This window comes from Schistocerca americana, chromosome 4, assembly GCF_021461395.2.
Source record: "Schistocerca americana isolate TAMUIC-IGC-003095 chromosome 4, iqSchAmer2.1, whole genome shotgun sequence".
Taxonomy (NCBI): domain Eukaryota; kingdom Metazoa; phylum Arthropoda; class Insecta; order Orthoptera; family Acrididae; genus Schistocerca; species Schistocerca americana.
Genome location: NC_060122.1, coordinates 112,378,975 through 112,667,332, shown reverse-complemented (window position 1 = coordinate 112,667,332; position 288,358 = coordinate 112,378,975). Strand labels below are relative to the sequence as shown.

The 288,358-nt window shown below is 44.1% G+C and overlaps 1 protein-coding gene and 1 pseudogene across 2 annotated transcripts; one reads left to right on the top strand and one right to left on the bottom strand.

Moving 5' to 3' along the window:
• Positions 1–52,176: 52,176 nt before the first annotated feature.
• On the bottom strand, positions 52,177–243,484 carry LOC124612906 (inositol 1,4,5-triphosphate receptor associated 2-like). 2 transcript variants are annotated; one of them, XM_047141380.1, is made up of 12 exons: positions 243,404–243,484; positions 185,193–185,220; positions 153,910–154,050; positions 128,928–129,038; positions 126,628–126,740; positions 108,911–109,013; positions 105,939–106,037; positions 99,015–99,151; positions 93,281–93,397; positions 81,445–81,543; positions 66,876–67,146; positions 52,177–52,371 (listed from the first exon to the last, which is right to left on the bottom strand). In XM_047141380.1, the coding sequence occupies exons 1-11, from the start codon at positions 243,466–243,468 to the stop codon at positions 66,921–66,923; spliced, it is 1,239 nt and encodes a 412-aa protein (XP_046997336.1). In that variant the 5' UTR covers positions 243,469–243,484; the 3' UTR covers positions 52,177–52,371; positions 66,876–66,920. The 2 variants fall into 2 exon arrangements, with proteins under 2 accessions (XP_046997336.1, XP_046997337.1); XM_047141381.1 differs by having other exon boundaries at positions 153,910–154,013; positions 243,404–243,477.
• Positions 163,463–163,580, top strand: LOC124614626 (annotated as a pseudogene).
• Positions 243,485–288,358: the final 44,874 nt, after the last annotated feature.

Sequence of the window (288,358 nt, the reverse complement as noted above, 5' to 3'; positions counted from 1 at the left end):
TCGTATATTCTGAATTTGCAAATACGTTTCCTGAATTAGCAGTTGCATTACGATTTTAATGGCTTTTTCATAAAAAGGTGTCCACCCACATAAAGTACATCCAGTTGCATCATACTGAATTTCGCGACTGAGTGGATATCCATAGGCTGTAAAATGTTGAATAGGTTGGAATTTATTGAAATTATTAAGCCTTTAGCAATATGGTGGATTTACACAGTGACAATTATTGGACTATATGAAAAAAAACGCAAGTTAGTTACAAACTACGGCGGCAGCACACTTTATTCAACATGTAAACGTCACTACAGATATTCGGATTTAGGTTGTGACATGTTCGATATGCCTGCCATCATTGGCGATGATGTGGCGCAGACAAATAGCGAAATTATGCATGACCCGCTGAAATGTCAGAACATCGATGCTTTCGATGGCCTTCTGAATGGCTGTTTATAGCCCAGCAATGGTTTTTGAGTTATTCTTGTACACTTCGTCTGTAATATAGTCCCCATAAAAAGGAGTCGCATGCATTCAGATCCGGAGAATATGGCGGCCAATCGAGATCCATGCCAGTGGCCTTTGGGTACCCCAATGCCAGAATGCGCTCCCCAAAGTGCTCCTCCAAGATATCAAACACTCTCCTACTTCGATGGGGTCGAGCTCCGTCTTGTACGAACCACATCTTGTCGAAATCAGGGTCGCTTTGAATAATGGGAATGAAATCACGAACCTTTCGGTAGTCGCCATGCCATAAAGGAATCCCACACCGATTATCTCGTGACTGGGCACTACACACCACAGTGTCACCCAAGGGTGAAGAGACTTTCCGTTTGCGAAATGCCGATTATTAGTCGCCCAAATGCGCCAGTTTAGCTTTTGACGAACCCTTCCAAATAAAAGAGGGCTAAACCAAAGCATATTCTTATGAAAGTTCGTCAATTCTGTGGATGATAGTGTTGACGAAACAGAATCGCTGTTCCATGGCCCCGGGGCTCAATGGTTGATGGGTTTGAATTTTGTATGGGTTCTTCAGCAACAACCGTCACAATCCTCCCGGTTGATTCCGCCTATTGTGCACCTCGTCTGATCAATTTCCTAGGGCTGCTTGGGATACACTGCGTGTCTTCTCGATATTTTTAGATGTTTTCACCCTTTTTTGTACGACCGATATCGCCAACACTGTGATCACGAACACTACCCGTTCTTTCAAAGTTACGAATCAAATACTTGATTGTTAGCACACTTGGAACGGTTGTCTTCAGATTGAACTCGGTCGCAAACTTCCTGTGGGGCGTACTTGGTCCTCACAAGCGCTATAGCTCAGACACGCTGTACCGTGACATTTTCATGTGTAAATGGCCAACAACAAGGTGCGTGCGCATGCGCATACTAATTCCTGTCATGCCCCGCAGCCAAACGTGGAGTTTAAACGTCCTAAGCAAACCCTTCAGAAGTTGATTTTATTCCATATAGTTCAATAATTTGAACCCTTCTTTATAACTAATGCGGGATGGTATGTCACTACTGTAGTTTTCGGTCATGTGAATGTGTTGTGCGACTCACACGATGATTACTGCGATGTTGCGACACGAGTAAGTGTCGGGATGGATTTGGGAAATTCTCGAAAATTTTTAGCAGCTATGGCCAGAATATAGAAGGTAAGAGACTGGTGGACACATCAGGTAGTGGGCACTGGCAATGTTGCTATTAAGCAAACGGTTTTGCAAGGCATGTTTACGACGCCGCTCGCAAGCGAGGAAGCACAACCTGGTGGGCACTATATACAGGGTGTTACAAAAAGGTACGGCCGAACTTTCAGGAAACATTCCTCACACACAAAGAAAGAAAATATGTTATGTGGACATGTGTCCGGAAACGCTTACTTTCCATGTTAGAGCTCATTTTATTACTTCTCTTCAAATCACATTAACATGGAATGCAAACACACAGAAATTGAACGTACCAGCGTGATTTCAAACACTTTGTTACAGGAAATGTTCAAAATGTCCCCCTTTAGCGAGGATACATGCATCCACCCTCCGTCGCATGGAATCCCTGATGCGCTGATGCAGCCCTGGAGAATGGCGTATTGTGTCACAGCCGTCCACAATACGAGCACGAAGAGTCTCTACATTTGGTACCCGGGCTGCGTAGACAAGAGCTTTCAAATGCCCCCATAAATGAAATTCAAGAGGGTTGAGCTCAGGAGAGCGTGGAGGCCATGGAATTGGTCCGCCTCTACCAATCCATCGGTCACCGAATCTGTTGTTGAGAAGCGTACGAACACTTCGACTGAAATGTGCAGGAGCTCCATCGTGCATGAACCACATGTTGTGTCGTACTTGTAAAGGCACATGTTCTAGCAGCACAGGTAGAGTATCCCGTATGAAATCATGATAACGTGCTCCATTGAGCGTAGGTGAAAGAACATGGGGCCCAATCAAGACATCACCAACAATGCCTGCCCAAACGTTCACAGAAAATCTGTGTTGATGAGGTGATTGCACAATTCCGTGCGGATTCTCGTCAGCCCACACATGTTGATTGTGAAAATTTACTATTTGATCAGGTTGGAATGAAGCCTCATCCGTAAAGAGAACATTTTCACTGAAATGAAGATTGACACATTGTTGGATGAACCATTCGCAGAAGTGTACCCGTGGAGGCCAATCAGCTGCTGATAGTGCCTGCACACACTGTACACGGTACGGAAACAACTGGTTCTCCCGTAGCACTCTCCATACAGTAATGTGGTCAACGTTACCTTGTACAGCAGCAACTTCTCTGACGCTGACATTAGGGTTATCGTCAACTGCACGAAGAATTGCCTCGTCCATTGCAGGTGTCCTCGTCGTTCTGGGTCTTCCCCAGTCGCGGTCGTAGGTTGGAATGTTCCGTGCTCCCTAAGACGTCGATCAATCGCTTCGAATGTCTTCCTGTCGGGACACCTTCGTTCTGGAAATCTGTCTCGATACAAACGTACCGCGCCACGGCTATAGCCCCGTGCTAATCCATACATCAAATGGACATCTGCCAACTCCGCATTTGTAAACATTTCACTGACTGCAAAACCACGTTCGTGATGAACACTAACTTGTTGATGCTACGTACTGATGTGCTTGCTGCTAGTACTGTAGAGAAATGAGTCGCATGTCAACACAAGCACCGAAGTCAACATTACCTTCCTTCAATTGGGCCAACTGGCGGTGAATCGAGGAAGTACAGTATAGACTGATGAAACTAAAATGAGCTCTAACATGGAAATTAAGCGATTCTGGACACTTGTCGACATAACATCTTTTCTTTATTTGTGTGTGAGGAATGTTTCCTTGAAGTTTGGCCGTACCTTTTTGTAACACCCTGTATATATGTGTCGAAGCGGGTGTACAGTAATCATGCGCAACACGGGGCACTGACGTGCTATGAAAAACCCATGCCTTGCAGTTACAACAGCTTCTAGCAGTTTGTATATGGGGACCGAAGCGGGCTAGGAAAAGCTGACGTTATAATTGTTAAGGAACAGTCCACTCGACCCTTCCAGCTGGACAATGTCAGAGGCATAAAAGAAGGAGAGCCCAGAGGCCCATGGCAGGCAGCCGCTCCGCCATTCTATACACGTCTGGAACCAGCGAGAACGACGACCATCTGATGATGAAATTCGGCGGCCAACCGGTCTGCTGGATCAACCGTCAAGCTCTACTGTATGGATGCGCCACAGACATGTCGAGGCGGTTCCGAAACACGGCTCTGTACATGTGCAGGTATCAACGCGGTTTGCGGCCCCCGCTCTCTGGATGACGTCGTCCGACGGACTGCAAGCTGGCTTCAACAAGGCGAAGCCGGGATTCCATATAGCGGCCTCCGGGGTCTGAGGCTGTCCACATCACCTGCCGAGCTGCCCTGGACCGGCGATTGCAACTGCTGAGGCTCCACCACAACGACTTCGGCTTTGTCCGTGGTGACAACGAGGAGCACTAGCAGGGCACCCAGCCAAAGTTCGGAGGGCCGGTTCGGCCGACATATGCTATCAGCCACGCCGCCTGGGTGGGAACACGACCCATTTCGTCTGCAAGGACGGAGTAGCCGTCTGCATTAACAGCAGATTCCAGCGATGGTCTATCCGATGACGTATGCGGTTGGATAGAAAGTTTTCTCAAGACAGAGAGCAATATGTCGTCCTGAATGGAGTGACTTCAACAGAAATAAGCGTAACATCAGGTGTTGGGTTGGGTTGGGTTGTTTGGGGGAAGAGACCAAACAGCGAGGTCATCGGTCTCATCGGATTAGGGAAGGACGGGGAAGGAAATCAGCCGTGCCCTTTCAAAGGAACCATCCCGGCATTTGCCTGGAACGATTTAGGGAAATCACGGAAAACCTAAATCAGGATGACCGGACGCGGGATTGAACCGTCGTCCTCCTGAATGCTAACATCAGGTGTGCCCCAGGGCAGCGTAATAGGTCTGCTGCTTTTTACGATTTACATTAACGATCTGGCTGATGGTATTGACAGCTGCATTACACTGTTTACCGATGATGCTGTAGTCTACAGGAAAGCAGTAACACACGAAAGTTGTGAACAAATCAATGAGGGTTTGCAGAAAATATATGAGTGGTGTAATGACTAGCAGTTATCTCTCAATATTAGTAAGTGTAACCGAATAAGTATAACAAGGCGAAAATCCCCATTAATGTACGAGTACAAAATAAATGCCCAGTTTTTGGAAGCGGTAACACCCGTCAAGTATCTGGGTGACTATTCAAAATGATCTCAATTGGAATGCTCCGGTACACAAGCAACGGGCAAGGCGAACTCTAGATTGCTGTTTATTGGTAGAATCCTGAAGCGATGCAGTCCTTCAACAAGGGAAATAGCTTACAATACGTTAGTTGGTCCAGTCTTAAAGTATGTGAGCCGTGGTAAAAACTACTGTTTTGAAGAGCGCGCCGCAGCGCGTAGTGTGAAACAGTTCCCCTCCGTTTCTGGCGGTGGCACCGCTGTGGCAATCGCAACTTTGGTGTCTCCCTCTGGTGGGAAAGCGGAAAGGTTGCCTGTTCACGTGCATTTAAGGGGCACTATGAGCTCGCCAGTCAGTCAGTCTGGGTCTGTCTCTCGTCCGCATTTGTTATGAAGTTAGTGTCTGTCTGTCATTCGGAGTGCTAGTATGTCCGTCGTTCGGATCAACCTTTAAAGCCGGCAAAATGAGAGTCTTTCCGCTCCGCCAGTAAGAGAAAGCGAGTGGTCGCACGGTCGGGGCTTAGTTCCTGCATCTGAGTCTGCGCGTTATGCCGCCAGTCTGCTCGAGTTTGCTCAGGCAATGGTCATTGGCGGTTGGATCGATCGGTTGGTCTGTCGCGCACTGAGACACAAGATGACTTGTCCGTCTTCAGCGTAGGCTCATGTGAGGTCGCCACGTGAGTCCAGTGGGCCGCGGCGTATATCGAGGGGTTGTGACTTCACGGTCGACACGAGAGCAACAGGAGTCAACCCACGACATCAGTCTGGCCGGTGCGAGAAACGACGCCGTGAGACGGGAGATCGGCGCGCCTTCCTGTGTCCGTTGAAGCGGTTGGCAGCGGACGGTTCGGGAGAGCGATTTGGGGGTGCTGCGCCAGGTCTTCTCGAGAAATCGCAGTTTATTGGAAGTTAAGTGATTGGTGGTATGTAGTCTGATTTACTCTTGTTAAATTCTACTTGTTTTCTTGGTGAGGTCACCAGCCGTTTTGCTTTGGGGTCGTCCCACCATTCTTCTCCGTTTGCCCACCCGCGGAAAGGTGGTTGTCTATAAATCGGGTGGTCCGTTTTTCCCTTGTGGAGCAGGGGCGTGTTAGAGCAACCTGCGGTTCGGGTTGTTCAGTAATCTCCCTATCAATCTACCGTACGTTAGTAGCTGCCTCTGTCATGTTTGTCGGATTTGGTGTGTTAGCGGATTTATCGCTTGGAGTGTAACGGCCTAATGCCTGAAATATGTTTTGATCTTTGGAAACTTTGATATTATTGCCTATGATCTCGAGAGGCGGTATCTGTGTACTGTAGAGCATCTTAACTACTGTTTGGCCAATCTTGTAGAATTTTATATAAGATTGCGTTTCATGGGCTTTTATTTAAATGATCATTTTAGTATATAAAGTTGCCACCCTTTCACCGTAAGACTTTTCTTAGAAGTTAAGATCAAGTTGCACCTTTGGTGGCAAGGTTAATATTTTAATTGTTAGTGTTTTGTACCATTTCCATCCCTCCTACGGGGGGTACATAGTTTGTGCGTTTGTGTAAATTGTTAAAACTCTTAGTTTAAAGTTATCTGGTGTGTTGCAGATTTGCACCAGTGTAGTCTTTCAGAAGCTGTTGTGAGCGGTCGTAACTACGGCCGTGTCAAAAGGGAGCAGCAAGGTTCTCTGCCCGGTAGCTCATCCAGTCAAAACTTGTTTCTTTCTGGCTCTGAATAAATTGTAACTTCGATATTTAGAGGATGCTTTCTGATTATAATTTTAAATCTGTTTCTTTTAAAAAAATGACTTTAGGCGCTATTAAAGTGAATAAAATTCCCATTTGTTAAAAGGAATTTGGTTATGATTTCATCAGTTACTCCCTGGCAACTACTTCCATGCTTACATAGTGTGATTAAATGTGTTAATGTTCTTGACGAATCGCTAGTAAATAATTAAATTCTTAAGAATATTCTTTGAAAATAAATCACGGTTCAGTTCGTCTGTATGGGACCCTTACCAGTTGGGTCTGATTCAAGAGGTTGAGAGGGTCTAAAGAAGAGCGGCAAGTTTCGTGACTGGTACATTTAACCATGGCGAGAGCGTTAGAAAGTTTGAAGTGGGGCACACTTGCAGATATACGGAAGGGGCTGCTCACTAAATTCCGATCTTCGCCGAGGATGTAGAGTATATATTATTACCACCAACTTTCAAATCGCGTAATGATCACCATTCAAAGATAAGGGAAATCAGAGCTCGTACTGAGACGTTCAGACAGTCTTTTTCCTCTGGCGCGATCAGCGAGTGGACCAGGGGGGGGGATTTGACTTTGGCGCGAATTCCGCCACACACCGCTTGGTGGCTAGCGGAGTATATATATAGACGTAGATGTAGATGTAGATTGTTCAGCAAATTTTGCTGCGTATGTGCCTACATAGCAAGCGCCTGGTTCATGAACCTATGCCGCCTGCTGTTCATTGGCGACGAAGCGACGAATGCTGGAATTTGCATGCCAGTAACACAACTGGACGTCCACTGTGTGAGGCGGCGTTTTCAGGTGAATCACCTTTTATGTTCCATTAGACATGTGACCTTTTGCGTATACGATGTAAAACGTCTGAAAGAATCGAAAGACCATCACGTATGCTATCTGATAGACTCCACAAACGGACACATGCACCGTGATGCAGTAAGCAAAACTGTGATTTCTCTGAATAGTCGATGTGGTGCCACTACCGTGTCCAGTGTTGTCTCTGTAACGGGAGCCTCTCTGAGAAATGCAATACTCCAGGCAGTCGGCGCATTGTCCGTGCAAATACCAGTCTTGCTTCAAACGTGCTTGCCTCCGGATTCACAGTGCGTGACGTGGCTCTGCGCTCATGCACGTCCGACTAAACAATGCACTGAGGCAACAAAAGCCATGGGAAAACAATACACATATATACAGATGGCGGTAGCATCACGTACACGAGGTACAAAAGGACAGTGCATTGGTCGACCTATCACTTGTACTCAGGTGGTTCATAAAAAACGGTTTCCGACGTCATTAAAACCGCACTACAGGAATCAAAAGACTTTGATTGCGGAGTGGTAGTTGCAGCTAGACGTATGGGACAGTCCACTTGGAAAACCGTTAGGAAATTCAATATTCCGCGATCCTCAGCGTCAATAGAGTGCCGAGAATACCTTATTTCTGGCATTACCTGTCACCAAAACAATGCTGTGGCCGACGGCCTTCACTTAATGGGGGTAGGACGTCAAACGGGCCGACTTGGAGCAGGAGAGGCACCACAGGACATTTTAATTTCCAGTGTCTATACTTTTACAAATAGATACATAAAACTTTGTCAGAATGACCAGGAAGGATTCAGGATTCGCACCCGTAGCAGCGGAAGTTCAAAGACATAACAAAATAATTTTTTTACATGTGAAATTTCATCATTTTTTTCACTTACTAATGGCATCATTTGTTGCTATAGGTACACTTTTCTTCATAAGTAAGAGAGATGGTTCGATGAATTTTGCACAGCATACAAACCATACTTAAAGGTGTATGAAACTCTAGAAATTTCCAAATCTATTAAAAACTGTGGTAAAAATTGAGGTAATTAACTACAAAATATGTGTTTTTTCTAAACATGAAGTTTAAAATACAACAGATCATTCGTTTTTTCATAAATTAAGTAAATTCTAGAGTTTCATACACCTGTAAGTATGGTATGTATGCTGTGCAAAATTCATCGAAGAATCTCTCTAACTTATGAGGAAAAGTGTACCTATAGCAACGAATGTAGCCATTAGTAAGTGAAAAAATGATGAAATTTTACACGTAAAAAAAAATTATTTTGCTATGTTTTCGAACTGCCACTGCAATGAGTATGAATCCTGAATCCTTCCTGGTGATGCTGACAAAGTTTTATGAATTTATTTGTAAAAGTATAGACACTGGAAATTAAAATGTCCTTTGATGCCTCTCCGCTCCAGATCGGCTCGTTTAACGTCCTACCCCCCTTAACGACCGAGGGCAGAGGCGTTTACGTAGAGTTATCAGTGCTAACAGACAAGCAACACTGCGTGAAATAACGGCATAAATCAGTGTGGGACGTACTACGAACGTATCCGTTAGGACAATGCGGCGAAATTTGACGTTAGTCGGCTATAGCTAGCAGCAAGACATAGTTTTCAGCGCCTCTCGTGGCCTGGTGACCATATCGGTTCGACCCTAAACGACTGAAAAACCGTGGCCTAGTCAGATGGGTCCCGATTTCGCTTGGTAAGGGCTGATGGTAGGAATAGAATGTGCACAGACCTCAGAGAAGCAGTGGACCTAAGTTGTCAACAAAACATTGTTCAAGCTGGTGACGGATTCACTATGGTGTGGACTGTGTTCACATGGAATAGACTGGATCCTTTGGTCCATTCATTGACTGGAAATGGTTATGTCCGGCTACTTGAAGCCCATTTGCAGTCATTCGTGGAGATCATGTTCCCAAACATGTCATCGGACCACAGTTTTTCGTGGTTGGTTTGAAAAACATTCTGGATAATTCGAATGAATGATTTGGTCACCGAGATGTCCTGACCGGATCCGATACAATATTTATGCGACATACTCGAGAGTTCAGTTCATATACAAAATTCTGCATCGGCAACAAAATTATGGGTCGCTGTAGAGGCAGTATGGCTCAGCAGGAGACTTCCAACGACTTTTTGAGTCCATGCCACGTCGAGTTGCTGCTCAACGCCGGCAAAAAAAGTAGTCCGACATGATATCAGGAGGCATCCCATGACTATTATCACCTCAATGTACATCGGTGCTCTTCGCCACTAGTCGAGTGTGACAGCCGGGGTGGCCAAACGGTTCTAGGCGCTACAGTCTGGAACCGCGCGACCACTACGGTGCCTCGGGCATGTATGTGTGTGCTGTCGTTAGGTCAGTTAGGTTTAAGTAGTTCTACGTTCTAGGGGACTGATGACCTCAGATGTTAAGTCTCATAGTGCTCAGAGCCATTTGAACCATTTTTGAACTAGTCGAGTGCGGGCGTTGAAATCGTTCATGGCATAGAATACCACCGTCCTTGACTCATCGAATCGATATTCGCCGAATCAAGGAACGTTTTTCGTGAGTGATTAACTTTTGTCCTGATGGGCCACTATTCACTCCCTGTCGAATTATGATACCTTCTAGTAGACATTTATCGTCCTAGCCCGGGGCAGAACTCGAACTTTTGAAAACTGCCAACATTGTAACACGATTTACAAATGAGAAACCCGCTGTGTAATCTTTCTCCACGTACCGAATGCAGATGGCAATAGCTACTCCTACCTGCTTCGTCCAGATGAGCAGGAACGGTAATCTTTTTTGCATATCCAGGCACATCAGTTTGATGTAGTTTTAAAGGTCAGCAGTGTACAAGCTCTTTGATATAAGATATTCGCCAGAAAATGGTCATTTTAATGACAAGTAAAGTGCAGCCTCAGTAAATACACCTTGATCAAAAGTATCCGGACACCCCCAAAAAAATATTTTTTCGTATTAGGTGCATTGTGCTGCCACCTACTGCCAGGTACTCCGTATCAGCGACCTCAGTAGTCATTAGACACAGTGAGAGAACAGAGTGGGGCACTCCGAGGAACTCACAGATGTCGAACGTGGTCAGGTGATTGGGTGTCACTTGTGTCATACGTCTGTATGCGAGATTTCCACACTCCTAAACATCCCTAGGTCCACTGTTTCCGATGTGATAGTGAAGTGGAAACGTGAAGAGACACGTACAGCACAAAAGCGTACAGGCCGACCTCGTCTTTTGACTGACACACACCGCCGACAGTTGAAGAGGGTCGCAATGTGTAATACGCAGACACGTATCCATACCATCACACAGGAATTCCAAACTGCATCAGGATCCACTACAAGTACTAAGAGTACTATGACAGTTTGGTGGATGGTCGAGCGGCTGCTCATAAGCCACACATCACCCTGTTAAATGCCAAACGACGCCTCGCTTGGTGTAAGGAGCGTAAACATTGGACGATTGAACAGTGGAAAAACATCGCGGGAGCGACGAATCACGGTACACAATGTGGCGATCCGGTGGCAGGGTGTGGATATGGCGATTGGCAGGTGAACGTCATCTGCCTGCGTTTGTAGTGCCAACACTAAAATTCGGAGACGGAGGTGTTATGATGTGATCGTGTTTTTCATGGAGGGGGCCTGCACCCCTTGTTGTTTTGCGTGGCACTATCACAGCACAGGCCTACATTGATGTTTCAAGCACCTTCTTGCTTCCGACTGTTGAAGAACAATTCGCGGATGGCGACTGCATCTTTCAACACACTCGAGCACCTGTTCATGATGCATGACCTGTGGCAGAGAGTGGTTACACTACAATAACATCCCTGGAATGGACTGGTCTGCACAGAGTCCTGACCTGAATCCTATAGAACACCTTTGGGATGTTTTGGAATTCCGACTTCGTACCAGGCCTCACAGACCGACATCGCTACCTCTCCTTAGTGCAGCACTCCGTGGAGAATGGACTGCCATTCCCCAAGAAACCTTCCAGCACCTGATTGAACGTACGCCTGCGAGAGTGGAAACTGTCATAAAGGCCAAGGATGGGCCGACACCATACTGAATTCCACCATTACCGATGGAGGGCGCCACGAACTTGTAAGTCATGTTCAGCCAGGTATCCAGATACTTTTGATCACATAGTGTATTTTTCCACGCGTGTTTGGGGTACCGGAAACTAGCGACGTTACAGAGCACGACGATGTTTTTTGCCATTTATGAATTCACTGCCTACTTCAAAACCGTGCCAAAGATATTTTTCGGTTATAGTGACTCTTTTACTCGTAAATAATTAGATTTTAATTTTATTTTTTTGCAATTTATTGTGAAATGGCCAGCCAAATATCCGAAGCGGTATGTATCCGGCATCGTGTGCGTCTTGAGTTTCGCAAGCATAGTAACGCAACAGCTGCTACCAAAAACATTTGCGATGTATATCCAAGTTCATTCGTTGTTCGGGAATGAGAAAGGTGGTTTTCTAAGTTAAAATGAATTTTGATCTTTCTGTCTCATGTCGATCAGGAAGACTAACAACTTTAGACAATGACATCCTAATGGGGGGGGGGGGGGGGCGGGGGATGGAAGCGAATCCTTGTCAGACAATCGAGGAACTGTAAGTCAGTCTTAACAAACCCAGGTAGACCGTCCAACAACTTTTGCAGCAGACTGCAAAGACACGCATCTTATTTCTTCAGCGGCGCAATACGGAATCTTCTACGATAATCCGAAACGCAAGAGGCAGTGGCTGTCTTCGTATGAATCACCACGGAGTACAGCTAAACCAGGTTTCTACCCTCAATAGACGCTTTTGTATGTTTGGTGGAATATTGGCGAGGTCGTTCGTTTTGAAGTGCTGAAACCAGGACAAACAGTGAGTGCAGTTGACCTTTACAGTGAAGAGTAAATCTTCATTTGAAAAGTACAGAGTGATTGCCAACAGTAGACGTATTACTGTGCAACATGTAACGGGACATCCTTCTCTAGCATTACTTTTCCTCAACAATAGTTGTCGATACCGTATTATAGTTTTTTTTATAATTTTGGACAGGTCAGTATTATCTCAGTTGCTTTTCTGAAAACTTTCATATAATTTTATACACAGTACGTTATATTTCAAGCTAAAGTTTATGAGAAGGAATTACTTTATAAAATATTTTAGTTTAAAGAAACATTTGAAATTACGAACTATTTGCACGCTTAAAATTTCTATTATTAATTACGGAATCCTGTACTGTTCACTATGTGTATTTCTGAATTCATTTATGAAATAATAATCGAAATTAATAATGTAACGAAAACTAGTAGGACTTCATTTGTTAAGAAAAATTGCAAGCTCTTTGGAATTACGACATTTCCGCAGAATGTGAGAGTCTTAAGCTTATCGCTGATGTGATCGGACGTATTTTTGTATAATAGGTGCGAACAATGTAATTTCGGCTTTGTTAATGCGAAAAATCATAATATTGTATGATATACTAAAATGTGAGAAAATCAGTGGATAAGATATTTACTTCATGCGACAACAATCTTCCAATGTATTTAGTTGAAACCAACCGTGAAGACCTGATGTTAGATTTTCAGCTTCAAGAATCAGATCTCTAGACAATATACAGGCACCACCGTTTAAGACAGCAAAGTTAGATTCCGTGCAATATTTCTGAGCACACCAGTTACACCCAGCCAGTTTCGCGGTTGCGGCTGCGAAATAGAATGGAGGCCACAGGGGTGTCAAAGCACTGAAAAGAGTGAATGCAGCAGTTCGCATAGCGCAAGTTACAGGCAGAAGGGGCCCACTGGCGCAACCTGGGTGTTACGAGTACGTGACTTGGAGCGGCACGTTAGCGAAACAGAGGAGCACAGCCGCATATCAATAGCTGTTGGTTTTCTAACGAGTGGCATTCAAGTGTGGCAGCTCTCCTGGACAGCAGGCCGTGTCACACCACAGCACCAGATGGGGCGCCAGCATTTCAGTCAACTGTGGGTCACTGGTTCGCGAGCGGCCGTGGACGACGAAGGGCCCTGACTCCATAGGACGAGCCCCCGGTTCAAATGGTTCAAATGGCTCTCAGCACTATGGGACTTAACTCCTGAGGTCATCAGTCCCCTAGAACGTATAACTACTTAAACCTAACTAACCTAAGGACATCATACACATCCATGCCCGAGGCAAGATCCGAACTTGCGACCATAGCAGTTGCATGGTTCTGCACTGAAGCACCTATAATCGTTCAGCGACCGCGGCCGGCACAGCATGATGTACCGTATGCTTTGCAATCCAGGAAGTAGTAGACTATTTGTAGTTTTTCGTTTTCTTGTTATGTATCATTGAGTTCGTGTAGATTAATTAGGCATTGTATTTCATATGCTGTATGTGGTGTCACCGCCAGACACCACACTTGCTAGGTGGTAGCCTTTAAATCGGCCGCGGTCCGGTAGTATACGTCGGACCCGCGTGTCGCCACTATCAGTGATTGCAGACCGAGCGCCGCCACACGGCAGCTCTAGAGAGACTTCGTAGCACTCGCCCAGTTGTACAACCGACTTTGCTAGCGATGGTTCACTGACAAAATACGCTCTCATTTGCCGAGACGATAGTTTTGCATAGCCTTCAGCTACGTCATTTGCTACGACCTAGCAAGGCGCCATTATCAGTTACTATTGATATTGATTCATGTACCGTCAAGACCGACGTTCTTCATTAACGGATTAAAGATAAGTATTTCACCAGCTTCGTTCGTTTTTCTAAATTCTAATTTCCTTGTCCTGTTCCAGACCTCACGCCAGCCTGCGTGAGCTAAAACGCGTGCCTTTCGGCCTCCTTCTAGCAACACGGTATTGGCTCTCCTGCCAACCAAAACACTGTATGTGTTTTCGAGTATTGTGGGCCTTATGCGGACAGCATTCTCTTTGAAAAGGGATGAAGGGTGATGGTGATGCCTGTCCTCAGGTCACTGGAAAGGGGAGCAAGTTGGCAGAAGTAAAAACTGAGGAGGTATTGCGATCTCGGCTGTTAACAGCTGATACGCCGAGATGACAAGGGAAGAATTACGGAGCTGCCATAGAGGGAATGTAAACTGTATGTCAAGCCTGAGTGATACGCACCAATCCAGACATTTGCACGGTGCATCTATTTTTAGCCAGGAGGAAAGAAATAGACTGTCCATGGGACATTGTGGAGCCAAAATTGAGCTTGCAATGGGTCGGGATGCTTTGGATTTTCTCCACCTACGACAATTTGATAGTAGTAGCAAGTTGTTTTGAGCAGGGAGTATTTGCAGAAGCGAAACGTATAGAGCTCGAGGGAGCGGAATTTTAATCAATGGAACTGTGTGTAACAAAATAGGACCAACCTTCCATCTGCCAGCGTCAATTTCAGGAGTCACACAATTGAATGTTACACAGCCACAGCTGTACTGGCCAGAAGCAACTTTAGAATTTTGCCAAGGCAGAATTGATATATCAAAGCCTGGAGCCAGGTCTGTTGAGATCCGTAAACCAGTTCATTTTAGAGCAAGATGGGTGCACATCAGCCGAGCAGCTTGTTCAATATGTCGCTCAATACAGGGAAAGGGCCGGCAGGTGTGGCCGAGCGGTTCTAGGCGCAACAGTCCGGAACCACGAGACCGCTACGGTCGCAGGTTCGAATCCTGCCTCGGGCATGGATGTGTGTGATGTCCTTAGGTTAGTTAGGTTTAAGTAGTTCTAAGTTCTAGGGGACTGATGACCACAGCAGTTAAGTTCCATAGTGCTCAGAGTCATTTCAACAGGGAAAGGCAACGACAAGTAACGATTGTTTTGAGCACCTCTGTGCCAGGTGTCATCGCGGTCTTAACATTGTTATGTGTTGTTTTCATTCTGATCAGATGGAGAGCTAATTCTAAGAGGGAACTGACGGTAGTCCAAATCCCAGTGGATTAGATACTCAGGGCGTAAGACAGGTAGGTACGGTGTTGCTCGAGCATTAAGTGGAGTGGTCATTCTATAAGTAATTTTTTACGTTTTGTCTCATGTCATGTGTTTTAAGAGGACTGGACCACTTCTAAGTTTTCTAGTAGTAATAGTGAATATGTCATTAGTATGTGCCAACCCAAATAAGTTTAAGAGTAGTTGGAGGTCGACCCGAGGACCAGGGCTTTCCAAAGGGGGGGATAATGCAGCGGCACCACCAGCTAGATTCAGTGCAATATTTCTGAGCGCACAGGTGTGGGCCTGTTGACAGTAAGTTACGCTGACCAGCAGTTGCGGAGTAGAATGGAAGCCACAGGGCCGTCGAACCAGTGAAAAAAGTAAACGCAGCAGTTTGCATGGCACAAGTTACAAGCAGGAAGGGACCCACTGGCGCAACCTAGGTGTTATGAGTACGTGACTCAGAGCAGCGTGATAGCAAAGCAGAGGCACAGGTGGGGCATGTCACACCACCGGCTACATGCAGCAGCAGATGCGGCGCCAGCATTCCAGTCCATGGCGGGTCGCTGGTTCGACCCTCTGAGCCCAACGCAGGGTCCATAGCTAGCCAGCAGTGGGCCACTCTGTGGCTTGCTACCGCGAGCAGTCTTGTTGGCTCCCAACACACGCTGGAGGCATCCCAAGGCGAGGGCTGCAGATTTGGCTGTCGGATCACAAGCGCTTGTGTCGCCCGCGATCTGAACCACGATGGCAAAGAAGCACACAGAGGGCCGCCCTGTGGCTCCCAGCAAGTGGCGCTAAGGCAATGGGGACGAAGGCCGCTGAGTCGGCTGCCGGTGGATCAGAACTCCATGGCCCTACATGGCTGGCACGCCGCAGTACGTTGCAGTGGTCGCTGAGGTAGCCCTTCCGTGCCAAGCTGTTTTGCAGACAGCGAAGTGGCGTCCTCAGCATTGTGAGATCCTATGACGTAGATAGAGAGGAACGTGGCACTGTAGCTGGGAATAAAAAAAGACTTGAAGATCATGGCCGAGTTTTAATATGGCGCATCCTGACAGTTTCCACTCACATCCTACATTCCTCCACCGCACGCCAATATCTACATGTGGCATTGAAAGCTACAAGGAGAAGAACTGGAGCCATCTCAACATGACAAAGTAAGTAAACTTGAAAGTTTATTGTAATATTTGTTCCTCTTAAATCTTCCTAAAAGACTTTGCTTATTAATTACTTGGACTGGGCATTGTTTAATGTGGACAATAGATGGAAGAAGGAAGGAGGGGGGGGGATTGCAAACACGATTGGGCAAGACCACATTGCGCAAGACGAACCCTGGAAAACGTTAATCAACTGGGGTGGGAGATACTGCCTCACCATACTCGCCAGGTACTTTGACATGGGATTTCCATTTGCTCCGATCGCTAAAGCATTTTCTAAGTGGCAAAAAAATATGAACGTGATGATGATGTCTAAAATGCCATCTACAGATATTTTGCTCAAAGTTAATCGATGTTTCTCGAGCTGGCATTGGAAAATTGCACACTAGACGTCAAAAAATTGTTGATAACGAGGGTGATTAGATCATTGTCCAAAAATAAAAATTTGTTACGAGGGACATTTCATAAATAACGGACAGCATTTTTTTACTTAGACGTTTATTATTTTTCAGTATCTCTTTACAGCTTTTCATTAGTCTCCCTACTTCTCTATAACTGAATCCGAATGTCTCAGACGTTCTAGTATTCCTTCGAGGACGCCACTTCTGTTCATCCGTGGGATAGCTCGCGTAACAGTGGTAGAAAGCTCTTCCAGAGAAAGATAACGACGTTCACGCACAGATTTTTTCAGCTTCGGGAACAAGTCGAATTCTGGAGGACCCATGTCCGAGCTGTATGGAGGATTCGGTAACACTTCCCACCCGTATTCGCGTAGTTTTTCGACTACAACGCTGCCAGCTGCCAGTATACGGGCGTGCATTGTCGTGGAGAATGAGCGGGCCAGCCTCGAGCAACGGAGGTCGAGTTTTGTGCATTTTTGTGCGCAAGTTTTGCATGATGTTACGGTGATACACTGCTGTGACACGTTTCAACATCAGACTGTATCTGTCATGATGATTCCTTGGTAACCATAAGAAAAAATAGTCATTTGCTTGTGCTTCGATTGAAAACGTCGAAATTATTTGGACGTGGGGAATCTGAAGCTCTCCACTCAGTGGACTGTCATTTCAACTCCGGTTCAAAGTCTGTAATCGACGTCTCGTTAGTAGCGACGTCCGCGGCTCGTGGTCTTGCGGTAGCGTTCTCGCTTCCTGCGCCCGGGGTCCCGGGCTCGATTCCCGGCGGGGTCAGGGATTTTCTCTGCCTCGAGATGACTGCGTGTTGTGTGTCTTTCATCATCATTTCATCCTCATTCCCTCGCAAGTCGCCGTAGTGGCGTTAGAGAACTTATGGAGCTGCGGCCGAGCCGCCACGCGAGTGGTCTCCCGGCCACCAATGCCATTAGTAGCGACAATGCGACAAAAGAATACTTGATCTTCGCGGGCGAATCGTCGTTTGAGCAGGGTTGCGCTATTTCTGTTTCTCTTCAATAGTCAAACAGTGTGGATCCATCTCGCAGAAATTTTTCTCGTCTTCATATCTTTCGTCAGAATACGGAATACTGATGTTGGGGGAATTCCCGTGACTCCAGAGAGTTCGTCACAAGTCGCACAGGCATCTTCTTCGAGAACACCTGCCACAAGTTTCACACTTCGTTCGTCTGTTGACGTTTTTGGTCTTCCAGGTCTTGGATTATCGTCTGTGCTCATACGACCACCACGAAAGCGATTAACCCAACGTGGAACTAATACGGTCCACTGGTAAATCCACCACAAACCTCACTCAACACACTGTGGATTTCTGTCGTCATTTGGCGCTTGAAGTTTCGGTCTTGATGTACGACCTCTGGTATTCAACAGCTACAGTATCCGAGACATCTGCAGGATCCATTTCTACCTCTTGCCAGTTTTATGTTAGAGTACACAGCGGAACAAAGAACGTGCTTCTCCTCATGCTCCTAACAACAACTGACGTGATTTTAATTGTTGTTGCATCAAAGAATCCACAGAATTACCGATATGTGTAGTATTTATCTGTTTGAAATTAATGTAAAAAACGAAACTACTTTCCATTCCCACTAACAAAGTCTGACCGAGATGATACGTGGCGCTGTTGGCACCAATCGTTTCTCTGTATTCATTGAATATCTCGACTCAGTATCACGTGGCCGCGGGTTTCCTCTTTGGTCGCTTTTCGGATATTTAAGCGCACGACGCTGTAGCAAGAGCGCTGGTTTTAGGTCGGTTGGTTGGCGCTACGGAGTGCAGTATGGTTGTCGGGAATTACTCTTTGTTCATATTCTGCCTCTTTCTGTCGCGTAGGCAATGGCGCTGCGGAAGGAGACGTGCGTGCTGTCAGCGAGTGTACACTGCGTCCAGTGAGAGGGCGATTGTCTCGTCTGTGCTGCTAAACGATGTAAAAATGTGAAAGTGGCTTCGGAATGCATCAGCCTACAACCGGATATTGTATAAAATCGAAAGTGGGAATTATTCAGGTTCTTAAAGTCCTGCTGTATATATGTATATTGAATTTTGTGCTGTTTGCGGATAATAGCTCTCCCAGTGTTTAAACGTCAATGTTATCTGCTTCGCCGGCCGCGGTGGCCGAGCGGTTCTAGGTGCTTCAGTCCGGAACCGCGTGACTGCTACGGTCGCAGGTTCGAATCCTGCCTCGGGCATGGATGTGTGTGATGTTCTTAGGTCTAAGTAGTTCTAAGTTCTAGGGGACTGATGACCTCAAATGTTAAGTCCCATAGTGCTCAGAGCCATTTGAGCCATTTATCTGTTTCGTATCGAGCACTGGAGCACAACTTATTGAAAAGTGGTTACCAGTGTGAACGAGGTTTGCCTGTCTTGGACGCACTTGACATACGGGCAAGGAGTGTATATCGAAGTGAGTGTTCGTTATCTTTTCTGGCTCTCCGCTGGTATTTAGATAATGTGTTCAGAGGTAAACAAGCAAGGCCTTTATGGTGAAAATTTATTGTGTGCTAGAGTCCTGTCGTAATTATTGAGTGTGTCTTTATGGAATATGTATAATACAATTAATGGAATGTGAATGGTTTGTGGGTCCGTTGTGGCCGTATTCCTGTTTTGAAATTTTTCTGATGTTTTAAGGGTTGTGTTACTCCGGATACTGCCCAGTTGCTCTGTGGTTTTACGTTGTTGTGTCAGTGGTATAATCAGCGGTGCGCGACGTCCGTTGTAGCTGGTCGTTTAACTGGCGGACGACGCCTTGGCGGCGGCCAGTTTCAATTATAACCGATAGCGCGGTCGCTGTGTTTATCAGTAGACTCCAGTTCTTTGGCGAATATAAATTGAATATTTTATTATATGTTCCTTTCCTTCTTCGCCGTTCCTTTCAGCTTTCATTCAGGTTCGATCTGAGTTGTAGTTTCCGCACACCTCTGATGTGCTTTTACTTGTCACTGAAATTTTGTAGTATCTGAAAGATGCCTTTCATTGTACTGGGTTTCTTATATTCAGAAAGAGAAATTGTGAGTTGTTTCCGTTGTTGTATCTTATAAGGTGCCCTGTTTCTGTGGGAGTTTTTCTCAGTAAACGATTCATTGTTTGTATGGTTCTTAAGATTTATGTAATGCAGGGTTTTTAAATTATTTATTGTTTGGAGTGCGCTTTGACGCCCGAAGACATTTTGTCTGTTTAGTAATATTTCAAATTCTAGGCCAATTATATATATTGTTCTGAGGTAACAGCAGTTTGCTGTTGTCATGCGATTGTTAAATAAAATCTGTTGGAAAGTACAAGCCAGAGTTTGTGTTTCATTGGTAATCATTTCCTTGTCTTTATTGAGTTGAATTATCTTTGAGCGTGCGTCCCACGTCTCTGATTAGATTAGATTAATTATTCATTCCATAGATCCATAGAAAAGGGAATCCTCTTGGGTGTGGAACATATCAGATTACAAAAATGTAAATAGAAAAACTTGAGTTTCATTAATTTTAATGATCCTCAGTCAATAAACAGTACAATTATGTACATGAACTAAATTTAAACTTCTAATATTTACAGGTTTAATATTTACTTCTGCTTTCATTAAACCCATCATTCAGACATTTGCTAGTTTCTTGGCTATTACAACCAAGTATTGTCAAAAATTAAAGTAAATTATTAATTTCAGTGATTCTCAGTTAGGAACAGTCAGATTATCTACAAGATTTAAAAATAAACTTCTACTATTTACAGACTTAAGGCTTACATCTGCTTTCCATACATCCATCATTCACACAGTAGGTAGTTACTTGGCTGTTACAACCAAGTATTGTCAAAAATTAAAGTATAATAAATTTCCATTAAAATGGTCTACTGCACTTGTTGAGGAACTCATGGATGGAATAGAAGGAGTTGGCCACCAAACATTCTTTTAAATTATGTTTAAATTGTGCTTTGTCTGCAACTAAACTCTTAATGGTTGCTTATAACTTATTGAAAATATGCGTTGCTGAATACTGGGCTCCTTTCTGGGCCAGAGTGAGTGATTTTAAATCTTTATGTATATTGTTCTTATTCCTAGTATTGATACTGTGTACTAAGCAGATAGTAGGAAAAAGAGATTTATTATTTACAACAAACTTCATTAAGTAATAATTATACTGAGAAGCTGTGGTTAATATTTCCAATTCTTTGAATAGGTTTCGACATGGTTCTTGGATTTACACTACTCATTACTCTTATTATACGCTTCTGTACTCTAAAAATATTTCTTTGATTGTGGAGTTACCCCAAAATATGATACCATATGACATAATGGAGTGAAAATAAGTAAAATATGCCAGTTTTTTTATATTTATATCTCCTATGTCTGACATCATTCACATTGCAAACACAGACTTGTTTAGGCGCTTTAGCAGTTCGTTACTATGTTGCTCCCAACTGAATTTATTATCAAGTTGTAATCCCAAGAATTTCACACTCTCAACTTCTCCTATTTCCATATCATCATATTTTATACACACACCAGAAGGAAATCTCTTGGAAGTTCTGAACTGCATATAGTGGGTCTATTCGAAGTTTAATCACAGTGAATTGGCTATGAACCACTTATTAATGTCAGTAAAAATTTGATTAGCTGCCCTTTCTAAATTTATATTCGATTTACAGTTTATTGCAATGTTTGTATCATCTGCAAATAAGACAAACTTGGCATCTGGTAATGTAACAGATGACAGGTCACAAATATGCACAAGAAACAGTAGTGGACCTAGTATGGAACCTTGGGGAACACCACATGTAATTTCTTCCCAGTCAGATGATGTCTGATTGCCTACTGCTGAAGTGTTATGTAATGACACCCTTTGTTTTCTATTAGTAAGATACGACTGAAACCACTTTGCAGCACTACCAGTGACTCCATAATATTTTAATTTACTTAAAAGAATGCTGTGATTCACACAGTCAAACGCCTTTTGCAGGTCACAGAATATGCCAGTTGTCTCTAATTTATTGTCCAATGAATTAAGGACATCTCAGGAGATGAGGTGAGGAAAGCTTTCTTTAAAGTCTGCGAGGAAAGTGCTCGAAATTATAAAGTGGATAAACCTGTCGCATCATTGCGAATAGAGGAGTGTCAAGTACCTGTAGCGACGAAAGTGAGCAGCAAGGTGGTGTAGGTGGTGACGACGGAGATGAAGGCGGAGACGACGGTCAGGTCGAGGGTGAGTGCCCCCAGCAGCGTGGAGGCGGGGCGGCGGACAGACACCTGCAGCGCCAGCAGCCGCGCCTCCCGTTGCGCCGCGCCGCCCCCGCTCCGACTCCTCAGCAGTAGCTGACAGCACAGCCGCGCCGCGCGGCCGCTCTCTGACGTCACCAGCTGCGTGGGCACCACCAGTAACGCCAGAGTGGTCAGGCTTAACGTCAGGCCGAACCAGAACTGCCACACACATTCAGTGTCACCAGCGCACTTCGGCTTCGTTGCGATAGAGTACACCGTTTCCACTGTACACGACGATATGTTTGCCAGCGACAGTATCAAGACATTTTCGTGAACAGATGTTACCACCACTGACAGCTCGCACAGTGATGCGTACGCTCGAGCTACTCGACGCACTGAGGACAGCGGGAAACCGGAGCATGTGAGTGCCGTATGTGACGTGACACTCGGGTCTCGGCGTACATCTGGTATCGTCCTTCTGCGGAGTGTACTGCTCCGTTCGCTTAACATGCTGACCAAACATAGATTCAGTAACGACAATCTGTGTCGTATAATCAGTTGCAGATTTGCAAATCTTACCATTGTCATTATAACTGTTCCAAATGCGTTCAAGCTTAAAAACGCTTTTAATGTGTTACATAAGCTAACATCTCCATTTAACATGACGATGAACAATGAACAATAAATGGCGAGTAATGAGTAGAGCTGAAACCTCACCAACTTTTCTGGTGATGATCTTACCGCTCCTAGATGGTCCACCAACGACCGGTCAATCGACGCTAACAACCGGAGCATTTTTCTGTACTTTCTCACACTGAGAATAAGATCGGAAACCACTGAAATAACCGTCGTTAGTGACTGGAGCAAAATTCGTGTATACATGATGATTTCCATTGCAGAATATTCTAGAGACAGGAAGAAAAAGTATGACGACGCGCAGGCAGAAAACATCTGTATTGTACCAGAAACGGCTGCAACGACAAAACCCGGTCCCGATCGCTGAATAGTTGCTGTCCGTGTATCAACCGTAAACGGCATCAGACCAAATATTTGGCATGCTACTTGAAATGGCTTGCTGGCCGAGAGGTGCTGCCTTGTCAGCTCTGTTGCAGAGGTGTCTAAACCGTTTCCTGGCGACATCTGGAAAGAAAGAATAATTTTACAGGAAAGAATGTCTCCATTTCCGTTTCTTATTACTTTGTACATGAGAGAAATGGATACTTATGCGTGGCAATGTCTGTGCAAGGCGCCGGCCGAAGTGGCCGTGCGGTTAAAGGCGCTGCAGTCTGGAACCGCAAGACCGCTACGGTCGCAGGTTCGAATCCTGCCTCGGGCATGTATGTTTGTGGTGTCCTTAGGTTAGTTAGGCTTAACTGGTTCTAAGTTCTAGGGGACTAATGACCTCAGCAGTTGAGTCCCATAGTGCTCAGAGCCATTTGAACCATTTTCTATGCAAGGCAGTGTGTTGACGGTAAGAGAACTTTTATTAATATTATGTTCCTTTACACACACCTAATGTCAGCTAAGACACTTCTTGCTGTTAAAAGTGTTTCTGAAATTGAATGTACCTAATTCATTCTAAACAGACTTGCCTTTTACGATATCAGCATTGATTTTTCACGTCATGTGAAACTGTCTAGTTGTTAATAAAGACAAATTTTTACTTGTATTATAAACGTAACAGGACACAAATGAAAGCCGGCCACTGTGGCCGAGAGGTTCTAGGAGCTGCAGTCTGGAACCGCGCGACGGCTACCGTCGCAGGTTCGAATCCTGCCTCGGGCATGGTTGTGTGTGATGTCCTTAGTTAGGTTTAAGTAGTTCTAAGTTGTAGGGGACTGATGACCTCAGCTGTTAAGTCGCATAGTGCTCAGAACCATTTGAACACAAATGAAAAAAGTTACCATGATGAAGACGCAATAAGTAATGACTGTTTCTCCTCGGTGACTGAAACAGTTTGGTATCAGAGTGAAATGATAACTGTCACACTCTTTGCAACACACTTTGAATTGCAATTTGGGCTATTTTTGTAATAAATCTAGTCTTTGCAAGATCGTAACAATGCTCTTCACCTAGAGATATAGGGATCTTCCCAATTATTTAAGCTTTTATGTCAGGGTGTTCGGAAATTCACGTTACGAGCTTCTAGGACTTGTAGAGGGGAGTGAGTACATAATATTTTAAAAGGGAAGCCATGTCTGGAAATGTGATGTTTCCGTTCTACGACGGTTTCAATCCAGATGTTTTAACTCATCCACATCTGCTACAAGAATTTAATTAGGCATGATACAATTATTAGGTAATAATTCGAAAGGAAACATAACAAAACATCGATTTATCATTGAAGCACATTTGTTTGTATTAACACTTAAACATTACATGTTTACATTATTCCAAGACACAAAAGAAAGCAGTATAATGTACGTACAGAACAGTATGATGCATTACAACAGCAGCTCGATGTGGCGACCACCACTGTTGTTACCGACATTGTGCCCACGAAGCATTTTCTGGTACACACACTCCACCCCATCTGGTGTCTCTTCATTTTATGGTACAGCGGCCAGAAATCGTGCCAGCAGGTTTTCCTCTGTCTCTACAGGAGTCTCGCAGCAATGCAGCCGTTAAATGACATCAGATGACCGCGTGACGTAGTACACATCATCCTGTATATTCTTTTGCATACCAGGACAAGCAACTCTGAGACTTTTCGATTTCCATCAGTATACTTGGACGCATTAGAACGGAAACGGTACGCTTCCGGACATGGGTCTACTCATAATATACGTTCTCGCTCCACTCTAGAAGCCCTAGAAGTTTACAACGGGAACTTCCGAGCACTCTTCATAACACAAGACACAATGTTCCACCATCTCCTTTTCGCAGGGCTCTGTAGTCAAGAAAACGTACCTAACGCACTTTATCGTAGGCTTGAAAAACAGTGATACATCTACGTACATACTGGCTGTTTCCTATGTATCATAACACTATAAGCAACATCCTTCCATCCATTATAATGAAACAACGCATTTTTCGGCAGCCAACGAAACAGAGGTCCTGGTCACAGAGCTTGTTCGTAGGTGAGCTTACTTATTTAATACTATCGTAATCACCCAATATAGCAGTAACCAGGACGATGTCTACAAGAAAAAAAAATTAAATTGTTGTTCCAGTAACAACTACTGAAAAATTTTATTTCATATCCGGTCTTGTAGTTGTTGTTGTTGTTGTTGTGGTCTTCAGTCCTGAGACTGGTTTGATGCAGCTGTCCATGCTACTCTATCCTGTGCAAGCTTCTCCATCTCCCAGTACCTACTGCAACCTACATCCTTCTGGATCTGCTTAGTGTATTCATCTCTTGGTCTCCCTCTACGATTTTTACCCTCCACGCTGCCCTCCAATACAACTGGTGATCCCTTGATGCCTCAGAACATGTCCTACCAACCGATCCCTTCTTCTTGTCAAGGTGTGCCGCATTAGTTATGCGATCAACCCATCTAATCTTCAGCATTTTTCTGTAGCACCACATTTCGAAAGCTTCTATTCTCTTCTTGTGCAAACTATTTATCGTCCACGTTTCACTTCCATAAATGGCTACACTCCACACAAATAGTTTCAGAAACGACTTCCTGACACTTAAATCTAGATGTTAACATATCCTCTTCTTCAGAAACGCTTTCCTTGCCATTGCCAGTCTACGTTTTATATCCTCTCTACTTCGACCATCATCAGTTATTTTGCTCCCCAAATAGCAAAACTCCTTTACTACTTTAAGTGTCTCATTTCCTAATCTAATTCCCTCAGCATCACCCGACTTAATTCGACGACATTCCATTATTCTCGTTTTGCTTTTGTTGATGTTCATCTTATATCCTCCTATCAAGACACTGTCCATTCCCTTCAACTGCTCTTCCAAGTCCTTTGCTGTCTCTGACAGAACTACAATGTCATCGGCGAACCTCAAAGTTTTTATTCCTTCTCCATGGATTTTAATACCTACTCCGAATTTTTCTTTTGTTTCCTTTACTGCTTGCTCAATATACAGATTGAATAACATCGGGGAGAGGCTACAACCCTGTCTCACTCCCTTCCCAACCACTGCTTCCCTTTCATGCCCCTTGACTCTTACAACTGCCATCTGGTTTCTGTACAAATTGTACATAGCCTTTCGCTCCCTGTATTTTACCCCTGCCACCTTTAGAATTTGAAAGACAGTATTCCAGTCAATATTGTCAAAAACTTTCTCTACAAATGATGGGAATGTAGGTTTGTCTTTCCTTAATCTTTCTTCTAAGGTGAGTCGTAAGGTCATTATTGGCTCACGTGTTCCAATATATCTACGTAATCCAAAATGATCTTCCCCGAGGTCGGCTTCTACCAGTTTTTCCATTCGTCTGTAAAGAATTCGCGCTAGTATTCTGCAGCTGTGACTTATTAAACTGATAGTTCGGTAATTTTCACATCTGTCACCACATGCTTTCTTTGGGATTGGAATTATTATATTCTTCTTGAAGTCTGAGGGTATTTCGCCTGTCTCATACATCTTGCTCACCAGATGGTAAAGTTTTGTCAGGACTGGCTCTCCCAAGGCTGTCAGTAGTTCCAATGGAATGTCGTCTACTCCCGGCGCCTTCTTTCGACTCAGGTCTTTCAGTTCTCTGTCAAACTCTTCACGCAGTATCGTATCTCCCATTTCATCTTCATCTACATCCTCTTCTATTTCCATAATATTGTCCTCAAGTACATTGCCCTTGTATAGACCCTCAATATACTCCTTCCACCTTTCTGCTTTCCCTTCTTTGCTTAGAACTGGGTTTCTTTCTGAGCTCCTGATAGTCATACAAGTAGTTCTCTTTTCTCCAAAGGTCTCTTTAATTTTCCTGTAGGCAGTATCTATCTTACCCCTAGTGAGATAAGCCTCTACATCCTTACATTTGTCCTCTAGCCATCCCTGCTTAGCCATTTTGCATTTCCTGTCGATCTCATTTTTGAGACGTTTGTATTTCTTTTTGCCTGCTTCATTTGCTGCATTTTTATATTTTCTCCTTTCATCAAATAAATTCAATGTTTCTTCTGTTACCCGAGGATTTCTACAAGCCTTCGATTTTTTACCTACTTGATCCTCTGCTGCCTTTACTATTTCGTCCCTCAAAGCTACCCATTCTGCTTCTACTGTATTTCTTTCCCCCATTCCTGTCAATTGTTCCCTTATGCTCTACCTGAAACTCCGTACAACCTCTGGTATAGTCAGTTTATCCAGGTCCCATCTCTTTAAATTGCCACCTTTTTGTACTTTTTTTCAGTTTTAATCTACAGTTCAGAACCATAAGATTGTGATCAGAGTCCACATCTGCCACTGGAAATGTCTTACAATTTAAAACGTGGTTCCTAAATCTCTGTCTTACCGTTATATAATCTATCTGATACCTTCTAGTGTCTCCAGGCTTCTTCCATGTATACAACCTTCTTTTATGATTCTTGAACCAAGTGTTAGCTATGATTGTTATGCTCTGTGCAAAATTCTACCAGGCGGCTTCCTGTTTCAATTCTTACCTCCAATCCATATTCACCTACTATGTTTCCTTCTCTCCCTTTTGCTACTATCGAATTCCAGTCAGCCATGACTATTACATTTTCGTCTCCCTTCACTATCTGAATAATTTCTTTTCTGGTCTTATGAGATTTCAATTCCCTAGTGTTAATAACAATAACTGCGAAATTTCGTAGTATAACAGAATTAAGTATTGTATGGAACATCAAATGGCCAACTGGGTCGATTCACCAGGCAGTTGTTGCTTACAAAGTAATACACTGATCAAGCAGAACATTATGACAACCTACCTAATAGCCGGAACGTCCACCTTTGGCATGGATAACAGCGGCGACATGTCATGGAATGGAAGCAGTCAACACCACGCCTGCACACACAAGTCACCTGATTCCCGTGAACTGCGCAGAGAGTGGGCGATGAGCTCATATCCCAGACGTGTTCGATCGGGTTCACATCTGTCGAGTTCGGGGGCAGCGTATCAACTGGAACTCGCGACTGTGGTCCTCCAACCGCTCCACTCACTCCTGCCCTTGTGATATGACTCATTACCTTGTTGAAAAATGCCACTTATGTGCCTGCCGCGGTGGCCGAGCGGTTCTAGGCGCTTCGGTTCGTAACCGCGCGACTCCTACGCTCAGGTTCGAATCCTGCCTCGGGCATGGATGTGTGTTATGTCCTTAGGTTAGTTAGGTTTAAGTAGTTCTAAGGGACTGATGACCTCAGATGTTAAGTCCTGTAGTGTTCAGAGTCATTTCAACCATTTTTGAGCCACATATGTCAGGGAACATGATCGTCATGAGGGGTCGTACGTGGTCTGCTGTCAGTGTACGACGCTCCTGGCCCGTCACTGTCCCTTGCGCGAGCTCCACGGGACCAATAGATGCCACGTGAATGTTACCCAGAATATAATGGCGCCTCCGTCCCACAGTACAGGTGTCAAGGAGCTGTTTCCCTGGAAGACGACGGATTCACGCACTCCCATCTGCGCGATGAAGAAGGTATCGGGATTCATCATCCCACGCAACTCTCTGCCACTGCGTCAACGTCCAGTACCGATGTTCATGCGCCCATTTCAGTCGTATTTGCCGATGTAGTGGTGTTAACATAGGCACATGCAAGGGCTGTAGGCTGAGCAGACCCATCGTTAGGAGTTTTCGGTGCAATGTGCGTTCAGACACACTTTTACTCTGCCCAGCACAAAAGTCTAGCCGGCCGGAGTGGTCGCGCGGATCTAGGCGCTACAGTCTGGAACCACGCGACCGCTACGGTCGCAGGTTCGAATCCTGCCTCGGGCATGGATGTGTGTGATGCCCTTAGGTTAGTTAGGTTTAAGTAGTTCTAAGTTCTAGGGGACTGATGGCCTCAGAAGTTAAGTCCCATAGTGCTCAGAGCCATTTGAACCAACTATTAAAGTCTGATGTTAGTTCCGCCATAGTTCGCTGCCTGTCCTATTTTACCAGTCTGTCAGCATACCGCGTCCGACATCTCTAATAAGGCGTGGCCCCCAACCCCACGACGTCTGGACGTGGTTCCACTTAGTTTTTAGTTGAGAACACTCACCACAGCACTCCTCCAACACCCGGCAAGTCGTGCAGTTTCAGAAATGCTCGTGCGGAGCCTCCGGCCCTTCACAATCTGCCCTCTGTCAAACTGAGTAGATCGCGCAACTTCCCCTCTCTACAGACAGACAGCAGGCTCACTGCATGCACCGTGTGTGCGTCTGACAAGCAGTTACTCCTCGCCAGGTGACCCTGCTATCACCTGGACGGTTTTATATCGATAGTAGATGTTCCAGCTGATCACTGTAACCAGAAACAGAGTTGAAACGGACAGTATGTTGTAATAACACTACGCACACTCAAACTGGTAATTAACCTAATTAAACAGTTTAGCGTAACAATCACGAAAAGTAATGATCTAGAAACACATTAATTGATTCAATACTTTACTGCGATAAGGACTGTCAAAGTCGAATATACATTGGAGTATATATAGTTCGATCAAGCTCTACAAATTCTGATAAGCACTGTCTCTGATTTCGTTTCGATGTAATTATGAATGTACAGCCACTTACTTTCAGGATGCTTAGCCTCCACTATATAGTTCATTTCTACTACAATTAGTTTCTCTCCATTCGTAATTATATGTAAACTCATCAAGTGTTGTTGTGCGAGGTGCTGGGATGGAGAAGAGTTTGTATATCTTTAATTCAGACGTATTTTGCATGAGAACGAGACATCCACTCGACCCCCTCCTTATCTACCACCTAATTAACAATGCGCACAACGGTAACGGAAGAAAATGATGGTGGACCCTGCTAGCTGGTAAAGTAAGGAGTGCACACTCACTATAATTTAATAGAAAATCGTAATCTACTCAGAAAAAAAGAGAACTATCATAATAAACAACAGGAAATGGGATTCTGCATATATCTACGAAATGACATGCGGATTAAATATTACAATGAGATTTATTACACATCAGAGCATAAATGCACATGATTGTTTACGCACACACAGTACGTTAAAGGATAGGGTATACTGAAATATTATGAGAATAAGAGTTGGCCTGAGAACAAGGGGCTCCTACTCTCTGTGAGACAATAGGTTGACGATAAAGACTGAAGGTCCTCATGAATCAAATATTAATCTTCGACTATCTGCAGTATCGCAATTAGTAGTGAGAGCTCAAATGGGATCACATGCAGAAACAAGCAAGGTGGACTTGTAGCGAAGCGAGCGTGCGTGCTGCTGAGGGATTCAGTAAAAACTGATAAGGTCCTACAATGCTGGAGCCGCAAAATACTGTACCAGTACTGAAATCTGCAGCACGTCGTTGGTAGGCAGTGTCCTGTTAATGTGGGTGCAACTTCTCTTGTCAACCCCTGGCCTCGAAGGCTGTCCGAGAATTCTAAGTTCTTTCAAAAAAGAGCGACCAAGACGCAAGACCGTCCGACTCCGACGAAGATCAGATCCGGAATCACTGCCCGCGCAACGCAAGAGCGAAGCCAACATTCCTCTACTCCCTACTCTCCTCGAAAACTGCGAATCAGCATTCGGTTCTGATTCCAAAATTACCCCACACTCTCTCAGAGCATCATCCGCGCCAATTGCGACCGTTGCCCTCAAATTTCGAGCAGGGCTTTATGACCTCAACTAGACCCAGTTTAAGTTGACCAGTCATGCCTCTGCTATTCAGCTGAGGGCACTGAACTTGCTGTTTGACCGGCTACGAAAACAACCTGCCTAGACCACCGGCCATCCAGCGCCAGACAGTCGCGCCCAGCAGGGCACGGTCCACAAGCATTCTCAGAATCAAGAGGACAATGCAGTCAGTCGGTGCCAAGAATCTTCGTTCCGGACACGCCAGAATGGTAAACATATAAACTGTGGTGACACTCATAGGCCTCGCAGGTCGTTTCGCCCTGCATAAAATAGGCGAAACTCGACCGACGTCAGTCGTTCCCGCCAGACGCTTAAGTCCATTGTACGAAACCCTCAGAATTCAGGGAAGTGCAGTCCCCAAACGGAAACGCAGTGTGCCGCGTCCTCCGATGCTCGCCTCGCACAGGCCAGCCAGGGAAGTAAAACAACATGTTTAGGAATCAAGTAAAAAGTGTTTTTTGATCTCTCAGTACAAATACTCTCATTACAATAACCTTATTCGGTCTGTTACTACCGTGTAGTGACATAGAACATTAATAAAATTGATGAAAATGAGAGGAGACAAGCAAAAGTGGGCAAGGAACCTCTCAGTTGTGTTGAAAACTTAAACAAGCAGAATGGACTCGTTAGAGCGCAGTTGACTGATAACTTCACTGGAGGTCAGGTGAGTTTGAGAAGTGAATGAAGTGCACCTGCTCTTCAAGGAAGCAATAATGGCAGGTGGGTCAGTGTCCATATAGGGTCAATGACCGCTGTAAACTGTCATCCGCTGAAAAAGAGTATTATTTCTGACGTACCTTGTCAATTAGGGCTTGCCATCCCATATTCTCTCGGAGTCGGCTGATGTATTTTTGTTGTGTTCGGCACCAACACAAGTGTTAGAATCATAGAAAAAATTAATCTGACTGCTAGAGGATGTCGGAAAAGTTAGAGTGATAATAATGTCTAATTTTACAATCACACAACGACGAACTTACGCTTATCATTATCGATGCACCGAACAGTGATACTGTTTGTAGTGTTGGAATTTAGGATAGTTATATCTTTGTCAGTACAAAACAGTACAAGACAAACTACAGTTTCCTAAGCTACTTACCAATAATTACGGTATTGTACACTACTGCACAATTCTCTCTCTAGATATTCCCTCCATTCTCAGCTGCCTAACAGCTATGTATCTTCTCCAGATCGAAGTTGAACACATGGGGACAACACTGTAACGTTTCAGCACACATACAGAAAACATATCAAAATGAAATGAAAATGGTCAAATGTTCAAATATGTTATGGAGTTGCTATCTTTGAAGCATTCACTTACGATCCGTATGGTTCTATCATACCAGGGTGACGGTTTCAACAACTGACTGTTAGCACTGAAGGCCAGTCATATCTCTTAACGCATAGGGAGCTTTCAGTAGTATTAACTGGGTAATCGATGCACTCTTCCCGCAGCTTTCAGCTTAATGAAACCCAGCTGAGACATACCCAGAGTACTGGCGAAACCGTAAAAGATGTTTATGTCGGAAATAAAAGACTCGCCACTGTAACCTGTCATGTGTTTCGCTCGTTGAATGGCAGGCAGGGAACTTTAAATTTTAAACGGAAGGTTGGGCCCGAAGCGAAGCGGCGTCACCATAGCAACAAAGCGAGACAGCGGCACAAATAACTACTTGTAACTTCAGTAAGTTCTCAGAAAATTATTTAAAACCGTTGATTTACCTGGTTAGGTGTTAGTGGTAGATGAAGGGCGCCAGTGGCGGGTTTTTGCTTAACGTATAGTTTAATATTTTCGTGTGTAAAGTCAGCATGATGGTTTGTACAACAGCGCAGATATTATTTACTACACTACTGGCCATTAAAATTGCTACACCAAGAAGAAATGCAGAATATAAACGGGTACTCATTGGACAAATATATTATACTAGAACTGACATGTGATTACATTTTCACGCAATTTGGGTGCATAGATCCTGAGAAATCAGTACACAGAACAACCACTTCTGGCCATAATAACGGCCTTGATAGGCCTGGGCATTGAGTCAAACAGAGCTTGGATGGCGTGTACAGGTACAGCTGCACATGCGGCTTCAACACGATAAGACATTTCATCAGGAGGGGTGACTGGCGTATTGTGACGAGCCAGTTGCTCAGCCACCATTGACCAGACGTTTTCGATTGGTGAGAGATCTGTAGAATGTGGCCAAGGCAGCGGTCGAACATTTTCTGTATCCAGAAAGGCCCGTCCAGGACCTGCAACATGCATCGTGCATTATCCTGCTGAAATGTAGGGTTTGGCAGGGATCGAATGAAGGGTAGAGCCACGGGTCGTAACACATCTGAAATGTAACGTCCACTGTTCGAATTGCCGTCAATGTGAACAAGAGGTGACCGAGACGTGTAACCAATGGCACCCCCTACCATCACGTCGGGTGATACGCCAGTATGGTGATGACGAATACACGCTTCCAACGTGCGGCTGGTCCCGGCGGAGGTTCGCGTCCTCCCTCGGACATGAGTGTGTGTGTTTGTCCTTAGGACAATTTAGGATAAGTAGTGTGTAAGCTCAGGGACTGATGACATTAGCAGTTAAATCCCATAAGATTTCATAGACATTTTAACACATTTTTGAACACGCTTCCAATGTGCGTTCACCGCGATGTCGCCAAATACGGATGCGACCATCATGATGCTGTAAACAGAACCTGGATTCATCCGAGAAAATGACATTTTGCCATTCGTGTACCCAGTTTCGTCGTTCAGTACACCATAGCAGGCGCTCCTGTCTGTGATGCAGCGTCAAAGGTAACCGCAACCATGGTCTCCGAGCTGATAGTCCATGCTGCTGCAATCTTCGAACTGTTCGTGCAGATGGTTGTTGTCTTGCAAACGTCCCCATCTGTAAACTCAGGGATCTAGAAGTGGCTGCACGATCCGTTACAGCCATGCGGATAAGATGCCTGTCATCTCGACTGCTAGTGCTACGAGGCCGTTGGGATCCAGCACGGCGTTCCGTATTACCCTCCTGAACCCACCGATTCCATATTCTGCTAACAGTCATTGGATCTCGACCAAGGCGCGATACCATAAACCGCAATCGCGATAGGCTACAATGCGACCTTTATCAAAGTCGGAAACGTACTGGTACGCATTTCTCCTCCTTACAAGAGGCATCACGACAACGTTTCACCAGGCAACGCCAGTCAAATGCTGTTTGTGTATGAGAAATCGGTTTGAAACTTTCCTCATGTTAGCACGTTGTAGGTGTCGCCACCGGCGCCAACTTTGTGTAAATGCTCTGAAAAGCTAATCATTTGCACATCACAGCATCTTCTTCCTGTCGGTTAAATTTCGCGTCTGTAGCACGTCATCTTCATGGTGTGGCAATATTAATGGTCAGTAGTGTATATTTCTTCCTTCGAATACGTCACAGTAAGTGGAGAGTTCGGAACAACCAGTTGCTTAGCCCGGCAGATCTCCTGCTATTAACCGCCGGATTTCTACCTTTGGGGTCGTCTGAGGGAGCTAGTGTGTGGCGTTACAACTGGGAACGTAGCACAACGACAGCAGCGAACTGAAAATGGCTCCTTAACTGTTCACAATGAGATGAACGGATCCTGCAACATTCCGAGAGCTGAAACAATTCGAGCACGTCGCTGCCTTCGTCTACATGGACATAATTTCGAACATGTCCTGGGGTAAACGTGCAATACGTAGCTGAGTCGAATTTCGGGTCCCTTCGTCTCGTCGCTCTCTGAAAAGAATTGATTTTGTGTTGTTTGTGTCGTACTTGTGATCCCTACAATAAAACAATTTCAGACAAAACTTTAACGTTTCACTCTTATTCTGACGCATACATTACATCCAAGAATTGTGAACAGTTACTTTTGTTTATTGGAGATACATGGCCTACATCCGTTCTAATATTCATTAGAATGTTGCGTAAAATTTCGTAGCACTCGGTGAAGAACTTTCGCAAATTTAAAATACTGAAGAAACAAACATTTACAGTCTTATATAGATGTTGTTGTGGTCTTCTGTACTGAGACTGGTTTGATGCAGCTCTCCATGCTACTCTATCCTGTGCAAGCTTCTTCATATCCCAGTACTTACTGCAACCTACATCCTGAATCTGCTTAGTGTATTCATCTCTTGATCTCCCTCTGCGATTTTTACCCTCCACGCTGTCCTGCAATGCTAAATTTGTGATTCTTTGATGCCTCAGAACGTGTCCCACCAACCGGTACCTTCTTCTTGTCAATAAATAGCGTACCTGATAACGACGTCCTCTTGAGTAGTCCCCGCCCGGAGATCCGAATGGGGGACTATTTTACCTCCGGAATATTTTACCCAAGAGGACGCCATCATCATTTGACCATACAGTAAAGCTGCATGCCCCTCGGGAAAAATTACGTCTGTAGTTTCCACTTACTTTCAGCCGTTCGCAGTACCAGCACAGCAAGGCCGAAACAAATATTTACAGTTTTATATAGATATCGCCAATAATTATCATGTATTTATATGTTATTTGTAGCAGTCCAGTAAGTATGGAGAAGCACGGGTCTATTTGAATGAAACATTTTCTGGAAATTTCAAAGCAATCGGGAAGAACTTTCGGAGATATACGTTTTTGAATGAACGGTTCCTTTTTTATTAACATAAATTAAAGAAACTTATATATAATGCAAGGTTGATTTATACTGAGAGATTATTATTTCAATTTATCGGGGATGATGAATCGTGTTTTTAATATCCTTCCACTGGCGGTTTACATAGAAGTGTAAAAGGGGAATTAATTCTTTTGTTCTCAGTTCATGAATCATTCGACAATAATTTGTCATAGAAGCATGTAATGACACAAAGAAGACGTCGGAGAGATTTCTGTTTTAGTTTGTTAGAATTAGCCAGTGCGTTAGTGCTGGAAGGACAACCCGACGTAGAGGTTGCTACAGTCTGTTTTTTTTTGTTTTGTTTTTGTTTTTTGTTTTCAGCCTATAAAGCTGTGATTTCTTGTGCTGTAGCATTGGCGGTTTCAAATTAAGGACATGAGATGTGCGATATTACTGCAGGGTCATCCAGTGCACGGTTCGTTCTGCTCACGTCGCTACGGGATTTGTGCTTGTAATGTAATTTTTGGGAGCTAATTGATGCGGTGCTACGCCGACTGCTTCCTTAGGGAAGTGCTACAGACATCCATTGTGTCACAGTGTGTAGCGCAGTAACGTCATCTCCGAGCGACCGTCTTCCTCAGTCGTTTCTCCCGGTTCGCTTGTGTCAGCTTAGAGAATTGTGGAAATGGTGCGATAACAAAAATTTCAAGTTAGTCTACATATAATCTAGTTTACCAAAAAGTGGCCTACTATCGTGACCACAAAATAGAATAGTGGAGAACATTTAAATGTCTTCTCGTAACCACACACGTAACTGCATGCCTGACAAGCACACATCCACAAATATGCTTCGGCAGACTTTCCTAAGCGTGTATAGGACACCTTTGTGCAAGCCTCACGGTTGTACCACGTAGTTACAATGACGTCGATGGTGTTCTGAGTGCTGCAGCGCGGGCTGTATACATCGCAGGACGCTGCGACATCAGAGGTATGTTCATTAAGCGGACCGCTCGCGGAGTACGCTGAAAAAAATGATGGTTCCATTTTCAGGCTCAAGGTGAAAATGTGACGCTGTAAGCGGTCAGAATGTGAAAGGTTTCATGTTTTGACATCATTATGGTGTTTCTCGCTTGGCGACGCCTGTTGGTTTCTTTTGTGAAGTGACTGTTGGTGTAAAGGGTACAGAAGTTTGTAGTTTTCCATACGAAACGCAATGGCTATTGAGAAGCGTGCAATTCTGGTAAAGGTGTTTCATAAGAACGTCAGTAATAGCAGCGCTGCATTGCGGGAATACCGCCGACAGAAACAGCTGTAAAGAATGTCAATAAATAGACTGAAGAATATAATCAAGAAATTTGAAGAAACACGTAAATTAGCTGGTGCAGCAAGCAGACTGATGCGGCCATTCTCATGACACTTATTGATGAAGGTGTTGTAGCTGTAACCGCTACATAATTGATGAAACTGTTGTAGCTATACGGAAATGCATCAAATTATTCAGGCAGTGCACGAGCTGTGTCACGGGAACTGTCTCTCCTCTGGTCAACAGTTCGAAAGATTTTTCGGCGCATTTTACCCTGGTATCTCTACAACATTGATAATGTGCACCAAATGAAGCCCTATGATAGACTACAGACCAGTGACTTTGGCTTTCGTGTTTCTTTCACGCATGGAAATGAATGACAAGCGGCTGGGGAACATTCTTTCGACGGACGAGTCAGATTTTGCTTTGTACGGTGCCGTGAATGCACAGAACTGCCGCATTTGGGATTCTACTCCGCCACATGTTGTGCAGGAACATCCACTGTGTTCACCTTATGTGACTGAGGGGTGTGGTTTTCATAAGCTCCTTCAATTTCGGTCAGTTTTCCTTGGAGGAAAAGACACGTCGTGGGTCTGCTAGGTATACAGTCGTATCGATACGCTGTAAGGACCTCTTTGTGGAACATGTGATTACAGCGCTGCATGAACGCTACTGTGTGCAGACCGCTATTTTCTTGCATGACGGGGCGACACGACTTGTCGCTTGCCAGGTGAAAGCCTTCGGTAACGACCGCATCTCCTCTAGGCAATTTCAAGATGTGTGGCTTTCCAGATCCACCGAACCAAATCCATTTGAGTTCCTGCTGTGGGTATATCTGAAAGATCATATCTATTCGGGACATATCCAGTCTCTGCCTGATCTTAAGGATAGTATGCGATGAAATATCGCTCTGATTGCGCTGGATACTCTGCGAGCAATTGTTGTCTGTGCCGTGTTAAAGATGCAGCACGTTGCTGAGTAGGCAGACCGTATTGAACACACGTTGTAACTTGCGACCGTACCCTAATAAACGTGCCAGCATCACCGCTATCAAGTATTCGATCGTTCTCTCGCGTCCATCGGCCGTCGTAATTTAATATATTGTTATGGTTATTATTACTGTATTTTTTGATTGTTGCCGACTTACGTGGTGGGCCTTAATAAAAATTATATTTCATTTAATTTTGATTTTACGATTAAATGCTTTTCTGAAGTTCTCCATTTTAACAATATTAATCTTAAATTATTTGTTGCGTTAATGAATGTTAGACTCGCTGAATCTTAAAACATGAGCATATAAGTTGTACAATGTAATAAACTTTTCATATTAATTTCCTCGGCTAGTCAGTTCACTTTAAAGCAAGAAATCTTTAGTTATTAATTAAAATTGCGGCCCACACACGCGCGAGAGTATTTTTCTTACGTCCGTTAACCATTGTACTGTAGTCAGAGTCCTGGCTCTGGGTCTCGGCTATGGTACTGAAAATAAGAATCTTAAAGCTAAGTATTTTCTGCAACGTCGGGCGGCTGTGGCGAAAAATTAATATTATGTTAATAGCGGGCGAGTTTTCCGCTTCCGCTAATTTTTCATAAGTTAATATCGCCACGTAATGGCGTCGTTGGCTGCATCGGCCGCTGCGATTGTTGAACTGTAAATTACTTGAATGCAGGTTAATTCAAGGAAGGCGGACATGAAATCGGGATCACCTCTTACAAATTAAAAGTGCACAATAATATTAAATCAGTATATTATATGCTTAACTCATACAAATATGCTTACATTTGCCAGAACTAGCAAGATGTCCCTCTATACACATTCAAGACAAAAGAGGAAGTGAAGACGACTAAAAAAATTAACAAAAGAGCGTATCTTGTCGTCTCTTTAGATCATTTTGTCATAAATTATTTCTTTGCTTTTGAAACTGGGACAGAGAGATTATTATTTTACGGCTACATGATAAAAATATATTATTCCATTTATAAATACTGTTTTTTAAGTCTTTTCGTAATATAGCACTGGGGACGCTATAGTTCCTCTTTTTCTGCTTACAGCGCCATATTTTCTCCTGGTGGCAGATACTGGAACTATAATTTTCTTCAGCGTACTCCACGAGTGGATCGATTAATGTCCGCACTGCAGCACGGGGGTCAGCGTCCGTTTAATTATAGCCACTGGTACAAGCAGCTTGACGCTTGACCGAATTTTGATTACACGTGGTCGTGCAGGTGTTTAAGCGTATGCATGCTTGGCTTGTGTGTGAAGAATAGGGACGCTTGTGCAATTTTAATATTTCTGTGTTCCTGCTAAGCCACATTGTCTAAAAAGGTTCTACTATAATGTAGGACAAGTCAAAGAATACAATGTTACATGCAGAAAAAGAGAAGAAAAGAACAGCAATACCGTGCAATAGTTTTCGTAGCGTATCTACTGCGAATAGTTAGTATGGGTATCATATCTTCGTCTCGTTAAGCAGTCTTTGCTCCAAATATCACGTTTATTGTTTGTTTTCTTCGTAACAGAAGCAAAAAGGCTGTCAAAGCCAGCGCATCGTTATCTCAGCTCGACATTTCCTCACGCAAACGCGCTTGCACATGGATGCTTGTCAAGCATGCAGTTACGCGTGTGGCCACCTTTACTTTCAAACATCATGTCCAATAGATGTGTCAAAAGTCGATGCAAATGGACAATCCATGCTACCATTCTTCTTGAGCCGAGAATAAGATGCAATTTAAAAGTATAACTCAATGAAGGGACAATGCTACCCACGACGTTATTCAGAAGCTCAAGATTTAACCAGCGACTACCAGTTAAAGGGGATCCACAACGTACAAAATAAAGGCCTCCGGTGGATACTACAAGTGCCTATTACGTTCACTAGGAATGACTGTATACACCTCCAGCTGAGCGTCAAGAATCTACGATACCAAACTGAGGACAGAGAACGGCAAATCCGTGTCGAAATAAACAGTACCCGTCATTTCACGCACCACATTAGGAAGGCAGGCACAAGGTACCCCCTGACAAGGCACCGTTTCAAAGTGTCGAAATAATTAATTTAAATTGAATGCTTACATGGAGATGGGAATTTATCTTACTAAGATAGGGAGAGGTAGAAGGACATCAGGCGGCCCCTGAAACACCTTCTGAAGAGATTGAAGAAACGAAACAAGTACTCAGTCCTCAACCGTACAGTAAAGATATAGAATGAAATTTTCACTCTCCAGCGGGTCTGCGCTGATATGAAACTTCCTGGCAGATTAAAACTGTGTGCCGGACCGAGACTAGAACTCGGGACCTTTGCCTTTCGCGGGCAAGTGCTCTATCAACTAGGCTACCCAAGCACGACTCACGCCCCGTCCTCAGAGCTTTAATTCCGCCAGTACCTCGCCTCCAGGTCCCGAGTTCGAGTCTCGGTCCGCCACACAGTTTCAATCTACCAGGAAGTTCCAGTAAAAATATACATTTGAGCGCCCATAAAACTGTTGCAGGCATGCGTATTCAAATACAGAGCTATGTAAACAAGCAGAACACGGCGCTGCGGCCGGCAACGACTATGTCAGGCAACAAGTGTCTGGCGCAGTTGTCAGATCGGTTACTGCTGCAACAATGGCAGGTTATCAAGATTTAAGTGAGTTTGTACGTGGTGCTATAGTCGGTGCACAAGCGATCGGACACAGCATCTCCGAAGAAGTGGTGATTTTCCCGTACGGCCATTTCACGAGTGTACCGTGAATATGAGGAATCCGGTCATCTCAGACATCTCTGCGGCCGGAGAAAGACCCTGCAAGAACAGGACCAAGGACGACTGAAGAGAATCGTTCAAGGTGACAGAAGTACAACCCTTCCGCAAATTGCTGCAGATTTCAATGCTGGGCCGTCAGCAAGCGTCAGCGTGCGAAGCGTTCAACGAAACATCGTCGATATGGGCTTTCGGAGCCGCGGCCCCACTCGTGTACCCTTGACGACTGCACGACACAAACCTTTACGCCTCGTCTGGGTCCGTCAACCCCGACTTTGGACTGTTTATGACTGGAAACATGTTGCTTGGTCGGACGAGTTTCGTTTCAAATTGTATCGAGTGGATGGCCGCGTACGGGTCTGGAGACAACCTCGTGAATTCTTGGACCCAGCATGTCAGCAGGGGACTGTTAGAGCTGGTGGAGGCTTCGTAATGGTGTGGGACGTGTGCAGCTGGAGTAATATGGAACCCATGATACGTCTAGATACGACTCTGACGGATGACATGTACGTATGCATCCTGTCTGATCACCTGCATCCATTCATGTCCATTGTGCGTTCCAACGGACTTGGGCAATTCCAGCAGGGCAATGCGATACCCCACACGTCGAGAATTGCTGCAGAAATGCTCCAGGAACACTCTTCTGAGTTTTAACACTTCCGCTGGCCACCAAATTCCCGAGACATGAGTATTATTGAGGATATCTTGTATGTCTTGCAACGTGCTGTTCAGAAGAGATGTCCACACCCTCGTAGTCTTACGGTTTATGGACAGCCATGCAGGATTCATGGTGTCAGTTCCCTCCAGCACTGCTTCACACATTAGTCGAGCCACGCCATGTGGTGTTGCGGCACTTCTGCGTGCTCGCGGGGGCCCTACACGATTTTAGGTAGGTGTACCGGTCTCTTTCGCTCTTCAGTGTGGAAACGTAACAGGGTGGTGGGACATCAGCACGGATATGGAAAAAAAAGTTAATAAGACACAATCTGATTGGAGTGTCGTTAGCAGTCAGTGGTGCAGCGGACTTTCTGGAGTGTTTACGAGGTGCTGTTTGAACTGCTTGCTGTATTTTTAAGGTAAGATGCCTGGACTGCCAGACGCCAGTGCTGACGGGAACAGGCCTATCACGTGGGACCAGCCCGGCGTTGTGAGGACACGATTTGCTCAGGCGTCAGCTGAACTCGCAAGCAGAACTCACGGCCTCCACATTGCCATACATTGACGACATAATAGATTGTACGTTGTTGGGCTTAAGGCTTTTTGGAGCCATCAAGGGCACTCCACGAAGGAAATCTGAAACACAATGCAGAGAGCAGGCAAATGTGGTAGCAGTTAGGATACCGGAGGAAAATACGAGGGTGAGTCAAATGAAAACCTTAAATTTGTAATAACAAATCGAAATTTCGCGCCGTTATCCTGTAAGTTGGTAAGCGTGCTACAAACAGCGTGCAGAATGGCATGTAGGTGGTAGCACAGTGCAGATGCACACATACCGTCGCAGTATCACTATAAAAATCCATCGTTTTCGGTAAGGACTCCAACATAGGGCCACTTGCCAGTGCTATTAACAGCAAATGCAGATATTTTATATTCGTGCGTGGTAGCCAGATTTCGTCACAGTGTTTAAAGCAATACATAAGCCTTGCCTGCACATTTGTAGTAGCTTCCTCTTTTCCCAACTGTAGCTTATGTTCTTCCTTTATGTTAATTAATTACTACATGGAGATTCATAACGCTGACACCAACAAAGACGATGTAAGCTGTACACAGAAATGCTATATTAACAAACTTCTCTCTATCTCCGCAATACCATCAGGCAAAAACGTCGCTCAATTAGAACTGGTACCCACAAATAATATTTCCCACAACAGCAGATCTGTGTGGTAGGTCAGCCGGCCGAAGTTGCCATGCGGTTCTAGGCGCTGCAGTCTGGAACCGCGAGACCGCTACGGTCACAGGTTCGAATCCTGCCTCGGGCATGGATGTGTGTGATGTCCTTAGGTTAGTTAGGTTTAAGTAGTTCTAAGTTCTAGGGGACTGATGACCTCAGAAGTTGAGTCCCATAGTGCTCAGAGCCATTTGAACCATTTTTGTGTGGTAGGTCACGGCTGCTGTCGTAACCGAACCATTGTGAACGCCTAAACCGTGCGCCACCCGCCAGTCCGCATCCCGTCGCTGCAGTGTGCGGGAGGTCGTGTCTATGACTGCTGATACGTCACGGTTGACGATAGCTCAATCTGCCATCTTGAAAGCTCCTCCCATCGTAATCCATCCGTTGTGAGAATATTCGAAATATTATTGCTTATAAACCAACTGCTGCCACTCTTCCAAAACCACACGTTTGTCTGGCCTCTCAACATATACCCATCCATTGTGGTTGCACATACGATACGGCTATCGCTGAGGTACGTAAATCTCCCCACCAACTGCAAGGTCCATGGTTCATAGGTTGGCGGTGGGAGGGGGATTCTGGTATTCTTTCAAATGATTCAAATGGCTCTGAGTACTATGGGACTCAACTGCTGTGGTTATCAGTCCCCTAGAACGTAAAACTACTTAAACCTAACTAACCTAAGGACATCACACACATCCATGCCCGAGGCAGAATTCGAACCTGCGACCGTAGCAGTCGCACGGTTCCGGACTGCGCGCCTAGAACCGCGAGACCACCGCGGCCGGCATTCTTTCATATCCATTGTGCATTCCGACGGAATTGGGCAATTAGACTGGACAATGCGACACCCCACACGTCCAGAATTGCTACAGAGTGGCTCCAGGAACACTCCTCTGAGTTTAAACACTTCCGCTGGCCACCAAACTCTCCAGACATGAAAAACATTGAGCATATCTGGGATGCCTTGCAACGTACTGTTCAGAAGAGCACTCCCTTGTAATTTTACGGAACTGTGGACAGCCCTGCAGGATTCATAATGTCAGTTCCCTCCTGCAGTACTTCATACATTAGTCGAACCACACCACGCCTTGTTGTGGCACTTCTGCACGATCGCGGGGGTCCTACATGATATTAGGCAGGCGTACCAGTTTATCTGGTGCTTCAATGTAAATCAGTTTGTTCAGTTAGAGATGCAGTAACTGAAGCAGCTTACAGAACTGATGAAGGGGCTCATCCAAACCCAGATGGCAGTAAATGAGTTACGGAATGAGATTGCTCCACCAATTGCACCGCGACAAGCAGCACAGGTTTCGCTACTGCCTACATTTCGACAATTTCAGGAAGGAAAGGACAACTGGTCGGAATATTTGCCACAATTTGTAGCACACCTGGTCGCTCACCAAATGCAGGGTACTGTGAAGCAATCTCCTTTTCTATCCACCGTTGATGCCGTTTACCGCATTTGTGCGAAATTATTCTTTACTATGACGTCAGAACTAGTTAGCTATTAGGAGCTTATTCAAGCACTGAACAAATATTAGGACGATAAGATCAATGTGGCGGCTGTCGCATTTAAATTCTGTAGGCTCAAGGAACAACCAGGTCAAACCTATAGGCAGTGGGTGAGAGATTTGCAGGGTCTCACAAGGAAGTGCCAATTCAAGTGGGAATGTGGAACATTTTATAGTGACTTGACGATTCGTGACGCTATTACATAAAACGTGGCAGATAGTTGAATCCGTGGACAGATTTTAAAATATCCTGACGTCACGATGCAACAGATTTTGCAGATTTTCAAGATTCGTGTGGCAGTGCAGTTAATAGTTTTCAAGCAGGCAATATTTATGTCGAAGCCTCAAGAGATAACATTGCGATGCAGCACGAATAGCCAACTTCGAAGGCAAACACACAGCGGCCCAATTGCGCGTGCCACAGCTCGCCACGCAAACAGCCTGGTCGGAAATCTACCGGTGTGAAATCTTGTCCACACTGTTTCAGGTCTCACAAACGTGACCTGTGCCTTCCGCGCTACGCGATTTGTTTTGCGCGCGGTAAGAACAGGCGCGTTCACGCTGTTTGAGTGCAGGTGACAAAGACTTCCGCTCAGAACAAACGCCCAAATAGGCCGAACTTTCAAGTGCATGTTGTTTATTCTTAGCTGAGCCGTGATGCTAGTGTAGAACGTAATAGTGAAAATGTGCAATACAAAGATCTAGTAGTTTCTTCAGCGCAATACTACTCCAATTAATTTTTTGTGCATCTCGTTAATGCTGACCAAAGTGTGCAGTTTCAGTTAGACATGGGTGCTCGAGTGTCATTGCTAAAACACAATATGTATAATCTGTTTCGCAAACTCAAGTTGCAGAAGTCAACAACTACGGTTACAGCCTAGAATGGATAGGATATTCTGAATTAGAATCTAGTAGCTTTCTTGACGTCTATCAAAATTTGCTGAAGACTGTATCATTCCAGGTTCTGCGTTGACACGACAGTGCTAATATTTTTGGCCTTGATTTGTTTGGATTGCGTGTTGTTGACAATATTCTAGCATGAAACTTCCTGGCAGATTAAAACTGTGTGCCGGACCGAGACTCGAACTCGGGACCTTTGCCTTTCGCGGGCAGGTGCTCTACCAACTGAGCTACCCAAGCACGACTCGCGCCCCGTCCTCACAGCTTTACTTCTGCCAGTACCTCGTCTCCTACCTTCCAAACTTTACAGAAGCTCTCCTGCGAACCTTGCACAACTAGCACTCTTGAAAGAAAGGATATTGCGTAGACATGACTTAGCCACAGCCTGGGGGTGGGAGACGAGGTACTGGCGGAAGTAAAGCTGTGAGGACGGGGCGTGAGTCGTGCTTGGGCAGCTCAGTTGGTAGAACACTTGCCCGCCACAGGCAAAGGTCCCGAGTTCGAGTCTCGGTCCGGCACACAGTTTTAATCTGCCAGGAAGTTTCATATCAGTTCACATACTGCTGCAGAGTGAAAATCTCATTCTGGAATATTCTAGCAGTTTCTTCGTTTGACTCACGGGACAGCGTTGCTCAGTTGTGTGACTAATTTAAAAATTTATATGCTTAAGGGTCCGGTAAAGCTACCAGTTTTGTTGCTCATGCAACGATGAAAGAGAATGCACTGACCCGCTTTTGCAGGGCTCGCGGGGTACCATACGCGCTCCGAGAACATGTTGCAAAGGAACTTGCATAATGAGAGGAACAAGGCGTCATTGCACTCATCACGGCTAGTTTGTGGTCATATCCGTTAGTTTTCGTGAAAAAACGTTCAGGAATATTGAGGACGTGCGCGGACTTCAAGGTGACAGTGGACGCTCAGACAGTAGTTGATCCACTCCCACTGCCGTGACCTGGTGAGCTTATGGACGGATTAGGAGCGGGTCGCTACTTCTCCATAATCGATTTGCGCAATGCCAACGTACAGATTCCACTAGCTGAACCGTCACAGGAAGTGTTTTTGATTGATACACATGTGGGGCTCTACAGATTTCTTCACTTGCCTTTCGGTAGAGCACCCGCTTGCCTTTCGGTAGAGCATCTGCACCAGCGATCTTTCAAGACCGTCTGGAACAATTAACTGCATCTGTGCCTTCATGTAAAAGTTGTGTAACATTGGAGTTTCCGGCTGCACGGCAGAAGAGCACATCAGTAATTCGTGTAGCCTATTCAGAGTGTTGTCAGATGCAGGCCACAAATGTAAAAAAGACAGTTGTGTCTTTTTCCAGAATGAAATTGAGTACTTAGGCCCAATGGACCAGTTCCCAAAGTTTTCATCCAACGCAGTTGCACCTGCGGGCTATTCGTGGCCTCTAAGCTCCAAGAAATGTCTCTGAATTGCAATCAGTACTGGGGAATGTGACCTACTACATCTGCTTCATTCCTCATGCACCTCAAATCGCGGCGCCCGTATGATGTCTTCGAAGCAAGAATGTAGCTTTCGTATAGTCCCACGAAAGTGACATTGCCTTTCAGAAATTGAAAGTCGCTTTGTTCAACGATCATTGTCTGGTCCCTTTCGATCCTGGAAAAACAGTTGGCCATGGATGCATCCTCGTTCAGCACTGGCATGATACTCTCACACAGAATTGGTTCTGCAGACAGACCAATAGCTTTTGGCTCAAAACTTCTCAACGACGCTCAGAGCAATTATTCGCAGATAGAGGAGGAGGATCTTGCAATCATTTATGGAGTGACAAAATTTCACCAATACCTGTATGGAAGGAAATTCTACTTAGTCACTTACCACAAGCCGCTGCAGTCACTTTTCAGCCCGGCAAAGCCTATTCCAAAATGCACTGATGGGCTCTTATTGCCATAATATTTACAGGCCCACATCCAAGCATACCAATGCAGACACACACTCGCATCTTCCCGCCAGACTTTGAAACATCGAAGCAGTAAGTTGTAATATCGATGCATGGGAGTTGGATGTTCTGGGCCAGTTCCCCTTAGATCACTGGAAGATCGCGTCTGCGCAGGCTGGCCTTGCTCAGTGAAATAAATCATTAGCTTGGCGATCCGCCGATTATTTGCATGTCAGCATGATTTTTCAGTGCTATGAGGCGTTATTTTGCTATGCATTGAATCAGAACAATCGCCTGTGGTGATCCCAATGGTTCTCCACAGATATGTTACACAGCTCGCTCCATCAGGGTCACTGGGGCATTGTCCGCACGAAACAATTAGCTCGGAGACGCTGCACTTGGATCGGCGTGGACGCTCTAACAGTACAGATGACGGCACAGTGCCATGATTGCGCAGAACACCATCAACTCCTCATCAACGTTTCTTTGATTGGCCAAAACATCAAGCGCCTTGGCAGCACCTGCATTTGAACTTTGCTGGACCCTCTTGCAACATTAGTTGGCTGATTGTCGTCGACACATATAGCAACTTTCCTGTTGTCATGCCCGTGAATTCAACACATTTCACACTCCAGTCTTTGCAGTCCATATTTTGCTTTAACGGTCTTCCAGAGTTGCTAGTGATTGATAGTAGACATCAATTTGTGTTGGCGAATTTGACGATTTTTGTGCAACCAACGATATTCGTCACATCGCCAGCGCGCCCTTTCACCCTCAATCAAACGGGAAAGCAGAGCAATTCGAGTACACTTTCAAACGGCAGATAGACAAGCTACGCATCCACCACACGCAGGAGCAAGCTTTGCTGCTCTTCCTCTCGACTTACCACTCCCAACCCCACAACGGCCCTTCGTAGTGGAGTTATTCCGTGGACGGCGTCACCAGGCACCGATTCAGCTGCTCCACCCACAACAGTGACTGGCGCCTACTTCACCCACACAGGCAGTATACAAAGCTAACCAACAATTTTTTTTCAGACTGTACGGCAGACGGAAACCTAGGAGCACGCCAGTATTGTAAAACCATTAGGCAGACCCATCTTTCTTGTGCAGGATCCAGGAGGTTTGGAGCAACAACGGCAATGGAACAAACTTCGTCCTTGTAATTTGCGTGACCCTGCAGCCGAGTCTTTGTTTACAGATTCGTTGCCTCCCCAGATGATGCAGCCTGCACTCCATCCGGCGACCTGCAGTCCTGCGTCGCAACTACCAGGCCCCAAACCCAAGGACCTGCACCCGATGCCTCAGCCAGCACCAGCTGGACAACAGACGTCCTGCAGTGATGGTCCACTCCACGCTGCAGCCTACCAAGGGACTGCCATTCCACATCCTGACGCCATTGCAGGTGAACACTATGAAGACTGCACTCCACTGTCAGATGCAGAGGTGTGCCCTCCACCTCAGTCCGAGGCAGTCTCAAGCGAAAGCTGGGGCATGAGTGTGGTCTTGGCACCAGCTTCAGATTCGGCTCCTGTTCTCTCATAGCTTGCTGCATCCCCTCCTTCCCCAACCATCGTAGCAGCAATCGACACTAGACGATGTTGGTGAGGAGGTTCCTGAGTGGAGGAGTGTTATTTCCTTACCAACGGACACGACAGTTTTAGCTGGCACCACAAGTGATGCTTTCAAGTTCACTGCCAAGCACAAGTCTGAACCAATCAGCAACCTCCGCACCGCCACCAATGAGATGGGCTTCCTTGTTGTGAGAAGTGGAGGCCAGTTCATGTTCAGCATTGGTGTGTGACAGTTCGAGTGCAGAGTTACAGGGTCACTATTCGTGGCTACAGCTACAGTTAGTGGAGATCAGCCTGTGAGACGATGTCTACAAGTGGAGTCGCCTGTGGCCTACACATACAGACAAGTGTTTACTACAGTGATTGGCAGTGTGGTGCCCAGGATGGACAGAGCCTTCCTAACACTGTATTCAGTAATGCACACATTGACAGGCCACTGCTTGGTTGTATCTGTTGGCAAGCACATCCAGTGAGTTGCTGTACAACTTTAGTTAAGTATTGCAGCGCAATAAAGTGTATATTTGTGTGTAACTATTCGTTTGCACTGTTATAGTTCCTCCGTCCACCTCAGAGCACCTAAAATGTGTGCGAGCCAATCTACCCATATGACCCGTACACATCATTAGAGCCTGCAGTAGACTGAAATTACTAAAACTAATAATTGGCCAATCTTGGATTTAGCACTCCTATGGTATCCTACACACCTACAAATCCTGTGTATGGCTCCTGTTAAAAGGAGATGTCTGTATCAATGATGAGCATCTGACTACATTTAAGCACAGTTTGACAGGCACAAATGCGTGTATTGTGCAATGATACCATCTATTAGTATTTTAAAGATGTTTTGCTGTGACTTGATCAATAAATGACCTCTGTAAGCTACTCACGGCCAATTCCTATCCCTTTAAATGAGTATAAAATCACTTATACATTTATTCATATGTGGACTGACAACTCCACATCACCTGAAAAGAATAAGGCGGGAACTCGGAAGGTACAGCTTAGTCATTTGGCGATGTGACTTACATTATCCTGACCATAACATACAGCTGTGACTCCTCATAGACATCATACTCAGGCAGTAAAACATAATAATGCACACTAAAATAATTGTAAAATATCTATTGATTAGTACTGAAGAAAAGCATCAAATGGGACCATTAGCATGACCAAGGTAAAGAAATTGGAAAATTAAAGTAATATTTTGGTTTATTAAAATAATTATTACAAGAAACCCTGACATAAATTAATACATGTACCTTATGCTACATTTAATACAATTACATTTGGCTCTACTCCTGAATTTGCTATATTAAGAAAATAAAGAAATATTTCCAATTTTTGTGTGTATAAAAACAATGTTTTACTAACTCCCAGTCACACATTAAACATTTCATGTGTTTGTAACCAACTCTAAATATTGAGCTCAGCCTAATCGTCATTCTGCTACGTGGTTCATCAAAAAACCTAATCAGCTAAACTGCCACTAGATGTTTGGCAAGCTGTAAGAAAAGAGAAGCACTAACACCTTACCTCAGATAACTGAGCAGAATCCATTTAGAGGAGCAACATGTGCTGTTCAAAGTCTCCTTAAAAAACATGGCTTGCTCTCTCAGAACCAACATTGCAGCCATTCTCAGTACCAATACCAGTATCATGCAATCCTTCAACAGAGGCAACTGAATCATCAGACCACAACTGGTCTGATACAAATAACTTCTAAGTGGTCTCTTCTGGGTCAGCACTGCCTGCTCTCACCAACTCACAGTAACATGCAGTTCTTGCACAAAACTGCTCAGCGCTGACTACCTCACAATAAAACTCATAATAACATTCACTGCATTACGTAGCAATCCCACTTAGGACTGCACTCATCTGACAAAAGGCAGACTGCCTCAGTACCGCTGCTTCCATACAACTGCTTCCATACTCCATTAGCCAATCTAACACCTCCTGTCATCTCCATGGTTTCTATAATTTTTTTATAGGTAAGAACTTCAAAATTTCTCCAGTGCATCTTAAATATATGTTTTTATCCTTTAGTCCTTAGAAATTAAATTTCATCAACAAAGAAACACAATGGCATTACTGTTGTCATACAAACACCAACAACTTTCATCCTTTTTATACTTTTTAAAACCATTTGTAATCTTTTCATATTTCAATGTTATTTTATTTCATCTTTGTTATGGTTTCAAAATCTCTTGTCAGCTGTAGAATAGAATGTTGTACCGCTGACACCCTACCACCATCCCATCCTATATGGAGTAAGGGGAATAAAATGACAATCAATACATTGAAATACGTATTCTACACCCTTTAAATATACTCAATGATTTTCTTTACTATTTCTTTGTCAATTTTTGGTTCAGTTTAATATATGCAGAAGTACCTATGCCTGCAGTTTTTGTAATAAAAATATGTAATCCAGTAAATTGCCACAGTATCTCCATTGTAATTAACATTAGTGTGGTGATAATCAAAATTACTACATTCCATGAAAAAGATACTTACACATCAAGGTTCATGGTAAAATTATGAAAAATATAAATGGCTTGAATTGGAATATGACATTCTTAAGTCACGCATGGGAGATATCTGTTTTTGCCACTGGACAACAAGAAACTAAACTAATCACATTATGCCTGCTGAGAAGTCAGTAGGGACCTTGTAATTTCGAGAAAGGAGGAAAAGAAACAGTAGTTATGTTTGGCCATTGATAGAAAGCTTATGAAGTGTCACAATATGATGTGATGTTTTTTGCAATAGGGTTTCTTGTGTTACAGCTTTTTTAAATTTTTTGCAGGAAATGCATTTGAAATAATATTAACTTTTGAATATTAAATGTTGTCAGCACACTTACAGATACAAAAAAATTACATAAATGAAAATTATTATAGATTACAATTTGACAGCTTTCTCATTCATTTTGATAATATTAGTACTAGAGAAAAATAGTGTTTATTAAAGTAATTGTGAAAGTTTTCTTATTTATTTTAATTTTTCAGTAATATATTTGTTGCCAAATAAATGTCTTCAAAATTGTTGTTAATGTACAGTTAATAATTATGGAAGTTTTGGAGTTTCTGTCCAGCAGTATATTTTAAGTAACAAACAATTGATCAGTTTTATCATTTTCCCAAAAAAACTGGTATATCAAAAAAAAATGCAAGAACGTGAGCAGTTCCTGGGTAGGCTCCTATATTGTGAAATGAGGTAATTTTTTGTTGTATTCACATGCATTATCATTAGTAAACGTCTAGGACTTTTTAAACATAAATCTAGGTGAATGAAGGGTACTTTGTAGCAATTATAGAGTAACTACAGAAGTATTCCTTAATTTTTGGATTGGTGGAAGTTACTTTACCAGTAAATGTTTAATTCAAATGATTTATCACCCCATATAAAATATGCTGTAACAAATTCCTTTTCTTTTTTACTTATACTGTACTACTGCATTGAGGGTCGTGTTTCTTGTGATGCAAAATTGGAACTTGGAATTTGGCTTTTTTGGCTTCATACAAAATTTCAATAAAATGTCGATTTTACATAAAACTAACTGATGTTAACGTTTACATTATACTCTATCACTCTGCCAATTGAAAAAAATAACATGTAGTTACATATCAAGAGGACACCTAGCGCCAGAAAATCTTCCATTGTGAAAAGCATTCAAGTGTCTGGCTCTATTGGACATCTCCATTCTCGAAACAGCTGAGCATCTCTTGACCAGAATATATGTAGCCTCAGAGTGCATGATTGTTGTTGTTGAGTGCTGATATTAATCCAACTGGTACCTTACAACTAGTTTGAGGTGTTTTCAGTAACTGCGGCATTGTAACATCAATATTTCAACATTAGTACTGAAACAGTGTGAGAAATTTCACCATTAACTACACAGTGATGAAAATGTAAAAGGAGAGGTACTGGTTACGAATTTGTTTCTAGGGAACAGCTTCACAACAACTGACGGTTTGCTTACAAGTATTAACAGTACATGCAGTGGGATGCTTCATGTATCACAAGTTTCTGACAGAACTTAACTGAACACATTCACATTTGAAGGAACACCAGAGTAATTGTAAGGTAAAATTTCCTTTAATATCACTTTGAAGAAAGAATTAAACACAGTTATTTTGATACATATAATATTTACACACACAAAATATGGCAAGGTTCTGCAGACTGGTTATTTGTGTTTCACAGACATTGTTGTTCTCTTTCTAATGGTAGCACGATGACCAAAGGTAGGTTCCAGCATTGATGCATCATGTCTGTGGAAAAGAAAATATCAACTCAATAACGCTGTACACTTCAGAAAATATGTGGTGTAAACGTTGTGAAAAAAAGGTCTGTCCAGAGATAAAATTTTAAAGTTGTCTTGCAATACAAAGTACCACTGCAGCATCAATGCATTAGGAAGAGACATATAAAATTAGGGTTGTTAATGAAGAAGGTGCTTCAGAAAACAAATTTAATAATACAACACAATTCCCAAGTCACAAGAATGAAAACTGTACACATAAAAACATAAAATTTCCGAATTCCCTCCTTCAATGGCTTTCAAATTTTGATACTGTTGCAGTCGATTATGCGCATATTTTTGTTTTGTACACCTATTGGAGCGCCACCTGTTGAAATTTAATGTAAACATACACACATATATATTATATAACAGGGAAGCACTCTTAGCAAAAATTGTTAGTAAATTTTTACACAATACTCCAGTACTAATTAACATATCTTTTCCCCATGCATTAGATTTTTACACACTACTTTATTTAAACAATCAGATGGACATAGGCTATATATTTTTTAAGCAACAGTACAAAGTGTTTCTGTTTAAACCAACTGCAAGAAATAAAATACTGTTCTGTACTATGAAAATGTGTGGTCTTGTTTTATTTCCCACAGTCAGTTTTAACTATGATAGCAGAGCTAGAGGTGAGGGAAAGAGAAGAAGCACTGTGAGAGTCAAAGGAAATTGACATAGACAAGGGGAATGAGGAAATGGACACAGAATGAGAGAGGAGGAGATGGAGAAGGCAAGGGGGTGATGGACAGAGAGAAGGGGACGAGGACATGGACTTATAGACAATTCCCATACATATTTAATAACTGCAAAGCATTGCAGCACTCGCTAATGTTTCAATATACTAAGGGAAAACTCAAGTTTTCGATGATCTAACATGGACTAGTGTAACTACCACTAAATAAAACGATGTTTCAACCAATGGCTAAAGCTGTGGTAAAACTGTGCAGATAATACACTATGTTGAATAATAACTCAGACTTGCTTTGTTCAAAAAATTCACTACCTACAAAAATCTTAGTCCGGTGTCAGATTTTAATCAGTCATGAGCTGCTGAAATACGAGCCGCTGATGGTCTCAAAAGTAGCGACAGCAGCTTCAGTTTCTAAGTCACAACGTCAGCCCTGAACGACTTTCGCACCCGACACGGGAGGCAGAAGCACTGTGGGACTGGATCGAGCCCAACATTCGGCAATCGCTTCCCGCGTGGGGTGGCGTGTGACAGGGTAGTGGGACAAAGAGTATAAAGAAGATGCGATGTGCAAAGACGTTCCACGACAATTAGCACTTGAAGATGATGGCACGGTGTGTTGTCGAAAGATCACATTTACTGTACCTGGCTGGAAACGTGAGAGCAACACAAACAGCGGATGCACCAGGAAAACTTTAAGTCACTCAATAAATATATCGCCAGCAGTAAGAAGGAACTCAGAATTAGAAATTTGCCTCCAGTCATATTTAAACTTTACTTACTACATGTGAGACATTCCCATTTCCTGTGCCTTCACATTCAGGTGCACAGTGGCGAAATTACACAGATGTGTTCACTGAAACACATTTTTCGGTACATAACATAATCTTAAATGGATTATTAAAGATTAAACATTACTTAATTATTCATTACGTACTTCTTAAATTTTGTACAATATCCAAATAAAAATATCAGGATGCCCCTATGTAATGTGGAACTGACCACTAGATGCCACACACGTTGGACCCATATACATAACAGGAGACGAGGAGTAATGTGTTGTCAGGAGAGAAGGGGTAACAGAAGAATGGGTCTGCCAGGAGAGCACAGTGGGTTCAAACGTGGATCACCCATCGGATGTTACCTGAGTGTCAGGTCAGAGAGCGACATTTCAACACTTCTAAATCCGTTCACCTCAAGTGTAGCTGCTGTGATTGTCAAGTGGAAACATGAAGGAACAAGCACAACTAAACCAAGGCCAGGCATTCCTCGCATACTGACAGATGGGGACCGCCGAGTAGTGCAGACTGTGGATGTAAAAATCGCGTTAATTCAGTGGAAGGAATGACTCGTTGGTTCCACTTGCTACCAGCAGTCCAAACAGCACAATGACTCTGTGTAAGGCGTTAAAAAGAATGGGTTACACAATGGTCTAGCAGCTCTGCATAAGCCATATTTTCTGCAGTCAATGCTAAGCGACACTTGAGGTTGTATAAAGACACTGAATGACTGGAAACGAGTGACCTGGAGTGATGAAACACGCTATACCGCGTTGCAATCCGATGAGAAGATTGGGGTTTGGCAAATGCCTTGAGAACATCACCAGCCATCATGTGCGGAGACAATAGTGAAGTACAGGGGTGCAGTGTTACGGTATGGGGGAGTTTTTTGAGGTTATGGCGTGCTCCTCTTATTACACTGAAGAAAACGGCAAGTGGACAAGTATATGGGCACAATTTACAGAATTCTGTACTGCAGACAGTAGAGAAACAATTCAGAGGTGATGACTGTTTTTATCAACACGACGATGCACCCTATCATATTGAAGAATCTGTGAGGCAACTATTTGTGGACACTAACATTCCTCAAATGGACTGCCCTGCCAAGAGTCCTGATCTGAACCCAACAGAACACCTTTGGGATGAGTTAGTATTCTGCTACATCTACACAGCAAGAACCAACTCGTTTTGACAGCTATTGGTTTATTAAGAAAACTACAATAAACCACTAACAGTAACACACTCTTCAAAACCAGAAAACGATAAGGATCCCTTCTGCAGATCAATCAAACAACAGCTAATTCCTATAATCAGAGTTCCCATTGATTCTATACCTGTACAACTGTTCCACATCTAACAATTGGTAGATAGCCTAACATGACGGAAGCAACATAACATAATCATTGCGGAAGAGAGGATGGTCGAGGTGGCACACCGCTGAACCGGCTGATCTTCTCCACACTGGATGAGTCAAGAATTACTTGCTAAATGGCCAGGCGCAGGTTATCTAGCCCTGGGCAGAAGGAAATTTCTGGAACTATTTGTACGCATGTGATCGCCAGAAAATATTTCATTGATCATCGCGTCCCCTTCCTCTGCTGCTGGTTGATGCCCTCTGATGGATGTTGGCCGCACCTACGTGTTTGTTGTCGACTGTGGTACTTGCTTGTAAACACACTAGCATCTGTCAGACTTTGCAACGGAGTCGGCAACCCGCATCGCAGATCTGTCTGCGGAGTTGCCACTGCAGTAGGCGTCTGTGGTGACGGCAGCTACTTCGCTCCAGACCACATCGTCCAACATCACTACCTTCCCTGGTTTCGGATCTTGAGGAGCAATGGGCTGCCATTCCTTCATAGATAATCAGACCCAGGAAGGTCATGAGGGGAAGGGTGGACATGCCCAGTAGCAGTGACTGCTAATAGGTGGCCAGATACTTTTCATCAACATATGTGACATTTTTTGGACATGACGTCTTATAAATGAGCTCATGCATACTTTTCTAAACAAAAGTATAGCATGAGAATGGCAGTTAGTATTGGCTGATGGGTATTATGAGTCTGTTGGTGTTTCTAGGATTTGCCACAAAAAAGCAGATGCATGCAGTGTCTGAAATAAGGTGCATATATAATTTCGCCATTTGATTCAATTTGAGTGATGTAGCTGTTGAGTTTGTGGGATAAGTAAATTTTATTTGTTTCTGGGACTCAGAGATGGAGAATGGTGTAACTTTCAGCACAGATTTATACTTTTAGGTATAGAAAGTAATATTATCATACTACGATAAATAATTAAGTGACCTAATGTTGACGGTGCAGTAATAATGAAAATAAGCTCATTCATGGCACTTTCGGTTTCCACCATGTTTAATGTGCAGTGTCAGTCGTGCAGTATACAATATACCAAAGTTGGGTGGAATGGGCCATATACGTAATTTTTTGTTTTGTTTTTAAGGCACAGCGTTAAGGTTGAAGAAGATGATTGACAGTGAGGGCTGAGGAGATTGGTTTGAAACTACAATGAAGCAAGTTATTTCATGTGTTTTGGAAGGTGAAATGACTGAAACGGCTGTTACCAATACTTATAATGTTCCAACAACTACACTCCAAAGGGGATTACAATCATCGTAGAGAATCAGCAGACATCTATGACATCTCAAGATAGGGTTCTTAAAACTGATATTGAAGAAACTTAGGAAGCAAAGATTAAAGCACTGTTTTGGAGGCACTCTTTTAGAGGCCAGGTTAAAGCCGGTAGCTAGAATTGAATTTCAAAAGTTGGCTCACAGTTTGGCGGAAAATTTAAAAATGTCTTAAGAATTTAACATGGAAAAGAAAATGGAAGTAAAAATTTCTATCAAAACTTACTGAAGAACCATCCAGAACTGTCTTACAGAAAACCTCAGTCCACAAGTTTAATGCATTGTATCAGATTCGATGAAACACAAACTGAGAGGTTTTTCAATCAGCTGCTTTTTGAGTATCTTGTACTTTTGATACATAAACAGATTAATTTGTTTGTGAAGCACAAAAATGTCTTTTTGTTTAAACACCTATGCTTTGTTGTAAGGGCTACACTAACATCTTTAATTGTATGTCTTAGAAAATCTTTTCCCTCTGTGTATCAGTAAAAAAAATGTTCAAGTGAAGGTTTTATGCAGTTCGAAGCAGTAACAAAAGTTTCATACCAATTTTGGCTTAAGTGGCCTGCAATACCTGCTGTTTGCCTATAATTAGAATAGATTCTAACACATGCAAATGAGTCAAAGAACAAACTGTATACATAGCTATCTCAGCAACAAGGACATACTATATACAAGCAGGAGCATTTTGAATGCTGGTAAAATCTGCTCTTAAAGTTTAATTCAATTTTCTCCAAATAAGATGAATTGCTGTTCCTGCAGCTATGTTTGTAAATACCACTGCCCTCCATCATGGTAAGAGTATTCAATGATGCATTTGACTTTCATCAACATTGATGAGAAAACGCATTTTTCTGAATACCGTTGCAATTTTCGGCACGATTGCTTCTAATGGTATAAACTTATCTATGTATTGATTACTGTGTTTAGTGTAGATTTCATTTCTGAATGTAACCTCAGTCTTAATGGACAGCTCGACTGTGAACGGTCCGCCCCCAATAGCTGAGTGGTCAGCATGGCAGAATATCAATCCTACGAGCCTGGGTTCGATTCCCGGCTGGGTCGGAGATTTTCTCCGCTCAGGGATTGGGTGTTGTGTTATCCTAATCGTCATCATCTCATCCCCATCGACGAGCAAGTCGCCAAAGTGGCGTCAAATCGAAAAACTTGCACCCGCCAAACAGTCTACCCGACAGGAGGCCCCAGTCACATGACGACTGTGAACTTTGTCGGTAGCTCCTGGTTCTTGACAAAACTTTGAGAGTCTGTTTCATATAGGCATGCTTTGTTTTATTGTAGTGAAGAGTATGTCTTATCCTTGCTTCTGGCAACACCATTCCGCTGAAAATGTAGTCAGTTCCTGGGCAGATGTGTCACACAGTGTAAGACGGATTCTACAGAATATCACACAACTTCTCACTCAGTCTTCCTCTGTTTGTAAGCCCAGCACACTCCTTTGGGCTATTCTGATCTTCCCTTTCGGTGAATTCGTTCTTTCATCATCTTGTAACCATGCTAGAATGCACTAGTCATAAATTGTTTTCATGATAATCACTTGCACCCCCCGATCTGAAGGCCACTGAAGATTGCCATCCCAGTTTGACTTAACGCAACATTTCAGGTAGTACATCGCCTCTTATGTTAACAAGCTGGCCATAATGAATGTAACAACAGACTTTTCTCACAGGGCCGTTGCTAGTGTAACCATTACAAAATTTTAAATTATGTCAAAACATGAGTTCAAGAAATGTCTGCTTTGGTACATCTTTCCTAGAAACCAGATTTCCAATTCCCTTTTAAAAACTTTTTCTACGTCAGCAATAGCGATGTCTGCCAGGAGGCTAGATAGATTGTTCCTGAAAAGCAAGACCATATTTCTTTTGTTAAATGTTGTTACTAAATCTGAAGTAATTCTGCCTTTACGTCTACACTCTGAAAACAATTGTAGAATACATCATAGAGAGTACTTCTCTCTGTATAAGTTATCACAGATTTTTCCCATTCCATTCTGGTGTCGAGTGCAGGCAGAATGGTTGCTTTTACTCCTCTGTGCAAGCAGTTTTATGGACTTGTCTTTGTGAGCCCCATGGGAGCGTTACGCGCGCAAATACATTATATCGATAGATTTATCACTTTAAGTTGATCCTTGAAACTTACTAAATATATTTTGAGGGCTTTGTTTGCGTCGATCTTCAAGTATTTGCCAATTAAGTTCTTTCAACATCTCATCGACACTCTCCCTCAAGTCAAACAAATTTGTGACCATTTGTGCTGCCCTTCTCTGTATACATTCAATATCCCCTGTTAGTCCCATCTGGTATGGGTAGCATACCATTGAGCAGTATCCTAGGATGGGTCACATGCTTGGTCTGTAAGCAGCCTCATTTGTATTGTATTTCCCTGGTATCCTACCAATCAAGCCAGCCGCCCACTTTACCCATGACTGAGTCTATGAGAGCCTTCCAATTCATATCCTTACAAAGTGTTACATCCAGGTATTTGTCTGCGTTGAACTGCTCAAACTAACACCCATTGATGTGTAGTGATAGGATACTACTTTCTTCCATTTTGTGAAGAGTAAAATTTTACATTTCTCAACATTTAAAGCAAGTTGCCAATCTTTACACCACTTTGAAATCCTACCAACATTTGACTGAATATTTCTGCAGCTCTTTTCAGGCAGTACTTCTTTACAGGCAACTGAATCATCTACAGAAAGTCTGAGGCTAATATTAATATTGTCTCCAAGGTCATTAATATAAAACATGAGCAGTAAGAGTCCCAAAACACTTCCCTGGGGCACTCCTGAAGTAACCGCTACATCTCTCAATGACTCTCCCTCCAAAGCAACATGCTGCGTCCTCTCTACCAAGAAATCCTCAATCCAGTCACAAACTTCGGCTAATACAATATACGACCGTACTTTCAAAATAATCGCGTGTGTGGTATTGTGCCAAATGCTTTTCAGAAGTCAAGAAATATTGGATCTACCTGACTACCTTGGCCCATGGCTTTGTGTGACAAACCTATAGACTCCACACAAAACATGTTTGATTTCCAAATGCGTGGACAGAGGAACTCACAAATTTGGAAGCACTGCGGGTTATGCACAAAGTTTTAGAAATTCTCAATACCATCAAGAGAAGAAAACTGAGATTCTTTGACCATATAATGTGCAATAACAAATACAATCTGATGCAACCAACACGTCAAGGAAAGATTAATGACTGACTTGCTCCATCACGTACAAGTTTATTCTGGGTCAAGAACCTAAGCCACTGGTTTGGACTGAACACAGAGCTACTGGTCTCGAGTATTCTTGGGGGATAATGCACTTGCAGAAGAAAAATTAGAAAAAAGAGCTTTGAGACAAAGATAGTTGAGCTTTGTGGCCTTACATAAAGAAACTCAAAAAGTTTTGTGTATGTTTTTGCAAACGATTTTTTTATCAGGTGCTGGAGAAGTATTGAAACCTTACGACAGAGCTCAATGCGCGGCGTGATATGCAGAAACGCAGTCACCCATTGGTGCCCAAAGAAATTACTGACGTGTATTTCAAAGGTAGCCACCAGACCTTAAGATGATCAGGCTTGGTGTGGAAAGCTCCCAGCCACTGGGAGTGCAAACAGAGATTGAGGTACTGGTAGAAAACGTACATCTGTTGAAATGGTACAGCAGATCAGGAAGACCTTCCAAAGAAGCCCATCAAAGTCAGTTTGCCGAGCATAAGGAGAGCTAAGCATCCCTCGCTGAGTAGTTCACAAGGTGTTGCATCAATGATTTCGCTTCCACGTTGGTAAAGCCCAAACTGCGCAAGCACTGAAGGTCAACGACGTTTAGCTTCGCCACGAATTTACTACCAACCGATTGGCCATAGCTCCTCTGGCTTTCCTCACGTGATGTTACGTGAAAGACATTGAGTAGGCGTTGCCTGTAAGTCATCTTGGCGAAGCTCGCAGAAAAATTGTGGATACAACAGCCTGCATCACCCTTGCTTGTGCAAACGTGTGTTGAGATGGAGTATCGTCTAGATATTTTACAGTTTACAAAAGGAGCCCACGTAGATGTATATTAATATTTGGTACATAACTGTTTAAGTTGCTTTACATGATGCTGTAAACTGCAGGTATTTATGTACTACATTTTTTTATTGCACTGGTTCTTTCATGTGGACACAATATTTTTCATTAAATCAATTACTCCTGATGTCTTGGGAAACGACAGATTTCTTCTTGGTTTACATTTAACGAAATTGTTTCTGTCCGCCGCTTCCACATCACACATGCTGCGGTGTCATGGCAGCGTGTAATTGTTGACCTGAAATGTCAGTAAGTGATTTTCTTAAATTAAGCTCCAAATTGTCAGGGGGGAATTATCCAGTTTGACCGAGTCAGGTGGTGCAATGGTTAGCACACTGGACTCGCATTCGCGAGGACGACGGTTCAAATTCGCATCCCACCATCCAGATTTGGGTTTTCTGTAATTTTCCTAAATCACTCCAGGCAAATTCTGGTATGATTCCTTTGAAAATGCACCGCTGATATCCTTTCCCATCCTCCTGTAATGCGAGCTCGTACTCCGTGTCTAATGGCCGCGCTATCGACGGTACGTTTAACTCTAATCTTCCTTCCTTCCTTTAGTTTGCAGATTTTTAGTACATAGTTCTGCAATTTTTGAAAACGTAATGTAAAAAAAGAAATTACGTCTGAAGTATTCTGTTATAATTAGAACCAATATTCTCATTTAGAATACACTATTATGCGTCTGACTCATGTTTTATCGCTGGAAGACGATACGGGCTAATTTGCCACCGCCTGACACCCCATGAATATCTTCTGTTTTTTCCCATTCATCTTCAGGTAAAGGTGAGGACTTTACCCTTATAACATGTTGGTGGCCGACTTGCAGTTTATATGTTTACAAAAGGAAAATTAGAATTTGACATCCCACTGACATCGAGAGCACAAGTCCGAGCTAATACAGGGATGGGGAAGAGAATCGGTCGTGCCCTTCCAAAGGAATCCGTCTTTTTTTCGGACTGATTTAGGGAAATCACAGAAAATCTAAATCTGGATGGTTGGACGCAGATTGGAACCGTCGTCCTTACAAATGCGAGTCCAGTTATGTTTAGCGAGTCCTTTTCTGGTAGCTAAAAGACGATAATTTCCAACGTGTTATTTTGGTGATCAGTGCATTAGTAATGCAGCGGGCTGTCAAAGTGACACTTTACATGATTTGGTAATACACTAAATTGCAGTTTCCGGAAGAAAATGTTTACTTTAGATTCCCCACATTTTTGTCTGTATCTGCAGTCTTGGTGTAGTGATTCCGATTTGGTTTCTTCGACTGAAAAAGTTCAAAATTGTAAGTCTTCCTGCCGAGATACATAACTGATTCCTGCACCTATATATGCTAACACCAGAAGCTGCATACGGAGGACTATGTTGGACAAACTGCAGGAGTAATACCATCGGCTTCTTCTTGATGGATTGCTGACTGTTTGATAAGAGACCGGCTTACATCGTATCTTTTAAAGCTGCATCATTGACCCATTGGTAATCATCTCCGTAAGTAGGGGGATGTCAACATTGCTAGTTTTTTAACAGTGAAATTCAGTGCAACTTTTGAGATTGCTACTACTTTCACTGTAATACTGACGCAAGCCTTCACTTTAACAAAAAAGAATGTCACGAGATATTACAGTCAACATCCACATATCAATGTGAGGACCGCAAAGTATGATCACAGTACCTCAAACACCACAAATGTGAGACGTAATTTCACTGTCTTTCCATTAAGTCTTTTCAAGTGAAGTTTCCCAAATCAAGATTATCGTTTATATCACTCTGTCTTACAGAAATATAACTAGTCCATTTGGTAATGAGTAGCGCGTCACCTTCAAAAACACCATGCCTGGCCGAGTGATATGTGTTCAAATATGGCTGATTGATGACTACTCCCAACCTGCATGGCGCGTTTTGATGATACCTCAGCCATCTACATCGACATTTGTTGTACTAACCTTCATACCATTTGGAGCTTAATTTTTACTATATCGGAATGCAGCTAGAGAAGAGAATCGTTCAGCGTGACAGAAGTGCAACCCTTCCGCAAACTGCGGCAGATTTCAGTGCTGGGCCAGCAACAAGGGTCAGCATCTGAACCATTCAACGAAACATGATCGATATGGGCCTTCGGAGCCGAAGGACCACTCGTGTATCCTTGACGTCTGCACGACACAAAGCTTTACGCCTCGCCTGGGCCCACCAACACCGACATTGGACTGTTGATGACTGGAAACATGTTGCCTGGTCGGACGAGTCTCGTTTGAGATTGTTTCGAGCGGACGGACATGTATGGATATGGAGACAACCTCAAGAATCCAGGGACGCTGCTTATCAGCAGGGGGCTGTTCAAGCTGGTGGAGGATGTGGAGGATCTGTAATGACGTGGGACATGTGCAGCTGGAGTGGTATGGGACCCCTGATACATCTTTGTTGATGAACTACATTTTCTAAGGACTCTCCCAATGAATCTCAAACTGGTACCCGCCTTACCAACAATTAATTTTATATGATCATTCCACTTCAAATCGTTCCGCACGCATACTCCCAGATATTTTACAGAAGTAACTGCTACCAGTGTTTGTTCCGCTATCATACACTCATACAATAAAGGATCCTTCTTTCTATGTATTCGCAATACATTGCATTTGTCTATGTTAAGGGTCAGTTGCCACTCCCTGCACCAAGGGCCTATCCGCTGCAGATCTTCCTGCACTTTGCTACAATTTTCTAATGCTGCAACTTCTCTGTATACTACAGCATCATCCGCGAAAAGCCGCATGGGACTTCCGACACCATCTACTAGGTCATTTATATATATTGTGAAAAGCAATGGTCCCATAACACTCCCCTGTGGCACGCCAGAGGTTACTTTAACGTCTGTAGACGTCTCTCCATTGATAACAACATGCTGTGTTCTGTTTGCTAAGAACTCTTCAATCCAGCCACACAGCTGGTCTGATATTCCGTAGGTTCTTACTTTGTTTATCAGGCGACAGTGCGGAACTGTATCGAACGCCTTCCGGGAGTCAAGAAAAATAGCATCTACCTGGGAACCTGTATCTAATATTTTCTGGGTCTCATGAACAAATAAAGCGAGTTGGGTCTCACACGATCGCTGTTTCCGGAATCCATGTTGATTCCTACATAGTAGATTCTGGGTTTCCAAAAACGACATGATACTCGAGCAAAAAACATGTTCTAAAATTCTACAACAGATCGACGTCAGAGATATAGGTCTATAATTTTGCGCATCTGCTCGACGACCCTTCTTGAAGACTGGGACTACCTGTGCTCTTTTCCACTCATTTGGAACCTTCCGTTCCTCTAGAGACTTGCGGTACACGGCTGTTAGAAGTGGGGCAAGTTCTTTCGCGTACTCTGTGTAGAATCGAATTGGTATCCCGTCAGGTCCAGTGGACTTTCCTCTGTTGAGTGATTCCAGTTGCTTTTCTATTCCTTGGACAGTTTGTAATCATGCCCATTGTGCATTCCAACGGACTTGGGCAATCCCATGAGGACAATGCGACACCACACACGTCCAGAATTGCTACGGAGTAGCTCCAGGAACACTCTTCTGAGTTTAAATACTTCCGCTGGCCACAAGACTCCCCAGACATGAACATTATTGAGCATATCCGGGATGCCTTGTGCTGTTGAGAAGAGATCTATACCGCCTCGTACTCTTACGGATTTATGGACAGCCCTGCAGGATTCATGATGTCAATTCCCCCCAGAACTACTTCAGACATTAGTCGAGTCCATGCCACGTTGTGTTGCGGCACTTCTGCCAGCTCGCGAGGGCCCTACATGATATTAGGCACGTGTACCAGTTTCTTTGGCTTTTCGGAGTATATCACGTTGTGTACCATCTGTAGCATAAAATAATTTGTAATCTGCTTGATTTGAAACTACCTGAATAAAATACACTCCTGGAAATGGAAAAAAGAACACATTGACACCGGTGTGTCAGACCCACCATACTTGCTCCGGACACTGCGAGAGGGCTGTACAAGCAATGATCACACGCACGGCACAGCAGACACACCAGGAACCGCGGTGTTGGCCGTCGAATGGCGCTAGCTGCGCAGCATTTGTGCACCGCCGCCGTCAGTGTCAGCCAGTTTGCCGTGGCATACGGAGCTCCATCGCAGTCTTTAACACTGGTAGCATGCCGCGACAGCGTGGACGTGAACCGTATGTGCAGTTGACGGACTTAGAGCGAGGACCTATAGTGGGCATGCGGGAGGCCGGGTGGACGTACCGCCGAATTGCTCAACACGTGGGGCGTGAGGTCTCCACAGTACATCGATGTTGTCGCCAGTGGTCGGAGGAAGGTGCACGTGCCCGTCGACCTGGCACCGGACCGCAGCGACGCACGGATGCACGCCAAGACCGTAGGATCCTACGCAGTGCCGTAGGGGACCGCACCGCCACTTCCCAGCAAATTAGGGACACTGTTGCTCCTGGGGTATCGGCGAGGACCATTCGCAACCGTCTCCATGAAGCTGGGCTACGGTCCCACACACCGTTAGGCCGTCTTCCGCTCACGCCCCAACATCGTGCAGCCCGCCTCCAGTGGTGTCGCGACAGGCGTGAATGGAGGGACGAATGGAGACGTGTCGTCTTCAGCGATGAGAGTCGCTTCTGCCTTGGTGCCAATGATGGTCGTATGCGTGTTTGGCGCCGTGCAGGTGAGCGCCACAATCAGGACTGCATACGACCGATTCACACAGGGCCAACACCCGGCATCATGGTGTGGGGAGCGATCTCCTACACTGGCCGTACACCACTGGTGATCGTCAAGGGGACACTGAATAGTGCACGGTACATCCAAACCGTCATCGAACCCATCGTTCTACCATTCCTAGACCGGCAAGGGAACTTGCTGTTCCAACAGGACAATGCACGTCCGCATGTACCCCGGCCACCCAACGTGCTCTAGAAGGTGTAAGTCAACTACCATGGCCAGCAAGATCTCCGGATCTGTCCCCCATTGAGCATGTTTGGGACTGGATGAAGCGTCGTCTCACGCGGTCTGCACGTCCAGCACGAACGCTGGTCCAACTGAGGCGCCAGGTGGAAATGGCATGGCAATCCGTTCCACAGGACTACATCCAGCATCTCTGCGATCGTCTCCATGGGAGAATAGCAGCCTGCATTGCTGCGAAAGGTGGATATACACTGTACTAGTGCCGACGTTGTGCATGCTCTGTTGCCTGTGTCTATGTGCCTGTGGTTCTGTCAGTGTGATCATGTGATGTATCTGACCCCAGGAAGTTTCCCCTTCCTGGGACAATGAATTCACGGTGTTCTTATTTCAATTTCCAGGAGTGTATTTGTAGTAAACCGAAAAATGCTTTTAGTTCAGATAAACGAGCTTCATACCAAACATTTGGATCGTTTTCAGGTTTTTTGTTTGTTTGCTTTTACTTTATTCCATTTCAATATCATACTCAAAATATCGCCAGTCATATTCAGATTCCAAATAGAGGATCTTGATTTTTACCTAGTTGAGCAGGTGGTCGTACTGTCGGAAAATGGATGATGATGTGCAGCAGAGCACGAGATCGCTTTTGAAGAGACTTTGACGACCAGCGACATTTGTTTCGACCAAATATGTTTCTAGCAGAATGTTTAGCTAAAACTTCAGTCTCTACATTTCCGTCCTCATCATTCTCATCACTTGCTGCATTCAAGGAATTTGCAGGTGTCAAAACAAGTTAGTCTTCGCTTTCATACTGTTCCGATTCTTAATTACATCCCCCTTCAATTTCGTTGTCACTGTCTGATCCAACATTACGTCCTACACTGTCCTCAACCCATTTTAAAACAAAACCCTCGAAGTCAGGGTCTCTAACACGAACAGTAGACGAAGACCTGGCTACTGAATCCACAACGCAAAAATTCCAGGTGCGGTCTCAGAGACCGCTAGCTCAAAAGAAGCAGTAATAGTATAGGTCCACGCCACGTTCAAGGGGCCACTGACGTAGGAAACAACAGCAGCTTCGGGAAAAAACAACCAGACAACGCTGCAATCACCTACCCCATCCCTATTCATTAGCAACAGAGTAACATTAAACGCTAGCGGTGTGCGAGACCGCACTTGGGACGACAAGGGTTAAACCCTGTTCGTGGAATCGCCGTTGCACTGTTGAGATAGTCTTAGTGTGGGACGACAAACGTAACTTATTTTCTGCTGTCCACTTGTATATAACGGAACATGAATATTCACTACACAAACTCCTATACATTACAAAATTTAATATTAATAAAACGAATCTTATTTACCATTAAACTCAGTGAGTATTCGGGTAGATGTGCTCGCCGCTTTAACTAGCATAAATCGTCCAGCTTATCTGCTGAAGACGAGGAAGTGCGCTGACTTTGTGCCGTGCGAACAGCTTCTGCAGGCTCAAAGAACATGGCTATCAGGTAGTACACTGCAGCCAGTACCAGCAGAGACGCTAATATTCTGCGAGCCACGAACATCATGTTGTCGGTGTCCAGATAATCCATCACGGCGTATCTGGCGGCTTCAACAGCATTCATATATTTGTCACTGCAACAAACGAACATTATGTAGTATTAGATAGCCGAAAATTGGTAAGTAGGTTCTGTGTAAACCTGCGTAATTATTTAATTTTTCTTCTAAATACGATGCTCAAAAACAAGAACGATCAACAGCAAAATCCTCAGTGAAAGAAATTATAAGCTGCGAGCCAAGCTATACATAATTTAAATTATAGTGTAGAATCTTATTAACAACAACAACATTAGAAATAAAGCGCACAGCCTCAGCTGCCCAGTAACAGGGGAAAAAACTGACCATGATTAACAATAGCCTCCTGTTGCTACTGAACTGCAGATCATGTATAGAAATAATATGCCAACAGGTGGGAGAATTCCTCCGTACAACTTTTCAACACAAATGATCACAAATTTTAAGGTGTCGAGTGCTAGCTTATGTGCCAGTGAGTTTAGTCTCAAATGGAGTTTTATTTATTATGTCGTCTGCTCGAAGAGGTGCTCAAAAGGAACGCGTTTGTGACGCGAATTGTGATCGAGTCGCTTGAGAGTCGCTTCCTGTGTGATGCAGTGTAATGTCAGTGCACTAACAGGTAAAAAGTCGCAAGTGACGGTATTGTAACCAGTTACAGGTGAGTTAACGCCCAGATCACCAGATTAACTGCAGTTCCTCGTTTTCGAGAAACCATGTGTGCTTTCACGCCACCTACTGAACAAGCTGTTAGTAATAAACGTCTCTGACGCCATCTGAAATGCACGTTGACGCGTTTTTCTTTCTCTGATTAACTTGCGTCAAACTCAACTGTCAGCAGATATGTCAAAATTACTATTTTTAACAAGAACGTAACATCGGATAAAGGTAGTCACTGGAAGTCAGTTCACAACGCAGTGACTTACAATCGTTATGCTGCCGGAAACATGTAAGTGGAGTAAAAATGACGTTCATTACCGTACTCAAAGTGGTGTGCGCCGGATCTGTAATGTTTGCTTTAGCTTCATTAGTCGGCATATGATCAGAGGTAAACTGTGGAAATTATCACACCTGATTCGGGAACGTAAGAGTAATACCGATATGCAAAAAATAACGTGCCACCAGTCTTTTGTAACACCTCATCGAATAATCGGAAAAATCTGTTCAAATTGAACTCACTCGGCACATTTAAAAATTTTGCGGGTTTCTTTTTCCCCGTAAATATCCTCAACTCTTCTCACATATGTAACAACGAGCCCTTATCTGCTGTGAGGATTACGCTTATGTTATCCTGAATTTATACCATGCTTTGCTTGGTTGCGTTTAAGTGTTTTTCTCACACTGTAAGTTAGAAGCAGTGTTGCAGTATTCCTTATAGCGTTCATTATGGTCTTCCCATTTGTCAGTGGCTAACTGACTGTCGAGTTTCGTATTAAAAATATTTCATAATGACTTAGAAATCAACTTTTGTTAAAAGTAACCACGCATAAAAGAGAAAATACTTTATTACTACTGGTACGTAGATGACAGAATAGTTTTAATTAGAGGCACTAAATAGCTGTTGGATGAAGTAACCAAAAAATTAACCAGTTGTAGCCATTAACCACGTTTAAGCTTAGACATGAATCGAAAGGTAGTATCAGCTTCCTCGGTGTATCCGTTAGCAGATCGGAGAGGAAACATTAGAATGCGTCCTAAAAAGTAATGCCCCTGAATTTTTTAAACTCTTACAGCTTTCTAAATAAAACAAACGTTATTAACATTATACAGGGTGGTCCATAGATAGTGACCGGGCCAAATATCTCACGAAATAAGCATCAAACGAAAAAACTACGAAGAACGAAACTCGCTTAGCTTTAAGGGGGAAACCAGATGGCGCTATGGTTGGCCCGCTAGATGGCGCTGCCATAGGCCAAACGGATATCAACTGCGTTTTTTTTAAAATATGAATCCCATTTCTTATTATATATTCCTGTAATACGTAAAGAATTTAGTTGGACCACTTTTTTCGCTTTGTGATAGATGGCGCTCTAATAGGCACAAACGTGTAAGTACGTGGTATCTGCTTCGTGATACATTACCCGTGTTAAAATGGACCGTTTACCAATTGCGAAAAGGGTCGATATTGTGTTGATGTATGGCTATTGTGATCAAAATGCCCAACGAGCGTGTGCTATGTATGCTGCTCGGTATCCTGGACATCATCCAAGTGTCCGGACAGTTCACCGGACAGTTACGTTATTTAAGGAAACAGGAAGTGTTCAGCCACATGTGAAACGTCAGTCACGACCTGCAACAAATGATGATGGCCAAGTAGGTGTTTTAGCTGCTGTCACGGCTAATCCGCACTTCAGTAGCAGACAAATTGCGCGAGAATCGGGAATCTCAAAAACATCGGTGTTGAGAATGCTACATCAACATCGATTGCACCCGTACCATATTTCAATGCACCAGGAATTGGTTGGTGACGACTTTGAAAGTCCTGTACAGTTCTGCCACTGGGCACAAGAGAAATTACGGGACGATGACAGATTTTTGCACGCGTTCTATTTAGCGACAAAGCGTTATTCACCAACAGCGGTAACTTAAACTGGCATAATATGCACTATTGGGCAACGGAAAATCTACGATGGCTGCGACAAGTGGAACATCAGCGACCTAGGCAGATTAATGTATGGTGCGGCATTATGGTAGGAAGGATAATTGGCCCCCATTTTATCGCTGGTAATCTAAGTGGTGCAATGTATGCTGATTTCCTACGTAATGTTCTACCGATGTTACTACAAGATTTTTCACTGCATGACAGAATGGCGATGTACTTGCAACATGATGGAGGTCTGGCACATAGCTCGCGTGCGGGTGAAGCGGTATTGAATAGCATATTTCATGACAGGTGGATTGGTCGTCGAAGCACCATACCATGGCCCGCACGTTCCCCGGATCTGACGTCAGCTGATTTCTTTCTGTGGGGAAAGTTGAAGGATTTTGCTATTGTGATCCACCGACAACGCCTGACAACATGCGTCAGCGCATTGTCAATGCATGTGCGAACATTACGGAAGGCAAACTACTCGCTGTTGAGAGGAATGTCGTTTCACATATTGCCAAATGCATTGAATTTGACGGACATCACTTTGAGCATTTATTGCATTAATGTGGTATTTACAGGTAATCACACTAACAGGATGCGTTCTCAGAAATGATAAGTTCACAAAGGTACACGAATCACATTGGAACAACCGAAATAAAATGTTCAAACGTACCTACGTTCTGTATTTTAATTTAAAAAACCTATTTGTTACCAACTGTTCGTCTAAAATTGTGAGCCATATGTTCCTGATTATTACAGAGCCATCTATCACAAAGCGAAAAAGTGGCCCAATTAAAACATTCGTATTTCTTTACGTACTACACGAATAAGTAATAAAAATGGGGGTTCATATTTTTAAAAAAGCAGTTGATATCCGTTTGGCGTATGGCAGCGCCATCTAGCGGGCCAACCATAGCGCCATCTGGTTTCCCCCTTCAAGCTAGACAAGTTTCGTTCTTTGTAATTTTTTCGTTTGACGCTTATTTCGTGAGACATTTGGCCCGGTCACGATCAATGGACCGCCCTGTACACATTGATTCGTCATGTTTACACATTTGCAGCTCTCAGGCGCTAGAGGGCTCCCAATTGTAGGGTGTAACATCGCGGTGTGTAAAGTAAGTATGTCTTTGGGTGGAAAGCAGCGTGCTGTAATCGAGATTGTCGGCCGCAGTGGCCGAGCGGTTCTAGGCGCTACAGTCTGGAACCGTGCGACCGGTACGGTCGCAAGTTTGAATCCTGCCTTGGGCCCGGATGTGTGTGATGTCCTTAGGTTAGTTGGGTTTAAGTAGTTCTAAGTTCTAGGGGACTGATGACTTCAGAAGTTAAAAGTTTTACGTACGTCTAAGTTCTAGGGGACTGATGACCTCAGAAGTTAAGTCCCTTAGTGCTCAGAGCCATTTGAACCATTTGTAATGGAGATTCGAGTTCTAAGGGTTCCATACCAGACACGGGCGCTGCGACATCTGCCACAATCCGACACTTTGGCTTCACTGTCGTCACTCATCCTCCTCCATACAGTCCCGATGTGGCCCCACCCGATTTTAATCTGTTTGTAAAACTTTAAAGTACATCTTCGAGGACTTCAATATGATAGTGATGAAGGGGTGCAAGCATAGGTGCTTCTGTGACTCCGTCAACGAAGTTCAACATTTTACAGTGAGAGTTCAGTTGTTGGAAGAAATGCGTTCGTCGCCAGAGTGATTATGTTGAGAAATAAATACATAGACATGAAGAATAAAAATGTGAAATGTTAACAACGTTTGTTTTATTTAAAAAGCTTGACAATTTTCACATAAAAAAGTTGGAGGCACTAGTTTTCAGCACGTGCTCGCATGTTTAAGATGTAAAGCGACTACAGAGAGTGCTTCCAGTCATCCGACACAACATCAAAAAATACATTTTTACTCGGCGTTAGAAAGATTGTTTCAGTTCCCTTTACTGACGAGGAAAGAGCACAAGAATACATAATACGAAGTAGACTGCGCTAAGACGCAGCTAACAAGAACGGGACACGCAAATTATGCGGCCCTCTAAAGAAAAATGTTAAACGAGCCAAACGCTGTCAAACAAGATGTCGCGACGAAAACAAATCTTCCGTTGCGCTTATGTATAAAGAAGTGACGGCATAGCCAGATGTTTTCTGAGAGGAAAGGTTAAAGTCTCGGTTCGGACTAATAATTTTCTTGGGCACGCCTTGAAAAGCAGACAGAAGTTACAGAAGGTTTAATACAATGAATCAGCAATCTACAAAATCAGTTGCCGAAATTGCAACAGCAGACATATCCGCTAGATATGAAGACTGTTTAATGTACCCCGCAAAGAACACTGAGACCACCTTCTAACCGTATGACATTCGAACGCAACGAAGTAAACCGTAGGAGAAATTCAGGAGAGCATGAGTGTAGCCCTCATATCAGATGAAGATTCTCTGTGAAAAGTGCTGGAGGCATTGAAAATATTTACGAAAAAGAAAAGAAATCCAGATAATCTATTAAATGAGGAGAATAAGTTCAATCTGGGGGGTTTTTCTGCTTGTTCGATGAAGTAATATAGAATATTACGCTAGTATGTTGTTAGTACATATCTTTATGCCTCGCACGTTCCCAGTCGGATTTGGTATCTTCCCTAACTGTACTCTGATCATACACCTGGCCAAGGAACCGTGGTATATGGCGACTGCTTTTTAGTGGTCAGGCTACACTAATCGACAAGTTTAACAAGAGTACATCTGTACTGTAGTTTACCAATAACTCAAACAGATACTGTAAAGTTCATCACACATTATGCTATATTTTAATGGTTACCTCTCTTATTGTTGCTATTAACACATATTTACCTAACTTCCTGTCTGTTTTCAACCTAAAATATAAAATCTCATCTAGGGCTTCGTTTTTATTTCGTATGGTCTCTCACATATCTGGATTATTATTTGAGCTAAGTAACTAAGTGGATGATTTGCTGACTCAGCTACAGGTCCCCTCACATAATCACTTCCCATCCATCTATTAACTTCCTGGCTGGCCGTTGTGACCGAGCGATTCTAGGCGCTTCATTCCCGAACCGCGCTGCTGGTAACAGTCGCAGGTTCGAATCCTGCCTCAGCATAGATGTGTGTGATGTCCTTAGGTTCGTTAGGGTTAAGTAGTTCTAAGTCTAGGGGACTGATGACGTCAGATGTTAAGTCCCATAGTGCTCAGAGCCATTTGAACCATTTATTAACTTCCTCTACATCTCTCACTATATAGGTAGGTGGTTTCCAAATTCAGTAGCCTCAAGACACAGATTGCTGTGACAACTACGTTGAAGGGCTTAGATGCGTAACACATATTCTTCATCTTCTTCTTCAGGGTTGTCGTCTATTACCTAATGTGCGCTACCCGTCTGTGAAATGTGTAAACTTTTTTTTGTGTGTTATCGTATATTTTAACTAGTTGTGCATCGTATTTTCTGAAGTAGAAGGTGGGGAACAGCTTAGCATTTGGCTAAACGAGCGTGGGAAACTACCAAAAAACCACACTCAACCTTGCCACTGCACAGGCCACGGTCGTTAATCCGCACCACAGATTCGATATGCGTGTGATACACTTTCCTGTTTCAGATGCTAGCACGCTGCCATTAGCGTGGCGATCCGAAGGAACCCGATGGTAGTCTGCGTGGCGACTGACTGTGCTGTCCAGCGCAGCACAGCTGCACAGTGAGAATGGTTGACCCACCAGTCGGTGAAGTAGTACTGTAGCACCAGCAGTGTGTCATGCACATGTCACCTGCTCTGCATCATTTTCAAACAATTTTATAGAAACTATTGGTGGGATAACTGTAAAAGATTTTGTTCGCAAACAGTGCTTGGAAAGAACATGCTTATGTCTACCCGACAAAACAAAAGTTGTTTAAAAAATATTGTTGATCATTGGACATTTTGTAGAAGAATAATGTCTGATGGTTTCTGTGATGCCAAAAGTGAAGTAAAATCCGGACCTAAGGCCTGTAGAACAGATGTGACCCAGACTACAGAATGCAGTGCTCAATGAACCTCATACATGCAACAGAGACCTTATTGCATGTGTTCAATAGGAATGGAACTCAACTCATTCCTGGAATGACAACAATGCTTGCAGGAGTTTTGACAGATGAGTTGAAAAATGTCTGCTTAATCGGAATTCCATACAAAATACTTAAAAAAGCAAAAAGATGACTGTCCAAACCACTCATTGAAATGTAGAAACGAATTTTTATAAAATAAATTGTGAAATAAAAATATTCTTAAAGAACATTACAGAGATTCCATCAACCAAATATATATAGTAATTCTCATTCAGACAGTATTACCGTTTTGTAGATCTAAAGCTGAGAACACATTGATCTGCAGCAATCTACTTGTCCAGGTGAAAATCGAAAACCAGTATCTCTGACAAACTGTAAGACATTTGAATGGAAAAGGTTCACTCCTTCACTCTCTACAGGAATAGGCACAAAATGTTGGCGTGCTATTTGCTGTGAATTTTCTTTTATTTAATTTTTTTGTGTTTTATAGTTTGCTGAAGTGCAGAAAGAAAATCATTTAGTAAGATTCAGTTCCAACTATTCACTAGCAAAACTTAAGTTGCAGCAGAACAGACAACTTATTTTCACCCAACATTTTAAATTTTTCTCCTTTCAGAGAGGTGTCTTCAATGATGAGGTTTCAGTAACATACTTCTGTCCTAACAATAATAAATTTTACTTCTTTTTTCGAAACATAACAGAGTTTAAACTACTTAACTTAAGTTTTAATTGTGGCAAATGCTAAATCATTGTCTTTGATTAAACAAGTAACTGAGGACAAGACAGGTTAATAACTTATAAAACAGCTCATTGTTGGTTTAAAACAATTTGTAATCTCTTCACCACGTTATTGCATATCCACACAATTTCTCTTTTGAACAGCCATTGCAAGCCCGTAAAAAACATGGTTCTATTGAAAATCTGTGAATACTTCTATTGTTACGTATTTGCAAAAATGCTTTTACCTTTATGTGTTACCATTTGCCAAAAACTCAATGTGATAGCTTGAACCATTTATGAAGTGTGATGGATATTATGAATAATTCACTACAGCCATAATGTTTGCGCGCACAGGTGGAAGTGAGTGTGATAAATAAGATCCAGTTCGTCAGATTGGAGAAAGAAACAGACCTTCTCTGAAGTCTATCTTTAATGATCTCGTTGTTGATGAGATGTTAAATCCTAATAGTCCTTTCTTCTTCCTTTCAAGTTTGCAGAAACAATCATGATGTTGGTTACATTTTGTGTATAGCAACTTCTATCCTAATGTGTACAAAACACTAACTCAAAAATTGGCTCTAAGCACTATGGGACTTAACATCTGTGGTCATCAGACCCCTAGAACTTAGAACTACTTAAACCTAACCAATCTAAGGACATGCAAAAATGCTTTTACCTTTATGTGTTACCATTTGCCAAAAACTCAATGTGATAGCTTGAACCATTTATGAAGTGTGATGGATATTATGAATAATTCACACATATCCATGCCCGAGGCAGGATTCGAACCTGCGACCGTAGCAGTCATGCGGTTCCAGACTGAAGCGCCTAGAACCGCACGGCCACACCAGCCAGCACACAAACTCACAGCGACTTCTATTTTTTGTTACAAACTATTCGAATTTTCTACTGTCACTTACTTACTTTCGAAGTATAGCAGTAACTATGAGCAGTAACACAAAGAGAGGCAGTTTACCATGAAGCTGACATATAAGGGTATAAGTAAGAAAAGAATTCGTTTTATAACAAATAGTTTTCGTAAAATCGTTTGCGAAAGACTGAAGACCAGTTGACGGGCACCAGGCTCGAGCTTGGCCACCTGCTGTGTGGCCGGTGCTTGTAAACTGTGGTTAGTGCTGCCACGCAACTGGCGCTGTGTGCTGCCCCATGGGATAACACGGGGATATTCTTCATGCTGTTTCATGCGACCTCCTGGTTCTATGCTATGCTACATGAACCAGTCTAAACACTGAGATGCACACATCTCATCTATCTCATATATCCCTTGACTCCGTCATTTTTCTTTGCCACTCGATTTCTGTTTTCAAATGTTGGAAGTCATTTTATCCCTGTATTTTCATTGGCAGCTGTGTACCTGTGTCCTTCCCATGCCCTTGTCCTACAAGTTCACCCACTGACTGATATGAGTGAACGTGAGTTCTCATGAGAGTAGCCAGTATCTGTTTGCTAGGGCAGTCTTGCGTATAGTGGCAGCTTATGTGGAGAGGCAGAGAGGTTTAGCTGGGCCGTCAGAGCTGGTGTATAGCAGATAACTGCTGTTACATCGGCAGCCAGGTCCCATGGGTATCTCTGGTGGGTACACCCCACCACAGTGCGAGCATACACAGTTAGTGCTCAGTCTGTGCTACATACACTTTGCTGGAAGAACTGGGTGAAAATGGGCATATTTTAGGAGTCTGTAGATGGTGTTGTTTGAATTAATTAGTCATAAAATTTAACCATTTTTATTTCAGTTTTTTGTATATTATGGGAAAATCATGTTAATTATAGTAGTAGTAATTTCGTGTGTGTATTTAGCGTTGTTTTTGCATTTTTGGTAGTGCATACATTGTGTGTGAGTTAGGTTCACATGTGGCAGAGTAGAAAAAGTTTTACTGGCTCTGAGCACTATGGGACTCAACTGCTGAGGTCATTAGTCCCCTAGAACTTAGAACTAGTTAAACCTAACTAACCTAAGGACATCACAAACATCCATGCCCGAGGCAGGATTCGAACCTGCGACCGTAGCGGTCTTGCGGTTCCAGACTGCAGCGCCTTTAACCGCACGGCCACTTCGGCCGGCAGAAAAAGTTTTACTCTCCCACATAGTTTGGTGGAGTCATTCTCAGGGTATAAAATAAATTCAATGAATGTAATAGGAAGTAGTGTAGAGCTGAGTTTTATGGACTTGTAAATCAATCGCTTCATTGAGATACAATGCTACGTGGTTGGTCGTAGGATTTATGTCCATCCCTTGTTAACTTTTGATTAATCTTCACACGTTCAGTGTGTAAGTGATGTCTGTAGAAAATTCCAGACTTAAATCGGTTTTCTCTGTGCAAATAATGGTATGTTCCACCATGTGTTGCTCAGAATGCAGCGTACTGTATTCTTTATTCATCATTACATCAATCTGCAGAGAAGAATGAATCTTATAGGCCAAACGACTTTTCATTACTTGAACTTGTGTAATTTAACAGATTTTAGCAGTTTGCAGGCTTGCTCAAATTGATTTTATTCCTTCATTAATTTTTCAGCAAAAGCTCATACTTTCAGTGTTCATGTGACACTTGTGTGCAATACTAAAGTTAATTTCAATTTTATCATGGAAAATATGGCATTTATTTGTGTGGATAGTGGCATGTTTCGACCATGAGTTGCTCAAAACACGCTGAAATTCATTTCTCTATTGTTCATTGGATAGACTGGAATCCACAAGTTACAGTGAATGTCTATACAGGAAGATCTTTTTCTTGACTTCTGCTTTCTGTAACTCAATGAATTTTTCGTGGTTTGCGCCCTCTTCAGGGTTGATTTACTATTCTTTCAGCTGAATAAGTAGTGGGGTTGATTTAACTATGAAGTAGGGAGCAGGCCAATGAGTTATACTGATCAGTGCACTTTCATTGTGTATATTTGATCCATCCTTAACTTGTTTGGTTAATAAACCATCCAAAACACAATTTCTGTGTAACAGTCCTGTCCCTATCCTTAATATATTTGTGGAGGAATGAGATAAAACATGAAACTTCCTGGCAGATTAAAACTGTGTGCCCGACCGAGACTAGAACTCGGGACCGTTGCCTTTCGCGGGCAAGTGCTCTAACTGAGCTACCGAAGCACGACTCACGCCCGGTACTCACAGCTTTACTTCTGCCAGTACCTCGTCTCCTACCTTCCAAACTTTACAGAAGCTCTCCTGCGAACCTTGCAGAACTAGCACTCCTGAAAGAAAGGATATTGCGGAGACATGGCTTAGCCACAGCCTGGGGGATGTTTCCAGAATGAGATTTTCACTCTGCAGCGGAGTGTGTGCTGATATGAAACTTCCTGGCAGATTAAAACTGTGTGCCCGACCGAGACTCGAACTCGGGACCTTTGCCTTTCGCGGGCAAGTGCTCTACCATCTGAGCTACCGAAGCACGACTCACGCCCGTTCTCACAGCTTTACTTCTGCCAGTATCTCGTCTCCGCTGCAGAGTGAAAATCTCATTCTGGAAACATCCCCCAGGCTGTGGCTAAGCCATGTCTCCGCAATATCCTTTCTTTCAGGAGTGCTAGTTCTGCAAGGTTCGCAGGAGAGCTTCTGTAAAGTTTGGAAGGTAGAAGACGAGATACTGGCAGAAGTAAAGCTGTGAGACCGGGCGTGAGTCGTGCTTCGGTAGCTCAGTTAGAGCACTTGCCCGCGAAAGGCAAAGGTCCCGAGTTCGAGTCTCGGTCGGGCACACAGTTTTAATCTGCCAGGAAGTTTCATATCAGCGCACACTCCGCTGCAGAGTGAAAATCTCATTCTGGAAACATCCCCCAGGCTGTGGCTAAGCCATGTCTCCGCAATATCCTTCCTTTCAGGAGTGCTAGTTCTGCAAGGTTCGCAGGAGAGCTTCTGTAAAGTTTGGAAGGTAGGAGACGAGGTACTGGCACAAGTAAAGCTGTGAGTACCGGGCGTGAGTCGTGCTTCGGTAGCTCAGTTAGAGCACTTGCCCGCGAAAGGCAAAGGTCCCGAGTTCGAGTCTCGGTCGGGCACACAGTTTTAATCTGCCAGGAAGTTTCATATCAGCGCACACTCCGCTGCAGAGTGAAAATCTCATTCTGGAAACATCCCCCAGGCTGTGGCTAAGCCATGTCTCCGCAATATCCTTTCTTTCAGGAGTGCTAGTTCTGCAAGGTTCGCAGGAGAGCTTCTGTAAAGTTTGGAAGGTAGGAGACGAGGTACTGGCACAAGTAAAGCTGTGAGTACCGGGCGTGAGTCGTGCTTCGGTAGCTCAGTTAGAGCACTTGCCCGCGAAAGGCAAAGATCCCGAGTTCGAGTCTCGGTCGGGCACACAGTTTTAATCTGCCAGGAAGTTTCATATCAGCGCACACTCCGCTGCAGAGTGAAAATCTCATTCTGGAAACATCCCCCAGGCTGTGGCTAAGACATGTCTCCGCAATATCCTTTCTTTCAGGAGTGCTAGTTCTGCAAGGTTCGCAGGAGAGCTTCTGTAAAGTTTGGAAGGTAGGAGACGAGGTACTGGCACAAGTAAAGCTGTGAGTACCGGGCGTGAGTCGTGCTTCGGTAGCTCAGTTAGAGCACTTGCCCGTGAAAGGCAAAGGTCCCGAGTTCGAGTCTCGGTCGGGCACACAGTTTTAATCTGCCAGGAAGTTTCATATCAGCGCACACTCCGCTGCAGAGTGAAAATCTCATTCTGGAAACATCCCCCAGGCTGTGTCTAAGCCATGTCTCCGCAATATCCTTTCTTTCAGGAGTGCTAGTTCTGCAAGGTTCGCAGGAGAGCTTCTGTAAAGTTTGGAAGGTAGGAGACGAGGTACTGGCACAAGTAAAGCTGTGAGTACCGGGCGTGAGTCGTGCTTCGGTAGCTCAGTTAGAGCACTTGCCCGCGAAAGGCAAAGGTCCCGAGTTCGAGTCTCGGTCGGGCACACAGTTTTAATCTGCCAGGAAGTTTCATATCAGCGCACACTCCGCTGCAGAGTGAAAATCTCATTCTGGAAACATCCCCCAGGCTGTGGCTAAGCCATGTCTCCGCAATATCCTTTCTTTCAGGAGTGCTAGTTCTGCAAGGTTCGCAGGAGAGCTTCTGTAAAGTTTGGAAGGTAGGAGACGAGGTACTGGCACAAGTAAAGCTGTGAGTACCGGGCGTGAGTCGTGCTTCGGTAGCTCAGTTAGAGCACTTGCCCGCGAAAGGCAAAGGTCCCGAGTTCGAGTCTCGGTCGGGCATACAGTTTTAATCTGCCAGGATGTTTCATATCAGCGCACACTCCGCTGCAGAGTGAAAATCTCATTCTGGAAACATCCCCCAGGCTGTGGCTAAGCCATGTCTCCGCAATATCCTTTCTTTCAGGAGAGCTAGTTCTGCAAGGTTCGCAGGAGAGCTTCTGTAAAGTTTGGAAGGTAGGAGACGAGGTACTGGCAGAAGTAAAGCTGTGAGTACCGGGCGTGAGTCGTGCTTCGGTAGCTCAGTTAGAGCACTTGCCCGCGAAAGGCAAAGGTCCCGAGTTCGAGTCTCGGTCGGGCACACAGTTTTAATCTGCCAGGAAGTTTCATATCAGCGCACACTCCGCTGCAGAGTGAAAATCTCATTCTGGAAACATCCCCCAGGCTGTGGCTAAGCCATGTCTCCGCAATATCCTTTCTTTCAGGAGTGCTAGTTCTGCAAGGTTCGCAGGAGAGCTTCTGTAAAGTTTGGAAGGTAGGAGACGAGGTACTGGCACAAGTAAAGCTGTGAGTACCGGGCGTGAGTCGTGCTTCGGTAGCTCAGTTAGAGCACTTGCCCGCGAAAGGCAAAGGTCCCGAGTTCGAGTCTCGGTCGGGCACACAGTTTTAATCTGCCAGGAAGTTTCATATCAGCGCACACTCCGCTGCAGAGTGAAAATCTCATTCTGGAAACATCCCCCAGGCTGTGGCTAAGCCATGTCTCCGCAATATCCTTTCTTTCAGGAGTGCTAGTTCTGCAAGGTTCGCAGGAGAGCTTCTGTAAAGTTTGGAAGGTAGGAGACGAGGTACTGGCAGAAGTAAAGCTGTGAGTACCGGGCGTGAGTCGTGCTTCGGTAGCTCAGTTAGAGCACTTGCCCGCGAAAGGCAAAGGTCCCGAGTTCGAGTCTCGGTCGGGCACACAGTTTTAATCTGCCAGGAAGTTTCATATCAGCGCACACTCCGCTGCAGAGTGAAAATCTCATTCTGGAAACATCCCCCAGGCTGTGTCTAAGCCATGTCTCCGCAATATCCTTTCTTTCAGGAGTGCTAGTTCTGCAAGGTTCGCAGGAGAGCTTCTGTAAAGTTTGGAAGGTAGGAGACGAGGTACTGGCAGAAGTAAAGCTGTGAGTACCGGGCGTGAGTCGTGCTTCGGTAGCTCAGTTAGAGCACTTGCCCGCGAAAGGCAAAGGTCCCGAGTTCGAGTCTCGGTCGGGCACACAGTTTTAATCTGCCAGGAAGTTTCATATCAGCGCACACTCCGCTGCAGAGTGAAAGTCTCATTCTGGAGATAAAACATGTTATTAGTAAAATATGGCATAATATTCTGTTTCTTTGGTGGAAGAAATTGAGGAATGTAAAGTTATCAGCTGCATTTTTCTAGCTCAATTGTCAGATTCAAGTCATACATGTTGGACAGTAAATCACTTAACAAAGTAACGAGAATTAATACATGAAAATGACAGTTTCGTTGATAATGAGACTAAAATATAAATGTGTTATGCATCATTAATCTTAGAAAAGTAAATGATACAGGAATTTTTATTTTGCTAATCTTGTCTAGAATGGGACACTTAGTTGGTGGATGCTAAAAATACTTGTGTTGTTTAAACTTATGAAGACGAGATTCTACTGCTTGTCATTTTTTGAACTGACACCTTCTGCCAAAATCATACCTTCGTAACTACCTCTAATCTTTTTTTTGGCTGACCATCTCAGGATACACTGTTTTATTCAGAGTAGTAAGTGTTTAACTGTATACAATTTATTCAGTGTTTTAGTTTAATGGAAGTATTGCATTAATAAGATAATGTGTACTTACTAGTTTAAATACATCTGCTTGAGAACAGACACATTCTTAATTGGTTCTGCATCAGGTGTAGTGGTCCCGTCAGCATCATCACAGCAAGGATGCTTCAGACTGAAACAAAAAAATAAAATAAAATGGAGATGCACATCACTTCTTAATTTTGAGATGAGAAAAAGGATAAGGATATGATGCTTGCTTTCCCTGTGGGGAACTTGTTCTGATCGTTAACTCAGTGGATTAAGCATCCTACATACCAAATGTGTATGGTGTAGTGTCATGATAGTGAGGTTGATGACATGAGAATAGTGAGAGGATGAAATCTGCTGCTGACAAAAAGGGTACCACCTCACCCCCTGTTGCTGCTGAAAAATAGTTCATTAGTAGTAGGGACGTGAGAAGGCACACATAGCTGCTGTTGGTGCTGTACCACTATCAACTGGGCCAGTCACCCTCTCTCCATGAGTTGCCATGGTCAGTACAGTGTGGTATGGAATGGTACAGATGTATGTATGATCAATGTGCTCAACATTCAGGTCATCACTATACCCAATAACTTATTTCGAGATGAATATGGCCAAAACATCTCTAATTGCATTCTAAAACTAATCTGTACCTGCAATGACATAGTCTGTAGCATTATAAGGTCACTATCATCTACATGTACAAAATGCATAAACACAACAAAATATTCTACACAACAACCTATGTAGAGGGTTTGTCAAAATAAAAAATGCTATAACACAGAGCACAATCTTCTCATCAACATTGTTCAAACCATAAGCTATGTACTGTTAACATGTGGCATTCAGAAATGTGTACACTGTGAAATAGTGCATCCACTTGTCTCAGCAAGCACATGTACATCACAGGAGACTGCCACACCCAGAGACATGATAGCATTACTGTTTTCCACATTAGTGGGCAAAGGGAGGAACATTGCGACTGGACCATTGGCGTCAGCGCCATCTGAGCGTGTTGTTTCTTAACCTTAGCTCTTGTCCATGCCACTGGCTAGTAGTCTTCTTGCTGTACGGCAAGGTGGCTGCATGTACAGCTACAGTAAACTGTGCTACGTATTCTCTGTAAAGGCTACGCCTGTGGCCTTATTTTCCCAAGTTCGCACATGGCGTCTGACTCAGCAGAATGACGTTCCTTTCCCCCTGCCTCTTTGGACAGTGAGGTATGAGGGACACAGTGGCAATATTACGTCTCCTGTGCTGCACTGCAGTCAGCATTGTATACGGGTCTTCCTTTGGGTATCCTGGCCTGAGCAATTTTAATGTCCGCCGCAGAGCACGGAACTGGATCCCAGTTGCTTGGCAGAGGGGTTTACAGATGCGAGCGCTGGTAACACCACCGCGCCGCGGCGCCACACACCATTCTGCTATCCAACACACAGTTCTGTTGTCCAATTGGAGCTCGCAGCTGCCCTGTGATCTCCGTCGTGCAGCGACAAAGGACTCGCTTCGGTCTCTTGATCTCCGCTTTCACTACGTTTCTTCTCTCTTTGTTTATCTGTAGTGTCGTGTGCACTTGTTCGTTTCCTTGTTGTTTCTCTTTCTGTTCGCACTCGGCGAGTCGTTGTCGATGGCCCCAAGCTGGTCGGCGCAGCCTCAAACTTCCCGATATTTCATCAAATTTAGGTAACAACGTGCATCACAAGTAGCAAATTCGCTTCGTAAGTGACTCGTGAGACTGCGTCCAGGGTATATCATTGAGTAATGGATGGTACGCCTTCTTTAGATCATCAGTGTGAGCTACAACAAAATTGCGATGTTCAGGTAAAATTAGAAGAGACGGCATTTCAAAATGTGGTTTGGTCTATAACTGTTACCTCGACGGATAAGATAACTGCTGTAACACTGTCATCATCAAGTCCTGGTAAGATGTGCTTCGATGGAATCCCAACACCACCGTTTGCGTTAGATAGATAAATAAGTACTCAATTAAAGAGTAAGCAATGTTGTGGTACATCTTTTCCGCTCGCCTGCCGATACACTGAATCCTTGACAGTGTCCTGACATTCAGAAACAAATGGTTGTCGATGCAGCATTCGTTTTTTTCTACTAAGCACCCACTATGGCGGATCCCTTCTGGGGGTTACCTTATCTGAGTTGCAACGCAGCTGGGAAAGTGTTAGGTTTAAAGACAAGTAGTGATTCGCTTCTCATTCAGCAGAATCAGTGTCAGCAGGGTCGGGCAGGAGAGCAGGATGGTCAATGGTGGGGAATCACCACGTCGTTCACTGAAGTGGTTATTAGCATCTGTATTTAGAACACGCAGCTCTTCCGATAAGTAGAGCTCTCCACAACTGACCCATATGGATCCAATGACGAAGATGCGCATATATTACACTGGTGTCCAAGACTTTTACAAATCGCACTTAGGTGCCTGGCAGAGGGTTCATCGAACCACCTTCACATTAATTCTGTGTTATTCCACTCTCGAACAGGGCGCGGAGAAAAAGAACACCTACATCTTCTTCGTGGGCGCTCTGATTTTTACTGTGATGATCGTTTCTCTCTATAAAATATTTTCGCATTCGGAAGAGGAAGTTGGTTATTGAAATTTCATGACGAGGTCCCGCCGCAACGAGAAAGGCCTTTGTTTTAATGACTTCCACCTCAAAACCAGTATCATGTCCGTGACACTGCCCTTCTCTCAACTTTCTCGATGTACTGAACTTTCTCACATTTCCTGTGTGTTCTTTCCAATTTACGATTTAATTGTAATTCCTAGGTATTTAGTTGAATTTATGGCCTTTAGATTTGATCGATTTATCGTGTGACCGAAGTTTAACGTATTCCTTTCAGCACTCATGTGTCTGACCTCACACTTTTCATTATTTACCGCCAATTCACAATTTTCGAATCATACAGATATCTTTTCCAAATTGTTTTTCAATTTGTCCTGATCTTCTGGTGACTTTACTACACCATAAACGACAGCATCATCTGAAAACATCCTAACACGACTGCTAGAGTGGCTCCTAAATCGTTCGTAGAGATACGGAACAGTAGAGTGCCTATTACACTGCCTTCTGGAACGCCAGATATCACTTCCTTCTTACCCAATGACTTTCCGTCAATTACTACGAATTGTTGCATCTGACAGCATATCACTAATCCAATCGGTGCATAAGCCTTATGGAAATCTAAAACACGGAATAAATTTCAGATCCGTTGTCGACAGCACTCAAAATTTAGTGTCAGTAAAATGCTACTTGTGCCTCACAAGGACGATGTTTCGTAAATCCGCATTGACTATGTATCAATAGACCGTTCTCTTCGAGGTAATTCATAATGGTCGAACATGATATATGCTCCAAAATCCTGCTGCGTATAGACGTTAATGATGTGAGCCTGTAATTTAATGGATTACTCCTACTACCTTCCTTGAATATTGGTGTGATCTCTGCAACATTCCAGTGTTTGGTACGGATCTTTCGGCGATCGATCGGTTCTATGTGATTGTAAACTATGAAGCTATTGCATCACCACACGCCGTAAGGAACGTAATTGGATACAATCTGGACCAGAAGACATCTTTTTAATAAGTGATTTAAGTTGCTTCACTACTCAGAGGATATCTAGTTCTAAGTTCCTCATGCTGGCAGGTGTTCTTGACTCCAGTTCTAGAACATTTACTCCGACATTTAAGGACGAAGGTAACTTTTGCACGACGTGTCACTGTCAGCTCTCCAAATGCATAAAAACAGCTGTTACAGCATAGTAGAGAAGGTAAGTGAAAGAAATACGCAATGAGACGAAAAGGAATGACACTTTTATTCAAAGACAACAGTTACACTGAGGTCTCCGCGATTTATAATGATCCTCCAGGCCGTTGGAAACGACAGGACATATTTCTTAATATGGTGTTAATCACTACGGACGACAGTACATGCCCTGCAACGTGCTAACACACCAGCCGCATGTCTGGTAAGGAGGTATTGTGATGGGGCGGTTCATTCCTCCACCAGCGCAGTTGACAACCGTTGGATGGTGGATGGTGTATGTTCTGCATTACGGCTCCCCAACGATTACCAATCGAGTTCGATGGAATTTCAGTCGGGAGAACAGCGTGGCAGTCCATTCGTCTAATATCCTCTCATTTCAAGAGCTTTCCACCTTCACTGTTCGATGTTGTCGTGTACTGTCATCCACAAAAATGAACTTAGGGCCGAATGCACCCCTGAAGACGCACGTGAGGAAGGAGTGTAGTGTTACAGTGACGCTGGCAGATGAATGTAAGGTGTTCAAAGATTTGTGATGTTGGCAAGAGCATCAGGACTGGACCAAAGAGCACTGAGATCGCGTTCTTTTTCAACGAGAGCTAATTCAGTCTTTACAGTGATTTTGGATGTATCCTCGTATGGCAAGAGGTAGAAACACATAATGCATCCAGCAACACTGTCGAACATGGTGGTTTTGGTGATACAGGCTTTACGATGGGAGGTATAATTGTGTTTAGGCGCACTGATCTTCAAATCTTTGAACACAGTACATGACGCTGTAGTCTTTCTCCATGTGCGTCTTTTCGGGAATGCATTCGACCCAGACTTCACTTTCATCGACGAAAATCGTCGACCGCATCCAACAGCGCAGGCAAGAGAGCTCTTGGAACGAGAGGATATTCGGCACATGGAATGGTCCGGCCGTTCCCCGACGTGCACGTGTGGGATGCGGTAGGGAAACGTGTTGCAGCACGTCCAGATCCATCAACGACCAACCAGCAGCGGAGGAATGGGAAGCCCTACCACAACAACTTCTTATCAGCCTCGAGTGTGCCCATTTCACGGCATGCGTTGCTATCTGTCGTTGAGACACGCCCTATTATGAACCGTGTCCTGCCCTTTGTAATGTTCAGGGAATCATCATAAACAGCCCCGATTTCAGTGTGATTATTATCTTTGAATGAAAGGATCATTTCTGTTTATCTCACTGCATATTTATTTCAGTTACGATCTGTTAATATACTGTTGTAGTAGTTTCAGCGAGCTATATTGGCAGTGACACGTCATTGGAAGTTCGTTTCTTCCTCATTTTTTGCTGACCATTGTGTATTATGCGCTTTAAAATCAGTAACAAAACTGGTTGGAGTAATGGAATATGGTCAAGGAGACTCTCTGCACCTATAGATTTATAGGGTTGCCATTAAATGTCGCACAGTCGCACATTACGTGCCGTGAGCAACTTCGTAGCAACTGCTTGGACAGTTGTGACGAGACAGACATAGGTCGTGTGGTATGTGTCATTTTTGGGGAAAAAAAGCACAAAATATGAACATAGTTTTCAAACTCCAGAAAAGAGCCATCAGAATAATAACCAAAAATAGTAGTCGAGCTCATTGTAAAGATCTGTCCAAAACACTGGGGATTTTAACTGCACCATGTGAATAAATTTACCAGTCAGTTGTACGCATAAAAAAAACTGGTAATTACTGCACAAACAGCTCTGTGCATTACCATGGAACAAGAGCTAGACTCAACTTACATTTACCCAGAAAAAATAAACATAAAACTCAAAACAGCATTTTCTACCGAGGAATAAAACAGTACAATAAATCAACAAAAGAGATTAAAGAATTTATAAAAAATACAATACACTTATTTAAAAAGGCAGCTAAAAAGTACCTGTTATGCACTACATTCTATACATTGAAGAATTATTTAGACAAAACAGTAGGGATCTGGTTAAAAAAAGTTATACAAATAAATAATAGTGATTATAAAACATCCAGCATTCCACATAACACCTCCACACTATGTTTTTCCCTTCTTTTTTCCTCCTCTAGAAAAACGTACCTCCAGGCTATGTAAAGCACAATACTAACGCCTCTTCCTCTTTCTGAGCTCAACATCTCACTCATTATACAGAGATGCTGATTCAGTTTTTAAGGATAGCAAATGGGAAGTTGTGGTACAGAAAATGGCCCAGAGATCACCAGTGTGTGTGTGTGTGTGTGTGTGTGTGTGTGTGTGTGTGTGTGTGTGTGTGTGTGTGTGGCGAGTGAAGTGTTATGAAAGACTGTGTGTTAAGTTATTTGTAAAAAAAAAGTATAGTATACCTGGAGTGAATATAATGATTGTCTAACTAGAAGTCTGTAAGTGTAAGTGTACATGAATTAGCTTATTTTAAATTGGTCTAAACTTGTAAATACTTTCACATGTCCCATATCCTTGTAAAAAGAGATCAAAGGATGAATAAAGCTACTACTACTACTGTTGTGGACTGGCAAGACAGCCAATCCACAGTGACGGGTAACCGAAAGGCACGCGCTTAAACTCACGCAGGTTGGTGTGAGGTCTGAAACAGGATACGTAATTAATGCTATAAAGAAAAGTGCGTATCTGCTGGAATACTTAACTTTAATCCACAATTGGTGGACATTGGTCTTGTTACTGTACATGCTTCATTAGATACACAGCAAAGGATAAATGGCGCCTTGCTAGGTCGTAGCAATTGACTTAGCTGAAGGCTATGCTAACTATCTTCTCGGCAATTGAGAGCGTAATTCTCAGTGAACCTTTCCTAGCAACGTCGGCTGTACAACTGGGGCGAGTACCAGTACGTCTCTCTAGACCTGCCGTGTGGTGGCGCTCGGTCTGCAATTACTGACAGTGGCGACACGCGGGTCCGGCGTATACTAATGGACCGCGGCCGATTTAAAAGGCTACCACCTAGCAAGTGTGGTGTCTGGCGGTGACACCACAACTACTACTAGTACTAACACAGGCTGGCACTGAGGTCATTTTTCTAACGGATTTATATCCTTCACATGTGCTCTGAGCCGACTCACATTTCACTGTTAAAGGGCGATTTCTCAGACAAGTTTCCGTCTAGAGCAGGAGTCATTTGTAAGTGAAGTTTCTGTCTTCCCTTTCACTTCTACAAGTTGCCGAATCTAAAAAGGAGGAAAACAGACAGTTCCCTCAAACAGACCCCAGTGTACACCATAGCGTCTTTATTATCTGAGACCTGCATTGATACACGCATTCGCCCACGGCTTTACTTGACTGTCACCACGAAAGAGTGTGAATTCTGAGTGCTGGAGGCACGTTGTATTTTCTGCTTCTGATAACAATCTCAAGTGCACCTTCAATTTCTATCTCTATATCTACAGCGAGAAATACACTATCTACATTTCTCGTTAGCATACCCTTTGGATGTGCACTTAGATTTGCACTGCTCTCCATTTTGGGTTTTACTCCACATTCTGTCTCCACAGCTGAATGATCAGCGCGACTGACTGCCATGCAGGGGAATCGGGTTCGATTACCAGTGCTGCTTGTGACCTTTTACCTTGGTGGGAGGACAGGAAGTTGGTGCACTCAGCCTCGTGAGGCCGACTGAGGGGCTATTTGACCGAGCAGTACCGGCTCCGACGTCAAGAAACGCGACAACAGGCGGGAGAGCGGAGTGCTGACCACGTGCCCCTCCATACTGCCTCCGATGACGTCACTGGCACAGGATGACACGAAGGTCGGTCGGGATCGACTGCTCCGTCCACGGCCACAACGCGGAACGTTACCTCTGATTTATCATCATGTAAAAGGTGACAATTATTGAACTATATGGAAAAAACGTAAATTAGTTACAAACGACGGAGTGCACACATTTTATTCACTACAGATATTACGATTTGGGTTATGACATGTTCGATCGATATGCCTGCCATCATTGGTGACGATATTGTGCAGACGTATAGCGAAGTTCTGCATGACTCGCTGAAGTGTCGGAACATCGATGATGTCGACCACCTCCTGAATGGCTGTTTTCAGCTCAGCAATGGTTTTTGGGTTATTGCTTGTCTTTAATATATCCCAAAAACTGGAGACGCATGTGTTCAGATCCAGAAACTGCGGCGGCCAATCGAGGACCATGCCAGTAGCCTCTGGATACCACAGAGCCAGAATGCGGTCCCCAAATACTCCTCCATGCCATAAAACACTCTCGTGCCTCGATGGGCCGATCTCAGTCTTGCATGAACCACATCTTATCGAAATCAGGGTCACTTTGGATAATAGGCATGACATCAAACTTCCTGGCAGATTAAAACTGTGTGCCGGACCGAGACTCGAACTGGGGACCTTTGCCTTTCGCGGGCAAGTGCTCTACCGACTGAGCTACCCAAGCACGACTCACGCCCCGTCCTCACAGCTTTAATTCCACCAGTACCTCGTCTCCCACCTTCCAAACTTCACAGCTCTCCTGCGAGCCTTGCAGAACTATCACTAGGGATGACATCATCTTCCAAAACCTTCACGTACTATTCTGTAGTAACTTTACCACCAAGTAATGCCGCACTGATTATTCCGTGACTGGACAATTGACACCACACACTCACTCGTTGAGGGTTAAGAGACTTCCTGATCACGAAATGCAGATTCTCAGAACCCAAATCGCCAACTTTTCTTATTGACGAATCCATCCAAATGAAAGTGGCCGACAACAATAAGTCGCGTGCGCATGCGCTTACTAATTCCCATCATGCCCCGCAGCCAACCATGCAGATTGAACGTCCTAACGCAAACCGTTCAGAAGTAATGTCGATTTTGTTTCATATAGTTCAATAACTGTCACATTGTGAGTCCACTGGCATTTCAGAAGCGCTTCAGATCCTTCCACTTTGTTGTGAATTGTTCAGTAAGTCATCACTTTTGATAATCTCATCCATGAGGGGATGGGAAGGGGCACGTCTTTGGATCTCACAGTAAAACTCTGGGGTCCTCAGCAGCTCTCATTATCTGAACTGTATGGTGAATCCTCTAATCACGTAAAACGTCTTGTGTGCATCCCACGCACATAGTCTGCTACATGAGCAGTCCCTGATGAGAGCAGCTCTGATACATTATGGTGAAAAAATACGAAGTCGCAACCTACCACGTCACAGGTTTTTTGCAGTTGAAGCCTTCTACTAGATTCAGAACAAGGGGGCCACCAGCGGACAAGACTGCACGCTGTAAGTTCCGCGGAAAATTTGTAAGCAAGACTGGTCTTCATTCAGTCATGTCTGCCAGTCGCTGCAGTTATCAAAGTGTGACCTCGGGACCCAGACGACAGGCAGCTTTCTCTCCATCTGTCTACCGCAACTGCGTCTCTGCACGAGGCCCCCAGCTACACGCAAGGTGGTTGTTACTATCCCTTGCCGTCGCTTCCCTTTCGCCAAAAATTCAAACTTACGGCGATTAACAGGGACCTATCTTATAAAAGTACGCAGGATCATTGAGAACCAAAATAAACGACGGGAACTGGACGGGCTACAGAGCGCCAACATGCCACTGATCAAACAAGACCATGGACTGGGGCTTAATAGCAGTCCTCAGTAGCCTTTTTTCAGGGCACCACGATTATCCATTATTACATAGAATTTTATGCCGGAAACATCTCTTATCAATGAACTGGAAAAATATTAAGGAGGTTTGCATATTGTGTAACGAGAAAAAATTTTGATCCAATCATAGTCTCGTAAAGAGAAACCATTGTTGACATCTTGTAACGTCAGGTATTCTACCAGGTATCAGCACTGTTTATACAGGAGCATTGGATATTCTTCAAATGGTTCAAATGGCTCTGAGTACTATGGGACGTACATCTGAGGTCATCAGTCCCCTAGACTTAGAACCACTTAAGGGGGATAGGATGTCAAACGGGCTGACTTGGAGCGGGAGAGGCACCAGAGGACATTTTAATTTCAAATGTCTATACTTTTACAAGTAAATTCATAAAACTTTGTCAGCATGACCAGGAAGGATTCAGGATTCGCACTCGTAGCAGCGGAAATTGAAAAACGTAACAAAATAATTTTTTTTACATGGCAAATTTCATCACTTTTTCACTTACTATTGGCTGCATTTGTTGCTATAGGTACACTTTTCTTCATAAGTAAGAGAGACTGTTCGATGAATTTTGCACAGCAAACAAATTATACTTACAGGTGTCTGAGACTGTAGAATCTATTTAATTTATGAAAAAATGAATAAGCTGTTACGTCTTAAACTTTATGTTTAGAAAAAATCAAACTTCGTAGTTAATTATCTCAATTTTTACCACAGTTTTTAATAGATTTGGAAAATTCTAGAGTTTCATACACCTGTAAGTATGGTTTGTATGCTGTGCAAAATTCATCAAAGAATCTCTCTTACTTGTGAACAAAAATGTACCTATAGCAACAAATGCTGCCAACAGTAAGTGAAAAATTGTAGAAATTTCATATATAAAAAAAATTATTTTGTTATGTTTTTGCACTTCCACTGCTATAAGTGTGAATCATAAATCCTTCCTGGTCATTCTGAAAAAGTTTTATGAATTTATTTGTAAAAGTATAGACAGTAGAGAATAAAATTTCCTGTGGTGCCTTTCCTGCTCCAAGTCGGCCCATTTGACGTCCTACCCCCTTAAACCTAACTAACCTAATGACATCACACACATCCATGCCTGAGGCAGGATTCGAACCTGCGACCGTAGCAGCAGCGCGGTTCCGGACTAAAGCGCCTAGAACTGCTCGTTCACAACGGCTGGCATTCGATATTCTGCCAGATATCACCATCGTTTATGCACCAAGATTTGAGGTATTCTGCAGAATATCAGCATTGTTCAAGCACTGAAGTGTCGGGCATCCTGCTGAATGTCAGGTTCGCTCACGCACAGATGTCGGGTATTCTACCGAATATCAGGTTCGTTCACATATGAGGTGTCAAGGTATTCTGCCAGATATCGGCACTATTTGTGCACTGAGAAGTTGGATGTTCCGCTGCGTACCGACCCCATTCACGCAGCAAGTGCTGGGTATTCTGCTGAGTGTCAGCATCGTTCATGTACAGATGTGAAGTTTTCTGTCAGATATCAGTATCATTCAAGCCCTGAGGTGTCTGGTATTCAGCCGGATATCAGTGTCGTTCATGCACCATGTGCCGGATACCAGCATGGTTCCTGCACAGACGCCAGGTGTGCTAACAGATAACAGCGTCGTTAATGCACAGACGTCAAGCATTCTGTCAGTTATCAGCATCGTTCACGAACTGAGGTGTCATGTGTTGGGTTTACGATCGTGCAGCATACTCGACAGCTCAGGTTGTTAGAAATCATTATCTTAATTCCCCCTTTTTTTCCCATCTGATGAACGAATCAAGCAGTTTGTTTACCTTCGTTGATGACGAGACGGAAAAGTATTTTGCTTCTTCAACACAGAACAGCAGCATGCAAAGTCTTCCTACAAATCAAGAAGTATATCATGTACATAGTAGCACGTTTTGCAAATTCTATAATCATCCATGTCAAGTGAGTTGATAGAAACTGAAACGATCTCACAGCCAGAAATCTATCTTAATTTTCACAACGCTGTTATGCAGCCGGCAGGAATTCCTTCATACTTAAAAACGAGCTGTACGACAATCTCAGGTCGGTGACATGTCAAATCTTATTAAATTTGACGCAGAAATAGCTGTGTTCTTCTCAGTATGCAACCGTCACTACTCCAACAGCATAGCTGTACAGAAAAACCAAGAAAGTCATCACGTCCTGTAGACACCAACATTTTTTTGCTTACTTACGTTAAAACAAAATTGAAGGGATGTAACAACACATCCATCCTTAAATTTAGAATATTCATTACTCTGCATACTTCTGTGGAAACACATTTTCCTGTAAGGTTTCACGGAAAATATTTATGGGATTTCAAGTCAGATTCAAAAATGTTTATTCTAAGACAATAATTCCTGTCGGAATAACTCCAAGTCATTTGCCACAGATATTTTTGTGCAACACTTTAAAATCATTCGTTCAACACATACAATTTTTTTCAGTTCACGTATATAATAGGCAAAAATTTTAACTATGATAGGACATACCCATAATTATTATTTCCTTCTGGCTCCACATTCTCCAGCTCGAGTCTACTGCTGCAACTTTCTCGTCTTGATTCACTAATTTCTTGTATGTTGTCCATAAAGGTATTGGTTGTATTCCTTAAAAAAAGAAGTGCAATAATTAAGCTGATTTAGTGGGTGAAAATTAAATTACATGACTTAAGCATATTCAAAGTTGCTCTAATGGTGCATAATCCTTGCTAAAATGCAAACAGTGTTTTGTGATGTATGTTTCCTCCTGCATTGGTTATCTGATAAAGCATTTTACATGGAATGTCTCCCTGCACTGCGCTGAACTTTAGATAGTGGTGAAGAAAAGTGAACCACTTCTGGAGGCTTTTGAGATGTGGAAGTGGTGGAGGATCAAAATATAAGTTGGATGTACAGAGTGAAAAAAGATGAGGTACAGAAAAGAATGGGACGACAGAGCACTTGTGTAAGAACAGGAAACTGAGAATGAATAGATCATAGTGTATAAAGTAAGAAGTAGAAGGGGCACTCAAATGAAAACGAGACAAATGGAAAAAAGTAAGTAAACTGTTTACTATTTCAAAAGTAATCGCCAAACTATTAATCCCATAGTGAGACAAGACGATCGATGACACAGTGGAAAAAAACTTGAGGTTGCCTATGGAACCATGATTGTACACAGGCTTGCATAACCTGGTCCGAAACAAATCGACAGCAACCAATGTCTTTCTTCAGGGTTTCAAAGTGTGCAGATCGCATGGGGAGCGATCGGGACTTTACGGGGAACGTCTATTGATTCCCAGCGAAACTTTTGCAGCATACAAACTGCTTCCGTCTCGGGTTCTTCGGCCGATGTCCGTCTGATGATTTTTCTGACGTTTCGCCAGCATGAGTGGTCGGCATTGTCAAAGCTTCACTGCCCACTGCTGGTGGTGGTCTGGAGCCGAGTTCGCGGCCGCAGACTATAGGTACCTGGCGCGCCAACGTCCAAGGACATCTCCGCGGTCGTTGTGGTTGTCCTGTCGCTACCTACAACGGTCGTTCGCTGCAGCACGCGAAGCCAGGATCCGTTTATCTTGAGGCTTTCTTCTTTCTTGTTGGAGCTATTCTCGTGATTGTGTATTTCTATAGCTTCTCCGAACAAGCGATTGCGGTAGCTCTTCTCTACAGCCAGAGTTTCCGTGTCGGCGAATTTTACTACGTGGCCAGTCTCACACAGCGCTTGCTCTACCACGGCCGATTTCTCCACCTTTCCCAAACTGCCATGCCGCTTATGTTCTGATATCCTGGAGCTGACTGACCGTCCAGTCATTCCAACACAAAACTTTTCAGCAAATGCATGGTATGTGGTATATTGCCGACATTGGAAGTGAGTCCCTTTTCTCCTTTGCCTATCTGAGACACTTTTTGGTCTTCTTTGTCGGTTCGTAGTAGTCTGCAGGTATCAAGAGGATAACCGCACCGGAAATGACCGCGAAGAAGTCCTTGGACGTTGGCGCGCCAGGTACATAGTCTGCGGTCGCGAGTTCGGCTCCAGACCACCACCAGCAATGGAGGGTGAAACTTTGACAATGCCAGCCACTCTTACTGGAACTTTAGAAAAATCCTCAGACGAACGTCGCCGAAGAACCCGATACAGAGGCCAACAGGCAGTCTGTCAACAAGTGACCAGGTAAGCCTAACAATTTTGTTCTGCAGCTTAGTCGAAGCAATCTCGGCAACTTGTGGCCCTATATTTTTGGAGTCTTGAACACAGACGGTGGAGGCTGTCGATTTCCTTCAGTCGAAGATTTCGACGTCCGGATAAAACATGGCTCCGCAGGCAACTGCAAATATTTTTTCAATGAAGGCATTGATCGCCTTGCCTCACAAACGGAGAAATGTCGTTATGTTACGGTGATTAGTTTTGAAATAATTAAGAATTAGTTACTTTTCCTGTATCTATCTCGCTTTCATTTGCCCGTATTTTACAATAAATGTCTTGGAAGCGTATGTGGAAAGAGACAGGAGATTGCGGAGGAAGAGATTTCTAATTCTGGATGACGCTCTGGACGGTGGCATACACACAGCAGCACTGAGAAGGAAGCAATGGACAGCCTGACTCTGACCTGCTAGTACAGCAGAAAACTGCTGGCTTGTGTTAATTGACCTCTCTTAAAAAATAAAGGGCCTTATTCCCTCCTATTGGTAAAGATACAAATGACATTAACTTTGGGCTGAGAGATTTTCACCGCCTCATAACTGAAAGTTTTGAGTACTCAATTTGCCACTTTTGAAAGTTGAGATCTCTCTAGTAGCCTACTTGTCTTCATCCAAGTTATTTAACCTCCAACATAGAGCTACTTGAGAACTGTTGCATCCATCTCTTTTACTTCTTTTACACTGTAATTGTGTATGATTTACGATGCGTTTTCCCAGTACATTCCAGCGTTCATGCATAGTACATCCACTTCATGGACACACACTGGATGAATTTAATCTAACGGTTAGCCTCACTTGCTCTATGACAGCATTCGCTACTGTTGACATCCTGAGGCTTTATTATGATATCATTAACAGCCAATCTGAACAATTATTGGAAGACCTCTATCACATGTGGCACTGAAATTCTATTGTGCAGCTGTCACAGTTTATGATGCGTAACAGCTATTTAGGATAAACTGCACTTACGATCACGTGATACATTAGTTTGTTGCTGTGTGAATTAAGGCCGTTCACAAATAACGTTGTTGTATGTAGGGAAGTCATAATGGCAGTAAATAGTAATTAAATGCAGGAAGAATCGCAAAGGATGGACATATGGTGCAAGGAATACTGGCTCAACTTTAACAAAAGCCACATATTGCTTATAAGATGCCATGGAAACTCATTATCGTCTGATTGTTCCATTGTCGATCAATTCTTGCAAACAGAGACAACAATGAAATACCTAGTGGTACGCAGCTAGAGAGAATTAGGGTGGCAGAAACACATAAAAGTAGCTGCGTGAATGGCAGATTCTTTGAAGAAATCATATAAGAAATTTAATTAATCCAAGAAAGAGATGGGTTGCAAAACTTTCATTTTGATCAGCCTCGAGTGCTATTCGCCAGAATGATACTCTCACCAGGCACAGTTAATGGAGGAAAGAGACGATTAAAGGATATACACTCCTGGAAATTGAAATAAGAACACTGTGAATTCATTGTCCCAGGAAGGGGAAACTTTATTGACACATTCCTGGGGTCAGATACATCACATGATCACACTGACAGAACGACAGGCACATAGACACAGGCAACAGAGCATGCACAATGTCGGCACTAGTACAGTGTATATCCACCTTTCGCAGCAATGCAGGCTGCTATTCTCCCATGGAGACGATCGTAGAGATGCTGGATGTAGTCCTGTGGAACGGCTTGCCATGCCATTTCCACCTGGCGCCTCAGTTGGACCAGCGTTCGTGCTGGACGTGCTGACCGCGTGAGGCGACGCTTCATCCAGTCCCAAACATGCTCAGTGGGGGACAGATCCGGAGATCTTGCTGGCCAGGGTAGTTGACTTACACCTTCTAGAGCACGTTGGGTGGCACGGGATACATGCGGACGTGCATTGTCCTGTTGGAACAGCAAGTTCCCTTGCCGGTCTAGGAATGGTAGAACGATGGGTTCGATGACGGTTTGGATGTACCGTGCACTATTCAGTGTCCCCTCGACGATCACCAGTGGTGTACGGCCAGTGTAGGAGATCGCTCCCCACACCATGATGCCGGGTGTTGGCCCTGTGTGCCTCGGTCGTATGCAGTCCTGATTGTGGCGCTCACCAGTGGTGTACGGCCAGTGTAGGAGATCGCTCCCCACACCATGATGCCGGGTGTTGGCCCTGTGTGCCTCGGTCGTATGCAGTCCTGATTGTGGCGCTCACCTGCACGGCGCCAAACACGCATACGACCATCATTGGCACCAAGGCAGAAGCGACTCTCATCGCTGAAGACGACACGTCTCCATTCGTCCCTCCATTCACGCCTGTCGCGACACCACTGGAGGCGGGCTGCACGATGTTGGGGCGCGAGCGGAAGACGGCCTAACGGTGTGCGGGACCGTAGCCCAGCTTCATGGAGACGGTTGAGAATGGTCCTCGCCGATACCCCAGGAGCAACAGTGTCCCTAATTTGCTGGGAAGTGGCGGTGCGGTCCCCTACGGCACTGGGTAGGATCCTACGGTCTTGGCGTTCATCCGTGCGTCACTGCGGTCCGGTCCCAGGTCGATGGGCACGTGCACCTTCCGCCGACCACTGGCGACAACATCGATGTACTGTGGAGACCTCACGCCCCACGTGTTGAGCAATTCGGCGGTACGTCCACCCGGCCTCCCGCATGCCCACTATACGCCCTCGCTCAAAGTCCGTCAACTGCACATACGGTTGACGTCAACGCTGTCGCGGCATGCTACCAGTGTTAAAGACTGCGATGAAGCTCCGTATGCCACGGCAAACTGGCTGACACTGACGGCGGCGGTGCACAAATGCTGCGCAGCTAGCGCCATTCGACGGCCAAAACCGCGGTTCCTGGTGTGTCCGCTGTGCCGTGCGTGTGATCATTGCTTGTACAGCCCTCTCGCAGTGTCCGGAGCAAGTATGGTGGGTCTGACACACCGGTGTCAATGTGTTCTTTTTTCCATTTCCAGGAGTGTACATACACTGTCATACGTTCTTTTCGTCAGCGATAAGTCATCTTGTAGGCGCTCAACCAACTCGAGTAACAGATGTTACAAGAGAGGCATTGTGCATCACGGTTCCAATGAGAATGCAACAGCAGTTAATTTCGTCTATATCTGACAAAGTAACAGTGGTGGTAAAATCAGATTCTTTTGAGAATATGCAGAGTTACTTGAAGACAGCCAACCAGCACACAGTTTGCCAGTAAGAGAGGGGTTGGTGTAACAGAAGTGATGTACTCCTCTTTGTCAGACACAATGGCGTGGCTTGAAGAGCTTCAGTCAGTGGACCAACATTTAAGCAATGCGAAAAAGTCTAGCGTTTGGAATCATGAAAACTATTATGCACCTTGCTTCTCTCGTGATTCACTTCTCTGGACCTGTTAATGAAATTTAATTATTTCCCCATTTCCCCTTTCAGATTTAGGTCTCTTGTCTGTTCTACGCACCTGCCAGCGTTGCTACCGTTACTCATTCTAGGTTCACTGATTGCTTGGAAGATGCACGTGTTGTGTACCAGATAATGTAAATTAGTAATATACGCCTTAAATAAGAGTATATCAACGCTGTAATTTAATTTCCATCTGCAAATTTCCATACAGGTAATGAGTAATATATGAAGAAGCTTTTGAAATGTGGTGCTACAGAAGAATGCTGAAGATTAGATGGGTAGATCACATAACTAATGAGGAAGTATTGAATAGGATTGGGGAGAAGAGAAGTTTGTGGCACAACTTGACCAGAAGAAGGGATCGGTTGGTAGGACATGTTCTGAGGCATCGAGGTATCACCTATTTAGTATTGGAGGGCAGCGTGGAGGGTAAAAATCATAGGGGGAGACCAAGAGATGAATACACTAAGCAGATTCAGAAGGATGTAGGTTGCAGTAGGTACTGGGAGATGAAGAAGCTTGCACAGGATAGAGTAGCATGGAGAACTGCATCAAACCAGTCTCAGGACTGAAGACCACAACAACAACAACATGAAGAAATTGATAATTGTATGGTAACGGACAGTTACAGTTGTAAAGTAAAGCACAACTTTTACTTACTCAAATGCGTCGAGATTTTCGGACGATCCCCAGCTGGTGGTGGAGGGACTACTCGGAGCCGCAGACGGGGTCAGCGAGGTGCGTCTCGGGAAAGAACCGGAGCGAGACAGCAGCCTGGGGCTGGCGCTGCCGCCGTCCTGCAATTGTTTCACAGTGGCTGTGTAGCGACTTCTGACAGACAGCTCCTGGTGTGCACAATATCAAATTTCTAGTCCCACATTTTTTTAAATATTGACAATATTTCCCATGTGCGCAATAATATTGTTCGTCCAAGAGTGAGATTCTACATCTACATGATTACTCTGCAAATCAGTGGCGGCTGCTGTTTAAGAGCGAAAGAGCACGTGAAAACCCTTTTGACACCTTGTGGATTGGCTGGTTATTTTCCTTTGAATGCTGTTTAAATGTAAAGTAGATGCGGCAGTCTGAAAGACAAGGCACTACATCTACCGCGCTCAGCTATATATTACTCGTCTTAGACTCGGTGAAACTTGGCATCAGGACCGCGAGCACACCCTCACTTGTACACTGTTTAATGTGCTTCTGCGCATTCGAAAGACTGGACATGATGAAACATCAAAACGTAGTAAGACTCCTTCACGCAGTAAAAGTAAAATTATGTTCTGCTACAATTTCAAAAGAACAGTTTCAAACATTTACTAAAAATTGCGAAAAAATATCATATGAAATTAAAAAGTTTGCTCTCGATATTGCCGTTTCGATATCGCTATATCCTTCTGATATATATAAACATATATTTCCGAAAGAATATCGATATTTTAACAACAGGGCTAGTTACTGCGCCTTTTTCACCAATTACCTCTGTGGGGTTTTGCGCGACCCCTTGCTCAGCTAGAATGTGCCTGGCGCATTTAGCTCGATTGCAGTCTATGGAGAGTCAGAACCGGTTCGAGAACATTTTTCCTCATAAGCGACATATAATTTATCGCCCCCCCCCCCACCATATTTTTCACACCATAACACATTAGTTGTCGTTCCGTGGTGTCATGGTACAACCTTTAAAAATAAATCTAAATCTAGTGGCGATCAATTGTCTGTAGACGCTGTGTACATATTATGCAGTGGGGACGCCTCTGACGTTCTCTCCGATCTGCGCCCCAAGCGGCCCCTCGTGTTGCCTGGACCTTAATCCGACTCTGGGGGCACTTGTAGAACCTCGTCACGTTCCTTCCACTATTTTTTCCATTATCTTTTTATCCCCCCGTCATCATAGAGCTCGAGGTGACACAAACGAGCTCTACTCCCATCGTCCCTACCTTGCTTACGCTTAGGCTACGGTCACAGTGGTTCCGATATCGGTGGATTTCACCGACGAACGACATCGGCCGGAGACGGCCGATCTTTGCAAATCAGTATGCCACCACGTGCGCTGTCATACTACAGCCGATCTTATCCCCCGAACGCACAGACTCCGGACAACAATCGGTAAAATCCAAATTAGTTTCTTTTCGGTCAAATCGACTGACGTTCTCGCACGCTCATCCCGAGGGTGAAAATATCATAATCGCGATATTGATCGGTATCTACGGACTGAAATCGAAGGTTTATTCGAAACCTCGAATAGGCAAAATCTTTACTGGAAAGACGACAGCGATCAGTCGTCCTTTTTAAATTTTATTGGTAGATCTAGATATCAGCTAGAAACTAGCCATTCTCAATGCACTATTATTTATGCTCAGTTCATGTAATGCCTGTTGGTCGGGCTTCATCCACTTGAACTGTGGTCTGATCTGCCAATAAAATTTAAAAAGGAAGACTGATCGCTGAAATCTATAATTTACAAGTCAAATTAACAGTCGCTGAGTGCAACAGTTTCCCCAATGGAACGTAACCTGATAGATTATAGCCTTAAAAAATAATTTGTTCAAGTGACTAGGATGGGGTATCTTATATACTTATAGCTACTGTACTGGATCATTTCTGTGGCAGGTTGCAATCAGTTGTGTACAAATTATTATTGCTGCTTACTGGCGTTTTATGCCAGAACGGTAGTGATTCTGTTAATATGAAGTGGTTTGCAAACATAGTGTTCGGTCAGTATTTCCACTTTTCAGTGATTTACGTTATCAGAGTTTCTTATGCTACACTTTATGCTTGCCTTTCACTCGTGTGCAAAATGACAATCACTGAAGTTTAATTGACATACGTCTGGACAATTTTAAATAAACAGAGCGAAATAGAGTGTTTATAATTTGCTTTCCAAGGTCAACATGAATTATCTTGAATACGTAACAGAACGTTTCTCCCGTCATGTCATATATTCGTAAAACTAGTCTGGTTACTCCGACAACAGAGGACAGAGCGTATAGTACCCGCCATGTTCTTACGTGACACGAAAACTCATTCACATGCATTCGGCGTCTCTTTAACAGCAGAAGCCGCTACGCGGCACTCTTGTCCAAGCACAGAGTTGTCATGGTATCCACACCGGCCTAAGATGTCAAAATCCAACCTACTTCATATATACAATCGCACCAAAAAGTATTGGCACACGTGCGTATTTATTGTTGCTGGTTACAAACGCCGCACCTTCCGGTACACGGTACATGTACGTGCTACCTCACATACCAGACATTACAGTTATGCCCACAGTGCCTACCATGAACAAAGAAATGCAGTGTTAAGGGAAAACCTGTATCTCCTGTGCACACAAAAAGTATTGGCACAGAGCGCGGCTTCTCGGTATATTGCTGGGTTTCCAGGTACCGGAATACCATCTGCTGACGCAATAGACACTGAGTGTTGTTGACGGCCCAGTCGCTTGTATGTTGCTGAATTGCGCGATAGTGGTCAGCATGTGGCCGAAGAAGAAGGAACATTCAGTGGAGTTGCGTAAGAGAGTGGTATTGCTCCATTCACAAGGGAGAAGCTATCGACAAAGCGAAGCAGGGGTGTCTGTTAGCTACACCACGATACGAGCCATCATTCATAAATATAAAGAGACTGGAAGAACAGTGAATAAATGTCGTCCTGGACGTCCAAAAGTGCTTACAACCCGCGAGCGTCGCCATATCATCGCACTTGCTCGGAAGGAACCTGCTACAAGTGCAGTTACTATTGCTGAGGTTGTTCAGACAATGTCCGACAAGACGGTTAGTGTTCAAACTATACGAAATGTGTTGAATGAGGTTAACATGCATGGACGTTCTCTCAGGAAAAAGCTATACATATCGGAAATTAACCGGCAGGAACGACTGCAGTTTGCCAAGGACTACATCAGCAAGCCGATGGAGTTTTGGAACACTGTGATATTTAGCGACGAATCGAAGTTCAATGTGTTCGGAGTTGGTGCAAGAAAGAAAGTTTGGCGCAAGCCGAATACGCACCTCGACATCAAACACATGCATCCCACAGTCAAGCACCGTGGGGGTGGTATCATGGTCTGGGGCTGTATGGCGGCGTCCGGCGTTGGAAACCTAGCAGTAATCCACGGTACAGTGGATCATATGAGGTAATTTACACGCTAGTGCACAGACATTGGGTCTTACTGGGGTGTTCCATTTTCAGCAAGACAACGACCCAAAACATACCGCAATGAAAACCCGGGAGTGGTTACAGTACAATGCCACCAAAAGGGTTCTAACACCACCTCAGAGCCCTGATTTGAACCCCGTTGAGAATCTGTGAGCTCATCTTGACACACAAGTCAGAAAAAGGCGTAGATGTAGATGAGGAAATTTTTTAGCACTGAAAATTTTAAGTTTGGTAATGCTTGCACGGTTAACATTTTCATAGACAGATCAAGTAAGAACTAACTGCCGTTGATAGTGGTAGTAACAAGCACTGGTTTGTCAACTAACTTTTGGGCTGATGAATAACTTGTAAGGGGCATTGAAATGAAAGCCGAGGCCCACGCATGTCTATCTTCAGGTCGCCTAAGACGTGAACATCACAAGGTGGAGGATCGGGGCTGCACGTCGGATTGGCAGTGTGGGAGCGGACGATTCCGTCCGACAGCATTCCTCAAGCGTTTTGACTTCACGGTGCGTCACAGTTTCTGCAAAATGTCGTCGGCAAAGTGGTTCCACACTCGAACAACTCGACGAGCAGAAGGCCCCTAGGGTCGACGGAGGTTCTCATGACTTACCCGGATCTATGAAAGGTGAAGGGGAGGGGGGCGGGGGGGGGGGGGGGGGCAGACCGGGGTTTCTGCCCGGGCGGCAGTTCCAGAGGGCGCCAAATTCATATTCTTGAAGGAAAAAACCTTGATTTTGAAATGCGCTCCTGTTGGATTTTGAAGATCTCGGAACACATTGTAAGTTGATTTCTGATCAAATCGTAAGTTGATTTTTGAATGTGTGCATAGTGTACGCGATGTCTCTGCCAGGGCAATCCTCGTCGCATCGAGAAATAAAAAAACCTGTCCCGCAGACAGAAACAGACGGGGCTATACGAGATGAGCCGAATAAACGCGAACGGTTGAATACCAATCGCTATTTGTTTATGTGACTGATTGGGTGGTCCAATGATAAGCGTTGTTATAATTATTAGCGAAATACATAGATTCAGACTATCAGAGTGGAAATAAACGACTAACAGGAACAAGAGGTAAGAAAGACTACATCTTTTCAGTGCAACCAAGAAAATGAAATTTTGACAGAATTTTTTGGCAGACCGCTCTACTACTAAGGACCAGTCGCAGAGTCCCCGGATAGGGAATAGCGCGAAAACCGCGTTGTACAAACACGCAATAATTCCCAAGCGGGGAATAAACACGGGGTAACTGAGCAAGTTTTTCTGGCAGTTTTAGTGAAGTTAACCGGAGAATAAGTTTTGACAATGGCAGGAATAGTTACATGATTAGTGATGACTAGATTTCTTAGCACGTGGAAGGAGAAGAAACGCCGACATCACACAAATAAAATGGAAGAATATGACGATTCCAAATTTATATAAAAATTTCGTACTACTACTTCCCGAGCTCATGCTTGAGAAACTGGAACATATGAAATAAATGTGAAACTACTGCCTAACACACAACTCTGCTACAGGCGACCTAATAGGCATTTAATTGGTACTTCGTGAATTATATTCTGTCATGTTATTTATCTAAATGAAGTATATAAAAATGACCATTTGCGCCAAAACAGTCTCGCTTATTTGGCGTGTGTTACAGTTGCTGCAATATTTGAAAGGCCTATTTCGTATTATCTAGCAGACAGTGACAAAATAGGCATAATCAAATCGAGATACCACAACAGTCTTGGATACTATTTCTATTTACAGCTTTTTTCAGTATCAACATGTAATTTTATGTCACACAAAAGAGAAAGTTATTAGCTGATATGCAATAAAGTGTGCAGATTTTCTGAACAGTTCTTATTCTCCCAATTACAATATTCCTACACTGAGTTTTTCTTAAGGGGGGGGGGGGGCATGACGTCAAACCAGCTGACTCGGAGTAGGAGAAGAACCGCAAGATATTTTAATTCCACTCTCCTGAATATAGTTTTGATGGCTTCTGTTTTTAATTTTTGTTGTCCTATCTCAAACGCTCGTGATGGCCGGGACGGGGAGGGCAGAGGATCGCCACTATCAAGTTTTTGCCGCCTTTCGGAAATATCGTAGATACGGGGCTGCCTGACTGTAACTTGTGTGAATCAGTTTGATTTTCTTTTGCGGGGCAGATGTCGGGTGTTTCTTTCCACTGTTGGCTTTGCCTCGGGCAGTCGGAAAACTGTCGGTCGGAATCTCACTGTTTCACGATAATGCCCGCCTCCACACTGCCAATTGGACGAAGTCAGCGATTTCTTTGCAGGACACTGCAACATCCTCCATAGAGCCTAAATCTTTTACCGTGTGATTTTCATTCCTTTGGTGATCTGAAGAAGAAGGTGCATGGACGTCGTTTTCAGTCCGACGAAGAAGTGCAAGAGTGGGCGCGTTAGCGGATCCTTCAGCAACCGACCGCGTTCTACAAAACAGGAATTAATCGTCTCGTCTACCAGCGGGATAAATGTCTTAATGTGCGTGGTGGTTACATTGGAATAGAACTATTCCACAGTCCCGTTGTGCTGGGTATTAAGTTTTCATCTGATGCATCTCATATTTCTAAGTACTTTTCCTTGAAAATTATACAAAGGTCAAAATCGCCCGATCGCGCAATTAATAAAGAACATTACAGTCTACTACGGGCCATGTTTTCATTTACGAATTTTTTGGCGGCTGCAGACCAACGAAAAATATATATTATTTTTACGAGATAGAATGGGATTTATAAGCCACTTCGAACAACTCTCATTTCTTGAAAAACTTTCATGTTAAGTCACAAATATATTGTACCAAAACGAAAAGAAAAAGTAATGCAGATATATCAATCACTTATTAATAACAGAGATTAGTACCAACACTTTTTCCTTTACATTTACAAAATCAATATCGAACAATGGAAAATCCAGAACAGAATGTAACAATATAATGAAAATTATAGTTGCTACTCACCATATAACGGAGATGCTGCGTCACAGAAAGGCACAACAAAAAGACTGTGAGAAAATTAGCTTTCGGCCAACAAGGAATTTGTCGAAAACACACACACACACACACACACACACACACACACACACACACACACACTTACATTCAAACTCAAACACAAGCAACTCACACACACGCATGAGCACTGGGTTCAGCTGCCAGAGACTGTGGTCACGTGTGTGTGAGTTGCGTTTGTGTGTGTGTGTGTGTGTGTGTGTGTGGGTGTGTGTGTGTGTTGCCTATGTTTGACAATCGCCTTGTTGGCCGAAAGCTAACTTTCAGACAGTCATTTTGTTGTGCCTTTTTGCGGCTCATTATCTCCACTATACGGTGAGTAGCAACTATCTTTTTCATTACGTTGTTACAAAATGAATTTCGTCTTCCTAAGGTCAGTGACCTGTTTTCCATTTATATTACTGTACATACCATATACAAAGGAGAAATGCTGATGGACGCCCTGGAAGGTTCTATGTAGTTAGCAGCTGTTCGAGGAATCGCCGCTATGCTAGCTCTTCGCTTCGATCCCTGTAGGAAAAGAAATAAGAAATTTACAAGCATTTCCATACAGCTTCTTTCTACAGTTGGATACTAGGTGCAATAATGCTCGTATTGTTAGACAGCAGATCTGAGAGGTGTCGGAATTCTCCAGTGTTTTACACGGAAAGCTATTGGGTGATTCTGGGTTATGCTTCCTGAAATTTATCAAATGTCAATATCGTTAGTTTAATATCAGTTCAGTAATATTGCCGGATGTTGTAATAAGTGTTTCGTTCTCCAATACACTCATAATTACGTAAACAATACAAACTACTGTGGAACGTCCACAAACCATTTTCAAGGAAACTGTAAACTCAGCCTTTGCAGAGGTACTCTACTGACCCGTTCAACAGCTTTACATCAAGTACCAACTAAATTCTTTGTTTTGGTTTCGTGAGTTTCGAAAGATATCAAAAAAAGCAACTGAAAGAAAAGGAGGTGCAGCATAAAAACTTCCATCGCGCTGTTTCAACAATGTACAAAATAAGATAAATGGAACATTTTAGAATCTATATACGAACAGATTTCATATCCTGTGAAGAATGAGGAAGACTCTTGCGTAGTATAAGTTTGCCATTTCCTGACGTTTTGGTGAAATTAGTATTGCAAGAAAGTGTAGATCCCAGTTCAAACTGAGCAACATGGCACCGCAGTAAGCCAGACACACGACTCGTATCTGGGAGAACGACGGTTCAAATCCCTGATACGTTACGGCACTGCCTGTGTGACAGCGAAGTACATTCCAGTGTTCCTTCGGACATGCATGTGCTGTATCTCCGAAGAACAGGCACTGTGGCGACCACAACCGTTATTAAATACATGAAATGTATCCGCAGTTGCTAATACGGACAACCATTAGCTATGTAATGTAACGACGACAGTGAAAATTTGTGCCGGGGGAACCGAACTCGGAATTCCCGCTTCTCGCGATTGACCGCCTTACCATTAGGCTACCAGAGGATTACGCACGACCAAAACCAAAGCTCTATATGCCATATACTACAGAATAAAGTCCCTTGTTCATTACTCATTTTCGCTCGCAGTTCTACTGTATTACTGCGAGAGGTCGGAAATTATTGAATATCTGTGGTGAAAGATCGATATGCCATCAGGTGCATATATTATGTAGGCGTGGTTTGTGTTCTTTCAGGTCTGCATCTGACATTACTGAGAATCTGCATTGAAAGGTCGATATGCCGTCAGGCAGAAATATTATATAGGTAGAGTGTCTGTTCCTTTCGACATGCATGTGACGTTATTAAGCTTCTGCACTGAAAGACCTATATGCCGTCAGGCACACATATTATATAGTATGATGTCGTTCTTTCGGACATGCATCTGACACTATAGAGCTTTTGCACACAAAGACTGATATGCTGTCAGGAGCATATATTATATAGTTATGGCGTCTGTTCTTTTAGGCAAGCATTGACACCATAGAGCATCTGCAATGAAAGATCGATATGCAACTAGGTGCATATATTATACAGGTATGGTGTCTGTTCTTTTGGACATGCATATGACACTATTGAGCCTCCGCACTGAAAGATCGATATGCCATCAGGCACGTATATCGTATAGGTATCGTCCTCGTTCATTGCGTGTAGTAATCGTGGGATGTAGCACTTCCACTTCACTGTCTTCAAAATTCGCCGAACACTTGAGCGACTCACTCCAGTTTCACGGGGACACTGTCTCACAGACTGCTGTGGTGAGCGAGTGAATTGTTGTAACACACGACGGGAATTTGCTGGACTTGTCGTCCAGATCGTTGTTTGTGTACATCTTTAACACAGCCTTCGGCTTCAAATTTGTCTCGAATGCGACGAATCGTTAAGCGTGTCGGTGGCTCTGTTTGATACTCATTTCGCCATTGCCATTGAACCTCATTAATGTTTTCGTACTTAAAATACCACTTCAAAATTGACTTCCTTTCATCGAATGTAACCCTTGCGCCAGCCATGTTTACTCGAGTAACTAGGTGCAACTAAGAACAAAACAGTGACTACCTGGCGACTGTCATCTGACAAAACAAAACAACGCAATACAACGCCTTGTGGCGCTTACCGGAACTACAAACTATTACACTACCAAAGATGAGACAACTCTGTCAATTAGTTTGCCAATTATGGACTTTTAAACAGTGGATACATTTCTTTGGACGCCTCTGTAGATATGGTGTCTCTTCTGTCGAACATGCATCTGACATTACAGAGCATCTGCACTGAAATATATACATGCCATCAGGCACATATATTATTTAGGTATGGGGTCTACGGGGTCTGTTCTGACATGGATGTGACATTACTGAGTATGTAGGTCCAAAAGGGCAAACACCATACTTATACAATATATGTTAATGACGGTACATGGATATTTCACTGCAGATGCGCCAGAATGTCCGACCTCTTGTGGAAGTATAGTAGGGAAAGTAAAGAGAAATAACGGACAGGGGATACTACTCTGTAATGTGCACCAGATGGAGATTTGCGTCCAACAGGAGACATGTTCAGATAGCCGAAGCGGTCAAGGCTAACGATTGGATGCAGTGGGAAGTCTGGATTCGAATTCTGGTTCGGCACAAGTTTTCATCTGTCGCCACTGACTTATTTTAATGCCTCACTGCAGCAAAGGACGGAAACTTCTTTCACGAAGTGTCTAATGCCAATGTCGTAGACGGGATCTTAAGCCCTAAGGTTCCTTTCTCATTTCATTCCTTTCTTCCTCTTATTATTATTTTTGTCTTAAGCATCTTCGAAAAAAATATCTTTATTTGCACATGATATTTTTGTTAAACACATGAGCAGGAAAACAAGAAACTGGTGTGAACATCGACACTTTGGATAAGGCAGCCTACTTACAGTCTTAACCATTCCAGGCAGGGCTTGCAGGGACCTCAACCGCACTGTCCGTGCCACAGTCTCCTCGGCGTCTGTTAGGTCATCACTTTGGTTCTTCGATCGTCTGAAAACAAAGATTAAACTTTTCATTACATGACTCTGTACGTATAAAACCTCAAAATTACTCTAAAAGTTCCCATAATTTAGTATCTCGTATTTTCCATCTCAAGAAGTGGAAAATATCCTCTGAAAAAGTATTGCATGTGGTTTGCTGTCCTCCAAGCCAACAATTCTCTATACACATTGTCATTTCTGTCTAAATTACTCTACTAAAATTTTCTTTCCTTAATTCTGCACTGGGCACTGACTGCTTACAGCGCCGGTAAAACAGAGTATTAGCACTTTTAAATGAGCATGGAAGTATTGGAACAGCACTTTAACGTAACCTGTGTGTGTCAAAACACACACGGGCTATTATTTTAAGTAATGCGTATTACTTTCATGGATTCACAATGATCTGCGCCACTTCCAGTCTTCCGTGAGCAAAAGGTTCTTGGCTTTCATCGATTATGACAAGTCATTCAGCTGTGTAACCTGGAGTAAATTATGTGACCAATGGAAATTACAGATGACACTATAATTTGAGCTGAATAATTCAACTCCTTCATAAGAGTTCAGCCGAGTTAATGCAAATCAAAGAGTTAAACAGGGATGGCCAGTGTCACACCAGTGTCATACACTCTGGCTAACAAATAGAAGGGGCGAGGAAACTAAATAAATCTTAATCGGGTGAGGTTATATGTTATATTACTTTACTGGCTACAATATCAAGTTCTAAGCAAAGAAGGGAAATCAGAAAGGTGCAAGGAGTATATAGAGGGTCTATACAAGGTACTTGAGGGCAATATTATGGAAATGGAAGAGGATGAAGATGAAATGGATGATACGGCGTGAAGAGTTTGACAGAGCACTGAAAGACCTAAGTCGAAACAAGGCCCCGGGAGTAAGCAACATTCCATTACAACTACTGACAGCCTTGGGAGAGCCAGTCCTGACAATACTCTCTGGTGAGCAAAATGTATGAGACAGGCGAAATACCATCAGACTTCAAGAAGAATACAATAATTCCAATCCCAAAGAAAGCAGGTGTTGACAGATGTGAAAATTACCGAACTATCAGTTTAATAAGTCACGGCTGCAAAATATTAACGCGAATTCTTTACATGCGAATGGAAAAACTGGTAGATGCTGACCTCGGGGAAGATCAGTTTGGATTCCGTAGAAATATTGGAACACGTGAGGCAATACTGACCCTACAACTTATCTTATAAGCTAGATTAAGAAAAGGCAAACCGACGTTTCTTTTGACAATGTTGACTGGAATACTCTCTTTCAAATTCTGAAGGTGGCAGGGGTAAAATACAGGGAGCGAAAGGCTATTTACAATTTGTACAGAAACCAGATAGCAGTTATAAGAGTCGAGAGACATGAAGGGGAAGCATTGGTTGGGAAGGGAGTGAGAGAGTGTTGTAGCCTTTCCCCGATGTTATTCAATCCGTATATTGAGCAAGCAATAAAGGAAACAAAAGAAAAATTCGGAGTAGGAATTAAAATCCATGGAGGAGAAATAAAAACTTTAAGGTTCGCCGATGACATTGTAATTCTGTCAGAGACAGCAAAGGACTAGGAAGAGCAGTTGAACGGAATGGATAGTGTCTTGAAAGGAGGATATAAAATGAACGTCAACAAAAGTAAAACGAGGGTAATGAAATGTAGTCGATTTAACTCGGGTGATGCTGAGGGAATTAGATTAGGGAATGAGAAACTTTAAAGGAGTTTTGCTATTTGGGGAGCAATATAACTGATGATGGTCGAAGTAGAGAGGATATTAAATGTAGACTGGCAATGGCAAGGAAAGCATTTCTGAAGATGAGAAATTTGTTAACATCGAGTATAGATTTAAGTGTCAGGAAGTCGCTTCTAAGAGTATTTGTATGGAGCGTAGCCATGTATGGAAGTGAAACATGGACGATAAATAGTTCCGACAAGAAGAGAATAGAAGCTTTTGAAATGTGGGTCTACAGAAGAATGCTGAAGATTAGATGGGTAGAACACATAACTAATGAGGAGGTATTGAATAAAATTGGGGCGAAGAGGAGTTTGTGGCACAACTTGACTAGAAGAAGGGATCGGTTGGTAGGACATGTTCTGAGGCATCAACGGATCCCCAATTTAGTATCGGAGGGCAGCGTGGAGGGTAAAAATCATAGAGGGAGACCAAGAGATGAATACACTAAGCAGATTCAGAAGGATGTAGGTTGCAGTAGGTACTGGTAGATGAAGCAACTTGCACAGGATAGTGTAGCACGGAGAGCTGCATCAGACCAGTCTCAGGACTGAAGACGACGACAACAACAACAATATCATGTCAAATGTACAAAGAGCTTGGGCAGCACGTGTTCCGGCGCAACGACAAGCGCCAGCAAGACGGTGAAGAACGGAAGAGCAGAGAGGGCTGTGAGACGACGTCAGCGAATGACGCTGACTAGGACGACACCACGACGGGGGCGCCCTATACACGCAGAGAGTATGAGTGCCGCGCCGCCTAGCCGCGACCGCACTGGAAGGCTGGCCGTCATACAAACGCTACAGCAATCACTTATGAACTGTTTTGTTTTGCTTGCATTGAACTTGTATATACCGAAGGACATTGATTATTTTGCATCTCGCCAGTTACTTGCGACACACCTTTGTGAATACACAAGTACTGTCAATTTAACTTACTCCATTAATACGATTTGCTTTAACTGCTGTCTCGCGAGCCGGGAAACAGCTTCCTAGGCGCCCTTAATTACACGAGTGGGCAGGATGCTGCTCTGAGCACTATGGGACTTAACTTCTGAGGTCATCAGTCCCCTAGAACTTAGGGCTACTTACACCTAACTAACCTAAGGACATCACACACATCCATGCCCGAGGCAGGATTCGAACCTGCGTCCTTAGCGGTCGCGCGGTTCCAGACTGTAGCGCCTAGAACCGCTCGGCCACCCCGGCCGGCTAGTCTGTATGACGTTGCACCTCTAGTGGTCCCGATGCATGGACTCATTCGGTTGCGAAGAGCGTCGTGAAGCCTTTGTATCCTCACCTCAGGAGAGCTGGCCCCCACAACAACTGTAACTCGTCCTGTATCCTGGAAACCGACAGTAGGACGAAACAGACGTCCGAGCTGGTCCAACACATGATCTGTCACAGACAGATATAGGTGTCTTGATGGAATGGGAGTATGTCAGCATCAGGCAGACATTCCATAGGGTCACGTGCCATGTGCAGACGAGTATTGTCGTGGTGAAAAATGGCACCACAGTACCGTCGCATGAGAGTCGACGCAAGAGGACGCAGGGAGTCTGTGACGTACCTGTGCGCCAGGAGTAACACCACTACGTATCTCCAAAACAACGGAACAATGGGACTACTTCCCAGGTCAGCGCCATAGTATACCCTGGGTAGTGCAGAACCACCACGATTCATCACCTAAAACAATGTAACGCTAATCGACAGCAGTGTCCGCTTCCCAGTCAAGAGAGAACACCAAATGTAGCCGTTGTGGTCGAGGCTCAAGAGAAAGACAGGCCGTGGTGCGTACGTCACAGCACGTGTCACTGCAGGTGTTACAAGTCTCAGCAGCCGTCTCTGGCTGGGAGCGAGTAACTATTTCAACTCTTCTCAACTGCGTGTTTAAATGCATACAAGTACTCGATAGTAAACGACAAGATTAAGATGTTTAGCGGATACCGTTTCAATTAAATATTGATTTCCCGTGGGTCCTGCAGGGAGCCGAACGTTCACGAAGTGTGGCGGACAAGCCTACTAGTGTGACGTCACAACTTCGTTGCAGGGCCTGTGTATCTCGTTGGCCCTGATTGTGGTTTTAACGACAGCCTGTGCATGGGGCTGAAATCCCCGAGTCCGGCTGCCCTGGACGCTGACCAATAACGTAGGATAACACAACATCTTGCAGGGATTACATTACATGTCCTCAGATAGCAGGCGCTAGCGTAAACGGATTGAGATATGATTGATACAGGATCCGCCCTTGTGATAGCCATGTGCGATCATCCAGAACCTTGTCCTGCCTGCCCTTAAGCTCCCATGCAGTCCAATATCGGGCAACTATCGCATCCGAATGCTCCACAGGCCTGGTTATTGCACGATTCGACGAGCTGGACAAGTGGAGAGCCACAATGTGACCCTTTTCAAACTCTGGGCACACGTGAGTACACGGTGCGTCTGTGTTCTTCACAGAGATCACTCGACAATATCCGACGCTTTTCACGCCTTCGTATACCCTGCCATGCCAGTTAAGAACACTAAACATGAACAACACTAATGCATTATGGCCGGCCGTTGTGGCCGAGCGGTTCTAAGCGCTTCAGTCCGGAACCGCCCTGCTGCTACGGTCGCAGGTTCGAATCCTGCCTCTGGCATGAATGAGTGTGATGTTTTAGGTTAGTTAGGTTTAAGTAGTTCTAAGTCTAGGGGACTGATGACCTCAGATGTTAAGTCCCATAGTGCTTGGAACCATTTGAACCATTTTTAATATATTATGGCGGCCATTATGTCACAGACATTTGTAACTCTGACCATTTACTTGTCCGTCGATGGTGTGTAAGTGTACGAAGTTACGCTGTCATATTATCATAGCTTTTGGCTGCTTCAATATTTTTTTTTTCAGGGATGCGGGACGGGTGTAACAAAAAATTCAAATTTAAAATGCCTATTTATTTCTGCATGACAAAGTTATGTTTACCTATTTGTGAGACCACGAACAATTAGAAGTTAATAATCTGTGAAAGAAAGCCACAGATTTTAAATTGTTGACATTAACAGATTATTAAAAAGGAAGAATCTAGAAATTAACACAAAGCAAGTTTCACGACGTGAAAGCAATCATTGATGTACCGTTGTTGATATTACTCTTATAACAGCGTTTCAAGGTATTACCCATTTTGTGCTACTGTCTGTAAACAGAATTACAATGTCATCGGACAATCTCAAAGGTTTTTCTGTCTAATTCATAGAGGAGAACAACACGTTTCTGCTTAGTAGATAATTTCAGAAGAAAACTGTGGTGTCACCGCCAGACACCACACTTGCTAGGTGGTAGCCTTTAAATCGGCCGCGGCCCATTAGTATACGTCGGACCCGCGTGTCGCCACTATCAGTGATTGCCGACCGAGCGCCGCCACACGGCAGGTCTAGAGAGACTTCCTAGCACTCGCCCCAGTTGGACAACCGACTTTGCTAGCGATGGTTCACTGACAAAATACGCTCTCATTTGCCGAGACGATATTTAGCATAGCCTTCAGCTACGTCATTTGCTACGACCTAGCAAGGCGCCTTTACCAGTTACTATTGATACTGAGTCACGTACAGTCAAGAGCGATGCGCATCATTAATGGATTAAAGTCAACTATTCCACCAGCAGCGTCCGTTTTTTCTAAAGTCTAACTTCCTTGTCCTGTTCCAGACCTCACGCCAGCCTGCGTGAGCTAAAACGCATGCCTTTTGGCTTCCTCTAGTCACACGGTGTTGGCTCTCCTGCCAACCCACAACATTGGCGACGAGGCAACACCGCATTCGTAACTATAATGCCCTGATTTACTTGTGTAATGGCTTCGCCACCATCTCCAGATGTGCTGTCCAAATTTTATCGCTTACAGAATCAGCAGACGCAGGCCTTACTGGATGTCCTTGTACAGCTCATCCACGGTCAACGTGCAATGCAAAACGATGCGGCAGCCGCCGCTCCACCGCTAACACAGCCACAACACGCAGTTGCACCAACTTTTTGTCCTTTTGATGCTGCACTGGAAAGCTGGACGGAGTGGTCACGCCAATTTGGATTCCATCTCGCCGCCTACAGAATTCGAGGTAACGAGCGGCAGCCTTTTTTACTGTCCTCCGTTGGGGTGCACACGTACCGTGTGATACTCAAATTATTTCCCCGACGCGACATAGCAACTCTGTCCCACGACGAAATTTTGTCTGCATTAGATGCATATTTCAAAGAATCAGTCAATGTAGTTGCAAAAAGGTATACCTTCTTTCGTACAAAACGTACGGCCGGTCAGACTAATCGGGAGTGGGTTGCAACCTTGCAAGGCCTTACTAGGGATTGTGCTTTTGGGTGTCAATGTGGACTCCCTTATTCAGATACTATGGTACGTGATGCAATTGCACAGAACGTTTCTGATGTTCGTATCAGGGAACAGATTTTGGAACTAGTCAACCCCCCCTTCAACAAGTAATGGACATATTGGATCGGCAGGACACACTTGACTTTGCTCAGGAATCATTTGCAACTTCGCCACCCGTGTGTTAGGTTAACCAGCCTGCCGGGCAAGCTGCACAGAACAGTAAACAGTCCTCGCGCCTGACTGCGCCGCTGCCTCCAGGCGTTCAGCCACGTGTACCATGCCGGCAAGCAAATGCAGTGCTAAAATCATGCCCGCGGTGTGCTACTAGACATTCGCATCAGATTTGCCCATCACGCCAAGCTATTTGCTTTTACTGTAATAAAAAAGGACATGTTCAAAGTGTTTGCCAGGAAAAGCTCAGATCGGAAGCTCACAACCATTCCAGGCCCTTTGCTTTGTGCCGGAATCGGAATCGAACCAAGGATACTCAGGCTCGCGACACTTCGCCCATGGAAATTCATATAGCTCATGCCACTCCGCCCAGTACCACTCTCTCTAACAGTCACTGTGTTCGTCCCACAAATAGTGTGCGTCGACATCGCAGGAACTCCCGTCAAGTCGCAAGTGATTTTGTACCAGTGTCAGTTCACGTTGCACGAGACAGTCACTCTTGTCGTCAGCAGGACAATAAACTTTTTGTGGACTTGGACATTAACGGCAAAGTGATACCATTCCAGCTCGATACCATGGCTGCAGTTTCACTGATCAATCAAGACACTTACAAACTGCTGGGCACACCTCCGTTGCATGCCGCAACTGTTAAGTTAACTAGCTATTCGGCTCACAAGATCCCTGTGTTAGGACAATGCAGCCTTCTTGCAACATACAAGAGACAATCAAAACTTGTCATTTTACGTCCTTCGTTCTTCTTCTGCAGTGAACTTGTTTGGTTTCGATTTATTTCAGTTGTTTAACTTGTCTATAGTAAATCGGGTCCTATCAGTGAACCAGATTGTGGCTTCAGACAGTGTTTCTCGCCTATGTGAAGAATTTGCAGACATTTTTGCACCGGGCCTCGGTTGCGCTAAGAACTATAAAGCACATTTGGAACTGAAAGTAAACGCGCAACCGAAATTTTTCAGAGCGCGCAATGTTCCCCACGCATTGCGTGATGAGGTCGCAAAAACATTACACGATTTGGAATCACAAGGTGTAATTGAACGTGTGCAGGCTTCTCTCTGGGCATCACCCTTAGTAATTTTGCAAAAACATTGGGGAAAATTGAGACTTTGTGTGGACTTCAAGGCAACAGTGAATCCACAACTAGTGACTGCAACTTTTCCTTTACCCCACCTGGAAGATCTTTTTGACAAACTGTGCCCGGGTAAATATTTTTCGAAGTTGGACCTAGCAGATGCGTACTTGCAAATACCGGTGGACGAAGAATCCCACTAGGCGCTACAGTCTGGAACCGCGAGACCGCTACGGTCGCAGGATCGAATCCTGCCTCGGGCACGGATGTGTGTGATGTCCTTAGGTTAGTTAGGTTTAAGTAGTTCTAAGTTCTAGGGGACTGATGACCACAGCAGTTAAGTCCCATTGTGCTCAGAGCCATTTGAACCATTTGCAGAATCCCAGCGCGTTTTGGTGGTTAACACGCATCTTGGTTTGTATCGATTCAAACGACTGCCATTTGGGTGTGCATCCGCCCCTGCATTGTTTCAGCAATATCTACAAACTGTTTGTGCGTCGGTCCCTACTGCAGCGAACCATCTGGACGATACTGTGATCTCCAGACAGACGGAAGAAGAACATTTAGCCAATCTCAGAACATTATTTCAGGTCTTGCGACACAATGGTCTTCCCTTGCGGAAGGACAAATGTGCGATTTTTGCTCGTGACTTACCCCATCTGGGACATGTACTCAATGTCCAAGGCATACATCCCAGTCCAGAGCACCTCCGTGCCATACAAGACTTCCCTTCGCCGCAGAATTTGAAGCAGCTACAGGGTGTGCTGGGAAAAATAAATTACTATAACAAATATGTTCCCCATGCCTCTTCCATTTCAGCTCCGCTTTATCGCTTACGCCGTAAAGGTGTTCCGTTCGTCTGGACGACGGAATGCAAACGCGCCTTTCGCCAGTTGAAATCGGCATTGCTTTCCAATACTTGCCTTACGCCATTCGATCCCCGGAAGCCCCTTTTGTTGATGGTGGATTCGTCGGATTTCGGAATCGGTGCTGTGCTTGCGCACAAAGATGGTTCGCACGGTCGCCCTATTGCCTTTGCGTCCAAATTTCTCTCGTCTGCGCAAAGAAATTATTCACAGATCGAGAAAGAAGCATTGGCTCTCGTATTTGGTGTTACAAAGTTTCATGATTTCTTGTATGGTCGTCACTTTACCATCATCACCGACCACAAACCTTTGACATCGCTTTTTCATCCGACCAAGCCTGTACCTCCACGTACAGCGCAGAAATTCATTCGGTGGTCTATTTTCCTCTCGCAGTACTGCTACGATATCTTGTATCGGTCCACTGCTAAGCACGGAAACGCCGATGCGTTGTCCCGTTTGCCTGTTGCTGAGGATAGAGCATTCGATTCCTCCAAACTTGCTTGCATGTTCATTGTTTCGGAAACCGATGACGTGGTCGAATCGTTTCCGATTGATTTTCGTCGTGTAGCTACAGCCACAGCTGCCGACCCTGTCCTTGCAACCGTTCTGCGTTTTGTTGCTACGCAATGGCCCTTGTCAAAGTCACGGATCGGGGATCCGTTGGTTCGCAGATTTTTTGCTCACCAGGAGAGACTTTTTGTACGGCGTGGTGTTTTGCTGTTGCGTTCTGATAATGATCAGTCCAGGGTCGTGGTCCCACGTTCGTTATAGTCCTCTGTCTTACAGCTTCTCCACCAAGGACATTGGGGTATAGTGAGAACGAAACAACTTGCTCGTCAGCACTGTACTTGGTTCGGAATCGATGCCGCGATTACGAATATGTGCTCTTCTTGCATGGTGTGTGCCGAACAACAATCAGCACCACCGCGGAAATTCTTTGCATGGCCAAAAGCCACTTCCCCTGTGCAACGCTTACATGTCGATTTTGCTGGTCCATTCTGGAATGCTCGATAGTTGGTTGTGGTAGATTCATTCAGTAATTTTCCTTATGTTGTCCGGATGTCTTCCACGACGTCATCTGCCACCATCCAAGCGTAATCTTTTGCATTGAAGGTCTTCCACAGACTATTTTTTCCGACAATGGCCCACAATTCATGACCGCAGAATTTCAGTCATTCTGCAAGGCCAATAGTATTCAACATCTGACGTCCGCGCCGTTTTCGCCACAGTCAAACGGTGCCGCTGAACGATTGGTCAGGACTTTCAAGTCACAGCCAGCTGAGTTTCTCCACGGTCGCCCTCATCAAACCTTGATGTCTTTGCTACATCCGCCGCATCAGGTTCCTGTGCAGCGGCAGACACCTGCTTTTGCCCCAGGCGACGTTGTCTACTACCGCAACTATCGCGGTTCACGGCGTTGGCTCGAAGGGCGCATTCTTCGCTGCCTCGGCCGCTCTATGTATCTGGTTTTGGGGGCCTCTGGTGAGGTGCGTCGGCATCTCATCTGCGCCCGCCGGCGACGCCCGCAGTGGACGCGTCGCTTCAACCGCCGGGCGCCTCCCTGCGTCACGCGCTCCGATCGCTTCCCGTGACCAGTTGTCCTCCGACATAGAACTCTTGCCGGCTCCGGACCATATGTCGTCTTCACCCGTCGGGTGCCCCGGCCTGATGGAGGTCGACCCTTCGGCCCCTCCTGTCTCTCTACGGGCGCATACACCGCATGTTGGCGTGCACCCTGGAGCAGGTTTTCAGGCGTTTCCTAGCTCCCCGCGGTCCGAATGGCAGGGTGCGGGTGGCACAGCCTCGCCTGTTGTTAGGCTCCCCGCCTCGTCGCATGCGTCAACATGGGGTCCTCCCCACGGCGGGCGAAAGCCTTATGCCACAACCGTCCGCCGATCTGCTGGTGAGGAATGTAGTGTTACCGCCAGACACCACACTTGCTAGGTGGTAGCCTTTAAATCGGCCGCGGTCCGTTAGTATACGTCGGACCCGCGTGTCGCCACTATCAGTGATTGCCGACGGAGCGCCGCCACACGGCAGGTCTAGAGAGACTTCCTAGAACTCGCCCCGGTTGGACAACCGACTTTGCTAGCGATGGTTCACTGACAAAATACGCTCTCATTTGCCGAGACAATAGTTAGCATAGCCTTCAGCTACAACATTTGCTACGACCTAGCAAGGCGCCATTACCAGTTACTACTGATACTGAGTCATGTACAGTCAAGAGCGACGCTCATCATTAATGGATTAAAGTTAAGTATTCCACCAGCAACGTCCGTTTTTTCTAAAGTCTAATTTCCTTGTCCTGTTCCAGACCTCACGCCAGCCTGCGTGAGCTAAAACGCGTGCCTTTCGGCTTCCTCTAGTCACACGGTGTTGGCTCTCCTGACAACCCACAACAAAATCAAATACAAAATAAGCATAGAATCGCCGAATGGAACCAAAAACGAGGCTGGCGCAAATGATTCAAATGGCTCTGAGCACTATGCGACTTAACTTCTGAGGTCATCAGTTGCCTAGAACTTATAACTAATTAAACCTAACTAACCTAAGGACATCACACACGTCCATGCCCGAGGCAGGATTCTAACCTGCGACCGTAGCGGTCACTCGGCTCCAGACTGAAGCGCATAGAACCGCACAGCCACTCTGACCGGCAAAACGAGGCTGACACCGTTTATATCAAAACACAAAGAACCTCAATGAGATTTTCACTCTGCAGCGGAGTGTGCGCTGATATGAAACTTCCTGGCAGATTAAAGCTGTGTGTCCGACCGAGAGTCGAACTCGGGACCTTTGCCTTTCGCGGGCAAGTGCTCTACCATCTGAGCTACCGAAGCACGACTCCCGCCCGGTCTCACAGCTTTACTTCTGCCAGTATCTCGTCTCCTACCTTCCAAACTTTACAGAAGCTCTCCTGCGAACCTTGCAGAACTAGCACTCCTGAAACAAAGGATATTGCGGAGACATGGCTTAGCCACAGCCTGGGGGATGTTTCCAGAATGAGATTTTCACTCTGCAGCGGAGACGAGATACTGGCAGAAGTAAAGCTGTGAGAACGGGCGTGAGTCGTGCTTCGGTAGCTCAGATGGTAGAGCACTTGCCCGCGAAAGGCAAAGGTCCCTAGTTCGACTCTCGGTCGGGCACACAGCTTTAATCTGCCAGGAAGATTCACAAAGAACCTGTTCAGGGAATGATGGCGCTAAGCCACTGCATCCTGTTCACATAGATTGAATGAATTCCTTTATTCTCTTGCCTTATCGTTGAGGAAGTTTGATTAAAGCGAGTCAAACGCTTTCTCGAAACCCATACTGCCGGACCAAGTGGTAGCTTATACTTGTAAGTAGGCTGTTTGCGTGTTCAAGTTGGTAACACCACGTAGTGCTCTGTATGAAAGTCACTGACTGTGCTGTGTGCAATCTGTGGCTGGTTTGCATTGTTGGAATATTTGCTATGGTAATGTTGGGCAGTTGGATGTGAACAGCGCGTAGCGTTGCGCAGTTGGAGGTGAGCCGCCAGCAGAGTAAATTTGTAAGACTGGATGTCATGAACTGATATATATATTTTGACTTTTGAACACTATTGAGGTAAATACATAGTTTGTTCTCTATCAAAATGTTTCATTTGCTAAGTATGCCTATCAGTAGTTAGAATCTTCAGCAGTTAGAATCTTTTATTTAGCTGGCAGTATTGGTGCTCGCTGTATTGCAGTAGTTCGAGTAACGAAGATTTTTGTGAGGTAAGTGATTCTTGAAAGGTTTAGGTTATTGTTAGTCAGAGCCATTCTTTTGTAGGGATTATTGAAAGTCAGATTGCATTGCGCTAAAAATATTGTGCGTCAGTTTAGTGATGATCAGAATAAGTAAAGAGAAAACTGTCTGTGTACGTTCAGTTTTGCTCATCTGTTTGAAAATCAAATAACGTAAGAGGTTTATCAGCACAGTCATTCATAATTTTTCTAAAGGGACCTTTCATACTCACTGCTCTGTCGTGTAACTTCCTTCATGAATTGCAAGTGAATCTTTGCGCTACATCTCCTTAGAAAACCTATTTGCCTCTTTTGCCTAATAATAAACAACTTTCTTCTATGCAACCGGTGTTATCTGTAATGATTATTTGTGCGTTTGACTCGGATTCAACTTGACCTCTACCGCCAAGTCTACAGAAAAATTGTGTTCATCCAATGCTTTAGAGAGTTCTACAAAACAAATACTGGAAAGACACAGCTTCTGTTCTATTTCTTAATAATCCAGGGACATGCAGGAGACTCCACATGAATAAAATTACACTCAGCAGTTTCTGACCACGAACTGGCAAAACGACAGAGCAATACGTGTTAACGGAAGACACTGCTCACCTGCCTTCATTCTGGTGGTGACCTCATCAGTTCGTCTCTAGTCAGGTAAGCTTCAACAACGGCTGAAGTAGCTTAATAGAGAACGACTGACACCAGGCTTCAAATTCAAGTAGGGCAACACTAAAGTAATGAATAATAAACAAAAATCAAAATGAAAGTAGTGCAAATCAACAATGAAGTCATATAACCAGTTGGTGGGGTTTTGTATTTATGGCAGCTGAAGGCAGCAATTGCTTGGGCAGCTACGCAAACAAACTGGACGTGAGCTCCCGAGGCCCACCGCATGGCGTCCATGGAGACGAGGGGCACGCCAGAGCTTAAGTAAAGTCTTGGTGTTGACTTAGTACTTATGTACCGCATTTTTAAAATGTGATTACGCCTATTCAGGCCGTTTTAGTTTTATTTCTAGACCATGCCCTCTTAGACAAATTATAGATTCAGGTATATCTTCTGAAGAAGGCTCAATTATTTGGGCTGAAACCTAGGTAAATGTTGGTTTCATTACCGCAAGCGAGGCTGATAGTTTCTTATATATTGGCTTATAGTGCTTTTCGTAAACTGGTCAGGGTTCCCACAGCGAAAATTCCAACTGATCTGAATCTGGAAGTGTGCTTTAGGAGTATGGACAATTTTTGGTGGCTGTGACACTAACAATTTGAACACGAAACACGGAAGGATACTCACAGAGAGACAGAAAGATATGTGATGGGAATTACCGGGTCATTTATTCATTTATTTATTTACTCTAGGCCACTTCATGGATGACAAAAATGGGCCGTTAAATACAGTATTACATTTATGTGAATCATTATGATGATCCATTTTTTTCCGAATACTTAACTACGTTCGCGGCCTCTATCATATTATACTGCACGACGTAACTAAACGATCACTTTTTCCAGACCCTGTAATTGTCTCCCCTTGCTGTACACATTTGAAATTTGGCTTAAAGGTGCCTGATACCTTCCTCTGTAATGGTGCTAAAGCGAGGTGGCCTGCTAGGTCACCCTCGGGCTCGGCTGCGCTTCAAACAGGAACATTTCGACACTTTTTCGAAAAACATGCCAGAGCTTATAGACTCATGGGAGCTGTAAGACAGGTTATGAGATGAGACTGACGATAAATATCATCATCGTCCTGCCCAACACTATCGTGGAGGTGCCACATGATGGGCCGGTCGTCGTACCCATTCTTATGCACATTTCATCCCTTCTTTCGACCCTCTGCGATGGTGGTCAGAACCGCGAATCCCAACGTTGATATGCCACACTTTAGTAATGGATGGCCGAGGAAAACATTCCAGTCACACCACCGCTCTGGATCGACACGAGGAGGTCTCAGAGACCGCATGAAGTGCGTCAATGAAACAACCCCTTTACTTGGGCTGTTGATTGCTACACATTTCGATGTCGAAAACGAAATTTTGCAGTTTGATGAGCAACAGGACGTCTTTCTTGACACTGCTGACGCCCGCTGCCCCCGCTTCTCTAGCGACATCGTGGGACAGCAACCCCACTGACGTGAACGAGGCCCTGTGGAGTGCAGTGTGACTGCAGTTTTCGCTCTGGTGTACACAGTGGAACCAACAGGGACTATTCAAAACCATTCGACAAAATTTGAACGCAGTCTGAAGCAGCGAAGGGTGTTTACGCTTTTTCAGCCCCTCTGTATCACGATCTGCCCTCCTGTGGCAGGTCATGGGAGGGAGGGAGGGGGGGATGTTGGCACATTGACACACACGCGTGAATCCGCCGGACACCTCTCTGATTCCATCGGTCCACTAGCAAGGGCTGGAGCAAAAGTGTGCAGGTGGCCAGGACTGGCCACGGCTCGCCTCTGTACAGGTAGATCTTGAAAATACTCAACAAAGGATGCTGCGTGGCACATAGGTGTTGCTAAAGTGGGTGGTCTTGGAGATATCCTTTGCCGATTTATTTACGCATGCATTAATGTTGCATCTCTGTGTTCACGCCTCAGCGAGGCGTCAAACAGGAAGGCTGAAAAAGTATAAGTGGACTTTGGTGCTGCGGATGGCGTTCAAATTTAGTTCAATGCTTCGAACGCCCCCGCTGATCGAATGTCTATCAAAATGAAGAAATTCGCGCGTTTGATCGGTTCTCGTGTCGCTGAGGAAAAGCTACTACAGGATTGAGTATTTTGTGAAAGTTTCAGCTTTGTGAGAGGTTGATTTTTAGGACATTCATGTCTACATAAGCTTTGCCTTGCTTTTTTCGTGCAGATTACGAGACATCGTGGTGAGCACTTCTTTGCAAGAAGCCTACTGAACGACTGAATCTGTTAACTCTGAAGCAGCCATGGGTCAGTGACTGTTTAGCACGTTCAAAATGTCAGGTCAGATTAAATACCTTGTGGCTGCTTTCGGCTGTGCACTTGTAACACAGACGTTAGTAACACTACATAATGATGTCGGAATATTACACTACTGGCCATTAAAATTGCTACACCAAGAAGAAATACAGATGATAAACGGGTATTCATTGGACAAATATATTATACTAGGACTGACATGTGAGTACATTTTCACGCAATTTGGGTGCATAGATCCTGAGAAATCAGTACCCACAATAACCACCTCTAGCCGTAATAACGGCCTTGATGCGCCTGGGCATTGAGTCAGAGCTTGGATGGCGTGTACAGGTACAGCTGCACGTGCAGCTTCAACACGATACCACAGTTCATCAAGAGTAGTGACTGGCGTATTGTGACGAGCCAGTTGCTCGGCCACCATTGACCAGACGTTTTCAGTTGATGAGAGATCTGGAGAATGTGCTGGCCAGGGCAGCAGTCGAACATTTTCTGTATCCAGAACATGCGGTCGTGCATTATTCTGCTGAAATGTAGGGTTTCGGAGGGATCGAATGAAGGGTAGAGCCACGGGTCGTAACACATCTGAAATGTAACGTCTACTGTTCAAACTGCCGTCAATGCGAATAAGAGGTGACCGAGACGTGTAACCAATGGCACCCCATACCATCGCTACAGGTGATACGCCAATTTGGCGATGACGAATACATTCTTCCAGTGTGCGTTCCCGTGATGTCGCCAAATACGGATATGACCATCACTATGCTGTAAACAGAACCTGGATTCATCCGAAAAAATGACGTTTTGCCATTCATGTACCCAGGTTCGTCGTTGAGTACACCATCGCAGGCACTCCTGTCTGTGATGGAGCGTCAAGGGTAACCGTTGCCACGATCTCCCAGCTGACAGTCCATGCTACTGCAAACGTTTTCGAACTGTTCGTGCAGTTGGTTGTTGTCTTGCAAACGTCCCCATCTGTTGACTCAGGGACCGAGACGTGGCTGCACGATCCGTTACAGCCATGCGGATAAGATGCCTGTCGTCTCGACTGCTAGTGATACGAGGCCGTTGGGATCCAGCACGGCGTTCCGTATTACCCTGCTGAACCCACCGATTCCATATTCTGCTAACAGTCATTGGATCTCGACCAACGCGAGCAGCAGTGTCGCGATACGATAAACCACAATCGCGATAGGCTACAATCCGACCTTTATCGAAGTCGGAAGCGTGATGGTACGCATTTCTCTTCCTTACACGAGGCATCACAACAACGTTTCACCAGGCAACGCCGGTCAACTGCTGTTTGTGTATGAGAAATCGGTTGGAAACTTTCCACATGGCAGTACGTTATAGGTGTCGCCACCAGCACCAACCTTGTGTGAATGCTCTGAAAAGCTAATCATTTGCATATCACAGCATCTTCTTTCTGTCGGTTAAATTTCGCGTCTGTAGCACATCATCTTCATGGTGTTGCAATTTTATTGGCCAGTAGTGTAAATACGGACTTGATAGCCATTTTCCGTGTTTTAAAGACAATAAACCAATTAAACGGAAATTTTAGACTTTTCCCAAACGAGTCATGCAAGAATCCCGAACGATCGATAGTTTAACTAACTTCCAGCTACTGCCCGTGGACAGGAGTTATGTGTCCTTTGCGTGGTAGGTATTTGGTCGAATTTTCGTCAACGTTGCTTTTGTCAGCTAAACCAATACCTGCCATCGCAGAGTGAAGGGGCAGACAACCTGAAACCTCTCCAGGTAGGTAGACTTATTAAGGAATGTGAGAGCACAGCCCGACCTGCTGAAAGTTCTTGCCCATTGCTGTAGTTGACCGTGATCGACCGTCTCCTCTCCTTCGGCCAGCACTGCCTGTCGTTCTGAACGTTCCCCATGCACGAGAAACAACGCTGTGAGCAGGACCAAACTCCTGGGCCACCTCGTCACACCTCGTCGTTATTACGGGTTCCTCCTGATTCATCATCGTGTGAAGTCATTCCAAATATTTCCTCCAGGGCAATGTTAATGAAGGGCAGCACCACAGTGCACCGCAACCTCTCGCTGATAGACTCACACTGCCTATTCCCGCGCCTTCGACAGCCTCGTGTTGCAGAGCTCGCCTCATTTGGCGCTATAAGTCAAGCTCACCTCACGCCATGCGACAATATGTCTTATGTGCAAGACTGGATCTCTGGTAACATGCTGTCACACTTTTATTTACACAGACCACTTAATGTACTATGTTGCTTTACCTAACTCGTCCAGAACTTTTGCAGAGCTGTGTACTTTCCACAGCGAAATGTCTGGCTGCAATCAAAAAAACAATAACAGAACGATTATAATATTAAATTGTGCCTTACACGCAAAGGAGGAAAAATAAAAAGCAAAAGCCTTGCAAAATTTGGCTCGTTTGAAAGTGGTAGCGCTGAAGTCATTCTTCAATGCCTTCTGCTTACAATACTAGTAACGTCTTCTTACAATAACAACTTGCAAGTTCAACTTGCAAAAGCAGTATGATCATATACTTCGGATAACAGACTCGTCTTCTAATTTCAATAGCAGTATCATCTGCTAACTTCAGTAACAATATCGGCATTTACTTGAAAAACCAATATCGTCTTATACTTGCAATGACATTATTGTCTTCTACTTGCAATAATGGTAGAATCTGAACATGGCCTGTAAGTTTCATTCGAGCCTACTCTGTGTGTTCTATGAAACGCTCCAGTAGAGAATGGACTTACTTCTTGCCTTCTTCGTCTTGCTTCCCCTGGATCCTCTTGAGGTTTTCGACATACTGCAGCATCACCTCCACAGCCTTGGACACTCGGCTCTCCTGCTGTATTGCGCCGAGACTCTGAAATCAGGAGGACACATCTCGATTCTGCGTCTGTAGGTACAGAGAAAGCTTTCAAAATCGTTGACTCTAACACACTCTTTGAAATTCTGAAGCTAAAATGCGTAAAATACCTGCAGTGAAAGATCGTCTACAACATGTATAGAAAAGACACTACAGTTACGAGGGTTGGAACTTCAATAGCGGCAACTATTTATTTACAGCTCGTACAAAATAGGTACGTGTTTCGAAGTTTTACTTACCTTCAAAGTAGTCACCGTTGCCAGCGATGTGGAACTCCTAGGATACTCTTAGCAGTGCCAGTTCTGTTGACAGTTCGAGCGGCGTGGTCTATTGCCCGACGAATTTGTAGCAGTTCTGAAGCGAGTGCCGTGAAGTGTTTCCCTCAGTTTAGAAATCTTGTTGAGCTCACGAGGGCTTAAGTCAGGGGAGTGCAGTAGGTGGTATAGCACTTAGCAGCCGCATCAATCAAACAAATCAGTAACAGCTTGCACTGTACGTGCTTGAGCATTGTCCTGCAAAATGATGGTCAGGTTCTGCAGAAAGTGTCATCACTTCTGTCTCTTTGTTGTTCATTTTTGGAACACAAACTTCGACCAGCTCAACCACGTACAGTGCAAGCTGTTAAGTGATTTTTTTGACTGATGGGGCTGCCAAGTACTATACCACCTACTGCACTCCCCTGACTTAAGCCCTCGTGAGTTCAACTCGATTTCTAAACTGAAGGAAACACTTCACGGCACTCACTTCAGAACTGCTACAAATTCGTCGGGCAATAGACTGCACCGCTCGAATTGTCAACACAAGTGGCACTGCTAAGAGTATCCTACGACTTCCACATCGCTGGCAACGATTTATACACAATACTGGTGACTACTTTGAAGGTCACTAAACTTTGAAACTCGTATCTATTTTGTACGAGTTGTAAATAAATAGTTGCCACAATTAAAGTTCCAACCCTCGTATAATATTCGAAAGGCATGAAAAAGGCATGAAAGAGAAGCAGTGGTTGGGAACGGAGTTAGACAATGTTGCAGCCCATCTTCACATTATTCAGCATGTACATTGAACAAGCTGTGAATGACATCAAGGAGCAATTTGGGAAGGTAAATTAAAGTTCAGAGAGAAGAATTAAAGACTTTCACGTTTGCTGATTAAATCGTAATTCTCACGAGCGGTCTGGCGCGACCAATAACCACCACAACAAATGATTATAGTGATAAGAATCTCCTTTTAGCATCCACGTCTCTAAAATACAACGCTAGAAGCTCCTCATAATGAAAAGCCCTATACATGCGCACTGCTCGGCAGTCGCAGAGCGACTGGCACTCAGACAGGAAGTGCCGCTGGACTTAGCTTCTGGCCGCTGCAACACAACACGGGTCCTAGTTTTACTAGACCCGTGTTGCAGAATAATTCAGTTCAGGTTGAGCAACGGCGCTGATAACCACTGATAAGGCCCGCTGCAGGGAGTCCAACGGCACTTCCTGTCTGAGTGCCAGTCGCTCTGCGACTGCCGAGCAGTGCGCATGTACAGGGCTTTTCATTATGAGGAGCTTCTAGCGTTGTATTTTAGAGATGTGGATGCTAAAAGGGAGATTCTTATCACTATAATCATTTGTTGTGGTGGTTATTGGTCGCGCCAGACCGCTCGTGAGATTTTTTTTAATTAATAAAGATGGATTTATTTAAATAGTTTTTATAACCTCAATAGAATGAGAACCTCCAAGTCCTGCTCAGACGCACAGCCGAAGGCCTTCCTAGAAAATGGCCTCACGGGCTGAACGGAATTCGCAGTGGGTTGAAAAGAAGTTATAACATCAGTAAGTCATAGAAATGTAAATGAATGCAAATATTTTCAACATTTCGCGGCCCTGTCAGCAATAAATATTGGTTTTAATTTTAAAAACCAACAGCCTCAGATGCAATGTTTACCTAGATTTCAGTTGGGATAACCCAACCTTCTTCAGAATAAAAGTAGCTACCATTTGTCCGTAGTGGACATCGTCAAGCTAAAACTACAAATCCATACATTATCGTCAGATTGTGAAAACTTATGTGATAGTGCCTCGACCCCACTTCGCGACCGCGATGCGGCAGCCACGAGTGCCGCGGTACAGAGCGAACGTGAAAGCTATCTTCACGGAATCATGCAAAAGAAAGTAGACAGCAGCAGCGTGGGCTTACCTCTGAAGACCTCGCCACCCAGTCCACGGCCATCCTCAAAATGTCGACTTGCTCTTTCACTTTTGTTACTATTTCGATTGATGTGGAATCCTTACATAAGTGGGACAGATTCTGTAATAAATAAACAATCCGAAAATGATATGAGTACATTTCTGCATAGCCCAATTAAAATAAAATATAAACAGGTCCTACCAAAAGTCTAGTTTAAAATAAACATAAATAAATCATAAAGTATCTATACCATTTGTAGAAAAAAATCTACATAAATGAATTCTAAATTCTGTGATGTATAAGGGGCGGTCAAATGAAACGAGATAGATGCAGAAAAGTAAGTAAACCCTTTATTATTTCAAAAGCGACCCCCAAAATTGTCAACACATTTATCTCACTGTGACACAGGACGATCCTCATCCTCCACACAGTAGGTGGGGAAAGAGGACCCTACCGTTGTCCTTTCAGCCGGCGATATTCTCAAAGTGCAGCTGCAGCATTACTGTTGTTTTGATAATAGAGCTTCTGTTCCTTTTGTCCAAGCTCATGTTGACATGTCAATAAGTGCACTACGAGTGGTCAGGTGTGTGAGACTAGGAATCACGATGACTGATCACAGCACCTGGTGGCCGTAGTTGGAACTGGCCAGTGGGTCTGTGACGCACGGAAATCCTATAACCCATATTCTGGACATCAATGCTACCAATTTTGGTACTCGTACAGTAATTAGTTTCCGTGTTATAACGTTTTATATAAGGAAAGTTTAACTATAACTGTTGTGTCCTATCTACTCGTCGCTATGAGATGCCTAGGAAACCTCCTTTCTCGGATCACTAGACAACAATTAAAGCATATCGTGTTAATGCAGTTTATTACAAAAGGAAATACAGAAATGTTGCAGGCAAAATGGTGACAGACTAAATAAGCAATCTCTTCAGCATATATAACGTCTACCACAAATGAAATTATATAGTTCCTAAGTCACTGCTGTAGAGCTCGTAGAACGGCAATAGTCTCCAACTGGGTTGCGGCCAGGCGGCGCGTCGTTTATGTTCTCTTCGCCTAGAGGCCGCTGCTGTCTCGGCGGCTTATTATTTTTTTTTAAGGAACCATGGAAATCATGCACCCCTTACTCTCGAAACTACTGTTACAAAGTTTGGTACTCGTACAGTATCTAGTTTCTGTGTTTCAACGCGTTATATGAGAAAGTTTAACTATAACTGTTGTGTCCTGCCTACTTGTCCCTATGGGATGCCTAGGAGGGCAGGGGTCGCCACCCGAGGCCTGGCCATCCCGCCACCATGCCCAATCAACGTGTTCTAGGATCGAAGGATCAGGAAGAGGATGTAGCGGTGTAAGATGTCGTGGTCTCCTGACCTTCATTGCTTACATATTCCGCTCTCACAATCATATTCCGCACATCAAGACGCTTCATTAGAACCCAAACTCGATAAGATAAAGTCAATGTTGTATGAATTCATGTAAACGATATGCAAATAACAAGTAAATCGCCAGTGCGCACCGAGGTTGAAATACTCGAGGCTGGCGTACACACACACATTCAAGACATGACGGTCACAAAAGCTTTTAGTTTGGGAGAGGCAAACAACACGCCAGGAGGCCGGTCCCTTCAGAGGACGAGTCAACCTATCTATGTCGGCCAGCAACTGCCCGTAGAGCAGACAGCATTTGCCCGAGTGAAAGGGAGAATGACCCCATGTTTGGCTTAAAAGCAAATTCCGCTACATTGTGTGGAAGCGCCCAGCCTATCCATTCTTTACAAACATAGCACGCAGTTTCAGAGGTTCTCACAAGGAGACAGCAAACGCCAAACGCCGATGCTACAGATTTCCGGATTTGTTGCCTTAAACGAAACGTAATTCTCCCGTTTTAGAAGAGCAATGCTGATTGGCAGACAATATTCCTGGCGTCTTGAGCTGAAGATATACCCCTTCACGTCCTGGGTGGAGAGGGGCCGTTCTGTTGTTGCTCTTGGAGCGAGGGAGCGAGAACACGTAACGAGAGCATGTGCGCTCGTACATGTACTCAAAGAGCGAGTAACAAGTCTCTCCTCAGTACTTCACTGGGAGAGAACCTCTGTCGAGAGCGAATCGGAGTGCGACTCTATATTGAGCCCTTGCGATTAAGCTTTGTTCACTATGTTGGCCAACACACTTACTGTGACGTGTGAATGGACAGAGTTACAGTTAAACGCCTGCGAGCGAATTTTTGAGTGGCATCGTGGTGGACTGGTTATCTGACTTAGTGTACCATGCCATTAGTTAGACTAGGGCCGAATAGGAGTCCTGGACTTCATCAAGGCGTGGGGAGAGTTTGATTGGCAAAGGTCAATCCAGATAGAACAAGAGTTATCTTATATGTCAGCAGCGAGCGGCACAGACAGCAGTCATCGCAGCTTACGATATTGTGCGCTACAGCTCTTGCGAGCCCCATATTTCCTCCACAACAGTACACTTCACTGCATTTCACACGCGACAGCCTCGACCGTACATAGCAACATACTAACGAATAATTATTCAAGTTGAGTAGGTGCGGTTCTCAGCCATTGTGCCAAGTCAATAACAATCTTAAACTTTGTATAGAAATTTCATTATCGAATCCTATCCTTAAGAGGTAACTTCACATTCCGAAAAAAACCCAAAAATAACTTGTTCAGTTCATAACTAAAAGTGCCATTGTAATTTCTCAGAATTTTTGCAAAAAAAAATAATAATAATAATTTTCGTTAGTTTCAAGTTTTACACTAACTAGCACTGTTCCAGTACCCAAGTATCCCACTAGTTACATAAGAAATTTTGTGAATTTTTGTGGCATTTCCTTATAGTGGACGACTGCAGAAGATATTTATTGCTGAAAGTTTTTCGGGCATTTCTCTTTAGAGCGTTAGGAGCGTTTGTGTGACTTCCGTAGTAGTGTGGCGGTGGAAATTGCATCTTGCAGGACCCACAGGGTAAAGGGTACATCTCAAATTAATCCATTGCGCAAAATGACAGAATAGCACCCGCTCGATCACAGCAGGTTTTTTTATGTTGTGTTATTTATTTATTTATTCAATTTTTATATTTTGTTTACATTTTTTATTTTTATTTTGTATTGTATTTATGGATTCATTTTTGTTTCATTACAAAAAAGATCCTACAATTACCGTAGCCGCGTATCGGAGTCGCCTTCTCGTCTGTTGGTAGGGGTCCCCCTATTCCGTCCGTAGAGGATCAATATGCTCGAGGATTCTTCTTCATTTTTAGCGTCTCATACCCGGAACCTTCCCCCATGAACCATGGACCTTGCCGTAGGTGGGGAGGCTTGCGTGCCTCAGCGATACAGATGGCCGTACCGTAGGTGCAACCACAACGGAGGGGTATCTGTTAAGAGGCCAGACAAACATGTGGTTCCTGAAGAGAGGCAGCAGCCTTTTCAGTAGTTGCAGGGGCAACAGTCTGGATGATTGACTGATCTGGCCTTGTAACATTAACCAAAACGGCCTTGCTGTGCTGGTACTGCGAACGGCTGAAAGCAAGGGGAAACTACAGTCGTAATTTTTCCCGAGGACATGCAGCTTTACTGTGTGATTAAATGATGATGGCGTCCTCTTGGGTAAAATATTCCGGAGGTAAAATAGTCCCCCATTCGGATCTCTGGGCGGGGACTACTCAAGAGGACGTCGTTATCAGGAGAAAGAAAACTGGCATTCTACGGATCGGAGCGTGGAATGTCAGATCCCTTAATCGGGCAGGTAGGTTAGAAAATTTAAAAAGGGAAATGGATAGGTTAAAGTTAGATACAGTGGGAATTAGTGAAGTTCGGTGGCAGGAGGAACAAGACTTTTGGTCAGGTGACTACAGGGTTATAAATACAAAATCAAATAGGGGTAATGCAGGAGTAGGTTTAATAATGAATAAAAAAATAGGAGTGCGGGTTAGCTACTACAAACAGCATAGTGAACGCATTATTGTGGCCAAGATAGACACAAAGCCCATGCCTACTACAGTAGTACAAGTTTATATGCCAACTATTTCCGCAGATGATGAAGAAATTGATGAAATGTATGACGAGATAAAAGAAATTATTCAGGTAGTGAAGGGAGACGAAAATTTATTAGTCATGGGTGACTGGAATTCGTCAGTAGGAAAAGGGAGAGAAGGAAACATAGTAGGTGAATGTGGATTGGGGAGGAAGAAATGAAAGAGGAAGCCGCCTTGTAGAATTTTGCACAGAGCATAACTTAATCATAGCTAACACTTGGTTCAAGAATCATAAAAGAAGGTTGTATACCTGGAAGAATCCTGGAGATACTAAAAGGTATCAGATAGATTATATAATGGTAAGACAGAGATTTAGGAACCAGGTTTTAAATTGTAAGACATTACCAGGGGCAGATGTGGATTCTGACCACAATCTATTGGTTATGAACTGCAGATTGAAACTGAAGAAACTGCAAAAAGGTGGGAATTTAAGGAGATGGGACCTGGATAAACTGAAAGAACCAGAGGTTGTAGAGAGTTTCAGGGAGAGCATAAGGGAACAATTGACAGGAATGGGCGAAACAAATACAGTAGAAGAAGAATGGGTAGCTCTGAGGGATGAAGTAGTGAAGGCAGCAGACGATCAAGTAGGTAAAAAGACGAGGGCTAATAGAAATCCTTGGGTAACAGAAGAAATATTGAATTTAACTGATGAAAGGAGAAAATATAAAAATGCAGTAAATGAAGCAGGAAAAAAGGAATACAAACGTCTCAAAAATGATATCGACAGGAAGTGCAAAATGGCTAAGCAGGGATGGCTAGAGGACAAATGTAAGGATGTAGAGGCTTGTCTCACTAGGGGTAAGATAGATACTGCCTACAGGAAAATTAAAGAGACCTTTGGAGAAAAGAGAACCACTTGTATAAATATCAAGAGCTCAGATGGCAACCCAGTTCTAAGCAAAGAAGGGAAGGCAGAAAGGTGGAAGGAGTATATAGAGGGTTTATACAAGGGCGATGTACTTGAGGACAATATTATGGAAATGGAAGAGGATGTAGATGAAGATGAAATGGGAGATAAGATACTGCGTGAAGAGTTTGACAGAGCACTGAAAGACCTGAGTCGAAACAAGGCCCCGGGAGTAGACAACATTCCATTAGAACTACTGATGGCCTTGGGAGAGCCAGTCATGACAAAACTCTACCATCTGGTGAGCAAGATGTATGAGACAGGCGAAATACCCACAGACTTCAAGAAGAATATAATAATTCCAATCCCAAAGAAAGCAGGTGTTGACAGATGTGAAAATTACCGAACTATCAGTTTAATAAGTCACAGCTGCAAAATACTAACACGAATTCTTTACAGACGAATGGAAAAACTGGTAGAAGCGGACCTCGGGGAAGATCAGTTTGGATTCCGTAGAAATGTTGGAACACGTGAGGCAATACTAACCTTACGACTTATCTTAGAAGAAAGATTAAGAAAAGGCAAACCTACGTTTCTAGCATTTGTAGACTTAGAGAAAGCTTTTGACAACGTTAACTGGAATACTCTCTTTCAAATTCTGAAGGTGGCAGGGATCAAATACAGGGAGCGAAAGGCTATTTACAATTTGTACAGAAACCAGATGGCAGTTATAAGAGTCGAGGGGCATGAAAGGGAAGCAGTGGTTGGGAATGGAGCGAGACAGGGTTGTAGCCTCTCCCCAATGTTATTCAATCTGTATATTGAGCAAGCAGTAAAGGAAACAAAAGAAAAATTCGGAGTAGGTATTAAAATTCATGTAGAAGAAGTAAAAACTTTGAGGTTCGCCGATGACATTGTAATTCTGTCAGAGACAGCAAAGGACTTGGAAGAGCAGTTGAACGGAAAGGACAGTGTCTTGAAAGGAGGATATAAGATGAACATCAACAAAAGCAAAACGAGGATAATGGAATGTAGTCAAATTAAATCAGGTGATGCTGAGGGGATTAGATTAGGAAATGAGACACTTAAAGTAGTAAAGGAGTTTTGCTATTTGGGGAGCAAAATAACTGATGATGGTCGAAGTAGAGAGGATATAAAATGTAGACTGGCAATGGCGAGGAAATCGTTTCTGAAGAAGAGAAATCTGTTAACATCGAGTATAGATTTGAGTGTCAGGAAGTCGTTTCTGAAAGTATTTGTATGGAGTGTAGCCATGTATGGAAGTGAAACATGGGCGATAAATAGTTTGGACAAGAAGAGAATAGAAGCTTCCGAAATGTGGTGCTACAGAATAATGCTGAAGATAAGGTGGGTAGATCACGTAACTAATGAGGAGGTATTGAATAGGGTCGGGGAGAAGAGAAGTTTGTGGCACAACTTGACTAGAAGAAGGGATCGGTTGGTAGGACATGTTTTGAGGCATCAAGGGATCACAAATTTAGCATTGGATGGCAGCGTGGAGGGTAAAAATCGTAGAGGGAGACCAAGAGATCAATTCACTAAGCAGATTCAGAAGGATGTAGGTTGCAGTAGGTACTGGGAGATGAAGTAGCTTGCACAGGATAGAGTAGCATGGAGAGCTGCATCAAACCAGTCTCAGGACTGAAGACCACAACAACAACATACCCGGAACGACCCAGTGAGCAGCAGGATCCGCAAATAATGAACCTAAATAATTTGCGAAACGGGTTGTGTACTACGGGTGGCGGCTGAAAGCTGCATGTGTCGTCATCACTAGGGACCAATAGTCGAGTGTGCCTTTGTGAGCATCGGAAAATATGTTGTAAAGGGCCATACCTTTTAACCATTTAACGGCATTCGTCCTGGACGATGGAAAGTATACGCCGTGGGGGCGCAATATATCATCCGGGGAGATAGACTCCGGCAATCGCCGCAAGAGTAATGCCAGCATGTGCTGCGTCAGTACCTGACACTCGCTGGTCGCGGTGCAACGCAGGCGGTGTGCATCCGAGTAAACGACTGAGCATGTCGGGGTCGTCCGTCAGGTGAGTGGAATGTAGCTTCTGACGAGTAACGAACTTCCCGTTCACGACCACAGTCGGCCGGAGTGGCCGAGCGGTTCTAGGCGCTACAGTCTGGAACCGCGCGAACGCTACGGTCGCAGGTTCGAATCCTGCGTCGGGCACGGATGTGTGTGATGTCCTTAGGTTAGTTAGGTTTAAGTAGTTCTAATTTCTAGGGGACTGAAGACCTCAGAAGTTAAGTCCCATAGTGCTCAGAGCCATTTGAACCATTTTGAACCACAACCACGTACCACATTGCGTACTACAGAGGTCAGCGTACCACTTGCTGACGTCTTCTTCACAGCCCTCCCTCCCCGCCTTAACGTTCCTGACCGCCGTGCCGGCGCTTGACTTTACGCCGGAACAATAACCACCCGGAATTACTGGACAACAAAAATGAGCTGTGGGTCGTGATTTTTCGATTAAGCTTTCGGCGAGTAAGGGATATTTACTCTTTATCCGATAGGCGGATCTTCGATTGTTGTCGCCGGAAGACAGGCGGAAGATGGACGCAATAGAAGTGCGCATGCGTGGGCAGAACTCTCTCTGGCGACAATGCTCTTATGCCCGTTATACACGGCGAACGAACTTGTAATCGACTGACAACCAGTTGTGTGAATGGCAGCCGTCTATCGTGTGAACGGTCATACTATTACGATCGCTTTAGTAGTGACGGGCGATAATTCTAGGGCCAGTTCTACATTCGGTATTAGTGGCCTCATTGCGCAAGGCCGACATAATAGCTGTCTCCTGTTGTCACGTCTCTGCTGAATGCTGAATGTGCCTTATTGTCCGGCCGGAGTGGCCGAGCGGTTCTGGGCGTTCCAGTCTGGAACTGCGCGACCGCTGCGGTCGCAGGTTCGAGTCCTGCCTCGGGCGTGGATGTGTGTGATGTGTTTGGGTTAGTTAGGTTTAAGTAGTTCTACGTTCTAGGGGACTTATGACCACAGCAGTTGAGTCCCATAGTGCTCAGAGCCATTTGAACCATTTTTTGCGCCTTATTGCTTTCTGATGCACTTACCGAATGTTGAGTTTTGTTTCTGTTTATGGTCGTTTCGTTATCACAAGGAACTTTCTGAGCAAGCGAGTACAGTGCACTTTTCATAAATACTCGTATTTTCACGCAAGTTTTTAAATATTTGTAAGTTTTATAAATAATTAATGATACGCTATTGTGAAATCACGACTTTGTCACTGTTATGCTAGTAGCGGTACACTGTGTTTACGTTGATCATTTAAAAACGTTGCGACTAGATCTTGAACGAATTTATAGTTTGGGCCTAGCACCTCTGGAGCGCTTCAGTACACTGTAATCTTCCTTGAACACTTTCGTTCGTTGTGTAAAAAGGACTTTAGAGCGGTAACAAGCGGTATTGGTTTGGTTAGTAAACAGTTGAGTGCGGCGTTCTCGGCACGAATGCTCAGTTGTGTTCCCGGGTTCGGCCTGGTGCACTAGAGGCCAGTGCAGAGTGGAGAGCAGTGGATACTCGGCAGTGGGCAGCACGGCTCAGCCTCGCGTGAAGAGGAGCGAATTTCTTGGGAGCACAGACGACGGATTTACCTCTATGGCGTTGTGACTTCGGAGGAGGCATTGCAACGAGGACACGGCAATTGGGCTGTAAGTCCAAACATGCACTCGGGCATGTTATGGTTTCAATTACTGTTTTCAACAACATAACTGCAGGCGGACTGCGTTGGTGTTACAACGGTAAGCATCTTCCTTACCTCGTTCTTGGCGAAGTTATTCGTTTCCTTCTAGGTAGCTGCCAGTCTACATCATCCTGGATTCAAATCTGTTGTATTATGGTTTCCTAAGAGCACAATGAGTGTGCAGTGCGATGTAATCGGTGTGTAGAGTAAAGTGTAATAATTTCAAATGTTTACGACGCTCTTACACGTAAGACAGCGTTGTCATTTATTAAATGTTGCTGTGTAATTCCGATCCGAGTGACGGGCGAGTGCTGTTGCCATTATGTTGTGACCGAGCGAGGTGGCGCAGTGGTTGGCACATTGGACTCGCATTCGGGAGGACGACCGTTCAAACCCGCGTCTGGCCATCCTGATTAAGGTTTTCCGTGATTTCCCTAAATCGCTGCAGGCAAATGCCGGGATGGTTCCTTTGAAAGAGCATGACCGACTTCCTTCCCCCTCCTTCCCTAATCCGATAGGACCGATCACCTTGCTGTCTGATACCCTTCCCGAAATCAACCAGCCAACCATTATGTTATGGTACGACTAATTAGTACTTCCTTGTTTTGGCTGTAAATTTCCTAAGCCGTTAGAAAATTGTCTGAAGCAATGTATCTTATTCTTCGCGACTCCTTCAGCTGTGGTTATTGTGTAATAATTTTAAAGTCAAGTTTTAAGTACTTTAGGCTGTTGAACTGAGGAAGGGTTACTTTATTCTATGTTGTGCTTATTCTTATAGACATTTGATGTTGCAAGTAGTTTATTATTGTTTGGTAAAAATCTTGAAACTATAAGCGCATTGGTGGAGGTTGTGGCGTACTCTCTAGTAAACAGATGTGGTTTGTTGCGACCACATTGCCACTGGCTCTTCATTTTGTACCTGAGAACTTGCACGCCGCAGATTCTCGAAATTATGCTTTAAATCTGTATTTGTTTTTAAGAACTTTTTTTAAGCGATCAAGGTTTATTCTTTTTAAGTTCACGAATTACCATTTGCTGTGGAGTTATTTAAATAGCTTGAAGTTTTTAATACTGAGTTCAGTAATTCTTTTTGGTTGGAGTTTTTTAAATTAAATTCATTCTGATAAAGATTATTATTCCCTGTTTCTCATGGTGGACGTGCTTGATTATAAAGGAAAAAGTCAAATCTGTTTCCACACTCTGGTTTTTTAAACATTTTAAATGAATTTTTTGAAAGTATTATGATTTTTATTAAAATCTTGCGCCTTGTCACTCCACCATCTAGCTCCCTACCATTAAAAAAAATACCGTCCATAGTAGTGGTTATGGATGGATTATTGGCCAAATGGAGATGGGGGGAAGGCATTGTTCTTTTATGTAAGCAAGTTGCCCCAGCCTAATTTAATGATTCTTATGTAAACCAACTGCACATTTGTGTCCATGTTCTGTTTATTTATAATGTATTTAATTGGCAATAGCTGTCTGTGATGATAACAATCAATGGTCAATAACTGTCATACTGATTAAGGTAACTTAGAGTCGAGACGGTGGTTGAGTAGGGCACTTGCGTTCATGTTTACCCAAGTGGTAGTTAATAAATGGTTCAAATGGCTCTGAGCACTATGGGACTTAACTTCTGAGGTCATCAGTCCCCTAGAACTTAGGACTACTTAAACCTAACTAACCTAAGGACATCACACACATCCGTGCCCGAGGCAGGATTCGAACCTGCGACCGCAGCGGTCGCGCGGTTCCAGACTGTAGCGCCTAGAACCGCTCGGCCACTCCGGCCGGCGGTAGTAAGTAGTCATGCTTTTTGCGTAAAGTGATAAGTCATTCCAATCATCATAATTTATGATCCAAAATTGGCGTTTCCCCCACCGTTGCAGTGTGTTCCTGCCCTACTGCTACTATCCCCCTATTGGTCGTTGCCCCACAATGCCCCCTCCATTCCTTAGCGTCCCCAGTATCCTGAGGCTGTCATTTACAATATGGACCTCACTCGAGCAACAGCAGTAGCAACAGCATCACTGAATTCAGGCGATGTTGCAAATTTCTTGCATAGTACAGCACCCATCTGTAGTGGCCTGGTTGTCGTGAATATTTGAAAGAGTGTCGCACCTAACGCTATTTGTCCCAACATAGGATGGTATTTACGGTTTCGTGACTAATTTTTACCAATTTTCTTTAAGAAGACGCACATTCCGTTCCTATTTTCTGATTTTCCCTCCACTTTTAACCAGATACATTTGAATATGGGTTTCGTTCCTATTTTGCCCATTTTTTAAAAAGCTACATGTAAATATGGGTTACGTGATTAATGTTGCCTATTTCTTAAGACGACGCACATAAATATGGCTTTCGCTTATCGATTTTCAGTAAACACACATAAACGTGTAGCTTTAAAAGTCTAACGACTATCACCAAGTGACGCTATTTACAGTTTTCAGGCAATTAATTACATTCTCATTGACTTTTCCTCAGTATTCCACAAGTATCTACTTTTTCGAGAAGATGCTCTTACACAAGGAGCCTTAAATGTCTAACAACTCAGTTCATACCCTGCGAGTATACCAACAAATGACGATATTTACTGTTTGCGAGGTGTTTTACCTATTTCTCAAGAAATAATCGTAAATATTCGCTAAATAACTTTTACATTTCCTCCTAGCATCACCACATGGGGTGAGAAGTAGGAGAACTGGGTGCTTCATTTGGAAAAAAAAAGAAAAAAAAATAAACTAAATGATTGAGGGCCCGTCACCAACCGTCTAGATCGCATCGTGTTAGACAACCGGCAGCTTCCACAAGCGGACGTCATATTTGTATAGTCTTCACTTTCTACACCAGAGCTCGCCACAGTAAGTGAGGACGTCAGCTCACGCCTTCTGTTTTTCGACCCCTTAGGTAATAACCGATACTTTTGTCGCTACCGCTGGGATCTGAGTATGAGAGCTGTGCGCTGTGCTACTTGTTAGTCGTTTAAAATCACGTGTTTACATACGTCTTAAAACGGAACTGTGTGGGTATTTGGAGAAAAAAAACAGTCAGTAAAATTTATAGCATATAGCGATGGGAAAAACGTCTAATTATAGAAAAAAAATCATGACGTCTTTATGTTATTTATCACTTCAATACCTATTGCGACTTTTGTTTGGCATTTATGGTAATGGAAGGGGGCCACACAATATTGTGTTTACAGAGAATGTATTGCGTTAAGCGTTAGCCGGTAGGCGCTCTGCATCACCCATCAGGTATTAGGCGCTAGCATTTACGTGTATTTGATACCTCACTGTGCTTGCAAAGTGTGCGAAATCGTACATACAGGGTGTTTCCGTAAGAGTGTGCAAAAATGTAACGGCAGTTGGAGAATGCTCCTCTGAACAAATTGAGTTAGGCAACCTGGGGCCTGAGAAGTCAGCTTAAGCAAATATGGAAGTAAACTGGTCTACACCTTTGTCTAGCATTACAGTTTTCCAGTTTATTTACACTAACGGGGTAAAAGTTCACATATACTGTACTGTTTATTTGCATGCACATCCTTTATTTCCTGCAAGGGAACAAGGACACGAGCCTGATTACCAGGACGTCATGTTGCAGGTTTTGTTTACTTTACTTGTCCATAAGGTGTCTGTGTTGTATCGTATTTACATTGTCCCATGACAGAACGTGCTATGTATCAAAGACAGACTCATTCATTACTCAGTGCTATTGAGAGACGTACAAGTAATACTACGGAGCAGTACTGGTACAATATTTCCTGGTCACTGGATTCAAAAGGGAGGTCCTATGCCACCGACTGCGAGGTCACCTGACCTGAATATCCTTGATTATTTCCTATGGGGACATCTAAAGTCACTTATATGTGAGATCCCAATGGATACACACCACGGATACCTGTCAGGATGTGTCAGAACCTTGTTCGACGATGTCATGCTTGCACTGAGGTTGATAATCATCTATTTCAGCACATTTTGTAAGATACAGTACAAATGATACTTTCATTGCGTCAATGATGGTATTTGCATTTAACTAATGTAAATAAAAATGTACACAATAATGTGATTTTATTCCTGTTATTTCCTTAAGCAGGCTTCTCCGACCCTAGGTTCCCTACCTCAAATTGTTCAGTGAAGCGTCCTCTATACCCTGTTAAACTTTTGTACGCACTTACGGAAACATGCTGTATAATAGAGCATTATTTTTGTTCGAATTTTCGTAGAGACCTTCCTTTTATTACGATGAGCATGTGTGTTAATAAGTAATACAGATATATGTTACTGTGGAACACCGCAACCCGCCGTGTCCTGTCAATAGACTTAGGTCCATCGACATTCTTAGCAGTGCTTCTAGCGGTTACAATTCCTAACGAGAGAGAATTGTAGTAGCGTGTTCCAATAATAACTGTATAACTCAGACCTGTGAGACTAAGATACACACAACTGCTGTTACTGCAACGTGGGATGACCTCTACACGAGGCTGCTCAGCATGTCTTCGTGTTTCAGCTGCCTGACACGGTAAACAAGTACTCGTACACAGATGCCAACCACAAGACAATCGAAGATCTCTCCAAAATTCTGCAAATAGGCAACGCACTCCACCTCCTATAGTAATGTATCATAAAGCAAATATGATTGTGTTCGTATGGTAATGTGCTCACTGCAACGTAGATCGCACGCCAGACGCGCCATACACATGTGATGGTTGACTGACCAAAAAGTATAAAAAAATATTGGTTGTAGGCTTTTCATAGTCACAAGCTCCCTAGGACAGGCTCCACAGTTGTATTTTGTCCTCATTACGTTGCTTTATGGTGGAGATTAGTGAATTCGAACGTGTGGAACTTTTCCTACTGTTCGAACACAGTATAAGTCCCGAAATCTTATGAACAGCTCTCCAGTCTTTGAATGATGATACTGATGAACCCGTTTCTTCAGAATCAGGCTTTGTATAATATCTATGGGTGGAGTTATAGATTACCCTATACATCTAAATCTACGTGATTACTCTGCTATTCACTACAAAATGCCTGGCAGAGGGTTCAATGAACTACCTTCAAGCTGTCTCTCTACGTCCCACTCTCGAACGGCACGCGGGAAAAATGAGCACTTAAATCTTTCTGTGCAAGCCCTGAATTCTCTTATTTTATCGTGATGATCATTTCTCCCCATGTAAGTGGGTGCCAACATAATGTTTTCGCAATTGGAGGAGAAATCTGGTGATTGAAATTTCATGAGAAGATCCCGTCGCAACGAAAAACGCCTTTGTTTTAATGATTGCCACTCCAATTCACGTATCACGTCTGTGACACTATCTCCCCTATTTTGCGATAATTCAAAATGAGCTGCCCTTCTTTGAACTTTTTCGATGTCATTCGTCGGTCCCACCCTATACGTCATCTTGTTACAATAAAGTCGTAACACGCCACTGTACATTTTAGTGAGAGCATGGTATGGTAATTCCCGGTGTAAACACGAAGATTGGCATTTTTCTGTATGCAGGGAGGCTCCCCACAGGAGAATGACAGCAGGTTGCTATGGAGCGCTACCGAATTATAGTTACAAGCTGTTATTGCATCCTTTTGTTTACTCAGCAACGGTTGTCCTGTTGTTATCGATAGAGCTTTACTTGCAGCTCCCGTATATTGAGATACGATACCAGAGCATTAGAAATCAAAATAAAGGGTCCAAGAGAATGTTACAACTGGGAATAGGATGGATGGTGTATTTTGAGCCTGTGCAAGATTCCTTAAGTGTATTACACAATATCAAACAATATTTACGATTTGGTCAACTCTACGCCGTGCCAGTTGCTTCGACGTGATGTAAATTAACGACTAACTTACAGAACATCTGCTGTGTGGTGTTGAACGACGTTTCTGCTGTTTGTCTACTGGGCACAGCTAAACCATAAACTGTATTTGTACTGTGCCAGATTTGACGCATACTAAGAGACATTACTCGACTCCAAGTCACGTGAGTTACAATGAAGCAACACGAAGAGTTTTAATGTAATCATGTTGTAATTGGTGCCTAAGCATTTTTGTATATATGTTGTAGATATCCGACAAATGGTCGCACAACCCATCAGCTGTACAGCAAAGCAGAGATTGGGCAGTGGCGACGGCGTTCAGAGATAGACCCCCATCTGGTCGCTGTACGACACTGCGAGAGCTATTTTCTACAATGTGAAGTAAAAAAATCGTTGCATGTTGTCTGTGATATGGTTCCTGGAGACCTTGACATTGTCAGACAGTTAGTTTAGTCCCCGTCTTGTCCTAGGACGCAGCAGATCGTCCGACGGAAGATAACGTACGTAATAGTTCGCCTGGATCGGTAAGTCTAACTGCTGAGAGAGGTCGCGGATAGCTCGTTCCGAAATTTGCACGGCGTAGGAAATTCAGTAGTATTCCTAACTGTGGGGTTCTGCATGTTAGAAATCGATTTATTAAGCTGCGAATGCAGTTAGCGGATTAGGGAAGATCGCCTATTTGAGTTAGGAGCCGGTGCAGTAAGCTGTGTATTTGTCAGGCTGGATAATTCAAGTGGAAGTTACTGTATTTGGGCTTTAGGGGTTATGCAGATCCGCAAAAACTTGTTGGCGAATCTGCTGGCCGACTCTGAGGTGACACGAGCTCGTGCTTATTTGGTGGTTGTTGGTTCTAGGAATACTGTGGTTTCCGAACGTAGATCTCGATGTAATTTGTATTCTGTTTCGCAGTCCTTAACGATTCATAGATTGGGAACTGTGTCTTATTTTGCTACCGCACGCAGCGTGTTGTGTGAAGTTTTCGATCTACCTTAATGTGTAAAGAAAAGGAATTGAAGGCAGAAACATATCACGAGGCACTGTGAAACCATTTAACGACTATTTCAAAGATCCGTGAGAAGTGATTTTCGTAGTTCGTTTGAAGTAGTCGGACAGCGTATTGTGAACGCCTGAAGTGGTTGACCATCGAATTAACAATCAATCGCAGTATTTAAAGTGGCGGCGACATGTAGTTTTTTTTCTTTCTTTTTCTTTCCTTGTTGTCACTCGACCACATGTGTTTTCAGAAAGTGGATTGAGTATTGGATTTTAGCAATAAATCATAAAAGTAATGAGACAAGATTGGCTAAAGAAAGTAAAACTTAAAAATTCGTTCTCCTAATTTCGTAATGTGAGTGGAACAGTTTCTGATTATTTGAAAGAGGTTTGCATATGAGAAACTGTTTACTAGTGCGTTTGACGTATAATAGTATTTTGTGATGTGTTGGTAAATGTGCCAACACCTTGTAGATAGAGGAGGCCGAAAAGGAAGCTATCTAACGCAGACGGGCGTGAATTCTGGAACAGGATAAGGAGTGAATGCTAATAAGAAAAGTATGCAGCTCCTCGAATACTTAACTTTATATCGTCCTTGTGGTACATCGCTCTTGATAATACAGATAAGACTATCTTCAGATACGGTTAATGGCGGCTTGCTAGGTCGTAGCCATGGACTTAGCTGAAGGCTATTCTAACTGTCTCTCGGCAAATGAGAGAAAGGCTTCGTCAGTGTAGTCGCTAGCAAAGTCGTCGTACAACTGGGGCGAGTGCTCGTCCGTATCTCGAGACCTGCCTTGTGGTGGCGCTCGGTCTGCGATCACCCAGTGGCGACACGCGGGTCCGACATGTACTAAATGGACCGCGGTCGATTTAAGCTACCACCTAGCAAGCGTGGTGTCTGGCGGTGACACCACATTTTGAACCAAAGGTATTTGTTATTCTTTGTTTTACGTGGTGCGAACTCTCGCTAATTAAAAAGATGAAACCTTGAAAGTTATTAAAGAGTTAACAAACATAAAAAAGATTTGCATCACCTCGGTTCCGAGAGTTCCGGAACCTCTACAGAAAATTGGAACAGAGATCAACATAAAAATCATTTCCGTCCTATTTATTACTCATGAAAACCACATACTGCTCGTTATACTACCATACAGCGAGACCTTGAGAGGTGGTGGTCCAGATTGCTGTACACACCAGTACCTCTAATACCCAGTAACACGTCCTCTTGCATTGATGCATGCCTGTATTCGTCGTGACATACTATCCACAAGTTCATCAAGCCACTGTTGGTCCAGATTGTCCCACTCCTCAACGGCGATTCGACGTAGATCCCTCAGAGTGGGCCGGCCGGTGTGGCCGAGCGGTTAAAGGCGCTACAGTCTAGAACCGCACGACCGCTACGGTCCCAGGTTCGAATCCTGCCTCGGGCATGGATGTGCGTGATGTCCTTAGGTTAGTTAGGTTTAAGTAGTTCTAAGTTCTAGGGGACTTATGACCACAGCAGTTGAGTCCCATAGTGCTCAGAGCCATTTGAACCCTTTTGAACCTCAGAGTGGTTGGTGGGTCACTTGTCCATAAACAACCCTTTTCAACCTATCCCAGGCATATTCGATAGGGTTCATGTCTGGAGAACATGCCGAGCACTCTAGTCGAGCGATGTCGTTATCCTGAAGAAAGTAATTCACAAGATGTGTACGATGGGGGCGCGAACTGTCGTCCAAGAAGACGAATGCCTCGCCAATATGCTGCCGATATGGTTGCACTATCGGTCGGAAGATGGAATTAACGTATCATAAAGCCGTTACGGTGCCTTCCGTGACCACCAGCTGCGTACGTCGGCCCCACATAATGCCACCCCAAAACAGCACGGAACCTCCACCTCGCTGCACTCGCTGGACAGAGTGTCTAGCCGGCCGCGGTGGTCGTGCGGTTCTAGGCGCTCCAGTCCGGAGCCGCGCTGCTGCTACGGTCGCAGGTTCGAATCCTGCCTCGGGCATGGGTGTGTGTGATGTCCTTAGGTTAGTTAGGTTTAAGTAGTTCTAAGTTCTAGGGGACTGATGACCACAGCAGTGGAGTCCCATAGTGCTCAGAGCCATTTGAACCATTTGAACAGAGTGTCTAAGGCGTTCAGCCTGACCGGGTTGCCTTCAGAGACGTCTCCGACGATTGCCTGGTTGAAGGGATATGCGACACTCATCGGTGAAGAGAACGTGATGCCAATTCTGAGCGGTCTATTCGGCATGTAGTTGGCCCATCTGTACCGCACTGCATGGTGTCGTGGATGCAAAGATGGACCTCGCCATGGACGTTGTGGGTGGTGCTGCGAATCATGCAGCCTATTGCGCATATTTTGAATCGTAACACGACGTCCTGTAGCTGCACAAAAGCATTATTCAACATGGTGGCGTTGCTGTAAGGGTTCCTCCGAGGCATAATCCGTAGGTAGCGGTCATCCACTGCGGTAGCCCTTGGGCGGTCTGAGCGAGGCAAGTCATTGACAGTTCCTGTCTCTCTGTATCTCCCCCTTGTCTGAACAACATCGCTTTGGTTCACTCCGAGACGCCTGGACACTTCCCTTGTTGAGAGCCCTTGCTGGCACAAAGTAACTATACGAACGTGATCGAACCGCGGTATTGACTGTCTAGGCATGGTTGAACTACACACAACACGACCCGTGTACCTCCTTCCTGGTGGAATGACTGGAACTAACGGCTGTCGGACGCCCTCGATCTAAAACGATCGGTTTCACGGATGGTTGTTTATACCTTTGGCGGGTTTAGTGACATCTCTAAACAGTATACGGGACTGTGTCTGTGATACATTATCCACAGTCAACGTGTATCTTCAGGAGTTCTGGGAACCGACGCTAGTTACGGTCAACTTTTGTCACTGATATCGACACTCGTCTCCTCCTGTATCTCTGACTGTTCCGCCTTTGGTTTTCCGGCTTGGCGCGTGGCCGAGTGCTCTGTCTCCGGTCGGCGTTCAACGAGGCAACATACACTCCTGGAAATTGAAATAAGAACACCGTGAATTCATTGTCCCAGGAAGGGGAAACTTTATTGACACATTCCTGGGGTCAGATACATCACATGATCACACTGACAGAACCACAGGCACATAGACACAGACAACAGAGCATGCACAATGTCGGCACTAGTACAGTGTATATCCACCTTTCGCAGCAATGCAGGCTGCTATTCTCCCATGGAGACGATCGTAGAGATGCTGGATGTAGTCCTGTGGAACGGCTTGCCATGCCATTTCCACCTGGCGCCTCAGTTGGACCAGCGTTCGTGCTGGACGTGCAGACCGCGTGAGACGACGCTTCATCCAGTCCCAAACATGCTCAATGGGGGACAGATCCGGAGATCTTGCTGGCCAGGGTAGTTGCCTTACACCTTCTAGAGCACGTTGGGTGGCACGGGATACATGCGGACGTGCATTGTCCTGTTGGAACAGCAAGTTCCCTTGCCGGTCTAGTAATGGTAGAACGATGGGTTCGATGACGGTTTGGATGTACCGTGCACTATTCAGTGTCCCCTCGACGATCACCAGTGGTGTACGGCCAGTGTAGGAGATCGCTCCCCACACCATGATGCCGGGTGTTGGCCCTGTGTGCCTCGGTCGTATGCAGTCCTGATTGTGGCGCTCACCTGCACGGCGCCAAACACGCATACGACCATCATTGGCACCAAGGCAGAAGCGACTCTCATCGCTGAAGACGACACGTCTCCATTCGTCCCTCCATTCACGCCTGTCGCGGCACCACTGGAGGCGGGCTGCACGATGTTGGGGCGTGAGCGGAAGACGGCCTAACGGTGTGCGGGACCGTAGCCCAGCTTCATGGAGACGGTTGTGAATGGTCCTCGCCGATACCCCAGGAGCAACAGCGTCCCTAATTTGCTGGGAAGTGGCGGTGCGGTCCCCTACGGCACTGCGTAGGATCCTACGGTCTTGGTGTGCATCCGTGCGTCGCTGCGGTCCGGTCCCAGGTCGACGGGCACGTGCACCTTCCGCCGACCACTGGCGACAACATCGATGTGCTGTGGAGACCTCACGCCCCACGTGTTGAGCAATTCGGCGGTACGTCCACCCGGCCTCCCGCATGCCCACTATACGCCCTCGCTCAAAGTCCGTCAACTGCACATACGGTTCACGTCCACGCTGTCGCGGCATGCTACCAGTGTTAAAGACTGCGATGGAGCTCCGTATGCCACGGCAAACTGGCTGACACTGACGGCGGCGGTGCACAAATGCTGCGCAGCTAGCGCCATTCGACGGCCAACACCGCGGTTCCTGGTGTGTCCGCTGTGCCGTGCGTGTGATCATTGCTTGTACAGCCCTCTCGCAGTGTCCGGAGCAAGTATGGTGGGTCTGACACACCGGTGTCAATGTGTTCTTTTTTCCATTTCCAGGAGTGTATTTCGAAAGGCAGGCCCTCGTCTGTATCCGCTGTGCCGGAGCCTCGCCGTCTTTTCCGTTTTGCCGCGCGCAGGGTGGATGCGCTGATTAGTCGGCGCGTTTGCCTGCTAAACGGTGGCGGGTTCGTCATCTCATGCTGGACATCTTCTCATCGCGTAACTGGAAGCATTAAGTAATGTATGATTCTTATTCTGCTGTTAAACTGTGAAGATTTGGGAAACTTATGTTGACATGTTGTACGGAACTTACGAAGTCTAAGACTTCGAAGTGGTGTTTTTGCGGAGCAGAGTCTAATTCAAGTTTTACTAGTTGTATTAAAGGTTCCTTGTAGTGTTAATTTGATGTAGCATGTTAATTAGTGTGCTCTTTGCCCAGGTTTGGTTTTAGACTTTATTTCATAAGAAGGGCAAGTCAGTTTCACTTGGTCCACTGATAAGCTTTAAAAGGCCTTTGGTAGGATCAGACATTGTCACATGAGCCTGCACGTCTTACTCTCTGACCCTCTTTGGGTCCTGTACTAATGTAGTATTCCTTTATGTGTATTTGGTCTGTCATTGTGTATTCTAACTTTAGTTTTAGTTTTTTACAGATTTCGGAAGCGCTCTTTCTGGTCTGGCCGGCTGTCAGTTTGCCTTGGCGCGCGGACACGGCCGTTGCGTCCCTGGCAGTGGTATGGGCGTCCTACTTCACAGCAACCTCACAGTGGGTCCATGCGGAGCCTTGGACAACTGGGCAATTCGGTTAAACATTCTATTATTGCTGTATTTCAGTTGGTGTTGTTAACGTTTCTCGTGAATATGTTTACAAGACAACTTCATCCAGTCGTTTTTTAAGAGCTGACCTTTTCCTCTGTTGATGCAGCTAGCAACTGATTTAAATAAAAGTTTTTAAGATTCTGAATTTTTGAGTAGCAGTAAGCAATACATCCTGAGGAAGACGCCTTGCAACAGTCGACGAAACGTCGGAATTTTACAGATGACAATGCGGCCTCAAACTCAGAAGAACTTTATTGACTGTGATAACGGCCGCGGAAGCTTACGTTTACGTTTACATTCTGAATTTGCTTGCTTTTACATTTGTTAAATTCATTAACTTAACGGGTGTAAATAATTTAGAATTTTAAGTAGAAGCTTCTGCCATTTGCGAAAGCCAGTTGTATTTTATCTTAAGAGGACAAAGGTCCGAATTAAAATTTTATGTTGTTATTCTGATAATGAAATTTGTTCTTTAGTTGAAACTGAAATTATGTACTAACCACAAGTTTGTCCACCAGCAACGATCCCTAGCTTCCTAGGAGCTTTGAGTAGCTGCGGTTGGCAGTGCCACAGCTCAACTAGAAGCAGAACTGATAAGGGGGGGGGGGGTTCTTTTCCTACCCTTAGTGTTGGTCAAAGCTTATAATAATATTTATTTTAAGTTTCTGCTACCAGTCACTTGTCATTTTATGCTTAATCTAACATAATGCAACGCGTTTCGAACATGTTCTGTTCATCTTCAGGCGTTTATACAACCATACATACATGCATATAGAGAATGTTACTTAAAAATAAACAGTCTTAAACTAGATTAATCTAGAACTCTTTGTCCATTGTTTTTTACTGTAGCTGCTGGTGTGGCATTTGGGGGGAAGGAGGAGGCAGTGTATGGTTAGAAATCGAAATCAGTGATGTCTTCTGCTGGTTTTCTTCTTTGTGGTTGACTCTGTATGTCACAGCCTGTGCTGCAGATAGATTTGCATCAGTTATGAGTCATGAAAATAGTGTGAAAGGCTTTTATATGACAGTTGATCACTTACAATTTCAGCAAGCAACAAGATGATGAAATTGTAAGTGATCAACTGTCATATAAAAGCCTTTCACACTATTTGCATAACACATAACTTTTTAATATTTCCATACCTGTAAGTAGTAATTGCAGCGAGTTTTTAAACATCCTTAATTATTGCCATTCATGGCGGCGAGTAACGCCTTCAACCATGATCGCAGTGATTTTTTTTTAACATTATCTGTATCTGTATTTTATGCTGATTCGCTAAATTGTAACGCACTGAAAACACTGTTATTTACACAGTTATATTCCTTCACTAATAACGTGTGGTATTTTATTTATTGTTGAGTCTGGAATTACTGTTTTAAAAATAAATGTGTGTAACAGTAAAAGACAACCAACAGTAACTGATTACGGCCACGTCCACAATCGTAACTCAATCCTGCCTTCCCTTGATTAGCAGGTCTCAAAGACAGCTTGGGTTGACTGTTTAACGTGGTTGATCCCCATTTGTAGAGTAAAACTTACATAATACATTGGGTGACCAAAGCCATGAGACACCTCTTAATATCCTGTCGGACCTCCTATGGCCCGGAACAGTGCAGCCGCTTGACGTAGCATGGGCTCAAAAACCGACGGAAATCCCCGTCCAGAAATATTGAGCTGTGGTGCCTCATAGCCGTCAGTAATTGCGAAAGTGTTGCCGGTGCAGAATTTTGTGCACCAACTGACCTCTCGATTATATTCCATAAATCGTCAGTAGTATTCATCTCGGGCGATGTGGGTAGCGTAAGCGCTCGCTTCAATTGTCCATGAATGGCTGGAAATGGTCTCCGCCGACCGGTGTGGCCGTGCGGTTCCAGGCGCTTCAGTCTGGAACCGCGTGACCGGTACGGTCGCAGGTTCGAATTCTGCCTCGGGCATGGATGTGTGTGCTGTCCTTAGGTTAGTTAGGTTTAATAGTTGCAAGTTCTAGGCGACTGATGACCTCAGAAGTTAAGTCGCATAGTGCTCAGAACCATTTGAGCCAAGTGGTCTCGAGGTAGGCGAGCATAATCATTTCAAGTCAATTATCGGTTCAGTTGGACCAGAGGACCCAGTTCATTCCATGTAAACACAGTTCACATCACTATGGAGCCACCATCAGTTTGAACAGGGCCTTGTCGACAATTTCGGTGCATGGCTTCGTGGGGTCTGCGCCACATTCGAACCCTACCATCAGCTCTTACCAACTGAAATCGGGCCTCCTCTACGACACGGTTTTCCAGTCGTTTAGGGTCCAACAGGTATGGCGACGAACCCCGGAAAGGCACTGCAGGCGATTTCGTGCTGTCAGCAAAGACAATAGCGCCGGTTGTCTGCTGCCGTAGCCCATTAACTCCAAATTTCGTCGCACTATCTGAATCGATACGCTCGCCATACGTCGCACATTGATTTCTGCAAACGCCGCTGCTCTCCGTTGTCAAGTGAAGGCCGACGGCCACTGCGTTGTCTGTGGTGATGAGAAGTAATGCCGTAAATACTTTATATTCTCAGCACTCTCTTGACGCTTGGAGTATTATATTCCCTGTAGACTTACGAAACTGAGTATCCCACACGTCTAACTCCAACTACCATTCTGCAAACTCTGTTAATTCCTGTGGTGCGACTATAATCACGTCGGACACTTTCTCACATGAATGACCTAACTACAAATGACAGATCCGCCAATGCACTGCCCTCTTATGCCTAATTACTTGATACTACCTCCGTCTGTAAATGTGCATATGTCCCATGAGGCCGGCCGGTGTGGCCGTGCGGTTCTAGGCGCTTCAGTCTGGAACCGCGTGACCGGTACGGTCGCAGGTTCGAATCCTGTCTCGGGCATGGATGTGTGTGATGTCCTTAGGTTAGTTAGGTTTAAGTAGTTGTAAGTTCTACGGAACTGATGACCACAGATGTTAAGTCGCATAGTGCTCAGAGCCATTTGTCCCATGGGTTTTGTCGCCTCGGTGAATATTTTTGTGTCAAATCACCAACTCAGGAGTGAACAACGTTATTGTTAACCACCATATATATTTTATAAACTGCAATCACGGGAAACTTTTACGTCTTGCTTGGCTAAAGAACGTGGTATTACCAGGCTGAAGACGACTACAGAATGGATCGTTTAGAGAATCCCTGTGCAAGACTGTTTAGGTGCGTACACGATAACTTGTATCATTCTTCTCAGCTACTCTGTTATGAAATATAATTACATTACATTGCAATTACTGGTAATTCCCCACCGCTATCGATGTCGTAATCTACATCTACATACATACTCCGCAATCCACCATACGCTGCGTGGCGGAGGGTACCTCGTAACACAACTAGCATCTTCTCTCCCTGTTCCACTCCCAAACAGAACGAGATAAAAATGACTGCCTATATGCCTCTGTACGAGCCCTAATCTCTCTTATCTTTGTGGTCTTTCCGCGAAACATAAGTTGGCGGCAGTAAAACTGTACTGTAGTCAGCCTCAAATGCTGGTTCTCTAAATTTCCTCAGTAGCGATTCACGAAAAGAACGCCTTCTTTCCTCTAAATACTCCCACCCGAGTTCCTGAAGCATTTCCGTAACACTCGCGTGACGATCAAACCTACCAGTAACAAATCTAGCAGCCCGCCTCTGAATTGCTTCTATGTCCTCCATCAATCCGACCTGATAGGGATCCCAAACGCTCGAGCAGTACTCAAGAATAGGTCGTATTACTGTTTTATAAGCGGTCTCCTTTACAGACGAACCACATCTTCCCAAAATTCTACCAATAAACCGAAGACGACTATCCGCTTTCCCCACAACTGCCATTACATGCTTGTCCCACTTCATATCGCTCTGCAATGTTACACCCAAATATTTAATCGACGTGACTGAGTCAAGCGCTACACTACTAATGGCGTATTCAAACATTACGGGATTCTTTTTCCTATTCATCTGAATTAATTTACATTTATCTATATTTAGAGTTAACTGTCATTCTTTACACCAATCACAAATCACATTATGTTGTCTGTTTTCCGTGTATTAAAACAATTTTACCGTCTCTGCAAATCACCAATGTCGTACTGTCACGGTTTCTCGCACTTGTCAGAGATCAAGTCGGCAGGTTCCGATAAATGTTACTACAGGTGGGAAAAACTAAAATGGTCAGCAAAATTTGTCATGAAACACAAATTCTGCCCTGGGTGCGGATGGTGAACGAGGTATGTTCTGTTTCCTATCTTAAGGCTGCATGACAAATTTTGCAGGCCAGTTTTATTTTTCTCACCGTACAGAAGCCCCAAGCGAAGACAACCACTTGAAAATCCCTGGACAGTTGTTGTCAGGAGGTTGTTTGCCTTACCTGGATGGCGGCACGCAGGTTGTTTTCCTCTTGGATCATGTTGAGCTCCGCCTGGTCCCTCCAGCGCTTCTGCAGAGCGACGCGTTCCTCAAGCGTGAGCTTGTCTGTTTTGAACGCAATAGAGATTGCAGTGAAGCGATTCTATAAACAACAACCACATAATTTGTGTTTGTAATAACACAGCTGACACTGTTTTAGTTTAAAACTAAATTAGTCGACACTACGTTAAAGAACTAACTAAGTCATTTATAAAGTATTATTTGTTGCTTCTGTTTCACAGTTTTTATAAACTGTTTACATGACTTCACGTAACACGTTAAACTGGTGTTCTATTTACTCTTATTGTGCGAGCGGTTTCGCTGAAAGGTCATTTTCCAGCACCTGTTCTACGCACGTCATTGACACAGGAAAATTTCAGGTGTACAGAAAGTTTGAAAACTGTAGTGAAAATACAAGCAATAGTTATAGATTTTTAATAACAGCATGATTTGCTTACATTAAAACAAAACAATGTTTAAAATATAATATTGATAAAAATGTTTAGTCATTCAGAGGCAGATGCATGGAGTGTCAGATACACGCAACTATCCAAGGAACACATATGATAAAACGGCAATCATGAGAAACTGTTAGCCTTACTAATTTTTAAATGCCGTAGATTCACTTCCAATCAACTGGTCATCATGACTAATATTACCTATGTAACAAGATGTCATGAAAATTTTCAATATTTTTCGTTTTTCAGTTCGAGCTGTTCGTCGAAATGTAATTCTGTTCTTTAGCATTACGTAACACCTTAACCTGGATAAGAAATTCAGATGAACTACACAAGACATGCAGTGCACCACGGAGTATGAAAAACAGAAGAATGTAAATTCTTTAGATGTTAGAGTCTGTAATGAAAATAGGACTCATGCACTTAATGTTTTCCAGAAACAGGTCACATTTAATGGCATATGGGATAATTCACCATACCTCATGTCAACTTATAACACAAAGAAGTGTTTTTTAATGCAATATTAGACATAATTCACTGTTTACTACAATCTGATAAGAACAATGAAATAGAACTGAATATGTTGAGAGACAGATCCATGGAAAATTGATACAGCTTCGAAGTAGATAATGAAATTTATAGAAAGAAAATGAAAACGGTGCCATAAGTAGAAGAGATATAACTGAATTTCATTCATCATAATCAATGTTTTAGTAAACCTGCAACTGTGTAATTCGTGATATATCCTATGACAAATTGCACCAGTTACTTACTTTTTCATGATTAGCACAGCGTGTTTCGAGGTGTTATCCTCACATTCAAATGCATTTGTTTACATAAAGATTTTTTGTGATGTTTGGATGTGTGATTTTCTGCCTCTTTTGCATTATACTTCTCTTTTTTAGGTTATATGGCAATCGAAAAACTGGACGAATTAAACTTGGAATTTTTTTATATACTAACATTAGAGATAGTATTTTTTGGTTTTTTATTAATAAGTATTGCACCTCCTCTATTACGCCTGCAATTACACACACACACGAATCGTCACTTAGAATGTTTCTTATTGTAAATAAAATATACTTGAGAGATATTATGACAATATGATTTCACATGGAGTTTGTATGCAATCAGAGATGTTACATTTTCTGTTGGTTACATTTATATGCGTAAACTTGTCAATTACAAAATTTATTTTACCATTATTAACTACTGAATTATCGATTGTCCCTATATTTTGCTGTAGATGATGATTTGTCTACGGGGTAATGTACGTATTTGTGGAAATTACTACAGTTATCATATGTAGTCGAACATTTGACAAAGTAACTGATTCGATATCTAGTTTGTGACCTGGAAAATTTTTTCCTTGCATTTTGTCATGTATAAAAATTTTCAGGTCCTCCATTACATACACTGTATGCGATTTTGGGACTTGCTGGAATATATTTACATCTTCTTCTATGATTTTCAATGGGTGCCCATTGTTTTTTATGTGTGTTGCTATTGTTGATACACAAAATCACATACAATGGATTTAAAGGAGTTGGAAATTTTTTTAGTTTGCCGCAAAAACCAAGGATAAAGATTTCTCAGCAAAACTCTAGATAGCGAGTCAGTTAGTTTTAACAAATATTTCTCCCACATATGACAAATGTAGTAATTTCCCTTAAATATATACACTACCTCATAGGCCCTACTCAACACTACAATAAAAAAAGAAACACAATCTATAATTCAAAAGTCAATAACGCTAAAATAAATTTTATAATTGGCAACTTTATGTTTATAATGTAATCCACAGAAGATCTAACACCTCTGACAAACTCTATGTGAAACCACAATGTTATAATATCTCTGAAGCATATTTTGATTACAAAAACAAGCAGTGTAAGTGATGGTTTATGTATGCGTTGTAATCTGTGTAATGGAGGAGGTGCAATATACTTGTAAGCAGAAAAACAAATGTGCTATCTCTAATGTTAATATACAAAAAATATTCCAAGATTCAGATGTCCGATTTTTCGATTGCAGTAAAACCTCAGACAACTACAGTGAAATAGAAGCAGAAAATCACATATGAAAACGTCAAAACAAATATTGATGTAAACAAATATTTATGTAAATAAATGCACCTGAAAATGAAAATAAATGCTGGAAACACGTTGGTTTAAGCATGAAAAAATAGGTAAGGGGTGCAGTTTTTCATTATTTAAAACAGAGAAATAACATAATAAATGAAGAGAAAACACAGAAACCAATATATGTTGTCACACCATACACTGAACAAATATCCCATAAGAAGTAAAACAGGAATAAAAATTGATTTTCGGAATAGAAATCAAATTCATTCCAGCACAGGGCATAAATCTGACCTATACCCGACTACCACCAATGGGACAGTGAACGACTGCAATAAGCATGACATAGGTCAAACGGATAGAAAATAAGCACATGCTGGAAAGAACAACGTAACACCTACAAAAGCAATCCATCGACATTAGCTAAGCATTTAACAGATGAAAATCGTTTAGCAAATAAAACTGAAAATAGTGTTGTTATATTACATGAAGCAGAGAAAGATAGGTATAGAGATCTTATGCAAGAGAGAGAAATTTTTTCACGTTATGCAGAAGAATCAAATTTCATTCTGAATTAGCAACTCGAACTGAAAAATTATAGGTTAGATTTTTCGCAATGTACAAAGGTCTTCGGGGCCAAATACGTCATTTGCGGATTAGAAATATTTAATGCTAACGGTTGCTAGTGATTATTTGCCATTTTGTTTTGTGCATTTCTTCGATAGGTGTCTACATTACCAAACGTTCTTTATAAATCTTATATTTGTGACACCATCATTTTTATGTATGTATGTTAATTCCTGATGTTAACAAAAGCCATTATGCATAAGTCTTTTTTCTTATTTCAATTTTCAAGCATCCTTTTCAGCTGAAATTTTAATGATCATGATACGCGTACCACAGGTACTGGATAATGGTCTTTGAACGAAACCAGTCCCACAATAAGGAATAAATTGAACAGCAGCTTTAGGTGTTTCACGATGCCAGTTCTACAATATATTATTTAATTATGTAACTTTCATTTGTTTACACAGTCTTGGAAAATTTACGAAATGACAACTTTGTTCCACTTACGATTGAAAACTTTACTTGTTAGTCCATTACTGGCCGTTTTCAATGGTAAAGTCATTATCACACGATACATGAAGTGCATGAACGAAACTCTATAACAAACTGGCTAGATGGATATAGCCGGAAAATGTAAACACCTGCAAGCAAGCACGCATGTTGTTATGTCGTCAACAGCAATCGTAGGATACCAGTGAATGTAAAATGTACACGTTCGTGTCAAAGCACACATTATAAGAGCAGAAAAACGTTGTCATTTGAAAAATTATTTGTATATTTCATTGACTTATTTAACTCTTAGTTCAGTTAGACCTAAGTGACAATGCCACTGGGTCGCATTATACGTCATACAATATCCAGAACATTTAAAATAAAACGATCAAAATGTTAGAACATTAGACCACGAAATACCAGAATGATAAAGACAATAACACAATAAAACAATGACAATTAACGTAATAACAATAATAATAAGATACATACTGCAAAGAAATGTACTTCTTTTACAAATGATAACGATTACCACGAAAGTGGGAAGAACTCAGAATACCTCACGCCTAAGAACTATCCCATCATAAGCCATTAATGATTCGGGAAGAAAACATGCAATAGTAAAATAAGAGTGGCTGTAAAATGTAGAGAAGTCTGTTGCTTCGTTACATGAGCACCATTCCTACTTCGAAATTTATTTTAATAACTTACAGTAACTTGACGGAACGGACACGAGGTACTCATACATGAATAAGACTGTTGACTATTCCATTCACTGTTCCCAGCTCTGTCCCCAGACAGGTACCACAATCATACAAAATGTATAAAATAACAAAATTGCCGTCATCAACTATTATTATAGTATATGGCGGAAATTTTGTTATTTCACAGTTTTTTTCAGATCTGATGAATCTCTAGCCAGACCAAGGCGTTAGTATTTTTGGGAAAAATTGTAAGGTAAATGTAAATGTCATGTGTCTCGGGCCTCCCGTCAGGTAGACCGTTCGCCGGGTGCAAGTCTTTCGATTTGACGCCACTTCGGCGACTTGCGCGTCGATGGGGATGAAATGATAATGATTAGAACAACACAACACACAGTCCCTGAGCGGAGAAAATCTCCGACCCAGCCGGGAATCGAACCCAGGCCCTTAGGATTGACATTCTGTCGCGCTGACCACTCAGCTACTGGGGGCGGACACCTTGTAAGGTTAGTGTAAGATAAAAAAAAAATGCTCCCTCCACATATCGGAATATTTAAACACTAGTGGTCAGCTGTGGAAGCATTCGCAACAAAGTCTTGGAGTTCGAAGCGCTCCTAAAAAACAATGGATCTCACGTCATACTAGCACAGATACCTTACTAAGTAAGATTCTTGATAATATCTGTGTATCTAAATGATAGGCTAATGGGATGTGGTGTATTAGTCGCACGAAGCATGCAACTCATATCCATCGAAACAGGACTTGAAGTTACATGCGAGTCGTTTGATCAAAACATAGTATCAGATGTAGAAAAAGTTTATAATTGCATCCTTCTATTGAATACCAGACTGATCCACAGATGTAACCGGAAACTTTACGGAAACTCTTTGTCACTAATACGTATGGTTCCCAATTATACTATCATCACTGACGAAGACTTTAACCATCTAACATTCCGTTGACAAACGTTCTTTGGTGCGCACGACAAGACAGCCTGTGAAACAATACTAAATATCTTTCCAGAACACTCTCTAGAGACAAATATATTAGATCTAATGGCGAAAATGACTTGCTCGCTTTAATGATGTTCGCATTAAAAATTTTGGTCGTGCGTAAAATCTATGAACGCTACAGATAATTCAATACCTTCTCTTGCTGACAGTACGGGTAATGTAACTGATGATGATAAACAGAAGGCCGAAATTCTAAATCTAGCTTTCAAAAACGCGTTTACGGTAGGGGACTGCAACACCATACCCCCTTTCAGTTATCGAACAAACGAGAGGATGGCTGAGATAGTGTTTAGTGTATCTGGAATTGTAAAACAGTTAAGATCCTTAGACGCCAGGAAGGCGTCCCCGTAAGATTTTATGTTGACTATGCTACACATATAGCACCATTCTTATCCATCATCTATCAGAGATCATTGGAACAGCGGAAAGTTCCACGGGACTGGAAGAAGGCCCAGGTCATAGCAATCTATAAAAAGGGTAGAAAATCGGATGCACGTGATTACCGGCCAATTTCACTGACATTGATTGTTGTAGAATCATGGACCATATTTAATGTTCAGACACAATGACCTTTCTAGACTCTGAGAAACTAGTATACAATACGGGAGAAACAACGTGTAGAAAGATCAGTCATAAAGGAAAAAAAAAAAATGACTCAAGGCAGCGAGGGCAGAAATGTAGAACTCAGCTTTCAACACTTTCTTTAGAAAGGAAAATTCTCGCATCACTGCAAAAATGAGCGGCGTAGATGTTAGTGTTATTAGTGTACAGAAACAGTTAAAATTGAACAAGGCCCCAGCTCCAAATGGAATCCCTGTCAGAGTCGACAGAGGTTGCAGACGTGTCATCCGCTCTTTTGGCCATAACAAGCCACAGATACCTCGAACAAAAAACTGAGCCCAGTAACCCGAAGAAATCACAGGTGGTACTCGTCTACAAAACAACTGGTAGCACAAGTAACCCACGAAACCGCGTCCAGTGTTTTCCACATTCATCCGTTTTAGTTAGTTACTCAAACGTAAGTTTAGCAACTTTCTTCAAATATTCAGAAATGTAAAATCGTGTTCCACAGAAACCGCAAAGATTGTAGTGTTCTATATCAACAGTCAAAATAAATCAGTTGGTACCATCAACTCAAACAAGTACCTGGCTGGTTTGTTACTGAACGTACATACGAATAACGACTGGTGTGTGTAACTCGACGGAGAACGTCCGGAAACTGTGCAAGACCTGGGCTGACAGGCATTTGAAATCCGACGCCAACTGTTCTGCGAAAGCTTACATTAAGTGGGGAATTTGGAGATCTACTAGGGCGTCCTGCACATTCATTGTGTGTGTTGGATGTACGTCAAGCTCCGTCTCGATTTGACAGCCGAAACACATACAGATTTCGGGAACTATGTAATAATTCCAAATCCATTGAAAGCTCGTTCTGACAGGTGTGAAGGCAACCGAACCAATAGTTTGGTAAATTATGGTTGCAAAGTACTGACACGAATTATTTACAGAAGAATGGAAAGACTTGTAAGCTTTGATCTCGGGGAAGATCAGTTTGAGTTCTTAGAAGATGGACAGAAGCATTTCAACCCAAATGTTGCGACAAACTTTCAGGGGATTGAGGATTACCTACCAACTCATAGCCGCAAATGTAATTGTTAAGTGGAAGCAGAGGTCGAATATGGGAAAGGAAACAAGAGAATGGTTCATTTGAAACAGTTATTGGAAACAATGGGTGCGCATGCTGCACAATATGAATACAACTCAGTTATTTCATGTCAAATCGCTTATCTTCGGAACGTGTCCCTGCTCGACCCTCGCGGATTTCGAAGAAATATTACGTGAACATTCGCACATGTCCCCGATGATCATTGGTAAAGTTTAACGTTCGTTGAAGCCAGTATGGCTATAATGGCCGAGATATAGTCACTTGCTTGGCTCCTTGCGTGATCTTGAGCGGATAGAGCGTGAATTTTTGGCGAATCTGGGCTGTTATATCTCGGACAATACTTTGTTGTAGGAAATGAAATTTGGCTGTCTTGTACAATAGTACGCGTTCACTTAAGAATAATAGTGAAAAGAATTTTGTGAGCCATATTGAGCCAGGAAATTTTAGACAAACTCGCCCGAAAAATCGGCGTCCGGTAAATTTTCAAAGTCTGGCCTCTTATATCTAAGGATTTAAGGTATGACGAATTTGAAGCTGGGCTTGTAGTAATCTAGCAACACAAGGTTCTCAAATATAAAGTTTCATTTATGTGCCACTTTCCAATACTGAATAAATTAAATAAAAAAATTAAGATTTTGTAAAAAGGTGAAAAAAGCGGTATTTTCAATGTGATTTTGCAAAAAAGCTGTGTTCTATAAAACTGTTAACTGCGTTCATTAGAAATACCATTATTTTAACCACGTAAAAAGTGTACTTGATTATCCTAGACGGGTTAACAGTGCTAGGTAACTTGAATCAAAGTTAGGTACGTAAATCGCGGTATGAAAAAAATGTACACTTTCCAATCCGTTATAAACACACGCTAAACATGGAACTGAAGACGCAATTTCACGGTAGCACAAGAATGTGGAATACAAAATTTCATTCGCGTACAGTTTTCCAATAATCTACAAATTCGTCGAAAAACGACTCTTTTTTGGGACAAGTTGAAAATAGTGTATATTCGACATTTCTTTTACAAATACCTTTTCCTAATAAAGCTTCAAAACCAGTCTCGTCCGAAACAATGTGTTTTAACCCCATACGGAAGAGTAATTTTACTTTCCACTACGAGCTAACAATGCTACATAAATTGAGGCAAACAAGTCTGAAAAATCGCGCTGTTTTAACTTTGGCTTCTTTTATGTAGTCGTTATAATGCACGACAAACACGAAACTTTATACACAACAAGTTAGCAACATAAAATTTTCCCATACAAAATATCATGCACCTACTGCTTTCCAACTTTCTACAAAATCAATTCAAACTTGATTTTCCTAAAAAAACACCAAAATTAGATCACATTTTATTTGCTTTTAGAAAATCTGTTTCCCATAATTCATTTCAAACTAATTACAGATGGAAGTGCATGTTTTTAAGCATTCAAAAAATCACGTTTTATTTTTCCAAAGTGCGGCAACAATAAATGAAAATGACTCAAATTTGAGGGCATGTCCCACGGGTAAAGGCTAGGTTGCAGCAACCAGTCGCTAGTGTTTCGTTCCATGAGGTTATCTCACTATTTGCCGTGACACTGCCGCTACTGGTTCAAGAGCATGAGCCGGCTACCCCATCGCCATAGAGGTCACGCCCGATAGCCGTGCAGTAACAGTCACTGGTGTGTTTCTTCATCCAGGTTCCCAATCGTCTAATTTGGTTTCTTAATTTAGGCTCTGGGAAGTCCTTGTTGTACTACCTGTCTGCTTACAAAGCCATTTGCTAAATACCTTACCTCGAATTCTCAAATCTTTAGGAGTATCTCTCACAGGTAGCAAGCAAAAAGTAATATCAATTTTGATTTTAAACTCCCCAATATCGCAACATCATTAATGTATCAACGGAACAAAATGATGCACTGTTACAATTTATGAATTCTCAAGGCCCAAATCTTTCATTTTCTTGGCTCGACAGACAGGATGCTTGTTGGGTACCAGAACAGCACCTCATATCCACGCTCACTGTTTATTTACTATCATCATCAGCCTGACAGCATCAATTTTCAGAAAAGAAACAGCAGAAAGTGTCTCAAAAGATACGAAAAATGTAAACAGCAATGTAGAGACCTTTAAAATCAAAATTGATACTACTTTTCCTTAGCGCCTATGTGAGTGAGATGCTCCTACATATCTGAAGATCGGAGATAAGGTACTTAGCAAATGGCTTTCTTAGCAGATAGGCACCACTGAAAATCTTTGGAATTTAAATAAAGAAAGCAAATTAAAGGCTTGGGGGCCTGAATGAGCAAACACCACCCGTCGGCGGTACGGCACAGCAACTGGGCGTGACTCCCACTCTCATGGGGTCGCCGATTCATGTTCTTGAACCGGGAATAACAATGTCACATTACGCCAATGCAATACAGCGAGCTATTACTAGTCAATTTAAAAATAAAAACCACATGCAACGAAACACGAACAAGTTGCTGCAGAGTAGCCTCTTTCTATGGTACGTTCCCTCAAATTTGCCCGTCATTATCAGGTATCGTTATCGCACTTTGGGCAACGGCCTTGTCGCAATGGATACACCGGTTCCCGTCAGATCACCGAAGTTAAGCGCTGTCGGGCGTGGCCGACACTTGGATGGGTGACCATCCGGGTCGCCATGCGCTGTTGCCGTTTCTCGGGGTGCACTCAGCCTCGCGATGCGAATTGAGGAGCTACTCGACCGAATAATAGCGACTCCGGTCAAAGAAAACTATCGTAACGGCCGTGAGAACGCTGCAATGACCACACGCCCCTCCTATCCGCATCCTCATCTGAGAACGACACGGCGGTCGGATGGTCCCGATGGGCCACTTGTGGCCTGAAGACGGAGTGTGCTTTTTTTATCGCACTTTGGAAAATCGAACGTGACTTTCTGAATGCTTGATAACATTTTCTTTCCAACTTTGAGTAGTTTGAAATTAATTATGGAAAACAGATTTTCTGAAAGAAAATTGAATGTAATCTATTTTTGTATTTTTGACAAAAACCAATTTTGAACTACTTTTGTAGAAGTGAAGACATCGGTATCTGAATGACATTTTATAATGGGAAGCACTCGATCGCTAAATTGTTGTCCAAAGGCTAATATTTATCATGTGTTTAATCAACGAGATATAACAAGCCAAAAATTATATCTTTACTCGCTGCACGATTTTTCCGGATTATTTACATTTATGTACCACCGTTAGCCCATGTTGGAAATTTTACCCACTGTTATAGAGTAGCTTAAAACACTTTGTTTCGGCTGAGACTTATTTTGAAGCTTTAACAGAAAACGGTATTTGTAAATGAAGTGTCGAATACACCCTAGTTTCACCTTTTCATAAAAATAGTCATCTTTTCGACGCAAATAGTAGATCAATGAAATTTTGTATCCCACGTGCTTCTGCTACCAAACTACTGTGTGTTCATTTTCATGTTCAGTGTGCGTTTACTCTATGAGATAAAGCACTTGTAACGCCGGAAATGCATATCCTCCTATTTCCATCTAATGTACTACAATTTTTTTCCTTATTTTGCTAACTGAAGATATGACGTTTCTGTCTCTTTATATATTGTAATTGTTTTACTGTTTGTATATATATATATATATATATATATATCGATACATAATTGGTTTGTTCTGTAAATATTATTTGTATTTTTACGCTGGGTCTTGCCTAGGGAAAACTATACTATCGAACGATTACATCGATAGGTCGTGTGGAGAACCAAAGTGTTTAGGATCTTTGTTAGTGTTAACTCTGCGGCGTGGAGCGCGGACAGAGCAGAGGGGAGTCTGGCTGGGGTAATGCAGTGGAGCAGGTGTGTTGTGTGACGCTCCCGCGAGTTGCCGCGCTTTCGGGGTTTGGCAGCATGTAATTGCGCTCGACTTGCTATGATAGTTTCGGACATGGTGTCGCGGACGGGAAGCGTTAGCTGGCACACATCAAGAGCCCGTTTCGGCTGGAGACCGTGTCGAGAAGAAGGCGTGCCAACATCCAGTTTTTGCAACAGCGACGGCCGACAATGAGTGACTGTCGCCACCTCCTCGATCGACAGCTTCAAACCTTCAATCAACCAACAAGGAAGACTGGAAGCACGTAAAGTTTTAGAACTGTATGGCAGACCTCAGCTTTTAAAATTGTCGCATCACAAAATTACAGCAACTTAGCATGAACCTTTGTTGCTCATTGTCCCAACTGCATTACCAAGCAGGGTCCCTTCCTTTTCCGAAATGAACCCGAGTGTCGTTGAAATTCAGACGCCAGCATTAAAGTAATATCATTCCATTTCACTGCTTTAATTTCAAAGTTCAGTTAAGGTATTCATAGCTGGCTACAATATTTAGATTACACAAGCACAAATTAAGAGTGCGAGTTTTGTTAGCATATTTTAGCTTACCTGTGACTGCAGCTCAGCTTGGTACGTACTAAATTTTACTATTGTCAATTGTTCAGAAATTGAAAGTTAATTTAGTGACTGAAATTAATAGTGAGCTTTGTTTCTGAAGCACATCGAAATTCAGTAAAATACGGATAGTCTTGGGCTACCTCAGCAATCACTTCAAAAGCTACTTGAATCTACGCAATTTAGAAATAAGAGATTTAGTTCAAGTTCAAAGCTAAATCTCTTATTTCTAAATTGCGTAGATTCAAGTAGCTTTTGAAGTGATTGCTGAGGTAGCCCAAGACTAACCGTATTTTACTGAATTTCGATGTGCTTCAGAAACAAAGCTCACTATTAATTTCGGTCACTAAATTAACTTTCAATTTTCCGGTTTTATTAATTCTTTTGCTAAATTAAGTCAGAGTGTAGCGAAATTTAATACTTCTGACAAACTTTCAGTTTTCACACTACACGTGTCAACCTTCAGTTGCCACGCTTCTAGTGCTAGTTATATGTGTAATAACCTTCCTTTTTCAGTTACTATAGTAATTGTCCATAGGACTGGCGACTTAATTTCCCCCAAATCTCAAATATCTAATTACCGCTAGTTAATTTTTAACGTAACGGACGCACATTTACTTTCTTTATTAACTCTACCCCTTTTCAAAATTAATCTCCACCAATTTCATTTGCATTTTTCCTTTCATTTAGATGTAACCCTTTCCTCCCTCTTTACCGACAGATTAACTTCGGTGACGATTGGTTTTCCCAAATTTCCATTAGGTACACGCGGTTTAATTTTGCACTGTCATTAGGGTCGATAAGTGAGGGGGAGGTTACATTTTTTTATACCGCGATTTTCGCAGCTAACATTGATTCATTTTCAAATAACTTCCCGGAATTCAGCCAGGTAACACTTTCAGCGACCGCAGATATTTCGGCGGGAGAACACCCCGCCATTTTCAAGGCAAACTGCAACGGACAGGCGGCGTACATGCAAATTTAAAACCTCGGTTCTCGGACTGAAGCAGGAAAGATAGCACACACACACACTGAACACTAGTGCCACCAAAGATGACCAAAGTCAGAGCTATCGATAGTGAGACTATGAATTCGCAGGTGAGGTAGCTCTCTCAAAGTTGATCCTAATATTGTTATTTTACCTGCGGATAAGGACAATGCCACCGTTGTTTTAAATAAACATGATTATGTACAACAGATGCAACGTTTACTATCTGATTCAGCGTATCGCAGAATCGATGCTGACACCACAAAAAGTGTTGAGAGAAAGACCAACAGCCTCCTCAAGAAAAGTGGTTTGTCGCAGGACACTATCGAGAGTCTTAACACCTATAGTGCTGTTCCCCCTAGGTTATAAGTCCTTCCGAAGGTTCACAAGAAAGGGGTTCCTTTCCGTCCTATAGTAAGATCGGCGCTCCGACATATCGTGTAGCCAAGCATCTTGCTTCTCTGTTCAGTCCACAAATAAGTCGGTGTGAACATCATTTCAGGAACTCAGCTGATTTTTTACGTCGTTTGGAGGGACTGAGGTTGAATGACTCTGATATTTTAGGGAGTTTCGATGTGTCTCTTCACTCGTGTTCCTCTGTCTGATTCGTTGCGGTTAATTGAGGCCAGGTTTGGTGCTGAATTAACTAAGCTCTTACATCCACTTACTTTTTATTTAATGACCAGTATTACGAGCAGACAGATGGAGATGCGATGGGTAGTCCGTTGTCTCCTGTGATCGCAAATTTGTTTATGGAAGACTTCGACGAACGTGCATTGGAGTCGGCGCCTTTGAAACCCACCTGTTTCTTTAGATACGTTGACGATACCTTTGTTGTTTGGCCTCATGGTAGGGAGAATTTGAATGTCTTTCTAGAACATCTGAACTCGATCCACGCAAACATTCGTTTTACGATGGAGGTGGAAGAGGATGGTTGCCTTTCCTTTCTTGACGTGTTTGTTAGGAGGAAGGATGATGGATCATTGGGACATGCAGTCTACAGGAAACGTACTCACACCGACTTGTACTTACAGGCTAATAGTTGTCACCATCTGGCTCAGCGTGAAGGGGTACTTCGTACCTTGGTACACAGCGCACATGTCGTTTCTGACGCTGAGACTCTGCCAGCTGAGATTGAAGTTACATTTCGTCAAAATGGTTATAGTGATAGACTGAACGTGCGTTGCGCTATCGACCAACTGTACATCGGGTGATTGATGATAATTCTGAGTCAACACGTAAGTCTACTGCCTTTTTGCCTTACTTGGGAAACACGTCCAACAAGATCGGTCGTATTTTACGGAAATACGATGTGAAATGCGTTTTCCGACCTCCATCTAAAATTAGAGCACTTTTGAGTTCCGTTAAGGATGATCTTGGACCGCGTAAGGTGGGTGTATGTCGTATTCCTTGTAGCTGCGGCATGGCATATATTGCTCGAACTATCAGGACCGTGGAGGAGCGATGTACTGAGCATAAACGGCATACACGATTACAGCAGCCAAATAGATCTGCTATTGCCGAACATTGCTTGGATACTAGTCACCCCACGTTATATAATAACACCGAGATATTGGCATGCACGTCTAGCTATTGGGACAGTGTTATTAGGGAGGCAGTTGAGATTAAATTAGCGAGCAACCTCGTTAACAGGGATGGAGGTTTCTGTATAAACTCTGTTTGGAATCCGGCTCTCTCCCTTGTCCAAAAACAGAGGGACAGAGTCAATGCTACCTCACCTGCGAGTTCATAGTCTCATTATCGATAGCTCTGACTTTGGTCATCTTTGGTGGCACTATTGTTCAGTGTGTGTGTTATCTGTCCTGCTACAGTCCGAGAACCGAGGTTTTAAATTTGCATGTACGCCGCCTGTCCGTTGCAGTTTGTCTTGAAAATGGCGGGGTGTTCTCCTGCCGAAATATCAGCGGTCGCTGAAAGTGTTACCTGTCTGAATTCCCGTAAGTTATTTGAAAGTTGTATACGCCATGAGAAACTCAGGTCTAACATTGATTCAAATTATCTAGCATTGTTAGACCGTCTAGGATAATGAAATACACATTTTTACGTGGTTAAAACCATGGTATTTCTAATGAGCGCAGTTAAAAGTTTTATAGAACACAGCTTTTTTTAAAAATGAGGTTGAAAATTCCGCTTTTTTGTTCTTTTTACATTATCTTCAATTTCGTACTTAATTTATTCAATATTGGAAAGTGGTATATAAATGAAACTACATATTTGAGAACCTTCTGTTGTTAGATTACTACCAGCCCAGTTTCACGTTCGTCATATCTTAAGTCCCTTATATATCAGAAGCCAGACTTTGAAATTTTTCGGCTTTTTTTGTATAATATATTCTGGCTTAATATAGCTCGCAAAATTCTTTTCTTTATTATTCTTAAGAGAAAGCGTACAATTGTACCAGTTGGCCAAATTTCATTTCTTTCAACAAAATGTTGTCCAATGTATAACAGCTCAAATTCGTCAGAAATTCACGTTCTCTCTCCCCAAGGTCGCGCATGGAGCCAGAGAAAGGACTATATCACGGCCTGTGTTGCTTCGAAGAACGTTAAACTTTACCAATGTTTATTGGGGACATGTGCGAACATTCACAAAAAATTTCGTCGAAATCCGTGATGGTCGAGCAGGGAGGCCTGGATGAATTGACGCTGGAAGTTAGCACCATCACACGCCACTAATGCCCGAAACGGACGGAGCATTGACTGCGGACACCCTCCAACACACCGTACGGAGCGAGGTGGCGCAGTGATTAGCACATCTGACTCACATTCGGGAGCACGACGGTTCAAATCCGCGTCCAGCCATCCAGATTTAGGTTTTCTGTGACATCCCTAAATTGCTCCAGAAAAATGCCGGGATAGTTCCTCTGAGAGAGCATGGCCGGTTTCCTTTCCCACCCTTGACACAATCCGAGCTTGTGCTCCGTCTCTAATGACCTCGACGTCGACGGGACGTTAAACCCAATCTTCCTTTTTCGAACACACCGGCGGTTTCTTTGACTTTAGCAGCCGCGCAGACGATGCATTTCAGACTCCACGGGGTCGCGATACATGAGAGTTTTTATGGCTCCCCACAGAAAGAAATCGAGGCTCCATAAACCCGGTGAGCGTAGGGGCCAGGGAACCGGTCCACCACGCCCAAACCGTCGATGGCGGCATGACCAATTCACATGACTGCAAACGTCCGGTCCAACATGAGCAGGCACCGCATCATGTCTGAACCACATGCTACGCCATTAGATTTGCTGGAAAACCTTCCGCAGAGCCGGGAATAACCTGTTCCAGAAAGGTCTGAAAATTCGCGGCGGTCAAGCGGAATGGTAGAAGTAACAGCAAGACTAAGCAAACCTCCCCACACATTAACCGTGAAGCGATGTCGTGCCGCGTGGTGCCACATACCATGCGGACTTCCTGCAGACCGCAGTTGATCATCGTGATGATCGAATAAGCCACCCTTTGGAGACGAGGGCCGCGTAAGGACTCTGCATTCAAAACACGGCTGACACTGCTAAGAGACATACGTGTATCAGAGGTATCTGCCTCGGTAGCTGCTCAGGGAGAGCAATGGACTCTCAAGCGGCGGGCCCGTGTTCGTGTACAGTACTAACTAGCGGTGTGTGACGCCGTTGGCGGCCATGAGTTGCCACGCTATTCTCAATCCTTATGTTGTGCTCCACCTCCCCTAGAAGTTCGTCACAACATTTCTGAGACACGCTGTAGATTAAAAAAAAATTCTTTGACAATTTGAAATGGACTTCTGTCTTCGAAACGTAGCAGTTTTAAAACACACGGAACGAAATGTTATTTAAAGAAAATTAGAAATTTGTGGTAAGGTCTTATGGGAGGGAACAACTGTTGAGGTCATCGGTCCCTAAGCCTACACACTACTTAATCTAACTTACGCTAGGGACAACACACACACTCATGACCGAGGGAGGACTCGAACCTCCGACGTGGGGGACCGCACGGACCGTGACAACACGCCGTAGACCGCGCGGCTACACCGCGCGCCGTTATTTAAAGGTCGTACTGAAACGAGACTACAGTTATAAGAGATCAAGGACAAGAAACGGAAGCAGTGATTGAGAAAGTAGTGGGACAGGGTTTTAGACTTTCCCAAGCGTTATTCAGTCTGGATATTCTTCTAGATGTGGAGAAAGCCAAGGAGAAATTTTGGAAAGGGAATTAACTTTCTGGGACATGAAGGTTTGCCGATGACATTGCGACTGCGTTAGAGACGGCCAAGGACTTTGAAGAGCAGTTTAACGGAATTGATAACGTCTTGTAAAGCGATTGTAAAATGATCGTGAATAAAAGTAGGAAATGGGTAATGGTACATACTCGAATTAATCACGCGACATTCATGGAATTGTATTAGGCAATGAGAGGCTAAATATCGCAGATGAGTTTTACTATTTGGGCAGAAAAATGTGTGATGATCGCCTAAGTAGAGAAGCTATAAAACGCACGCTGAGAATAGCAAGAAAATTATTTCTGAAAAAGAGGAATTTGTTAACATCTAATACAAATTTCAATGGTGGGAAGTGTTTCCTGAAGATATTTGTATGGAGTGTAACCTATTACTGAACTGAAACGTGTAAGATAGACGATTCAGACAAGAAGACGATAGAAGCTTTCGAAATGTAGTGATACAGACGGACGCTCGAGGGTAGATGGGTAGATCGAATGACAAATGATGACACATACTGAATCTAAATGGAGAATACAGACCATTAGTGGCACAACTTGACTAAAAGAAGGGATCGCTTGATAGGATGCATCCAGAGGCATGAAGAAATTGTCAGTTTCGTAATGGACGGCAGTGTGAGGGGTAAGAATTGTAGAAAGGGGCCAAGGGGGAAAACAGTAAGCAGCTTCGAATGATTGTACACTGCAGTAGTTATGCAAAAATAAGGGGGCTGGCAAAGTATGCAGTAGCATGTGGAACTACGTCAAACCAGTGTTCGGACAGAAAACAACAACAACGATCCGTGGCAGAGAGGCATCTCTATACAACTCAAACTGCTCTAACTGTTCAGATGGCTTTCCTGTGAGTGTTGCGGTCTGTTGTGAGCATTCATGGGACCAGTCTTGAGCGCACCTTTCAGTATGCAGGAGTTTCAGTCATAACACACGTACTTCCAGTGCTCACCAATAGCTGTAGAGCCCACTGCCGAGTTATAATGCGCCTGTCTGCACATACAGTAGTCGATATCAGTGCAAAGGCAGGGTTCCTATGAAAGTAACGTACAGTGGCTGAAGCGTGCATGTATCGAATTTTTTTGAAAGCAGTAGGCACATACGACATAAACAATCATGATGGGATTACTTAGTTTCTTTTGTAAAACACTAACAAACAAGGCGTTTGTATATCCTGGATGGAACCTCTTGTGGTGTCACCGCCAGATACCACACTTGCTAGGTGGTAGCTTTAAATCGGCCGCGGTCCATTAGTATACGCCGGACCCGCGTGTCGCCACTGTCAGTAATTGCAGACCGAGCGCCACCACACGGCAGGTCTAGAGAGACGTCCTGGCACTCGCCCCAGTTGGACAGCCGACTTTGCTAGCGATGCTACACTGACGAAGACTCTCTCATTTGCCGATAAGATAGTTAGCATAGCCTTCAGCTAAGTCAATTGCTACGACCTAGCAAGGCGCCGTATTCAATTGATATTTATTATATGAAGCATGTATCACCAAGACCGATGTTCTACAATTATGGATTAAAGTTAAGTATTCCAGAAGCTACGTACTTTTCTTTATAGCATTCATTACGTATCCTGTATCAGACCTCACGCCAGCCTGCGTGAGTTTAAGCGCGTGCCTTTCGGCTTCCTCTCATTGTGTCTCGGCTGTCTTGTCTAGACACAACACCTCTACTCTTCCTAATTACCTCAGTTACTCTCTTTGGCATTGATTTTATTAGGGTCTTCAGTTCTTGCAATGAAATTGCCGCCCACTCTTCTCGTATCTCGCTTTTTTAGCTCACATCATCATCATCATCATCATCTTGGACAGTTTCCAGCCACTGGCTGGGTCTGTCGGAAACACAAGCCTCTCCATCGTGTTCTGTCTTTCCACCATTCCCCCTCTTCCACCTTCGTCCAGTTCTCTCCTCTTCTCGTCACACATTCCTTCACTCCCTTCACCCATCTATCTCTTGGTCTTCCTCTGGGCCTCTTCCCCTCCAGTTGCAGATCAAACATCCTCTTTGGAATTCTTCCCTCATCCATTCTCTTCATGTGTCCATACCACTGCAGTCTTGATTTTTCTATCCTGTCCTGTACTGGTTCCTCCTTTAGTCTTTCCCTCACATACACATTTCGCAATCTGTCTCGTCTTGTTACACTCAACCTGCTCCTATGGAACTTCATTTCACTAGCCTGTATTCTACTTTTGTCGCTTTTGTGCATTACCCATGTCTCACTTCCGTATGAAAATATGGGGACAAAGTAGGTTCGGTATATAATTCCCTTGGATTTCTGTGGCACCTCCTTGCTCCAAATAAGCCCCCTAATGCATTTGTAGAACTGCCCTGCTTTTCTGCACCTTTCATTTATTTCCATTGCGTTTCCCCCCTTACTTTCAATCATGCTTCCCAGGTACTTGAAGTTCTCTACCACTTGTAGTTTTTCCCCTCCACAAGTTATATCCACATTTGGCCTATTCTTCTTCCTTGTTGTGACAATTATTTCACTTTTCTTTGCAGAGAAATGCATTCCATATTGTGCTGCCGCTGCCTCCCATACATCTAACTGCTCTTGCACCTCCTTCTCGCAATTTCCCCATAACATCAGGTCATCGGCAAAAAGCACTGCTTTCATTTTATGATCTCCAATTGCATCTGATACTTGCTGTAGGATTTCATCCATAACAATAATAAACAATAAAGGCGAAAGTGCACTTCCCTGTCGCAGCCCATTTTCCAGCTTGAACCATGCAGTACGTTCCCTCCCCACTTTCACACAACTCTCACTTCCCTCATACATTTTTCTGACTTTTCGTGTTATCTCTTCATCTATCCCTTTTGCGTTCAGCACATCCCAGAGCTTGTCCCTATAGATACTGTCATACGCCTTCTCAATATCTAAAAAGGCCATGATTAAGTCCTTCCCGTACTCATAGTGCCTTTCCTGCAGTTGCCTTACCGCAAATATGAGGTCCGTTGTTGATCTTCCCGGTCTGAAACCGTACTGCTCCTCTTGCAGTCTACTTTCAATACTGCTTCTTATTCTCTTCTCCAGGATCTTTTCATAGATTTTTCCACAGTGGCATAGCAGGGTGATTCCTCTGTAGTTCTCACATCTCCTTTTATCTCCTTTCTTGAAGATCGGGACTATAATTCCGTTCTTCCAATCCTCAGGAATTCTGTTCTCCTTCCACACCACCCTCAGCACTCTGTATAGCCACTGGGTTCCTACTTCTCCTGCTGCTCGTATCATATCCACTGTTACTTCGTCCCAACCTGGTGCCTTGCCCCCTTTCATCCTCTTTATGGCTTCTTCCACTTCATTCCAAGTTAGATCATCAATTTCCCCACTATTATAATCGTCTGCTGCCTTAGGCTCTCCATCGCTGTTAGTTACCCGCTTGGCGGCATTCAACAGATCTTCAAAGTACTCCTTCCAAATCTTTTTGAGCTCATGCATTTCCTCCACAACTCTTCCATTATTATCCATGATCCTCGGGCACTCGCTTCTGTCGTTCCTCTTATTTCTTACCATGGTGTAAAGTACTTTTTTGTTCCCTTCACTGTCCTCTTCTAACATTCTTGTCCATTTTTCCATCCACTTCCTCTTCTCCGCCCTTACTATGGTCTGTGCCGCTTTCTTGCTTTCCTTATATTTTACCCTACCTTCCTCTGTTCGGGTCTGGAACCATTCTCTGAAGGCTTTGTTCTTTCTTTTTTAGCTCACATGCGGCCCCAAATTGAATTCCATTCCAAGTATTGGCCGAAAGGTCTTCGATGGGCTTCAAATCCGGGCTAAGTGTAGGCCATGGCAAGACATTGATATCTTCAAACTACTTTCTTGTTGTGCAGGAAGATGTACAGACGCGTTATCTTGTTGAAACATTAGACTTTTGTCCCTTAGGTTCGTTCTCACACGTTCTAATCCATTGTCTCTAACATCTCAGCGTACGTGATAGAGTTCATTCTAGTGTTCACCCAAGCAATGAGTGATTTACTTTCAGTGCAGAAGACCGCCAAAGTCCTCGGACTTCTACCACCACAATTTCTGCTCGTCCCTGTCTGCTGCTCTGTTCTCAGATGATGCCGATCATACTGAAATCCTTCCGGACCATCAAAATTAAACTTCTTGTCATCACTGTAGATCACTTTATCCCATTCTCAAATACATGACATACGTTTTTCAAAAAAATGCCAACCTAGCCCGTTTGGGAGTTAGAGCAGGTTTCTGCAGTCTTTTTTTCAATGCAATATATTTTCATTTGGCAAAATTTATCGTACATGTCTGGCAGTACTGGCAACTGTAAAACAGCAATAACCCGACAAGAACATCGGTTTCTGGTCCATGATTTGTTCCCCGTTCTGTCCATATAGTGCGCCGAATCTAACGAAATTATAAATCACTGTATTTGAGCAGTTTAACTTGGTGATTTGACGACTAGAGAGTCCCATTTCCTTCTACATACCGATGTTTGCTTTTTCATCACCTGATAACTCTTTTTCGCGTGGCTATGTAACAATCGAGATTTACGTATGCAATACGCACTGTCACTGATGGTGTCTGTTTCCTATCCGTAGAAGAGGCACCTACGCACGCAGTAACACCGCAGAGACCCGACTGTCTTTATGCCGAGTTCCACCCTCTAGCAGCTGAACAGCTGATGTGTACTAACTGACCGAGCGAGGTGGCGCAGTGGTTAGCACACTGGACTCGCATTCAGGAGGACGACGGTTCAATCCCGCGTCCGGCCATCCTGATTTAGGTTTTCCGTGATTTCCCTAAATCACTCCAGGCAAATGCCAGGATGGTTCCTTTGAAAGGGCACGGCCGACTTCCTTCCCCGTCCTTCCCTAATCCGATGAGACCGATGATCTCGCTGTTTGGTCTCTTACCCCAAACAATCCAATCCTATACTAACTGACATCAAGTATGATATCATTTCACCGCATCTGTCACTGTACTAGATTTCGTACCATTGCCTGTACATTGTGTGCAACTACGCCAACCGACAGTGTTAATTTTCATAGAAAGATCCGAGCCTTTATACTGATGTGTACTGCTGTATAACAACATCGGCTCCATCCAGCATGTCGGGAACACGGGCTGTGACAGGACGTCCCTCATGCTGCCCAGTTCGGCGCTTCCTGCCGCTTTAACTCTTTGTAAACTGTCCAACAGTTCTCTTATCAAATGCATCATCGCAGACTGCACAAAATCATTTATAGGAGTAACACCGTTTCTTTTTCCGCAACCAAGAACTCAGTAAAGTACGCAGCTTGCAACGAGTTCTTTTTTTTTTTTCCAGCTCTAACACTTGTCTGAACTATTTGAAACTTCCCACAGGTGCAGAAGAAACTTCAAATTTGAAGCACCCATATAAATCTTATTCGTGTCATGAAACTGATTTAAGATCGACAACTGCTGTGTCGTCCGAACAAGACACAGCCCGGGCAAAAGCACCACGGGCGCAAAGATACGAGCTGGTGCCACTGCTACGAACTCACCACGGGCGGCGCTGAGGATGAAGACATCGACTTCGCCTCGGCCAACTGCCGGTCGAGTACAATCCGCCAATGACTGGACGACAACAGACAGAAGCCTACTCGGAAGATAGAAGAGCAGCTCTCGTACTTGGCTGTAGACCATAGTCCAGGGCTGACTTACAAGGGGAGGCCGCCAATTGCGAAATTCAGATTCGATTCATACTGCGCATAATAAAAGCTCATGGCCAGAGGTGTAATGTGGCAAAGCACCAAGATGCACTTCTCAGCCGTTATCGAGAAAATCGACAGTTAAAAGAAACCGTTGCCGTGAAATACTCTCTACGATCAATAATTCTCTACAGCGTCGTGTCGCAGCGGTAAGCGCTCTGGTTCGTAATCCGAAAATCGCCGGATCGAATCTCGCGCTATGCAACCTTTTTTTTTAGTATTTGTTTTTTATAATTCAAATATATATATATATATATATATATATATATATATATATAAATAATTCCCGCCAATCAGTTGCAACAATTATGCATATAATAAGTTGTTGAAAGTCGTTTGTCGTGGAAAAACTGGCGACTTCGAACATCATTATGTTTTCCGCAAACAAAGTTGTATTTCACAAATGTTATTAATTGTCTTCATAATGTTAACCACGCATAGTTAACGGAAGACGTAGAAACGATATTCCGAAAAGAATTCGTATAGCGTAAGTCAAACGTTCGAATTAGAATAGAGACCCCACGAACACAAATTTGCTGTGGCAGGTATGAAATATAACCTCCGTTACTCGCTCGTTACACTTGAATGACAGATGTTGAATGGGCCGAAACGAGCCGCCGCATAACAGCGTAGTTGCCTGCTAACTTCGAAAGAAGGTAGATGCGGTCCCTAGCGCAACTTATAACATTGTCCAAAATCAGTGCGGACGGGAGAGCTTTGGTACACCCTGTTAAAAAAAACGGAAAAATGGAGGCGGTACAATTGGAGAGCGATCCGCCTTCACCAACATGCATAAGCAATTCATTAATACTTTATATATATATATATATATATATATATATATATATATATATATATATATATATATATATATTTGAATTACAAAAAACTAATAATTAAAAAAAAATTCGATCCGGCGACCTTCGGATTACGAACCCGAGCGCTTACCGCTGCGCCACGACGCTGTAGAAAATTTACTAATCGTCGAGAGTATTTCACCGCAACTGTTTCTTTTAACTGTCGATTTTCTCGACAACGGCTGAGAAGTGCATCTTTGTGCTTTGCCACGTTACACCTCTGGCCATGAGCTTTTATTATGCGCAGTATGAATCGAATCTGAATTTCACAATTGGCGGCCTCCCCTTGTTAGACAGGGAACGTTGTATAGCGCAGAAGTGAACAGACAGTTGTTGTAAAATTACATTTGCTGTGTACTGTGGAGTCTACCTACGATTATTTGCACTTAGCCATTGAGGATCTTTCTTATGTCATATCAGAAGTAGTGTTGCAGACTTCTTATCCGTCAAGACACAGAGATAAGTAAACCTTTTAACTTACAAATGTGACTTTGTTACTAATTTGTTGGGGGGTTGTAGAATCTTCGTTCTCCTATTATCTGATCCTGGGGCATAGTAGTGTAATAGTTGCAGGGAGAAATTGTCTTAGCGGTGTACTGCACCAAAAGCCGAACTCACAAACTCGGCCTATCTTAATAACAGTGGCAACTCGGCCTCCACAGCATTAGCGACGAGACCTCTACAAAACTGGCGACGATCATTTACGAAAATAATAGTAACAGACTGTTACTGCTTTGGTAAGACAGTAATTTATACGGTATAAGATCGAAGTGTGTACCCAGGTTTGTCAGTATTTCACTCGGAACAATGATTGTGAACACTGTGGCTACGGAAGCGCGTAAACGAGGAAGGATTCTGCTTGTGTCCTATTGTTTCTGCCTGCGCATCGCCTTGCTCAACATCCTTGGACTCACGAGAATGTCGGATTTATCGAAGGCAGCAAGCACCGCCACACTATGAATGGGCGCCTGTTAACTGGCTGGTATGGTCTTTGCAGGAAGTCGGCCAGGACGCAAACCAATCTAACAGAGCAAGCAAATGAAAAGAGAAATTTCTTTTCATTGCTGAAACACTTTTATCGCAGAGTACGTCAGGGCACAATTTGTCCTAACTAGACCCGACGTCATTTTTCCTTCCTCTTTTTCCCTTCAATTTACTTACTAGCGGAATTTTTTTCTTTGGTCTGTAACTGCGTGGACATGCATTGATGAAGGATGCTTCTACTTAACGAAAGGGGCGTGCTCTACGAGCAGAGTGATGAAACAACGCAGGCGAGGAGGAAATGGTAATCACTGGCAGCTAGCGGCAACTGAACCAGTGGCCGTGCGGTTAAAGGCGCTGCAGCCTGGAACCGCAAGACCGCTACGGTCGCAGGTTCGAATCCTGCCTCGGGCATGGATGTTTGAGATTTCCCTAGGTTAGTTAGGTTTAACTAGTTCTAAGTTCTAGGGGACTAATGACCTCAGCAGTTGAGTCCCATAGTGCTCAGAGTCATTTGAACCATTTGAACTGAACCAGTGGGAACTAATCCTGGAAGCGGAATTTTCCATTCTATGCTAAACATCGATGGGCTCGAGGAAATCGTATAAAGTCGTTGATATATTCGAGGGAAAAAGAAAGACTTAAGAAATGTAACTGTGTAATGACTTTAGAAAAGACTGAAAGCATTGCTCTTGAACACAAATACACTCCTGGAAATGGAAAAAAGAACACATTGACACCGGTGTGTCAGACCCACCATACTTGCTCCGGACACTGCGAGAGGGCTGTACAAGCAATGATCACACGCACGGCACAGCGGACACACCAGGAACCGCGGTGTTGGCCGTCGAATGGCGCTAGCTGCGCAGCATTTGTGCACCGCCGCCGTCAGTGCCAGCGTTTGCCGTGGCATACGGAGCTCCATCGCTGTCTTTAACACTGGTAGCATGCCGCGACAGCGTGGACGTGAACCGTATGTGCAGTTGACGGACTTTGAGCGAGGGCGTATAGTGGGCATGCGGGAGGCCGGGTGGACGTACCGCCGAATTGCTCAACACGTGGGGCGTGAGGTCTCCACAGCACATCGATGTTGTCGCCAGTGGTCGGCGGAAGGTGCACGTGCCCGTCGACCTGGGACCGGACCGCAGCGACGCACGGATGCATGCCAAGACCGTAGGACCTACGCAGTGCCGTAGGGGACCGCACCGCCACTTCCCAGCAAATTAGGGACACTGTTGCTCCTGGGGTATCGGCGAGGACCATTCGCAACCGTCTCCATGAAGCTGGGCTACGGTCCCGCACACCGTTAGGCCGTCTTCCGCTCACGCCCCAACATCGTGCAGCCCGCCTCCAGTGGTGTCGCGACAGGCGTGAATGGAGGGACGAATGGAGACGTGTCGTCTTCAGCGATGAGAGTCGCTTCTGCCTTGGTGCCAATGATGGTCGTATGCGTGTTTGGCGCCGTGCAGGTGAGCGCCACAATCAGGACTGCATACGACCGAGGCACACAGGGCCAACACCCGGCATCATGGTGTGGCGAGCGATCTCCTACACTGGCCGTACACCACTGGTGATCGTCGAGGGGACACTGAATAGTGCACGGTACATCCAAACCGTCATCGAACCCATCGTTCTACCATTCCTAGACCGGCAAGGGAACTTGCTGTTCCAACAGGACAATGCACGTCCGCATGTATCCCGTGCCACCCAACGTGCTATAGAAGGTGTAAGTCAACTACCCTGGCCAGCAAGATCTCCGGATCTGTCCCCCATTGAGCATGTTTGGGACTGGATGAAGCGTCGTCTCACGCGGTCTGCACGTCCAGCACGAACGCTGGTCCAACTGAGGCGCCAGGTGGAAATGGCATGGCAAGCCGTTCCACAGGACTACATCCAGCATCTCTACGATCGTCTCCATGGGAGAATAGCAGCCTGCATTGCTGCGAAAGGTGGATATACACTGTACTAGTGCCGACATTGTGCATGCTCTGTTGCCTGTGTCTATGTGCCTGTGGTTCTGTCAGTGTGATCATGTGATGTATCTGACCCCAGGAATGTGTCAATAAAGTTTCCCCTTCCTGGGACAATGAATTCACGGTGTTCTTATTTCAATTTCCAGGAGTGTATAAGTGGTAATGATACGTAAAATATGAAAGCCGTACCCTCGGATTATTTTATTTATGTACATGTGAAAATTTAAAGACATTTATTTCTAGTCATAAGCATTACGTTTTAATACAAGCCCATCAGTGTATCAAGTAGACTGAAATTATGTAAAATTTTTGTTACGTCAGGTAACTCTGAACCAGTTTTCATACCAATGCACTTTGATGAATAATCGTAAGTGTGTTCTGATAACAAACTCATAAAATACGACGTCTCCTTGACGCAACACAGGTGGGTTGTGCCTAAAGTACGATCACACTGACCCTTCGTGATCGAACGTTTACAGCAGATTCTTTCTAGTGCTCTCGTCATTTTACACATCGCAAGCGCAGAAAGGAAGAGTGTTGATTTGGTGTTTGCTACAGTTGACAGGAATTTAAATGAGTCTGTGTTATTTACACACGTAAATATACAGAATAGAAAAGAAAATTGAGGATGTGTTAGATGACGATCAGTTTAACTTTAGGAAAGCGAAAGGCGCCAGAGAGGCAATTCTACCGTTGCGGTTGATAATGGAAGCAACACTGGAGAAAAATCAAGACATGTTCATAGGATTTGTCGACCTGGAAAAAGTGTTCGACAATGTAAAATGGTGCAAGATGTTCAAAATTCTGAAAAAAGTAGGGGTAAGCTATAGGGAGAGACAGGTCATATATGTACTACAGCCAAGAGGGAATAATAAGAGTGGACGACCAAGAACGAAGTGCTCGTATTAAAAAGGGTGTAAGACAAGGATGTTCTCTTTTGCACCTACTGTTCAATCTGTACATCGATGAAGGAAAAGTGGAAATAAAAGACAGATTCAGGAGTGGAATTAAAATTCAAGGTAAAAGGGTTTCAATGATACGATTCGCTGATGACATTGCTATCCTGAGTGAAAGTGAAGAATAATTACATGCTCTGCTGAATGGAATGGACACTCTAACGAGTATAGAATATGTATTGAGAGTAAATCGAAGAAAGAAGAAAGTAATGAGAAGTAGCAGAAACGAGAACAGCGAGAAACTTAATATCAGGATGGATGGTCACGAAGTAGATGAAGTTAAGGAATTCTGCTACCTAGGCAGCAAAATAACCAAAGATGGACGGAGGAAGGAGGACATCAAAAGCAGACTAGCAGTGGCAAAAAGGGCATTCCTGGCCAAGAGAAGTCTAGTAGTATCAAACATAGGCCTTCATTTGAGGAAGAAACTTCTGAGAATATAAGTTTGGAGCACAGCATCGTATTGTACTGAAACATGGACTGTGAGAAAACCGGAACAGAAGAGAATCGAGGCATTTTAGATGTGGTGCTACAGGCGAATGTTGATAATTAGGTGGGCTGACAAGTTAAGGAATGAGAAGGTTCCGCGCGGAATTGGATAGGAAAGGAACATGTGGGAAACACTCACAAGAAGAAGGGACAGGATGATAGGAGATCCGTTAAGACATCAGGGAATGGCTTCCGTGGTACTAGAGGGAGCTTTAAGGGCAAAACCTGTAGAGGAAGACAGACATTGGAATACATGCAGAAAATAATTGAGGACGTAGGACGTAGGTTGCTAATGCTACTCTGAGCTGAAGAGGTTGGCACAGGAGAGGAATTCGTAGCGGGCCGCATCTAACCAGTCAGAATACTGACGACCAAAAAAAAAATTGTCCGCCGTTACCAACAAGGGGAAGGCCTGAGCCAAGGCCAGCCGATTCGGCCCTTGTTTGGCAGGTCGCTTGTGCACAACCTAAAATGAAAGACTGCAACATATTTCGGCTGAACAACCCACTATTTTGAGAAAGCTACCCCAGAAGTTCATGACGCGCAATCGACTGACAACTGACGGGATCGACTGATAACTGAAACTTGAGCATTTTTCATCAACATCTATGGGGTCAGCGAATGCATATTTCCCTAGAAATCGAGGAAAGAAACTTTTTCGACTTATGTTTGTATGTCCATAAGGTGATGTATGGAAACGGAGCAGAATATCTGTGTTCCATTCCCAGTTCTAACCTATAGTTTTTTATTTATATTATTTTTCGTTTGAAATTGGTAATAATAGGCGGGCTAATTAGATAAGTAAATCAATAAAGAATAATAACAAAGTAGACAAATAAGTTTCTCAAACGATCTGGTTAGTAAAGTATTAAAAAGATAATCCTGGTCGACTTACAACGTCTGTTTCAATGATTCTGTTCACGTCCTCAATTTTCTTAGAACAAGTAGATAGATGGTACTTCCCATATAAACATTCCAAGCAAATATATTCGCGACACCAAGAACATCTAACGAATGCAATCTTCATGCAACTACATCGTTCTTTCCGAAGATTTGGAAAAAAACAGGCTTGGTTTACATTTTTAAAATATTTCATTTTCGAGATTTAATTTTGATGCATACCATATCATTGTCGGAAAAATCGGTGCTGAAAGATGATCCAGAATTACACTGTGAATAGTTATTGCACCTCCTCGGTTGTCCAATTACAGCTGGGTTTCCATGAGCACAAAGTAGTTTTGAAGCCTCAAAATCAAGTAAAGTACATGGTGATAAAAATGAAAATCATATGGTGGCACGCAGATTATTTATACTTCGGCAAGTCGGTTCACCTTCGTCACCCATAAACATGCTGTTACACACAATGGTAGTAGTTCGTCCACCCCAGGGATCTAATACCAGAGAGAACTCGTTATCAGCAAAAGTTTCTTATATGTCCCCAACATATGTTTTGTGAATTGAATTCTCCTATTTCCCGGGTTTGGCGCAAGCAAAGTAAACATTCTGTAACGAGTCGGTTAAACGACTGACCTCTTCTATTCCCCCACGACGAAATTGATCACTAGTTTCTTATAAACACGGGAAAACTTTGGGCAACAATTTTCCAGACGCTGCGACGCAATGTTGCACCGCGTACGAATGCGTTATTTTATGCACACTAACAGCTGTGATTAGGGCTAGTTTCTCTCGACTATGTGATAACGTGCGTCGAATGCTCGTGTTTGCGGCAATCTTACTGAGAATTATTTTTACACTAATAGGCTTAAAAATTTAATTCTTTATTAATCCAAGCCGTTTAAGTTATTTACTTGCTTGCTCTGTTGTTATTCGTCATTGATTTATTAACCTTATTGGTACATTACCATATTGGTACCAGTTTCGATACGGAAAAAGATATAAATAAAAAAACTACAGAATGCAACTGGGAATAAGACACAGGTTCTCTGCCTCCCAGCCTTGATCGCCAGCCAGCGGCGCTTTAGTTTAACAGCTGGTACCTTTTAGTTTAATAAACGTCGATTTCTAGGAAAATATCATTTTTTGGACCCCATATACGTTGATGAAGAATGCTCAGTTTTGAATTATCTATAGATCCCGCCAATTCTCAGCCTATATCGCGCGTCATGATCTTCAGGGGCAGATTTCTCAAAAACTGGGAGGCGGGTGAGGGTGGGGTGATGTTGAACCATAATATCTTGTAGTCTTTCATTTTAGTTTGTACAAAAGCGACTTGAAAACTATGAGCCGAATCGGATGGACGTTTCAAAATCCTTCCCGTTGTTAGCAGTCGCTGCTACTACTGTTACGAATTTATCGTGGTTTCGGTAGAGGGATTACAGGCAGATTGTTGAATCTACTGCTAGTGTAACAATTACGCTGAAACATGGTAGCTGGGAAACAAGAGGAAAGGAAAACTCCACCATAGGAACATTTTGGGTGTTTATCGGAACAGCAGCAGCATCTTCATTCCTGTGATTATACGGTACGGGACATAGCGACCTGGAATCTCCTCCCGTACGTCGTGTACGCGAGTGGACTAAGCGTCAGCACAGAGTGCCTGTTAGAGGTCGGCGACTACTTACCAGGTAGACGTTGTCATGGTAACGAGCGGGTCAGTAGATGGAGCGCAAGTCCGACTCGTCACACACTTAGGGATTCTGGAGTTACATTTAAGTTACTGGAGTTACTGCTTAAGCTGGATGCTGGGATGATTTCTTCGCAGACGACATGGCCGATACACTCACCCATCCTTCCCCAACGTGAGCGTGTGCTAGTCTCTGATGATAGCGTCGTGGGCTAGACGTTAAGCCCTAATCGTCCTTCCTTCGAATCTACCTGTCGTTGCACAACAGGTGATCAACGTGCTAACGCCTCGTGACCATAGTGCTTGCACCCAAGACGAGTGGAAATCGTGGCCTGGTCACATGAATCCTGATTTCAGTTGGTAAGATCTGACTATAGGGTTCGAATGTAGCGCAGACACCACGAAGCCATGGACACAAGTTGTCAACAAGGCAGTGTGCAATCTGGTGGTGGCTCCAAATGGTGTGGGTTGTGATTACATGGAATGGATTGAGTCCAAGTGAACCTACTATGTTTACGTTCGGCTACTTCGAGACCATTTGCAGCCATTCATGGAATTTTTATTGATGAAAATGGGCCATGTCACAGGGCCACATCTGTTCGAGACTGGTTTTGAGTACATTCTGGACAGTTCGAGCCGATGATTTGGTCACCCAGATCGCCCAGCTTGAAACCCATCGAACATTTATGGGACATAATCGCGAGGTCAGTTTATGCACAAAATTCTGCACCGGCAACACGTTCGTAATTATGGACAGCTATAAAGGCAGCATGGCTAAATATTTTTGCTAAGGACATCCAACGACTTTATGAGTCCGCGTAATGTCGAGTTTCTGCACTATGCCGGGCAAAATGGAGGTCCTACACCGTATTAGGAGTATCCCACGACCTTTGTCACCTCAATGTGTAACTGTTATTTACATGTCAAAAGAAATATAGGTTCATAAAGTGTGTGGGCGATGTTTGATGCCATAATATATAGAGGACTCTCTGCGTACGCTCGTATATGTTTAAGGCGTACGGGTCTGGCTAGATTACTCACCAGCATTACCTTTCCCTAGTCTCTGTGAAGCACCCCCACACCACACTCATCTGAACGATTCTTACCTCTATGTCCTGGTCACTTGGTGGTTCCCTGCGAAAGAGAAGAAAAGAAATGTTAGTATGAATTCAATGTTTTCCCTAATTACCTGTAAACAGAGCAAATTAAAAATTATAACACTTTTCTGCTTGGAGAGAGTTCTATGCTGAAGAGAATGGGTGAATCATTCGTCTCAAACTACTAGAAGATAATGTGTCAATTATGCTTTTTAGGAATCTATAAACCTTACTAAAAGTCTACTCTCCTTCCATTTCGAAAAGGAAGATACTTGTCTCACAGGGTGGTTATTCACTATGTAGGACACAAGGCTCCAGGTATGCGTTCGTCTAACCAGAAGTAAAATCACGTTTAATGCGCAACCACAAGCTTTTCAAGTTTCTCTCAGAATTGCACCTTTTCAGATCCGTCACAACCCCGTTTTGCCTCATTCGTCAGGTAAATGAACCAGACTTGAAACTGCACATCGTGTTTAAGTGCAGAAAATTTTACGCTATCATAAAAAGAATGAAGGAGAATATCGACATAGATTCAAATTAGTAATATCGTACTTCGCCTATACAGTGTGTTTGATAATTAATGGCGAAAACGCACAGAGGTGAAAGTGTATAACACTAGAAGCAAAAATGTCTGAGAAAACAAGGGCTGTAAAACGCATACCTAAACAGCTATGAGCATTTCTTCATCATCGATACTGTAAAACAAATTTCTTTCTACTGCAAGCTCTTTCCTTTCCGTATTTTGGGAGCAGGTAGTATGTGCCAAAGGAAGAAAAATGTCCATTAAACGTGGGCTCTCATGTGCATACCTTCACAGCTGTGAGCACTTGTTCAGTAAAAGAGACATGTTTCTCAGTAGCGAAGATGAACAAGCGAGCACAGCTCCTAACGTGTGCGTTTCAGAGCCCCTGTTTACTAAGGGTTTATCCTTCTACTATCGTCTAGTTTGAACCATATGCGTTTATGCCGTTAATATACCCTGCGTAAAGAAAGCCGTCGTTGGATACTGTGGATAAATACTAGCTACAAACCAAACAGGAAGCAAGCGATTGGGCTCATTACTTAAATACGGGACATACACTCACGAAGAGCGAGATTCGTATCTCAGTCTTCGTATCGAGCACCGCGATGGTTCCTGGGGCAACAACCCTTTGTTTGTCCCGTTCTTCTCCCACCATCTTTGGGGTCGATCTAAAGTGACCTAGATCTAACAACACGTCAATGACTTTCCTTCAAAAATAACTAAATGAAATGACCCACAAAACTCATGTCACGGACCAGACTTGACGCAGACTTGGAAGACACTGATTGTGTGAAATCCCACCAGTATTCTATGTATGTGACATTCCGAAAGCGACGGATCGAGGTACACGGCGGAATGTTACTGCATGTGCCATTTCTCTGGTGCGTTGCGTATCCGGCACTATCGATAGCGGCTTGTATTTCTGTTTTCGTCTGGTTCGGCCTGCGCAGGCGCTGAGGCGGCTGCTGCCCTCTGGAGCGTTTTTCGCGGGGGGCCGCGCGCGCTCGGCTCGGCAGTTGGATTCGCACCGAGCTGGTGGCACTTTGCCTTCCGCCCCGGCAAGGAGGTGTGGTCTCGTTGTTGGCGGGCCTCGTTGATTTGGCCGTTGGGCGGTGTGGCGTGTTGGTGACGTGCTGTAGTGGACAGCTGATGGATCCCCGCACGCGATCGCTCGAGGGTCTCCGCCTCCGAAAAGGGTGCCACGATATCGCTTGAGTTTCCGCACCCAGGAGTTGTAAGGACTGCAGGGCAGGCTTTCTGTGTGTTTGCTCCGTCCGGTCTGCGTGGCGGGGTTCGTTTCACCTTACTTCAGCCGTTGTTTATATTTTCTGCGTGATTCCGTTTTGGCCGGAGTCTAGGTGTCGAGTTTTCTGCTGGTGTGTTCCCGGTCGTCGCACCCGTTTTCCCGCCCGAGGGGCAGCCGTATCTGTCGGTGGGAGTTATTTAGCAGTGTATGTTTTGCGTGGACAGGGTGTGCCCACGTGCCCTGATTATGAGTTGAAGTTACTGTGGTCAGGCTGGCTCGGTTGCTGGAGTGTGTGTTATTGGTTTTCTGGCTTGCTGGGGACTGCGTGCGCGCCTGTTCCGTTTTGTGATGTGGCAGCACTCTGATATTTTTATGTGTGCTTGTTAAGTTGCTAGCAATTGCTTTTAGCTTTGTGCTTACTTATTTTTATTTAAATTTCTGGGCATTGTCATTTGCCTGTTCTTTTACCTTTATTTATTTGTAGTGTCAATTAAGCCTAAGACGATGTCCAAGGTGCTAGTAATTGATTTTTGCCTCGCGTGTACTTAATCCTATTTAAATTCTTGGGCATTGCCATTTGCTTGTTCTTTTACTCTTATTTATTTGTTGTGCCAGTTAGCCCTAAGATGATGTCAGACCTTGGTATCTGTCAACCTTATTTTGGCTACTAGCGCTCAGGTGCAATATTGCCGGGCCTATCCCGGATTTTTTCATTAATTGAGATCCTTTTATACTGTACTTTTAGACGTAGGTTTGGCAAGTGCACTTGCGAATGGTATTTATTATGTTCTCCCCCCCCCCTCTCTCTCTTCCTCCTTCGTGTAAACTGATTTTGGTAAGATTGCTGGGTGGCCTGTGTTCTTTTATTACCTATGTAAGTTTGCCCGCTGCCACAGTCGTAACATGTTTTGACTGGCAAGGGGCCCATGTTGCCTATAGTTTGAATGTGGTCTGCGCTGTTGAAATCAGCAGACTTTATTATTTGAGCTAGTCATGTACGTGTTGTTGTGTTACGGGTTTTAGGGCATTTTTAATTGAGATACTTTTTGGAAATTTTATCACTCTTTTAAAGAAGGTATAGGAAGGAGTAACTTCGACCGAAAATTTAATGGTAAATTATACATTTGTGTTTCACATTTTAAAATTTAACTGTATTAGGTGAAAGTATGTAGTTTAATGCGCAATGATTATTTGTTAATGTATCAAATCGTAAACAACTTGTTTGGCAGTGATTCAAACGACACAAATAAGTTTCTCTGTTCACCTGTGGCATATAACATTTTTATTACCTCATATTGTAAGCAGCTTGATTTGTTTGTGTCACTGTAATTTGTACGCCACAGTGTAATTTATTACAATTAATTGTTTTGCGGAAATAAACCTTAAATCGTATGTCCCCTTTTCATTAACCGAATCTCATCCAAATCGTCCGCTCACTGCACTTTCAAATCACTTTTCATACATTACTTCCGGCTGTATTTTATAGAGAAAATTTGCTCATTCGGAACATGAGGGCCCGTCTGCAACTGAACTTAGGGTAGATTGTCAAGCATCATTATTGTTATGTTATAATGAGTCATTCACAGAAAGAAAGATGAACGGAGGAACAGGCGCGCAACTGCTGAGCAGCTGACGACCCAGCCAACGACGCAGCCATGCTGACTGCCGTTCATCGGCGACAAAGGCTGGAATTTGCAAGCGAATACCGCAACAGGACGTCCACCGACGGCGAAACTTGGCATTTTCAGGTTATTCGCGTTTTACGCCCCGTCGGAAGCAAATAACCTGCAACAATCGTTGGTAGGTTCTAGGCTGGAGGAGGGTTGGGTTGGGTTGTTTGGGAGGAGAGACCAAACTGCGAGGTCATCGGTCTCATTGGATTAGGAAAGGACGGGGAAGGAAGTTGGCCGTGCCCTTTCAAAGGAACCATCCCAGCATTTGCCTGGAGCCATTTAGGGAAATCACGGAAAACCTAAATCAGGATGGCCTGACGCGGGATCGAACCGTCGTCCTCCCAAATGCGAGTCCAGTGTGCTAAGCACTGCGCCACCTCGCTCGTGCTGGAGGAGGGATCGTTATGATCTGGAGAACGTTTCCGTGGCATTCTGTGGATGATCTCGTCATTCTGCAAGGCACACTAGATCAACACATTTATTTTTCTTCGCGGCCGTGTCCACACCAACACGCAGTTTGTTTTCTTCCTTGGCACGACGGTATCTACCACCAGGACAGTGTAGCGTGCCACAGAGCTCGCAGCCTATCTGCGTGGTTCGAGGAACACCAGGATGAGTTTACTGTACTCCTCTGGCCACTAAACTCCCCAGATGTGAACCCAATCCAGAAACTGAGAGACCACCTTGACTGGGCTCTTCGCTTCATGGATACTCAGCCGAGAAACCTGGCGCGACTGCCCACGGCAATGGAGTTGGCATGGCTCCACAACCCTGTTGGTGCCTTCCAGAAGCCGACTGACTCTCTTCCTGTATACCTAGCAGCGGCCTGGGCTGCATGAATGGATATTCAGGCTTTTGACAAGTGGTCACATAAATGTAACAGGGCAGTGTATTAGAAAAATTACGCGTCTAGAGCTGAGCTGCCACCAATTAGGTGCCTATATTAGTGGCGTCAGAACTAAAAGTAGGTTACCTCCTCTGAATCTCCCCCCCCCCCTTTTCAGTCCCCAAATAGTGGGGCCGTAAAAGGGGAACAATTGCCCAGTAAAACAACGGCGGGGGACCCAGACCTCGGCCGGAGTCGTAATTTGGAAAGGCGGACGCTGGGGCCTCCACCTACGACGTCCTGGTTTCTTGGACTGGTGGTGGCATTATTCATTATTTCGATATTTCCAGTACTTAGTCTTTGCAGGTCTTAGAGAGTATCACGCAGAAACCGTACTATTTCTATCGGTGAGGATTCTGCTCCTGATCGTTCCTATGAGTCCGAGCGGTGGCACAATAACAGCAGAAAAATAAAAAATAAAATACATTAGTGTTTGTGAAAATTGTAATAGGAAGAAAGAAGCAAATTTTTACAATGAAAGTTATTCAATAGCTTAGGGATATGATACAAACACGAACGATTAAAATTACCGAACTGTGTGTGCATCCACTTTGACTGCGAGAATTCAGTACGATGTGTAGCCACCACGTGGTGCAACTATAGCCTCTAGATGTCGTGGCGTGTAATCAGAGAGAGCCTGGATATGCTGCGGATAACACATGCCACACGGTTTGCACGCAGATGTACAAAGCTTCGACAGTGGTTGCAGGACGACCAGAACGTACAACTTACCGACCGATCGTATCCCATACAAGATCGATGGGGACATGTCTGGCGAACGTGCAGACCACGGAAGCAGTGGTATTTGTCGTTCTTGGAAGAAGACTCGCATATTCTTAACATATGATCGAGCATTCCCCTGCTGAAATATGACATGCCAAGTTTCTTGCGGAAGAGGCACTCCCACGGACTCTAAAAGTTCCATCATGTAGCGGTTGTTGTTCAGACTGCCTTCATTATGTGGAAGCGAAGATCATACTTTATAGCCAATGGCGCCCCAACCCATCACATCTGCCGTCTGTCGGCTATGCCCCTCAACAATGCACTCTGTCCGATTGCGTTCACCACGATTGTAGGGCAAACTGAAGTGGGACCCGTCCAGAAACGCTACGTTTTGCCACTCAGCATGCCAGTGACAGCATTCATACGCCCACTGCAATTGAAGTATTGTTGGCTTTTGGTCAGTGGAAACAAACGAGATAGCGTGCGTATCACCTGTCCAACCCTCAGAAGATGGCGTCGAACTGTCGACGCAGACGTATTCACAACTGTCGCAGTGCTCCAATGCTGAGCAAACATTTTGGGCGGCGCTATGCTGCCTGTTATGGCAGGCGGACAAAATGGCGTCCATCTACCTGCTCCATTCACGCATCACTGGCGTAGTAGCGTGCCCTGTCGGAGTAATAATGTCACGGTACGACATACCCTTTCCCAGGCATCAAACATTCCGCCCCGTTTGAGCTCAACTCACACGCTGAAATTATGCCTTTTGACATTACGAGCTCAAAATGGGACGGAGGGGAGGAGGTTCCGATTTAATCATAACAGATCTGCCGCGGCGATCGACATGACTAGGTGTCAGTCAGTGAGTCAGTGTTGATACTCTGCCACGTATATAAAGCCGGTGTTATTGTGTTCAACACGGACTTGTATCAAAGCTTATTAAATGCCTAAGTTAAGTAGCATGTCGACAACGAACGTAAGAGCAAGAAATTAATCGTCTGTGGGCGTGTTATTGTGTTCAACACGGACTTGTATCAAAGCTTATTAAATGCCTAAGTTAAGTAGCATGTCGACAAATAACGTAAGAGCAAGAAATTAATCGTCTGTGGGCGGAAGCTGAGCTGAAGTTCGCCGACAAAAATTCTCTTACTAATTATATAAAACAAGAGACTGAAAAGCTACGTAATCACGCGGTCCGTACAAACAACGTTGTCTTTCATCTGCATAGTTCGTAAAGGTAACTGACATTTAATGTACATAATACACTTCTGGCCATTAAAATTGCTACACAACGAAGATGATGTGCTACACACGGGAAATTTAACCGACAGAAGAAGATGCTGTGATATGCAAATGATTAGCTTTTGAGAGCATTCACACAACTTTGGTGCCGATGGTGACACCTGCAACGTGCTGACATGAGGAAAGTTTCCAACCGATTTCTCATACACAAACAGAAGCTGACCGGCGTTGCCTGGTGAAACGTTGTTTCGATGCCTCGTGTAAGGAGGAGAAATGCATACCATCACGTTTCCTACTTTGATAAAGGTCGGATTGTAGCCTATCACGATTGCGGTTTATCGTGTCTCGACATTGCTGCTCGCGTTGGTCGAGATCCAATGACTGTTAGCAGAATATGGAATCGGTGGGTTCAGGAGAGTAATACGGAACGCCGTGCTGGATTCCAACGGCCTCATATCACTAGCATTCGAGATGACAGGCATCTTATCCGCATGGCTGTAACGGATTGTGCAGCTACATCTCAATACCTGAGTCGACAGATGGGGGCGTTTGCAAGACAACAACCATCTGCAACAGTTAGACGACGTTTGCAGCAGCATGGACTATCAGCTCGGAGACCATGGCTGCGGTTACCCTTGACGCTGCATCACAGACAGGAGCTCCTGCTATGGTGTACTCAACGACGAACCTGGATGCACGAAAGGCAAAACGTCATTGTTTCGGATGAATCCAGGTTCTGCTTACAGCATCATGATGGCCGCATCCGTGTTTGCCAACATCGCGGTTAACGCACATTGGAAGCGTGTATTCGTCATCGCCATACTGGAGTATCACCCAGGGTAATGGTATGGGGTGCCATTGATTACACGTCTCGGTCACCTCTTGTTCGCATTGACGGCACTTTGAACAGTGGACGTTGCATTTCAGATGTGTTATGACCCGTGGCTCTACCCATCATTCGATCCCTGCGAAACCGTACATTTCAGCAGGATAATGCACGAACGCATGTTGCAGGTCCTGTACGGGCCTTTCTGGATACAGAAAATGTTCGACTGCTGCCCTGGCCAGCACATTCTCCAGTTCTCACACCAACTGAAAACGTCTGGTCAATGGTGGCCGAGCAACTGGCTCGTCAAAATACGCCAGTTACTACTCTTGATGAACTGTGGTATCGTGCTGAAGCTGCATGGGCAGCTGTACCTGTACACGCCATCCAAGCTCTGTTTGACTCAATGCCCAGGCGTATCAAGGCCGTTATCACGGCCAGAGGTGCTTGTTCTGGGTACTGATTTCTCAGGATTTATGCGCCCAAATTTCGTCAAAATGTAATCACATGTCAGTTCTAGTATAATATATTTGTCGAATGAATACCCGTTTATCATCTGCATTTCTTCTTGGTGTAGCAATTTTAATGGCCAGTAGTGTATATTAATAAAAGGTCAATCTTTTTAGGGATCAATCAAAACGGTTGTTACTATTTTCGTGAAACCTTCTTGTCCGTCTGTCTCCTGTCGTCTTTCCGTCTGAATTCTACTCAAGGTAGGCATGTTTATAATAATACGTTTTTAATCATGTGTTCAAAAGATTGTTTCTTACATTTTCCAAGTACAACGTGGTTATATTAGCATTTTAATCAATATTTAAGACAAATAAAAATATTTCAATTTTACGTGTTTTTATCCGACTACAGGGTAAACCTCACGTGATGGGGACGGGGGATGTCCCATTACTTCTGAGCTAATCCCACCAAGGCAGAGGAGTGGTCCAAACTTAAAAAAGGGTCCCCCTTGCGCGCTTATACTTCGTTTGATCGACTGAACATGACGTAATACCAATCCGCCACGCCATATGTTTGCAATATTAATCACTTATTATGGTTCCACTGTTTTACACATGCACCAATTTTGAAGTCATTCAAAAAATCGTTTCAGGCGGTTGCAGTTTTCACAGTAATGCGAGAATCTGTCGACTGCGCAACAGTCGGTCACTGTCGCAATCTTAGGGAAGCGGCAGACCTTGCAAATGTTAGGTGTGGCTGATAGTCGTGAAAAACGACTGCCTGCAGTATCCCGCAGGGCACAGCGGCTGCTCGCGGTACAGTGGTGTCGTTTGGATTGCCTAGGCGTCAGGCGTTAAGTGGCGAGACGACAAGTGGCCGAAGCAGTACAGTACTCCTGGTCTGGCCTACAGAGGACCTCTGCCGACCTACTTTGCACCGCCGGCCATATGACACAGGAATTCATTCGTTAAAAGAAAGGACTGTCATTACGAGGTTCTAAACTATTTCTTACCCTCCCACCTGATCAAATGCAACATGATAATCATCGCACAATATAGAGAACTTCGGAGAATTAGCTTAACTGTACAGCTTCAGTTGTAATACTAATACAACACGTCGTTCAATTGTTGAAATAAATGCTCGATTTCAGTTACATACGAGAAAAACTGTAATTAGCAGCTGCATTTCCCACACAGCGTAATGACGGAAATTTTTCCTTCTGCCTTCCGTCGCGTGACATATATGTTGGACAGCTCGCGCGGTCTGTATGTGTCCGTAGTCTAAAGACACAGTCTCTTCATGTGTAGAGGAACGAACCACGCCAGTCAGTCGTACACTCTCTCTCAGATCACCACGTCTAGTCCCAAGTGATGTCGTTTGTTCTGTCGCATCGTTCGTGTGTGGCACCGAGCAGAATATGTTGAGCTACAGTAATAGTCACAGCTGCCTAACAGCGTGTAATGTCTGCCACTAACGGTGACATTGAATATGATAGGAGCAGTATTTTACTCTTATTCTCATTTTCAGAGTATTCACCCATTTCGTGGTCATTTGAAGACCACGGTAACCATTCTTCCTCGCAAAGACCAACAATTTTCAAACGACTACCAGCAGAAGCAGACCAAGAGTTAGGAAAAATTGCCAAAGGAATAATACTTCCTGTCTCCGTCACCACCATGCCATCTCTGGAAAAATCAAAACCATCACACGATACTATTAGCGTACATGCGAGCTCTCCCGTCTATGGTTCCTTACTGCCATAAAACAATAAACGGCATAGTTTTCTTCCAGCTGGTGCAAAATATACGACGGTTAGTGGGAAGACAAACGTTGATCCGTCCATCAGAAAAGAAGAAACAGTCGTGGCAGCATTTTACATATTTCATACGATTTTTAATTATCCACTAATAATTGCTTGTGGACGGTATTATTCCCATGAATTTTCTAATATCCAACTGCTTTTAATACGTTAGTGTGATAGTTATTTTCATACGTTTTTCCGTTCCTGTAGACTTGTAGACGACAAGGGATCACTTGATAGGTACGAGGATTAACCTGTGCCAAAGACTGCGATGAAACAACTGTGATGAATTTCAGTTCCTCATTGGTACACACACTTGCAACGAACCGACGTATATCAATCATTGACTCGTGAAGCGTAAAGGTTTTTACTGTGTTTCCGTCCTTCTCCTTATTATTGATGGTAACCATTTATTTGGAGTAACATACTGTACATGATTATATCCACTCGTAAACAATAATTATTGCACACATCACCTCTAGCGACTAATCTTGAACAAATTTCAAATGATTGACTTCACATGGCTGGAATCCACAGATATGTTTTTAAATTTTTTTAGAGGAGATCGTGAGCGCCTTTCGCTGTAAAACTATTTATTCATAAATTCACTATTGTTTCCATTATCAAGTGGCGTACTGAGAAAATTGTGCATCAGCACATGTGTATGTGTACTTTTTTTGATGACATTATATTTTCCATCTTCTATAATATTTGTTACAATTTCCATGTTATCACTTTCGACCTTAGGTCACTTTCAAGTGGATAAAGAAGCTCAAAACAGAGCAGTTGTCAACACTGATAAAGTAATAAAGGGGATGTGGGTCTCTATGGCTGATATCTGCATTCGTCACAAAGGCTTAAATCCTCTTTATTCATTTTATTAATGTGGGCAACTGCTCGGTTTTCAGCACTTTCAAGCACCTGAAAATGACGTAGGGTCACGTTGGCTATCGTAGAAATCGTAATAAATTGTATACTCCATTGTGAGTATGATGTAATTCAAAAATATGCGAGGTTAAGATCACAAAATAAATACAACTATGTAAGCATATGTATCATCATCGTGTTAATATGTTGGTTATTTATTGTTAGCGGATATCAGCGTCTTTTACAACTGAATAAAATATAAAAGATAATGCCAACAGTAACATTTAATAACATGGAAAAGATGATAACAACGGTAACAGTAAGTACGCGACATATGGGCATCATACGATCTACAAGATGTCCCAAAATACCGTATACACTCTTTGAAACAGAATATCGCTTTACCTACAGCAGATGGAACTCAAAAGTTTTTCATGTTGCATACATTAACATGTAATTTAAGGTAATATAAGCTGAAAATTATCACCTGTCACCGCGGTGCGACAGAGGGACATACCAATTGTATTTTTTCTAATCAAATAGCTTCGCAGACTTATTCACTTTGTTCTCTGAGATCATTCAGCGTTTGTGATTTTGTGGCTCTTGACACCACACTAAAGAAAGATGTCTATGTGAGTTACATCCGTTATTTGAGCTAGATACTCCAGAGCACTTCCTCTTCGTCCTGTCCAAGAGAATGTGCAATTGAGATCAATTTGAAAGTGAGTTAGCACACTATACTGCTGAAAGTAATAATTTTCATTATCAACACTGTCATTACGATCTGGAGTACGAGGTAAAATACTCGTAGGTAAGAATTGTCTGTAACAGCCTGTTCGTAGAAGAACGGCCGGCTAACCGTCTAAACGACAGAATTCATTAAACTGAAGGTGCTGGTAGGTTATAGGTGTTGTATGAGCTGCTGTGGGAGTCAGCACCGACACAAACAGGGAAGGAAAGAAGCTGGGATGGCCAGTAGCAGGAATGTAAAATCGTCTGCACAGATCACTTGAAGATTAATTGAACTCTTTCTTTAAATTTTGTCAGAGAGAGTAAAGGACACGGAACAGCAGTTGAACGGAACCTACAGCGTGTTGAAAGGAGAGTATAATATAAACACCAGCAAAAACAAAACAGGGACAATAGAATGTAGTCGAATTAAATCAAGTGATGCTGAGGGAATTAGATTAGGAAACGAGACACTTGAAGTAGTAAATGAGTTTCGCTATTTAGGCATCAAACTGACTGATGATGGTTGAAGTAGAGAGGATATAAAATGTCGACCGCTACGGTCGCAGGTTCGAATCCTGCTTCGGGCATGGATGTGTGTGATGTCCTTCGGTTAGTTAGTTTTAAGTAGTTCTAAGTTCTAGGCGACTGATGACCTCAGAAATTAAGTCCCATAGTGCTCAGAGCCATTTGATATAAAATGTACGAGGGTTATTCGGAAAGTAAGGAAGGACAGGTAGCGAAATGGAAACCACAGTGTGAAGATTTGCACATGTGTGTTGGGCAGTGCCTCTAGTATGTCCGTCGATCGCGTTACGTCGTTCTTTTTAGTTCTGATCTCACAAGGAGCACATAAAGATACCTAGAACAATATCGTCTGCCGCGAAGTACGAGGGCCTGGTGAGAAATTTCGCCTGAAACTATGCAACCAACATTACATAACTGTCGTGCGTTTTCTTCTTCAAGACAATTCTCAGCCACATTCTGCACTGGCAATGAAGATGCTCCTGCATCGTTTTCAATTGGAAATGTTTGATTACCCACAATACAGCCCGTAATTGTCTCCCTATGAGTCTCATCTCTGCCCACCCGAACCGCTGGCTATGTAGACAACATTTTGGCACAGACAATGAGCTGTAGGCCAGCGTACAGAATTGGCGAAAGCACTGGCGGTTGCCTTCTATAACTAGGGTGTTGGAAAGTTGGTACAACGCTACGACAAACGTCTAAGTCGGATCGGCGACTATGGAGGTAAGTAGCTGGAAGTTGTGGCTAACTGTTGCAAATAAAACAGTTGTGATTTTCACTGTGGTTTCCACTTCGCGACCTATCGTTCCTTACTTTCCGAATAGCCCTCTTAGACCGTATATGGCAAGAAAAGCGTTTCTGAAGAAGCGAAGTTTGTTAATATCGGATATTGATTTATGTGCTAGGAAGCCTTTCTGAAGGTATATGTATGGAGGGTAGCCATGTACGAAGTGAATCGTGGACGACAAACAGTTTAGACAAGAAGAGAATAGAAGCTTTTGAAATGTGTTGCTACAGAGGAATGGTAAAGACTGGATGGGTAGATCACGTAACTAATTAGGATGAGAGTTTGACGTTAATATTTCTTTGGAAAGTTGATCACTGACTCTGTTGTGCTGTGGATACAAAAACTCTGAGTCTGAGTGGCAGCAGGCGAACAGTTGTTGAGCGTAGTCGGACACAACCTGCGGCGGAGAGAAGCCGCGCGACAGATGAGGTCGCAGCCTGCCGTGATCGTGCTCGTGGGCCGGAGGAGACTGTAGGGATTTCGTCAGATTTGTATATGCATACATTGAGAGGAATATTCGTGTTTTTGCAACGGGCAGACACGTGATTATTGATTACTAACACTGCGGAATAATTAAAGTTGTTACTCATTAAACTGTCGAGGAAAAGGAAGGTCCGAGTAAAGTTTGTTGGTGTTTAAATTGTCAGTTTTCATAATATAGTAAATTAAAAGTTTTTATTGGTTTCCTTCACTTTTTACACAGCTTAAGGCTTGTTGAGCAAACCCCTGCTGATCATTCAGTTTACATGTTTAAAAAAATTGCAATAGTTGTCTCAGTAGTTGTGACCATGCATTGGACTCTATATGGACCGCAGTATTGATTTTGTATTAGTTTAGCATGTTGCCGGAATGAGAATAATCACGCAGTTGCAGCGGAAAGGCGAGGTAAGTTGTTTGTTGCCATGCAGGAGCATTATTGTATTAATTGTTAGGGGATGTTAGAAAATAATTTTACAATCGCAGTCAGATGCGAGAGAATTGGATTTTTCATGATTTAGAGGAAGAGTGATAAATTTCTGTTTTTTCTTTTCTTATCTCAATCAGAATGCTAATATTGTCAGAGATGGAGCTTTACCCATTTACGTACGTCTTTCGCCAGAAAAATAATAGTTACAAATGTTGAAGAAAACAGGGCAACGGCCTTGCCGCAGTGGATACACCGGTTCCCGTGAGATGACCGAAGCTAAGCGCTGTCGGGCGTGATCGGCACTTGGATGGGTGACCATCCAGGCCGCCAAGCGCTGTTGTCATTTTTCGGGGTGCACTCAGCCTCGTGATGCGAATAGTAGCGGCTTCGGTCAAGAATACCACCATAACGACCGGGAGAGCGGTGTGCTGACCCCATGCCCCTCCTATCCGCATCCTCCTCGGAGGATGACACGGCGGTCGGATGGTCCCGATGGGCCACTTTTGGCCTGTAGACGGAGTGGTTGAAGAAAGTTTTCAAGGAGATACTGAATAGCATCAGGAAGACGAGAAACATGTGGCACACCTTGACTAAAAGAAGGGATCGGTTGGTAGGACACAGCATGAGACGCCATGGAATCACCATTTGAGGGAAGTGTGGGGGGTAAAAATGGTAGCGGGTGTCACGAGATGAGTACAGCGAGCAGATACAGAAGGATGTAAGTTGCAACAGGTGTCTGGAGATGAGGAGTCTTGCACAGGACACAATGTCGTGGAGAGCTGCATCAAACCACTCTTCGGACTGAAGTCTACAACAACAACAAGTTTCACACTGAAAGGCGGCCATAATGTTCTCAAAAATATTAAATGACTCTGTCTCAAGCTAAAAGCCATCTACCCTCTTTCCTTCTCTGTTTAATTTTTTTGATACAGATGAAAAACAGCTTAGGGCAGCTAATTAACAAATTCCCCTTTGGTCATAGCCGTGCTCGTTCATTGAAACTTTCTCACTGCCAACAGGCAGGGCCGAGCATGAAGGGACTCTCCAAATTCATACCGACTGCCTTGCTCTTGTTTGACGGCCTCGAGACGTATTCAGAAAACGGCACTGTAGGGGTGCAATACAGACAGTGCACTAGCGATACACAGAGAACGCTGTGGTTCTAGGCGCTTCAGTCCGGAACAGCGCTGCTGCTACGGTCGCAGATTCGAATACTGGCGCGTGCATGGATGTTTGTGATGTCCTTAGGTTAGTTAGGTTTAAGTAGTTCTAAGTCTAGGGGACTGATGACCTCAGATGTTAAGTCCCATAGAGCTCAGAGCCATTTGAACACAGAGCACTACTGGAACTGTACTAAATGCTTGTCTCTGGAAGTGCGGTCCTGGGCTCCGGTCAGTGAAACTGTGAAACAACGCGAACATTTGCCTCGCGGGAGGCGAGAAGAATGGCGGAACCCCGTGTGCGGAGACAGGCGCCGCCCGCACTATCGGGCGGAAGCTGCGGTCTGCCTGCGGCGGGAAGCGCTGTCACAGCGTGTGCTCGGCCGCCACGCCACGCAACCGACTGGCGGTCGCAAATAACGCGTGACGACCATCTGGCTCATCTCTGCGGTTCGATGGAATTGTCTAGCGCTATCCAGAAACGCCAGGCTGTATAGCGGAACTCTGCGTTAGTCAGTAGTTTTACAGAATTAAATTTAAACTGCATGACACTCGTTCGAGCCTGTTCTACTGGAATATTGGTCACGTATATTGTACAGTGTCAAAGACATTTTTTCCTTGCTCTAGACTGCAGATTTATGTCTTTATTACTCTCGATATTATGTTGATGCACAACTTTGTAGCGTTTTTCTTTTGCATGTTGGTATTCCGGTTGCTATGTGTTTATTTATCGATGGTCATTTTTGTTTACTGTTTACTGTTACTATTTGAGTTTAAATATTTTCATTTTGTCTTCTGGAGATAGTGTGTGGAACTGTGAACGGTAGAAAATCTACATCTACATCTACATCCATACTCCGCAAGCCACCTGACGGTGTGTGGTGGAGGGTACCTTGAGTACCTCTATCGGTTTTCCCTTCTATTCCAGTCTCGTATTGTTCGTGGAAAGAAAGATTGTCGGTATGCCTCTGTGTGGGCTCTAATCTCTCTGATTTTCTCCTCACGGTCTCTTCGCGAGATATACGTAGGAGGGAGCAATATACTGCTTGACTCCTAGGTGAAGGTGTGTTCTCGAAACTTCAACAAGAGCCCGTACCGAACTGCTGAGCGTCTCTCCTGCAGAGTCTTCCACTGGAGTTCATCTATCATCTCCGTAACACTTTCGCCATTACTAAATGATCCTGTAACGAAGCGCGCTGCTCTCCGTTGGACCTTCTCTATCTCTTCTATCAACCCTATCTGGTACGGATCCCACACTGGTGAGCAATATTCAAGCAGTGGGCGAACAAGTGTACTGTAACCTACTTCCTTTGTTTTGGGATTACATTTCCTTAGGATTCTTCCAATGAATCTCAGTCTGGCATCCGCTTTACCGACGATAAACTTTATATGATCATTCCATTTTAAATCACTCCTAATGCGTACTCCCAGATAATTTATGGAATTAACTGCTTCCAGTTGCTGACCTGCTATATTGTAGCTAAATGATAAAGGATCTTTCTTTCTATGTATTCGCAGCACATTACACTTGTCTACATTGAGATTCAATTGCCATTCCCTGCACCATGTGTCAATTCGTTGCAGATCCTCCTGCATTTCAGTACAATTTTCCATTGTTAAAACCTCTCGATATACTACAGCATCATCCGCAAAAAGCCTCAGTGAACTTCCGATGTTATCCACAAGGTCATTTATGCATATTGTGAATAGCAACGGTCCTACGACACTCCCCTCCGACACACCTGAAATCACTCTTACTTCGGAAGACTTCTCTCCATTTAGAATGACATGCTGCGTTCTGTTATCTAGCAACTCTTCAACCCAATCACACAATTGGTCTGATAGTCCATATGCTCTTACTTTGTTCATTAAACGACTGTGGGGAAGTGTATCAAACGCCTTGCGGCAGTCAAGAAACACGGCATCTACCTGGGAACCCGTGTCTGTGGCCCTCAAAAGTCTCGTGGGCGAATATCGCGAGCTGGGTTTCACACGATCGTCTTTTTCGAAACCCATGCTGATTCCTACAGAGTAGTGCCAAGTCGAGAAATTCGAACAGTTCCGACATATTCTTCTGTTTTAGTTCAATAGAGGGTGACAGCAATGGAGGCAGCCAGAAACATTTGCACCGTATGGGAAAAATGCTACTGGACAGAGCTCGGCAAAAAAATGGTTTTGTCTTTTTGAGGAGTTCCTCTCCACGTTCAGGAAGACCTTCTGCGTTTGATGAAGATCGTTTAAATGCAATAATCCCTAATGATCCACGTCAGTGTGCTCGAAAATTTTCAAATGTGATGAACTGTGATCATTCCACCATCGTGCGAAATTTGCATTCATTGGAGAAGGTTCAAAAATCAGTTGTGTAGATACCGCATGCTCTGAGCCGAAACCACAAAAATCAGCAGGCTTCCAAGAGCGCATCTCTGCTTGCTTGTCATCAATTGACTCGTGAACAACACTGTATCGTTAGTGGTGACGAGAAATGGTGTCTTTATGATAACATAAGGAAAAGAAAGGAATGGCTGAGCCGAAACAAAGCAGAAACTCCAAGTAGAAAGATCTGCGCGCATGCACAAAAGATAGTGTTACACATATGGCGGAAAACCGACGGTGTGGTGTACTGCAAATTGCTCCTCCGAGGTGTAACCATCGCTGCTGACATTTATTGACAACAACTGAGACGTCTTGCAGAAGCAGTACAAGAACAAAGAGCAGGAAGACTCTGTAATGTGATGTTACTTCACGGCACCGCCTGCCCTCATTCCACTGGACTGACAAAAAAACACTACGTAGGAGTTGTGTGGGGAAGACATTCCGCCCCTACCTTATTCACCTGATCTTGCATCCTCAGATTTTCGCCTTTTCCGTTCTCTATCGAACAACGTTCAAGGAACTTCCTTTACGGATGAAAATGCGCGCCGCACGTTTCGTCACAGGGTAATTTGGTAAGCGTGATAGCGTTACGGAGACGTTTAGCAAACTCAAGTGGCAGACTCTGCAAGAGAGGCGCTCTGCATCGCGGTGTAGCTTGCTCGCCAGGTTTCGAGAGGGTGCGTTTCTCGATGAGGTATCGAATAAATTGCTTCCTCCTACTTATACCTCCCGAGGAGATCACGAGTGTAAAATTCCGGCAGTCGTTCATCCCGCGAACCATACGCGACTGGAACAGGAAAGGAAGGTAATGACAGTGGCATGTAAAGTGCCCTCCGCCACACACCGTTGAGTGGCTTGCGGAGCATAAATGTAGATGTAGAACATGGCTCGACGAATTCTTCGTCACAAAATCATGTGATTTCTACAGTCGCAGAATCGAAAACTTATCCCATCATTGGTTGTAAATAGTGAGAGAGAACATATTATTAATGACTAAAGTTTCTGTTATGTGTATCTGTTGTGTTTATTAAATTTACGGAAAAATGCTACGAACTTATGCAGCAACATAATAATTTCATGCATGTTCATTCTTGTGCCATCTTGCTCTCGCGGTTTACGCTGATATACCACGGCGTGCATATTATTTTCTTCTATAACTTTAAAGTACCGTGACTTTTAATATTTTTTAAATTTTGTATTCAACTCGGACCACGACACTACAGGTACACCACGTAATTGTTGCAGCTTCAAAAGCGCAGACTTGTTTTGGCGCTGAACAACGTAATATAGAGCGACTTCATCATTCGCCACGTCCCAACATATGAGTCGGTGACTCAGTCTTAGATTACAAATACCAAGCTCCTCCGTTCAATCCATTAAGTTTCTTCCTGTCACTTATCTATTCTTTTCCACGTGCAATGATTTGTACACTGCGCATAATTATTAAAGGGTCACTTCTTTGAAACGCCGTAATTTTCTGACATCGCGACTCAGAACTGTGCTGTGACCTGCAACCTACCTCCGTAATGCTGCAAAAGCGTTGCGGCATCATCTTCGGACTCGGCGGCGTTTCAGATAGTAAGTGGTCGACACATGCGAAGAAAAGGCCAGTGCTTAGAAGTTCATGTGAGCTTTAAGGTGAGTCAGCGCTGCACATCGGCACCAAATTTTACCACAGTTCTGCCCGATGCCACTGTGGGCGTGTCACTTGATGACCAGGTCGACACCCCTCCCCCCCCCCCCCCCCGCCCCTCTTACGCACACATCACCCTTCTGTTGACACGGATGTCAGACGCGTCAGAACCGCGACGCTCACGATTGAAAGCACACGGTGATCTTACGAGTGACCGAGGGAAGCATTTCAGAGGCAACGTAGCTCAGAAGCGACACGAAAATGCCTCACGGAGTGGCGTAAAGGGCGACAAAGAAAGCCCTTCTACCTTTGGGACGATCATTTTCACAATTTGTCATTGATTGAGCACTAGTCAATAACTCCATCCAGTGTGTTCACCTTGAGGCGAGTCCGACTTACCTAGTTCACACAACGCGGCTACCACAGGACACTGTTGACCTTCACGTGACGTAATCTTACCTGAACAAACTGCAGAGACAGTAACGTGAGCAGCGGTCACTAGCACTCAGGAACGGACGCAAGCAGACTGCACGAGTCATCTGAAGCGACGAGATTAAGATCAGCGTCTCTGGACGTGATGGAGCTAAGTTTGTTCAGTGTCAACCAGGCGGAGACTTACTGCATCACTGCGCCAGTGCCACTACGAAGCATGCCATCAGTCTCACGGTGTGGGTCTGCGTGGCAATTCATGGCACTGAACGTCTGGCAGTGTTACAAGGCAACACTACCGCAAAAAGATACTAAGAAGAAGAGTAAGCGTTGAAATTGCTTCCCTCTATCCGCAATTTGTTTGAAGGTAACAACAATCAGTGCATCTTACAGCAAGACAGAGCACCACATCATACCGCGAAAATCGATAAGAAATGGCTCGATGATCATTCATATTAGGCTGCTGACTTGGCCTGGCAACAGTTCCGATCTCAATCCAATTGGGAACTGGTGGTCTAGACTTAAAATCATGGTTTCAATACGGAAGCTCCTACAGGTCATCTCAGTTCATGGTTCAGCATGATCAAACCAGAAGATCTCTGACATTTGGTGGACTCGATACCGTGCAGAGTAGGGGCAATGATTAACTCAGAATGATATCCCACAAAATACTAGAAATATTGCAATTATTTCTGCGCCAAGTAACTTGAAATTGTTGGGTTGTGAGTATTTTGACTGATTTTTTAAAGATTTTAGTTAAATTTTTATATTTTAATTTTCAAATAGTGAATATTGAGTCATGTTTTCTGAACATTTTCCGTGAATTATGTTGTATATTTCAACTAAAATAAACTCCTGAATGCAATATTCAATGAATTTCTACGAAGTGTTCATAACTAATGCCACTACTGTAGGTGATTCATATTTATATTGCGGACAGTAACGGCCCTTATAACTCTCCCTTGAGTACTCCAGAAGTCATCTTTACATCTTACACAATTCTCCTAGCTGTGGCGTCAGCGTCTCGTGGATGTTTTTGACTGACTTCATATTCGCCATTGACTCCACATGAGTTCCAGTATCCGCTATGGCAATTTCGACTTCTTGGTCATTTTCAAAGCATAAAAATAACGCGATGTATGACGGATAGGAAGAAAACGCGTGAAATTAATTCGTGCTTACTGCACACATCAGTAACGAACAATTTACGGTGTTTGTTACTGATATGTGCAGTCGTGTCGTGTGAGCAGGGCCTCCTATCGGGTAGACCGTTCCGGGGGCGACTTGCGCGTCGATGGGGATGATGATGAGAAGGACAACACAACACCCAGTCCCTGAGCGGAAAAAAATCTCCGACGCAGCCGGGAGACGAACCCGGGCCAATAGGATTGACATTCTGCCACGCTAACCACTCAGCTACCGGGGGTGAACACATGTGCACTAACCACTCGTAATAAATGTAGTCTGTGGCGAATATGAAGTCATCCGAATGACCTTTACATCTGTCAGTTTAGTCTCGTTAAGAATAACTCGGTGATCGCCATGTGTTAGCAAGTCCTGTAGTCAGTCGTAAATCAGGCCTGACACTCGCTAAATTCGTTTATAGTTCACTAAACTGCAGTTCGGAAACGTATCGAATGCTATCAGAATGTCCAGGAACACTGCAGTAGCTTTGGCCCCATTATCTATGCCGCTTTGGATTTCATGGTCGAAAAGAGCGAGTTCTGTTTCGCAGGATCTCTGTTCACGGAACCCACACAGATTGTTATTTGGGATTCGTCCAAGCTGACGAACGCCTTCTGGGATTCGGGAGTGCGAACGTGCCCCGCCTGGATTCGCTTCAGGAATAAACGACTCTGGAGCAGGCGCGGAAGGAAAAGACTGATTTTTATTTGAGAGATCTTCGTTCTCCAAAAACGTCGCATTGTGTGAGCACAGAACATGTTCCACAATCCTACAACAGACTGACGTCAGCGTTGTGGGATTGTAATTACACACATCTATCCCAACGACCCCACTCAAAAACGGCAAAGAGTGGCGTTTCTCTTCCATCGCTTGTAACGCATCGTGCCGTAACGATAAACAGCCTATAGACGAAGAGCACGTCATTTCTGCAGACTCACAGTGATACCTCATCTAGTCCACAACCCTAGCTACTTTTCAGCAGTTTCATGTGACAGAAATTGAAGTAGTAGTAGTTCCTGTGAGTTAATATGGGTACACGCATACTCGACAACCGGAATAAATTAAATTAATAACTGGTTCCTTTTTCCAATCCGTTGACTCAGACGATACAGTTGCTGAACGGTTCAAAGAATATATATCTTGAGTATCATCTCAAATAGATACCCAACTCATACAGATGAAGTTGGTGCTGTCTTCAATCTACCCTCGATATGTTGGCAAAAATACATGTTCAAAGCCGGTGGTAGGTATAAAACATCGTCCGACATTGTACTAAATGTTTTCTCCAAAAATTATTCAAAGAAATTTGTTCAGGAGACCACTCGAAGTATAAATGAATGCGGCTACATACCTCCTAGTAACAAATAATCCCGAACAAATAGGAAGCATCATGACGGATACAGGGATTAGTGACCAAAAGGTCGTTGTAGTGAGATATGAATATCGAACCATCCAGACCCGCTATAATTAAAAGCAAACTATACTATTTTAAAAAATCGCATAAAATGTTCGCTTGACGCGTTCCTAAAAGAGACACTCTATTCCTTCTGGACTATGTAAGCGTGCGAGTGGCTTGAATTCTAAGAAATAATATCGACAGGAATTCAGAGTTTCATACCAAATAAATTAATAAGAGACGGAACTGATTCCCCATGCTACACAAAACAGGTCATAACACTGTCACAGAAGCCACGAAGAAAGCACGCCAAATTTAAAAAATACGTAAAAACTCACCAAAACTGGCGAACTTTTACAGAAGCTCCAAATTGAGCACGGATTTCAATGCGAGATGCTATTACTAGTATCTACAACGAAACTCTGTCTCGAAATCTTTCAGAAAATCCAGAGATATTCTGGTCGTACGTAAAGTAGCAAGACACAATAAGTAGAGCGCAATAGTTGTGATAATGTTACCGATGACAATACCAGTAAAGTGGAGTTACTAAACATCGTTTTCTGAAATTTCTTCACCAAAGAAGACGAAGTAAATATTTCAAAATTCGAATCAAGAGCTACTAACAACATGAGTAGCTTGTACGCAAATATCCTCGGTGTTGCTGAGCAACACAAATCACTTAATAAAGGCGAGTCTTCCGGTCCAGAATGTATACCACTTAGGAACTCTCCAGAGTACGCTGACACAATGGCTCGAGATTTAGCAATCAAATACAGCTGATCCCTTGAAGAAACGTCCGTACATAAAAACTAGAAAGATACACAGATAACACCAATATTCAAGAATGGAAACTGAAGTAATCCTCTGAATTACTGATCCATATCACTGACGTCTGTATTGCATAAGAAATATTTTTCTGAATCCGTTCTGACTATTGAGGAAACTCATAATGTTCTAAGACAGTATATGTTGAAAAATCCTACTGAAAATTGACGTCAGTGATATGGATCAGTAATTCAGAGGATTACTTCAGTAGTCCACAGGCACTCAATTTCATTAGAATCCGCTTGGAGGAACGGCATCAAAAGACTTCTGGATATGTGGATATACGGAATCAATCTGAGATCCCTTGTCGATAATACCCATTACTTCATGAAAATAAAAACCTGGTTGTATTGCATAAGAAATATTTTTCTGAATCCGTTCTGACTATTGAGGAAACTCGTAATGTTCTAAGACAGTATATGTTGAAAAATCCTACTGAAAATTACCAGGTTTTTATTTTCATGAAGTAATGGGTATTATCGACAAGGGATCTCAGATTGATTCCGTATATCTACATATCCAGAAGTCTTTTGATGCCGTTCCTCCAAGCGGATTCTAATGAAATTGAGTGCCTGTGGACTACCGTCTCAGTTGTGTTACTGGATTCATGATCCCCTATCAAAAAGGTCACAGTTCGTAGTAATTGACGGAAGCCCATTGAATAAATCAGATGTGATTTCTGGCATCCTCCAAGGATGTGTTATAGGCCGTCTGCTGTTCCCAATCTATATAACTATGCTTCGGAGACAAACTGAGCAGCCATCTAGGATTGTTTGCAGATGATACTGCCATTTACCGTTTTGTAAAGTCAGCAGATGATCAAAACCAATTTTAGAATGATTTAGGCAACATATCTGTATGTTCTGGACGTGACAGTTGATTCTAAATAATGAGAAGTGTGAGGTCATCCACATGAGTACTAACAGAAATCCATTAAATTTCGGTTACAGGATAAATCACACAAATTCAAACGCTATCAATTCAACTAAATACCTGGGAATAACAGTTACAAACAACTTGAACTAGAATTATCACGCAGGTAATGTTGCGGGGAAGGAGAGCAAAGGACTCCGTTTTGTTTGCCGAATTCTCAGAAGATGCGACTGGTGTGCTAAAGAGAATGCCAACACTATGCTTGCCCACCTTCTGCCAGAGCATTGCTGTGCGGTGTGGGATCCTTACCAGACTGGATTGACGGAGGACATGCGAAAAAGTTCAAAGAAAGGCAGCATGTTTTGTATTATCGCGAAACAGAAATTTCAATCTCCAAGTTTCTCCTCCGGATGCGAAAATATTTTGATGAGGCCCACCTACACAGAGAGGAACAATCATTTTATTAACATAAGTGAAATGACGAGTCCTCACGGAGAATTTTAAGTTTTCGTTTTTCCCTCGCGCCATTCGAGACTGGCTGGACCGGTAGAGAAATAATACACACATCAAAAAAAGTTTTCCATCACCTCGGTTCCGAGAATTCCGGAACCTCTGCGGAAAATTGGAATAAAGATCAACATAAACATCATTTCTGCCCTTTTGATTGTTCATGAAAACCACACAGTGTATGTTGTAGCATCGTACAGCGAGAACTTCAAAGGTGGTGGTCCAGATTGCTGTACACACCGGTGCCTCTAATACCCAGTTGCACGTCCTCTTGCACTGATGCTTGCCCGTATTCGTCGTGGCATACTATCCACAAGTTCACCAACCCACTGTTGGTCCAGATTGTTTCACTCCTCAACGGCGATTCGGCGTAGATCCCTCAGAGTGGTTGGTGAGTCACGTCGTCAATCTATCCCAGGCGTGTTCGATAGGGTCCATGTCTGGAGAACATGCTGGCCACACTAGTCGAGCGATGTCGTTAACCTGAAGGAAGTCATTCACAAGATGTGGACGGTGGGGGCGCGAACTGTCGTCTGCGGAAAACCTTAGAAAGCATCCGACGTTTTCCACTAGATCATGTATATATATTGTAAACGCTAACGGTCCTATCACACTTCCTTGGAGTACACCGGCAATTACCTATACATCTGTCGATTTTGCAAGGAAGTCTTGAATTCAGTCGCGAATCTGCTCCAATACTCGATAAGCTCGTGTTTCGTTTATTAAACAGCAGTGCGGAACGGTGTCAAATGTCTTCCTGAAGTCAAGGCAGATGAGGACCATTGTATAAGGCACTGTGCATCTCATGGAGAAACAAAGCAAGATAAGTTTCGCAGGGTCTCTGTCTGCGAAATCCATGTTGATTTTTGTAGAGGAGATTTTCCTTTTCCAAGAACGTCATATTTTTTTAGCATAAAAAATGTTCCGTAATTCTACAACAGATTGACGTCGACGATATAGGTCTATAATTGTGCGCATCTGTCCTACGGTCCTTCTTAAAAACGGAAAAGACCATCGCTTTCTTCTTTTCGCTAGGTAGCCTTCGTTGCTCAAGGCATCTCGATAAATTACTCCTAGAAGGGGAGCAAGTTCTTTCGCATAAACTTTGTAGAATCTTATAGGTACCTCATCTGGTCCTGACACCTTTCCACTACTAAGCGATTGTCGTTGTTTCTCTATTACGCGATAGGGCTATCTCAATATTTACCATTTAGACGTTCGTACGAATGAAAGGAGGGACCGTGTTACGATCTTGCGCGGTGAAACAATTTTGGAATACCGAATTCAGTATCTGGGCCTTCTCTCTGTTATCTTGCGTTTCGGTGCCGATGTGGTCGCTGAGAGAATGAGTAGATGCAGACCTTTTGTAACAAAATTTTTGATATTCGTCGGTGTGGCCGACAGTATTTCATTTTGCTAGAACCTCGCCTTGACGCAGCTTGATACACGTAAGTAGCATATGGTACGAAAGTGGAGTGAGGTACAAGCGACAGATGGTACGGTACGTACAAGGCCCGTGGGAGAGTACGCCAATTGTTATCATCTTGATTCTGATTGGTCGGCACGTTCGGGTGATAGGCGCTACATCTTGATTCTGATTGGTTGGCACGTTCGGGTGATAGGCGCTATAACGCCTGACTTCTCCTATTAATTACTTATAAACTTTTCATTGTATTTAACCGAGCTTATAGTATGACAATCTCTCATGTTTACCGTACGAGCCTATCGTTTTTGTTCATTAAATTTCACTAGTTTTGAGAAACATAAGAGAAACGATATTGGAGCCGTAGTGCTTCGGACGCCTTCGGATCGCTTTGGCGCGACAGGGAGACGATGTACTTCGGCTGCGCTAATCACGTGCTTCGGGCGTTCTGGAGGACCGGACACGTATCTCAGTACCGTGTGTTACTTAGATATGAATATGTATTGGTCACTCTATTTCGGGTGCTCTTTAGAGCCGGACATGTTGTACTCTATATCGGGCGTAACTTAGTTGTGAGTACGTAATATTCACTCTCTCTAGTGCGTACCGCAGAGCCGGACATGGGTATCATATTTAGGAAGTTGGATAGAAAAGTTACCATACAATTAAGAAAGCTATGTCGAGTGTTGTAAAAGATATTGTAAATGTGTGAATATTTGAATAATAACCAAACAGGATACATTAATGAGAAGTGTCGCCTACCATCATTGTCAGTACTACAGATCAACTTCTGTAGATACAGAGACTAACCTGGGCAAGCGGCATACCACAAAAAGCATAATCACAGGTTCGAACTGACAGCGTACCAACCTCCGCTGAAGAAGATCCAACGACCATCGAGCTGTCTTCTGCGCTGGGGAGACAACTTTAGAGGACGGTAGGTCGGTGGAAAGAAACGTCAGAGACTGCAGACTCTGTCGCAACATTTTGTCAAACATAAAGTATTTATGCGATCTTTGCTGTAGGAAGATTTTTTGCCACGTAAAACTATCGCTCCTCTCATTTCTCACCAAGAGAAAATTCAAACTTAATTGTTAGTTGCAGAGCAGTCAAAAAATGGCTCTGAGTACTATGGGACTTAACATCTATGGTCATCAGTCCCCTAGAACTTAAAACTACTGAAACCTAACTAACCTAAGGACATCACACAACACCCAGCCATCACGAGGCAGAGAAAATCCCTGACCCGGCCGGGAATAGAACCCGGGAACCCCGGCGTGGGAAGCGAGACCGCTACCGCACGACCACGAGATGCGGGCGCAGAGCAGTCGTGTAGATGTACAGTAATAGAAATAAGTATCCATACACTATAGCGTGGAAAAGTAAACTGCCTTTATTGACAATACTAAACCAAAAACACTAATTGGATATGCACTATACACATTGGCCAGTCACCAATGCAGCTATGCTGGTATATAGAACGAGAATGAACAAGCATTTACAAAACAAAATACAAACACGTCTGCCAAGTTCTCTACTGCGCTGCGAATTAAGTATTCATACACCAACAGAAAACGACACTTCTAACAAAGCCAGAACATGTTTAATACTTCGTATGCATACCCTTCCGATGTATTATTTCTCTTACTATGGATGTCTCTTACTATGGATGTCGTGTTTTCTCGCTAGTGTTTCCAGCTCACTCCACAAGTGTTCGATGGGATTCAGGTCCGGACTCTGTGCTGGTGTTTTAAGAGTGTATGGAGTGTTGTAGAGCAACCACAGCCGGACAATTCGCGCCGTATGTTTGGGATCATTGTCCTGTTGGAAGTAGTAATTTCTAGGAAGACCCAAGGCGTCAACACTCCGTTGTAAGTTATGTTTGAGAATGTTCATATACACAAATCTGTCCGTGGTACCATCCACAAACACTAATTTTCCGACACCGGAGGATGACATACAGCCCCATGCCATAACTCCACCACCTCCGTGCTTCACCGTGGGTTGAATGTTGTTTCAGTCGAGGTCTGTATTCGGTTTTCTCCAGACCAAGGTCCTACCATCATTTACTTTAATCACTAAACAATATAGTATCCCAGAAGCCTGCTGTCTTGGATACATGCTGTCTCGCGAATTCCATCCGCCCCTTCCTGTTCTTTTTGCTGACGTAGAGCTTTCGTCTCGGGACCCTGGCTCTGTAGCCCGAACGATTGAGAATGGTACGAACGGCCCTTGGAGTGATGTCTTTTCGGAAGTGGTCATGCACATATGCGGCTAGTGCCGACGCTGTCGTTTCCGGGTTTTTCTTGATGATTCTTGGTAGCATTCTGGTCTCTCTTGTTGTAAGCTTCTGTGGACGACCGTGTAGTTCACTGTTTATTACTACATGTCTGTCCTTATATCGCTTAATGATAGATTGCAGTCGCTCGGTTTCGTCCTGTGACGTTCGCAATTTCGGCATACGACTTGTGTTGAAGATATTGGGCGACAACGATGTTTCGTTCCTCAATGGTCGTTTCCTTCCCCTTGCGGCCCATTCTGCTGTTCCACGGTACCCACGTCCGACGTGCTGCTGCTTCACGGCCGCCACACGACTACACAAGTGTGGTATGCACTCCGGGGCTGCGTCAGCCGTTTGTTTGGTTGAAAGTAGTCCGCTGTATGAATACATTTTGCCCTGTCGTAGACTGTGCGGAGTGTAACAGATTTTATTTTCCCAGAATAGATTCATGGGATACGGGGAGCTTCATTACGAAGAACATGGTTATCTTACGCTACATCATCGTACTTATTCGTATCGGAGCTGTGGGTGATTTACTATCCCAACACACCATCGTACTGAAAAAGATGGGTGTACCAGATCACATCATTCATCTGATACGGAGTTTATACCTTGACCAAGAAGCCACGGTGAGAACTAAGTATGGAACAACGAAATGGATAAAGATTCAGAAAGGGGTCCGGCAAGGCTGCATACTGTCACCGTACTTATTCAATCTGTATGCAGAACATGTTATGAGGAATGCGAGGCTAAATGAAAGAGAAACAGGAATTAGAATCTGTAAACAAAATCAGGTACGCGGATGATACGATCCTGTTGGTAGAAAGTGAAGAAGAATTGAGAACACTCTTGCTGAAGGTGAAAGACGAAAGTGAAAAGGCCAGTCTTAGGCTGAATGTGAAGAAAACGAAAATTATGGCAACTACACCTACCAATTCGTGGGATATAACAGGAGAAACCATGGAGGTAGTGACCACATTGAATTATCTCGGTTCCCAGATCTCTGCTGATGGCGACTGTAGCCATGAAATCCGGAGACGCCTGTTGCTCGGTAGACAGGCGATGTCAAACCTTGACAAGGTTATAAGGTCCAGAGATGTAACACTAGCAACAGAGATCCGTATTGTGAGGGCTATGGTCTTTCCAGTTGTGATGTATGGATGTGAGACCTGGAGCATTAGAAAGGCTGAACGGCGAAGAATTGACTTCTTCGAATTGTGGTGTTGGAGGAAACTTCTTAGAGTTCCATGGACTGCAAAGAGGAAATAAAACCAGATTTCTCCCTGGAAGGTCTAATGTTAAATGAAAAAGGTGACCTACTTTGGACACACAATGCGAAGGCATGCCTCGCTGGAAAAAACATTAATGCTGGGGAAGATTGAAGGAACTAGAAGAAGAGGGCGTCAGAGGATGAGATGGATCGATGGCATCACAGATGCAATGTGTTGCAAGCTGGAAGATCTACGGGAGAAAGTGCAAGACAGGAAAAAGTGGCGTGATTTGGTTCATGGGATCACGAAGAGTCGGAACCGACTAAACGAATAGAGAGAGAGAGAGAGAGAGAGAGAGAGAGACTGTATGAATACTTATTTCCATGACTGTTCATGTGGAATTTGCATCCCCACGTACGCGTTCTCTCGGTCATCTGGCACAGCTTAGTGCGTGCTGAGCACACGCGGCGCAGCCGCGGAGCTTTGGCGGTGCCCCGGCTGGCGTGTTTGGACCGATCAGCGCAGGTCAGCGGGCGAGTCGCCCGTATTGAAGCGAGGCGCGCCGGCTAACAGATGTGTTTGCTCCCGATTGCCCCGGGAGGCGCGGTCGTTGCGCAATGCGCGGAGCAGCTGCTTCCGCTGATGCTGCTGCTGCTTTTGCAGGCGGCGCGCGCGTCTCCGACAGCAGTGGCGGCGACTGGCGGCCAACACGCTCACTACAACCACCTGTTACCCGTACCTGCTGCAGCCGCGCCACCTCTGTTTCCCACCATCCAGAAGCGTCCAAGAATTACTAACAAGGGAACCTCCCCATCGCACCGCCCTCAGATTTAGTTATAAGTTGGCACAGTGGATAGGCCTTGAAAAACTGAACACAGATCAATCGAGAAAACAGGAAGAAGTTGCATGCAACTATGAAAAAAATAAGCAAAATATACAAACTGAGTAGTCCATGCGCAAGATAGGCAATATCACGGATAGGAGCGCCGTGATCCCGGGGTTAGCGTGAGCAGCTGTGGAACGAGATGTCCTTGGTTCAAATCTTCCCTCGAGTGAACACTTTAATTTTTTTATTCTCAGACAATTGTCAAAGTTCAGACACTCACACATAACCAACTTTCCTCTCCAAAATTCCAGGACATGTTCAGATTTGCTTGGACATATGCAGGATTTGACGGTCTACACACGGAAAAATTTGAAAACGTTAAAAAAATATGTTTTGACAGAGCACAGGGAAAACTGTGCGACTGTGAAACTGTTGCATTCATTTGTTGCAGTTTATGTCACAAATTCTTATGTTTTCATCACTTTTTTGGGAGTGATTATCACATCCACAAGAAAACCTAAATCGGGCAAGATAGAAGAATCTTCAAGAATGAGATTTTCACTCTGCAGCGGAGTGTGCGCTGATATGAAACTTCCTGCCAGATTAAAACTGTGTGCCCGACCGAGACTCGAACTCGGGACCTTTGCCTTTCGCGGGCAAGTGCTCTACCATCTGAGCTACCGAAGCACGACTCACGCCCGGTACTCACAGCTTTACTTCTGCCAGTATCTCGTCTCCCACCTTCCAAACTTTACAGAAGCTCTACTGCGAACCTTGCAGAACTAGCACTCCTGAAAGAAAGGATATAGCGGAGACATGGCTTAGCCACAGCCTGGGGGATGTTTCCAGAATGAGATTTTCACTCTGCAGCGGAGTGTGCGCTGATATGAAACTTCCTGGCAGATTAAAACTGTGTGCCCGACCGAGACTCGAACTCGGGACCTTTGCCTTTCGCGGGCAAGTGCTCTACCATCTGAGCTACCGAAGCACGACTCACGCCCGGTACTCACAGCTTTACTTCTGCCAGTATCTCGTCTCCTACCTTCCAAACTTTACAGAAGCTCTCCTGCGAACCTTGCAGAACTTTTAGAAGAATCTTTTTACCCATTCGCCAAGTGTAAAAGTTAGGTGGGTCGACAACATATTCCTGTCATGTGACGCACATGCCACCACCAGTGTCGTATAGAATATATCAGACGTGTTTTCCTGTGGAGGAATCGGTTGACCTGTGACCTTGCGATCAAATGTTTTTGGTTCCCATTGGAGAGGCATGTCCTTTCGTCTACTAATCGCACGGTTTTGCGATGCGGTCGCAAAACACAGACACTAAACTTATTACAGTGAACAGAGACGTCAATGAACGAACGGACAGATCATAGCTTTGCGAAAATAGAGAAATTAAACTTTCCACTCGAGGGAAGACTTGAACCAAGGGCCTCTCGTTTCGCAGCTACTCGCGCTAACCACGGGACCACGGTGATCCTGAACTCAGACTATCCTTGATGTTGCCTATCTTGCGCATCGACTACTCAGTTTGTTTCTTTTGCTTATTTTTTTCATAGTCCCACACAACTTCCTGTTTTCTCGATTAATCTGTGTTCAGTTTTCAAGGCCTATCCACTGTGTCAACTTATAACTAAATCTGAGGGGCGTGCGATGGGGAGGTTCCCTTGTAAGTTAAACTTTGCTATCAATCTCACTAAAATTAAAAACTAAAACCAACAGCCAATGGATCAACATTGAGGTTGGAAAGTTGGGCCGATCCCTCACCTTCAAAGACCATTGCACAGACACAAAAATTGAAGTCTTTGCGAGAAATAATATTATTTGAAAACTGACAGGCAACAAGTGGAGAGCACATCCGCCCTTTCTTTGTGCTCCTTCGCTGCAGAATACGCAGCAAGAACTCCAGCCATGCCAAACAAGTAAATATTGCATTGAATGCCACATGATGCAGGGGCAACTCCGGTTAACTACCATAAATCTACTATCTCTTGGGCGCAGCGCCTCCAGATATCTGAAGAAGAGCTGTAGCTGAAATGGCCAGAAAGAAGCAGGAGAGAGACCCAAGACATCTCCTGTTTGGACATGAACACCAGTCACCAAGAGTGAAACCGAGAAAAAGTTTCCTGCAGACAACAGAGCCAATCTCGACACAACTTGCAATGCCTAGAATACAACTCTGGCATAGTTCATCATCAGAGGCATATTGGGATGACCCCAAAGAACAACTTGCTGCAGATCACCACCTCCCATATGAGACATGGAAGGTCCTCAACAGACTGAGAACTGCAGTATCTCGGTGTAAGGTAAACATGAAGAAATGGGGATACATCTCAGAGGATGACCCATGTGAGTGTGGTGAACCTCAAGACCACCAGCACCTACTCAACCGCAGGGAACGGCCAGAACTTGTCTCGATGGATGGTCTGGTTGTCGCCAATGATAAGGCAGTTCGTACAGCGCAATTCTGGGCACCATGCGGAATATAATCATGTGCATATATTTTGTAATATCATATATGTTTTTCAACAATACATGTATTATATGTTATTTTCTGGACACGTATAGGCAAATAAATAAAGGCCAGAAAAGGAATTCTATAGTTAAATGCAGAGGAGAAAGTTGATAGATGGAAAGGGTATAACAATGAAGGTTTCTACGAGAGCCGGCCGGTGGGGCCGAGCAGTTCTAGGCGCTTCAGTCTGGAACCGAGCGACCGCTATGGTCGCAGGTTCGAATCCTGCCTCGGGCATGGATGTGTGTGATGTCCTTAGGTTAGTTAGGCTTAAGTAGTTCTTAAGTTCTAGGGGACTGATGACCTCAGATGTTAAGTCCCATAGTGCTCAGAGCCATTTGAACCACTTTTGTTTCTACGAGGAGAAAAGTCTGGCGACGTGATACAAGAAGAACTGGGGATCGATGTGGAGGTTATAGGAGATTCAGTCGAACAGAGTTTAACAGACATCAAATAAGGCGGAAAGCATCGATAACATTACTTCGAAGGGTCTAAAATCAGATTCGGTAGTACCACCGAAAGGAGTATTCAAGCTAGTTTGTAGAATCTATCACACTGGAGACAGACCGCACGACTTTCGGAAAAGTATCATCCACACAGTCACGGAAAGAGGAAGGCCAGATAAATGCTAGAATTACTGCACAATCAGCTTAGCATCTCTCTCAAGAAAGTGGCTGACAAGAATCATATACAGAAGAAGCGAAAATAAAATTGAGGATTGCTTGGATGGCAATCGATTTGGCTTTTGGAAAAGTAAAGTCACCAGAGTGGCAGTTCTGACTTTGATAATGGGAGCAAAACTCACAAAAAATCAAGACACGTTCACTGGGTTTATCGACCTAGAAAAAGCGTTCGACAACGTGGAATGCTAAAGTTCGAAATTCTCAGGAAAAGAGGTGCCAGCTACACACAAAAGCACTTAATATAGAGCTAGTGGAATAATCCTCCTATCGGAGCACAAAAAAGACGAATGTGCTCCTGCTTAAAAGGGGATACCAGCTGCATCAATCTACGTTACTCAGCACCTTTAAAAATTTCCCCAAAAGTTTCGGCTTGCGAACGTATTGGCGCTTTTTTTAACACGCAAAGCACCTCTGACACCCACATGTTCCCCTAACTGCAACTCTCTCACACCTATTAGTCCGTCGCTGTAAGCCATTCATACCCATCAAGTCCTAGTTGCCCTTTCACACACACTCATTCAGCCCTACTCATTGTTATTACCTCTTTGCGTCTCTCTTGTTATGTCTTCCTCGCACGCTATGCTGTTCTTTAGTGGATGTAGGAGAGGGGAACAGATGCCGTTTGTGAACAGAGAATCCAGATATTAATTTATTCTACTTTTAATACCAAAAGTTAAAAATAATATGTAACTTTGTTGCTGACATAGCAGGGTCAGCTGCTGGCAGTAGATTTGATTGTGCAAATACACTATGTGATCAAAAGTATCCGGACACCCCCAAAGACATACGTTTCTCATATTAGATGCATTGTGCTGCCATCTACTGCCAGGTACTCCATACCAGGGAAGGGACGTCAGTAATCATAATGGGGCGCTCCCCAGAACTCGAACGCGGTCAGGTGATTGGGTGTCACTTGTGTCATACGACTGTACGCGAGATTTCCACAGTCCTAAACATCCCTAGGTTCATTGTTTCCGATGTGATAGTGAAGTGAAAACGTGAAGAGACACGAACAGCACAAAAGCATACAGGCCGACCTCGTCTGTTGACTGGCAGAGACCGCCGACAGATGAAGAGGGCCGCAATGTGTAATAGGCAGACATCTATGCTGACCATCACACCGGAATTCCAAACTGCTTCAGGATCCACTGCAAGTACTATGACAGTTAGGGGGGAGGTGAGAAAACTTGGATTTCATGGTAGAGCGGCTGCTCATAAGCCACACATCACGCCGCTAAATGCCAAACGACGCCTCGCTTGGTGCGAGGAGCGTAACAGTGGAAAAGCGTTCTGTGGAGTGACGAACCGCGGCACACAGTGTTCGATCCTATGGCAGGGTGTGGGTATGGCGAATCTGCCAGTGTGTGTGGTGCCAACAGTAAAATTCGGAGGCGGTGGTGTTATGGTGTGGTCGTGTTTTTCACGGAGTGAGCTTGCACCCCTTGTTGTCTTGCATGGCAGTATCACAGCACAGGTCAATATTGATGTTTCAAGTACCTTCTGGCTTCCCACTGTTGAAGACCAATTCGGGGATGGCGATTGCATCTTTCAACACGATCGAGCACCTGTTCATAATGCACGGCCTGTGGCGGAGTGGTTACACGACAATAACATCCCTGTAATGGGCTAGCCTGCACAGTGTCCTGAGATGAATCCTATAGAACACCTTTGGGGCGTTTTGGAACGACGACTTCGTGGCAGGCGTCACCGACCGACATCGATACCTCTCCTCAGTGCAGAATTCCGTGAAGAATGCGAGAGTGGAAGCTGTCATCGAGGCTAACGGTGGGCCAGCACCATATTGGATTCCAGCATTACCGGTGGAGGGCGCCACGAACTTGTAAGTAATTTTCAGCCAGGTGCCGGTTACTTTTGACCATATAGTGTATATACAGATACAATAGATTTATAAATCTGTCACTCTTCAGTACAGTGTCTATTGAGAAGATGTCGAGCCCTGGCCACTATGGAAGTCTGTAAATGTTATTCAGCTGGCCAACACACAAAATGGGATCAGTGCATGAATGTTCGAACTTAAGTACACCCGCCGCTGGAGCTCCGGCAGTGGCGTAATCATCCGTGGCAGCGCCCTAGTGTAGCAGTGGCCGCTGTAGAAGTGTGGCGGCGTAACTGGCGGCGCATGTATTTGTTACTGCGGTCGACCTGATATCGGCAGGAGCGTATCTCTTAAGTGTCACTGTCTCATGTCTCACAGCCACAGTGTCCTTCGTTCTGTCCTGCTACTGTTTGCTCTCCTGTCCTCTTTCTCTCTCCTACTACCACCACTATCTCATTTATTCTTTCCCACTGCTGCTGTCTTTTCTCACTCTCATTCTCGTTCTCTTTTCATAGCCTTTCTTCCTCATTATCACTGGTTCTCACCCACTTCCATTTTCTCCTACTCTTTATCCCTCCTCACTGTCTCTATCTCCTTCACCCCTTCCTATCAGTATCAACTACGTTCCACTGCCACTGTGTCCCTATCTGTTGCACACTGCCATTGTCTCCTTCCCTCTTTCTGTAGCACAAGCACTGTCAACTATCTTCCAGTATTTATTACTTTTCCGTCTCTTCTCACTGTCACAGTCCCCTTCTGGGGACAAAAAGTGCTAATATATTCGCAAGCCAAAATTTTTGGTAAATTTCAAGTGCTAAGGAAGGTAGAAGGTTCAGCTGGTACCCAACCTTTCAGTCAGAGCATTTTAAACGGGACGTATTCGCCTATTTTGTCCTCCAATAGGAGCATTTTTCCGCTGGCTCCCTTCTTTTGCCCGTCACAGCAGGGCAAGTCATTCACATGAAAAGAACATTATGGGTCAGTAAATTGTGATAGTTTAGTTACGTGAAACTGAAATAACGCAAAACTGATTTTACGCCTCATGCCGGATTTGGGGTGCACAGAAGTGTTGCATGTGCTTCAGTACTACAATATGGTGTTGCCATCACCCTACTGATGATAATGGAGACAATATACAAAATATTTCCCTGTGCCACGTCACTTTTCGCCTACGTTTTCGCCTCACACCGAATTTTACGTGCGTTTTTCACGTGTACAAGCAGGATAAAGTTGAACCACTGTATCTCGGAAACGAATAAAGATATGAAGGAAGTGTTCACGGCTGTTCTAGATACCGATTATAGGAATATATCATAAAAACTACATCCTTTTCTGTGCGTAGCCATCTCGGAATTCGCGGTTCGGTTTTTGTGCCTAAAAACCATGATTCTGAGGTGTTTCTCAATACTAGATAAAGATTTTTGAAAACGAGAAGATGCCACTTTTCAATAAATGACCGTTAAAATTTTAGTAAGTTTCTCAGATTAATTATTTAGATCCTGCTGCTGACGGCGAAAAAACGGTGAAAAGCTCTTTTATCTGGTTTTTTCAGGAAACACCCATAACCTAAATGGTGCCTCCATAATCATTTAAGATGCATTGTAGAAGAACCAACCGATTTGCTCCATTAGCCTGCGCTGGAGGAAGAGTGTAAGACTCAAAATTTGACCCGTACTGTAGGACAGTTGCAATAAGGCGAGCCTTCTGCTGAGCACAAAAATGGTCCCAAGCTCAAGGGCTATCCAAAACATTTTACGTTACCTTTCTGTCGCCAACAGAACCCGAAGTATGTGGACCCGAAAAATCCAGTTTTTATACGCGGAGTTTTGGGACATATTGGTAGCTCATGCTGTCGTACGAGTGGCGATGTCTGCGGGAACCAAGAGGGAAAAGCAACAGTGGAAGACGAAGAACGTAGTGCTCTGATTTTAAAAGGTGTAAGACAGGGACGCAGTCTTGGGTTGCAGAAAATGATGTTCAAATAACCTTGACCACGGTTTCGACGGATCTAAACTCGTCTTCTTCAGAAGGGCACACAAACTTCACACTAGCAATTTACTCATTAAAAGCTGTCTCCACATAACATTTATCGGCAACGGTCTGTATGTCCATATGTAAGTTAAGGCCACTAGAATCAAGGGCTTCTCTCATTAGCAAAAACAATCACTTAGACTAACATAGCATATTAGTAGCTACATGCCGACCAACATGGTCTTGTTATTCTAAGTGACTGTTTTTACTAATGAGACAAGAACTTGATTCTAATGGTCTTAATTTTTACATATGGACATACAGACCGCTGCCGATAAATGTTATGTGGAGACAGCTTTTAATGATTGAATTGCTAATGCGAAGTTTGTCTGTTCGTCTGAAGAAGATGGGTTTAGATTCGTCGAAATCGTAGTCCAGGTTACTTGAAAACCACCATTTTTTGCACCTGGTTGACTGTCCTTTGTTGCTGCTGTTCTGTAACCACTGTTGTAGTGCAGCCATTTTCAGAATATTGATGCAGTCTTTCGTCACTGGGGTTCAGCCTGAACACAGACTTGGCAACCAGCCTTCCCTGCAGCGCTGATAGCACACAGCCAGTGTTACAAGGCCGCTGAGCTTTACGGAATACTGCACTGGTGCACTGGCTTGTTGCGCGTGATTATGCCGGCCAAGGAATATAACATCAAAACATTCCACACTGCGTTACAAATGGCGCCGTATACACAGCCAGTCGACGGGACGGAGTGGAAGGTCCCCGTCAAGCATTCTCTGGAAAAAAGTTAAGGCGTTATGACACTGGCAGGACATATCGCGAAGTTATCCTGTTCTCCCTGCGTTCACTAACGCTTCATTTGTCCTCTAATTGTTCTCGCAGAAAAGCGCTAAATATCTGAAAGTGATGAAAATAATTTAGGTTTTGCACTAACTGGACAAAGAAAAACCCAACACTGTGTTTAGATAAGAACGCAAATAAATGAAACAATATTCACTAAGCATGCATCTTTAGCAGAAAAAATATCAGCTCTAATGATTGGAAAAAATTACAGTCGACTCGAATTTATTTGGTAGGTAAAAAACGCAAACCGCAACATATAGCATAAAAAAGCTCCATGTATTGCATTTTCAGTATTGTTTCATGGATTCTATATAGACAGGATGATTTTTTACACCGTGTACAAACGCTAGGGATTGATCGATGAGAATATGGCTCTGAGCACTATGGGACTTAACATCGGTGGTCATCAGTCCCCTAGAACTTAGAACTACTTAAACCTAACTAACCTGAGGACATCACACACATCCATGCCCGAGGCAGGATTCGAACCTGCGACCGTAGCAGTCGCGCGGGATCGATGAGAATACAAAGCAGAAAAAATGTCTAACTGATGTTCGGAAAGGAATGGTTTCCATTCTAGAGAACGTTTATTCAATCATACTGCGGTCTAATACGCGCTATACCACGCAGCCTCAGTTACAGTTTGTGTTGAAAATGGTTTCCATGTGCGACAACGCATGATTGCGTACACCATAGCATGTTCTGTCTCACACGTTTACATCAGTCAGGCTGCATCCGAACAGTGTCAAAGGCAGCTTGAATACGCTGCTCCAGTGTCTCCACATCTGGAATGGGCTCGGCATACACGGTACTTTTCAGATGGTCACATAACGAGAAACCGCACGGGTTGAGATCCGGTGAATGAGCAGACTATGCAACTGGACCGACCCCCTCGTCCGATCCATCGACCGGGGAAGATACGATTGAGATGCGTCCGGACGTTAACGGTGAAGTGGGCTGGAGCACCATCATGTAGCAACCACGTAACCCTTCGAATCATCATTGGCACTCCTTCCAGCAGGGAAGCAAAGTCACCCGCATGAAACTCCGATAGGTCCGGTCTCTTTGGCGACGTGGAAGGAATACTGGTCCCAATGTATGGTCACCAATTATTCTGTCACACACATTCCGGCTGCATCGATACTGATGACTCGTTGTCACCATACAACGGGGTTTTTGCATACTATCCCACAGATGAGTGTTATGAAAGCAGAAGATACCACTCCACGTATGGGCAGCCTCATCAGTGAATAGGAATGATAGCACCAATCCCGGACTCGTGGTTGCCTGGTGAAGAAACCAGTGACAAAACTGCTCCAGATGTGAAAAGTCTGACGGTAGTACGCCCTGCACATGCTGTCAGTGAGAGGGTAGTAACAACTGTCACGGAGAATGTTCCACACGCTCGTGTGGCGCACCCTGTACTGTCGGGCCAACTGGCTGCTACTGACACGGCAGTCGCCTTTCGCAGTGTTAATCAAATTTTCCTCCAAGTCAGTGTCCGAACATTTCGGGTACGTCCTTCACGACTTTCTGCTTCCTGACCCTGTCTCAGACAAACGGTGAAACACTGATGAATGCCGTAATTGTTGTCGGCGGAGATAGGTCTCCTGATACAACCTTGTTTGCCGCCGCCCGTTTCCATTTGCCTTTCCGTAAGTAAACATCATGTCGGCAAGCTCTCGGTTCGGATACAAAACCATTGTGTACAATGGTGTATCATATCCATTGCAGATGTCAGCAAGAGAAGTGAATCGCACAGAACATTGCCAATTACTACGGCAGGAGAGGGCGCTAGGGCATGACGTATGAGCAGCAGTACTATCCTCCAGGTAGTAACTGTGGCTATATGGTACAGCGCTTATTAGACCGCAGTCTCCGTAACGAAGTACGAGCTTTTCAAAATGGGGTTGTCCAACGTCGATCCAGGCAAGCCATCGTCGCACAGAGTTCTGTCGCAGTGACAATTCTTGCCAGGAGATCGTCTTCAGTCTCTACTTTTCACATGAATGAAGAGGGGTGGCATCAAGCGATCGTGCTGGCCACGAAACAGAACTTCCTCTGCATATCCGGTTTTAAGGGTCTGTCTGATCCACGTGTTCACGGAGCCTCAGTCCAATGTGACGTGGATCTCCATCGTGGTGGAACCACACCAGTTGGCGAATAACACGTGCCCATCGACGAATAACACGTGCTCGTCCGGACTGACTGCCCTACAGACTTAGCAACAACACTACTGGCACGTGCATTCCACAGTCAGAGATCTAAGAACTATTCTCACTTATAACTTTCGACTCGACCAGGGTCTCTTACCTCAGAATGATACATTTACCTTTGTCTATCATCCCTGAAAATCTATAACATGAACACAGTATCACACTGTGTAAATATCGGTGTTTTGAAATGTTTTGCCGTCAGTTTTGGTATTGTTGCACTTACCATCAGCGTGGAAAATTTATAATAATAACTTTGTTGAGAATTTGCTTTAAGATTATCTTTTGGTCTAAAACTCCAACACAGTTAGTTACTTAATTTTTGGCACTACGTTCCGAGTCTTTGTATAACTTGTGCTGTCATGCCTTTCAGTGTACAGTTCTGGGTTAAGCGAAGTGACGTTCTATTCACATTCTGTCAGTTTGAATATTCCTCCTTACGGCGGTAACGTTCCGTTCCGTTCTTTTGGACCCAGCGTGAATCGACCGCTGTTCTGTGTCTGATGAACGCCACTGCTCACTTTTCGCTGTTAAAGTCCGTGAGAGCAAGCGCTGCTAGCTCCGCCACTGAAAAGAAAAATGCCCCTGCGTCATGAAGACAGATGCGCGGGATTTGTTTACTGGGCGTCTTTTGAGTCGCGGTCGAAAGTGCTGAAAACCAAAGTCCCGCTCCTTTTCAAAACACTCTATATATAACGACGTCGTGCGGGGGCGCCACACAGAAATAGCCAGCACTCTCGCGTTCACAAGAAAGCGGTTGGCAGTCGATTTGAAAATCTTGCCTTCCAGGATATGGCACTACTCTGTTAGACTTCCATCGTTCGCCAGTCACTCTACGAAACGTCGCTCGCAAGTTCCTCGAGCGTCCGTCCATATCGACGTCACTAACGAAAGGAGCCAACAGTGGGTGGCGAGGAAAGCAGGCGCGCTCTGTTGCACGAAACGATTCCAGCTTTCGCTTGAAGGAGACGTATTTCGAGATCGCTGCTCTTGGTTTTCCGAGCATGTATCCAGTTATTGCACAGGCTGCTGTTTCTATGCGGCATTGGAGCTGTTGGAAGGGGTGGTATATGGGTCAAAACTTTCGCAAACTCGTCCCTCCACCCGCCAAAATATATAAAAAAAAACACCACTGATACTGCGCGAGACTTCCAGTCAGTCGTTCGACGCTCTTACATGAAGATTCCAGTGCTGTGGTGATTCGCACCGTTGAAAAATGTAATTTTAGGTGTGCTCATATATTTACGGTGAAACACTCCCTCAGAAAAATATATAAATGACAGTGCTGGAAAATCTCTACGTTATTTGATTTTCAAACGGCTGAGCAAAACTGAACGTACTCACACATTTCTCTGTTTACTTATACAGATCAACACTAAACTGACACACGATATTTTTTAGCGCAACGCAATCTGACTTTCAATAATCCCCACAAAAGAATGGCCCCGACTAACAATAACCTATACCTTTCATGAATCACTTACATCACAAAAATCTTCATTAGTCAAACTACTGCAATACAGCGAGCGCCAATTGTGCCAGCTAAATAAAAGGTTCTAACTACTGAAGGCACTAACTACTGATAGGCAAAGTTAGCAAATGAAAGATTTTGATGGAGAACAATGTACTTACCTTAATAGTGTTCAAAAGTCATTATATATATATATATATATATATATATATATATATATATCAGTTCATGACATCCAGTCTTACGAATTTCCTTTTTCTGACGGACACACGTCCAGATCGTCCGCTCTCAAAATTCTGCCATCTCTCTCCTCACATCCACCACTGCCAAAGGCTCACCTCCAACTGCGCAACGCTACGTGCTGTTCACATACAACTGCCCCACACTACAATAGCAAAAATTCCAACAATGCAAACCAGCCACAGACTGCACACAGCACAGACAGTGATTTTCACACAGAGCGCTACGTGGCGTTAGCAACATAAAAACCCAAACAGCCTACTTAACATAGCGTTACCAACACAGGGTGTTGTGTGCTGTCCTTAGATTAGTTAGGTTTAAGTAGTTCTAAGTTGTAGGGGGCTGATGACCATAGATGTTAAGTCCCATAGTGCTCAGAGCCATTTTTTTGTTACCAGCACAAAAACCTCAACAGCCTACTTACAGTGGAACTAGCGAAATCTGCAACATATGCGGGTACTTGACTCCAGTTAGCGAGACAGCTGCGCCACATGAACCGGGAACTTATAACTGGCGGTAAACTTTTAGTTTTGACGTGTAAGCGAAACATTCCCCAAGATTAATATCTTCCCTCATCCATAAGCTGCAGAACTGCGAACTAGAATGAATCATTCTGCACAAATGACTGGAAAACACAATCTTACATCATCTCCGATCCTGAATAATACGTTAATTTTGGGTGAAAAATTTACTGACATCTAGGGTCCGAAGCCAAGTTAGTAGAGATGAAGCAGGGCTGAACATGCACAAATTGAATACACTGAGGTGACGAAGGTCGTGGGGTACCTCCCAATGTCGTGTAGGACTTCCATTTTGCCCGGCATAGAGAAGCAGCTCGACATGGCACGGACTCAACAAGTCGTTGGATATCCTCAGCAGAAATATTTAGCCATGATGTTCTACAGCCGTCCATAATTACGAACGCCGGTGCAGCTTTTTGTGCATAAACTGATCTCTCGATTACGTCCCATAACTGTCCGATGGAATTTACGTCGGGCGATCTACGTGGCCAAATCATTTGCTCGAACTGTCCATAATCTTCTTCAAATCAATCGCGAACGCGGCTCGGTAACATGGCGCAATATCATCCATAAAAATTCCATCGTAGTTTGCTGCAAATGGTCTCCATGCAACACAGCATAACTGTTTCCAGTCAATGATAGGTTCCATTGGAACAAAAGACCCAGTCTATTCCATCTAAATACAGCCCACACCATTTTGGAGCTACCATCACCTTGCACAGTGCCTTGTTGACAAAGTGGGTCCATGGATTAGAGGGTCTGCGCCACATCGAACCATATCATCAACTCTCACCAACTGAAATCGGTACTCATCTGACCAGGCGTTGTTTTCCTGTCGTCTAGGGTCCAACCGATATGGGCATGAGCCCAGGCGAGGCGCTGCAAGCGATGTCGTGCTGTTAGCAAAGGCACTCACGTCCATCGTCTGCTGTCATAGCCAAATTTCGCCGCACTGTCTTAATAGGTACGTTCGTCGTACGCCCCACATTGATTTCTGCGGATATTTCACGCAGTGTTGCTTGTCTATAAGCACTGACAAGTCTACGCGAACTCGGCGCTATCGGTCGGACTGCATGGTCCGTGGTAAGAGGTAATGCCTGAAATTTGGTATCCTCGGCATACTCGTGACACTGTGGAACTCAGAACACTGAATTCCCAAACGATTTCCGAAACGGAATGTCCCATGTCTCTAGCTCCAACTAGCATTCCGCATTCGAAGCCTGTCGGTTCCCGTCGAGAGTCTACATCTACATCCACATCTACATTTATTCTCCGCAAGCCACCCAACGGGACGGCCGCGGTGGCCGTGCGGTTCTAGGCGCTCCAGTCCGGAGCCGCGCTGCTGCTACGGTCGCAGATTCGAATCCTGCCTCGGGCATGGGTGTGTGTGATGTCCTTAGGTTAGTTAGGTTTATGTAGTTCTAAGTTCTAGGGGACTAATGACCACAGCAGTTGAGTCCCATAGTGCTCAGAGCCACCCAACGGTGTGTGGCGAAGGGCACTTCACGTGCCACTGTCATTACATCCCTTTCCTGTTCCAGTCGCGTATGGTTCGCTGGAGGAACGACTGCCGGAAAGCCTCCGTGCGCGCTCTAATCTCTCTAATTTTACATTAGTGATCTCCTCGGGAGGTATAAGTAGGGGGAAGCAATATATTCGATACCTCATCCAGAAACGCACCCTCTCGAAACCTGGCGAGCAAGCTACACCGCGATGCAGAGCGCCTCTCTTGCAGAGTCTGCCACTTGAGTTTGTTAAACATCTCCGTAACGCTATCACGGTTACCAAATAACCCTATGACGAAACGCGCCGCTCTTCTTTGGATCTTCTCTATCTCCTCCGTCAACCCGATCTGGTACGGATCCCACACTGATGAGCAATACTCAAGTATAGGTCGAACGAGTGTTTTGTAAGCCACCTCCTTTGTTGATGGACTACATTTTCTAAGACTCTCCCAATGAATCTCAACCTGGTACCCACCTTACCAACAATTAATTTTATATGATAATTCCACTTCAAATCGTTCCGCACGCATACTCACAGATATTTTACAGAAGTAACTGCTACCAGTGTTTGTTCCGCTATCATATAATCATACAATAAAGGATCCTTCTTTCTATGTATTCGCAATACATTACATTTGTCTATGTTAAGGGTCAGTTGCCACTCCCTGCACCAAGTGCCTATCCGCTGCAGATCTTCCTGCATATCGCTACAATTTTCTAATGCTGCAACGTCTCTGTATACTACAGCATCATCCGCGAAAAGCCGCATGGAACTTCCGACACTATCTACTAGGTCATTTATATATATTGTGAAAAGCAATGGTCCCATAACACTCCCCTGTGGCACGCCAGAGGTTACTTTAACGTCTGTAGACGTCTCTCCATTGATAACAACATGCTGTGTCCATAATCACGTCGAAAACCTCTTCACGTGAATCACCTGAGAACAAATGAGGGCTCCGCCAATGCACTGCCCTTTTATTCCTTGTGTAAGCGAATTACCGCCATCTATATATTTGCACATCGCTATCCCATGACACAATGTATAGTAAGATAGTCGACAGTGCGACAAAAAATCCTAATTGGGCATGATTGTGTGTGTTGTACTTAGCGTAAGTTAGATTAAGTTAGTTTAAGTAGTGTGTAAGTAGGTCTATGGACCGATGACCTCAGTAGTTTGGTCCCTTAGGAATTCACATACATTTGAACATTTAGAACAAAGCTAATTAAAATCATAACTATACATTTCATTACAGACGAAGAGAGCAGAGACGAAATTAGATATTGAAAAAGTCTCCGACAGAATACCAACACCAGTTTTCAAAATAAACAATAAGATATTACATGGAAAGGATTCACCTCGGTGCTCTAACACATCACACCTCTTCTAACTGCAACATAACTCTTTCCTGTTTCGTTCCGCGTTTTATTTTTCCGTCATGTATCCGTTACTACTTATTAGGCGCTCACGGAGCAATTTTTTCTCTGTCATCGCCTCCTGAACAGTTGTTTTAGAATAAATGAAGAGAGCATACCTAATTTTTCTTCCCGTGGTGGATGTCGAGGGGTACCGACGCAAAAACAGACAGTAGGGATCATGTTTTGGTAATAGATTTTCCTGTATGAACAGCGAGTCACAAAATACGCTAGCGTCAACTGCATTAACTATCAACTGGTTCAATTGTTTTACGCTAATTTTAGTAGGGCGACGCTGAAACAGAGCGTATCCAACGAGAGAAGGAAAATATTTCTTTCGCCAGTTCCAGTTGAAGATGTGATGTGAGAATTCACTAACTTGTTCACATTCTGAAAAAAGTTGATGGTCACTCCGAAGAGTTACAGAAACCGCCAAATGACTTGAAATTCTACTACAATGGGAAAATGTAATAAGTAATGAGACTAGAAACCTAAGAACGATTGTTCTGTGCGAAGCTGCCACAGCAAGTACAAGAAGTATCACCATCCGCCCACTTGACCCTGAGTGGCGGTCAGTGGTAGGTTTAGAGCATGGTTCCCAACCTGGGTAATTACGCCTTGAGGGTAAAATGATATTTTCTGAGGAGTGAAAACTAAACAATTCGATTCTGTTTCAGTCACTAAATTATTTTCAAAAGATCATCTCTATTATCATAATTTTGTAAGACTCTTAATATTGATTATGTAAGTTATCAACAATTACTTTTCCTCTGTTAGTTGCATGAATGCGATGGAGGTTACAGGTTCCTCACAGAGTCCACCCACTACACACGTATTTTGTGCTTTTTCCCGTACATCGCCGATGACAAAGTGAGACATATTTGTAACAAATGCTAAATATCTCAAGAAAATGTCTTCTCCAAACTGCAGATAGTACCTGCAGTAGTTCAGAAATTGCTTCGTTATTCGCTTCGAAACAGATGAATAAATTAATTGACAGCACAACGCAGCAGTAACTACATAAGGACTACTATAGTGTTGTACATAGTGCTATTATTATTATTATTATTATTATTATTATTATTATTGCTACTATTAGTGGCTGTAGTCAGACACAACGAATTAACAGCCTGAAGTCTTCCAGTTTCTGCCAGTTCAGAAGTCAGGAATGCTGCTATCAAATGATTTATGAACAATTAGTATAGAGTAACATTTTCACTTTGTCGATTGCTAATGGGGTTGCTGTGTGCAGGTCGAGCAAGTGCCGCAGTGGGAAGGAGTAATGCACGGAAAGTATATTTTGTAACAAGTGTCTACCCTCACTGTAGGTAGTTAGCTTCCTTATCTGAGAAGTAGTTGTGAGCAGTATTTACGATGCACCGTGTATTCCGTCCTCATTCATTCTAAGCGAACACACATATATGGGCTCATGACCATATCGATTGGGCCCTAAACGACCGGAAAACCATATAATTCGTCTTTCATCATTTTAAAAATAAGTGATCCAAGAAAAGAGAAAAGTATTTCATTCTGCAGTTTAGTTAGGTGCTAAAGTTGGTGATAATGTTGGGGAGTGTGGGTGGGGTGGGGAGGAACTCACTAACGCCTAATTGCATTCATGCACGCAGGGGTAACCATCTGAGAAAGGTTGGAAACCAATGGTCTAGAGGCACTGCACACGAGCAGCACGAACCAGGGAGAACTCAGTATGTAATATCCACCCCCTAATCAACAAATTAGAGGCGCTGTCTTCCACTGAAACTGGTACTGAACCACTGAGACACATATCACCTTTTGGGTAGCCTGCTGTTTTCTGTGTCATGGTGCATTAAGTTCAAAAGGGCATGGGGTCCATTATCGGTCGCCAGTTTGAGCACACAGAGAATAATTGTGCTCCTTAAGGAAATGACAGCAAGAGATGGAAAGGATGACTTTATGTACTCTTTCTGTATGCCTGGAGCCCTCTTTCAACATATTGAGGCTGTTCCACCAGTCACTGAGGGGAGAAGGTGCAACCAACTGCAAATTTTGGCAGACCTGGTAACGAACGATGCCCATCGTCTCGGCTCCAAGGTCATACTTGGCTCATTCCAGCGACTGGCATACAAGGTTGAGAAGATAAGAACGCCCGCTCCCCCTTATTTTTGTAGAATCCTGTTGCATCCTACCTTGACGTCAAATCTGTGGGGTCTAGGAAGCCTGCCTTCTCGGACCGCTAGACAACATTCAAACAAATCGTGTTAATGAGTTTTCTATGAAATAAACAATGACAAAACTTTGACAATAACACAGAATTGTCGCAAGCAAAGGGCGACATGCAAATAAGAAATCTCTTCAGTATACAGGGTGGTCCATCGATCGTGACCGGGCCAAATATCACACGAATTATGCATCAAACGAAAAACTACAAAGAACGAAACTAGCCTAGCTTGAAGGGGGAAAGCAGATGGCGCTATCGTTGGCCCTCTAGATGGAGCTGCCATAGATCAAACGGATATCAACTGCGTTTTTTTAAATACGAACCCCCATATTTTCATTACTTATTTGTGTAGTACGTAAAGAAATATGAATGTTTTAGTTGGATCACTTTTTCGCTTTGTGATAGATGACGCTGTAATAGTCACAAACGTATAAGTACGTTGTATCACGTAAACATTCCTCCAGCGCGGACGGTATTTCCTTCGTGATACATTACCCGTGATAAAATGGACCGTTTACCAATTGCGGGAAAGGTCGATGTCGTGTTGATGTATGGCTATTGTAATCAAAATGCCCAACGGGCGTGTGCTATGTATGCTTCTCGGTATCCTGGACGACATCATCAAAGTGTCTGGACCGTCGCCGGATAGTTATATCATTTAAGGAAACAGGAAGTGGTTAGCCGCATGTGAAACGTCAACCACGACCTGCAACGAATGATGCTGCAGAAGTAGGTGTTTTAGCTGCTGTCGCGGCTAATCCGCACATCAGTAGCCGACAAATTGCGCGAGAATCAGGAATCTCAAAAACGTCGGTGTTGAGAATGCTACATCAACATCGATTGCACCCGTACCATATTTCTATGCACCAGGAGTTGCATGGCGACGACTTTGAATGTCGTATACAGTTCTGCCACTGGGAACGAGAGAAATTACGGGATGATGACAGATTTTTTGCACGCTCTCTATTTAGCGACGAAGCGTCATTTACCAACAGCGGTAAACTAAAGCGGCATAATATGCACTATTGGGCAACGGAAAATCCACGATAGCTGCGACAATTGGAACATCAGCGACCTTGGCGCGTTAATGTATGGTGCGGCATTATGGGATGAAGGATAATTGGCCCCCATTTTATCGATGACAATCTAAATGGTGCAGTGTATGCTGATTTCCTACGTAATGTTACTACAAGATGTTTCACTGCATGATAGAATGGCGATGTATTTCCAATATGATGGACGTCCGGCACATAGCTCGCGTGCGGTTAAGCGGTATTGAATAGCATATTTCATGACAGGTGGATTGGTCTTCGAAGCCCGTACGTCCACCGGATCTGACGTCCGCGGGTTTCTTTCTGTGGGGAAAGTTGAAGGATTCAAATAGCTCTGAGCACTATGAGACTTAACATCTATGGTCATCAGTCCCCTAGAACTGAGAACTACTTAAACCTCACTAACCTAAGGACATCACACAACACCCAGTCATCACGAGGCAGAGAAAATACCTGACCCCGCCGGGAATCGAACCCGGGAACCCGGGCGTGGGAAGCGAGAACGCTACCGCACGACCACGAGCTGCGGACGAAAGTTGAAGGATATTTGCTATCGTGATCCACCGACAACGCCTGACAACATGCGTCAGCTCATTGTCAATGCATGAGCGAACATTACGGAAGGCGAACTATTCGCTGTTGAAAGGAATGTCGTTACACGTATTGCCAAATGCATTGATGTTGACGGACATCATTTTGAGCATTCATTGCATTAATGTGGTACTTACAGGTAATCACGCTGTAACAGCATGTGTTTTCAGAAATGATGAGTTAACAAAGGTATATGTATCACATGTTCAAACGTACCTACGTTCTGTATTTTAATTTAAAAAAACCTACCTGTTACCAACTGTTCGTCTAAAATTGTGAGCCATGTGCTTGTGACTATTACAGCGCAATATATCACAAAGCGAAAAAGTGGTCCAACTAAAACATTCATATTTCTTTACGTACTACACGAATATGTAATTAAAAATGGGGGCTCCTATTTAAAAAAAAAACGCAGTTGATATCCGTTTGACCTATGGCGGTGCCATCTAGCGGAGCAACCATAGCGCCATCTGGTTTCCCCCTTCAAGCTAGACGAGTTTCGTTCTTTGTAGTTTTTTCGTTTGACGCTTATTTCGTGAGATATTTGGCCCGGTACGATCAATGGACCACCCTGTATACAATTCCTAATTAAAAGTGAAGTAATACGGTTCACTCTTCTGTTCAGGTCGCTAGTCGTGAAGCTTCTGTTGAACTGGACCGCGGCCAGTCGGGCGCGGCGCTTACGTCCTCTTCGCATAGAGGCCACTGCTGTCGCGTTGTCCTCCTGGAAAGGGGTCGGTCAGCGTCAGATTGGCTGACGTCTTCTTCACAGCCGTCTCTGCTCTCTCGTTCCCGACTCCCGTTCCGGCGCTTGACTTTACGCCTGAACAAATCCTACATGTTGATCAGGCGTTTATTACAGGCAGGCTCAAATGGTTCAAATTGCTCTGAGCACCATGCGACTTAACTTCGGAGGTCATCAGTCGCCTAGAACTTAGAACTAATTAAACCTAAGGACATCACACACATTCATGCCCGAGGCAAAATTCGAACCTGTTACAGTAGTGGTCGCTCGGCCCCAGACTGCAGCGCCTAGAACCGCACGGCCACTCCAGCCGGCTTACAGGCAGGGAGAGGCCACTGGAGCATTAAAGCATGTGTGGCTTGCTAATGAAGCTGTTTTAGGATAGAGAAACGCTTCCGCCGACCCGATAAAAAATTACGTACTTCAATCGGAGTAGGCAAAATATAAAGTTCATTAATTATAAAGGGTAGCAATCGCAACTGGTGTCTTTAAAATAAAATTTTCGTATAGTATTAGTTAACTGCAGGTTATTCACTGAAAGTGGCAAAGAATTGTCTCGACTGTAGATGGTAATAACGCCCACGCAGTAGTGGGAACAGAGAGCTGGAAGAAACCAGAAGTGAATAGGGATGAGTTTTAAAACTGCCACTGGAATGTATACCGCACCAATAGGCTGGACGCCGGTGACAAAGGCTTCTTTATAACTGTCAGTAATACGAAAACATCTGGTGAGGCTATCACATATTCTGAATGTGAAATAATTTGGATGAATGTTAAGTGTTGAAGGTGGATCAAGCATGGTAAGTGCGTGTCGGTGCGTGCCTCTTCCTCAACAGGTACGCATGAGTGGTTCCACTCACAACTAGAAGGAGCGACCGCTGCTCCAGTGATCGAGCTGCAGCCGCAGTACGTGTATTTTATTTACCCTTCTGTTTCTTGATAGACAAAAAAAAAGGTTGAAATGGCTCTGTGCAATATGGGACTTAACCGCTGAGGTCATCAGTCCCCTAGAACTTAGAACTACTTAAACCTAACTAACCTAAGGACATCACACACATTCATGCCCGAGGCAGGATTCGAACCTGCGGCCGCAGCGGCCTGCGGTTCCAGACTGTAGCGCCTAGAACCGCTCGGCCACTCCGGCCGGCCTCGTTAGACAACTCGGCCAAAGTAGTATCGCAAAGACAATTTTAATGCGCGCGAGCTTACATATTTCATTGACAAAGACCTTTGACGTGGCGCTAAAAAGTGATATTACACTGCCATCACATTTTTCGCCAAAGTTCGAGATGGCGGACAACAACTTGTTACTGTGCGCTGCAGTTGCTTGCACCGCAATTGCACTGTGTGTGCATTTGGATGAGAAACGGCGGAAAAAAAGGAAATATACTAGGGTGAAGCTGTGGGTTTTACGTCGAGGTAATAAAAGTATTCAGCAATTTTTTTTACGAGAGCTGCAAGTGGAGAACGTAAAGTCTTATATAAACTAGCTACGAATGGAATGCGTTTCAATATTTTTACAGTAAGGTGACTCCTCATATTACAAAACAGAATACTCAGTTCAGAAATGCTACACGTGCACAAGACAGAATCATCATAACACTGCGTCAACCACAGACTTAATTAAAAGTACGAAACAGATGAAGCACTTTTTAACCTGTGGCATCCACAATTCAGAGATAGACAAAGTAGAATGGAGAGTTTAGAATTTTTATTTTAGCCGTCCGGCCATTCAGATCTAGGTTTTCCGTGGTTTTCCTACTAGATTCCAAAACTGTTTCCTGGTTACCCTCACCTCATTGTCCCATCTACTCAATGGGACCATTGGGGGAGTGTACACCCAAGAAGTTTGGAGTAGATGCAGTGGTGCGAAACAATTCGCGTCAACGACATGCAAAAGCTTTCTTTAAAACCCGACCAATGAAAGGATTGTATTTCCATTTCTATGCTCGTAGTACGTAACTGCAAATGTTTTGTAGAAGACCCGCTGTAATCGCTGTACGACGATTAAGACGCCAGATACCGTACCACGCACACTACTTATAGTAAATAAAAACAAATATGCCTCAACCCAGAACCGAACCCTCCACCTACTCCATGCTAACGTTAAACGCTATCTACTGCACCAGGGTGCAGGTAGTTACCGTACACGTGATTAGAGTGTTGCGAGACTGAAAATGTTTAACATCCGTTTATTGCCCGAAATATTCGCAGGACGAAATTTTGTGACTGACATTTTTGAGGAGTCGCTCTGCGAAGTCCGAGTGCGCGAATATTTTCTTCGCCCTGTATTTTTCTGACTATAAAATCTGCTGTACAATTACATTTAATGTGAGTTTCATTGAATTTTTACTTATGCAACTAGCCGTTTTACTTCTTTATAACTTGCGAGATTACGGCATGTTGTTCACATTTTTCGCGTTACACTGAAATTTGATGTTTTTATCACTTGACGCTTACGTAGGATTTGTGTTTCACGTTTAGCATGTTGCCAGTTATATAGATGAGACAGATTCCCTGTCTTGTAATTATAACTTCCCTTGTTATCTGTATAATTTTAAAATTTCTTGGTTTAAGATGTTTTGTCTTGAGTTACTTAGGCAGGTTTAGAACCCGGCTCGCTCTCCATAAAGCTTTGAACTTCATGCTGCCCCAGTTTTGTTGTCCATAATACTAATGCATGTCATTGCGCCACTGTTGCTAATTATGACGTTTTCCAATGGACACTCAACTCGTTTTTACGATATGAACCGTGTGTCATCTTAAATGCACCAACGCATTACCTCTACAACAGTGTTAAGGAGTTTGTTGTATGTTCACTTTTACTACTGGTGTTGGTTTTCCTTGCACATTTTGTTCAGCTGCTACACATTTTAGTTTTTTCTACTGTACTATGCAAAAAAACTTCTTGTTTTTTCTTTTTTTTCTTTCTTCCTCTAACTGTTTACAGATCTGATGGTCGTTGCTGAAAGCGACCTAAACTAGTAATCCTGCAGTAGCTGTGAAACATGAACTGCGCGCTACGGTCGCAGGTTCGAATCCTGCCTCGGGAATGGATGTGTGTGATGTCCTTAGGTTAGTTAGGTTGAAGTAGTTCTAAGTCCTAGGGGACTGATGACCTCCGAAGTTAAGTCCCATAGTGCTCAGAGCCATTTGAACCATTTGAGCCATAAACTGCGGTCTAGGCAATAAAAGCTTTTATATACTAAACATTTTTATTCGATAAATATGCTGTACTACATTTCTTTCTATATATACTTTCAACAGCCTCATCCCTTGCTCGTAAAATTTATACAGGCGGGTTAGTACAATAAGATTTAAATCAGAATTCGGAACATGATTAAAATTTCTTCAGATGACAAATATGAACATGTTTGCATAAATATTTTTTATCTACTGTTTCGTAAACTTATTAACCAAAACTAGTCACCGACCCGATTCATTAAGAAACGAACGCCCGTCGGATTACTCTACAAATGTGTCAATGTGATGAATATTTGAATTTGCAAAACCCCAATTATATCTTCGTTTATTAGTTTCACATTACTCAGCCACAAACTAATGAAAAAGTCAGCACCAATATTGGGTGATTATGATTCAGTGTTTATGATAGCGTATCTCCTGAAACGTGTCGTACAACGACACAAGTTTGCAGCTTTTCGTGGTATGTGTGGATACTGTCTGCAAAATGTATGGTGAACAGAGTAAATCGTAAAGAAATAATAAATTAAAACATCTTAATGAAATGTACTTCATACATGAAAGGAGTACTCAGTAAGGGTCCCGTTTGACAGAAACATGAGTAATACCTCTGAAGCTTGGAACCTTACCATATCGGCCTGATGCATGAACAGGAAACAATCTAGTAATCGATAAACCTGCTCTCTTTCATTTTGTAGTGGAGCGTATTAGCGAGAAAAATGTGTCAGAAAGGTTGCAAATTATATGTAAAGTTTGTTGGAAGTTGCAAAGAGCTCTTATTGTCTAATACTGGATGAGTGTAGTCCACGTAATTTGCGCGCCATTGTTAAATCTGCCTAAAGGCACATGCGCAGTTTCTAAATGTAATACTTGATTTATCGTGTTAAACACTGAACTTAAAATTATAACACAACTCTTAATGTGTACATTCGACTGCATTTTTAATCGAAATTATTGGTATCAGTCTTCCGAGTGGTTTTGTGCGGCCCAGCACGGGATTCCTCCTCCACCATGGCAACTTTTCCTCCTCAGACTGGCACTTGTTGCCACCTACGTCCTCAGTTACTTGCTGGATGTAATCCATGTACTGCAGTCTCCTTCTTTCTCTACAGTTTCATAGCTCTGGGTGTTATGGTCTCTTTTTAGCCAGCCCAATTCCCGCCGTAGCGTCGTCAACGTCAAGTTCTCACGCCTTCAGCTTTGGCCTCTCCCCACCGCCCGCCAATCATGAGTCAGCTAAGGGCAGACAGCGGCCGCTGGATCATTTGCCGTCCTTCTCTACAGCAGCGTGTCAACGAGCAATGGAACGGGCCGCGCTGCTTCGGCGAGCCAGCCGTAATGGCAACATTGTGTTTCAAGCGCTCAAGGCGTCCCCCCCTAATTTTTAACGCAGTATAGCGATTTCAGTAAGGAGACTATACGATGTTATTTTTATAATGAGAATGTCGCATTGCGATGTCACGGTGAATCGACGTTTCAGCACTTTTGTATGTTACGAGCTTAGTACAGACAAGACTTCGCAATTTATTTGTATTATTCCCCTGTATAACGTATTTGCGAACGTAGCTTTGTAATTTAGATGCATATTATTGACAGAAATCTAAAAGAAAAGCCTGTATGCAACTGCGACAACTACGAAGAGAAATTTTTAAACAGACAACTGCTTCACAATACACACTCAGTAATATTTTTGTCATCACAGATACTTTCGTTTCCTCAACAGCTACTGTTAATCTTATAGTACTTCGAAGGCGAAGTGATTGAAGGGTCCAACAGCGAGTCTCACGTATTCGACAACCTTCCGCAGAATCTTAGATGTCTCATTATGGAGTCTAACAGCGTATTAAATAGTATTCGGTTGGAAAACTCTGCCGGCCGTGGTGGCCGAGCGGTTCTAGGCGCTACAGTCTGGACCCGCCCGACCACTACGGTCGCAGGTTCGAATCCTGCCTCGGGCATGGATGTGTGTGATGTCCTTAGGTTAGTTAGGTTTAAGAAGTTCTAAGTTCTAGGGGACTAATGACCACAGCAGTTGAGTCCCATAGTGCTCAGAGCCATTTGAACCATTTTTGGAAAACTCTTCCACTTGGTTGAAGAGTATGTTCTATGATCTAGAGCTGTCACTCGCAGCATTACTGAAGTACTGCACTGTGACATTATGTTATACACAAAGATATGATATTACGTTACATGCAAAGAAAATGCACTTGTCTCAGCATCCAGCCCGTGGAATCAGGAGACTGATCTCATATAAGCAAGAAAAAGTATTCACCAAACGTGAACGTCAGATTGGTGAATATAGTGAAAGATACTGGTAAAAGTTAGGGTCTACGACCGTCGCTGTAAGAAGACACGGATTCTTCAGATGATCTGGACAGGTCACTGACAAGTCTAAAAACTATAGCTCAGAGGAGAGTGGTTCTAAATGCAGTGAGTAAAATGAGGTACAAGGAATGTTTTTCGAATGGGCTATAACGAAACAAAGTGAAGTAAACCGAAACATTAAACGCTGGACGTTTGCGAATCTCTTCCAGCCCCACGAGCAACCCAAATGTGTGTGTGGTGTGTGTGTGAAATCTTATGGGACTTAACGGCTAAGGTCATCAGGGAAGCTTACACACTACTTATCCTAAATTATCCTAAGGACAAACACACACACCCATGCCCGAGGGAGGACTCGAACCTGCGCCGGGACCAGCTGTGTATGTGGTTAAGGGCACTAAAAAGCGCGGTATAATATGGAAGTCGCAGATGTACAATTACATTACTGTATCAAACATGCTCAGATATCGAGGATTTATTTGTGTTACTCAATATGGATAAGACTTTTGTAACAAAGAGCCTTTCATGTTCAACATTATGTAAATAAAAACCTCAAGACTGAATATTTATTTGTTCTTAATTTCTCACGGTGAACAGTTTATAAGTGCGACGGTTCCACAGCCAGTGTTAATTTCAATAAATTCCTATAGGACACTCGGCCGAGTCGTTTTGAAATTACAACTGACGTTTCGACCGTCACTGCAGCGATCATCTTCAGCGCGACTAACTGTTGGTTCTTGTAGATGGTGTTTCCCTATATACCACTCTATACCTGTTGTCACGTGGCAACCTACTTCTTTTCGCCGAACGTCATTGGACAGATCAAAGTTAGGATGCCTGTGGAGGGGTCGCAGTACGACAGGCTATTGCCTGTGTTACTCTAGCAGGTGATTGGCAGACAACAGCCAATCGGCAGCTTGCACCCGGGGGCAAGACGTCACGGCGCACGGCAGTTGTTTCGTGGCCGCGTGTTTACGCTGGTGAGGCCGGGTGTTGAGCAGCCGCCAGCTGGCGAACACTCGCTGCCCGTTCGACTGGAATCTCAGACAGCCAGGTCGTCTGCAACATGTAGCCACTCTATTCGTGTTGTTGGGGAGTGCAATTACTTTAATAACCTCCCTTGTATTCCACTGCTGAATCCGCGGCTGCCTGGCAAGCACAGTGAATTCTTGGAAACTGATGGCCGAACCACAGCCCAGGTGCTCTTCGGCTATTGCTAATTTGCTGTGTTGCCTCAATCTTACGTAGCTATGGTGCTCAGACACATGGATGTAATTGCTCTACCAGTTTCAGCAATCACATCGGATTTCGTGAGCAACGGCGGCGCTGAAATGCATCGATAGAACCCTTCGTGGACCTCAGTATATATCGGATCTTGTGCAGTTTCGTCGCTCTGAAGACGGCCGCCGCAAAGGAGGTCGAAACTTAGGTTTCAATACACTACTGGCCATTAAAATTGCTACACCAAGAAGAAATGCAGATGATAAACAGATATTCATTGGACAAATATATTATATTAGAACTGATATGTGATTACATTTTCACGCAATTTGGGTGCATAGATCCTGAGAAATCAGTACCCAGAACAACCACCTCTGGCCGTAATAACGGCCTTGACACGCCTGGGCACTGAGTCAAACAGAGCTTTGATGGCGTGTACAGGTACAGCTGCCCATGCAGCTTCAACACGATACCACAGTTCATCAAGAGTAGTGACTGGCGTGTTGTGACGAGCCAGTTGCTCGGCCACCATTGACCAGACGTTTTAATTGGTGAGAGATCTGGAGAATGTGCTGGCCAGGGCAGCAGTCGAACTTCTTCTGTATCCAGAAAGGCCCGTACAGGACCTGCAACTTGCGGTCGTGTATTATCCTGCTGAAATGTAGGGTTTCGCAGTGATCGAATGGAGGGTAGAGCCACGGGTCGTAAAACATCTGAAATGTAACGTCCACTGTTCAAAGTGCCGTCAATGCGAGCAAGAGGTGACAGAAATGTGTAACCAATGGCACCCCATACCATCACGCCGGGTGATACGCCAGTATGGCGATGACGAATACACGCTTCTAATGTGCGTTCACTTCGATGTCGCCAAACACGGATGCGACCATCATGATGCTGTACACAGAACCTGGATTCATCCGAAAAAATGACATTTTGCCATTCGTGCACCAACGTTCGTCGTTGAGTACACCAGCGCAGGCGCTCCTGTCTGTGATGCAGCGTCAAGGGTAACTGCAGCCATGGTCTCCGAGCTGACGTCGTCGAACTGTTCGTACAGATGGTTGTTATCTTGCAAACGTCCCCATCTGTTGAGTCAGGGATCGAGACGTGGCTGCACGATCCGTTATTGTCATGCGGATAAGATGCCTGTCATCTCGACTGTTAGTGATAGGCGGCCGTTGAGATCCAGCACGGCGTTCCGTATTACCCTCCTGATCCCACCGATTCCATATTCTGCTAACAGTCATTGGACCTCGACCAACGCGTGCAGCAATGTCGCGATACGATAAACCGCAATCGCGATAGGCTACAATCCGACCTTTATGAAAGTTGGAAACGTGATGGTACGCATTTCTCTTCCTTACACGTGGCATCACAACAACGTTTCACCAGGAAACGCCGGTCAACTGCTGTTTGTGTATGAGAAATCGGTTGGAAACTTTCCTCATGTCAGCACGTTGTAGGTGTCGCCACCGAAGGCAACCTTGTGTGAATGCTCTCAAAAACTAATCATTTGCATATCACAGCATCTTCTTCCTGTCGGTTAAATTTCGCACGTCATCTTCGTGGTGCAGAAATTTTAATGACCAGTAGTGTAGTTTCTAAATTACGCAGAGTGGTAGTCGAAAGTTAAGCACTTTGTTTATATTTGACGAAATACGTAATGTAAACAGCGAATTTATTTCTAAATACATGTTACAGTATTCAGAGGAAGTGGAGACTGTAACGGGAAGAGGTGCAGACTCTCTGAACTCGTCTGGACTCGACAGAATGGGTTGTCCCACCTCAACGGTCATATCGACATGTTGTAATAATGACTAACCTGCATAACTGTCTAACATGAAATCTTCAAGGGTTGTCAGCCGAGTACGTCTCGAAGCAACGTTTCGATGGAATTCGTATCCATCATCTTCAGGCGAAGATGATGGAGACGCATTCCATCGGAACGTTGCTACGAGACGACGATGCTACTCGGCTGACAACCCGTGAAAACTTCATATATGAAATTCGCCGAGAAAGCCTGCACTCGCATATAACATACCTCTACGGGGAGGATATACATCGCAGTTACAAGACTTCGCTTGAAGATGATGGAGACGCATTCCATCGAAACGTTGGTACGAGACGACGATGCTACTCGTCTGACAACCCGTGAAGACTTCATATACGAAATTTGGCGAGAAAGCCTGCACTCGCATACATAACTGTCGTTTGTCGAGTTTATAATGTAAACTACTGTGCACATAAGCGGTTTTTGCCAGTAATGTACAGACGAAATAAATCCCTACTTTGTGCCTCACACTGCACGAGAACACGCACAGTGCAGTACAGCAGAGTACGGTACCTGAGGCGCAGCGCGGCCACGACGTCGGCCAGCGAGTAGCTCATCCTGGCGCCGTCGGCCCTCATGGCGGCTGGCAGCGGACTGCCACTCCGCCACGGCGGGCTCGCGGCCGCGGCTGCCTCGCGTCACGTCACGCCCGCCGCCATCTTTGCCGTGGCGCGGCGCGGCGCGGTCGGCGCCGACAGACGCCGCAGACAAACACCACCCGGCGACACAGACACACACGTCCAGCGCCTCAGTTCTCTGCGAAATTTACCCGGCGGCTTCCAGGAATCTTTGCACCTCAGTCCCCTGACCATCTCTGTTCGCGTCGTTTCTCTCTCCATTCGTGTTCCGTTTAAGGAATCGTTGAACTCTAAAGCCGACCCTAGACGGTCAACAATTGATGTTGTTGTGGTCTTCAGACCTGAGACTGGTTTGATGCAGCTCTCCATGCTACTCTATCCTGTGCAAGCTTCTTCATCTCCCAGTACCTACTGCAGCCTACATCCTTCTGAATCTGCTTAGTGTATTCATCTCTTGGTCGACATCTACGATTTTTACCCTCCACGCTGCCGTCCAATAGTAAACTGGTGATCCCTTGATGCCTCAGAACATGTCCTACCAACCGGTCCCTTCTTCTTTTCAAGTTGTGCCACAAACTCCTCTTCTCCCCAATTCTATTCAATACTTCCTCATTAGTTATGTGATCTACCCATCTAATCTTCAGCATTCTTCTGTAGCACCACATTTCGAAAGCTTCTATTCTCCACTTGTCTAAACTATTTATCGTCCATGTTTCACTTCCATACATGGCTACACTCCATACAAATACTTTCAGAGACGACTTCCTGACACTTAAATCTATACTCGATGTTAACAAATTTCTCTTCTTCAGAAACGCTTTCCTTGCCATTGCTCCCCAGATAGCAAAATTCATCCTCTACTTTGCTCATTTCCTAATGTAATTCCCTCAACATCACCCGACTTAATTCGACTACATTCCATTATCCTCGTTTTGCTTTTGCTAATGTTCATCTTATATCCTCCTTTCAAGACACTGTCCATTCCGTCCAACTGCTCTTCCAAGTCCTTTGCTGTCTCTGACAGAATTACAATGTCATCGCCGAACCTCATAGTTTTTATTTTTTCTCCATGCATTTTAATACCTACTCCGAACTTTTTTTTCGTTTCCTTTGCAGCTTGCTTGAATAACATCGGGGAGAGGCTACAACCCTGTCTGACTCCCTTCCCAGCCACTGCTTCCCTTTCATATCCCTCGACTCTTATAACTGCCATCTGCTTTCTGTACAAATTGTAAATAGCCTTTGGCTCCCTGTATTTTACCCCTGCCACCTTCAGAATTTGAAAGAGAATATTCCAGTCAACATTGTCAAAACCTTTCTCTAAGTCTACAAATGCTACAAACGTAGGTTTGCCTTTCCTTAATCTTTCTTCTAAAATAAGTCGTAGGGTCAGTATTGCCTCACGTGTTCCAACATTTCTAAGGAATCCAAACTGATCTTCCCCGAGGTCGGCTTCTGCAAGTTTTTCCATTCGTCTGTAAAGAATTCGCGTTAGTATTTTCCAGCTGTGACTTTTTAAACTGATAGTTCGGTAATTTTCACATCTGTCAACATCAGCTTTCTTTGGGATTGGAATCATTATATTCTTCTTGAAGTCTGAGGGAATTTCGCCTGTCTCAAACATCTTGCTCATCAGATGGTAGAGTTTTGTCAGGACTACAGACAAAATTTCTTCTCTGCGCGTTACACTGACCGTCAAGGAGAGAGAGGTTGCTCTGCTGGAAGGGATGGAGGACGAAACAAAACCTCATGAAAGGATGTGTGATGTTGCCTCACTGACTACAATATCGAGTCAGATTTACACAGAAAAGATCGCACATCATTATGATGCTGCACCCCCTCTGGCCTGGAAGGATGCAGTGATTTGAGTGAGAAAGGTGTCATAAGGAAGCGTTGTATGCTCTTACGAGCCAAGCCGAACAACGACTTGTGAAACTAGTCCTTCTTATCCTGCCTGCAGGCACTGGTATGGAGTTGGCATCCGAATAGGTTCCACACACGTTCCGTCGCTGACATATGCGGATATTGGTGTCTACGGGAGTACCTCGACATCTTCAAAATGGCTCTGAGCACTATGGGACTTAACTGCTGAGGTCATCAGTCCCCTAGAACTTAGAACTACTTAAACCTAACTGACCTAAGGACATCACACACATCCATGCCCGAGGCAGGATTCGAACCTGCGGCCGTAGCGGTCTCGCGGTTCCAGACTGTAGCGCCTAGAACCGCTCGGCCACTCCGGCCGGCCTCGACATCATCAAAAATGGTTCAAATGGCTCTGAGCACTATGGGACTCAACTGCTGAGGTCATTAGTCCCCTAGAACTTAGAACTAGTTAAACCTAACTAACCTAAGGACACCACACACATCCATGCCCGAGGCAGGATTCGAACCTGCGACCCTAGCGGTCACGCGGTTCCAGACTGAAGCGCCTAGAACCGCTCGGCCACTCCGGCCGGCCTAGACATCATCCAGACAGCTGATACTCACGAGTGCCATGTATAAGAGAGCACTGGCCTGTTGAAAAATGGCACCGCGATACTGTCGCATTAGAGGTGACACATGATGAAGCAGGACATCTGTGACCAATCTCTGGGCCGTCAGATACTATCTACCAACCACTGCGTGAAGTCATACTCGATGGCTCCACACATTATGAGGCCAGGACATAACAGCGTTGTGCTCCTCCAAAACATTGGACGAAGGACATCTCTCCCCAGATCGCCGGCATATACGCCGACGGTGGTCATCTACGGTTGTACAAAACCACGATTCACCCCTGAACGCAATGTGACGCCATTCGTTAGCAGTGCATGCTTCCCAGTCATGACACCACTCCAAATACAGCCGTTTGCCACTATGAAGTACCGAGCGAGGTGGGCAGTGGTTAGACACTGGACTCGCATTCGGGAGGACGACGGTTCAATCCCGCGTCCGGCCATCCTGATTTAGGTTTTCCGTGATTTCCCTAAATCGCTCCAGGCAAATGCCAGGATGGTTCCTCTGAAAGGGCACCGCCGACTTCCTTCCCTAATCCGATGAGAGCGATGACCTCGCTGTCTGGTCTCCTTTCCCCAAACAACCCAACCCAACCCCATTGTGAAGTGCGTGGCGCACGCACGATACGGCGAACCTTCCTTGTGGTGGTCAGACGTGTTCGACCGGAACCTTCACGACGAGTCTGTCTGCCTTCACCTTCAAATGGTTCAAATGGCTCTGAGCACTATGGGACTCAACATCTTAGGTCATAAGTCCCCTAGAAGTTAGAACTACTTAAACCTAACTAACCTAAGGACATCACACACACCCATGCCCGAGGCAGGATTCGAACCTGCGACCGTAGCAGTCCCGCGGTTCCGGACTGCAGCGCCAGAACCGCACGGCCACCGCGGCCGGCCCTTCACCTTCCCACGGAATCCAAGATTGGTCTACGTCGTACGAATGCTCCATAAATCGCGATACCGCACCATTCGACCAGCCGGCCAAATGGAGCCCCATGATAAGTACCTTCTTAAACTCATGAAACGTATTTGCAGTTGCGAATATGGACTATCATCAGCTGTGCAATGGAAGGACGACTATGAAAATTCCGTGCCGGCCCGGGAATCGTACGCGGGAATTTCCCGCTTATTACGATTGGACCTGGCCATGAGTCGTGCTCGGACAGCCATATGGTAAAAAGATGGCTTGCGTTAAGCGGGAAATCTGGGTTCGATTCCCGGTCCGGTTCGAATTTTCATTGTCGCCATTCCATTATACAGCTATTCGTAGTGCATATTCGCAACTGCGACTACATTTCATGTATCTCACGACGGCTGCTGTAGTCGCCGCAGTGCTCGTTCCTTCGGACATGCATGTACGTCCGAAGGAACATTACATCGTAATTGCGAATAACACAGGAACTGCAATATCGCCTTTTTAAACTCTGTCAGGTGCTGATAACAGTGTCCCAAACGAGGACAAAGGCATGTCCATCTACTTCATAGTGATCACTCAACATTTGACGCTCGCCACACGTCTTACAGACCCTAGCGGGAATGGTAACAACACGAACAACATTAATCCCCTCCCCTCTGAGGGCCGTTCTGCCTCTAACATAGAACTTTAACTCTGACCAAAGTTGTGTGCGTGTACGAAGTTACTTTGATGTCTGACCATGTTTTCCGAGTGATTCAGTTTTTGCATTTAATAAAGAAAAAAAAATTCCATTTTTCACACTGTCCCAGACGATTTGGTACAGCCTGTAAAACACGTTCCAGGAAAAAACTACGCTCAGGCCCAGAGGACGGCTCCATTCCGACCGACCGCCGTGTCCTCCTCTGCCATATGGCGTCGTTCGGATGTGGTATGTTACCGGGTTTGCATGCAGCCGCTGTTTCTCATTCGAGTACCTAGTTTCCCACGCGGCCTCAGAGGGTAAGTGCACAGCAGGTTTACAGTGTTGACACTACGAATAAAAATTCCTATGACTTCTCAGAACTGAACTCGGGTCGTCTGTGCGGTTACGACGGTAGTCGATAACGTCGCGCCAACGGCGCGTCCAACCAGCAGCATCAACGGCGGCGAACCGGACTAGACTCGAGCCGCACCTGTTGTGCCGTGTTTACTCCAGTCACAGCAGGCGTGGAGAGTGGTAAACACGAATATAATTTTATATTAAATAAAGTGTTTGGTGTCTGACTGTTTGTGTTACTGAATTGATATTTCTCTGTGTTCACTTTCGTGTAGCTTGAGGCGGACTTCCTAGTCTGTTGCGTTTGTGGTTTGCAATGAACTATTGTGTGTGGAACATCCCTGTTGTGCTTCACTCTAGTATTATTTGCTGACCCAGTGTTAGTTCACTGAGAGAACCTCCCGATTCTCTAGGGCGGCCACTACGTACAATTATCTGTATTACGAAATGGCTAAAGCCTAAAACGGTCTCCTGGCTCCGGCTACAGGTTCATCAATATCTGCATCTACTTAGATACTCCATAAGCCACCGTACGGTGCGTAGCGGAGGGTACGGTGTACCACTACTAGTCACTTCCTTTCCTGTTCCACTTGCAAATAGACAGGGGGAAAAATGACTTTCTATATTTCTCCGTGTGAGCCCTAATTTCCCGTGCAGGGTAACAATTATTGAACTATATGAAAAAATGTAAATTAGTTACGAACTAAGGCTTGCACACACTTTATTTAACATGTAAACGTGACTACAGATATTCGGATTCAGATTACGACATATTCGAAATGCCTGCCATCATTGACGATGACGCGGCGTCGACGAATGGCGAAATTCTACATGACCCGCTGAAGTGTCGGAAATTCAGTGCTGTCGATGACATTCTGAATCGCTGTTTTCAGCTCAGCAATGATTTTCAGGTTATTGCTGTACACGTTATCTTCAATATAGCCACACAAAAACGACTCGCAAGTGTTCAGATCCGGAGAATATAGCCGCCAATTGAGGCCCATGCCAGTGGCCTCTGGGTACCCCAGAGCCAGAACGCGATCCCCAGATCAGAGTTCAGTAATTGCAGATCAAAATTATAGTATATCAGCAAGTAGTTTAACGTCTAAGTACAGCAAAGCCACGGAAGCTCCGTCATGGAGAAGGCAGTGACGTTAAACTCTTGTGATGAAAAATCTATAAAAAGGCCTGATCGTCATTATTGCCGCCTTTTTTGCTTGATTGTTTCGTTAAAGGGCGGGGAACCCGTGTCAGTCAGCGAGACAATGATTAGATTGGACTTTATCGTGTTCAGATTTACGATAAACTGTTAGAATATTACGGAGATTAAAAGTGATGTAATGTACGATCTCTGACTGTTGGTAGCAACGGAGTATTAAGGGGATTTTAGGACTTCAGTGCTAGATTGGAACTTTACGGACATACAGACGACAGAAACTCAAATTATCTACTGTTACGAGTGAATTCAGAGGTACCGGTATTCAGATATTGACGTGTGGACTTTTGAAAGTGTCGTGTGCCGTTGGTTGTGAATCTGGAGGTAGAGCACGTGCATATCGGCATTTGCGGACTATTTAGATTCCTCCAGGCTAGGAACCTTTTAAAAAGGCCATCATCCATCACCATCTTAATCCTTGAATATAGAGTGAAAGTGAAATACAAGAGTGTTGTACTTATTCCATTTACCTGGTACTAATCAGTGAAGGTTTTACGGAACCAAAGCTATTCAGCAGTAAGTCAGCACCATCTAGCGGAAAGCGTAGGCATTAACTAACACGCTAATTGAAGTGAACGTTTACGTGTTTTACGGACTGCTTAATATGAACTTTTGTGACTCTTTGACGTCCCCGCTCCCTCCGAAAGGTGGCGCAGGCCATCTTAATCATAAAAGGAGAGAGTTTTAGCCGGGCAAATTACTAAATAAAAGCGATATTTACAAGACTCGCAGTAATAGCAAAACACAAGGCGCGCACCTCATCGGAGAGTCGTCGCTGTCACGTCGGGAAGTAAAGCCGGAAAACCTACCGACGATACGTATCTACGAGCAGACGTCGACGTGGAGTACCTAAAAAGGGAACCACAAGAGATGGATGCTTCAAAATGCTCCTCTAGTACATCACACACTCTCCTGTATCGGTGGGGTCGAGCTCCGCCTTGCATGAAGCACATCTTGTCGAAATCAGGGCCACTATGGATAATGGGGATGAAATCAACTTCCAAAACATTCCCGTACCGTTCGGTAGTCACCGTGCCATCAAGGAATATCGTACCGACTATTCCGTGCCTGGACACTGCACACCACAGAGTCACTCGCCGAGGGTGAACAGGCTTATCGACCGCCGGCCGGTGTGGCCAAGCGGTTAAAGGAGCTACAGTCTGGAACCGCGTGACCGCTAAGGTCGCAGGTTCGAATCCTGCCTCGGGCATGGATGTGTGTGATGTCCTTAGCTTAGTTAGGTTTAAGTAGTTCTAAGTTCTAGGGGACTGATGACCTTAGAAGTTAAGTCCCATAGTGCTCAGAGCCAGACTTATCGACCGCGAAATGCGCGTTCTCAAAACCCAAAACCGCCAATTCTTCTTATTGCCGAACCCACCCAAATGAATGCGGGCTTCGTCGCTAAACCAAACCATGCCTGCACTTCCTAATTGCTATCAGGCTCCGCGGCCAACAGTGCACTTTCAACTTCCTAACAAGCCGTTCAGAAGTTATGACGATTTTATTTCATATAGTTCAGTAATTGTCACACTGTATCTTATCTTCGTGGTCCTTAGGCGTAATGTGTGTTGGCAGCAGTAGGATTGTTCGGTAGTCATGTTCAAATACCGGTTCTCAAAATTTACTCAATGCAATTTCTCGAAAAGAACGTCGCTTTCCCTCCAGGGATTTCCATTTGAGTTTACGAAGCATTTCGTAACACGTGTTGTTCGAGCCTACTGGTAACAAATCTAGCAGTCCGCCCCTGAAGTGCTTCGATGTCTACCTGATGGCTCCCAGGAGCAACAGAAATCTGATTTCCAATATTCAGTATAATTATTTAACGAATTTAAACATTTTAAATGCTGTCATAATTAGGAGATGTTACCGTACGTGAAAGGTTTAACAAATTACTACTTGTGTACAGTGGCGGCTGATGCAAGATTTTACCTTACTTTACTTTTTCCTGTCCGGTGTGGCTTATTTCCTTTTGACTTACAAAGTTAGTAATCTGAACTAAAATGAATGTATTAATTTTACGTACACAAATTGAACTGTTTAATTATATTTAAATTTTATAATAAACAGTTTACCTCTGCTAGGAATAAAATTAAATTTAAAAAATGTTAACAACAGAGAGAATCGAACACCTACGCGACAAATTGCCGGTCCACGTACTACACCATTTTTCTTCTGATGCCGGCCGCGGTGGTCTAGCGGTTATAGGCGCGCAGTCCGGAACCGCGCGACTGCTACGGTAGCAGATTCGAATCCTACCTCGGGCATGGATGTGTGTGATGTCCTTAGGTTTAAGTAGTTCTAAGTTCTAGGGGACTGATGACCACAGTTGCTAAGTCCCATAGTGCTCAGAGCCATTTTTTTTCTTCTGACGACATGACAAAAATTGCACATTGATTTCAACTGCACTCTTATGGTAATCTATTTTTTTTTGTTATTGCTTTTAAGGAATAGGACGTGACGACAAGCGGTATGACATAAATGGTGTAAAAAATAATGGACATAAACTCTCAGTAGAAATCAATAATGGACCGCGTCCCTCTTAGTGGACGCATTCTTAGCCGGTCGCGTTATCTCTCGCTGGAGTCTGGCACGTCTTCGCGTGTGATGGTGGATCCTCTCCACTGTCCTCGTCCTTTCTTGTTTTGAATAATCACGTGTACATTCCAACTGGGTGGGAAATCGAACAGTGCTATGTTCCATATCTCGAATCTTGCAAAATCAATTACTGATGTTCTTGTACTAAGGCCCAAACGTCTAGTACATTCATACCGGCCTCTCGGTAACGGTGAAGTACAGTCAGACCCCGAATCAGAGCCACCGCGTTGGCGTTCGTTCAGGGAGAGCAGCAGCGATCGATATTTTGGACAAAACACGGCAGTGCCGCAGAAGGCCTGCGTGCCAGGTGATGTTCATCTGTGGGCTCAGTGGCGTCATGTGAATTGTATCTATCGTGGAACGTGTCACATGTTTCCCATTTACAACCCCATACCGCAGCGTCTCCGTAACACAGTGTAGGTGGTGCACTGTACGCCATACCACCGGCCATGTCATTGTCGGCGGCATGTCTCTGCGGCATTGCTCGGCCGTTCTCGAGTAAAATACTCGATACACAGGGTGAAAAGTATTTAAACCGACAAACTCTAGGAGGCTGTAGGTGACATCGAAACAAATATTTTTCTCTAAATCATTTTTTCCTATGAGGATTATTTAAATCGGTGGAGGCCATATTACGCTCTTTAGTTGTTAAAGGCCGTATTGCGCCCTTCAGTTGTTAGAGGGCGTATTACGCTCTTCAGTTGTAGGCACCTGCTGTCCGCCAGTGTAGTAGTGCATTGTCTCTGTTCACTAATGGAGACATTCACCTGGAGTGAGTACACTGGTATGGTTGGTGCCTACTACGTAGCGCACCACAATGGACGAACTGCACAGCGGGTTTATCAACATCAATACCCTAATCGCCGTATCCCGCATCATACGACCTTTGCTGCTGTGTACCAACGTCTGCGTGACACCGGGTCATATAACAGATTACCTGGACAGGGACGCCGTCGCACGGTAAGAACGCTGCAATTTGTGGAAGCTGTCTTGCAGCACGTGGAGCGGGATCCTTCAATCAGCACTCGTGCAATTGCACATAACATGGGGACGAATCAGACGGATGTAAAAACAGTCCTTCGAGTGCAATTTTTACGTCCATTTCACTTACAGCGTGTCCACAACCTGGAACCAGTTGATTATCCATCCAGAGCACAATTTTCGCGGTGGTACCTGGAACAGTATGAAATGTACCCTACATTCCCATCCTCTGAGTTATTTACCGATGAAGCAACGTTCAGGCGTGATGGAGTCTTCAACATGCACAGTTCGCATGTTTGGAGTGAGGATAACCCACATGCCACACTTACTAGCGCTCATCAAGTACGGTTCTTCGTTAATGTGCGGGTCGGTGTTGTTGAGCACTGTTTAATTGGGCCGTATCTGCTATCTAGGCCATTAAATGGCAGGCACTATTACAATTTTCTCGCCAGAGCATTGCCAGAATTGCTGGAAGACGTCCCGCTCCCTGCAAGACAACGCAGTGGATCCAACATGAAGGGGCGCCGGTACATTTCAGCCGTCGTGTGCGTCGATTCCTGGACCGACGGTTCCCAGAAACGTGGATTGGCAGAAGTGGTCCTGCACCATGGCCTGCTCGATAAGTGCTGACAAAGATGACCCGTCCAGTGTTCTTGTGACTTCGAACATTCGTACGAATCATTTCCAGAACATGTCTATAGGAGAGGGCCACTGGGAGTTGAACGCAGGTAGTGAAGATTTTGTGTTGGCAGAAGAGCCAACACCGTGTTACGAGTGGAGGCCGAAATGCACGCGTTTTAGCTCACGCAGGCTGGCTTGAGAAGGGAAGAACTATACTGACGGGAGGCCTGGAACATGACAAGGAATGAGAATTCAGAAAGCGGACGTAATTAGTTTCATACTTAACTTTAATCCATTAGTGATGAACGTTGCTCTTGACGGTACATGATTCACAATATTATCTGTTCAGAATACAATCTTGAAGAATATGGCGCCTTGCTAGGTCGTAGCAAATGACGTAGCTGAAGGCTATGCTAAACTGGAGTCTGTGCAAATGAGAGCGTATGTAGACAGTGAACGATTGCTAGCAAAGTCGGCTGTACAACTGGGGCGAGTGCTAGGGAGTCTCTCTCGACTAGACCTGCCGTGTGGCGGCGCTCGGTCTGCAATCACTGATAGTGGCGACACGCGGGTCGGACGTATACTAACGGACCGCGGCCTATTTAAAAGCTACCATCTAGCAAGTGTGGTGTCTGGCGATGACACCAAAGAAGATAATTATCAAGAATTTCCTCTTGTCTGTCGTCTGTAATGTGCCACACTTGGGAGTTCTCTCCCAATGTTCATTGCTCCTGACTTCGAGGTGTTCATTCGACTACCTGTAGCTGTGCCACACATATTAATCCAATGCAAAGCCAGTCTAGTCTCGTCGTGTGACCGTACCGAAAACAGCAGGCCATCCGGGTATGTTATGCAGATAAACTTGTGGTGCCTTATCGTCATTCCTTGGGGCCGGTTCCGGAACCTGCAGAGCAGTGGCTAATGAGCGACAGCATAAAGTATCGCCAATGGCACACACCCTTGTCTGACCGACCGCAACATGGTGATGGGTCCCATCATGCGTCCATTGACGAGCGCTTTCGAGAGGGCGCACGGAGAAGTCGTGTCACGATGGTGACAAAAATCTGTGGAAGCTTGATGTGCGTTACCACTTCCACTATGTAGGCGTGGCTCACGCTGTCAAAGGACGAACAAAATCTATCGACACCAGTACATTCCGGAAACGACAGTGCGATCACATCCCGTAGCTGCTGAATGCCGTTTGTATATTGCTATCCCCTCCCACTCCGTGCTTGGTCGAGTGATATCACTTGCGCAGTACGCGTTTGAAACGCTCTGCGAGTACCCTGGTGTAGTTCTTGTAGTCGGAATTAAGAAGGGTAGACCTGTATCCTTATGCCGCCGGATGGTTCGAGGATAGCGACGATTATTTCTTCAACAAAGGGGGGTGGAAATGGTGCTTTGGGAGAGACGAATTTGCAGTATTGGTAGACTGTGGCGGAGTCGTGAGACCTTCATATGTCCGATAAAGCTCTAACAGAAATCGGTCGTCCCACAGTGACTTGTTCGATGCTCCCTTATCGAGTGCTTCCATTACGTCGTCCTCTGTGACTTCCCCGCAAACGCTCGCTCGGCCATCGCATCAAGGCACGTGGATAGCGCCCGCAGGACATCATGGGAGGCCGTCTCGTCGTGTTCCACTTCGTCGTAGTGGTAACAAAGGCGTAGGCGACCATCCGGCAGTACGACCGCCTCTATTAAATCTCTGAGACTACGTTGTTTTTCTCCGATAATGCGATACATAGACGGCGATTCTCCAAGGACTCGTTCAAAGGACCTTTTGCGGACTGCGACCCCCTCCAGATAGAGTCGCGTAACGGTAATTATTTGGACCTGCGTATGTTTTATGACCGCACTACGAGCTGTACGCTTGCACAGAAAGTTCGCGGAACATCGTAAAGTTAAATTCCATCGTGTGGCGCTTCTGCTTCGTCTGTTCCCTTCCGTACTCAGTTAAGGCTTGGCGCAATGCAGGCTTAACGCATTCCAGCCGCCATCGTAACGTAGACGAGAAAGTCGGGAGGTGTTTGCTTCAATTAAGCGTCGGCACTCAGGTTCCCTGAGGTGTGGTGTATTCAATTTCCAAGCACCGCAGCTCCTCCACACCACCTGACGACGTACGGAGACCGTGCGTATGTACGCTGTATGATCCGAGAAGACGACGGACCACAATTCTGCATCGAGTATTGTAGATTCGCGACTGTGTGTGACGTAAATTGATCGAGGAAACTAGCAGAATGACTTGGAACATTTTTACAGCCGCGTCTGTCGCCGTGTGTTGTCTCAGACGTATCGTTTAGATTCTTGTCCTATACCAGTTGCCACAGCTCCTGCCATGAACTATATTTTGGGTATTGATCTTTTGGTGCGAGCACGCAGTTGAAGTCGTCTCCGAATAAGACATGTTCGTAGCGGCCTGAGAATAGTGGCGCCATCTCCTCTGCGTAAAATCGGGATCGACCGCGTCTTATGTCGGACCCCATCGAGGCATAGATATTAATGATCCGTACCCCTGGCACTATTTGTTGTGTCTAGACAAGACAGCCTAGACACAATGAGAGGAAGCCGAAAGGCACGCGCTTAAACTCACGCAGGCTGGCGTGAGGTCTGAAACAGGATACGTAATGAATGCTATAAAGAAAAGTACGTAGCTTCTGGAATACTTAACTTTAATCCATAATTGTAGAACATCGCTCTTGATGATACATGCTTCATATAATAAATATCAATTGAATACGGCGCCTTGCTAGGTCGTAGCAATTGACTTAGCTGAAGGCTATGCTAACTATCTTTTTGACAAATGAGAGAGTCTTCGTCAGTGTAGCATCGCTAGCGAAGTCGGCTGTACAACTGGGGCGAGTGCTAGTACGTCTCTCTAGACCTGCCGTGGGGTGGCGCTCGGTCTGCGATCACTGACAGTGGCGACACGCGGGTCCGACGTATACTAGCGGACCGCGGCAAGTGCCCGCGAAAGGCAAAGGTCCCGAGTTCGAGTCTCGGTCCGGCACACAGTTTTAATCTGCCAGGAAGTTTCATATCAGCGCACGCTCCGCTGCAGAGTGAAAATCTCGTTCTGGAGGGGTACCACTGATCATAAATCGAAAAGTTACACTAATGAATGAAAAGGAAGTAATTAACGGTCGCCAGCCCAATAGGGCAATTTACATCCAGGATCCTGTAGAAGATGATGGGAAAGAAAAACATGTATTATTAAACACTGATGTGGTAACTAAAGGTTGCCACGTGTTTTTTTTACCCTAATTTTAAGCGAGTATGTAACGATAAAGGAAACTGAGAAGTCGCTCTTGCGTTATGTTTGGCATTAAATTTTGAAAAAGGCAATCGAGTAATGATTTGAAAGTATGCAATTAAACTGTATGTTAGTACTGAACTTCGTTTTGCTGGTGCGTGGCGTTGCGCAGTAGGAGGTGAGCCGCCAGCAGTGGTGGATGTGGGAAGAGAGATGGCAGAGTTCTGAGAGCGGACGGTCTGGACGTGTGTCCGTCAGAAAAACGAAATTTGTAAGACTGGATGTCATGAACTGATACATATATATTATGACTTTTGAACACTATTAAGGTAAATACATTGTTTGTTCTCTATCAAAATCTTTCATTTGCTAACTATGCCTATCAGTAGTTAGTGCCTTCAGTAGTTAGTGCCTTCAGTAGTTAGAATCTTTTATTTAGCTGGCAGTATTGGCGCTAGCTGTATTGCAGTAGTTCGATTAACGAAGATTTTTGTGAGGTAAGTGATTCATGAAAGTTACTGGTTATTGTTAGTCAGGGCCATTATTTTGTAGGAATTGTTGAAAGTCAGATTGCGTTGCGCTAAAAATATTGTGTGTCAGTTTAGTGTTGATCAGAATAAGTAATTAATGTCTGAGTACGTTCAGTTCTGCTCAGCTGTTTGAAAATCAAATAACGTAAGAGGTTTATCAGCACAGTAAAAAAAATGGCTCTGAGCACTATGGGACTCAACTGCTGAGGTCATTCGTCCCCTAGAACTTGGAACTAGTTAAACCTAACTAATCTAAGGACATCACAAACATCCATGCCCGAGGCAGGATTCGAACCTGCGACCGTAGCGGTCTTGCGGTTCCAGACTGCAGCGCCTTTAACCGCACGGCCACTTCGGCCGGCTATCAGCACAGTAATTCATTAATTTTTCTAAGGGGACGTTTCAAATGGAACGTCAACGGACTTCTACCTAAATGTACATACAGTGAAGCAATGGCCATACTTATTAAAAGAAAGCATTTAAATCACAAATATTTACATACATTTAAAAACAGGTGCCATGCATCCTGCATTTTCGGTGTTACAATGTCTCGTGTTAATTGCAAATTGGCATGCTTTCTAATTGTATTAACGTTAATGAAGGGTGTCCTATATGCCTCCCGCTGCCCCTCAGTGCGTATGGCTCACATGAATGCATGCTGTCGGTCGGAGAATTAGTGTCTGCTCAACCATCTGCGTCTTCCACGTGGCTAACATCCGGTGGACGCCGCGCCCACCATTGCGGCTGTAACAGTGTCACATTCATCGTCCCAGTTTCCTTGGTGTGGTTCTCCCGTCGGGCAGATCGAGGGCAAAGATGTTGCTGTGGTGGATGGCGGGACTCCTACGGGTGAATCTCCAACTGATGGTTCTGCAGTCAGCCCCTACCTCGTGTGATTCGCTTCGTACTGCTGTGAGGGAGGAAGAAACCTCCCGTTGCGTATCTGGATTCACCGTGTCGTACGCGACTCCATCTGCTGTGGAGTTCATTAAGCAAGTGTCCGGCGGCGCTATTCGTCGTTTCAAGCGGCGCTTCGGCGATGGTTGTTGACGTGTGTGCGTCTCTGTGTCTGCGTACAGAAGCAACTTCCGCGTTCAGGGGCGAAAATAGCTGTTCGCACTACTATGGGATCAATTTACGTACGTCCTACCGATTCCAGATCAGAAGATGTGTTAGTTGACGATCAGTTTGGCTTTAGGAAAGGTAAGGGCACCAGAGAGGCAGTTCTGACGTTGCAGTTGATAATGGAAGCAAGACTATTGAAAAATCAAGACATGTTCATACGATTTGTCGACCTGGAAAAAGCGTTCGACAATGTAAAATGGTGCAAGACGTTCGAAATTCTGAGAAACATGGGGTTAATCTATAGCGTGAGACAAATAATATACAATACGTACAAGAAATTGAAATTGAAATTTTTGGTAAGTTCCTGTGGGGTCAAACTGGTGAGGTCATCGGTCTCTAGGCTTACACACTACTTAAACTAACTTACGCTAAGGACAACACACACATCCATGCCCGGGGGAGGACTCGAACCTCCGAAGGGAGCACTGCGCGGCCCGTGGCGAGGCGCCTCAGACCGCGCGGGGTAGCCGTACGAGAGCCAAGAGGGAATAATACGAGTGGGCGACCGAGAACGAAGAGCTCGGATTAAAATGGGTGTAAGACAGGGACGTAGTCTTTCGCTCCTACTGTTCAATATGTACATCGAAGAATCAATGATGGAAATAAAATAAATGTTCAGAAGTGGAATTAAAATTCTAGGTGAAAGTACGATTCGCTGATGACATTGCTGTCCTGAATGAAAGTGAAGACAAATTGCATCATCTTCCGAACGGAATGAACAGTCTAACGAGTACAGAATATGGATTCAGAGTAAATCGAAGAAAGACGAAAGTAATGAGAAGCAGCAGAAATGAGAACAGCTAGAAACTTAGAACAGCTGGAAACTTAACATCAGGATTGATGGTCATGAAGTAGATGAAGTTACGGAGTTCTGCTACCTAGGCAGTAAAATAACCAATGACGGACGGAGCAAGGAGGACATCAAAAGCAGACTGGCAATGACAAAAAGTCCACTGGAATCAAACATAGGCCTCAATTTGAGGAGGAAGTTTCTGACAATGTACGTTTGCAGCATAGCATTGTATGGTTGTGAAACATGGACTGTGGGAAAACCGGAACAGAAGCGAAGATTGTGAGATGTGGAGCTACAGACGAATGTTGAAAATTAGGTGGGCTGGAATAAAGAGGTTCTGTGCAGAATCGGAGAGGAAAGGAATATTTGTGAAACACTGACAATGAGAAGGGACAGGATGATAGCACATCTGTTAAGACAATAGGGACTTACTTCCGTGGTACTAGAGGGAGCTGTAGTGGGCAAAAACTGTAGAGGAGGACAGAGATTGGATTATATCCAGGAACTAATTGAGGACCTAGGTTGGCACAGGAGAGGAATACATGGGGGGGGGGGGGGGGGCAGCATCAAACCTACCAGAAGACTGACGACTCAAAAACCAATAACGATCTATCTTCGTTGGTCATTGGTGTCGCCGGCAGCGGAATGGCCGGGGTGTAGGTTGTTTCTGCCGGGGCTGTGGCCTCTCCTGTCGATGGTTGCCGCAACTGTTACGAAGGTCTTTGGGATGGCGTCTGTTCAAAGCGCATCGTCAGCGGCGACGGCGAGGGCACAGGCACCGGTTCACCACTTGAGACTTCCCCAATCATCTGCTGCATACATTCTGAACGGACGTAGCATTCCTTCCTGCGTCCTGAGCATCTTTTGGTTTGTATGTCATAGACGACTACTGCTCTGCGTTCGTTGATGAACAAATAGGACTTCTCACAGGGAAAGCAACCCATCGCAGCCCCTCAGATTTAATGGTAACATGGCCCAGTGGGTAACCTGTCAAAAACTGAACACAGATCAAGCATGAAAACATAAAGAAGGTGAACTGAACTATGAAAACAAAGCAAAATACAAAGAGTGAATGGTCCACGAAAAATAAGTGCAGTAAAGAGCAGTATGAAGCAGCCGTCGTGGGTAAGTGGTAATGGTATCAAATTGCCAAGCGGGCGAGCTGTGTTACAAACTCCGTCCTGCCATTTTTTTTCCCACGACATTATGAACAGTCCATCCACCCAATGAAATGTTTGCACTCTTTCTGTAGACCTGGCAGTTGCCATACTATATATTAGTTATAGACTATCAGTCATGTGGTTTTAATACGTTACCGTCGCAAGTAGATGTAACGAATAGTGAGAACAGGCGAGATCTTACATAGACGTCTCACAGAAATGAAAAACAGCAAATAAATGCGTGTGAACCATGTTACAACAAAGGAATTCAAGGGTCAAGAGTTTCAAAATGGAACGCAACTTCAAAATCGTTAAAAACGTATGTTTTGACAGAGAACAGAGAAACTGTGTGATTGTGAAACTGTTCCGTTCATTTGTTGTAGCTTACGTGACAAACTGTTACGTTTTCATCATTTCCTTGATAGTGACAGATTCACATTCATACGAACACTTAAATCGGACAAGGAGTCATATCTCACTGACTTTCCAATCGTACAAATTAGGTGCATTGATAAGAGATTCCTATCATATGACACACGTACTGCCACTAATGCCATGTATATGACACATCTGATGTGTTTTGTGGTCGAGAATTCGGTTGATTTGTCGCCTTTTTATCAAAACTTTGGGGTTCCCATTCGAAATCCACTTCCTTTGGGCTGCTAATAGAGTAACTGTGCAGAATCAACTGTCAATATAGGTCCCTTTATTACACCTCGCTGTTGGGAACGGACATTACATCACGACACAGACACAAATTTGAATACAGCGAACAACGAAAAAAAAAAAAGGGTGGCTCGAGGGAGATTTGAACACGGCTCGCCCGCTAGGCAGACCAACACCGGAAACACTTAATCAAGATGCCATTTCTCTGCCCCATTGGCTTATACTGCACTTCTTGTTCTTGGGCCTTTCACTGTCTGTATTTTGCTTCTTTTTCCGCAGTCCAGTACACCTTCTTCCTGTTTCCATGCTTGATATATGTTATGTTTTTGAAGCGCTGTCCACTGGACCCTCTTACCACTAAATCCGAGGGAGGTGCAATACGGAGTCTCCCTTGTTAGCTGGCCGCACGCGAAGACGAATGTTTGCTGGGACGGCAGCCTAGCGTGCTATGTCTGAGAAATGGGCCACTATGTATAGAGGAATTTCTCATCGATAAAATATGGAAGATGCCATGCAACATCGGCACAGAATCGATGACGGAAAAACGATTAAGAAACAGGTCGAAAGGTGCCTGCAGGCACTGGTATGGAGTTGGCATCCGAATAGGTTCGACACACGTTCCGTCGCTGACAGATATGCGGATATTGGTGTCTACGGGAGTACCTCGACATCTTCAAAATGGCTCTGAGCACTACGGGACTTAACTTCTGAGGTCATCAGTCCCCTAGAACGTAGAACTACTTAAACCTAACTAACGTAAGGACATCACACACATCCATGCCTGTGGCAGGATACGAACCTGCGACCGTAACGGTCGCGCGGTTCCAGACTGTAGCGCCTAGAACCGCTCGGCCACTCCGACCGGCGAAGGTGGAGTGATCGGCAATATGCTGATCACGAGTGCCGCAGTCATAGATCGCTCCTTGTACTGCCCCGTAGGCAACCGTTGGTCATTCAGAATAGGCATAAGAGCTAATCTCTGGGTGGTGACTGCGTTGTTTATATTTAGTTCTTTAGTACTAACTCGAAAAAAAATTGTTCTGAGCACTATGGGACTTAACTTCTAAGGTCATCAGTCCCCTAGAACTCAGAACTACCTAAACCTAACTAACCTAAGGACATCATACACATCCATGCCCGAGGCAGGATTCGAACCTGCGACCGTAGCGGTCGTGCGGTTCCAGACTGTAGCGCCTAAAACCTCTCGGTACTAACTCGACTCGCAGCACATTTTACAGACGTATATCACTGAAAGTACCTGAAAAATTATGGCACTGTACGACACATACATGGGCCGATCACATTAATGTGACCACCGGCTACATTCGACAGTACAGCAGTTTATCAGACTTCCAAAAGGGCATGATCATTGGCTTACGCGGCAAAGGTGAAACTGTTTCCGAAACGTTTAATTTTCTAAGCTGTTTGTGGTGTCATCGCCAGACACCACACTCGCTAGGTGGTAGCCTTTAAATCGGCCGCGGTCCGTTAGTATACGTCGGACCCGCGTGTCGCCACTATCAGTGATTGCAGACCGAGCCCGCCACACGGCAGGTCTAGAGACACTTCCTAGCACTCGCCCCAGTTATACAGCCGACTTTGCTAGCGATGGTTCACTGACAAAATACGCTCTCATTTGCCGAGACGATAGTTAGCATATCCTTCAGCTACGTCATTTGCTACGACCTAGCAAGGCGCCATTACCAGTTACTATTGATGCTGTAAAACATGTACCGTCAAGAGCGATGTTCACCATTTATGGATTAAAGTTAAGTATTCTACAGCTACGTTCTTTTTTTGCTAGTCTCATTTCCTTGACCTGTTCCAGACCTCACGCCAGCCTGCGTGAGCTAAAACGCGTGCCTTTCGGCTTCCTCTCATAGTGGGTTGGCTCTCTTGCCAATCCGCAACACTGTTAGCATGCCGCAGTGGTTAAAGTATACCGTGCATGGTACAGTGGCGCTATCCAAAACGGGCACAGGGGCCACTGTGGTGCACCACGGGCAACAGATGACTGGGGTGAACGACGGCTGTGGAGACGTGTACTGGCGAATAGACGTGCAACTGTTCGATAATTGATAGCCCAGGTGAACCAAGGGGCAACCAACAGCCCCCCCTCAACGACCGTTCAGCGAACGTTGCTGCTTATGGGCCACCCAGTGCTGACTGCTGTTCATCAGCTGGAATGTGCATCCCAGTACCGCAGCTGGACGTCCACTGAGTTGCGACAGGTGGCCTTTCCGGGTGAACCACGTTTTATGCTCCACCGGACAAAGCAACCACCGTACAACAATCGTCGGAAGGGTCCAGGCCAGAATGAAGCGTTAAGGCCTGGGGGAATGTTATCGCGGCATTCCGTGGGTGATCTCGTCATTGTGTCAGCCACAGTTGATCAACACAAGTATTCATCTATCCTTGGGGACATGTCCACCACTACATGCTGTTTGTTTTTTCTTTGGCACGATGGCATCTACGAGCAGGACAATGCAGCGAGTCACACGGGATCGGGACGAGTTTACCGTATTCCCCTGGCCACGAAACTCCCTGGATTTAAACCCAATTGAGAACCTTTGGGACCACATCGGTCGATCTGTTCGCACCATGGACCTTCAACAGAGAAACCTAGCACAGCTGGCCAGGCTCTGGAGTCACCATGGCTCCACATCCTCGTCAGCACCGTCCAGAACTTCACTGCGCGTTTCGCAACGGACTCGCTGCATAAATGCGGTTACTCAGGCTTTTGACAGGTGGACACATTAACGAGACTGGGCAACGTAGTTCAGGAGGTTATGACGTCATAAACATTGAGCTGCCTGAAAAACTACAATGTCTTGGACCATAGAGGCCTCACATGTCTAGCCTCAAATATTCAACACATTAACTCGTTTGTACAGCAATCAGACGTCTCAGGCTGTTTTATTCACTGGAGTTCGACTCTTTAAAGAGTCGGTGTGGGTGAGTCACTGGCAGATATGATCTAGAATACTGCAAACATTTGGCTTGACAGATACTGCTCTATAATTTTGTGCATATTTTCTTCTACACTTCTACATCTAGAGTCACGGCATTTCCCAGAGTGTAACGGGAAATACTTCTGGTCCCCTCACATTCCCCTGCCTCCACGTTCTATTCACCAGTGGTGCCTAAAAAGGATGATTCTCATTAAACTTCCATATGACGTCTAATTTATTTGGCGTTATCGTCGCGTTCATATCGTGAGACGAATGCGGGAGGATTTAGTATGTTGGCCGTGTCTTGTGACAACTAGAACTCTCGGAATTTCAGCAAAAAACGTCTCCCTGATGAACAACGCCTGCCTTGTAGTGTCCGCCACTGAGGTTTGTTGACCGCTACCGTTAAGATTACAGGACGATCCCGTGAAGAAACGCGCCGCTCTTCGTTATACACGGTGTTGGGAGTATAACTGCAGATATTTCTAACGATGACTGAGGACTGTGTGTTGAACAAGATGACATCAGTATTTACTTCATTTTCAGACAAATAATTATAACAATTAAGAGCAGTATGTTTTTAGGTTGGTTAGTACCACCAAAGTACGAGAGGCACAAGCAAGCCATGAAAGCTTATTTTCCACTGGATCAGGTGTTGAAGTGTGGCCGTGTGGACGCAGACGTTTAGTTTATACTGACAGGAGTAGTCCGCTTAGTGGTGCGTTTACGAACGTGGAGAAAACGTCAGGTAGTAAATCGTGTGACAGGTTTGTGGGAAAATTGGTAGATGCAGAGAAAAAAAACTAACACACGAAAGTTGGTACATATTAATGTACGAATGATCACAATATCTGTGCCTATACTCGTAACACCCTGTATCTTCTCTTACATTAATCGTCCCCTGATAATGGTACCAGGATGATGAGCAATGATCAAGTATCGGTTGAACAAATCTTTCTTAAGTCACTTCTTTCGTGGATGAATTACATTTCCTTAACACTCTGCCAATAAACCTCTGTCTAGCATCCACTTTTCTTACAAACTGTTTTATGTTGTCACTCTGCTCTCTGCGATTACAACTAGGTATGTTATGGTAGTTACTGTCTCCATTAATTTAGGGACAGTAGTCTAATAGAATAATAGAGGATAACTCAGCCCATTTACGAGCGACATGTTGCATTTATTTACATTTCCTCTCAAAGAGATAGTCATATGCTCTTCTTCCTTGCAAGTGAGACAGTTGATTATTATGTCTAAGAAAAACCTAATTCCGCAGTTTATTCAATAAGAAATCTAACATGAATTACGTGACAATTTCGACCTTCGCTCCGTTTTCCGATATTTTTTTAAATTCCGCGAGGGCTAATTTCAGTGGCATCCATCTTTCAGTTTGTAGAACGGTGTGGTACGCTAAGAGAACCATCAAGAAGAATTTATTTTTTAATTCAAAATTTAATATTTCGCTTATTTCTACCTCCTGTCTTTATTTTCAAGACTGTATTCAAGGAACGTTTTGATCCATTATAAAATGGGCACTTTGGGTGTTTTGATAGAGACTCCTCATTTTACTAAATTACATAGCTGTCTACGTCGTTTAGTGCAGGCCATAACGTAGCTGTAAACCAAGAGCTCTGTTTTCATTTCTACATATTTACGAAAGGCTGCCCAAATAAACACGGCTAAAAACGAAAAAATGAAAAGCCCTTAATATGTTGTCTGATTTACTGCAGATTAAATATAACACGTAATACATACTGATAGTAAACTTTCCTTTAGTAAACTTTCCTTTTCGGACTCATCAAAAGATTAGTTGTCAAACAGCTGTTTAGTCTACTGGAAGCTTTCTCGGCGATAGTTACTCTCCTATTTCTTTTCCTATATTTTCAGTAAACATCTCCAACCGCTCCAGATACGAAAGTTGACCAACTGGTTGTATGTCTTCAATGTTAATTTTCATTGTTTTGTTTTTGATGTACCTGCTGTATAGAAAAGTAAAGGCCGCTCGGTCAAAAAGCGAAATAAACAATAATATTCTCTCGTAAAAGCTGTTACTGACAATTTTCGTTTCCCACATACTTGCTTCACTTTTCTACGTAACCACCGTTTATTTCGCAGTAGTCTTCGTGACATTCCACAACCTCCTGCATAGAAATTCTTCACCTGTCAGCTTTAACAGTTGACAACGGCGATTGTGAAAAGGTGGAGTCACTATCCCAGCTATGTCGCCTGAAATCGAGCCCCCACTGCCGAACTACATGCCATGGCCGTGACTAAAACGTCGGATTCATATCGTACTAAAGCCATGACTCGACTTTCTCCTCACAAACACGATGGGATAGATTAGGGACGGAAAGAGATAGCACAACATTACTTAAATAAGAGTCGAACTCAGATGTTGTAAAGCATGTTCATTTTCATAAAGACCCACAAATACATTAACAATGAAGCTCACAAAGCGAACAGGGTAAAACGATACTTAAATAGGTGGCAAAAGTGCCTGGACACCAGAAAATTATTACTGGACCTGGAGACAACGCTCGATCAATCAAGGGAAAGCACACACCTAAATGACAGGAGCACAAAAGAACCATACATAATATAAAAATGAATGTAACGTTAAAAAAATATTATAAAAATGAATGTGTGTATCTACATATGTATATATGTTTCATGTCTCTTTTCTAAACCACTCGGCCGATTTGAACTGAACTTGGTACGCATATCAATTACTGTCTGCAAATCGTCGCTGTGGCTATAAGAACCCCACTTTTCAGAGCGCTAGGGTGGGGGTGAAAAACTAGTGTAGCAAATACCCGTAAGTTATTCATCTACTATCTGAGAATGCAAGCAATTAGTGACTTGCAACAGAGTATATGCATAATTTCAAAACCTTACAAACTTTTTCTCGCTGACAACCCGCACAAAATGATGAAAGGATAAAGGTTCATTGCTTACTAAATTTTCGCTGTTCATGCAGTAAAACTGCCGCATGAAGTATGGTTCAAATGGCTCTGAGCACAGTGGGACTTCTGAGGTCATCAGTCCCCTAGAACTTAGAACTACTTAAACCTAACTAACCAAAGGACATCACACACATCCATCCCCGAGGCAGGATTCGAACCTGCGACCGTAGCGGTCGCGCGGTTCCAGACTGGAGCGCCTAGAACCGCTCGCCCATGAAGTATGACGTTTCAAAAAAATGGTTCAAATGGCTCTGAGCACTATGTGACTCAACTGCTGAGGTCATTAGGCCCCTAGAACTTAGAACTAGTTAAACCTAACTAACCTAAGGACATCACAAACATCCATGCCCGAGGCAGGATTCGAACCTGCGACCGTAGCGGTCTTGCGGTTCCAGACTGCAGCGCCTTTAACCGCACGGCCACTTCGGCCGGCTATGACGTTTCAACTTATTACTTCTTTACCACTAACTGTATTCGTAACACAAGCTCCGTATAGTATCCATATACACCGTTAAATGCACCTACAAAAATATATCACTGTAGAACAAGTAGTCGAAAAGGTATGACGTCGTAAACACCGAGATGCATGAAACTCTGCCGCATCATGACTGAGGTTTGATGTTACATCCTTATTACGAACTCTACCCGCAACTTTTTCGCCAACAGTAGCCACATATGTCACTGGATATGGTTCAAATGGCTCTGAGCACTATGGGACTTAACATCCATGGTCATTAGTCCCCTAGAACTTAGAACTACTTAAACCTAACTAACCTAAGGACATCACACACATCCATGCCCGAGGCTGGATTCGAACCTGCGACCGTAGCAGTCGCGCGGCTCCGGACTGAGCGCCTAGAACCGCTAGACCACCGCGGCCGGCTCACTGGATATACCTCCAACATTATACCCTTGTACGACACATAGTTCAGAAGATACGTCATAAACACTGAGCTGCGTATTTAAATGAAAATGAAAGACGAAATGCGCGAGATATACAGGTGAAATATGTGTACAATTACGTGTAAAATATGTTAAATATGCGTGAACATTATTTGACATGTGAGTACGTTGGCAAAGCCAGGGGTAAAAAGCTCATCCTTAGCACCCGGAACGATTTCAATCTAATTTGGTTTACATCAAACAATGGAAAATCCAGGATGGAGTGTAACAATATTATTAGAAGGGAAGTTGCTACTCACCTTATAGCGGAGATGCTGATTCCAAGATAGGCACAACAAAAAGACTCTCACAATTAAAGTTTCCGGCCACTGTCCTTCGTCAACAATAGAGACACACACACACACACACACACAGACACACACACACACACACATACGCACACACACATGTGTAATTTTGAGGATCCGTCCTTCTACCCTTCTTATATACAGGCGTCACCTGCGCTTTTTGCCAGTCGCTCGGAACTTTACGTTGGGCAAGAGATTCGCGATAAATGCAAGCTAAGTAAGGAGCCAATGCACTAGAGTACTCTCTGTAAAACCGAATTGGAATCCCATCGGGACCGGGCGATTTACTCATTTTCAGCCCATTCAGCTGCTTCACAACCCCAGGGATGCCCAGGCTGTTATTCCCATGCTGCTGCCATTTCATCGACGGGAATGTTAAGCGTTTTTCCAGCAGGAAAATGAACGTTCACATACACCAAAGAGCTCACAAGAAATGCCTAGCCAGCAAGATCGCCAGATCTCTCACTAATTGAAAAGGTATGAGACATGCTGAAGCAGGAATCTGCTCCTTCCCCAGAGCAGCAAAAGGTGCAACGTGTTTAGGATAATCGATCGAAGGATGGCGTTCGGCCCCTTTACTATCGTTTTCGTGCGAGAATACGCGTCTACGTTGATACCAGAGGGCGGTACACTGTGTATGATGCCGCACTGCAGGCTGTTAACGAAGGTACGAGCATACGGAATACGTTCACAGATATGAGACTGTCTCGAAGACTTCTCAAGTAATAGAACCAAATATGTTGTCCTCGACGGCGAGTGTGCCGTGAGCAGGTGCAAGACAACTTAAACAAAATTTCCAGTTTGCTATGATGAGTGGCAGCTGGCCCTACATGTGGGTAAATGTAAGTTAATGCGGATGAGTAGGAAGATCAAACCTGTAATGTTTGGATACTGTATTACTAGTGTCCTGCTTGACACAGTCAGGTCGTTTAAACATCTGGGCGTACCGCTGCAAAGGGATATGAGATGGAAAGAGCGTGTGAGAGCTGTGGTGGAGAAAGCGATTGGCCGACTTCGGTTTATTGGGAGAATTATAGGAAAGAGTGGTACACCTGTAAAGAAGACCGAATATAGGATGCTGGTACGACCTATTTTTGAATCTGCTCGAGTGTTTGGGATCCGTAACAGGTCGGATTGCAGTTAACACATCGAAGCAATTCAGAGGCGGGCTGGTAGATTTGTTACCGGTAGGTTCGAACAACACGGCTGTTGCTTCTGTAACTCAAATGAAAATCCCTGGGGGGAAGGGGACGTTCTTCTCGAGAAACACTATTGAAAAAACTTAGAGAACCGGCATTTGAAGCTGAGTGCCGAATGATTCTAATGCCGCAAACATACGTTGCGTGTAAGGACCACGAAGATAAAATACGAGAAATTAGGGGCAGCAGTCGTTTTCCTCTCTCCATTTGCGAGTAGAACAGGAAAGGAAATGACACGTAGTGGTAGAGAGAACCCTCTGCCACACACGGTGGCTTGCGGAGTGTCTATGTAGACATAGACTTTTTGGGCACATTTTACTGTCACGTATGTGTTTCATTTTGTTTGAATTTGTTATAATAATACTCCTACACGATAAACTACCTATCACATCACTTGTCGATAAAATGACCTTACCTCGGGGGTGTTCCATTTTTCTTTTCCAGCAGTGTAATTTGCCACCCCTGGAGAGTCTGGTATCACAGTAATCCCCGGAAAGAATCTCCTTGAACACCAAAGGCCGTGTTGTTCTATGAGTTCCTGCCATGGGATTACTAGGGAGGCTCTTTTCTGTTGAGTGTCTCGTCATCTCCAAATCTCTGTTCACGGAGCCGTTGTATCGAGTGCAAGGAGAGACAACAGGCGCTAAGTGCGTGACTGTACGGCGGCTGTTTGAAAAGTTCTGAACAGATACGCTGAACTTTATCCTTGTTACGGCAGCGGCTGCGGTTGCTGTCTGTTGTGGAAGAAGACTGTGCCGCACCCTCGCCTTCCCTGCTGTTTATTTTCGTTTCGACGGCACGCCTCTTTTTAGTAATCTAGCGGATTGTTTCCACAAGCAATATTTCGTTCTACAGCGGAGTATTCACTCTTTTGAAACTCCCTCGCAGATTAAAACGTTTTGCCAGCGGGTCCGAAACTCAGTTTTAATCTGCCAGGAACATTCAGATCCTGTTCTTGCCTTCTCTCTTGCCTTGTCAAGTACAAAAATTGTGGCATTAGAATAGTTTTGGGAAATTGTCTTCTGCTCAGACATTCTGTCGCCGGTTTTCTGTAAGAGGCATTTAAACGAAACCCGGTCACAAGTGTAAAGTAACGGTAACGATTTTATTAACTCAAAAATGTAGTCATACATAGTACACTTACTCAAAAATAGTCGCCAAAACTGTTGGCACATTCGAGTATTGCGCTGTTCGGCGGTCAGTCGGTGGGGAACCCACTACGCACAGATTTTTCGAAAGTTCAAGTGTTGATGCATAATGGCGTGGGCGGTGCCCTTGCTAATATCCAGTAACGCATGGATCTCGTCCAGCCGGCCGGTGTGGCCGTGCGGTTCTAAGCGCTTCAGTCTGGAGCCGCTTGACCGCTACGGCCGCAGGTTCGAATCCTGCCTCGGGCATGGATGTGTGTGATGTCCTTAGGTTAGTTAGGTTTAAGTAGTTCTAAGTTCTAGGGGACTGATGACCACATATGTTAAGTCCCATAGTGTTCAGAGCCATTTGAACCATTTGATCTCGTCCACGGCGATTCTGCAGTTGTAAAAAACGAAAGCATTCACTTCCGCAACAATTTACGGTGTGATGACACGATCAGCCTGTCCAGGACGAGTATCGTCTTCCAGTGACTCGCGCCCCTCAAGGAATCGTTTGCGCCATTCCACGACACTTGAACGACTCATTCTGTACTCGCCGTACACAACCTTCATCCGTCGATAGATTTCACGGCCTCTAACTCCCTCTACCGCCAAAAATCGAATCACTCCTCGTGGTTCCCGCTCACTCGCCTGCACGTTCGGTAGTAGACGATAACTTGTGTGACCACCTTCTCTTCGGCTTGAAACCACACTGGCGCTAAGCAACATCAAACGGTGCGCATGCCACTACCAATAGATGGCGCCACCATACTCGCAGTTACGTGGCGCCACATTACGAGTAAGGCAATGGTAGGCGCACCCTCCAGGATTCATTTGAATGAACCTCATAAGTTTCCTTGTTATTTTGTCTGCGGCTTTACTCACGTCTATTAAAACTCTGCATTCCCCATACGTCTTTCCCTTCTTCTTATCTCGAGCTGCGCTACATGTGAGATAAAATTTTACGTACAAGTATCTGTCCCTCAGAGTCATGTCTAGAACAATACAAGCGTGTAAACCAGTGTCGGCGCGCTCGTCCAGTTTTCTCTCTGTTGCTAGTTTCTGTGCCATCTGTCACTTAACAGATTCATTCGACATGCTCTCAAAGACATTTCCGAATAAATCTGTTGAATTCAGAATTTTCTATCATTCTGCTGTTGGTTGGTCGGTTGGGTGTTTTGGGGAAGGAGACCAGACAGCGTGGTCATCGGTCTCATCGGATTAGGGAAGGATGGGGAAGGAAGTCGGCCGTGCCCTTTCAGAGGAACCATCCCGGGATTTGCCTGGAGTGATTTAGGGAAATCACGGAAAACCTAAATCAGGATGGCCGGACCCGGGATTGAACCGTCGTCCTCCCGAATGCGAGTCCAGTGTCTAACCACTGCGCCACCTCGCTCGGTCATTCTGCTGTGATCGTTTACTTGGGAACCACTGTTTCTGCATCAACGTGTGAATAACACTATTCACAATGCTCAGTTTAATCTCATATACGTCCATATACTTCAATAGATTTCTCATAACCTACACTTCTGCCTTCCTGTCTAAGAACCCTATTACTTTCTAGCAAAGTAACTACTTTTCATTCTGGATCACTACAATCGTTTAAGACTGTCATATCCGGTACTATTCCTTTTTGCTTTTCTTGTTTGTATTTCTTTTTCTTTCTTTATTTATTTGTTTTTTTCTGCGTATATGTAGTCACATTATTTTAGTAGGCTATATACGAACGAAATCCCATAATGTATATTTAAATGTCTTGACCGCAAAGTTTTTTAAATAGAATTTTCGGTTTCAGCTATGCAGTAGTCATCTTCAAAAGCTACAATAGAAGTAAAACAAATTACATTCAAGGTATTAAATTAAGAGATGGAAAACAAATGCTAGAAGTTAAAACAGAAACACAATATACCTTGTGGTGTCACCGTCAGACACCACACTTGCTAGGTGGCAGCCTTTAAATCGGCCGCGGTCCGTTAGTGTACGTCAGACCCGCGTGTCGCCACTATCAGTGATTGCTGACCGAGCGCCGCCACACGGCAGGTCTAGTCTAGAGAGACTCCCTAGCACTCGTCCCAGTTGTACAGCCGACTTTGCTAGCGATGGTTCCCTGTCTACATACGCTCTCATTTGCCGAGACGACAGTTTAGCATAGCCTTCAGCTACGTCATTTGCTACGACCTAGCAAGGCGCCATATTCAGTAATTAGAATGAATTCTGAACAGATAATATTGTGAATCATGTACCGTCAAGAGTGACGTTCATCGTTAATGGATTAAAGTTAAGTATGAAACTAATTATGTCCGCTTTCTGAATTCTCATTCCTTGTCATGTTCCTGACCTCACGTCAGTATAGTTCTTCCCTCCTCAAGCCATCCTGCGTGTGCTAAAACGCGTGCATTTCGGCCTCCTCTAGTAACACGGTGATGGCTCTTCTGCCAACACAACATACCTTTCATTTTGGTGCACTGCAACAAGTCCTAACATGTAAAAATAATACGAGTCGAAACTGCTATGCATGCTTCAACCAGTTATATATACGACGCAACGCTTTCATGTACGTCGTCGATGCATGCATAACGTACAAATAATTACACAAAGTAATTAATACGAGGTTCACTTAAAAGTATAGTTCTTTAAAATATTCTCAGCTGTACATTAGAAACAAAGCAAAGCTATCTTAAAAAAAAGAATAAAAAGAACTGTTCCAATCAAAGCATGAACTGGAATTTGAGAAGCAGGGCAATGTGCATGTTCTCGAAGTTCCCTCCGTCTTCTTCCTTTCAGATTAATTTTAGAGCCGTCACATCTTATTCAATTTTAGACTGATTTCTGTGATCACTTTTATTTTTCGAATATTTTGTTTAATTCTGAACAGCTTTAAACCCTCAGAAGACGAATACATTCTTCATGTCGTTAAACATTTTTTAAAAGTCTTTCTTCCTAATTTACAACCAAGGATATTTTACAGAACTTTACTTTTAAATGAACTTCCTTTTGATTACTTTGTGCAATTATTCATACGTTATGTATGCATCAATGTCCTCTAGGATAGCTTTGCATGCTGTTGAAGCACACATGGCACTTTTGACTCGTTCCATTTTTACATATTGTTCTTGTTGCAATGCAACAGAAAGACATATACATCACGTTTTTGTTATAATTACTGTCGTTTGTTTTTAATCTCTTTATGCAGTAGATCCTAAAGTAATTTCTTTTGCTTATGTTAGAGCTTTTGAAGATGGCTATTCAAAAAATTTTGCGAACAAGACACTTAAGTGAAGAATACATGCACCACGATCGTTCTCCAGATTGCTATTTTATGCCTAATTCTGTTGAACGTAACTCCTTTGCTATTATCAAACAGTTCGTTTCTTCCTCTTATTTATCTTCTCTAGCATTGGAAGAGAGAGAGGTGAGGAATGATCATGTACTTGAGAAAAAGAAACGTCTACAGCCGTCCTTACACTTTTATTTATTTTGTAGCTATTAGTTTCGGCGCTTCAATGCACCATCTTCAGTGTGTAGTTGAAGCTGAAGGCATTGATAGGACCCCTACATACACTGCATCAGTGGCCAACTATCTGAAAACTGATGCGGTATATATAGGGATCGTGTCAACCCCTTCAGCATCAACTGCAGACTGAAGATGGCACAATGAAGCGCCAAAACTGGTAGCCACAAAATAAGTAAAATCATAAGGACGGCTGTAGACGTTTCGTTTTCTCACAATAGTAAACGGCCGCCGTCCCCAGGACCGCCTGTCAAAAGGATGGACATACAAAAACTTGATCATCCACAGTGTTTTTAAGCTCTAACAACAGTCGTGTGTGCAGAACAAATTTTGAATTTGAGTTTATAGCGTGTTATGCAAAACACGAATCGCATGTCGTCTAAGAAAATTCTGATGGTTTGCGTACACAGACGGAGCCTAAACCTAAAAAAGCACAATGAAATATTTTTTTTAGTTAACTTGTTTACAGCTGCCGTCTTTGTATCACTGTATCTACTTTTTGTTTTTGTTTTGTCAGTTGACGTGCCTTGCTAGCCCTGCCAAGTTCCGTGCCCTGAACGTTTCCCTCTGCGGCTCGGCATTACTTCCAGCACACAGTTGCGACGCCGCAGCTATCTAATCGGCGGCCACATCCTCTGCGACGAAGCCTGCACGACGACACCACGTGACTTCCTGTTGTTTGCACTCACCCTTCCCTTCCAGACGGCTGCACATGCCCCCTGCAGAAGTCTCCTGGGCCACCGGCGTCTCTGACTGACAAGTGGCGGAGTTATTTACACAGAAGAAAAAGAAACATCAGGAGTGCAGACTAGGGATGTAGGCAAAATGTCGATACATCGATATTTTTTCCATGAAATAATGGTACATGTCGACTATATTTTTTTCACCGGTATATCGATATCGAGTTGTCAATATCGTATGCCGATTATATATTCTTTTCGTAATTTTCGATAAATATTTGAATTTGTTCTTTTGAAATTTTTAACGCAACTAGTGTGCTGTATCTTCACGTCGGCATTCTTCAAATACAGTAGCTGAAAGTGATGAACAAAATCTAAATAACAGGATTGGTCTTTGCGGTGGATGGAGACGCGTAAGGGGGAAATGCTGACGTAATCGGCGCTACCAAAATAAACTGCAACGTTTAACTTCACCACGCCATTTTGACACTACAACTGCTAGGTCGCTGGCGTTTGCAGAAATGAAAAAAACAGGGAAGTGTTCCAGACAAATCCGGTATGTAACGAAACCGAACGACGTACTCATCAGACACTTCTTATTGTGCCACTTACAGTTACCATTGTTACCAAAATGGTAATCGCCAAGCGTGAAAATGCATCGTTTTCCTTTGAATTCTTCATGTAAAAGGGGGATAAGCAGATTGCTAGCTTGTTGATGTACAGAATATAATAAATCAATACTTAAATATACAGCTCTAAAACTGGCAGTATATTTACAACGTGCAGCCAATATTTCTTTATGTCAGTACGTCGGTATGTTTTCCGTCGATATATCGCACACTTCTTTCGATACATCGATGACGCATATTGAATTTCCTGTAAATATCGATTCATCGGATTCTCAACACTTTTAAATGTATCAACGGTCCTAGTCCAGTCTTCCCAATTCTGTCTCATTGCTACCTGCAAGTTTCCCATAGGTCAGTGACGGTATGGAGGGGACGCGGTTGCAGAAGCTTTTGCCGTCCAATAATGCAAACCCACTTACAGGAGAGTGCAAAGAAAGGTAGAAGCCGACATCACCAAATAAAGTTAGGGTTCCAGAGAAGTGTAACAACATGTTAGTCAATATTGGCTATACGACTTAATCAGAAGACTGAACACAACTGTAGATTAACCCTCAATCGGTGCTGTGGGGTATGAGGATACCCCCTCCAAAATTCCAATGCGTGTAACGTCAGAATGTTACGTACTGCACACTTCCGCTTGTCGGTAGCTTTCGTTCAGATTGTTATGAGCAACTGTAGTGAGCAGTCGTAGTTGCGAGCTGCTGTTATTTTGACTTGGTAAGTATTATAACTTGGGAGTATTATAACTTGGGGGATGAGGCCACCCCACCACACAGTTTACGTGTCTAAATCAGTAATTTTAAACACTTAATATTTTGTATTTCTTACAGAAATATCACTCAGTTGCTTAACAAGGCCAGAGTGGGTGTTTCTGATTCAGGTTTTCAGACTGTTAGCACTCAGTGGTTACATGAGGTGGAAGATATTGAATGCAGTGATGCTGAAACTGCCAGCGAAAGTGATCCTGAAAGCAACAGTGAACACGATACTGAATCATAACTGGATCTACATCTACATCTACATCTACATTTATACTCCACAAGCCACCCAACGGTGTGTGGCGGAGGGCACTTTACGTGCCACTGTCATTACCTCCCTTTCCTGTTCCAGTCGCGTATGGTTCGCGGGAAGAACGACTGTCTGAAAGCCTCCGTGCGTGCTCTAATCTCTCTAATTTTACATTCGTGATCTCCTCGGGCGGTATAAGTAGGGGGAAGCAATATATTCGATACCTCATCCAGAAACGCACCCTCTCGAAACCTGGCGAGCAAGCTACACCGCGATGCAGAGCGCCTCTCTTGCAGAGTCTGCCACTTGAGTTTATTAAACATCTCCATAACGCTATCACGGTTACCAAATAACCCTGTGACGAAACGCGCCGCTCTTCTTTGGATCTTCTCTATCTCCTCCGTCAGACCGATCTGGTACGGATCCCACACTGATGAGCAATACTCAAGTATAGGTCGAACGAGTGTTTTGTAAGCCACCTCCTTTGTTGATGGACTACATTTTCTAAGCACTCTCCCAATGAATCTCAACCTGGTACCCGCCTTACCAACAATTAATTTTATATGATCATTCCACTTCAAATCGTTCCGCACGCATACTCCCAGATATTTTACAGAAGTAACTGCTACCAGTGTTTGTTCCGCTATCATATAATCATACAATAAAGGATCCTTCTTTCTATGTATTCGCAATACATTACATTTGTCTATGTTAAGGGTCAGTTGCCACTCCCTGCACCAAGTGCCTATCCGCTGCAGATCTTCCTGCATTTCGCTACAATTTTCTAATGCTGCAACTTCTCTGTATACTACAGCATCATCCGCGAAAAGCCACATGGAACTTCCGACACTATCTACTAGGTCATTTATATATATTGTGAAAAGCAATGGTCCCATAACACTCCCCTGTGGCACGCCAGAGGTTACTTTAACGTCTGTAGACGTCTCTCCATTGATAACAACATGCTGTGTTCTGTTTGCTAAAAACTCTTCAATCCAGCCACACAGCTGGTCTGATATTCCGTAGGCTCTTACTTTGTTTATCAGGCGACAGTGCGGAACTGTATCGAACGCCTTCCGGAAGTCAAGAAAAATAGCATCTACCTGGGAGCCTGTATCTAATATTTTCTGGGTCTCATGAACAAATAAAGCGAGTTGGGTCTCACACGATCGCTGTTTCCGGAATCCATGTTGATTCCTACATAGTAGATTCTGGGTTTCCAAAAACGACATGATACTCGAGCAAAAAACATGTTCTAAAATTCTACAACAGATCGACGTCAGAGATATAGGTCTATAGTTTTGCGCATCTGCTCGACGACCCTTCTTGAAGACTGGGACTATCTGTGCTCTTTTCCAATCATTTGGAACCCTCCGTTCCTCTAGAGACTTGCGGTACACGGCTGTTAGAAGGGGGGCAAGTTCTTTCGCGTACTCTGTGTAGAATCGAATTGGTATCCCGTCAGGTCCAGTGGACTTTCCTCTATTGAGTGATTTGAGTTGCTTTTCTATTCCTTGGACACTTATTTCGATGTCAGCCATTTTTTCGTTTGTGCGAGGATTTAGAGAAGGAACTGCAGTGCGGTCTTCCTCTGTGAAACAGCTTTGGAAAAAGGTGTTTAGTATTTCAGCTTTACGCGTGTCATCCTCTGTTTCAATGCCATCATCATCCCGTAGTGTCTGGATATGCTGTTTCGAGCCACTTACTGATTTAACGTAAGACCAGAACTTCCTAGGATTTTCTGTCAAGTCGGTACATAGAATTTTACTTTCGAATTCACTGAACGCTTCACGCATAGCCCTCCTTACGCTAACTTCGACATCGTTTAGCTTCTGTTTGTCTGAGAGGTTTTGGCTGCGTTTAAACTTGGAGTGGAGCTCTCTTTGCTTTCGCAGTAGTTTCCTAACTTTGTTGTTGTACCACGGTGGGTTTTTCCAGTCCCTCACAGTTTTACTCGGCACGTACCTGTCTAAAACGCATTTTACGATTGCCTTGAACTTTTTCCATAAACACTCAACATTGTCAGTGTCGGAACAGAAATTTTCGTTTTGATCTGTTAGGTAGTCTGAAATCTGCCTTCTATAACTCTTGCTAAACAGATAAACCTTCCTCCCTTTTTTTATATTCCTATTAACTTCCATATTCAGGGATGCTGCAACGGCCTTATGATCACTGATTCCCTGTTCTGTACATACAGAGTCGAAAAGTTCGGGTCTGTTTGTTATCAGTAGGTCCAAGATGTTATCTCCACGAGTCGGTTCTCTGTTTAATTGCTCGAGGTAATTTTCGGATAGTGCACTCAGTATAATGTCACTCGATGCTCTGTCCCTACCACCCGTCCTAAACATCTGAGTGTCCCAGTATATATCTGGTAAATTGAAATCTCCACCTAAGACTATAACATGCTGAGAAAATTTATGTGAAATGTATTCCAAATTTTCTCTCAGTTGTTCTGCCACTAATGCTGCCGAGTCGGGAGGTCGGTAAAAGGAGCCAATTATTAACCTAGTTCGGTTGTTGAGTGTAACCTCCACCCATAATAATTCACAGGAACTATCCACTTCTATTTCACTACAGAATAAACTACTACTAACAGCGACGAACACTCCACCACCGGTTGCATGTAATCTATCCTTTCTAAACACCGTCTGTACCTTTGTAAAAAGTTCGGCAGAATTTATCTCTGGCTTAAGCCAGCTTTCTGTACCTATAACGACTTCAGCTTCGGTGCTTTCGATCAGCGCTTGAAGTTCTGGTACTTTACCAACGCAGCTTCGACAGTTGACAATTACAACACCGAGTGCTGCTTGGTCCCCGCATGTCCTGACTTTGCCCCGCACCCGTTGAGGCTGTTGCCCTTTCTGTACTTGCCCAAGGCCATCTAACCTAAAAAACCGCCCAGCCCACGCCACACAACCCCTGCTACCCGTGTAGTCGCTTGTTGCGTGTAGTATATCAGATGGTGATGAGTGTGAACGAGTTAGAGGAGAAACAAAACAGAACACTTTCTATGGAACCAACCGCTCTAAGTGGTCAACAGTGGAACCTAAGAGAAATGTTCGAACGCCTGCTCACAATATTATAGTACATCTTCCATGACTCACAGGGAATGCACAACATCTTGGCCATTCTTGTACGCCACTGCAGGTATGGGAATGCGTTTTTTCAGAGGACATGCTAACTGAAGTTGTAACACACAAATGAGAAAATCAAACAATATACAAGTAGATATGCTGATGAAACCAGAACAGAATTGAGAGATGTTTCACTGATAGAAATGAAGGCCTTTATTGGATTACTCTACTATACTGCAATTTTCAAATCCAATATAGAGAATCTTGAATCACTCTTTGCTACCGATGGTACCCGTCGCGATATATATTGCTGCACAATGTCATCGAAACCAATGTTAGTTCGGCTAACTTAGTGTTCTGGTTACCTGTCCTGGCCACTGACGTAAATTCAGGCAGTGTTCTTTTGAGCGAAGTTAACTATTACCGTGTTTCAAATTCAAGCGTACCAGCGGAATTTTCTGCCAAGTGTTCCTGTCACCTGCCCTGGCCACTAACGTATTTTCAGGCAGCGTCCTTTCCTCACCTGTTGTCGCGGTCGAACATGGTGTGTAATTTTGACAGCTAATGCGTACACCATTGTGGATTATCACGTTTGTAACATTGCCGGTTTGAGTTCTCATGTACTGATTGACAGGAAGCAAGTCGTTGTGTCAGTCGGTCCATGGCTGTCCCCTCAGGGTTCCTATTCGGTATCTTTCCACCATTGTGCCAATCGTTTCGGTACTCAATAACACCGAACGTTCTAGTACTCGAATTAGAGTCTCTACATTATTCAGTATGCATTTCGATAGCGATACCGTTCGGGTCTAGAGAACCGAAGCGCTGTTGTCGGTTCGTGTCGCACAAGCCAATCAAAAGTAAGCAGCCACGGATCCGCGCATGCGCACTGCATCGCGCACAGCGAAACGAACACAAAGCGGCTAGCAGATGACACAGGCGCGCTGTTCTTCCAAGTACCGAAAATTGCGTTTACGTTCCCATAACGCATGACGCCGCATTCCATCGAGCTGACGTGCCCGCCTTCATCGCTCTTGCCTCTTCCTTAACAGTATCAGGCGCAGTATATCCAGTTCCATGATTCTCAGCTGAAATGCATAGAAATTTTTACAGTTTCCCTGACCGCATGTTTCCATGCATGCATAATAACTATAGCTTATTTGACTGTATTCTTCAGATTGACGTAAATGCCGCATTATGTCATCTTATTCTCATTCACACTGACATCGTATTTTGGATTTTACGTTTCGGAAAATGAGTTAGGAATAGAGTGTAGTACCACATTGTGCTAATACATCTATAAAAACACCCCAAATATTGATTCTGAGAGTTTCAAAGAATAAGAAGATAAACAGAATGTGGTTATAACACGCTCCTTGAGATCCAAATTATTAAGTAGCCCACTTCCCTATATGATGTGTCAACGATTTGGGTCTTAAAAACAAAATTGAAAAAAAAAAAAGAAAAACGCTTTTTCGAGATCTCCTGCTGTTCGTCGAAGTTTATAACATGCATCTCATCAATGAAAATGTTTCGTGTATGGTGCTAGTAGGACAGTCTACTAGAAGAGGTCAGTGAATATGTCTACCTTGGCCAGATTATAAATGTGAAGGGAGACATAAGGCCAGAAATCTATCGACGCATCAAGCTTGGCTGGCAAGCATTTGGGAAGAATTCAAAAGTATTCAGATCAAAAATGCCAGTAAATCTGAAGAAAGCAGTATTTGATCGATGCATTCTTCCTGTGATGACGTATGGCTGCGAGACATGGACACTGAACTCATTCACAAAACGGAAACAGGACAGCACAGAGAGCCATGGAGAGGTCAATGCTGGGCTATACAAGAAAGGACAGGAAAACGGCAGATGACGAAGGTTATTGACATCTTAGAGAGAGTAGGTTCCTTGAAATGCAGTGGGCTGGTCACGTTGCAAGAAGGAAAGACAACAGATGGACGAAACTAGTACTGGAGTGGAGTCCGAGAGAGCACCGGAGGCCTAGAGGAAGACCACCAGGCAGGTGGGACAAAGACATCAAGAAGATCGCTGGTAACACCTGGCAGAGAACTGCCCAAGACCGTCCCACTTGGAGAAGACTTCTGAAAGCCTACCTGAATCCACGACTCGAAGAGGCCACATCATCTAATGATTAAATTGGCTGATGATGATGATGATGATGATGATGATGATGGTGCTACAGTCTAAAAATATTACGGCAGAGATCTTTCATCTCTGTCTACTGTTGTTGAGGATTCGATCGCAGATAAATACCTGTGACATGCAGGATTATGAAGATGGCTGCTGCTAGTTACAATCCCAGTAATTTAAGTTGTGCTCTTAGATTCCTGTCTAGCCACATACTCTGAAATCGCTACATATTCGGAAAAAATGGTGAATTATTTCTGACAAGCAAAAATATAAAGGTCAATGTTGGTTGTTTCACTCACAGCAATTTCATCTCCAACGATTTCATATTTCGTATTTTAAACACAAAGAAATCGCGAAATCACTACCGGAAGTGCGCTCTTACATGTAAGTAATAACGAAAATTGAAGAAAAATTTTAACTTACACGAATAACAATGTTTCAGAACGTGTTGCATATATGAAGAAAAAAAATTTTTTTGCGTCCATCCATGCGTGAACCTGTGACCTTTGAAATCGCATTCCCGCGCGCTAACCACTTTTTTTTTGTTTTGATCTCATTTTATTCTATATTGTTCGTAGAATTTGTTCGTTACGGGCGTCCGATAACACCCTTTAAGGCTGTTCTTTGATCCATTCACTCAGTTTATTTATTACAGAGGTTAGCTAAACCCCCTGACGGAACACGCTGAGCTACCGTGTCGGCTTCCACTTGGCCAGGACAAGCAACAGCAGCACTGCGTTCGTTTGTTGTAGTATTGAACTACAGGAACGTAGGCTGACTTCGATGCCAAACGGTGCTCCGTAAGTCATAAATGAGTGATAGTTTGGTAGATTTCCAATATCACACTTCACGCAATTGCTTTTCCATTGTTACTTGAAAGTTGTAAACACGTTTCGATAATTACTAACTAACCTATTTGTGGGAAAAAGTACACAAAGGCACTGGTAACGTCAGTTCACTCTCATGTAATACACCTAAGCAGAGCCGATGTCTTGATAGTTAATGATCTTTAAACTTCTATTTGCACAAAAATAACACGTATTTTGAGAGCATATTGACCGAAAATGTTTTTTATGTAATCATTCACAGTAACAACCTAACCTAACCATATTTCTAACAAAGGAAAATAGTCTATTACGAACTCACTTTCCAACTGGATGCGTCCTCTGGTGATCCTTTAGTAACAAAATCACTAAATCCACAGCTAAAACCGCTGAATACGTTTAAAAAAACTATTATAGGTGTCCATATACCACAGCTCACCGATCGACAGGGCCACACCGAAAACCAAAACCTCTCGGTACAATTGTCGTAAAATCGATGGGAGGACCGTTCGGTAACAAGTCTTAGAAGCTTACTGAATAGGATATTTCGACAAAGAACCGAAAATGACGTCACTACCGAGACTAACCTACTACAACGATCGGTATGAACCATACAGAATAGGGTCCCTGGTAGCGTTCTGACGGATCAAGTATAGTTGGGCTCACCACCTGTCTCACCTAAGTCCACTGGAAGCCTTCTGAGTGCCACAGGTGTTCAATTACCTGTTGTCAGCTATTTTAAATTATAGGCTTATGGTTGTTTTGTTTTCTAGAAATTTTGCAAAATTAATAATTAAATTTATCTTTCAAGCTTAAGCACTGTAGCCTTCTACCTCTAACGATTATGGGAATGTGTTGCACCTTGCATGTGTTGCCTTTTGGGGTTTTAAATTATTTTATTGCTATCTTTATTGAATTTTTGATTTTTTTAAGATTTCTTGTTAACCTTCTGCCTTTAAAGGTCTATGGTAATAGATTCTAAATTTTTGGAATATAGTTGTGGCCCTCAGCCATTTGTATTGCACTTTGCGTATGTTATTTTTGAATTATTGCTATCTTAATTGGATTTTTATCTTGTTAAGATTTCTTGTTTGGAGGCCTTCAGCCGTGAAAGAGTTGCATTCGGTAAAGATTCAGCTATGTGCCTCTTTGGTTGTAAAGGTTATTAAATTACAACAAATGACAATTAGAAGCAGAAACTGACCTCAACCCTTGGCCCTTTCCGCAATCCTATTGCCTGTGCTGTCTAGCGGGTTTAGCTGGCGTTTCACATGCAGTGGTTTTAAAGTGTCGTCTGTCTAGGCTGTTTTAGTACTGTGGCCAATCTTTAACTTGTGCTTATGACTTCAGTGTATTTTCCGTGCTACAAAATCGCCAACTGTGCTTTTATCCTTATGTGGACTTTTTTTTAACTGTCCCACAATGAACGTCTCTGTGTACGTGTATATTTTTATGTTCTTATGTCCCCTGTTATCACCTTTTACTTGCTTCGTTTTTATCTTCTTACTGAATGTATCACACGGCTGAAAAGCGGCGGTAGGTACCGCTGCCAGCTCTCCCATGCCCATACGGGGCAGGGAATGAAACCATAGTAAAGGAAAATAACAGTTCCGCCAGCACGAAAACTGAATACCTCTGTGACAGTGACACATTCATCTCGACAGTGATTTTGATTTTTTGCTGGAACAATTTCATTTCCTTTGACGGCCGAGTTACTACTTTGCTGTCATCAGCTCCGCGTGGAAATGAAAGGAAGGCAGATGATAAAAGGAGCCGCGAGGGTCCACTGATGAGATGAAACGCGCGCCGCTGCTGGTTCAGCGTCGGGCGGCCGAAGCGGCGAGCAGGCAGGCGTGTAGACACAGAACCCACACAATATGCAAATAACGCCAGGGTTGGTGTGAAACTGCTCTTCTGTGGTGTAGTACGCAGTGTCACTGTAAAAGGAATGTATTTTAAGATGACTTGTCTGCTTGCAGACTGCAAAGCCTGGAATTTTCGAAAATCATTCAAATCATGCCTACAGTGTACAGAAAGTCGCGAAGTGCTGTCATTCTGAACGACTGCATGAAGACAATACGGATAATTTGCACATCAGTAACGCTGCCTTAACCTACATAAACTGAGGTGACAAAAGTCATGGGATACCTCCCAAAATCGCGTTTGACCTCCTTTTGCCCGTCGTAGTGCAGCAATTCTACATCTACATCTACATCCATACTCCGCAAGCCACCTGTCGGTGTGTGGCGAAGGGTACCTTCAGTACCTCTATCGGTTCTCCCTTCTATTCCAGTCTCGTATTGTTCGTGGAAAGAAAGATTGTCGGTATGCCTCTGTGTGGGCTCTAACCTCTCTGATTTTATCCTCATGGTCTCTTCGCGAGATATACGTAGGAGGGAGCAATATACTGCTTGACTCCTCGGTGAAGCAATGTTCTCGAAACTTCAAAAAAAGCCCGTACCGAGCTCGCAGAGTCTTCCACTGGAGTCTATCATCTCTGTAAAGCTTTCGCGATTACTAAATGATGCTGTAACGAAGCGCGCTGCTATCCTTTGGATCTTCTCTATCTCTTCTATCAACCCTATCTGGTACGGAGCAGTATTCAAGCAGTGGGCGAACAAGTGTACTGTAATCTACTTCCTTTCTTTTCGGACTGCATTTCCTTAGGATTCTTCCAATGAATCTCAGTCTGGCATCTGCCTTGCCGACGATTAATTTTATACGGTCATTCCATTTTAAATCACTCCTAATGCCTACTCCCAGATAATTTATGGAATTAGTTGCATCCAGTTTCTGACCTGCTATATTGTAGCTAAATGATAAAGGATCTTTCTTTCTATGTATTCGAAGCACATTACACTTGTGTACATTGAGATTCAATTGCCGTTCCTGCACCATGCGTCAATTCGTTGCAGATCCTCCTGCATTTCAGTACAATTTTCCATTGTTAGAACCTCTCTATATACCACAGCATCATCCGCAAAAAGCGTCAGTGAACTTCCGATGTCATCCACAAGGTCATTTATGTATATTGTGAATAGAAACACTCCCCTACGGCACACCTGAAATCATACTTCGGAAGACTTATCTTCATTCAGAATGAAATGCTGCGTTCTGTTATCTAGGAACTCTTCAATCCAATCACACAATTGGTCTGATAGTCCACATGCTCTTACTTTGTTCATTAAACGACTGTAGGGAACTGTATCAAACGCCTTGCGGAAGTCAAGAAACACGGCATCCACCTGGGAACCTGTGTCTATGGCCCTCTGAGTCTCGTGGACGAATAGCGCGAGATGGGTATCACACGATCGTCTTATTCGAAATCCATGCTGATTCCTACAGAGTATATTTCTAGTCTCCAGACAAGTCATTATACTCGAACATAATACGTGTTCCAAAATTCTACAACTTATCGACGTTAGAGATATAGGTATATAGTTCTTCACATCTGTTCGACGTCCCTTCTTGAAAACGGGAATGACCTGTGCCCTTTTCCAATCTTTTGGAACACTACGCTCTTCAAGAGACCTTGCAAGAGGGGGGGGGGGGGGGGGGGGGGAAGGTTCCTTTGCGTACTCTGTGTAAAATCGAACTGGTATCCCATCAGGTCCAGCGGCCTTTCCTCTTTTGAGCGATTTTAATTTAATTCGATGTGACATGGACTCAACAAGTCTTTGGAAATTTCCTGCAGAAACATTTAGCCATGCTGTCTGTGTAGCCCTCCATAACAGCGAAAGTGTAGTGGATGCAGTGTTCTGTACACGAACTGACCTCTAGATTATGTCCTATAAATGTTCGATGAGATTCCTGTCGGAAGATCTGAGAGGCCAGTCCATTCGCTCGAATTGTCCAGAATATTCTTCAAACCAAATTCGAACAGCTGTGGCCCAGTGACATGGTGCGTTGTCATTCATATTTCTTTATGGCTGCAAAAGGTCTCCAAGTAGACGCACATCCACAGGACCCTCTCGACTCCATGTAAATACAGCCCACATCGCTACAGAGCTACGACCAGTTTGCAAAATGCCCTGTTGACAACTGGCGTCCATGGCTTCGCGGGATCTGCGCCACGTTCGAGCCCTACCAACATCTCTCACGGACTGAAATCGGGACTCATCCGACCAGGCCACGGTTTTCCAGCAGTTTACTTTTCAACTGATGTGGTCACGAGCCTACACTTCAGGCCATTAAAATTGCTACACCACGAAGATGACGTGCTACAGACGCGAAATTTAACCGACAGGAAGAAGATGCTGTGATATGCAAATGATTAGCTTTTCAGAGCATTCACACAAGGTTGGCGCCGGTGGCGACACCTACAACGTGCTGACATGAGGAAAGTTTCCAACCGATTTCTCACACACAAACAGCAGTTGACCGGCGTTGCCTGGTGACCCGTTGTTGTGATGCCTCGTGTAAGGAGGAGGGATGCGTACCATGACGTTTCCGACTTTCATAAATGTCGGATTGCAGCCTATCGCGATTGCGGTTTGTCGTATCGCGACATTGCTGCTCGCGTTTGTCGAGATCCAATGACTGATAGCAGAATATGTAATCGGTGGGTTCAGAAGGAACGCTTTGCTGGATCACTACGGCCTCGTATCACTAGCAGTCGAGATGACAGGCATCTTATCCGCATGGCTGTAACGAATCGTGCAGCCACGTCTCGAACCCTGGCTCAACAGATGGGGACGTTTGCAAGACAACAGCCATCTGCACGAACAGTTCGACGACGTTTGCAGAAGCATAGCAGCTCGGACACCATGGCTGCGGTTACCCTGGACGCTGCATCACAGACAGGAGCGCCTCGATGGTGTACTCAACGACGAACCTGGGTGCACGAATTCCAAAACTTCATTTTTTCGGATGAATGCAGGTTCTGTTTACAGCATCATGATGGTGGCATCCGTGTTTGGCGACATCGCGGTGAATGCACGTTGGAAGCATCTATTCGTCATCGCCATACTGGCGTATCACCTGGCGTGATGGTATGGGGTACCATTGGTTACCTGTCTCGGTCACCTCTTGTTCGCATTGACGACACTTTGAACAGTGGACGTTACATTTTAGATGTGTTACGACCCGTGGCTCTACCCGTCATTCGATCCCTGTAAAACCCTACACTTCAGCAGGATAACGCACAACCGCATGTTGCAGGTCCTGGATATAGAAAATGTTCGGCTGCTGCCCTGGCCAGCACATTCTCCAGATCTCTCACCTATTGAAAACGTCTGGTCAATGGTGGCCGAGCAAATGGCTCGTCACAATACAACAGTCACTCTTCTTGATGAACTGTGGTATCGTGTTGAAGCTGCATGGACAGCTGTACCTGTACACGCCATCCAAGCTCTTTTTGACTCAATGCCCACGTACATCAAGGCCGTTATTACGGCCAGACGTCGTTGTTCTGGGTACTGATTTCTCATGATTATGCAGCCAAATTGCGTGAAAATGTAATCACATGTCAGTTCTACTATAATATATTTGTCCAATGAATACCCGGTTATCACCTGCATTTCTATCCGGTGTAGCAATTTTAATGGCCAGTAGTGTAGGTGTAACGCTGCAGGCACTCGCGTCGGTCGTCTGCTACCACAACCCATTAGCGCCATACATCGCCGCATTGTCCTAACGGATACGTTCGTCGTGCGTCCCACATTGATTTCTGCGATTATTTCACACACAGTTGCTTGTCTTTTAGCAGGGACAGCTCTCCGCAAGCGCCTCTCGGTTGTTAGGTGTAGGCCTTCGGCCACTGCATTGTCCGTGGTAAGTATTAATGCTTGAAATGTGGTATTTTCGGACAGTCTTCACATTATGGATAGCGGAATATTGAATTCCGTAACGAATTCCGAAATGTAATGTCCCGTGCGTCTAGCTCCGACTTCCACCCCGTGTTCAAAGTCTGTTAATTTCGTCGAGCGGCCATAATCATATCGGAAACCTTTTCACACGAACCACCTGAGTACAAATGACAGTTCCGCCAATGCACTGCGCTTTTATACCTTGTGTACCTGAGTCTACCGCCATCTGTATGTGCGCATATCGTTATCCCACGACTTCTGTCACCTGAGTATAGACTGTGGTGTCTGGCGGTGACACCACATACACAGCGCCTAACTTTACATCTGCA

Bases quoted from the DNA above. Each gene is read 5' to 3' on its own strand.
- LOC124612906 (XM_047141380.1), bottom strand. From the start codon at position 243,468: ATGAGGGCCGACGGCGCCAGGATGAGCTACTCGCTGGCCGACGTCGTG. The intron at 81,544-93,280 runs GTATGTCCTATC...TTTTTGTTTCAG, and splicing joins GAAGGAAATAATAATTATGG to TCTGAAGCATCCTTGCTGTG. The intron at 67,147-81,444 runs GTAAGTACACAT...CGTTTGTTGCAG, and splicing joins AAGCAGATGTATTTAAACTA to TGACAAATATATGAATGCTG.